Source organism: Eschrichtius robustus, chromosome 8 (genome assembly GCF_028021215.1).
Source record: "Eschrichtius robustus isolate mEscRob2 chromosome 8, mEscRob2.pri, whole genome shotgun sequence".
NCBI classification, from domain to species: domain Eukaryota; kingdom Metazoa; phylum Chordata; class Mammalia; order Artiodactyla; family Eschrichtiidae; genus Eschrichtius; species Eschrichtius robustus.
The window spans coordinates 72,718,509-73,006,866 of record NC_090831.1 but is presented as its reverse complement, the minus strand read 5'-3'; the positions used below and the strand labels follow the sequence as shown (position 1 = coordinate 73,006,866).

Sequence of the window (288,358 nt, the reverse complement as noted above, 5' to 3'; positions counted from 1 at the left end):
TTCCGGAATCATGATTTTGAATTAATGCTAAATTATTTTTAAACACTTAGCTCACTTGGAGCTTTCTCTACAGATATTTATATTTGGAAACCTCTTTGGGTAGACATTCAGAAATCAGATTGTCTTAGTTTAGTAAATGGGATCTGTTTTTATCTAGGACTTGGAACTGCTTTAATTTTGTTTTATTTGAGTTTGGTGTTTGTGATAGCCATGGGAATGCACTTTGCAGATCTCTAACCATAGGGAGCTTAACTGACCAAGAGCCTTTGCTGCTGGGCTTTGAAATCCATTCCTGCATCTGCACCAAGGCAAATTCCATGGGCTTCTTGCAGCCAATGATTTATCAAAGCAAGAATACTAAGGCAGGCTGGTTTCTGGGATATCTGAGACTCCTGATGGCTGATTTTTGGTTTAAGGACTGTGATAATCAGTTCTCCAGAGAAACAGAACTAATAGGATGTATATATAGAGAGAGATGTATACACACACACTCCACACTCACATATTTTGTGTGTGTGTGTGTGTGTGTGTGTGTGTATGTTGCAGCTGGAGTCTGAAGGCAACTTCTCTAGAATTTCTTCTTCCTTGGAAGACTTCAGTCTTTTCTCTCTTAAGACCTTCAACTGATTGGATGAGGCTCACCTACATTATGGAGGGCAAGCTGCTTTACTCGAAGTCTGCTGATTTAAATGTTAACATTATCTTTAAAAAAAATACCTTTGGGACTTCCCTGATGGCACAGTGGTTAAGAATCCACCTGCCAATGCAGGGGACACAGGTTCGATCCCTGGTCTGGGGGAGATCCCACATGCTGCAGAGCAACTAAGCCCATGTGCCACAACTACTGAGGCCCATGCGCCTAGAGCCCGTGCTCCGCAACAAGAGAAGCCACCGCAGTGAGAAGCCCACACATCGCAATGAAGAGTGGCCCCCGCCCGCCACAACTAGAGAAAGCCCACATGCAGCAACAAAGACCCAACGCAGCCAAAAATAAATAAATAAATAAATAAATAAATAAATAAATAAGTAAATAAATAAATTTATTTATTTAAAAAAATTACCTTCACAGCAACATCTAGATGGTTGTTTGATATAATATGTGGGTGACCAAATATCTGGGTACCTTGCCCTAGCCAAGTGACACACATCTTAAGTAAATCACTAAAATATGGGCTTAAACTATATTTTTGGCAACAAGGATGAGATGATGATAGCATTTCCCTAAAGGGTAAATTTCTGGATTTCAAACTGAACAATTGTCTCCTTCCACTAATGAAAGAAGATGCAATATTTTACTTGGAATGTATTCAGTGGTGACATAGGACTCTCAGGCTATAAAGCCTGCCTTGGAATTGGAAACTCGTCTACAACGTTATGATGATGGTATATATACATATTTAAGTTTTTAAAATACAGAAAAGAACAGAGAATTATAGTACACATACTTTAATTAGAGCTGGGCTTCTTGACAGTAGAGAAGGTGAAAAATCTATAAATATTTCAGTGCATATGAACTCTTTTCTAGTATGTTTTAAGTTGTGCAGCAGGAAGACCTTTGGAGGAGCAAGAAATATAAAAATAAGTGAGAAAATAAAAATTTTTAAGAGAAATAACTTAGTCTATTCAATAAGTGAACTTCCCTTTGGGATTACTTTCTGAGAGTTTTCTTTGCTAATCCACATTCCAAATAGCCAGAAGCAGAATCCCATGCAGTTTCCAAAGCTCATTTGTTCTGGTCACCATTTGTTTTGAGTGTTGATTAACATTTCCTTTTGAACACTGAGTTGGGAAACTTTTGTATTACAATGACCTAATCAATTATTCTCAAGTTAAAAAAAATATCCGATGCCTTCTCACTCTAGGTAGGCTCTAACTGAATTGGGAGACAGAACAGGCAATTTGGAAAGACCTCTCGGGGAATTCTGTTCAGCTGAGAACTGCTGGCTTATGAATAGTAAATTATTAATATTTAAATCTTACATTCCAAATTTCTATTTTTCAAGACCAAATTCCATGGACCTAAGGAAAATATAAAGCTAAATAAAGAGAATTATGATAAATCAATGTGCTTGTCAAATTTATCCAGCGTAATTCAAGCTATGTTTTATTTGCAGAAGAAAAACGGACACATTTATTACTCTGCTGTTCCTTGGTAAAGTGGGCCTGAATGATGATGATGATGATGATTATCATCATTATTATTTTGAGCAAGATAAAAAAGTGATCGTGATCTTCTTGAGTTATACAATCATCTAAATTCCAAAGCATTCACAAATAAATAAAGCCAGTATTTGCATATTAGGGAAAGGAAACATATTGCTAATGGAAGCCACAGGCCTAGTCAAAAATAAATGTTTTAAATCAAGTGGTAAAATAAAAGAGGGATTCTACCCCAAGACCACCACCTCGATAAGGACCCATGAGTTACTGCAGCTGCAAGGGAGGGTCCACCAAAGCCACCTCAGTAAACAGCAGCCTAAAAAGCAGATGTGTTGGCACATCATTACGAGCCCCCATCCCACCCCACCCCATCATAGCCATTTGCTCTCCAGAGATGGTCTAGAGTTTCTTGCAAGGGAGAGATGCACTGGCAGGGCCACCTCCCAATTCCAAAACAGGGAGAGGCAGTAGCATGGGGCTGGCCTGGGGCTCTGACTTTCTGAGGGTGGACAAGTAAGGTATACAGACAGAACCCCTGCCTGAAGAATAATCAGATTTATCTGTGAAAAACAGATTCAGTGAGACAAAATGTTGTTAAATTTTAACTTTGGCCCTAAAATGATAGAAATCAGATACCAAAGTTAGGTGATACACCAAAATGTATATTTTCAAAGTAAATGTCCAAGAAACAATTAGACAATTGACCTACAATAAAGACATAAAAGCACTGACAGCATAGAGCAGGGGTTGGCAACTTTTTTCTGTAAAGAGCCAGATGGTAAATATTTTAGGTTTGTGGGCTGTATGGTCTCTGTTGCAACTACTCAACTCTGTTGCAATGCAAAAGCAGCCAAAGCCAATACTTACACAAATGAGTGTGGCTGTGTTCCAATAAAACTTTATTTAAAAGTAAAAGACAGGCTGCATTTGGTCCACGAGCTGTAGTTTGCCCACTGCTGGCACTGAGGAAGAGACGGTTTATGAAGAGGTTCTTTTGGTGAAAGTTCTCCCAACCACCACGAGAACCTCATCCTGAGCCTAGAGAGAGGGGGGCTTCAAGAGGACCACGTGAAGTGCTTGATGCATCCTCTTGACTTTATGGGGCATGTTGTTCCCAAGATTGGATGTTAGCTGCACTCCCTACCAATGGTAGAACAAACATCCATGAGTGTTTCTCATGCACCCCAGGTAGATCACGGGGGAGAGAGCATCTGCCTAAGCTGGTTTAATTTGAGTTCTAAAGGATCACCTGGGAAGGTAAGAGGACTCCAACAGAGACCGTCCTCTTTAGAGTAGAACGAAACCTGGAGCAGAGTGGGAAGTGGCCTCAGAGAAAAAAATGCAACTGGACATTCTCCTCTCTAAATTGAGACTGTACTTGAGCAGAGGATTTTTTTATGCCAAGAGTGAATTGGTAAGTTATGAAGCTGAAATTTCATGCAGGAGCAAAGGAAAAACCTCCTCCAGTGAAAAAATTTGAATGGGATTGTAAAGACAAAACAAATAGCATTTCTTGTTTGTTTTGTTTTATAAATATTTTATAACAGAAAACTTCAAAAGCACAGTCCAAAGAAGAGAAAAGAGTCTGATGAACTCCCATGTCCTCATAATGCAGCAATTGTTAACTCCTGTCGAATCTTGTTGCAACTATACTGCCCATCTACTCTCCTTTCACCATCCCCATACCCCATACACAGAATTACTTTGAAGCATATCCAATGTCTGTATTTCCTTTAAATTGGAAGTAAGATCCAGAGTCTTGATCAGATTCAGTTTCAATTATTTGGTGAGACTGTCTCACAGGTGTTGTGTGCACTCCTACAGGACTTCCAGGCCCATGATGTCTGGTTCTCTCTCAGCAATGTTAATATTGATCAGGATTCAGGACAGTTTGATTCATCTGTTATAGTTCTTTATCAGCTTTTTATCAGTTTTAGCAACCACTGATGATTTCCCATATCCATAATTTTATTAGGAAAAATTACATTTTGATTACCTCTCACTGGTTGTGCATAGGTTATATGTATACATGCTAGAACACTGGGATCCCCTGGATTGGGGACTCATTAGTCTATTCACAAGAGTCCTTTTTATTCATTAGCTTTGGAACTTTGGTGTATTTTTGTTTGTTTGGAGGTCTATGAGCTTATCAGCTGTAGAAACGAAATTCATTTTTGCTCAACTGCCTGCTACTGCATGAAAAGGAAGCCTAATTCTCCAGCCTACTTACTTTGGTAAGATCTGCAGACCTCTATGGGTATGACCTTCAGAGAACTGGTTGGTCCTCTCCTTTGAAAGACCCTTCAGTGCCAAGTACATGGTACCTTTCTGGTCTGCCTGGTAGGAATAAATGTTGATGTTGAGAGTTTTCACCTGTTTTTGTGAAACGGTTTCCCAGATATTGTAATGTCTTGGTACCGTAACTATTGTTTTTCAATTCTGAAAAATTTTCACATTTAAGAAGAAAGTAGACAGTCTTCCTCAATCCATGCCTTGGTTGGTTAATTGAGGGAAGTGGTGGGGTTCTGTGTGGCTGAATGATTACACTCACCGCTCCTAATTCCATCCATAGCTCCTTATTTTGCCCTCGATGGTGTTGTCCAAGCCAGGGTAGATATTTGATAGTTTCCACATCTCTCATTCCTTCCTTTTCCACCACAGTCTATTTGGGACTCACAACATGCTTAAGAGGAAATATAAATATTGTATGTACAGGGCTGAAAAGTCAGAGGCTGTATCTATAAATTTGCCAATTTAAAGTATAGATCTTGGGTCTAAAAAAATTAAGTGCTTTTGTGTCCACATTCCTGAAGGGAGAAGATCAAACTCTTAAATAGCCTCAATGTCATAAGCAAGTGGGCCTCCAAAGGAAAACCCCAGGTAAAAAGATACTTTTTCTATGCTTCTACCACTTCTAAGTTGACCAAAAAAAGCAGGTGTGATGGGTATTGTGATTTTTTCATTGATTCCATATTCTATGTATACACAATTATTTTCAGCTCTTCCCTTTAACCGAAGCAAAAGTTCTCGGACTTTTTCCTCCTTCCATACATCTCCACTCTGCCACAAGGAATTAATATCAGCTGTCTTTCTAAAACATTGATCGATTTTTCCTTTGTGAACAAGTCTGTTCATATTGTTACCTTTCCCAAGAAAGAAATATGCAATTGGTTGCTTTGTACGATACATATGCTTATATTGCCCCCTGAAAGAATTTTCCAGCGACCAAGCATACTTTTCCATTTGTTTAGAATCTTGATCTAGTTGTTGGTTTCCTGGCCAGAATAACAGGGAAGCTAGGAAATAAGGTTCTGAATATCGACAAGTCGTTCCTACTTGTTGCAAGACTTCTCGAAGCTGATCTTTCAGTGTTTTAATTGGCTTCACTATTTTGGAGGTAGGTTTAATACAGTAGAGAATGATGTTGGCCAAGATGAAATTTTGCTTTTCCCTTGGCAGGATTCTGACACTGCATTGCTCAAAGAGAAAAGTATATTTGTTCATTATATCTTCCATGGTGCGTATAGCATCTTCTTGAGTTTTGATAAGATATTCCAAGAGCCCAGAAAACTTGTCTGCTTTTAGAACTTCTAGGCTTCTCCGATACAGCTCTACTTGAAGTGGCAAACTAAGCTTTGGTCCAAGATCTTTGTTCTGTAATTCCTCTGAGGGACCGAATATATCTGCATACTTCTTAAAATATCCAGCCACCTTTCTCCGAGTTTTGGCCTCTGCATTTTGCTTAATATTGTTCCTGGGTTTTAGAAGGACAAAGTAATCATCAAAAAAATCAAAGGACTTTTTCAAAGAAAATTTCAAATTGGTTAGATAAGGAATAAAGTTCTTGAGGACTACTTTAAATTCATGGCTTGGATCTCCAGGAATATCATTACTTCCTGATATAAAATTGATCATATCTCTTTTAGATAGTTCACTTTTATTGTCAAAAAAAGGAAGGAGCTGGAGAATCTGGATTGTGTAGAGCCCAACTTCTATCTCCCCTTGATACCCGGCTATATTGTAGGTATCATACCGCCTTTTCGACTTCTGGTAAAACCTTTCCTTTGCTTCATACTCTCTATCCTCACTTTGCTGTTGAGATTCTTTGAATGCATTTGAGGCATGCACTGCTGAATCCAAAAGATCAGATAGATCATCAACTGAAATGTTCCTGTTTCTTCCATTATCCTCTATCCACCATCTAATTTTACTTTTGTACACTTGACCCAGTGTATCTGAGATATAAGAATTGTCAGGTTCTATCTTTTTTGCTTTATTTGCCCAAAACAGAGCACTGTTAAAGTCCTTCTCTTTAATGTAGAAATGTCTTGTCAAGGCTTGGCAAATGAATGCATTTGGGTTGAACCGATGAATACCTTCAAGTAATACATTTTTAACTGCCACGTTCCCTTCATCTGTATGTAACGCTTCAATGAATGGGGAAAACCAAGTTCCTGTTTCACCTTCATGTTCATTGCGCTGTCTTGTGAGCAGCAGTGTTTGCATATCTTCTAAAAATTTGCTTTTTCCTATACCAGTTTCATAGAACACATTTTCTGTTAGCATATCCAGCATAATTTGACTTTTATGTAAGTCATAGCTTATCTTCAATTCTTCCAGTGAGCGAATGGCAATCAGAGGGTGAATAATGCGTACTCCACAGTAGTTCCCACATTCTACCACCTCTGTTTTTATTAGAATTGTAGAGTAGGTGCCCATCTTGTCTTCAAGCTTTTCTGTTCCCCAGAAAGCTTTCTTGTTTGTGATTCCTAAGAACTTTTCACACTGTGATAGTGAAATGGTGGTATCAGGCACATATGAATTAAGAAGAGCCAGAAAAGAAAAGAGCTTTGCTTCCTTGGTGGAAATATTTTGTCCTTTCAGAATATTCCTGACCACATTTTCTATGTACTTTTTATCAAAGTTGGTTTTCATAATCATGAAGGAATAAAAATCTTTAAAGTTTTTATGTTGCTCTTCAATTTCTTTCAGTTTAAGCTCAAAAGCTCTCTGTTCTTTGGAAGATAGTTGTTGTATTAGGGCAATACTGTCTGAGATCTTTGCACTTTTTTCAGGATGCTGTGATCTCCAGCAATTTAGGATGATCACTAGAGGCCTCTCATATCGAATATACCTATTAGCTACAGCTGTTTGAATAGAGGCCTGCAGAAGATAGACATTATCTTGTTCTTCAAAATCATCAACAAGCAGTAGTACAGGTAAGTATTCCTGATTATTTGTTGTCCCATAGGTTATTAAATTAGTCACTTGTTCTCCAATTTCAGAAAAATCCACTCTCTTGTTTTTCAGCACAGCACATCTGAATTTCTTCCTTAGTTCCCAGAGAACATGCATGGCCAAGGTAGTCCCACCACAGCCTGGATGATGAAACAGATGAATAATTTTGACACATGCTGGCTTAGAAGAATCTGCCCAGTTTTGAATCATTTCTTCAAGTCCTTCATATTTATCCCTTTTGACAAAAGGGGAAGAATAGTTTTCAGAAGAAAAGTAGAAGTTCCACCATGATACTTTGCCACCTCGATAGAAGTCTTCCTCTTTTGATGCTTTGAATTCAAGTAATTTTTTTTTGTCCTTCTCTAAGAGTGTACCTTCACATTCATTTTCACAGAGAATTTCCAGAGCAGACATGATATCTTCTTCTTTTTTCAGAAGGACAGTAGATGAACCAATAGATGGTAAAAATCTCTTTGAAGATTGAGTCACAGATTTTAGCTTAAGAATAGTTCCATTTATCTCTTCAAGACTTAAAGTAGAAACACATTGGCTTGATAATTCATCTTGCTGTTTTGTTAATCTTGCTTCAAGTAGATCTTTCCATCCCTGACATATGCGTGAATGTGTGCAAATACACAATATATTTTCCATTCCTTTGAGATCTTGGTAGAAAGCACAGAAGGTCTCAATGAGTGGGTCTCTTGGGTCATCCACAGAGGAGAGTAATAGAAATACCACCAAAAACTTCCCTCTTGGCATTATGTCTTCACGTGTAAGAAATGAAATCAGTTTCCTGACTTCAGACGCTTTTTCTCTTTGCCAGGAACTTGGATCTAAGGGTTTATATTTTTCACTGTCAAGGTCTAACCTGCCATTGCAGAAAATCCAGCTGAGTTGTTGATAAAGATTCAGACTAGTAATCTTCTCGTTAGTGGTTTTCCCTTCCACATATAAACTTGGGAAGTGAAGGTTTGCTACTCGGGTTTCTTTGTAAGCTTTGACCACACCCTTGCTCACAGATTCAGGATCAAACTCCAACACAGCAAACCACTTAATTTCCTTTAGGAAATCTAGGTGTTTTATTTGAGTCGGATGGCACTTATTTATTACAAGAATGTACCATTCATAGTAGGAATTATCTAACAAATCCTGATTTCCTGTCAACAGTTTAACAAGCTTTGGTCCCTCACTCCCTTTTTTATTTGTTTTCACTCTGCATTTTTCTTCTGCTTCTTTCCTAGATTCTGCCAGTCTTTTTAAATCTAATTTAAATGATGTGAAATATGCATTATTTTTCATGATGTCCTTAGAACTGGCCCCATCTCGCACAAAGACTGAGAATTTTGGACTTTGTGTCCATGTCTTCTTGCTGCAATTTTGCATTTTAATCTGGAAATAATCATGTTCACATTCAGAATGTTTTGGAACAACATCCACTTCAATAACAAATCTGTCAGATGGAGTACTATTTGGCATTAAAACTTCTACAAATCTTGGCTCTCGAATGCAATTCTTTGCTTTTTGGACCTGATGGTCTTCAAAATATTGGTGGATCATCAGATTGAAGTGGTCAATGAGGGCTTCCTTGGTGACAGTGGTGACTTCCACGCCAACAATTTTTCCATGGGGTTTGTCCTTGACTCCAAAATGAATGGTGCCATTGGTACGTGAATTCATACAAGCTGAAGCAAACCGGAAAACCTCATTGCTAAATTTCATCTTAACATCCTCTTCTGTGGCTGTTTCTGTATTCGTGAAGCCTTTGAATTCATGTATTGGGTCAATGAGATTGAGTGGTCCTGTTTCAGGCTGTAGATTAAAATTTAATTTGTAACGATATGGATCACTGAATTCATCAAAAGGGTATGATACACATGTCGGTTCTATGGATGGCTGCTCTTCCTTTGTGTCATCTATTTCATCTTTCATGAACTCATTTTTTAGTGACTTAGAACCTTTAGTAACTGTACTCATTGTAGAGTCATTAACCATGTCTGATTTCTCTTTCTCCTTTTGTTTTTGCTTTGAAGTTTCTCCATTTTTCTCCTGTTTTTTAGGAACATTTTTACTGCCTTTCCCCCTCTTACTTGTCTGAAAAGGATCTCCAGAGGATGTTTCCAGCAACTCTTTGAAGAGATGTTCTATTTGGATAGCTGGTCCAAATGTTATGCCCATAGCAACAAGGTGATCTTTAGTTAAGTACTTCAAGTTTGCGCCATTCACATCTTGTGCAGTCAAAATTTCCCTGTGTTTCTGGTCAATTTTATGACTTTCTAACCACCGATTTACATCCTCTTTTGTCCATTCATCTGTATTCTCTGGTAAGTTAAGTTGTGCTGCCATTCTGATACCTATGTATAGAAAAAGAAAAATTATTTAGTATTTTTATAAGTAAATTTTAAAAATAATCAGTTAATTTTTCAATAGACAATATGTACATGTCTTATAAAACTGAAAAAGCTCAAAAGGATATACATTCCACTTAATTACCCTCCTGAGAGGAAATTACCATTATCAGTTTCTTCTATATCCTTTCAGAGAAATACTACCAAATACAAATGCATAAACACTTTTTTCCCATTCAAATGGCAACATACTATACTCAATTCTCTTTGCCTTGCTTTATTCACTAACTGTATCTTGGGGATGCTTCCAGTCAATATATATATATATAGAGAGATGTTTCATTCTTCTTAATGGTTGTTTTCTATAATGTGTTTTAGCTCTATTGTTTATAAATATTCAATTCTGCTATAGAAAATAAGAAAAACAAAGGAGGCTATATGAAACTAAAGAGAGAAGGATTATGATATGAGGAGGATATATGAAACAAGGTATAGAAGCAAGTAGTTTGTGAAACATGTTATAATAGACATAGATAAAGTAAATAAAGCATATGAGCGTTAAACATAGTTAGGAAGAGAAAGAAGGGCCAAGTAGGTATTAAATATTCATGAGGCACACTTGAAGCACTTTATATTTTTGACATCTTAACTGGGCCACCTACTGTTGACACCCATTCTGATCCTTTGTATACTCTAATTAAAAGACATAAATAAAATCCAGAGTAGCTTATCAGGCTAACTGATGAGTTAGAGCTGTGGTCAGGCATATATGCCCCTCTGCATCTCTCTGATTGGAGCAAGTGTATGTCACTGACACAGAGGTGTCTTGTATCTGTTGATCCCCCCTGGAAAGACCTCAACTCTGGTTCTCAAAATCACACAATCAGTGGAGAATGCTGATACTGCAGAGAGGGAGAGGGAGGATATATGAACTTGTATAAGTCAGGTAATGAGATGCTTCCACCCCTCTTGTACCTTATCCAAAGTGTGTTACCCATCTCTTTCCCCCTGCTTTTTGTTGTGTATTTTAATTGATTTAATAAAGATGTGCCTCAAATACCTTAAATTGATCTGTGAGCCATTCTGTTCCATGACTTCTGGGATAGCTTGCTGGGTAGTGAACTAGGGGGCTACTATTATATCCATGTAAATTTTCACATAATATTTGGTAATAGCTAATTCTTGGGCAGTAACAAATGGCATTACTATTTGGTATGCAGATTGAAAGGCTACTATTTGGAAAAATCATTGGCAATCTGGGTTGCAGAAATATAGCAATGGTTAGAAAAAAACGCAATAGAATCCAGATAATAATAGTCAGCTTTAAGTACAATCCAAAAATGGCTCAAATAATGTGAGCCATTCCTATAAAATCACCATGGGAGAAATCAAATCAACAGAGAAGATAAGCCTGGAGAATAGTGGAAAATAGACTATATAGGCACACTTCCATGAAATAATACAAAGGAATATTACCTACCAGTGGTACATACAAAATCAAGGTTAGGATCTATCTTCGTGTCCAGACATAAAGCTGCCAAAGCAATGGTCCAGTGTTAAAGCTATTATTTTTTGGTTAGTAACTCCTGCATTCATATTAAGTGAATAAAAGGTATACCTTACAGCTACATTAATACAAAAATAGGCAAAGATATGCACAACTGATGGAAATTTTACTCTCTTACAATACTATGACAATCAGAAACCATGGAGATTTAATGCCTTCTAAAAAAAGTGAACGAGGTGAAATTTCTTTCAGTTATTTGGCCTGTAGAGATTAAGAAGCTCAAATTTAAAATAAGCTGGGGAGAGAGAAAAGAGTAGAGGTGGGAAATTGCTTTAAGTGCACTAATTTTTAAAGTAAGCCCCCTTTTTTTTTCTCTCTCTCTCTCTTTTTTTTTTTAATCTCCCTCCGTCCCACCCTCCAGTAAGCCCCTTTTGTGGGACTATATCAAACTTAGAAACTATGCATTGAAGGACACAATGAACAGAATGAAAAGGCAACTTATGGAATGGGAGAAAATATTTGCAATATTTTCAAATCATAGATCTGATAAGGGGTTAATATCTAAAATATATTTAAAAAAACTCCTGCAACTCAACGACAAAAAAAAAAACCTGATTAAAAGTGAGCAAAGGATTTAGACATTTCTCCAAAGATGATATACAAATGACCAACAAACATATAAATTGATGTTCAACATCACTAATCATTAGAGAAATACAAACCTAAAACATAGTGAGTGATATATCATTTCACATCTACTGTGATGACTACTATGTTAAAAAAACCCAGAAAATAACAAGTATTAGCAAGGATGATGTGGAGAAATTGGAGGAACCCTTGTGCACTACTGGTGGGAATGTAAAATGATGCAACCTACACAACCTACCTTAAGAGAATGGTTAAAGGAAGTTTTCTAAACAGAAAGAAAATAATAAGAGAAGGAACCCTGATACATTAGGAAGATAAAAGAACACAGTAAGCAAAAATATTGGTAAATATAATAGACTTCTCCTCTCTGGTTTTCAAAATTACGTTTGATTTTTGAAGCACTGACTGATGTGGTTCTAAATGTATGTAGTGAAAATATTTAAGACCATTATATGTGGATAGGGTAAAAGGATATGAAGGGAAGTAAGATTTCTATGCTTCACTCAAACTGGTAAAAAAAACACTATTGGGGGCTTCCCTCATGGCGCAGTGGTTGAAAATCTGCCTGCCAATGCAGGGGACACGGGTTCGAGCGCTGGTCTGGGAAGATCCCACATGCCGCGGAGTAACTAGGCCCATGAGCCACAATTACTGAGTCTGCGTGTCTGGAGCCTGTGCTGCGCAACAAGAGAGGCCACGATAGTGAGAGGCCCGCACACCGCGATGAAGAGTGGCCCCCACTTGCCTCAACTAGAGAAAACCCTCGCACAGAAACGAAGACCCAACACAGCCATAAATAAAAAATTCAAAAAAAAAAATTCAGAAAGAAGAAAAAACCACTATTGGACTGTCATAAGTTATGTATGTATAATGAAACATCTAGAGCAATCAATAAAACAGCCATACAAAGTGACACACTCAAAAACACTGTAGATAAAAGTGGAATTGTAAAAAAACTTTCAAGTAACCCTCAGGACATCAGGAAAATAAGATAGAAAATTGAAAAATATAAGTCCTAACATATAAATAATTACATTAAATATAAATGGCCTAAATACAGAAGTTAAAAGACAGAATTGGTAAAGTGGATTAAGAACATGACCCAACTATATCCTGTCTATAAGATGCTCACTTGAAAATATAATGATATAAATAGGTTGAAAAGAAAAGTATGGATAAATATATATAATACAAATATTAATCAATAAAGACAGGAATGGTTACGTTAGTGTCAGATAAAGTAGACTTCAGAGAAAAGAAAATTACCAGAGACAAAGGCATATTACATAATGATAAAATGTTCAATTCAATAAGATGACATAACAATCCTAAAAGTGTGTGTGCCAAACAAGAAAGTTTCAAAATGTTTGAAACAAATACTGACAGAACTTTTCAGTTTTAGACAAATCCACATTTATAGCTGGATATTTTGACACCTTTCTCTCTATAATTGAAAGAAAAATTAGACAGAATGTTAGTGAGGTTACAGAAGAACTCAACACCATCAACCAACAGGTACCAAACCACATTTATAGAACACTCTATTCAACAACAGCAGAAAATCTTTCTTTTTAAGTGCCCAAAATAGACCATAACCTAAATGATAAAACAAACTTCAACAAGTTTAAAATAATTGAAATCATACAGAATATGTTTGCCAACCACAATGGAATCTTATTAGGAACTGATAACAGAAAGATAAGAGGAAACTCACTAAACACTAAAACTACACTCCTAAATAATTCATGGGCCAAAGAAAAGTCTCAAGTGAAATAAAAAAAATACATTGCAGTGAATGAAAATGAAAATACAACATACCAAAATTTGTGGTACATGGTTAAAGCAGTATTGAAAAAACTGTTGCAATAAATGTATACATTAGAGAAGAAAAGTCTCAAATTAATAATCTAAGATCTTACTTCAAAAACTTAGAAAACCTTGAAAAAGAAAAGTAAAATAACCCAAAGTAAGCAGAAGGAAAGAAATAATAAAGATAAGAGCAGAAATCAATTAAACTGAAAACAGAAAACAATGGAGAAAATCAATGAAACAAAATCTGCTTCCTTGAAAGATCAGTAAAATCGACAAAACTCTAGCAAAACTGACAAAGAATAAAAAAGAGAAGAACAAGGAATTATACTCCAATAAAGATGTTAAAAAAAAAAAAAGGGAACAAGGGAGTAGTATGAATAACTTCACACACACAAATTTGACAACTCAAATGAAGTAGAACAATTCCTCAAAAAACAAACTTCCACAGTCCATTCAGTATGAAACAGATGATTTGAATAGTCCCATACTTTAAAGACAACTGGATTTTTAATTTTAAAGATCTCCCTACAAGGAAACTTTTCCAGGCCAAGACAGATTCACTGTCTTTGGAAGAATTCTACCAAACATTTAAAGAATTAATGCTGATTTTATATAATCTCTTCTAGAACACAGTAAAAGAGGGAATGCTTCCCAATTCATTTTACGAAGCTGGTATTACCCTACTAGCAAAGCCTCTGCAAACCCAGCCTTCAGGTGAGCTCCCATGGACCAAGGCTCCTGCCTCGCCCCAGTGCCAATCCAGTCCCTGAGGCCCCAGGCTCAAAGCAGTCTCCTGAAGATCCAGGCTCCTGCCTCACTCCAGTGCAAGGCCAGCTCCCATGGACCCAGGCTCTTTGCCTGCCCTGGTGCTGGGCTGGGTTCCATGGACACAGACTCCAGATTGATTCCTATAGACTCAGGCTCCTGGCTTGCCCCAGCCTCCAGGTTGGCTCCCGAGGACCCAGGCACATGGCCAGCCCCAGTGTCAGGCTACACCTCATGGACCCAACCTTCAGGACAGCACCTGTACCCCAAGGCTATAGGCCAACTCCTGTGGCATCAGAATCCAGGCCCACCACCAGCACTTCAGGGGCCAGGTCCACCCCATGGACCCAAATGCCAGCCTACCTCTGTAGACCCAAGCACTAGTCCAGCCCAGCCACTGACCCAGGCACCAGACCTTCCCACCTGAGGCTCAAGCCCATCCTCAGAATCTACCAGACAATTCACCCACAATCTCTGGACAAGCTGACTGGTGAAGGGCTTTTCTGGCCCAAGCCCAGTCTGTAAAGACCGAAAGAGGTGCCTACTTCTTCAAATGTACAGACAATAATGCAAGGCCAGAAGAATTATGAATAATCAATGAAACATGCAAGGCCAGAAGAATTACCAATAATCAATGAAACATGACACCATCAAAGGAAACTAATAAAGCTCCAATAAATGACCCTAAAGAAATGAAGATCTATGAACTACCTGACAAATTATTCAGAATAATCTTCATAAAGAAAGTCTGTGAACTACAAGAAAACACAGATATACAGTTAAACAAAATTAGTAAAACAATGCATGAACAAAATGAGAGGTTCAGCAAAGAAATAGAAGCCATTAAAAACATATAAATGAACAAACAGAAATCCTAGCATTGCAGAACACAGTGAATGAATTGATGAATTCAACAGAAAGCTTCGAAAGCAGACTCATCCAAGCAAAAGAATCAGTGAGCTTGATGACAGTGCATTTGAAATTCTCCATTCAGAGGAGCAAAAAAGAAAAAAGAATGAAAAAGAGTGAAGAAAGCCTATGTGAACTATGGGATACCACTGACAGTACAATCTACTATTGTTGGAGTTCAAGGAGAAGAGAGGAAGAAAAGGGCAGAAGGCTTATTTATAGATATGGCTGTGAATTTCCCAAATGTGGGGAGAGATTTGGACATCCAAGTTCCTGAAGCTCATAGGTGCCCCAAAAGTTTCAACACAAAAAGATCTTCTCTAAGACACATAATAATAAAACTACCTAAAATCAAAGACAAAGAATTTTAAATGCAGCAAGAGAAAAAAATTCCCACATACAAAGGAACCTCCATAAGACTATCAACAGATTCCTCAGCAGAAACCTTATAGGTCAATAGAGAGTGGGATGATATATTCAAAGTGCTGAAACTGTCAACCGTGAATACTTAAGAACCTTACAAGTTGTCCTTCAGAAATGAAGGAGAGATAAGGACTTTCCAAGACCAAAACAAACAAACAAACAAACAAAAAAGTTGTAGAGTTCTTCACCACTAGACCTGTCTTACAAGAAATGCTAAAGGTAGGTCTTTGAGTTGTAACAAAAGTATGCTGACAACATGAAAAGAATATGAAAGTATGAAACATAGTGAAGGTGAGAATACAGTCAAACTCAGAACACTCTAATACTGTAATGGTGGTAGATAAATCACTCTTAACTCTGGTATAAAAGTAAAAGATAGGGACTTCCCTGGCGGTCCAGTGGTTAAAGACTTCACCTTCCAATGCAGAGGGTGTGGGTTCAATCTCTGGTTGGGGAGCTAAGGTTCCACATGCCTTGTGACCAAAAAACCAAAACATAAAATGGAAGCAATATTGTAACAAATTTAATAAAGACTTTAAAAATGGTCCACATTAAAAAAAAAATCTTTAAAAAAAAAGTAAAAGACAAAAGTATTAAAAATAACTATAGGTAAAATAATGTGTTAATGGATACAACATATATAAAAGATGTAAGCTGTGACATTAATAACATAAAATGTGAAAGGAGAAGTTAAGTTAAAGTGTGGAGTTTTCGTATGTGGTTGAATTTAAGTTGTTATAAACGTAAAACAGACTGTTATATCTATAAGATGAATAATGTAAACTTCATGGTAACCACAAATAAAAAACCTGTAGTAGATATACAAACAATAAAGAGAAAGGAATCAAAGCATACCACTACAAAAGGTCATCATATCACAAAGGAAGACAGCAAGAAAGGAAGAAAGGAAAATGAAGGAATTATAAAACAACCAGAAAACAATGAACAATATGGCAATAGTAAATCCTTACCTATCAATAATTACTTTAAATGTAAAAGGATTAAATTATCCAATCAAAAGATACAATGTGGCTGAATGGATTAAAAAAATCAGATCCAACAGTAATATGCTGACTACAAGAGACTCATTTTAGATTTAAGGACACACATGCACTGAAAGTGATGGGATGGAAAAACATATTCCATGCAAATGGTAACCAAAAGACAGCAGGACTGATTATAATTAGACAAGATAGACTTTAAGTCAAAAATTGTCAAAAGTGACAAAGAAGGTTACTACATAATGATAAAGGGGTCAATTCATCAAGATGATATACAATTGTAAATATATAATGCACCCAAATTTAGGTACTTCAGTGTACCTAAAAATATAGCAGATATTAGCAGAACTAATGGGAGACATAGACATATACAATAAGAGTAGGTGACTTCAATATCCCAGTTTTAACAATGGATAGGTCATTCAGACAGAAATTCAACAAGGAAACAGCAGACCTAAACAACACCATAGATCAAATAGACCTAGCAGACACATTCAGTACAGTCCATCTAATAGCAACAGAGTACACATTCTTTCAAAGTGCACATGGAACATTTTCCAGGATAGACCATATATTAGCCCACAAAAGAAGTCTTAACAAATTTAAGAAGCTTGAAGTCATATCAAATGTCTTTTCTGACCACAATGATATAAAATGAGAAATCAATAATAGAAGGAAAATTGGAAAATTCATAAATATGTGGAAGTTAAATGACACACTTCTGACCAACCAACAGGTCAAAGAAAAAATCAAAAGGGATATCAAAAAATATCTTGAGACAGTTAAAAATGGAAACACAACATACCGTAATTTAAGAAATGCAGAACAGTTCTAAGACAGAAGTTAATAGTGATAAATGTCTACTTTAAGAAAAAAGAAAAATCTCATATAAGCAACCTAATGTTACACCTCAAGAACAAACTCAACCTAAAGTTCACAGAAGGAATGAAATAATAAAATCAGAGCAGAAGTAAATTAAATAGAAACTAGAAAAACAATAGAAAAGGTCACCTCTTCCTGGTGCCGGACCCCCCGGGCTGCGGTGCCTGACATGGGGCTCAGAACTCTCACTCCTGTGGGAGAACCTCTGTAATATAATTATTCTCCAGTTTGTGGGTCACCTACCTGGGGGGAATGGGGTTTGATTATATCACTAGTTCTCCCCTCCTACCAGTCTTCTTGTGGTTCTTTATGTCTTTAGTCGTAGAGGATCTTTGCTGGTAGTTTTCGGTCTTTTTCAATGATGGTTTTTCTGCGGATTGTTGTGATTTGGGTGTGCTCTTGAGACGAGATGAGCTTAGGGTCCTTCTACTCCACCTTCTTCAAGAGAAGACCTTCCCATTGATACCAAGTTTCTTAAAAATAGCATGAAGGAAATAATACTGCAGAGAGAAAAGGAGACCAGCCAAATTAATGACCAAGGCATCCATCTTCTCTTACCACTAAGAGCTGTTTTTTGTAAAGTAAACAAAATTAATGAACCTTTAGCTAGATTAAGAAACAAAGAGAGGAGACTCAAATAAATAAAATTATAAATGAAAGAGAGATGTTACAACTGATACCACAGAAATGCAAAGGATCATAAGATAGTGCTATGAACATTTATGTGTCCCCAAACTGGACAGTCTAGAAGAAATAAATAAATTCCTAGAAATATACAAACTACCATGACTGAATCATGAATGAAGAATCTGAACAGACCAATAACGAGTAAGGAGGCTGAATCAGTAACTGAAACCTCCCAAGATGGAAAAGCCTCGGACCTCATGACTTCACCAGTGAATTCTGCCAAATATTTAAAGAAGAATTAATGTGAGTCCTTCTCAAACTCTTCCAAAAAATAGAAGAGGAGGGAACACTTACAAGCACATTTTATGAGGCCAGCATAACCTTGATACCAAGGCCAGATAAGGACAGTACAACAAAAAGAAAGTTACAGACCAATATCACTGATGAACATAAATGCAAGAATCCTCAACAAAATACTAGCAAACCAAGTTCAACAGAACATTATAAGAATTATAAAGATCATATACCATAATTAAATGTGATTTATCTCTGGGATGCAAGGATTGTTTGACATATACAAATCAATAAATGTGATATACCACATTAAAAGAATGAAGGATAAAAATCATATGATCATCTCAATAGATCCAGAAAAAGTATTTGATGAAATTCAACACTATTACATGACAAAAACCCTGAACAAATTAGGTACAGAAGTAATGTACCTAAACAATAAAGGCCATATATGACAAGCTCACAGCTAGCATCATACTCAGTAGTGAAAAGCTGAATGCTTTGCCTCTCAGATCAAGAACAAGACAAGGATTCCCACTCCCACAACTTTTATTCTATAAAAAACTAAAAGTTCTAGCCAGATCAATTAGCAGAAAAAGAAATAAAAGCCCTCCAAAAAAGAAAAGAAGGAAGTAAAATTGTCTGTTTGTAATGATATTATACACATAAAACCTTAGACACCACCACCAAAAAAAAAAAAAAAAACCGTTAGAACTAATCAACAAATTAGGTAAAGGTACAAGATACAAAATCAATATTAAAAAGTTGCATTTCTATACACTAACAGTAAACTATCTGAAAAAAAAATTAAGAAAACGGTCTCACTTAACAATAGCGTAAAAACTGCTCAGGAATACATTTAAACAAGTAGGAGAAAGATCTGTACACTGAACACTATAAAACATTGATGAAAGAAATTGAAGAAGATACAAATAAGTGGAAAGGTATCCTGTGTTCATGCATTGGAAGAATATTATTAAAATGCCCGTACTACCCAAATCAATCTAGAGATTCAATGCAATATCTATCAAAATTCCAATGACACTTTTCACAGAAATAGAAAAAATAGGCATAAAATTCATATGGAACTACAAAAGACCATGAATAAACAAAGCAATCTTGAGTAGAAAAAACAAAGTTGGAGGCATCACACTACCTTATTTCAAAATATACTATAAAGCTATAGTTCAAACAGCATAGTACTGGCATAAAAACAGACATATAGACCAATGGAACAGAATAGAAAGTCCAGAAATAAATCCACAGGTTAATGATCAATTGATCTTCAACAAAGGTGTTAAGAAAACACAATGGGAAAAGGACAGTCTCTTCTTTAGGTAATTTGGGGAAAAATGATTTTCCATAAACAAAAGAATGAAGTTGGACCCTTATTTCACTCCATATACAAAAATCCACTCAAAATTGATTAAAGACTTAAATCTAAGACCTGAAACCAAAAAACTATAGATGAAAACATAGAGAAAAAGCTTCTTGACATTGGTCTGAGCAATGATTTTTGGATATGACCCCAAAAGCACATGCAGTAAAAGAAAACATAGATAAATGGGATTGCATCAAACTAAAAAGCTTCTGCACAGCAAAAGAAACAATCCACAAAATGAAAAGGCAACCTATGGAATGAGAGAAAATATTGGCAAACCATATCTAATAAGGAGTTAACATCTAAAATACACATGGAACTCAAACTACTCAATAGCAAGAAAACAAATAACCTTATTTGAAAAATAAGCAAAGGACCTGGATAGACATTTCTCAAAAGAAGACATACAAATGGCCAACAGATATAGGAAAAAGTGTTTAACATCACTGATCATCAGGAAAATACAAATTAAAACCAAAATGAGATTATCACCTCACACTTGTTAGAAGGTGATTATCCCAAATAAAACCGATAACAAGAGTTGGTGAGGATGTGGAGAAAAGGGAACCCTTGTAGACTGTTACTGGGGATGTAAATTGGTACAGCCATTATGGAAAACTGTATGGAGATTCCTCAAAAACTCAAAAACAGAACTACTACATGATTCAGCAATCTCACTTCTGACTATATGTCAGAAGGAAATGAAATAGGTATCTTGACGAGAGATACACTCCCATGTTTATTGTAGCATTATTTACAATAGCCAAGATAAAGAAACAACCTAAGTGTCTCTCTGTCAATGGATGAGTGGATAAGGAAGTGTGATACACACACACACACACACACACACACACACATTATTCAGCCACGAGAAAGAAGGAAATCCTTCCATTTGTGACAACATAGATGAAACTGAAGGATATTATGCTAAGTGAAATAAGCCAGAAAGAGAAAGACAAATACCGTATGATCTCATTTATATGTGGAATCTAAAAAACAACTCCCCCCTGCTGCCCCCCACCAAACCCAAAGTTGAAATCAGAGAACAGTGGTTACCAGGTGCTGGAGTGGGGAAGGGGGATGGGCAGACTGAAAGTGAGGGGGAGGAAAATGGTATTCCATGGAAATAGAAACAAAAAAAAGCTGGAGTAGCAATACTTATCTCAGACAAAATAGACATTAAAAGAAAGACTGTAAGAAAAGACAAAAAAGAACATTATATAAAGATAAAGGGATCAATCCAACAAGAAGATATAACAGTTGCAAATATATATGCACCCAACACAGGAGCACGTAAATACATACAGCAAATATTAACAAACATAAAGAAATTGATACTAACACAATAATAGTATGGGACTTTAACATCCCACTTATATCAATGGATGCATTATCCAGACAGACTATCAATAAAGAAACACTGGTCTTAAACAACACGCTAGGTGAGGTGGACTTTATATATATATATAAAACATTTCATCCTATAGCAGCAGAATACACATTCCTTTCAAGTGCACATAAAACATTATCAAGGATAGATCACATGCCATGCCACAAAACAAGTCTCCATAAATTTAAGAAGACTGAAATCATGTCAATCATCTTGTTGACTACAACATTCTGAGACTAGAAATCAACTACAAGACAAAAACTGCAGAAACACAAACAGGTGGTAGGTAAACACTATGCTCCTAAACATCCAATGGATCACTGAAGAAATCAAAGAGGAAATAAAAAATACCTGGAGACAAATTAAAATGGAAACTCAACAACCCAAAATCTATGGGATGCAGCAAATGCAGTTCTAAGAGGGAAGTTTATAGAATACAAGCCTACATCAGGAAACAAGGAAAGTCTCAAATGAACTACATGACCTTACACCTAAAGGAACTAGAAAAAGAAAAAACAAAACCCAAAGTTAATAGAAGGAAAAAATCATTAAGATCAGAGCAGAAATAAATGAAATAGAGACTAAAAAAACAATAGAAAAGATCAATAAAGCTAGGAGCTGGTTCTTTGAAAAGATAAACAAAATAGATAAACCTTTAGCCAGACTCATCAAGAATAAAAGATTGTAAAACACACCATTGTAAAACTAACACACCATTGTAAAGAATAAAAGATAACTCAAATATATAAAATCAGAATGAAAAAGGAGAAGTTACAACCAACAGCACAGAAATATAAAAGATCATAACAGATTACTACAATTATATGCCAATAAAATGAACAACCTATAAGAAATGTATAAATTCCTAGAAACATACCACATAAGAGATTACTACAATTATATGCCAATAAAATGAACAACCTAGAAGAAATGTATAAATTCCTAGAAACATACCATCTCCCAAGACTGAATCAGGAAGAAATGAAAAAATATGGACAGACTGATTACCAGTAATGAAATTGAATCAGTAATAAAAAAAACCCTTACAACAAAAGCCCAGGACCAGACGGCTTCACAGGTGACTTCTATCAAACATTTAGAGAAGAGTTAATGCCTATCTTTCTCAAACTCTTCCAAAAAATTGATGAGGAAGGAATGCTTCTGAATTATGAGGCCAGCATCACCCTGATAACAAATCAGGGAGATACCACAACAAAAGAAAAACTACAGGCCCATATTACCAAGGAACATAGATGCAAAAATCCTCAATAAAATATTAGCAAAGCAAATTCACTAATATATTGAAAGGATCATACACCATGATTAAGTGGGATTTATCCCAGTGATGAAAGAATGGTTCAATATCTGTAAATCAATCAATGTGATAGACCACATTAACAAATTTAAGAATAAAAATGATACAATCAACTCAATACATTCAGAAAAAGCTTTTGACAATTGATTTATGATAAAAACTCTCAACATAGTGGGTATAGAGGGAACATACCTCAACATAATAAAAGCCATATATGACAAACCTACAGTCAACATCATACTCAGTAGTGAAAAGCTGAAAGCATTTCCTCTAAGATCAGGAACAAGACAAAGATGCCCACTCTTGCTACTTTTATTTAACATAGTATTGGAAGTCCTAGTGACAGCAGTTAGACAAGAAAAAAAATAAAATTCATCCAAATTGGATAGGAAGAAGTAAAACTGTCCTTGTTTGCAGATAACATAATACTACATATAGAAGATCCTAAAATGCCACCAAAAAACTATTAGAACTAATAAATGAATTCAGTAAAGTTGCAGGATATAAAATTAATATACAGAAATCTGTTGTGTTTCTATACACTAACAATGAACTATCAGAAAGAGAAATTAAGAAAACAATCCCATTTACAATTGCATCAAAAATAATAAATACCTAGGAATAAATCTGAGGTAAAAGACCTGTACACTGGAAACTATATGACACTGATAAAAAAAAAAACAGATGGAAAGATATATTGTGGTCATGTATTGAAAGAATTAATATTTTTAAAATGACCATACTGCCCAAGGCAATATACAGATTCAATGCAATCCCTATCAAAATACCAATGGCATTTTTCACAAAACTAGAACACATAATTCTAAAATTTGTGTGGAACCATGAAAGACCCCGAACAGCCAAAACAATCTTGAGAAAGAAGAACAAACCTGACGGTATCATGCTCCCTGATTTCAAACTGTACTACAAAGCTACAGTAATCAAAACAGTATGGTACTGGCAAAGAAATAGACATATAGATCAGTGGAACAGAATAGAGAACCCAGAAAAGAACCCATGCTTATATGGCCAATTAATCTACAACAAAGGAAACAAGAATATACAATGGGGAAAAGATAGACTCTTCAATAAATGGTGTTGGGAAAACTGGACAGCTCCATGCAAAAGAATAAAATTGGACTACTTTCTCACACCATATATAAAAATAAATTTGAAATGTATTAAAGACTTAAATGAAAGAACTGAAACCATAAAACTCCTAGAAGAAAACATAGGCAATACTCTCTTTCACCTCAGTCTTAGTGATATTTTTTTGGATATGCCTCCTCAGGCAAGTGCAACAAAAGCAAAAATAAACAAATGAGAATCAAATTAAAACACTTTTGTACCGTGAAGGAAACCATCAATAAAACAAAAAGTCTGCCTACTAAATACGAGAAGATATATGCAAATGACATATATGATAAGGGGTTAATATCAAAAATATACAAAGAACTCATACAACTCAATATCAAAAAACAAGCAACCCAAATAAAAAATAGCAGAGGACCTTAATAGACATTTTCCCAAAGACATACAGATGGCCAACAGACATGAAAAGATGCTCAACATCACTAATCATCAGGCAAATGCAAATCAAAGCCACAATGAGATAACACCTCACACCAATTAGGGCAGCTATTATGAAAAAGAAATAACAAGTGTTGAAGAGGATGTGGAGAAAAGGGAACCCTTGTACACTACTGGTGGGAATGTAAATTGGTACACACACTGTTAAAAACAGTATGGAGGTTCCTTAAAAAATTAAAAATAGAACTACCATATTATCTAGCAATTCCACTTCTGGGTATTTTTCCAAAGAAAACAAAAACAGTAATTTGAAAAGATAATCACCCCTATGTTCATTGCAGCATTATATTCAATAGCTAAGACATGGAAGCAACCTAAGTGTCCATCAATAGATAAATGTATAAAGATGATATGGTATGTACATACATACACATACGCACAATGGACTATTACTCAGCCACAAAAATGAATGAAATCTTGCCATTTGGGACAACATGGATAGACCTAGAGGGTACTATGCTAAGTGAAATAAGTCAGAGAAGGACAAATACCATATGATTTCACTTACATGTGGAATCTATAAAACAAAACAAATGAACAGAAAAAAGAAAACAGAAGCAGAGTCATATATACAGAGAACAAATGGGTGGTTGCCATATGGGAGAGGGGTGGGAGGATGAGTGATATAGGTTAGGAAGATTAAGAGGTACAAACTTCTTCCAGTTACAAAATAAATGTGTTGGGCATGAAATGCAGAGTGTGGGGAATATAGTCAATAATAATATCAATAGTAATATCTTTGCTGACTAGATTTACAGTGGTGATCATTTTGTGATGTATAGAAATATTGAATCACTATGTTGTGTACCAGGAACTAATTATACTTCAAAAACAAACTCATAGAAAAAGAGGTAAGATTTCTGGTTACCAGAGGAGATGGGTGAAGTGGCTTGAAGGTGGTCAAAAGGTACAAACTTCCAGTTACAAGATAAATAAGTACTAGGGATGTGATGTACAACAGGATTAATATAATTAACATTGTTGTATGTTATATATGAAAGATGTTTAGAGAGTAAATCCTGAGAGTTTTCATCACAAGGAAAAAATATGGTTTTCTTTTTCTTTTATTTTGTATCTACATGAGATGATGGATGTCACTAAACTCACTGTGGTCATCATTTCATGACGCATGTAAGTCAAATCATTATGCTGCACACCTTAAACTTATATGTCATATAAGATATGTCAGTTATATCTTAATAAACTGGAAGAAAGAAATTAAAAAGTCAGAAACATAATCAGGGAGAAGGCTAAATATGGGTAGAAGAGGAAAGAAGGTGAAGCTATGGAGTAAAGTCAGTGCCTAAAATAACTTTTCAGTTTTATATACTTTACTAGAATTGGCCTGAAACTTTTGTTCTGAGCTTCTTAGCAACCCCATAAAAAATGGAAACATAATTTGTTACATGATTGATCAAACCCACATATATTTATGAACCGTAGGGTTAACTGTAGGGCTTGTTAGCTTTTCTAAAGGAAGTTGAAGGGCAGGCCTTTAATCTAAACTGTATTTCCCCCAACTCTTTGTATTACCTTGTTCCTTACTTTGGGGGAAATCAGACGTAAACCCAGGAGTTTTTAGGAAGAAATAAGAAAGCTGTCATAATTTCAGGTACTTCCTGTAGTAGTCTGTCTTCATCTCTATCACTGTCTCTGTCTCTGTCTGTCTGTCTGTCTGTCTCTTATACATATAATTTGACACTAATATCTGAGAAGTTATCAGGGAGTTTTATTTTCTGGCAACTCCTTAGAGTAGATGGTGGAAGGGATCTTTGATTAATGTAAAGTACATCTTTAAATTTTCATTATCTGTTCTTTCTGAAGATGCTCCTAACGCCTTGGGGGATTTCATCAATAAAAGTGCCTCTAGTTTTCCACTGCATCTTTTACGGAATGTTGTGACTCCTTCTTCAACTAATATAAAGCAGACTCTGTCACAGCAATGAACAGTCTAGGCTTAAAATATTTTTAGGCTTAAAATATTATTTTTGGAGTATATTTCAATTTTCTAATTGAGAAGTAGATTCCTTCCTAGTCAATAAAATGCTGCTACAGAGAGTAATAATACTATTAATAACAGATATTGTACTTACCCAGATTTTTCTTGCAAAGTTCTTCCACATAAACGAGGGAAAAACCATGTATTTCGGTGTAGGAAACATTCAAACGTCTGTGTTTTCTTCTTCCTACTGTGTTAGAGAAAAATACTTTTTTCACTCCAGTTTTTATGAAAGTTTCTCCTCTGCTTCCACTTCAATCTGAACTCTAATCGGCTCAGAAAGGGCAGTGTTTCTCAGTAATGGGTGTGCCGAAACTGGAAGGTGGGGGAGGAGGAAGCCTGCAGAATTGATTTCAGTTTCGTTTCCTTAGATCTGAATTTACTGAAGTGACTTTGCTCTCTGAAATGATTTTTTTTTTTTTTTTGGTAAGCCATTACTCTTCCACCTTCTGGTGTGTTTGGTTAGAAGCCAAAGGTTTAAAATCTGTTCTTTGCTTGAGAGTTTTGAGGGCTGCAGAGAGCCTAGAACTTGGGTAGGGAAGAACGTATGTTGGCATTTCACTGGTCTTCCTGGGTGGACTATCCATCCATCTCTGTTTTCCTAAAGATAATGTAAAGGAATGGCTTTCGGGGACTTTTTGGAGCTCCCTATAAATGCTAAATTCCTCTGGGTTAGTTCTGCAGGGCAGACCAGGGTGGGACCCCTAGTGGCCACATTGCAGGGATTTTCTTTTCTAATGTCAGCCTCAGGGACAGGCACAGAACAGCCTGAGTGAGAGTGAAGAAAATAGCTAGCATTTAAAAAATTGATAGCAAGTGTTAAAATTTATTGTGTGTGCTCAGTTAGCTTTTGGTTTCCACATTCCACTGTTGATTCACACTGGCTTCATATGTTTTTTAAACACTTACTGGGCACATACTATGTACCAGGCACTGTTCCAAGTGCTTTATATTAATTTATTTACTCTTCACAACAATCCTCTGAGGTAGATGCTATTATTATTTCCATTTTACAGCTAAAGAAACTGAGGCGCAGAGACGTTAAATAATCTCTCTCTCTCCCCCCACCTCCCTCCTTCTCTTTCTCCAATATGTACTACTGGTTCTGCTTCTCTGGAGAACCCTAATACAAATGGGTTATAAAAATTAACTTCTCTGCTGTCTCAGAGCAGTCTTATTCCCCTAGCTTATCTCATTGCTAACATTCCCTGTGAGGCCAGGTTCCAGATCTTCAGCATGAGCAACCTTTCTCTTCTATCCTGTGTCGCCCTCCTCACGCTGCCTCTCTGACCACCCAGACAGTGCTTCTCCATTTCTTTATTAGACTATTTCCCCGTTAAGGAGGGGAATTTTAACCTAGTTGTCCCCTCCCTTGAAATTGTAATACTACAGATATGCTGTATATCTGTTTATGTGTATCTGTGCTTTATACCTAAAAAAGAGCATCATATGCCATTAGGGAATTGCAGCTTAAAACAATGAGATACCAATACACACCCATCAGAATGGCCAAAATCCAGAACACTGACTCCACCAAGGGCTGGTGAGGATATGGAGCAACAGAAACTCTCATTTATTGCTGGTGGGAATGCAAAATGGTACAGCCACTTTCCAAGACAGTTTGGTGGTTTCTTACAAAACTAAACCTACTCTTACCGTATGATCTGGCAATCACACTCCTTGGTGTAAATTTTACCCAAAGGAGTTGAAAATTTATGTCCACACCAAAAACCTGCACACAGAAGCTTATAGCAGATTTATTCATAAATACCAGAGCTTGGAAGCAACTAAGATGTCCTTCAGTAGGTGAATGGATAAATAAACTGGTATATCCAGACAATGGAATTTTTATTCAGTGCCGAAAAGTATTGAGCTGTCAAGCCATAAAAAGACGTGGAGGAATATTAAATGCATATTGCTTAGTGAAAGAAGTCAATCTGAAAAGGCTATATACTATATGATTCCAACTATATGATATTCTGGAAAACGCAAAACTTTGGAGACAGCAAAAGGATCAGTGGTTGCCAGGAGTTAGGGAGGAGGTAAGGATGAATTGGTGGGGCATAGAGGATTTTTAAGACAATGAAATTATTCTATATGACACTATAATGGTGGATTTATGCCATTATATATGTATTTGCCAAAACCCATAGAAGATACAACACCAAGGGTGAACTATAATGTGAACTATGGAGTTTGGGTGATGATGTGTTAGTGTAGGTTCATCAATTGTAACAAATGTGCTACTCTGGTGAGGGATGTTGATAGTGAGGGAGATTAACTTTGGACACTCTGAAAATATATACCCTCTTCCCCAGAGGGTATATGGGAAATCTCTGTACCTTCTTCTCAATTTTGCTATGAACTTAAAACTGCTCTAAAAAAATATAGTCTATTTTAAAGAAAGGTATTTTTTTTTTTTTTTTTTTTTTTTTGCTTCCAAGAACAAATTTTTACTCCCTTGGAGGTGATAGCGTCCCAGTTGAGAATGCATGATCTAGACTTGCAAATATTGTTTGCCTGGATTCCTCATTACTTCACCCACCATGTTGATTCAGTCCTGCTATTGCATACGAACTTCTTGGGCCAACTGTTTCCTGAAACAGTCCTATAGAAAAGGGAAACCAGTTATGCCTTTCCACCTGAGGGGATGGATCCTGCTGGTGAATTCTGATGTTGCCTAGCTATCCCTCTCCTCCTGCGCTCTTGGATCTCAGTCTGGTTCTTCACCCATCAGCCCTCTCCTTCAAGTAAGCCTCTGAATAATCCTGGGATGTGGCCTGTCTCACTAGAGGACACGCTCTATATTTGAGAGGAATTCTCTGGTAAAGATCAGGGGAAGTTCCTTCTCTTTTCCAGGCCTTCTTTTAAACTCTTTTATTTAAATTATTTCAATAATCCAAAGAGTGAGGATCCCTTTCTTAAGAGTGTTCGAAGTTAAGCTCCCTGGATACTCTCTGATCAATGTTTCTCTTTTAACTCATTTCGGGTCCTTATGCTCTAATAAAATTATTATAATGTAGCAAGCACAGAAAAATGTGTCATGATCTAGAAACACTCTGTAGAATATCTCATGCTTTCATTCCATTCTCCTTTTTTATAAAATTTCTCTTAGGAACAGAACCACCAACAGTTTTACATTCGATCATGTTCCTCTTTCTCTCAGATGAAGGAAGTATTGCCATATTATAATACCAAGAAGCCTCTTAGTCCATGAGACAGGATTTTTGCAAGTGTCCGGAGCACATTTCCCTTGTTGTTATTGATTCAGAGTAATTAGGACTGAGTCTTTTTTTTTTTTTTTTTTTTTTGGTTGTTATTACTGGTCATTTTTAAGAAGGTAATATTTATAGTATATTTTTCTAGTTAAAAAGCTAATATGTGTTCAATTAAAAACATCAGAAACAACTAGAAAAAAGAAGAAAAACAAGCTCTACCTGAATCCCATCCCCCATTCATAGTTATGAACATTTTTGGTAGACAATCTCTCGGTTTTTTATAGATAATCTCTCAGATAAATAGTTGCCCAATAGTAGAAGTATATGCCTTATAATGTTTTGTTCTTCTACTTAGCAAAATAGAGCTTCTGTTTCCCCACATCATGAAATAGACTTTTATGGCATAATTTCTTTGGAGAATTTTAAATACAAGCAAAGTAAACAGGACAGCATAATGAATCCCCATGTAGTCACCACTCAGCTTCAAAGCTATTAGCTTTCTGCTATTCTCTCTTTTTTACATTCTGCTACTCTTGAGGTAAAACTGGAGTGCACATATATTAAATGTAAAATTTTGACAAACCACCCCAATCTAGATATAGGACATTTCTGTTATCCCATGTCCCTTCTCAGTTACTCCTAACCCCCTCCAGAGGAAACCACTCTGCTGATTCTTTTTTTTTTTGAAAAAGCTTTGCCTGATCCAAGTGTTGATATACTGGAATCATATAGAATATACTCTTCTGTGACTGGCTTCTTTTATTCAACATAATGTCATTGAGATTGGTCTAAGTGTTGCATGTATCCATAGTTCGTTTCTTTTTATTGCTGAATAGTATTCTGTTTTATTAACATACCACACTTATCTAATGTCCTTAAATAGACATTTGAGTTATTTCCATTTTTGGCAATCACACAGAAAGCTGCTATGACTATTTCTGTACAAGTCTTGTGCAGACATATATCTTCATTTCTCTTAGGTAAATAACCCTGGCAAGGAATTGCTGGATCAAATAGGTGCGTGTTTAACTTTATAACAAAACTGTTAAGCCTTTGTCCAAACTGGTACCAGAAGCAATACTCTTTAAGGCATGGTGAGTCTTTGTATCAGGCGACTCTATCAGTCAAAGTGAAATAAGGAACTGGTGTAATCTCACCTGGCAAATTTAGGAATAAAGAAATAATGATACTTGGCACATCCGTATCAAAATTCTGAGGCTGCCAGACATCACAATTTTACCCCACCACACCTGTGAGTAAAAGGGGTTTAGTTTAATTGGTACCCATAATATCTGGCCTGATGTTAGAACTGTCTAATATGTTCTCACCATCTTAGGAGTGGTCAGATGTGGCACTCATTAGTCAATGTTTATATTTTTACAATAGCTGTAATGAACATCATTTCAGGACTTCCAAGATGAGCCAGCGAAGCGAATCTGCTTTATACATATTGAGCAGGCAGATAGAAATTTAATACAATAGGTTGAAAGAACAAAGTAAAGTGACATTATAAGGGTCACATATGGATATTGTATCCTACTAGGCAGTTCTTGCTCCTTTGCACACAATGGATATCTTTTAAATAACCGCAGACCACATGGATATCTCCTATTAACTCTCTAACTATTACTAATTTTTTCTTTCTGGATGGAATTATATATTGTATGCCATGACTCATTTGAATGCTACTTTCCACTTTTTCTAAGAATGTAAGAACAAATTGAATCTTCCTGTGGCTATTTATACCCAATACACATCTTCAGTCTTTTGGACACATGAAGCTCCTTGAAGAGCTGACTCCATTCAGGAACTGGCTTATATCCTATGAGCAATAGCTAACGCATTGCCACCTGTCCACCTGGAAGGCCCAATTTTCCCACAGGGACTAGGCATGTTTGGACAACAGAGTCTCTAGTCCACAAAATGTTTAAAAAAAAAAAATTGGTTAAACTCAGAGCATATAGGTATGCTTTATTTACCTAAGGGTTACTCAGCTTTAAGCAGAGACCTTTGACCTTTGATGTCTCTTAAAAAAATTTCTTCCTGGGAATTCCCTGGAGGTCCAGTGGTTAGGACTTGGTGCTTTCACTGCTGGGGCCTGGGTTTGATCTCTGGTCAGGGAAATAAGATCCCGCAAACCGTGTGGTGCAGCCAAAAAAATAATTTTTTTCTTGCCTCTTGTTACATATCTCTTTGCTAAGAGTCTTTTTGGTAACTTAAAATACTATTTACATGATTTAAAATTCCACATTGGGCGTGCGTTTCTTATTATAGGTATTTCCAAACTAATATACCAGTTATCCCTTCAGAGTGATACCAAGCTTACTGTAAGTTTTTCTCTAATCCAGTCTCTTTGTTTATCTAGTCATGTGTTTTGAGGAAACATTGGAAGTATTGTTAATATTGGAAAATAGAATGATTGTTCCCTAAAGGATTTGCTGATCCGAAGGGCCTGTATTTATCCATCCCTCAGGAAGTGTTGTAACATGGCTTCTCAGTGCTCAGTAGAAGCCAACCACGTTTAAAGATATTCTGGCTCTTAGATAACTCATGCAAATTTCATATTCGGGAACGATATTTATTTTCTCAAATAAAAATGAAAAAATAAAACATTTAAATGGTTTGAAGAAACATTCTGGGGTATAATTGTTTTTTCACTTTATACTTAACTTAGGTATGAGTAATGAACTAAAAAAAACCTATGGGTTTGTTTTTTGTTTTTTCATCCAGTTGTTCATTTCCCTGTTTCCAATGTGATAATTAGTTTTCCAACTACTGGGAAAATATTGTTTTTATTTAAAATCATATAAACTGATGTACTGCAACATATCTACCTGTGAAGATGAGTATTGGAAAAGGGGTGAACAATACAGTTTGACAAAACTAAGGTTGTATGTTTAGGGGAAAGGGCTTGAAGTAGAGTGTCAGTAAATAACTTTCTTTAACCAAAGACTGAAACGGAGTGACAAAGACAGCTATTATTTAAATTCAAGAAGGCCTTGGCAAACTTGGTAAAACACACCCATCTTAGATCAATAAAGCAATATTCATTTAGTGCTTCATAAAAATAAATTGCCTTTCATGACTGAATAAACAAAATGTGGTATATCCATATAATGGAATTTGTTTGACAGTAAAAAGAAATGAAATCATGATAATGCAACATGGGTGAACCTTGAAAACATTATGCAAAGTGAAAGAAGCCATTTACAAATAAACACATATTGTGTGATTCCATTTATATGAAATGTCCAAAATAAGCAAATCCATGGAGAAAGAGAGTAGATTAGTGGTCGCCAGGGGCTGGAGGATGGGGTAATTGGTGATTGATTGTGCACGACTCTGTGGATACACCAAAAACCACTGAATTGTATAACTTTATGGTATGTGAATTATCTCAATAAATTTGCCTCCTAATAAGAACCTACCAAGTGCCAGATGTGTAACTTGTGCTATCCAATTTAATCCTCATCAGACGCTTGCAAACAAAGTTTATTATCATTTGACGAATGAGAAAACAGGGTTCTAACTTACCTGTGTACACTCACTTGATGGATGACTGGCACAGGTGGGCTTGCATTGTAAGCCTATTTTCTAAGTATAAGCTTCTTCCACTGGCTGTCTTGGTTCACCCTGTTTCCAGAGTTTTATACTCCAGGTCCTCAGTGAGCTTGACTCACAGGGTCTCTGCGTTATCCTCTGCCGTTTTAACTGCTCTGGTTGTTCTGGGCAAACGGACTTCCCTCTGGAGATGCTCTTATCATTCTACACAGACTTGCTCTGCCCAGGTCCGAGGCACTATTTTCTCTTAGCCAGAGTCTTCTCTCAGTAAGCTACCCACCCGCTCCAATGGGCGCCCCAAAGACTGTAAAGAGAAGCTCTAGGTTTTCTCTCCTGTTTGAGCCAGTGATTGCAGCAATTGCCCCTGAGCCCAGCATTCTACAATAAACAGCATATGAAGGACTTCCCGCTTACCGGCTATTATTATACTTGCCCAGAGACATTGTACGTGTGTACGCACGCGTGTCCACGGGCACGCGCATGTGCCCGTAACATGGAGATGGTGGGAGGGCTTGTCTTTGTGCCACCTCACAGGGAAACAGGTTCCTTCTTGCTTTCTCCTTTATTGTTTCAATTCTCCGAGGAATTCTATCCAGGGAGATGGAATAGGGTGACTGACGTCTGTTCTCCCCAAGCCTGTCTTTTTATCTCTACCTTATCTCAAAGGTTCCCCCACTATTCAAAGATGAAGACCCTTTATAACATTAAAAAATTTCTCAGCTGCCACTCCTATGATGGGAGCTGAGAAGATACATAATGATCTGAAGCTACTATACATTTGGTAACGCTTTCAGATGAATTTTGTACTCTGTCAATTATATAAGCAACTTACGTGGTCTCTGATCCATGTTTGGTTTGGAGCTATGTATTTAATTCAAGGTGAGAATGATTTGAGCAAAAAGGTTTTAATAATGCTTTGACATAACTCCTTGGCCCATCAGTGCCTTCAACCTTTTTTTCAGTGATGATTTGTTAATATTTATATAGAACTTTAATATAGTTCACTGTTCTGAGGCTTACAAAGTCCTTTCATGAACATTTTCTGATCAGATTTATGTTCTGGAGTGTTGGCATATTTTTTAACATGAGGGACCTTTATGTTTGGCAAGAAGCTGCATAGTGTAAGTAAAGGGGGAGGAGTTGTGATCAGGAAAACTATGCCATAATTAAATTATGTCTCCTCTTAGACAACCTGTTTTCCCATTCATTGTGCGTATAGGGGAATTGGACCAGAACCAGTGTTGTTTGTTGTTTGTTTTGCTTCTTCAAAAGAAATGCACATGAAACTTCTGTGTCTAATTGGGTAAAGGTGGAACTGCTCTGTTTGGAACTGGGGGAAGAATTACACTTTACCTTCTTTATTCTGTTCTGGGAAAACTTTGCACCCTAGAGTTCTCCTTATGAGTACTTACTTTCAGGATCCATTCCCTAAGGACTTTTATTTTCTCTCTTTGGGGGGTGAGAAGGAAGGATCAAACTAGCAGCTTTCAGGGTGAGAACAAGTGCCCACCCCCATCTCTAGGAGGCTGGGCCTTGGCAGCCTGCAGGTAGTCATGCCTCCAGGGAAGGATGCTCGAAGTCCTGGCTGGAGCTCAGCAGGCTTATGCCCTGCTCTGATGTTCTTCGGGACTGAAACTACAAAGCTAGCTACTTTCATTTTCTGGAACTATGTTTAACTACATTAACATTATGTGATTCTTCTCATAGTCTCTGTACAAGCTAATTGTGAAGGAAAGCCTTAAATAAAATGTTGATTAAACTTCGGAGGGTTTCATCTTTAACTAGATGTAAACTTTTGATATCATCTTGAGTTACACAGGACAGAATTTTGCATAGCTGCATGTGGTCACAATTTTCCACACAGTTTCGTATGCTTGAATTCCTGATCTTCTGATCTACATTTTACTTAGGTCTTCTAGCTTCATCTCCAGAGCCTTCTACCATCAGAAACATTCTGCACCTCGCTTGCTGGAAGATTTCTTTTTTTGAAGAACTCTGCAGTCAGCACAAGTGGCATCTGGCGATATGTATATGAAAGCAGTGAGATTTCTCATTCCTTTTAGAATCATTTTGCTAGAAATGGCTTATGTACACTTGGAAGTATATTCATTTCCAAAGTTCTGCTTTAGTTTTTAGAATTAGTTTTTAAAGATAGCTTTGAAAGAAAGTTGATGAAACAGGTATCTTTAAGGATTAGAAACTTACCAGAGCTTTTCTGAAAACTTCTACTTTTCGTATCAGCAACTTGAAATAGTTCTTCAAGAGGTTCTTTGACCTCCAGCAGTTAGATGAGTTGCATTTTCTTGTGAATTTGCAGGAGTCACATCCCGGAAAGCATCTATGAGGAAGTAGATATGTGAGAAGAATAGACCTGGTCATTTCCTAGTTTTACCTGAGGGTATATTTGTTGAGAATCTACTACATTAAAAAAAAAGAGATATCACAGCAAAATTAAAATGTAGTTGATTGGACTGTTGCTTAGAAATTGTTTACAGGACAGATTTTCCCCTTAACTTTCCACTATAAAAATTTTCGAACATAGAAGATTTAAAAGAACATCCTTCAGCTAGATGGCATCTCTTCCTATATTCCTGAATACTGATACTGTTAATAAAAAAAATAAACATTCAAAATATGTTGCAGGCATACTTTCTCCTTCTCTTCTCCCACATTCTACATTCAATGTGGAGAAAATCCTATAGGTTGCTTCAAAACAAGCATCTGATTACCAGCTACCACTTCCCACCAGCTGGTTCAAGTCCCCATGTCTCTCTCCGGAATTATAGGAGTGGCTGTCTCACGAGTTTCCCTCTTGCTGTTCTTGATCCCTTCGGGAGCTTCTCAAAATAGCAGCTAGAGTGATCCTTTCAAATGTAAATAACATACCAATATTCTGTTCACTCCTTCCAGTGGCTTTCCGTTTGACTTGGAGTGAAAGCTGAGCTCCTTATTATGAACTACAAGGCCTCATATGACCTGGCACCCTGTTACCCCTCTGATATAACATCTTAGTTTTATTTTTCCTCTCTCTAAATCTGGTACAGCTCCCTGGCTGCCTTGTTGCTCCTCACATGTGGCACCTGCTCCTTCTTCCAGTACTACACTTGTTTCCTCTCCCTGGAATGTCCTTAGACACCTGCAGGGCTCACTCCTTCACTTCCTTCAGGTCTTTTATCAAACGCCACCTTCTCACAGAGGCACTGCTCTGCCAGCCTACTGAAAACTATCCCATCTCCCAAGGTCTCCTATCCCTCATCCGGCTTTTAAAAAAATCTAGTTAAGACTTACCACAATCAAGTATTCCATTCCATATATTTTTATGTATTTGCCTTGTTTATTTTCTGCCCCACCCATTATTCTGTGTGATTCATGAGGACAAACATTTTTGTGTGTTTTGTTCACTTATTTTACAGTGCCTAACACATAGTAGCTTCTTAACAAAAATTTGTCGAATAAATAACATATTTTCTTAGAGTAGTAAAAAATAATGAATTTTTGAAAACCCTTGAGTTAGCAGTGTCTGTGGGTCAAGGGATTTTGCTCATTTCACTAGGTCAATTATTTTACGTGGCTTGAATCCCAGACTGAAATCTGGGGAACTTTCTTTTCTGTGCTGCCTGTTAGGCCAGAACTAACTCTAGTTTCAATCATCTAGTCACAAAAGATTGAAACAAAGCTACAGTAATCAAGACTGTATGGTACTGGCACAAAAACACAAATATAGATCAATGGAACAGGATAGAAAGCCCAGAGATAAACCCACACACATATGGTCACCTTACCTTTGACAAAGGAGGCAAGAATATACAATGGAGAAAAGACAGTTTCTTCAATAAGTGGAGCTGGGAAAACTGGACAGCTACATATAAAAGAATGAAATTAGAACACTTCCTAATACCATACACAAAAATACTCAAAATTGATTAAAGACTTAAATGTAAGTCCAGACACTATAAAACTTTTAGAGGAAAACATAGGCAGAACACTCTGTGACATAAATCACAGCAAGATCTTTCTTGACCCACCTCCTAGAGTAATGAAAATAAAAATCAAAAATAACAAATGGAACCTAATGAAACTTAAAAGCTTTTGCACAGCAAAGGAAACCATAAAAAAGACAGAAAGACAACCCTCAGAATGGGAGAAAATATTTGCAAACGAAGCAACTGACAAAGGATTAATCTCCAAAATATACAAGCAGCTCATGCAGCTCAGTATGAAAAAAACAAACAACCCAATCCAAAAATAGGTGGAAGACCTAAATAGACATTTCTCCAAAGAAGACATACAGATGGCCAACAAACACATAAAAGGATGCTGAACATCACTAATCATTAGAGAAATGCAAATCAAAACCGCAGTGAGGTATCACCTCATACTGGTCAGAATGGCCATCATCAAGAAACATACAAACAATAAATGCTGGAGAGGGTGAGGAGATAAGGGAACCCTCCTGCACTGTTGGTGGGAATGGAAATTGATACAGCCACTATGGAGAACAGTATGGAGGTTCCTTAAAAAACTAAAAATAAAACTATTGTATGACCCAGCAATCCCACTCCTGGGCATATACCCTGAGAAAACCATAATTCAAAAAGAGACATGTACCACAATGTTCATTGCAGCACTATTTACAATAGCCAGGATGTGGAAGCAACCTAGGTGTCCATCGACAGATGAATGGATAAAGAAGATGTGGCACATATATACCAAGGAATATTACTCAGCCATAAAAAGGGACGAAATTGAGTTATTTTTCATGAGGTGGTTGGACCTAGGGTCTGTCATACAGAGTGAAGTAAGTCAGAAAGAGAAAAGCAAGTACCGTATGCTAACGCACATATATGGAATCTATAAAAACGGTACGGATGAACCCAGTGGCAGGGCAGGAATAAAGACGCAGGCTTAGAGAATGGACTTGAGGACACGGGGGGAAGGGGAAGCTGGGATGAAGTGAGAGGGTGGCATGGACATATACACACTACCAAACGTAAAACAGATAGCTAGTGGGAAGCTGCTGCATAGCACAGGGAGATCAGCTTGATGCTTTGTGACGACCTACAGGGGTGGGTTAGGGAGGATGGGAGGAAGGCTCAAGAGGGAGGGGATATGGGGATATATGTACACTTATAGCTGATTCACTTTGTTGTACAACAGAAACTAACACAACATTGAAAAGCAAATATATTCCAATAAAGATATAAAAAAAAAGGAAAAGAAAAGTTTTTATCAAAAGGAAAAGAAAATGAATATATTTCCTCCCCCAGTCCTTCTAGGTACCCCAGTTCCATAATACCCCATATCAGTTTTCTGCTGTGTCATTCTCAGTCCCCAAATGAAGCCATTTCTCATACCAGGTTTTCCCCGGCATGGGTTCCTTTTTCCTCTGGGTCCTCAGCACCTCTGCTGTTTTAATCTCCTGCCTCTGCTCTGGGAAGCTGATCTCCAGGTGAGGGGCCTGCCCCTTTCCACAGACACACTCTATTTAGGTCCGATGCAATACCTTCTCTTAGCCAGAGTCTTCTTTCAGTAATTTAACCATCCCCCCTCTCTCTGCATATCCTAAAGACTGAGAGGACAGACTCCAGATTTTCTCTTTTGGTTTAACCAGTGACTACAAAATTCCAATAGGGCCCAACCTTCTGGAAATTGAAGCAGCGCATCAAGAAATTCCCTCTGCAGTAAGCCCCTTATTCTTACAGCTCTTTGGCCTCTATACCACCAGTGACTCACTGTGTGCTGTGTCTGACGTAGGGGATGCTGCAAAGGGAACTTTGTGGCATCTAAAAGGTGACAGTTTTCTGTTACTTCCTTTTGTTCTGATTCTGCCAATAGATACCAGGGAAATAGAAATATTCTTCTCAAATAAGGTCACTGACATTTATTCCTCAAGTATGGAGTCTTTTCTTCTGTTAAATGGAAACATCAGGAATACCTGGTCTCAATATTATATACTAAACTCTTCAATAATATCCTTGGACTGATTATAATGTCAAAAGTCACTCAACTCCCCTCTCCCCACATGAGAGCTGTTGTGAACGTATAATGATTTGAACCTATTCTATCAGTAATGCTTTTTACAATTTATTTATTTATTTATTTATTTTGGACTGCGTTGGGTCTTTGTTGCCGTGCGCGGGCTTCTCATTGCGGTGGCTTCTCTTGTTGTGGAGCACGGGCTCTAGGTGCACAGGCTTCAGTAGGTGTGGCACGTGGGCTCAGTAGTTGTGGCTCACGGGCTCTAGAGCACAGGCTCAGTAGTTGTGGCACATGGGCTTAGTTGCTCCGCAGCATGTGGGATCTTCCCGGACCAGGGATCGAACCCATGTCCCCTGCATTGGCAGGAGGATTCTTAATCACTGCACTGCCAGGGAAGTCCTATGAGGAATGCTTTTAAACTAGTTTATACTTTATTAGTTTTAAGAGCATATGTATATATATTGTTGGAGATACATAAAGATTAAAATGACTGGTGTGGACAAATTTTGAGAATGCCTTGATATAACTCTTGGCTTCCTAGGGGCCCTCATCTTCCTGTTTTGAAATAATCACGAACACAGATCTTCTTATTAGTAGTAACATTAATTATTGGCAAAGGAGCTATAGGATGCCATTCTCAAGTGACTCCTCCAGTTTTCTCTCTTGAGGTATTAAACAAGAAGTAACAAATCATCAGAGCTCTTAGGGACAAGTCCTCTTAGGGCTAAGTCCACCCACCGTCGTCTCAGGAGCGTCCTCAGTGGCACCCCAGATATCCATGCCCTGAAGAGTTGTTCTGCTCCACAGGACGTAGAGCTGATAGTGGGGAGAGACAATTCAGAATCCTGGCTCTTGCCCGGGACGGCTACACACACACTCCCCCGATGGTCTGATGAGCTGAAACCACACATAAGCCAAGTTAGGCTTTATTTTCCTGAGGATAAGTTTTTATTTTAATTTTTACACCAGATTGCTGTATGACATGGATGTTAAGGAAGCACTTACATTGAAAAATAGCCTCTGGAGGACGTTATCTTTGATTAAATGTAAAACTTCTAGTAACATCTCAAGTTCTGGAAGACAGAATTTTGCATAATTGCACACAACCACAGGTTCCTTTATAGTCTTTTTTTTTTTTTTTTCCTTTATAGTCTTTTATGCTTAACTTCCTGAACTTCTTTGCACTGTTTCTGTATCATTTTTCCCACTGCCTTACATGACCAGAAACACTCTTGCCACCTTAACGTATACTTGATGATCCATTTCTTTGCAGAAGAGCATTTACAAAGTTAGCTTCAGTTAGATATACTGATAGGTATTTAACCCATTGAAATTTCTAATTACTTTCATTAGTTTTACAAGTAATTGGCTTATGCACAAACACATGTTTTATTATAAAAGAAGTACAGCTGGAGTTTATGAAAATAGCTGTCTCCTCATAAGCATAAAAAATAAAAGTGTAATGATTCAGAAACTTACCAGGATTTTTCTGAAAACTTCCTCTTCTTATGTCAGAAACTTGAAACAGTTGGTTTTTAATCTTTGCTTTCTTATTCCTCTTCTAATGGGTAGGAGATGTATGATTGTAAGGATCCTTTTTAAAAAATAAGCCTTTAAGTTGTGAAGTTTACTGGTCTCCTGATGCCCTGCCCCTGTGCTGATGCAGAATGAGGAAGTAGAAATGCAAACAGTTTCAGTTTTGCTTCAGAATGTATTTATTTAGGTTTATAAAATATTAAATATATTTATAATATATGTAAATATATTTTAATGGTTATAAAATATTAAAAGATTAACATCACAAAAAATTACCAATAAAGTTGAACCATTGCTGAGAAACTATTCACCAGAGTTTCAAGTTATAAGAGTTAAGAAATCAAGGTGAAAAAACACCTATAGAAAAAAACACTGGGAAAATATTAAAAACTCAGTGTGATCCAAGTGCCTGTTATGGACTGAATTGCGCCCCGCCCCCAAATTCACATGTTGAAGCCCTAACCCTCGGTATCTCAGAATGTGGCTGTATTTGGAGATAATGTCTTTAAAGAGTTAATTAAGTTAAAATGAGGTCACTAGGGTGGACCCTAATCCAGATATGACTGGTTTCCTTGTAAGAAGAGATTGGCACTTGCATGCTCTCTCTCTCTCTCTCTCACACACACACACACACACACACACACACACACACACACACAAGACTGGGTGAAGACACAGGGAGAAGACAGTCATCTATAAATCAAGGAGAAGGCCTCAAAAGAAACCAACTCTGCCAAAACCTTGATCTTGGACTTCTAGCCTCTGTGAGCAAATAAATTTCTGATTTTTCAGCCACCTAGTCTGTGGTACTTTATTATGGCAGCTCCAGCAAACTAATACTTCTGTGTGCTGGGTCGTCATTAATTTCATTATTTTTTGAAAATTAAAACATTAGTCTTTTCAGTATGAATATGACTAAAATTCATTTTCAAACTTAAGACATACAGAATATGGAAAGAAGCAGGGAGAACATATTATCCAAATGCAATCTCTATTTTCCATTGTATTTTTCTCTATTCATACATTAAAAAAATATAAATTTAATATTTGGGAAATTTTACCAAACCTTGAAACATATAACTTCAAATAGGTAGTGAACAGTACCTGGTAAAAGCTGAATTTTATTTACATTTATTTACATTTTATTTCTTGAATTAATATGATATGAACATCAAAATTCAGGACCACTGGAATATGCCAACTTTTGTTTTGGGGTTGTGTGTACAGTTTTTGTTAATTTTTTTTAAAGAAACAAACTGCTACATCTGCTAGTGGAAGAAAATGCTTTGTTCTGCTTTGAAGTTCTGAAATTGTTCAGGTGTATTGTGGTTCATAGATTACAAAGAATAATGTTAGTTAAATGCCAAAGAATTATTTTTACTCCTTTATATGAAATGCACAAATTTTGGGAGGGTGATAGTGGCAGTGGTGCCTCCTACTACCTTATGTAAAGTACTTGGACATTCTCATCAATATTGCCATCAGCTGTTTAATGCTCCCAGTATATTTTCTCAGTCTGTTTACTTAAAATTGTATGGAATGATATAATTAATAAGCAATAAAATCTGAATCACACACACACACACACACACACACACATATACAATCTTGGTTAGCTTGTTAAGAAACAAAATTCTCTAAGAATGTTTTGAACATTTTTTCATTATTAAATGAAGATAATTTTTATAGCTGTTTGAGGTGCTGTAATATCTACTGATACTCCCAGTTGTTTTACCAAACTGGTTGGCTGTTCTAAAAGCCAAGTGAGGCGTGGGTTTTCAGAATGTGCATGCTCCTGTGTACTACAACATTCTAAAGATGAACAATTCACCCCAGTAAGACTCTTGCTACAGTTTTTGTCAAATTCATTATTTTCAGAGTCTTTTGTTCTTATTTCAGTTTGTCTCCCTCTCTCAATTAGCATAGTTTCCTAGATTCTCCACTTCCACCCCCCGACAATTTTGACCTCCATCACTCTCACCTGATGACATCTCTTCCTACCTAATGGACAAAATTGAAGGTATCAGGTGGGCTTTCTCACATGCTCCATTCTCCAGATCCCTAAACCCACCTGCACCCCTACATTCCTCTCCTCTCTGTACCTAATAGAGCAGTTCTCAACTCAGACTCCACAATAACATCTTTCAAAAAAAGCAGATGATGGGACTTCCCTGGTGGCACAGTGGTTAAGCCTCTGCGCTCCCAATGCAGGGGGCCTGGGTTCCATCCCTGGTCAGGGAACTAGATCCCACATGCATGCTGCAACTAAGAGTTCGCATGCCATAACTAAGGAGCCTGCCTGCTGCAACTAAGGAGCCCATGTGCCGCAACTAAGGAAACCGCCAGCTGCAACTAAGACCTGGTGCAACCAAAAAAAAAAAAAAGAAACACTTAAAAAAAAGGCAGATGATGCCCAGGACTGCTATTGGGCAATCATATATCTCTAGGCATAGGGCCAAATATCAATAAGTTTTAAAAAGCTTCCTAAGCAGTTCTAATATGTAGACAGGGCAAGAATGTCTAGAATAAAATGAACTCTTCCTCTTTCCTTTTCTTTCCCTTACCTTTTTATTTCTCTTCCATTTTCAAACAATTATGTCCTACAATCATTACATATGCAGAGAAAGGTAGGTGTCTGTGGTGGGAGAGTGGGGAAGTCAGGGCCCAGGAAGGTGGCCCTTCAGAGAGGTGACCTGGGGTGAGGAGTCAGAACCTGGACAGTGTGAAGGGAGTATCCACCTGCAAGAGTGAGCCAGCACTGGGAATAAGAGCCTGAAGGAGGCGTGGAGGGTGTACAGGGGCAGCCTGGTTCGGGTGTCAGAGCCCAAGCACAGTGAGCAAAGTGTCTAAATGGAGAGTTGGCCTGGTGTGGGATATCAGAGCTCAAGCAGAAAAGACAATGTTCTTCTGGGAGAAGATCCTAAAATGAAGAATGTCAAAAATTGCACTGAGCAAAGTTAAACAGGCAAGGAAAACTTTATTCAAGACTATGGTAATAGAGGGGAGATAGACTGAACTCAACTCAGCTGAAGTAAAACATGGGAAGGTTTTTAAGCCCTGGAATGAACTAGTGGAAAAGAACTGGAGTACTATCAGGTAGGTTGGTCAGTGGCGTGTGTCAAGCGCATGGATTGCTCCTCAGTCTGCAAACGTTTTTCTCTGTGATTAGGCTACCTGGGTTTGCTAGTTGACGTGCATCCAAGTCAGGTTTCCACCCTCCTACTGATACTGGGAGACAGGGTTGCTATCTTCTTTGATGTTTACATTTCAAATACCTGGTTCCCTGGTGCTTGAGAAAGACAATCCTGGGTTATAAAACTGGCAACAGGGTGGGAGAAGATTTACATACATTTTAATATTTAAAAATTTTTAATATTTATTTATTTATTTAGCTGCACCGGGTCTTAGTTGTGGCACACGGGATCTTTTTTAGTTGCAGCATGTGGGATCTTTAGTTGCGGCATGTGGGATCTAGTTCCCTGACCAAGGATCGAATTAGGCCCTCTGCATTGGGAGTGTGGAATCTTAGCCACTGGACCACAAGGGAAATCCCAAGATTTACATACATTTTAAAGGGGCAGAGAAAAGATTTGCCATTACAAATTTTCTAAAGTAAATGCTCTAAGGAAAGGGAGGCCTTTAGTCAGGGACCTATAGTCTAGAAGATGACTGTCCAAAGTTTAGTAAAGCTTAGGGGATCGTTAAAGGCCACTTTGGTCAAGAGTCAGATCTGAGTTGAGAGAGGAATGCACCTGTGCTGGGCAGGGGATTGCTGGGCATTAAGATAGAAGATTGATTACACAGAGGGATTGCTCAAATAAGGAAATATATAAGGAAATGAAAGCCATATTTCTCACTGTTGGAGAAGTGGTTTACAAACATGAGAAGAGAGTAACTTGCAGTATGGAACTACAATTGGAGATATCTGTGTGAACTCATGGTTTTTAAATATATTTAGGTACAGAAATAAATATAGCTGTGAATATATTGTCTAGGCTTGCTGATTGAGAGGGAATAGAGACATCACAATAGCAATGAACACAACTAGCATTCAGATGGTGTCTTCTAAATGCCATTTTTCTCTATGAAGAACCAGGGCCCCTTGGAAAGACAGCTGATTCCAGAGATGGGACAGGGAAAGTATTAGATAAGCTTGGAACATCTTTTGTTCAGAAAGCAAGGAAGAAATCAAAGAAAGATAAGGACAACATGAAAAGGTCTAGTCAACTTGTATAAGCTCCTACTAGTCAAATCTAGGACAATTGGAGCATCAAAATAAATAGTGTAGTAACAGATTATCCACTGAATAATCAGATAATTCACTGAATGAAATGGAAAACCATGAGTCCATACAGATAAGTAAATGAATAGATGGAAAATTTGGTGAGAAATAGTGTATTTACAAAGTTTCAAATTACCTCTCCACCAAATACTAATGACAAATGGGGAAAGACTTAACTTTACAGTGGAGAAGTCTGGCCTGTATGCCCTTTTTTCAGTGGTATTTTCAAGTCACTGAGGTGAACAACATCAATATGGGACAAATGAGCATCATGCACCACCTAATGGGATGCAGTGAGTACACAGCATCACTCCTGTGATATTCCTGCCAAGATGCATAGCTTAAATCTAATGAAACATCATACAAACCTAAATTGAGGGATGTTCTGCAAAATAACTGGCCTGTCATCTTAAAAAGTGTCAAGGTCATAAATATCATGGAAAGGTTAAGGAAATGTTCCAGACTGGAGGAGATTAAGTGCAACATGTGCTTCCAAACTGGGTCTTTTTGTTATAAAAGACATTATTGAGACAATTGGTGAAAACTGAATGAAGTGTGAGGATTAGATGAACACAATCAACATTAATATCTAAGTTAATATACAATGGAATATTACTCAGCCATTAAAAAAGAACAAAATTGGGTCATTTGTAGAGTCGTGGATCGCTCTAGAGACTGTCATACAGAGTGAAGTAAGTCAGAAAGAGAAAAACAAATATCGTGTATTAACGCATATATGTGGAATCTAGAAAAATGGTACAGATGAACCAGTTTGCAAGGCAGAAATAGAGACACAGATGTAGAGAACAAACGTATGGACACCAAGGGGGGAAAGTGGGGAGGGGGTTGGTGGTGGTGGTGGTGGGATGAATTGGGAGATTGGGATTGACATGTATACACTGATGTGTATAAAATGGATGACTAATAAGAACCTGCTGTATAAAAAATAAATAAATAAAATAAAATTCAAAAAGAAGCAAAAAAATAAAAGGAATGCATTCAAAGAAAAAAAATGTGTCAAGTATTCAGAAATTATATAACCAACAGCGAATACAATCCAGCTTTGTTAAATCTGCACATTTTGCATTATTTGCTTCAGATTTTTCTTTTAAGAAATAAAATATAACAAAACCAAAAAAAAAAAAAAAGTGTCCATCCTAAGTTAACCATCTTGATTTGGATGGTTGTGTTGTGATTAGCTTTCCTTATACTGTGGCTAGAATTTACTTGTTTGTTGAAACACACACTGAAGTACTGGAGGGTGATTCAGTATCTTACTCAAACTGTTCATTAAAAAGTTTTGTCCTTGCATTTCCTATCAATCTGTAAGTTTTTGATTGGTGGGTTGCAAGTTGGTGATTATTAAAAATAAAAAAGGAATCATACAATTATCACCTGTATAATAACACTCATAATCCCCAATAAAAGAAAGAAGTAAACTGAAGTTCATTCTCTCCTTCAGTCTCAGGGACTTAACTCCAAATTAAAATTTCTCATTTTAAATGGCATCTTTCCCATCAGTATGCAAATAGGTTGAGGTTTAGAATTCCTGGATTTTCTTTGGAGATTTTACCACCCATAAAAATATCCACATACAATATACTGCTTAGTTTTGTCTACTGGAACTGGATTGTATGTATTCATACACTCAGCATTTCTTCTGAGATTCATCCACATTGATGTAACTGTAGTTAATTTTTTTCATTGCTATTTAATATTCTATTGTTTGACTTTGTCATATCTGACTTATCCATGCTTCTGTTGATGAATTTTAAGGTGGAATAATGTAGTTTTGAACATTCTTGCGCATGTCTTCTGATGCACATGAACAAGAGCTATTCTAGAAAATATTGCCTGGAGGGGAATCCTCGTTGATGCACGCGATCAACATTCCTAAATAATACTCAAGTGTTTCTCAAAGTTGTACCAGTTTACATTCCTATTAGTAGTGAATTAAGAGTTCTCCTTACTCTACCTCCTTGATAATTCTTGGTATTATGAGACTTTCTAACTTTTGTCATTCAAGTGGGTGTGAAACTGCATCTTGCTGTGATTTTAATTTCCATTTCCCTCATTACTAATAGGCTGAAAATCTTTTCATATGTTTAGGGCTATTTATGCTTCCTCTTAATTCCTGTTCTTTGCACATTTTTTAATCAGTTTGGTCATTTTTTTTTGTTTTGTTTTGTTCTCAGATGTTTTAAATCCTAATCCTCTATTCACTGTATGTGTTGCAATTTTAATTCTAGCTTTTAGTTTCTCTTTTCACTTATTTTGTGGTGATAAACAGAGTTCTTAATTGCAATGTGGTTAAATGTATGAGTCTTTTCCTGTGGCTTATGCTTTTTGTGTCTTATTTAGAACATCTTTCCTACTTTGAGGTCATAAGATATTTTCCCATGTTATTTTGTAAATGCTTTCTAGTTTTGCCTTCTACTGGGCATGAAGTAAGGGGTTCACTTCCACGTGGTTAACAAAATTTCCCAGCACCATATCTTTAAAAATCCATCCCTTTCCTACTGACCTGCAAAATCATACCATATTTCAAGTATCAAAATATTTGTGGGCCTATCTCCGGGCTTCATACTTTGTTCAGTTGTGTATTGACTATCCCTGTATGAAAATCATACTGACTTTATTATGATAACTTTATGTATTGATGGCAGGTAAGGAAAGTCCTGTTAGCTTGCGTGTGTTTTTTTAATTGTCTTGGCTATTTTGGACTTTTAAAATTTTGTGTATAGAAGTTTTAAACCAAATTAAAGAATTTTCCTTCTTCAAAGCTTAATAAAATGAATAAGAGAAAATAAAAATCAGAGGAAAAATCTCTAACCACATACAGACAAAGGAAATGGTACAAGCTTATTCTATAAACTGAAAGTGTTAATCATGAAGAGAATTTACATGTGGCACCTACTTTTAAAATTCAAAATGAGGGAAGAATGAGTAAAATAAATCTGGAAAATTTCATTAGCCTATGGAGAACCAAATAGGTCAGCAGGCAACCAAGAGGAATGATGCAAAAAAAGCCCTTTCCTATCATCTCAATGTCTTCATCCTTACCCTAACCAGCGAGTAAAGAGATGGCAGAAAAACCAGATTTTTCCTTCAGTGAAATATCTCTAGCAATGAAAGCCGAAAAAGGAAAGTAATAGGTAAGATCCATGGAGGGCGTTACACACTGGAAAGTATGGTACATGGAGAGCTTCTGTTAAGTCTATCTTTTCACACACAGTTCAGATCAGTAATTATAATCTATAGGTTTCACCTCTTTTTCTCTCTTTGTCTATGAAGAGAATGAGAACAGTTGATGAAGAGGCAAGTGAAAAAAAGGCACTTTAAAGGTGACCTAATCCTCTGAAAAAAAAAAGTATATATACTTGAAATACAATAACTATGGGATCTATCTCAGGGTAGATGGGGATGGTCTCTCTTGGAATCAATGTTTCTGGGCTTAACCTGATTAGGAGAATGATGCTAATAGTACCCCTTCCACATGGTGTCTATTACATAGCATGCTTCCTGATACGGGACCAAATAAAATTAGATCACTTAAATATCCTTACATTAAATTAAATGGCAGATGACCCAATGATTTAAATGTAATAAATAAATTCATTAATACCCTCTCAGAAAACATGAGAGTTTTAAACATGGCATGTATTAAACTTTTCATGTGAGCTTCTGTGCACGTTTTATTTAAATGGCAAGCTAAGCTATGTAGAAACAAATAACTGGAAAAATAAAATGATCTACTGCAATTTTCTTCCTTGCCAAGGATGTTTCCCAGCCAAATCATGATTTGTGGAGGAAAGGGGATCCATTATCACCATTTTCCCTGGAGCATATGTTGAGTGTGGTGGCTATTAGAACCCAGCAACCAAAAGGTACAACTCATTTTAGCTTCAGTGTTCAAAAAATTTCAATTTTCCTGTGTCAGACGTCAAAGTACAGTGCAGACTATTGAGATTTTAAAATTAGATGGCATCAGGTCAAATCATTTTAAAAAAATTACCCTGCTCTGGAATCAAGGATATCTAGGAGTTGGATGGGAGAAGGTAGAGAAGGGTTTGGAGGAAAGTATCTCCTGAGATAATCTCAGGAGAGAGAGTGAAGGGCAGGGAGAAGCTCCCTCCTACTCCCTGGGACAGTAGGAGTAGAGCCCAGGGCATGAGGGCTGATAGTCAGGAAGGAATAGGCTCTGGCCCCCAAAGGATTGTAATTTCAAGCATTGTGAAGTGAGCCGGCAAAGGGTTCCACTGTGCCAACACCAAGAGGTGACTTGATAAATAAGAGGTGATGTTGGGGGATCAGTTTATATTGCCCACCCTTCAAGATCACTCCCACCAGGGAGCTATGAGGAAATCCCATGGGCCACTCTCTAGCTAACACTGAGAATCACCCACACAGAAAAAAAAGGCCACAAGGTAATTGCACAGCCACAGCACATAAGGCAGGGATGGGATCAGACTCTCTGTGAAGCTGAGCCTACTCAGGGAATTGGGAGAACACAGACATCATCTCATAACCAGAAATCAACCAGGAACTGAACCAACACAACTGGCCCAGGACTCCATCAGTGACAACTTCATCACCACAGTGCGATTCTGGATGCCAGGTGGAAGCAACTGCAAGTCTGCCAAAGTGGTAATGATAAGCTGGTGAAGAAAGAGATAGAGGGAGACAGAGAGAGAGAGAGGGAACGAGTTCACTTAAAATGAATTCACAAACCAAGATTCCAAAACACAGAAAGCAGCTAATGTCAGAGATGGACAACAAAATTAACTATACATACATTCCAAACAAAAATAATTAGAATTTTGATAAGCATGTTTAGGATTATCAAAGAGAAATGAAGAGATAATATCCACAAATACAACAAGAAATTATGAAAAATGTAGAAGTTAAATAAGAAAAGATAGGGAGATTGGTTCAAGATGGCAGAGTAGAAGGACGTGTGCTCACTTCCTCTTGCGAGAGCACTGGCATCACAACTAACTGTTGAACAATCATCGACAGGAAGACACTGGAACTCACCAAAAAAGATACCCCACATCCAAAGACAAAGGAGAAGCCATAATGAGATGGTAAGAGGGGTGCAATCACAATAAAATCAAATCCCATAACCACTGGGTGGATGACTCACAAACTGGAGAACAATTATACCAGAGAAGTCCACCCACTGGAGTGAAGGTTCTGAGCCCCATGTCAGGCTTCCCAACCTGGGGGTCCGGCAACAGGAGGAGGAATTCCCAGAGAATCAGACTTTGAAGGCTAGTGGGATTTGATTGCAGGACTTTGACAGAGCTGGGGGAAACAGACTCCACTCTTGGAGGGCACACACAAAGTAGTGTGCTCATCAGGACCCAGGGGAAGGAGCAGTGACCCCATAGGTGACTGAACTAGACCTACTTGCTAGTGTTGGAGGGTCTCCTGCAGAGGTGGGGTGTGGCTGTGGCTCACCGTGAGGACAAGGACACTGGCAGCAGAAGTTCTAGGAAGTACTCCTTGGCATGAGCCCTCCTGGAGTCCACCATTAGCTCCCCCAAAGAGCCTGTAGCCTCCAGTGCTGGGTCACCTCAGGCCAAACAACCAACAGAGGGAACCCAGCCCCACCCATCAGCAGACAAGCAGATTAAAGTTTTACTGAGCTCTGCCCACCAGAGTAACACCCAGCTCTACTCACCACCAGTCCCTCCCATCAGGAAGCTTGCACAAGCCTCTTAGATAGCGTCATCCACCAGAGGGCAGACAGCAGAAGCAATAAAAACGACAATCCTGCAGCCTGTGGAATGAAAACCACAATCACAGAAAGATAGACAAAATGAAAAGCAGAGGACTATGTACTAGAAGAAGGAACAAGATAAAACACCAGAAAAACAATTAAATGAAGTGGCGATAGGCAACCTTCCAGAAAAAGAATTCAGAATAATGATAGTGAAGCTGATCCAGGACCTTGGAAAAAGAATGGAGGCAAAGATCGAGAAGATGCAAGAAATGTTTAGCAAACACCTAGAAGAATTAAAGAACAAACACCTAGAAGAATTAAAGAACAAATACCTAGAAGAATTAAAGAACAAATAAACAGAGATGAACAATACAATAACTGAAATGAAAAATGAACTAGAGGGAATCAATAGCAGAATAACTGAGGCAGAAGAACAGATAAGCGACCTGGAAGATAGAATGGTGGAATTCACTGCCATGGAACAGAATAAAGAAAAAAGAATGAAAAGAAATGAAGACAGCCTAAGAGACCTCTGGGACAATATTAAATGAACCAACATTCGCATTACAGGGGTCCCAGAAGGAGGAGAGAGAGAGAAAGGACCCGAGAAAACATTTGAAGAGATTATAGTCAAAAACTTCCCTAACATGGGAAAGGAAATAGCAACCCAAGTCCAGGAAGTGCAGAGAGTCCCAGGCAGGATAAACCCAAGGAGAAACATGCCAAGACACATAGTAATCAAATTGACAAAAATTAAAGACAAAGAAAAATCATTAAACGCAACAAGGGAGGCACACGCAAGATGGCGGTATGGGAAGATGTGGAGTTAGCGTCTCCCCACAATTGGGGCACCTGCCAGCTGCTGGTGGGGGACTCTGACACCAAAGGAGATGGGAGGAACCCCATAGTGAACCGGTAGGACATAGGGGGACTGAGGGGGGATGAGAAGTGGAAGCCAGACAGGATCGGTGCCCCTGAGGCCAGGGAGATCAGGAGAGGCAGGCAGGAGGGACTCTCTGGGAAGAGTGGGAGAGGAGAGGAGGGCGATCACCTGGCCCACTCGGGCCAGGGAGTCTGATGAGCTCCCAAGTCAGTACCCCCACTCCAAAGCCCCATCCAGGCTGCATGGGACCTGGGGGCATATGAGGGAGGCCAGGGAGATCAGGAGAGGCAGGTGGGAAGGGTCCTCCCAGACCGGAGGAGCAAGAGAGGAGAGGAAGGCATTTGCCTCACCCACTGTAGCCCAGGGAGCCTGCTGGGCTCCCAGGTGAGGTCACCTGCACTCTGAGACCAGGGGTGGGGGCACACATGGGCCCCTTCTGTTCCTTGAGCCTAAGCCCCAGCTCCCACATCCCCCAGGGCCTTTTCCAGCCCTGTGGGTCCTAAGCATTGGACACCCACACACTGTCCAAACCTCGCCCTGGCTTAGGCCCTGCCCTCCACAGCCAAGGCCTTTCCCTCCCCACCCCCCTTTTTTTCTTTTCCCTCCTCCTCTTTTTTACTATTGTGGTACTGATGTACTTTCTGGTTGTTGATTCATCTCTATTTTTATTTTTATATTCTTTCTAACATATCTGTTAGTTTGCTAGTCTAATTTTATTTTTTACTTTGTTACTGTTCTTTTTTTTTTTTTTTTGCCACCCCACTCGGCCTGCAGGTTCTTGATTTGAGAGCCTTGGGTCGGGTGGAAACTCCTGTGGTGGGAGCCCCAAGTCTGAACCTCTGGACAATTGGAGAACCTCAGACCCCAGAGAATATTCATCGGAGTGAGGTCTCACGGAGGTCCTCATCTCAGCACCAAGACCCAGCTCTACCCAATAGCCTACAAACTCCAATGTTGGAAGCCTCAGGCCAAACAACCAGTAAGACAGGAACACAATCCCATTCATAAAAAAAAAAAAAAAATGAGATGGCAAAAAAATATGTCATAGATGAAGGGGCAAGGCAAAAACCAAGACCAAATAAATGAAGAGGCAATAGGCAATCTACCTGAAAAAGAATTCAGAGTAATGATAGTAAAGATGATCTAGAATCTCGGAAACAGAATGGAAGCACGGATTGAGAAAATACAAGAAATGTTTAACAAAAATCTGGAAGAACTAAAGAACAAACAAACAGAGATGAACAACACAATAACTGAAATGAAAAATACACTAGAAGGAATAAGTAACAGAATAACGGAGGAAGAAGAACGAATAAGTGAACTGGAAGACAGAATGGTGGAAATAACTGCCGAGGAGCAGAATAAAGAAAAAAGAATGAAAAGAATTGAAGACAATCTCAGAGACCTCTGGGACAACACTAAATGCACCAACATTCGAATTATAGGGGTCCTAGAAGAAGAAGAGAAAAAGAAAGGGTCTGAGAAAATATTTGAAGAGATTATAGTGGAAAACTTCCCTAACATGGGGAAGGAAATAGTCACCCAAGTCCAGGAAGCAAAGAGAGTCCCATACAGGATAAACCCTAGGAAAAACACACCAAGACACATATTAATCAAACTAACAAGAACTAAATTCAAAGAAAACATATTAAAAGCAGCAAGGGAAAAGCAAAAAATAACATACAAAGGAATCCCCATAAGGTTATCAGCTGATTTTTCAGTGGAAACTCGGCAGGCCAGAAGGGAGTGGCAGGATATAATTAAAGTGATGAAAGAGAAAAACCTACAAGGATTACTCTTCCCAGCAAGGATCTCATTCAGATTCCTTGGAGAAGTCAAAAGCTTTTCAGACAAGCAAAAGCTAAGAGAATTCAGCACCACCAAACCAGCTTTACAACAAATGCTAAAGAAACTTCTCTGGGCGGGAAACACAAGAGAAGAAAAAGGCCCACAAAAACAAACCCAAAACAATTAAGAAAATGGTAATAGGAACATACATATCGATAATAACTTTGAATGTAAATGGATTAAATGCCCCAACCAAAAGACACAGGCTGGCTGAATGGATACAAAAACAAGACCCATATATATGCTGTCTAAAAGAGACCCAGCTCAGACCTAGGGACACATACAGACTGAAAGTGAAGAGATGGAAAAAGATTTTCCATGCAAATGGAAATCAACAGAGAGCTGGAGTAGCAATACTCATATCAGATAAAATAGACTTTATTTTATTTTATTTTACGTTTTTATTGGGGTATAATTGCTTTACAATGGTGTGTTAGTTTCTGCTTTATAACAAAGTGAATCAGTTATACATATACATATATCCCCATATCTCTGCCCTCTTGCATCGCCCTCCCTCACACCCTCCCTATCCCACCCTTCTAGCTGGTCACAAAGCACTGAGCTGATCAACCTGTGCCATGTGACTGCTTCCCACTAGCTATCTATTTTACATTTGGTTGTGTATATATGTCCATATATACACTACCACTCTCTCACTTTGTCCCAGCTTACCCTTCCCCCTCCCCATGTTCTCAAGTCCATTCTCTAGTAGGTCTGCATTTTTATTCCCATCTTGCCCCTAGGTTCTTCATGACCATATATATATATATATTTTTAGATTCGTGTTAGCATACGGTATTGGTTTCTCTCTTTCTGACTTACTTCACTCTGTATGACAGACTCTAGGCCCATCCACCACATTACAAATAACTCAGTTTCATTTCTTTTTATGGCTGAGTAATATTCCATTGTATATATGTGCCACATCTACTTTATCCACTCATCTGTCGATGGACACTTAGGTTGCTTCCATGTCCTGGCTATTGTAAATAGTGCCACAATGAACATTGTGGTACATGTCTCTTTTTGAATTATGGTTTTCTCAGGGTATATGCCCAGGAGTGGGATTGCTGGGTCGTATGGTAGTTCTATTTTTAATTTTTAAAGGAGCCTCCATACTGTTCTCCATAATGGCTATATCAATTTACATTCCCACCAACAGTGCAAGAGGGTTCCCTTTTCTCCACACCCTCTCCAGCATTTGTTGTTTGTAGATTTTCTGATGATGCCCATTCTAACTGGTGTGAGGTGATACCTCATTGTAGTTTTGATTTGCATTTCTCTAATGATTAGTGACGTTGAGCATCTTTTCATGTGTTTGTTGGCAATCTGTATATCTTCTTTGGAGAAGGTCTATTTAGGTCTTCTGCCCATTTTTGGATTGGGTTGTTTGTTTTTTTGATATTGAGCTGCATGAGCTGCTTGTACATTTTGGAGATTAATCCTTTGTCAGTTGCTTCGTTTGCAAATGTTTTCTCCCATTCTGAGGGTTGTCTTTTGTCTTGTTTATGGTTTCCTCTGCTGTGCAGAAGCTTTTAAGTTTTATTAGGTCCCATTTGTTTATTTTTGTTTTTATTTCCATTTCTTTAGGGGGAGGGTCAAAAAGGAGCTTGCTGTGATTTATGTCATAGAGTGTTCTGCCTATGTTTTCCTCTAAGGGTTTGATAGTGTCTGGCCTTACATTTGGTCTTTAATCCATTTTGAGTTTATTTTTGTGTATGGTGTTAGGAAGTTTTCTAATTTCATGATTTAAATGGTCATTTTGATGAATTGCTGGAAGCTGAGCATGAACCAGCATGAGAATGAGAAACTTTCAGTCTTAGAAGGGCCCCCACGCTTTGATGGGTTTTATCTCCAGGAAATTCATGGTGAAGAACTAAGAAAATTCTGCCTTATAGCTCTGGCAAGGGGAGGAGAGAAGTAACCATTCTGAAATAAACCTACAGCACTCTTCACAACAGAGGCCTACTTTCCAGGGGAAAAGACTACCAGAGTCTTACCCCACCTACTGGGAATGGCATTTATCCAGCTATCCTTCCTGTCTTACCTAATGGGGGAGAAACTAAGAAACAGCTGTGAAAGTCACAGCTCAGGGACAAGGTTCCACTAAATAACTGATATTTAATCATAGGATTATAGAATGCTTTCCCTCTCCCCCACCTTAGCACCACATCAACAGGGCTCCAGGATAGTCACAGTGGATTATAGTTAAAAGAACTTAAAAATATAGATTCTATTTAAGGAGGATGCAAAACCAAGAACATTAGAGGAATTTAAAGCCTCTGAAACCTACAGTTCATGCATTCCCAGAGCTCAGTATATTAATTTTCTAAGGCTACTGAAATTACCACAGACTGGGTGGCTTAAACAAAAGAAATTTATTGTCTCACAGTTCTGCAGGCAGAAGTCAAAAACCAAGGTGTTGAGACAGTTGGTTTCTTTTGAGGGCTGTGAAGGAAAGTCTGTTTCATGCCTCTCTTCTAGCTTCTGGTGGCCTAAGTCACTCTTTGCCTTGCACATAGTGTTCCCTTGTGTCTTCACATAGCCTTCCCTGTATGTGTCTCTGTATCTTCACATGGTGTTCTTTTTACAAGGACACCGGTCATTGGATTAGAGGCCCACCCATCTCTGGTATTACCCAATCATAACTAATTACATCTGCAATGACTCTATTTCCCAAAGAGGTCACATTCCTAGGTATTAGGAATTACTAGGAGTTAGGACTTCAACATATGAATTTTGGGAGGGGGCACAATTCAACCCATAATACAGACTAATAAAGGGAAAAAACATAAATGGATAATATCAGAAATGAAAGAGAGGGCATTACTACTTACCCCACTGACATTAAAAAAGATAAAAGAGAAATACCACAAACAACCCTATGATCACAAATTTGGTATCTTTGATGAAATAGACCAATTCCTTGCAATATACAAATTATTAAAATTCACACAAGGAGAAATAGATAATATGAATAGGCCTATATTTTTAAGATATCAAATCAATAATTAACAACCTTCCAAAAAAGAAAGGACATGCCTAGATGGTTTCACAGGTGATTTCTACCAGACATTTAAAAAGTAAACAATACCAGTTGTGTATAATCTTTTCCAGAAAACAGAAGCTGAGGGAACACATCCTGACTCACTCTGTGAGGTTAGCAATTCCCTAATACCAAAACTAGACTAAGACAAAAGAAAGGAAAATTACAAACTAATATCTTTCATGAACACAGACGCAAAAAATCCTCAAAAAGGTATTAGCAAATAAAATCCAACAATCTTTAAAAAGAATTATACATCACAACCAAGTAAGATATATTTCAGTTATGGAAGGTTGTTTCAACATTTGAAGATTAATGCAATCCACCACATCAGTGGGCTAGAGAAAAAATAATAATACGATCCTGTCAATTGAGTAAAGGTAATTGGCAAAATCCAACACCTATTCATAATAAAAACTCTCAGCAAACTAGGAGTAGTGGAGAAATTTCTCTGCATGATAAAGAACATCTACAAAAAACCTAGAGCTAATACCCCACTTAATGGTAAGAAACCGGATGCTTTTCCTCTAAGATCAAGAACAAGGCAAAGATGTCCTTACCACTCCTATCTCAAACTGCATGGAAGTACTAGCTAGTGAATTTAGACAAAAAATTAAATCAATGGTATACAGATTGGGTAAAAAGAAATAAAACTGTTGAGACTATTAAAACTAATAAGACGTTATTGCAGTAATGCAGACAAGAGATAATGGTGACCCGGATTAACATGGTGGTGGAGATGGAGAGAAGATGGATTTAAGAGGTAGGAAGTAGAAGTGACAGAGCTTGGAGATGGATTAAATGTTCATGATGAAGGAGAGGGAAACATCAAGGATGACTTCTAGCATTTGCTGTGTATAACAAGGTTGGTGGTGGGCCATTTATAGAGCTGAAAGAGGACACTGAAAGAGTAAGTTCGGAAGGAAAAATCATGAGTTAGGTTTTGGTTAAATAGAGATTGAGATACCTTAGAGATCTTTAAGAAGTGAAGAAATATATATTTTTTACATGTGTTCCTGGAGCTCAGAAGAAAGTACTGGGCCAGAAATTAGGGTTTGTGAATCATCTGGATATAGGTGGTAATTTAAGTCACAGCTATAAAGAATTTCCTAGGAAGAGATTAAAGAGTGAGAAGAGGGTCAAAGACTGAGCTATGATATTCAATGGCCAAGAAGAGGAGGATGAGCACTGAAAGAAACAGAGGAGTGTCTAGAGAAGTGGGGGGGAGGAGCCAAGAGTAGTGAGTGTTTCAGGAAGGAGGTGTTGGTCAAGGGTGTTGACTACTGTTGAGACACTACAAAGAATACTGAAAAAAGTCCATGTTTAGTAATCTGGAGGTCATTAGTGATTTTACAGAGAGCTGTTTTAATGGAGTGATGGGGGCACATACCAGACTGGAGTGAGTTTAAGCCTGAGCAGGAGGTATGAAAATTGTAATAACAAATATAGAAATTAAGAAGCTTGACTGTGAAGTGAGAGATAGAGATAGGAGTATATGTTGTCAGAAGTGAGGATGTAGAGGATGTGGGTTTGAGCGAAGAATTCTTATTGTTAGTTTGGATATCAGACACGAGTATATTTTAAAGCTGGTGGAACACATTCCACTGATAGGAAAGACTGAATATACAGAAGAGAAGAAAAGGATAATGGATGGTGTAAAGTTCTTGAGTAGGTAACAGGGGGTAGATGCCAAAGCAGAGGTAAAGAGGTTAGTTCCCTCTATGATAATTAGAGAAATGCAGACCAGGATGGAAGCACAAGGGAGGTGTGTTATTTTTTATTTTAGAAAAATGAAGGAGTTTCTATCTGGTGACTTCTGTTTTCTCTGCAAAGTAGGGACTTTGTCTCATTTATCTTGACTGGTGTGTACGCAAAAGACAACAAGCAGCACACTTATAAATTCTGTTTTCTAGGCACACAGCTGTTTAGTTTTGTGGGTTATGGATTTTATTTTTGGTGTGCTATTGCATACTGTAGTTATATTATCTCTTTAGGGTCTTGACAGTTTCTAAAAGACCTGAAATCTTTCTATAAGGATAAAAATTATAGAAATTACAACTAAAGGTGATTTTCTCTTTTTGACTTTTTTTAAATGGTTGCATCATATTCCAACTCATACATGTATTATAATCATTTGAACATTAAATTATTTTAAATACTACTGTAGTAAATATTCTTATACATGTGTCTTTGTCCCTCATCATTTCTTAAACATGGATTACTGGGTTAAAGAGTCTAAACATTTTTAAATCTCCTAGTGCATATTAGGAGATTTGCCCTCCAGAAAGATATTCTGTTCATTTAGTCAAACCCAAACGGCAAAACATAATAGAATGATAAGTACGGTAATTTAAAAACAGATTACTGTTCAAAATACACAGATTTTATACTTTAATCTAACACTTTCTACTTTGGAACCATAGGTGGCACTAAAAGATCAGGCAATGGAACCGCTTCCAGAATCCCAGGTTGGAAGGGATTTTGAATGGACATCTCAGCCATAGACAAGCTATAAACAATTCTAGAAAAATAATCCTTCCTGTTATTAACTTATCTATAAATCAACTTGGCTGAACATTCTAATCTTATACTTTTAGTATTAACTGTCATATTTGAGACTGTGTAACAGTGCAAGACCTATTTGCATTTATCTTCTCTTCTAGACTGTGGAGTATACTTCACCATGCCATTTGCTAACTATTTGTAAAAATACCAATTGTTTTATGCAGAAGCTTTCATTCTTCTGCTTCTATAACTTTTGTTTTTTCCAATAAGAAAACATATAGTCATGAGTCAGAAAAGCAAAGAGTTCTCGCATGATCTGATCATAAAGATAAACATTGTAACAATCTGGATGTGAGTTTATGTGACATACTTAATTTGCTAAGCTGTATGGTGCCTTTCTAAGTTTGCAGTGTGAAAATTGTATTTAAACAAATTATATACGAATGGCAAACTGATGCGTCCTACTAGAGATGGTTTTGCACGCCCCCACTGTCCACTGTTTACACTGTTAGTGGGAGTTGTTCATGTGACTTCTTACCTAGCACTTCTACATTTCAACAGGCCAGTGACTGAGAAGCAAACAGGCTTGCAGACGGCCTGATTTTCTTAGAAGACCAAATGGTCCCTGCTGATCCAGATGAAACGTATATACATTAAATACTGCTTGCCTTGACTTAGCTTGAAATGAAAATCTGGGAGTTGGCTTTCCCTCTGTAACCCCCTTCAGCAATGACAGTAGAAAATGTTTTCATCACCCCCAATTTATGGTTGGGAGATAGGAAGGGGAGAGAAGCGATGGGAAACATATATCTTAGTGCCTTTACAAAGATATGCCACAAAACGCTAACCTTACTATTCGTCGCTCACAATAAAAATGCATCAGATGCAGAGGACATGAGAATTGAGTCTACTCATTAAAACTAGTTTACACTAGTTTAAACAAGTACCCACTACTTCAGAGAACTTTCAGAGCCACTTTAAACACAGACACACAGACACACAGACACAGACACAGACACACACACACACACACACCGTGCCTTCTTGTTTTTATATAAATAAAAGTTCCACTAACAACACTCTGGGAGCAGCTTGGTATCAGAGATATGAGTTGAAATTCTGGGTACCCAATTCTAGAAATGTCAGGACCATTACCTTATCTTTATCTCTCTGTCAGATAAAGAAGTTTGGAAATGGAAACATTGCCTGAATATATATAAAAATGTATATAGATGTTTCTAGATATAAATAAATATATTTATATGTACATATGTGTATATATTATATACACACATATTGAGGGATACATACTCCTTTTGATTATAGGTTGTTGATTCTGCTTTTAAAAAAATTCTCCAGTTTTTTCTACTTTTTATCTGTAAAGGAGAAGCCACCTGAACACTGAACAAATTAAATAGTCTATGTTCTACTGCTATTTAACTCCAGTTAAATTGTCTTAGCGCTTAGAGGCATTAGCTGGGGACATTGTAAGTAAACAAATGGCCTCATGAAGCCTTCCGTATAATTTCACAAAGCAGTCTTTGCTGGACTGGGCCAGGAGGTAGCTAGAGGTGACACAGACATTTGCTCATTAGTTGATGACACTGGAGAGATGACCCAACTTCTCTGAACCTCATTTTCTTCATCTATAAAGTAGGGATAGTGCTTTATATAATTATTCTGAGAGACAGGGAGAATATATTTTAAATGCCCGGCAGAGGTTGGTATATATTGCACAATACATTGAACAATAAATTAAGGGAATCCATGAAAGGCCTCTGCCTCAGGTTAGTCTTTTGTGTTCCAAAGCAACGTGTTTCAGTTCAATTTCAATTCAGTTCAATTCAATTCAATGACATAGACTCTTAGCCATAAGAAGCAAGACGCCAAATATGTAATATCTTTCACTCACCGTTCTGACTAACCTGGAAGTTGCCATGGTAACAGACAGCTCTGTCTGTTTTTGGTGATGAGGCTCTTTCACTCCAGGTTTCACCCTTCTTCTTTCTTTTACAACCCAGCTGGAGAAGCAGGCAGGCCATTACAGTCAAATCTACATATTTTGATAAAGAAAGTTCTAGGTTTCATCAATAGAATTTTGTTTTAAATATCTTGTTTCCAGGCTATGAATCTTGATGTCCTTCCATCTTGGCCACAGTTCTTCTCAAGTGGCCAGAATCACACAGTTAGTCCAAAATCCTCTATTTGGGGATCCCTGGGTCATGCTCAGAGCCACTCCCCATTACAAATGTCACCTGTCCACACTCTCTGATTTTTACCTTTCAGGGATCCAGCTTGGGGGAAGGGAGAAAGGAAATTAAAGGCAGAAGGACATGAAATGCAACAAGGAGAAATGAAAGCAGAAAAAAAGAAGCAACATCAGGAGGAAAGGGACAAGGAAAATGAAAAGAAAGAAGAAAGAGTGTAAATGAAGAGGACAGAACACTGTCGAACAAATGGAATTTCAGGCAGATGTGTGATTAAAATGTTAGGTTCTCCTTATTAAATGTTTTTGCCTTTTTAAAATTGTAAACATATATCAAGCAGTACACATTTTCGTAAAGTGAAAAAGAAAAAATGCAAGCCTTTCTACCCACTACTCTTTTCTTCTTTCCAGGGGTTGCTACCATTGACACTTCAGTATATTTCTTACTGAATATTTTCTTTTTTAAAAAAATTAATTAACTAATTTGTTTGTTTTTATTTTTGGCTGTTTTGGACCTTCGTTGCTGTGTGTGGGCTCTCTCCAGTTGCGGTGAGTAGGGGCTGCTCTTCGTTGCAGTGCGTGGGCTTCGCATTGTCGTGGCTTCTCTTGTTGTGGAGCATGGGCTCTAGGCGCACGGGTTTCAGTAGTTGTGGTAGGTGGGCTCAGTAGTTGTGGCTCGCAGGCTCTAGAGCACAGGCTCAGTAGTTGTGCCTCACGGGCTTAGTTGCTCCGTGGCATGTGGGGTCCTCCCAGACCAGGGATCGAACCCATGTACCCTGCATTGGCAGGTGGATTCTTAACCACAGCGCCACCAGGGAAGCCCTGAATATTTTCTTTATATAAAATTTTTTATCTACATAAGGAATCATACCATAAAACTGACCTGTGACATATTGTTTTGCAGCTAATAATATGTGCAGAATTTTCCCTCATGTTATTATCGCTTACTTTTTAATAGTTACATAGTGCCCTAACTCAATGTAACTAGTATTTAACTGATACTCTGTGGATTGGTGTTTAGGCTGGTTTCTTCTTCCCTTCCTTTAAACATATAACTTGAAAAAGAAAAAAATTCAAAAATAATGACTGGAAAAATTGTGGACAGTTCACTGACATCACAGTACACTGTGTGTAATTACTTATTGGTGCTTACACTAAGTAGTACTGCATAAAAATCATAAGAGTAGGGCTTCCCTGGTGGCGCAGTGGTTGAGGATCTGCCTGCCAATGCAGGGGACACGGGTTCGAGCCCTGGTCTGGGAAGATCCCACATGCCGCGGAGCAACTACGCCCGTGAGCCACAATTACTGAGCCTGCGCGTCTGGAGCCTGTGCTCCGCAACAAGAGAGGCCGCGATATTGAGAGGCCCGCGCACCGTGATGAAGAGTGGCCCCCACTTGCCGTAACTAGAGAAAGCCCTCGCACAGAAACGAAGACCCAACACAGCCATAAATGAATGAATAAATAAATAAATGAATAAATAAAAATTTAAAAAAAAAAAAATCATAAGAGTACAAGTGAGGTGCCATGCTGAGTTCTTAGATGAGAAAACAAACCCTTTATGACTAGCTCCTCTTTCAGTTATTTTAGCAAAGGCAGCAGCTTGGTTAAAAAAATCTCTTGCATTCCTATACACTAATGATGAAAAATCTGAAAGAGAAATTATGGAAACACTCCCATTTACCATTGCAACAAAAAGAATAAAATACCTAGGAATAAACCTACCTAGGGAGACAAAAGACCTGTATGCAGAAAACTATAAGACACTGATGAAAGAAATTAAAGATGATACCAACAGATGGAGAGATATACCATGTTCTTGGATTGGAAGAATCAACATTGTGAAAATGACTTTACTACCCAAAGCAATCTACAGATTCAATGCAATCCCTATCAAACTACCAATGGCATTTTTTACGGAGCTAGAACAAATCATCTTAAAATTTGTATGGAGACACAAAAGACCCCGAATAGCCAAAGCAGTCTTGAGGGAAAAAAACGGAGCTGGAGGAATCAGACTCCCTGACTTCAGACTATACTACAAAGCTACAGTAATCAAGACAATATGGTACTGGCACAAAAACAGAAATATAGACCAATGGAACAGGATAGAAAGCCCAGAGATAAACCCACGCACATATGGTCACCTTATCTTTGATAAAGGAGGCAAGCATATACAGTGGAGAAAAGACAGCCTCTTCAATAAGTGGTGCTGGGAAAACTGGACAGCTACATGTAAAAGAATGGAATTAGAACACTCCCTAACACCATACACAAAAATAAACTCAAAATGGATTAGAGACCTAAATATAAGACCAGACACTATTAAACTCTTAGAGGAAAACATAGGAAGAACACTCTTTGACATAAATCACAGCAAGATGTTTTTTGATCCACCTCCTAGAGTAATGGAAATAAAAACAAAAATAAACAAATGGGACCTAATGAAACTTCAAAGCTTTTGCACAGCAAAGGAAACCATAAACAAGACAAAAAGACAACCTTCAGAATGGGAGAAAATATTTGCAAATGAATCAACGGACAAAGGATTAATCTCCACAATATATAAACAGCTCATTCAGCTCAATATTAAAGAAACAAACACCCCAATCCAAAAATGGGCAGAAGACCTAGACATTTCTCCAAAGAAGACATACAGACGGCCACGAAGCACATGAAAAGATGCTCAACATCACTAATTATTAGAGAATTGCAAATCAAAACTACAATGAGGTATCACCTCACACCAGTTAGAATGGGCATCATCAGAAAATCTACAAACAACAAATGCTGGAGAGGGTGTGGAGAAAAGGGAACCCTCTTGCACTGTTGGTGGGAATGTAAATTGATACAGCCACTATGGAGAACAATATGGAGGTTCCTTAAAAAACTAAAAATAGAATTACCATATGACCCAGCAATCCCACTACTGGGCATATACCCAGAGAAAACCGTAATTCAAAAAGACACATGCACCCAAATGTTCATTGCAGCACTATTTACAATAGCCAGGTCATGGAAGCAACCTAAATGCCCATCAACAGACGAATGGATAAAGAAGTTGTGGTACATATATACAATGGAATATTACTCAGCCATAAAAAGGAACGAAATTGAGTCATTTTTTGAGACGTGGATGGATATAGAGACTGTCATACAGAGTGAAGTAAGTCAGAAAGAGAAAAACAAATATCGTATATTAACGCATGTATGTGGAACCTAGAAAAATGGTACAGATGAGCTGGTTTGCAGGGCAGAAGTTGAGACACAGATGTAGAGAACGGACATATGGACACCAAGGGGGGAAAACTGCGGTGGGGTGGGGATGGTGGTGTGCTGAATTGGGCGATTGGGATTGACATGTATACACTGATGTGTGTAAAATTGATGCCTAATAAGAAACTGCAGTATAAAAAAACAAACAAACAAAACAACTAATACTAAACTTTCATTGGGTTATTTGTATGGAAATATGTTAATATAAATGTTTTAGACATTACATGAAATTTCTAAAAATCTTATATGTTCTGGTATAATGTTATAAGTCATAATCCTAGTTATTACTTTAAAATGTATATCTCAGAAATAACTAATTTTCTTGTCAACTGCATTATTATGAACTTTCATCAAATCTTTAACCGTGGTCGTTTTTAAGTCTTTTGTCATTTACAGACAGTTCTGGGTGTACTCTGATGCTTTTGCAAATATGTTCCTATAAAAGGGTTTCATCTTCAAGAAATTCATGGAAAAGACTCTGACAAGTACAGGTTTCTGGTAACTGACTGTACTGCTGAACTGAATGAATAAGCATTTTCAGAACTCTAATGAAAAACTGATGAACTCATAAAAATGCTAACAAAAGATCAAGATGAAAAAAAAATTAATTACATGGGACTGAGTGAACTGATGAGGATGAGTATAATTTTTGTGACTTTCTGTCTGAATTAAAAAAAAAAAATCCCACAAGGACTCAGAGGCAAAGAATATACAAATCAATTTTCACTGCAAAGTAAAGGAGCTGTTACAGTGGAGGATTACTGGACTGAATGTCAATATTATGACATAGTATGAGTGTGTTCCATGTTTGGTAATTGCAATCATTGTTGCTTTTGTTGTGGTCATCCATGTACAATGCTTGGTGTCAGTCTATTGATCTCTTGTAAAAATAAAATACAGTGTGTGTGTGAAAAAAAAAACCCCACACTTTGACTAAGCAAAACAAAAACATAAGTAAATAATACACAGAAAGAATCAGGACAATGTTACAGCAGAGAGTACAAACAGAGAATATATGAAATGCCAGTAAATTTGAACATTTATGTAAAGTGGACAATTTCCTAGCTCCTAAAGTTTACCAAAACTGACACAAGAGGAAGTATATAGCTGGCGTTCTTTCACAAGTAAAGGAATTAAGTCAATAGTTTACAATCTTTCACCACGAAAATACCAGACCCACCCAGAACGTTTGGGTGGGGAATTCTATCAAACTTCTATTAAACAGATAACATCAGTATTAATAAAGAAAAACTTCTAGAGAGTAGCAAAGGAAGAATGCTCCTTTATTCATCTTAGGAAGTCTATACAATCCTAATACTGAAAATAGATTAGGACTGTAAGGAAAAAGAAATTTACAGGTCAAATTTACTTGTAAATATAAAAGCAAACATTTTAAGCTATGATATTAGCTACCCAGGTTCACTAGAGGAAGAAAAAGCATGAGCAAGTTAGGCCATCCAATGAATCAAAAGGTAGTTTAATGTCAAGGATATATATCAATAGATTGAAATCACCACATTTTATTTCTTTCATCTGTCTCTTTAAAAAATTGATAAGTACTTCTATTGATCTCTCTTGTACTAGGCACTGTCCTAAGTCATTTACATATTTACTCCTTTAAACCTTCTATTATCCCTGGGGGAAGGTTCTATTTTGCTTCCATTTCTTAGCTAAGACTCTAACCCCCAGGAAAGTAAAGCAACATTTGCAAGTTTTTGTGGACCGTCAGTGATGGGACCAGTCCAGGAACATCCAAAGTCTGTGCTTGGAAACAGTGCCCCATGTTGACACTCACATTACAGATGAAAGGAAAGGAACCATGCACTTACCATACAGATGAAATCTCACATTACAGGTTAAAGGAAAGGAACCATGCACTTACATTATAGGTTAATACCCACATAACAGGTTAAAGGAAAAAGAAACATGTGCTTCTCTCAAAAGTTGTAAAGAGAGCATATCTATTTCTAAATATATTTCCCAATTTCTTTTGCTTGTTTTCTGACCTTTGTAGTGCATTTTGCCATGAGGAAAATTTTAATTCTTACATAATTAAATGTAAAAAAAAAAAAAAATTTGACCTTTCAATATGTCTGCTAAGCAGATATAGATTTTGTAGTAATTAATAAAATGATAAGTCATGGAATTTAAGGAAATTAAAGAGCTTTTTTGGTCATCCCTCTCACATTACAGATTAGACAACCAGGACTGGGCAAAAAAAGTGTTTGGTTTTGTATGGATATACACACTAGTATTTTTTAATAACATTTAACATTTCTACATTTATAACCTAATAACTAAAAAAGTTATTTTATTTATTTAAAATTATTTCAAGAGCTTCCCCAAGATGGCAGAATAGGAAGACCCTAAATTACCTCCTCTCACAGGTACACCAAAATTACAACTACTTACAGAGCAACTATCTATGAGAACAACATGAATACTGGCAGAAACTATTTTCCACAACTAAACAACTAAAGATATAAAGAAGGAGTCACAACAAGAGGAGTAGGAGGGGCAGAGATGGGATATAGTCAGGACTCACATCCTCAGGTAAGTGACCCACAACAGGAGGAATATCACAATCACAAAGGTCCTCCCCAAGGAGTGGGGGTCCCAGCCTTACATTGGGTTCCCCATCCCAGGGGTCCTGAACTGGGAAGACGAGCTCCCAGAATGTCTGGTTTTGAAAAACAGTGGGACTTATGTTCGGGAGAGCTGAGGGCTGTAGGAAACAAAGACTCCATTCTTAAAGGGCACGCACAAAATCTCACAGGCTCTGAGTCCTAGCACAGCAGCAGTAGTTTGAAAGTAGCCTGGGTCAGATCCACATGTTGATCCTGGAGAAACTTCCAGAGAGGCAGGAAGTTAGTAGGACTCCTGTGGGGGACAGAATCACCAGTAGCAGCCATTTTTGAGAGCTCGTTCTACTGTGATGACACCTGCAATGGCAAGCACCATTTTGGAATCCTCCCTCTATCTTATAGGCGCTGGGGACTTGCCCCACTCACCAGCTGCCCGAAGTAGCTGCATGCTATCCGGCTGCACAGCAAAATGCACCGAAAGCCTACCCTGTCCTCCAGTGGGCCCACAGCCACGGCACAAGGCAGGACCTCACAGACCACCGGGCCAGGGACCAGCCCTGCCCCCAGCGTGCCCACAGTAGTTGTCTCTGTCACACTGAGGAGCCCATGCAGCCCACATAGGGGGCACGGCACTCCTAGAGCATATAGCTCTGGTGACCAGAGGGGAGTGTGCTGCTGGGCCCCATAGGATGTCTCTTACAAAAGACCACTTCTCCAAGATCAGGAAATGTAACTGAACTACCTAATACATATAAATGAACACAGAGAATTAGGCAAAATGAGAAGACAAATGAGTATGTTCCAAATGAAGAAGCAAAATAAAACCCCAGAAGAATAACTGAGAGAAGTGGAGATAAGCAAACTATCCGACAAAGAGTTCAAGGTAATGATCATAAAGATGCTCAATGAACTTGGGAGGAGACTGGATGAACACACTGAGAATTTTAACAAGAAAAAAATAAAAAACAAACAAAACCTAAAAGCAATCAACTGTAGATTAGGTGATACAGAGAAGTGGATCAGTCTACTGGAAGACTTATAGATAGTGGAAATCACCCAAGTTGAACAAAAAAAAAAAAAAAAGAAAAAAGAATTTTAAAAAATGAGGACAGTTTAAGAGACCTCTAGAATAACATCAAGCATTATAGGAGTTTCAGAAGGAGAAGAGAGAGAAAAGGGGGCAGAGAACTTATTTGAAGTGATAGTAGCTGAAAACTTCCCTAACCTGGGAAAAGAAACAGGCATCCAAGTCCAGGAAGCAAGGAAAAATGGCTCCCAAAGTTATCAAGTGCCCTGAGGGTCAATCTCAAAGGACTGGAAGACTACTGGAAACAGTAATTTATTTGCCTCCTATCCCTGGTGTCTTCATTAAATATACAAAGCATAGGTAATGCAATTCATTACAATTCAAAAACCATTTATTGTCTGTGTTCTAAAGTGCATATAATGGGATGGATGCCATATGGGACACTCCGAAGAGCTGGCTGTCATGAGGGCATGGTCTCTGAAGTCCCCACCTCTTCAGACAACTGGTTTTTGTAGAACTTAAGCAACTGACTGCTCTGAAGCTTCAGAAAGCCTCTGCCAACAACCTAAAGTGGAATTCTGCTGCAGGAACCATCTGCCAGTTTATGCCCCATTGTGTGGTGAGCAATAGAGCTCTCATCTTCCCTAGGAGCATATTCAAACGAGAAAGTTCTCAGACACAAACAAAAACCAAATAAATATAGTCAGCCCTCCATATCTGTGGGTTCTGCATCCATGGATTCAACAGCCATAGATTGAAAACACCCGAAAAAAAATTCTAGAAAGTTCCCCAAAGCAAAACTTGAATTTGCCGTGTAGGCAACTATTTACATAGCACTAACATTGTGTTTACAACTATTTACATAGCATTTACATTGTGTTAGGTATTATGAGTAATCTAAAGATGATTTAAAGTATAGGGGACAATTGTGTAGGTTATGTACAAGTACATTTTATATAAGGGACTTGAGCAATCTTTTAATATCCTGAGTATTTGTTCCTTAATCTGTAAAGCAGGCATGCTTGTTCTAGCCCACAAGGTTCTTGTGAAGATCAGTGGGGGTAGTGGATGTAAAAGTATTTGTAAACTTCAAGGTTAACACAGTAATTCCAGTAAAAAGTGTACCTGGTAGATGAGAAGGAAGGAGAGTACCAGTGTTAAATCTAAGTGCTGTGTCTGATCTCTGTCTACTCATGAGAAAGGAATCTCTGCTTTCTTACTGCCTTATGAAACTAAAACATACACATTCATATGTATATGAACATGAACTTTAGAGGAATATGTAAGAATGACAGAGAAGTTCACAGGGGTGCATAGAAGCAGAAGCATACAGAAGCAGAAAATTAAAACTTTCTAAAAATAAGTTAAATCTTTAATAACATAGTAAAATAGCTACCTATATGCCATGTACTATGCTATCATTCAATTTTATTAAACAGAACCTTATAAGGTGCATGATCTTATAAAACTGAGGGATCACATAAATCGTCTTAGAGTGTATTTTGCAGTTTATTTTAACTGAAATTGTCTTATTAATATGGAAGCTCACAAATGTCAAAAAAACAAGGAAAACTTTTATTCATAAGTATTTTAATTTTTGCTTAAAAGTGTATCAGTAGGATATACTCTTGCAAAATAATAAGCAGGAGGAATATGAATCTATTCCAAGTTAGAAGCAGTAATATGAAGTTAAAAATTTTAACAACAGCAAAGATTATGTTTAGTAATAAGGAAAGAACTTTAGGCTGGTTTTTAAAGATTAATTTGTTAATTAGGTGAACATCTGGGTTGGTTCATCACTTCCCTTGGAAATCTTGATTAATTTATGAGATTTTCATCCCCATTTACTAAAAAAGCAGTGAGTCATCCAGTGTTGTTACACACCAGTGACAGCAAAAGTTAATTGGATTCTAGACCCTGTCACACTTCTCCCTTCCGCAATTCCTTGCTGCTTTGAGTGGAACCATGCACTGAGTCTGTGTGTTTTTGTGTGTGTGAGAGAGACACAGAAGTGAGAGAAATAGCAAGTGATTGAAAGGTGAGTTTGAAAAAAATAAGTATTTGTATTTCCCTTGGTTGTGGTAAGAAAGTCTGGAGGGATACACAGAAATAGCCTAACCCAAAACCAAAACCAAAAACTAATAAAAACCAGTTATTTTAGTGCATACTTTTTATAGGATTTTGATTTGTGAATCATGTGAATGTATTATTACCTATTCATGAAAAGGCTGTTTAAGATTGTCTATATTATAAAGTGTCCCAGAGTTGGGTCTAGAAAAGAGAACACAGAGATGCAGCAGTAGCTCATTGTAGTTAGGGTCTGCTCTCCAAGTAAGAAGACACGTGATCTCCAGGAGGGGATTCAAATTTGAGAAAGGAGGGAGAGACAGATGTACCTGGGGTGACTGGGTGACTGGGAAAGCTGACCTGCTCTCTCCTAGCCCTGCAATAAGATTTCACCCTTTCTTTGGCTCTGACAACTAACAAATCGCATTCAGTTCAGAGGCCCCTCCTTAGACATCCTCCTGTATATGCCGCATGATCTCAGTGGTATAAAACAATACTCTCAGATGAAGGGAAATTCATCATACTAGTTATTAATCTCATTTCTTCTTTCACCTTGCCTTTGTAAACTCTCATTTTTCCTTCATCCTGTTTTCTTTATCACCTTTATTTTTGGGGGTGTATTTTATCTTGTTATATTATGCGTTTATATGAGCTACCATAAATCCTTTCTGGAACTGGAAGGAGTAGGAATAAACGTATGCATAACTAACCTGGGAAAATGCTAACAGGTTATTTCTGGGAGGTGAGATTACAAGTGATTTAAAATTTTTATCCAGACTTATTGAGATATAATTGACATATAACATTGTATAACTTTAAGGTGTGGTGATTTGGTACACGTATATATTGTGAAATAATTACCACAATAAGGTTAGTTAACACATCCATCACCTCCTATAATTAATTTGTTTTTTTTGGTCATGAGAATATATCAGATCTACTCTCTACAGGTGATTTTAATTGTCTTATGGTTAGCCTTCTGCATTTCCAAGTATGTATGTGTGTGTGTGTGTGTGTGTGTGTATATATATATATATATATATATATATATATATATATTTATTTATTTATTTATTTATTTAACAATGGGCAGGGATTCCTTTTCTAATTAGATAATTTTTTTTTTTTTTTTTTTTACCAAATGTAGAAGAAAATATTTGTGGTGGAACTGATGGACTTTTCCAGCAGAAAAATATATAATGTTGGTAGAGAAAGAAAACTGGGAAAGAAGATAGGGTAGGTTGTAAGACTTAGTCTTAATTTTCCTTTCACCACGCTCTTCTATGAAAATATGCGAGGTATAGTATAAATATAGCGGTTCAATTGAAATACATTTTAAAAAAATGCTATTCTTTCTTATTATTTTTAAAAATTTTATTTCTTCAATTTAAGTATAGTTGATTTACAATATTGTGTTAGTTTCAGGTGTACAGCAAAGTGATTCAGTTATACAAATATATACTTTTCCAGATTCTTTTCCCTTATAGGTTATTACAAAATACTGAGTAGAGTTCCCTGTGCTATACAGTAGGTCCTTGTTGGTTATCTCTTTTATATATAGCACTGTGTATATGTTAATCCCAAACTCCTAATTTAGCCCTCCCCTCCCTTTCTCCTTTGGTAACCATAAGTTTCTTTTCTATGCCTGTGGGTCTGTTTCTGTTTTGTAAATAAGTTTACTTGTATCATTTTTTTTAGATTCCACATATAAGCAATATCATATGATATTTGTCTTTCTCTGTCTGGCTTACTTCACTTCATATGATAATCTCTAGGTCCATCCATGTTGCTGCAAATGGCGTTATTTCATTCTTTTTTATTGCTGAGTAATATTCCATTGTATATATATATATATATATATACACACCACATCTTCATTATCCATTCATCTGTTGATGGACATTTAGGTTGCTTCCTTGTCATGGCTATTGTAGACAGAGCTGCAATGAACACTGGGGTGCATGTATCTCTTAGAATTAGAGTTTCCTCCAGATATAGGACCAAGGGTGGGATTGCTGGATCATATGGTAACTATTTTTAGTTTTTTAAGGAACCGCCATACTTCTTCATAGTGGCTGCACCAATTTACATTCCCACCAATAGTGTAGGAGGGTTTCCTTTTCGCCACACCCTCTCCAGCATTTATTTTTTGTAGACTTTTTGATGATGGCCATTCTGACCACTGTGAGGTAATACTTCACTGTAGTTTTGATTTGCAAGAAATGCTATTCTTTTGAGTTCTTTCTCCTGTATAAAATAATAGGCCATGAGACGCAGCTTAAAGTCAGAAAATATAGTCATATTTCTTCTTTTTTAATAGTTGCAAGGTGAATCATTGTATGGACCTAATGTCACTAACGTCATTTTTAAATCCCCCATTGTTGCATATTTAGGTTGTTTCTACTTTATTTAGCCAGAATAAAATTCTAAAGAGTGGCCTTGGCAGGTCAGAGTGTCTGTAGCCAATGTCAGTAAACATAAATTGACATAATTTCACCTTCAAGATCTACAAGACTCAGATGACTGCTCCACTCCCACTCCCTGGGCCTCACTGTACCCTGAAGAGTTACCCGTGCCACTCTGTAAAGCTGCTTCTCTCTAGGTCTCAGATCACCTTTCCCTCACAGAGTTTCTGCAACCTAACCCTTGGTAGTTTTATCTGGTACCTTTTGCCTAGCAGTCTTGACTAATGATCATTGTTATCTGAATCAGTTATTTAACTTGGGGGTTATAAGATGGTGTTTCTTAATTCTACTGTTTGGTTTCTAACTGATTTTTTAAACTACAGCAATATACAAGTAGAATCCACAACTCAATAAAGTAAAAAATTCAAGCCTGAAAGTAAATAGTCATGTGAGTGCAAGAGTCTTATTTTAGTAGCTCTCTATGATGCACATTGGGAAATAAGGATAAAAAATCTAATTCTATAATGTTATTTTATGTAAAATTTTTACTCTAAAAGACAAAGAATCAAGGCCATATAAAAGCAAAAGCAGAATAATTTATTTGAATCCATCTTTCTTTGAACAAAAATAAAAATAAGACTCTAAGTCATTTCCTTCAGCATTTTACAAGTCTTTTCAAAAACACCGTTCGTGATTGACAACCTAGAAGGCACAGTCTTGCTTTTGTGACAATCATCTTTATTATTCTGTGGTACAAATAGCAAGAAGGAAGTTTGGGAATGGCATAAAAAAATATAGCAATCTTAACAGTAATGAGAATTTAATAAAACAAAGCCTGCTGAAATTTTTACAAATGTAAGGTTTCCACATTTGTAGGTTAGATAGGATAGTGTCAATGCTGATGAAATGGAACATATAGATTAGAACTAATTGAGCTTTGTAGGAAACTTGATACAAAAAAAGTAATTGGAAAGTCCCGTCCTTTTCTTCCTTCCATCAGGGCAATAAAGACTGTCCACTGAGAACTCTTTCCCCACCATGCTCCTCTGTAGCACAATGCATTGTGTGTATGCTGGAAAAACTGCAGTCTGATTTTTATAAATGACTCTATTCTGCATTAAAAGGAGTGATGAGTAAGAGGTATCGGGTTTGATTCCTTCACTGATTCCGGATGAATATACATTTTCACTGTTTTTCCTCAAAATGTGCTTTCATTATTTCGCTTCAATGCATTGCTTTGCCCATGAATGCTCGCTCACCTGGCGAAGAGACGTGTAAAATGTTCTATAGATTTCCAGGTCTACAGGTCGAAGAACCTTAAATTCTTTTATTCTTTTCCACAGCTGCAAATAATATTAGTGTTTTGAACTAGTTTAAGAAAATTACATTTATAAACCAATAAGTATAAAGAGTAAGCAATCACTAAATTCTGTAGATAATTTCCTTTTGAAACTAAAAGGTTTACTTACTTGGATGTCCTGTGAGCAAGTCGAGTTCAAAACAAACTGTGCCAAGAGCATTTAATGAGGTCAACAGACAGTATTTAAATAAATGTAGCCATAAGTTCAATAAACAAATAACTGGGCTGAGTAGCAGAATATGAACACAGGCCAACTTACCAATTTGTTAAACACCAGTTCAGTTAGGTAATAGACGCATGTAGTAATGAAAACAACACTGCTAGAATAGTCTAAGAGCCAAAGGAAAAAAATTTTGGCTGTGTTTCTATCTCAGAACCAACTGTCAAATAGAGGTAAAAGAAAACAGGAAATTACAGTTCTTCACCCAGACCTGGCACATTTACTTTGGGAATGGGGGAGATTCACTAACCACCTATAATACTGCATTACTCATGAAATTGATCTTTGAATTTAATTGGACCTAGAGAATAAAACCATAGGAAAGAAAAAGGGTCTCTGAATGTTTAGGGAATGTTTATTCTATTGAGGAATATTTATTCTACTGAGGATCACTGATCTTTAGTTAAAATAAGCAAAAAGGAGCCCACTAAGCTATGAAATCTTTAAAAGACTGAATCTTATTTAATCTCTGTCCCTAGGACATAGTTAATGACCTGGAGATGTTTGTGGATTGATTGTAAATAAAACAAGTGCAAAACAGTTTCTAATGAAATAAAGAGAAAATATTCTACTTGTTTGTTTTTAAAATTTAGAATAGGTAACACACATCTGTATTCAAGGAAAACAACACTTGTAAAAATGTTGGCTCCTCTTTAGGATGAGCTGGAAGAGAGAAAGAGGAGGAAAAATTTTAAAGAGATATTAGAGAGAAGGGAGACAGTCTTACAGAGAAAGAGAAGAAAAGAGAAGGCAGATTCAGAGAGGGAAGACATCTCAGGATGGAGGTAAAGTCCAGACAAAGACACACAAAGGGCAACTTCCTCAGAAGATGGGGCAGAAGGAGGTGAGAAGAGAGAGGCTATGGAGATGGGGAGGGGAAGGCACTGGGGCTGGGAGTATCAGGGGGTTCTTGCATGCACTGCCCCTGGAAGGAGCATGTCCTCAGTAGCAGTTAAATAGTCCTTTATGTGCTGGAAAAAGAGCTTTTCTGCTTTATTTTCAACCTTCAAAGTTTATTTCTGAAATCAAATTTTATACTCCCAAGAAATTCTAAATACATTGCTCATGTCTGAAAGCAGTCTAATTTCAGAGGATGATTTTTTTTAAATTTAAGGAATCATTTTTTTCACATGCAAAACCCACCGAATCACTTTATTTGGTGTTCTGAAATTACAGCTGCCATATTCCACAGTTTAAAATCATCATTTATTTCATTGTTAGGAGTCTTAAAAGATAAACCTCAAGTTTTCATTTGGTTTGTTTGCAGGCTAACTGGAAAAATAGATACATAGAATAAAGGACATATAGAAAAACAAATGAATTTAAATAGGGTAACATTTTTGATTGGATACAATCTTAAAATTAGGAAGCAGACATACTCTCAAAATTCTTTATATTCCTTATTTTTAACAAAGAAAAATATCCCTTCATTTTCTATTCTCCAAAGTAAAGAGGGTTAGATATCATTTTAGAGGTTTTTCTTTTAATTGTCATGGAATAACATTCCACTATTGTGTTCTATTAGATTAATAACATAATGCTATAAAGCAATTTTCTTTTCTTGTCAAACCAGAGGCTCCCAGTTCCATCAGAGTCTGCTCCTAATTTACCTGACTCCCTTTTCTCCAGGCTCCCTGAGACAAGAAGGAATGCACTGATGGGGTCCTCTGAGGTGCTCTCGCCACTTATTTAGCCTTTAAATGACTGCATAGTACCCCCAGGACTGGGTCTCCTCCCCGGAAGACCGTTTCCCATGCATTCATCCACAGCTAGCTGTTCTTTTTGGTATTTACCCAGAGGTGTGCATGAATTACTTCACTAGAACTGAACTGTTTCTTTTGCCAAAGGGGAAGTTCCTGTGTGTGGTTATTGATGTTCTTTTCAAAGTCAATAAATGACAACTAAAGAAATGATGGAAGATGATTTGTGGCAGTTACGCCTGCAGGCAGCTACAGCCCACACAAAAGGGAAGTTCATTTCATTATTTCAAAAGGCTGTAGGCTTAGTTTTCCACAAATGGGAAGGGAAGGCGACTGCTTGGTGTCAGCCCCGGGGTTAACTGGATAAGCAGTTTCCTGGCTTTGGCCTCAGCTTAAGTTTTACTTCTCTGGGCGTGAGGCCAATCCTCGCGTGGTTTTATTCACTTGGGAGTAGACTGCTTTGAATCTGTGAGAGGTGGGCATTTGATGGTGACACTGTTGGGCACATTTTGCAGGTTCATTTTTTTCCTGGTCCTATTTGTAGTGATAGATCACTGGCTTTAAAACCACCACAGTCACTGGAAAATCATCAAGATTACCAAGATGGCTTGAGAACTGGTCTAAAGACCCCTTTCTTACCAAGATGTGGATTCCCTGGGGGAAATGCTGGATTCTAGTGCTCTGCATCTGGTCCTCTGGCCCAAGTACATGGCCCCAGAAGATACTTGCGTGTTAGCCTGTTTTATTTATTAAAACTATTTTCAGGTGGGAAAGTGTGTTCAAATGTACAGGAACTATAATTTCCTGTTTTCATATTTTTTTCTTCTGAGCCTTTCAATAAACTCTGGGGACAGCTGGGGATGAATGCTGACTCCTTTCAACGTAGAATCATCAAAATGCAAGTTCATACTTACTCTGGATGGTCTTGCTGTTGGGCAGGGATGTGCTGAATAACTTCGTAAATTGTACTGTGCAAATCTTGCCCTGGTACACCATCAGAGGCTGGAACAGATCTCGTTGGCATCTAGAAAATGTGGCACGTTAAAAAAAATTGGCAGACTAGTAAATAGTATTCCCACTACGTTGCATAGTTGAAAACAACTGGAAGAGGTGAAGATTAGAAAATCAGAACTATTTAACTTCCCTTTAATATCCATTTCCTCCTTGCTACAGTTCCCTGCACTTACCCTATGGTAGTTTGTGCAGTGGCATAGCTATGAGGTCAGAAGAGGAATAGCTGGACAAACTATCACTTTTTTTCTCCATTTAAGAAAAAAGCTGGCAGTACTGTAAAGGAAATACAGTAGAAAAAAATAGCTAAAGAGAAGATATCAGGATAGCTTAGAATCAAAGAGCATATATTACTATCCTTTATATTACATCTCAGTCTTACCTTTTTGACACTAATCACCAATCATGTGTGCAAGGGTGGTTTAGAAAAAAAGAATAACTTACAGCCAGAAGCCTTCATCACATTGCAAGTTAGTAAAGACAGTACCAAGAAATACAGAACACACAAAAGAAGATGTTTTGGTTTGAATGCAGTAATGGGCTCTAAAAAGTAAGGCTTGGATGAATGTGGAAAGTATAGCAGTGTATGTCTGTCTGGTTAAAATCAACATGTATTTTATTGAAACTGTTATTCATGTTTCATTAACTCCTATTCCTTATATTTGATACTGTTATTCTTGTAAACACTGTTTTCCAATTACTTAGCTAAAGTCTGGTTCCCCTCCTCATCCCAAACTTGTTCTATTTTCATCGTACTTCTGGCCACTTTCAGTCCTTTATATTTATACAGATCCACCTAGAGGACTCTGCCCTTGATGAATCATCTGAAGAGTTCTTTATCTCATTTGACCTGCTAGGTTACTTTGGAATATCTTAGCTTTAGATTTTTCTGGAAACTGCCTGTTTCTATTCTACTTGTTAAAGCTCTCATGGCAGTCCTAGGCTATTTATCCTAGGACTGAATAGGTGATTCATCCTATCATTTTTGTGTCAAGGGGATTTTGGTTTAGAGTTTTTACTTAAGATCAACTCTTGATTTTCTTTGGTATAGAGGTGTTCAGGGGCTATGATAAAAGCAATCTATAGATAATGACTAACTTACTCAACTAACCTGATATTAGACCTGTTAGCAAGTAATAAATTTGTTCATTTCATGCCATTGCTTTCTGTCCAATTCCCCAAAAGAAGTGCTAAATGGGCAATGAAATGTACAGTAAGTAGAGAGAGGAGGAGTACTCATCTGTACATGTATCAAGACAAGCTAAAAGATGATTCTGATTTTTAAAAACTCAAAAAGTTAGTAATCAATTTATTTCCCTTCTTAACTTCAATCTTGAGATCTTGGTAATGTTATTATTATTCCTTTTCTTCTCAAAACTGTTGCATTTAGCTGTTAATCTTCACACATAACTGCCTTTCTGGCTGCTTCTCACACAGATCCTCCTACTCATGTCCGGGTCCTTCTGCTCCTTGGGTTGTTGGTGTTGGTTTCTCACTTCTTCCCAAAGCACCTGGAACCGCCAGTGAAGGACCTCAGCTGATTCCTCAGGAGTTTTCAGCATTGAAGATGGGCATAGTTCCAAGTCGAGTTATTTTACTTACGACAGATATAAGCGGGGCTTCTGATACGTCATCAAACACTCATTTCTCTGCCTCAGGTTTTTTGGAACTGTAGCATTTTGAGCAAATAGGGGTCCTCTCAATAAAATCTTGAAACTGAGTACTGATTAATTGCAAGGCTAAATTGAAAGTTTCCTACATAGATCTCACTCCTTTCCAATGCATTCCTAGGAATAAAAACTGACTTCAAAATTCACTTTTAAGTCTTATTAGCTCTTCAGTTTCCTGCTTTCCCATTTAAAAGCCACACCTGAGAGGGGTGCTTTCTGCCATGGTGAGGAGTTGTCCGAAATAACTGATCCACCAAATATTTATTTTTGTCTTTTTGGTTGTAGAAGTGAAGGGTGAGCCAATCCTGCCTGAGACTGAATAGGACATTGCAAAGCTTTTGCAATGCAGTTTTTCTCTTCATCTGTGATGATGTGGGCACTGGTGCTGCGACTCACCCATAGGAGGATGAAATCCAATCAATCCCCCTCCATTACTCACGTGGCATTTGAGAACTAAACCCTGTGGCCAGGTAACTTACTGCGTGAACCTTGGAATCTTATATAGAATTCTCTGAACAAGTGAGGTAACCAATCCCTAACAACAAATATTGATAGTTTTCTTTTAAAAAGGAAATGAAAATGCCCAGAGGCAAGTAGTCCGTTTCTGGCCCCTTCCTTAAGTGAACTATCATAGGGGAATAAGGAAACAGAGGAAAGATCGGTTGTACATAAATCTGTAAAAATGTTAATGAGCTGATTAGCTCAGAGAAACATTCTGCTTGCCTGTTAAACAAAACTGATTGCTTAAAAAACCTTGTCTCTGTGGACTGAAAAAAATGGCTTCAACTGTATAAAAGTTCCCGCTCTCACATCTCATGCACCTTTAGGAAAAAATAAAGATATGTACCTGCATACTTTGGGTTTATATGGTACCTTTCTTCTGAAGAGCATAAGGTACCTTCAAGGGTATAATCAATTGTCTTTGCAATGTCCTCATGAGATATGAGGAGGAAATAAAGGGGAAACTGAGCAACAGAGAGAGTCAGTGAAGTGACAGGCTGCAGTCATCAAAATGACGCAGAATTATTTAAACCAGGGTCTCTTGGTCCCCTATTTATTCACTTCTCTTGACCTTCAACCTAGTTAATTCTCTCTTCACTGAGCCTACCAGGTAAAGAATGTTTATGAATTCGTGTAACTTCCTTATTTGTGTTAGCTTTATTGATAGAGGCTGAGAAAGATGCTTTAGCTCCCCAGATCCGGCAAGGTCATTCATTACAGAGTGAGTAAACACTGCTGAGGGTAATGCAGCCATTTGACCACACTGCCCACATGCTTAAATGAATGCTGCTTACACCTCTGGTGAAGCAGAATGCTACTTCTGGGCTAATCAGCCACTAGGAAAACCAACCCTGGGAACACCAGAAGCATCTGGAAAAGCAACAAATTCATATATTCCAAAGTCATCCAGAGCATCTTCGTGGCCTGAAATGGAAAACAAACACTACTTACAAACCAAATGCCTCAAATTGCTATTGCTATTTCTTAAAAAACATTTATAAAACTTATCTTCATGGTTTGCTTCAAGTGGTATGTGTATAAAACCAATTTAACATTTCTTAATCCCCTATAGTCATGCTGCCACTAAATAGTACTGGAAATCACTCCTGTTGAAGCTCAGAATTGAACCTGAATTGGGACAATTATTCTTAAAGTCTGATGTGGAAACAGTGTATTATATATTAATACACTGTTAATATATATTATATATAACATATATATATACATTATATAAACACATGTGGGCAGCCTTGTCCTTTGTAACTCTCAGTTACCAGAGACTTATAAACACCAAGGCTTCAATCTGTCAATCACAGCAGCTCTTAATCCACCCATAATATCTACTGTACTCTGCTAGATCTAACAGAGTCCACCAGGACTAATAAGAATAAATAAGCAACTACTGCTGCCCATACATACAAAACAGAAAACAAGTGCAATGTCACCTAAACTATCATCAGTAAAATGACAGGAATGGGGTGGTTGGGAGGAACCAGATGGTCTCTGGGGCCTTTCTGAACTCCGACAGTTTATCATTTGTGAGAAAGAACTAGACAAGAGGAAGAAGACCCATGTTTACTGAGCATCCAGGCATTGTATTAGGCACTCCACCTACATTACTGGATTTAATTCTCAGAGCAACCCTGAGGGGAAGTTATGATCTGTACTGTATAGATGAGTTGAGGTCAGGAAAAATAATTAATTTTCCCAAAGTGACATTGGGGGAAAGTGGCACAGATGGGATAGAAATCCAGCTCCTCTGACTCCAAGGCCTGAGCAAAAGCCCCACTGTTAACTTATAACAACTCAGTAGGGAGTCAGAAGTGAGGGGCACCGCTGGGGACAGAGAAGCAGCAAACCTGTGGGACCTCCCTTTCCTCTTCTCCCTGGGAAGGAGCTGCCAGCACTGTATCTGCTTTAGGAACTGACACAGTGAGAGAACCCTTGGGCATTTTCAAAATAATAAAGAGGATCAATGGAACAGGATTCAGCAGAACTCAGTGATGGCGGGCAAGTGACAGTCTCTCTGAGCCTTAGTTCTCTTGCCTGTGAAATGGAGTTGAAAGTGCCTTTCAGGCTTATCTTACAGACCTGTGTGACTTACATAAAACTAATACAAGGGATAGAACTTTGTGAAGTGAGGGCAGTCATCCTGGGAAGGGAGTGTTAGTATTTTCTCATGTGAATTCTGTTATGTCAATAGCACATTTTATATATATAACTAATATCAACAATATATATTAATATACATTAATATTGATAACAGCCCCTCTCAGCCCAGCCATTACCTGAAAACATTTGAGCTTTCCTGTATTCGGTTTCTGGCCTGAAAAGACAAATTGGTGTTTCTGTCAGTCTTAATCATTGAGGAAAAAGCATTCAAGAGAAAAATTATTTTCATAGAAACATATGCATTACCTGCCTTCTAGCTTTTGCTTTATAACTAAAACCAAAAAAGAAAAAACACAGTAAGATACACTTTAGTACACATATAAAACCATTCCAAAAATTTTTTTTCTAATTTTAACCTACCTTTGTAGGGTTGATATTTTTTCCATAGGAGGAGAAGACACATGGATATAATCAAAAAGAGTGATATTCCAGTTATACTTGCTAAAGGGGACAATGATTTCCCTTTTTGTGCAAGTTTCTCTATTCCTAAATAAAAAGACAAATATATTTTTATTAAAGATCAATAATAAATTGATCCTAAATAAATAAATCCTAAACGGTACAGTACTGCAAATGTGTATATATATATATATAGAGAGAGAGAGAGAGAGAGAGAGAGAGAGAGATAGAGAAGTCTGAGTAAGACTGAACAGAAGGCAGGCACTTATTTTAGAATACATACTAAACTCTCTAAGGATATTTGTGATTGGAAATGTGGTGAGCTGCCCAGGATAATACCAATATGTTGTACTAGATGTAGCAAATAGCTCATGTCATACTTTTCAGTAGTGTTCACCAGCATTTAGCTTGGATCTGTTGGATCTCATTGTATAAAACATCCCCAGATGCTAGGTTGTTCTCTCTCTCTCTTTCCATCTCACTCTTTTAACATTGTTCAGGTATGTGGATTTTCTAGGGCAGTGGTATGTGGTTAAAGGTGCGAGAGAGGAGGTGTTCATTTCAAAAATTACTAATTTTTGACCAATAAATTTTAATCCCTAAAATAGAAGGCGTGTGTGATTCTCAATAAGACATTTAAAGTCCCACCTTTGACTACAATTCACTGTGTTTTGCAAGTCATTCCTTTTGTTAATATTCCTATATAAAATATAGCACTAAAAGCTAACACTTGCTGAGTGCTTATAATACATCAGACTCTGTTCTAAGAGCACATGATACGTATTAACCCATGGAATGTTCACAACAATGTTATTAGGGAGGTAATGTTATTATTATTATCCCCACTTAGAGATGGGAATGTGGGGCTTGCCTGAGGTCACTCAGGTAGTAAGTGGCAGCGTCCAGATGTGCCCCCAGACTCTTGACACTTTGTGCTGCCTCACTTTGATGCTGTTTTGACAAAACTTACTAAGTATGGCAATGTTAACACCAGTTCCAGACTATAACATGCTTAGTCAGAGAGTTAGTCTATAAAGTGGAAAGTTGTGTGGCCTCCAACAAAAGCAAGTAACAGATGTCTTCCATGTTATCATGTGAATCAGACACTGATGTGGAAATGAATGGTGGCAGTTGCCTGTCTGTCCAGTTTAATGTGGGAGTGAAAGTTATGGGATGTCACTTCCCTTCTGCCATGGTGGAGAACAGCTTGGAGCATCTGGGTGTGGTGAAGAACATGGTGCGGACTCAACTCTGCAATAAATATCCAGCTGGCACCCTGTTGTCTTCCACCACAAAGCCTCTACTGAGGTCTCCAGCAGCCAAGATAAGGATGAAACCTTAATCTTTCCCTTCTTTCATTGTGGACCTATATGTATTCTCTCAGCTTTTCTACCTACAACGTTTTCACTTTTTAATCTTCCCAGAATCTTTTCATAATGTAGTGTAGATCATATATGTTACACTCCAGTTAAAAAGTCATGGAAATCATGATATCTCCTCTAATTTTCCCACGTAATGCTGTTCTTGTATTCCCTTTAAGTCCTTAAGAGTTTAAGCAGGTTGCTTTTCATCACCAAAAATCTTTACCATCTCAGATGGTATATTTATAAATTTCTGATATGCGTTCAGAGAATTGTGTTCTTAAAATGTTCTTTTTATGGGATTACAATAGCTGTGTAATATTTATTGCTTTTAAACAGATTTTAAGTTAAACTCCTTTTAGCTTTGGGTGGAAGAAATAAATGCAAGGTAGTATAAAATGGACTAGAATGGCAATTTATTGGTTCTGATCTAGACCAGAACATCACAAAACTTATTTAGAAATATTATTTTTCCTCCTTTTCTCTTGGTTAATAATTTGTAGGAAAAGTTATATTCTCCCACCGTTAGAATGCTGAGCTTTTAGTTTGTAGCTACTTTAGCATTTGGGTGATCTCTGTGTGAGGTCTTAGCCTTTCTTCAGATACTGTGCTCCTACTTCACAGGTTTGTTCTCTCTAAAGAGCTGGGCAGCTTTGAATGAGCCACTTGACTCTAAGGGTCTGGATTTTCCCAGTAGTAAAATGAGGAGGCTAGAATGATTGGTTTTTAAGTTCTTTTGTTGCTCAGATATTATATGATTTGAGGCAGCCGAAGAGTTTTACATGAAGTTTATGTAAATAGGACACTATACCCAATGGTATGCTAGTAACTGAGTATCAAAAAGAATTATATGCACATATATACATACAAAAGTTATAAATTTTACTGATATGAAGGATGTGTAGCCTAATTTAGAATTAATAATAAAATATGCAGTACTCTTTATTGTTAATTCCATATATCTAATTGCTTCTCATGGAATGCTTTTGTTGATTTTTGCTGAACTCTTGTATTTTCAACCTGTGGGTGAGATTCAATCATGCTTTGAAACAATTAGACTTCAAATAAATGCTTGGTTACTATCCAATTCAGCAAAGAGATAGCTTACATCATAGATGAACAAGTGTAGCTTCAACATGAATGTTGGCTGATATTTACTAAGATGAAAGTGAAACAACAATGACATTCGTTGGAATTTCATTTAACAGTGATGTGAATGACTTCTTTGCTAAATTGGAAAATAGATTTTGAATACTGGGAGAACTCAATTTTTTTTCACCATATGTAATGTAATGGCTACAGAAACAATGCACTTTTAAATTTAATCTGTATTATCATCTCCATCACTCTCTTAAGTGTAACAATCAACAATTTATCCATCACTTTCATATGTGTGGACAATCTTATTAACTGAACAACATCCCCTGAGTTTTGAAAAGTATTTTCATTATTATTAAGTTCAAAATATTTTATAATATTCATTGCGATTTCTTATTTATCCTAGAGATTATTTAGAAGCATATTGTTTAATTTCCTTATGCCTGGGAGTTTTCTTTCTTGATTTTTTTAGTTGAATTCCACTCTATTTAGAATGCATACTCTGCTTGATATAAATCTTTTGAAATTTGTTGAGATTTTTAAAAAAATGACCATATATATAGGCGCATGCTTCTAAAGTATAAATTCAGAAGGACCCATACTCTGTTGTGGTTGTCAATAAGATAAAGGCAAACAGAATGGTCTCTTGAGACATCAGCAGTGATACAAAAGCAAAGTAATAAAGAAGAAAAAATTGTTAAGAAATGCTAAATAATAAAATGGCATGATTTAAGACACAGCCTATGATTTGGGCACCACTTTTATCAAGAGAATTCTCTTATTTCTTTATTTTAGATCCAATACTAAAATCAAAACTACACAATTTTCAGATATGCACAATTAAATGTATGTGCATTATATGTATATAAAACCAAATGTACATTTGTTTCCCATTTATTTGGTACAGATACGTCATATCAGTAATAATGAAAATAATAAAGAAATTTAAAGTGCCATTTATAGGTACAGATAAAGAAATAGTTTCAGAGAAATGAAAATATTGGCCACAGTCAGTAAGTCCTAGAACTGGGACTGGAACATAGTTTTTTCCCTGACTGCAAATTTAATTGTTTGCTGTTGATTCATGGTCAAAGAATGGTTTTTCCACAGGCTTTTTTTTCTTTTTTTAAATAAATTTATTTATTTTTATTTATTTTTGGCTGCTTTGGGTCTTCGTTGCTGTGCGCAGGCTTTCTCTAGTTGCGGCGAGCGGGGGCTACTCTTCACTGCGGTGCACGGGCTTCTCATTGCGGTGGCTTCTCTTGTTGTGGAGCACGGGCTCCAGGTGCGAGGGCTTCAGTAGCTGTAGCATGTGGGCTCAGTAGTTGTGGCTCGTGGGATCTAGAGCGCAGGCTCAGTAGTTGTAGTTCACGGGCTCTAGAGTGCAGGCTCAGTAGTTGTGGTGCATGGGCTTGGTTGCTCTGCAGCACGTGGGATCTTCCCGGACCAGGGATAGAACCTGTGTCCCCTGCATTGGCAGGCGGATTCCTAACCACTGTGTCACCAGGGAAGCCCAAGAATGGTTTTCATAATTGGCAGGTAGCCCCCAATATATTCAGTTTTTCCTCCAACCTTTTCTAACACCAGATTTGATGTGCTCTGACTCTCATTTCTTGATAGCCAGACTGCCTTCACTAAAATTCAATATCCCTTAGTCTCTAAAAAATTCAATGCTAATTATTCTAGTCCAGTTTCAACAATGAACTTTACAGTGAAAAATATTTTAGTGTAGTGTCAGCTGTTTTTTTCCCCCTTAAACTTGAAAATATGCTAATAAGTATTATTTCAGAGTATTTCTCATTCTAATGCTGAAGTTACACTATGGCATACATCAGCTCTTTGCCAGGCACTTCCATGATTCTGATGCCTTGTAATAGGTTTAACATACAATGACTGGATGTCTCACACTATATAAGATACATCTCCTCCCCTCTCCATTTTTACCTTTTTGTCCCTTTTATTTTGTTTCCTAAAATGACTGAATTTGTACATTCTGTCCTACAGAGGATCCAACTCATTCCCTTTACCATTATTTCCTTATTTCTTCAGACGCCTTCCTTATTGCCCTCTTTCCTCTCTCTCCCTTGGCCTCTGTTAGCCCTCCATCAGAGAACCACCCTGAGGTGACCAGCACCTGTCAGCTTAAAACCTTGGCTATGGCAAAGGCCAAGTGTCCTTTCCCTGGAGAATGAAGAATAGAGATAGTCCTTTTCTCAGAACAAATGATCTTCCCTGTTGGGCCCCCTTCTCTTCTAGAGCATCCTGGCTCTCTATGCTCAACACTGCTTCTCTCTACCAGAACACACAAGATTTACCAGGTCCAGCATTTGAAATTCACAAAATAAAAATGCCAGATATCTCCGGGATCAAATCAAGGGGCACAGCTGCCGTGGTCTCAGTTCTAGGCAAGTGTGTTTTAGAGAGATGGATTTCCAGAACCCAACTTGAAAATAAGTCAACAGGGAAATTCTAACCCTATTGCCACAAAGAATGTATAGGGATCCCAAGTGCAGTTCTGGATACTTGCAGGAGCCCCATTCTTCCTCCTTTCAGAGAGTTTTGTACTCTTTAGCACATAGCATGCCACTCTCCCCATTATTTAAACATGACTGACTCATTTACCAAAGCCCTAGTGCAAATGCTATTTGCCCCCTCCTTTGACAAACAAATAAAATGAAATAACATATTAAGTGCAAATATAGGCAAGAGGTGTGGTATCCATTGCAACCCTGCTGCTTGAGAGACTGCACCTAAAACAGGATAGCCGTATGCTAGAGTCAGCGTGTCTATTTCAGGATCAGAATGGAGTCCTGAGATCTCTCCCATCCAATCTGTTAGCTGATTACAGCCGCTGATTCATGTCCCTATGGAAATGAAGGTGCCCTACTGGGGGGCCATGCTATTTCCACACTCTACTACGGCCCCACCTGACAGACACCGTGGTTCTATGCTAGATGCTCATGGGATGTCACCTAACGTTTCAGGGTCTGGATGTCAGGGCTGTAGCTAATCTCAGTTGTTATATCCCATGGTCCAAAGTGAAATACACCTCCTGGAGATCTTAACCAGAGAAATTTCTAGGTAGTTAGAAGAAATCAGTAAATTTATCTTTCTGCCTAGGAGTAGTGTCATTTTCCCATTCTCTTCTTTATGAAAAGATGTGCAATAGAAATAGATATGAAAAAATTGTAGATTTTGCAGAATCATGTACAAAAATATTTCTACTATAGCTAAATCTCAAACTATGGCCATGTGGCTCTTGAGAACTCTAATAATGTATACAGTGGAATGTTTTCATTAAATGTGAACATTTGCATTCTGATCATAAACATTTTCATTTTATACATATTGCAGGTCACAATAGTGATTTAGGCTCAGTTAAATTTTAAAGTAGGGACACTTGCATTCAAGGAAGTCTTTAATTAAAGTAATAAAATCATTCTTTTTCCAAAATATGAATGCTAATTTATTACTTTAATTGCTATTCTTTCCTTGAAACTTATATGCTAGCTGTTACTTTTAGTTACAGATATTTCATAATTTCTCACTAGTATGAAAGTATACACATGTCTGGACAAACCAGAGTATCTTTGTATATAGCATGAAGTTAGTTAAGATGATAAGAAAATACACACTATCTTGTACATATATGTGACATATCTTGTATATATGTGACATATCTTTTAGATATTGATATTCTCAGTCAAGAACATCCAGGGAGACAGTTTATACAGTGGTTAAAAAAAGGGTTTTGAATTTAGATACTATTTTATTACCAAGTAGCTGTGTGAATTTGCCTATTTCCCCTGTTTTCTTTAGGATATCTCTACTAAGATACAGAAAGGTCAACTGATATCTCAAATTAGATGTGAATCATAGCCCACAGAGGTGGAAGGCACCATCTGGTCTAGTCTTACACAGGCAGGGAAACAGAGAGCTAATTGTCACATTCTCCAGTCTTCCTCTCCCCAGCTGAAAGTCCCTAATAAAACTTTTGATTATTTCCAGACTTTGTTATTTTCTTTCCATATTTGTGACCCTGGAGTCATCTTTGACTCCTTTTTCCTTTGCCTCCCACTTCTTATTGCTGAGACTTTTTGATTGGCCACATTCTTTGCCTCATTAAAAACAAATGTTCATCTATTTCTTATAACTGGACTCTGGTTATGCCAAACACAACTTGGTTTTGAAAATATCTCAGAGGCAGGTATCTTATCCCTCTGAATTATTTCAAATTTTCCACAGATATTAATATAGGTAGCTCATCAAAGTGGATGGTCAGTAAGTGCTCAATTGATAGTTACAAGAGATGTCCATTTTTTTCACTGTAGCTTGGTGTACCCTTAATCTGCATTGCAGAGATTAATTCATTTGGAAAGCTTTAAAAAAAAATCAAATACTTAAAACACATCAATACTACTCATTTTCTTTGCCATTTGCTGCTGTTTAAGATCTGTGGACATTTGGGGATTGGAAAACAGCTTTAAAAGCCACAAAGAGGTTATGAATGTTGACAACATTGAATCCTTCTGAAAAATAAGCACCTGCTCTTCTTATTTACAATAATAACAAATGTCTGGCCTTTGTACCGGTCAAACAGGTTTTTTAGATTTTACAAAAGGTAACTATTTGATATTAAGATTGTAGCTGTCTTTGGACCTTGGTAATAAGATCTTAATCAAATATTGGGGGCTTCTGATACTATGACAATATCTTGGCTAAATATTAATGGAGAAAGTTTAGGTAGTAAGAAAGGCTTCACCGCAGTATGCACCTACATATTATAGCCATGTTTTCACTTGCAGTGAGCATGAGGAACAAGTCTATGATAACATCCAGATTGCCACAAAATTATTTTATATATTTAATTATGGTGTGTTTCAAAATTATGTTTCAGTTAACCACTGAGGTAAAAAGCTCATTAAATCATATTAAAAATTTAGTAAAATAGAAAGCAAAGAATGCTAGCTGTTTACATACATGCCTGCCATCCATATTAAGTTGTGAGCATCTTGTTAGCAGGAATTACTTTTTAAAATGGCACTTTCAATGCTTACCCTAGTATTTGGCCCATAATAGGTGTTAAATAATGAATGAATGAGTGCCTGATTTATATAACCCTGAACACATACATGCTTTTGGGACCTATAAGGGAAATATGTTATTAACTACTGCCCAAGTGAAGCATAGTTCAGGTAAAAATTCTAGAGCTGCATCATCCAGTATGGTAGCCACTAGACATATGTGGCTATTTACATTTAAATTAAAGTTAATAGAGATAAAATGAAATAAATGCTTCAGTTCCTCAGTGGCATAACCATATTTTAAGTGCTCAAAAGTCAAATGAGGCTAGGGACTACCATACTAGATAGAGCAGACATCAAACATTTCCTTCATTGCAGAAAGTTCCACTGGATACCACTCTTCTAGAGAGTGTGGTATTTTCTTCATATGATAAAAAACAAAATCTCACCATGCCAGTATGTAAATTCTAATGTACTCAAATGATTTTGCAAATATGAATACCCTCAACTTCAAGGAGTCTTGGGAAGGCCCCACCTACCATATATTTATCAATCTGTAGATTTTTAATAGTCTTATCATTCTCAACGGCTCGTTAAGAGTTTTAAATTAAATTCAAAAGGCTATGGAGAAAAAAAAAAACCACCTCAAACAAGTGGGTGTCACACTTGTGCTTGCTAAATAATCAGATCCAAGATCCTAGCTGCCAGGTCCTGATCTGATAGGTCTGAGGTATCTTAATGAAAATACATTATTAGACCTCCCCAGGTGATTTTGATGCACATGGTCCAAAGGCCAAGTACTGCAAAATTTGGCCTAAGAATTCCAAGGATTATATTCTTGCTTTATATATTAAAAAAACACGTACTGACTCTCTCTATGTAACGGGCCCTATTCTAGGCAGCAGGGCTGTAAAGACAGAGAAAGAGAAGACACCAATGCAGAAGGTATTAATGAGTGGTGCCTTTTGCAAACTTGTTCCTCTACCAATCATAGGAACCCTGACCACCACTTCCTGTCCAAGCCTGTCCCCAGGTTGTCCCCAGGTGGAATCTGGCTTGTCTTCATCTGTATGCAAAGAAGAGTCTAAGAAGGACTTGACAGTAGCAGTAGAAGTAGTAGCAGTAGAGGACAGAGCAAAAGAAGAAGAAGGTGGAAGCAGAGGAGAAAGCAGAAGGGGAGGAGGAAGAGGAGGAGGAGGGGAGAAAAAGGGAGAAGAAGGAAGAAGGAGAGAAGAGAATGGGCTTGAGAGATAGAAAGAAAGGAAACTTCATGACTGGATGTTAGGCAGGGCAATAAGCAAGAGAAAAGAGTCTGGGATGGCGTTTAGTTTTCTGGCTAAGGTTGGTAGACACTAGGACCATTCATTTAAACAGGGAATACAGAAAGAATGGCAATTTGGGGGAAAAGAAGATGTTTCATTTTTGATATATTGAACCAGTATGCTGCCTCTGGCACTTGAAAGTAGAGACATTTAGAAGGTAACTGGGAATACAGTTTTAGATCTTTAAAGATAAAGATTTGGGATGTACCAGTGTCACATGAAACCACGGGAGTGAATGAAATCATACAGGAGAATGAAATCATACTGTAGAGAGAAAAGAGAAGGCTCAGAAAGTTGGGACTTGGGTGGACATAAATATTTTAGGCAGTGATTCTTAACTATTTGGATTGATGACCTTTCTGAAAATCAGATGACTTCTAGAAAATGCCAGATTTCACAGACTTACAAAATTTTGTAGTTTCCAAGGTGTTGAGACCCCTATTGTGAACGCCCACAGATTTCAGATTTCAGGTTTTAAATGGTGAAAGAAAAAGGGAAGCCTGTGAAGGACAGTGAGAAGGGAGCCAGATAGGAAAACCAGATTTCATGGAGATGTATTCATCTGACCTAATGCAACAGTAGATATAAACCTTTTAAATGAATAACCTCTTCTCTTATATTCCTGTTTGTAAAATCAGGAAAGCAAGAATATACATTTAGAAGTAATTTATTGAATTCCCTTTTTCTTTATAGCCCCTCAGAGCTAGCAATTGAATTCTCTCTCCATTATTCTTTGGGTTTTCTTTCTTTGACTCTTAGAAACCATGGCTTAGTTAACTCAGGAAAGAGTTTCTCAGAGTATATGAACAATCCCACAATGATATTCTCTTCCACACAGGTATAAAATAGGAGTAGAGGAAGGCTATCGTGCATTTGTGTTTCATTGGGATCCCTACCTTTTACATCACACTCACCTACAGAAGTGATGATTATGGTGAAATGAGTTTCATCTCGCCTTCCAGTTACATTGTTGTAAGCACAGCACACATAGTCAGTTGTCTTCTGGGCTATTTTCTCGGATGCAACTTCCAAGCGAGGCCCGTGCTTAATGACATATGTGACATTGTCTGTCCTCCGAATCCAGGAGTAGGTGTTGGGAGGGTAAGAATCAGCAGAGCAATCAAACAAGATGGCTTCTCCAATATCCACAGTGAACACTTCTCCTACTTTTAGCCCTTTATCAGAATTAACTTGAAGTCCATAAGGTCCATCTACATTAATTGAAAAAAGAAATAAAGGGGTGACATAAATAATCACAACATAGCTTTTGAGTTCGGGAGAGCTTAGCAGCATTTTATTTTCCATGAAAGTCCTCATGTTAAACATGGGCAAATAGGTATTCATTTAGACTCCCAGTAAATGATAAGGACCTAAAAGTGTTTTATTCTAGTATCCATGGAAATGGAAATAATTTGAGATGTGATTGAACTTATCTGAAATAGTGTAAGCCCTAAAACTTAGGATATAATTTTATAGACACTGTTATCATGATTGTGGTGCTAAGCTTTTGAGTCATGTATAGATAAATCTGCAATCTTGTTAGACAAATTCCATCTTTCTGAAACTGCAGTTGTACTTAAAAGCATTTTAAAAATAGATTATGGCCACTATTTTCTCTTTGACAACCTTTCTTTGAGTATTATCTACTTTTCTTCTAAGTGCTGGGACAGTTCATGCAAATATTTATGTTACACAGTTTCACATGGAACACAAATTTGTGCAAAAAGATATAGGCGTATTCTATATTTTCATGACATTTTAAGAGTTTAAAGAATTAAAAAAATTCCTCCCACAAGCTAAGCATAGATTCCATTTGGAAAAAATACATCTTCATTATCATCAACAAATATTCATTGATCATCAATAAACTACTTAATCATGGATATCCCCTGGTATTTTTCCTTACACTGCAATATTCCTGTAGCAGCTTGCTATTTCTATGGCACCAGATTGCCTGCAGATAAAGACACATTTCCCACTGATTTCTTCAGAGAACATATAAAAAGAGAGATTTAAAAAATATTCCCCAGCTAGATAGGTTTTTCTCATTCAGTATATATCCTGACTTATATTCTAAAAACTTTAAGGTTTAGGCATTATTGTGCTCATTTTTCAGCTGACCATAACCGATATTTGTTGGATATTCACCATCTGAAGACACTTTAAGTACTTATGCAGACAACCACATTTAATCTTTAAAGCAACCGCATAAGGTAAATGTTACTATTCCCATTATAACGTGAAGGAAGAGATATTTAAAAAATTAATTTTCCCATGGTCACATAGCTGTTAAATAGCAGCTCTGGGACTATAAAATATATGTATTTAATTATTCATATTACCTCTCCAAAAAAACTGTTGAGTGGTATAACTTTTTATATCAAAATAGTTTCTGGTTTTCTAACTGTATTATTTGTTCTACAATAAATTACTGTCTAATTATATATTAATTCTGTACTCAGTTATCAAGTAATCAATCAAAAAATACTTGTTTGAGAGATACTAAGTGTTACATAATATATTTAATATGTGAGAGATAAAAAATGTGTAAGACACAGTTCCTACTCTCAAGGAATTTATAAACTGGATAAGGCTATGGATGGATTGCTCAGATATAACCTAATCTCAAAGGTGCTGATTTAAAAAAAAGTAACGACTGTTCATCTCTCATTGTGTGGAATAATATAATGTAGTGATTAGACAGTAGGATAACGAGGTTAAATCCCGATTTTCTCAATGATTAGTAAAGTGTTCTTCAAAAGTCATTTAGACTTCGGGGGGGGGTCTCACTTTCCTCACCTTTACTATAAAAAGATTGATTAGATGACTGGTTGCCAATCGTGCTACATTTGAAACACCATGATTCATGCCATGCTAAAGTTATTTTGGATACTGGCAAGCCAACCCCAAATTTGCAGATTCCCAGAATGATTCTCCATTATGTCAGCATATTCTGACCAATCTACCACTGGGGAGACAAATTTCCCAAGATACAACAGAAACTGAAGGTGCAAAACAATAAATTATATTTAGCTAGAGGACGTACACTTTACACATATTTACTTCCTAAAGACACAGAGGCAACTGAAGGAAACCTGTAGATTTATACTAATACGTATACATGAGATGATCCTGCTTTCAGAAAGCAAACATAGAAGTACCTTCAAATTCGAAGTAATCAGGAACTGGAGATGGAGCATTAAAGTGAAGAGAAATGAATGCCCCTTTCCTGTGACTGAACTAGAACCCTGTCGTACTGTTTTCTCATTTCAGGCTGTGATACGGTCTCAGGGGAAAACCTCTGTTTTAGAACTGTGTGTTGTAAAATAAAACACTCTTATTCTGAATTCCATTGAATAATATTGTGTAATGGGAATGAAAAGTTGTTTTCACTCACTCAACCAAAATCAATATTGAGATGCTACTGTGCGCATGATACTGTTCTAGGCATTGTGAGGAGACCTGAGTTATCTTATACATGGTGGTTCCTGTTGCTATTATCTCAGACCCAGTGCAGCAGCAGAGTTCCCTCAAGTTGTCAGCATTGATAGAACATTAGGGAAGCAAAGGCCACCGACTGGTGGGCACTGGCTATGGTTCCCATAGTAGGAAACCAATGGGAGGAATCAACAGAGGTTTGGAGCAGCAAAAGCCCCTAGTCTGTCACAAAGGTTAAAGTCTGAGAGCAGAGAGGCAGGCTTGAAAAGGAAGAGAAGTGTGGTCATTCAGTATATTCTGTCTTCCCACTTGTTTTCAGGGTTTATAGAATGTGAGTATAAAAACAAATTGTTTGACAATTTAACACACATAAAAATGAGAAATACTGCTTTCAAAGTGTGCTGACATTACTCAAAACTTTTTGGGGAACTTCCCATTTGGAATTGCTTTAGGACCTTGCAACATAATGGAATATTCTCAAAAGTAGTAATTCTTCCATTTTGGAGAGTGGATTCCATTTGCAGAGAAAGCCCACAGTAATTTAGAGCCAAGGTTGGTGAATAAGGTTGAATATCTAATTTAATGATCACTCTAGTTTAAAACAAAACATGTCTTTAAAGAAACGAATCTGATTGTCTTAGTTCCTCTTTCCTATACTCATGTTTATTTTGATTTTGCTACTTCCTCATTTATTGAGTTTCATGATTGGCATAATATTTTCTCTTCTGTCTGCTTAATTATATGCTGTATGTGGCTCTTCGGAGTCAGCATCAAATACCTCAAACTCCCCCAACCACCACACAAGCACCTCTTCCAGTTCCTGGAAGCTAACACCTTGAAGAATTTAAGTTCTGTACTTCTGATATGATTTCTTAAAATGTAGCATATTTTATCTGATTTTATAAGAAATACATGTTCACTGCAGAAAATCCTAAAATTCCAGAGAAGAATGAAGATGAAAACTCACTTGTTTTCATCTCAGAGAACGAATATCCATATTTCAGTGTATGATCTTTAAGTCTTTTTTCTCTACCTCTCTCTCTCTCACACACACACACACACACACTCACACACACACACACGGATTGATCTATCATCTATTTATCATCTATCTATCTATCATCTATCTATCTATCTATCTATCACACTCTACCTACAGCTTACAATCTATTTTCTTCTTCCTATACTATGATGTTATTTCCTTCTCATTAGCACGTCAGGCTGACCATCCCTTACTTTGAAGGGCAGCCTAGTATATTATTCATGGGAATGAGCAATCCAATTGAAGACGTTTGGAGTGATTCAACCAGTGTGGCCTCTGACATTGAAGATGAAAGCAGAAGGATAATTCTATTTTGACTGTGGTTCAGTTTCTTGCCCTTGGCAGAGAACTCCCAATAGAAGTGAACCCTTTGCCTCAGGAATGGCTGTTTACTGAGTGACTTGTAAAATACATATCATCTGTTCTCTTTAACAATTTATGGCTGGGCAGGAACAGTACCTAAATTTCCATCATGATGCTGCTTGCCACCCTGCTTGGGAGCAGATGGTAAGTATTTACTGTGAATGACCTTTTTTCTTTAATTTTGATCACTTAGAGCACTTCCCTGCAGCAGTGCCATATGTTGCACACAAAATGCATCAGTTACTGGGTTATTATTTACAACAGAGCTGGAAGGCATACACATTTCATGAACTGCAAGTAGCTACTAGCCTGAATTACTGGCTTGACATTGTATTCCACCAAGGCCAATACCAGGTTATGACATAATAACCTCATAAATATATGGTCACTCTTGATTTTGTTATATATTTTCTGCCAAAATAAAAAAGAATTCCTGCTTTCATGAAGGAAATTGTCATAGAAACAGCGCCTTAAGAAAATAGAAGAGGTGATTCATGCTGAAATTCTAAATTATCATGTGGTCCTCTATGGGGGAATATTGGAATATAACATTTACATTACTGAGGAATTTTGCTAAAGGTCAGAAAAAACAAAAACAAAGCAAAACATAACAATGAAGGGCCAGAGCACTATAACTAAGAAGCTGTTATAATGGGAATTTAGCCTTCCTACAGCTTCTTCAAGTAACACTGAAATCTGAATGGGATATGAAGAAAGATAATCTGGTCCATTTTAGCCAAATTCAAGAAACCATTATTGAATTCTTAATCTGTGTCAAGTATTGCCTTAGGGATACAAAGATGAATAACACGGAGCTCCTATTTTGGCCTGAGGTGCTTATGAGTGTAAGAGACTCAAGGAAACATAATGCAGTGAGTTCCAGGGGAGAGATGTGCATGGGGTGCTGCAGGAGCACAGCAAACCTCTTAGTGACACTGAAGACGTGAGACCAGGTCGGGGGCAGGTCAGCCTTTCTGGAGAAGATGATATTGTGAAGGAAGAGGAGGGTATAACCAGGTGAAGAAAGAGAAGTGGGAACAACATCAACTAAGGCACATATTCTCAGTTTGCATGGAATAATAAAGATTGAAAGCATGTTGATGCCGTATCAACAGGGTAAATGACAGTTCTTCAGATTACGTATTTTATTTAATTCCTGTAACCCCAAACCAAAACCAAAACCAAACAAAACAAAAACAAACAACAAAATGGCTAAAACTGTGACAGTAAAAAAAAATAATGAATCTGAGTTGTGTTTCTGTATGTTACATGATAGGTAAAAACTGCTTAGCACAAACAAGACCATGATGTTTGATTTCTGAATCAAATCAAACCATAAGTGAATGAGTGAATAAATGAATGAATTAGTGAATAAGATCAATAAGATGAGATGTTGACCAAGTGAAGGTTCTTGCATTTGAATGCAAAAATAATCATGAAAATAAATTATTAACACTCTACTCACAATTACCACATAGTAAGAGTAAAAAATCTTAAATCATCTAGCTAATTCATCTTTACAATGTGGAAATGGAACCCACACTGTAAAATTTTCTAAGTGTTCTTCTTTCTACTACCTGTCATTAGTCTTTACGCATGACAGGTGTTTCTCTGTGAGATTTCCATAGACTATGTCTAAAAGAGTACAAAGAAGAAAGTTCAGTCTATAAATAGAAGATATGTCCTGTAAAATCTGAACTGATTCAGATGGGGATATTCTAATTCTTTCAAATAACACAGGAGAGGAAAGAGGATTTAGGAGTTTAAAGCATAATATTTAACATTTACAGGTGTGATTATGGTTTTCCCCCCATTATAATACTTTACACACTGTGTATCACCATATTCTGTGATAATTATAAGATTAGGGCATGAACTTGCACATGTTGAAAGAAAGATCTTATTTTCACTTTGCCAGATAAAACTAAACTATATAGCAAAGCAAAAGTGTATTTCAAGATGCAAATGATACTTTCATGTACCTGTAATTGCTTATGCAATTTCCCCCAGGAATTTTTCATTTAAATCTATGGCTAAAGTTTAAAGATAGGTAAATAGATGGTGACATAAATAGATATAAGAAGAATTCATGTAACGAAAATATTTTCATGTAGAAAAATAAAATGTGTTAAATAACGGTAACGTCTGGGGAAGAAAGTTCTTTTCAAAGTATTCTTTCAGTTTTCTCTTTGCAGGTATCTTCTAAATTACCCAGGCTTTCCACAACTTCTTGCTGTCATGTTGCCAATTATGTCAGCATAGTTTGGGCTCGAAGGGAAAAAAAAAATAAGACAAAAAAAGAGGAAAAGCAAAAGAGCGAACATTATTGAGTTTTTCCTATGTGCCACTCGCTGCCTTCTTTACACATAAAATCTCACTTAATCCTCCCCATCCCTCTAGAGATAGGTATTAGCCTTACACTGAGACAGTGTAGATAAGGAGATGAGGAAACTGACGCACAGGTTGACAGTGGCAGTCTGAATGGACAGCTTAGGCTCATAACACCGTGCTATCCACTACACTCTCCAAAGGACATGGTATTTACTAGAGTCCATGGTTGGTACAAAATAAAATCAGGTTTTCTTCAGTGGACAAAGAATGCTCCAACACGATCTTACTTCTGCTCTTACCACATTGAATGATGGTTCCTCCAAATTAATATTCAGTAGATGATATCTGGCTGGGTTTAATATCTTGTTTTGCATTTTGTACGTTTTCTATGTGAATGTAAACCATTTAGACCAAATAATAAAGAACAATGTAAGGATGTGTCTATATAGCCCTAGATTTGATTCCATTTGTCTGCTCACATTTTCTTTCACTGTGTTCAAGTACCTTGAATGCTTAGGTCTGTGCTACCTGGAGTTGAATGGAAGTTTTAATTCATGTCAGAATAACCTTATTCAGTCAAGAATATGACTACATGTATAATGGATGGTGCCAAATCTAAATTTTTCACTACAATTCAATGCTAGTCGTGCAGAGAGTCACAGTTTATACTTTGTAAATCTATTTCTCTGCCTTGTGCTTTAAGGCAGACGGAATATTTTCACAATATAACTAATGATTGTAATAAATCTTATATAATTTGCTTCTAGTGAGTGGTGTTTTGGTATTTTTTGGTGAAAAACTGTAATTTCCTTCTTCTTTGGCAATCTTTAATAGAATTTCCTCTGTTTCTGTTTCTCTGTTCATCTTTGACACACTGAACTCTGAACCAGGTTGGACTAGCAGTTAGTCCTGAGTCCCCTATACCAGAGGTGAATTACACAGTCAATGTAGGAAGTTTTTTCTATTTCTGTGTGAACAATATTTTTCAGAAAAAAATGCTTTCAAATTGCTCTTAGACATGTTTAACCACTGTACGTAGTTCAAAATTGGTGACTTTTTTTCTCTGTATTATAGGTTAATAAAATATATCCTACCTCCCTTTTTCCCTTTCCTATAAACACTCTTTCTATAATTGCATGACATTTGTGATCTATTTTGAAAAATGTGCTCTCTTGACAAACATTTCTTGATTTAGTCTAGAATATGTGTGTATTTATTTATAAAACATTCTGTAGTCTTTTTAAAAATTTGAACCTTTGCTTTAAAAATAATTTTCCTCATTGTTTACCAAGTAATGCCTGGCATTCAAAGCTCCCCCTAATCTGACTCAAATATACAGGTATCCTCTGCTTTCCAAAACTTTGCTTTACGCCACTTGGCTTTTATGAAAGACCTACATTAGTACCTGTTTTAGCTGACTGAAAGAAATCTGAAGAGGATTTTTGCTTTCACAAAAAAGATGAAAAGCAAAAAGTAGCGTTCAGTGTTTGCTTTGCAGGAGCCGTTTTAGAGGCAGTGGGCACCCCAGCAGCGAAAGTGGAGCCACCAAGCCCCTTCCTAGGGAACTACACTCAGCATCTCCGCATGAAGGCTCCATAGCTTTGAACTGCGTCTGTGAGCACCTGTGCTTTATTTTGTGCATCCGTTAGCAAGACATGTCGTAAGGCAATTGCTTATTCACTTTATACCATTTCGGTTTACACAAGGTTTCATAGGAACGCTCTACTTTCTGATGGAAGGGAGTGGGGAACCTCTATCTATTTCTCATTGTATCCTACACTCTAGCCAAACTGGACCATTTGCCAAATACTTTGACCTCTGCTTAGTGTCTGTGTCTGCTGTCCCTATTGCCTGAAATGTTTTTTACAGACATTTCCCCTTGCCCCACTCATACCCATTGTTCAAGGTCCATCTCAAATGTTACTTTCTATAATAAGCCTTCTCTCCAGCTAGAAGTAATGTTTTCGTCTCTGAATTCCCATAGACTCATAATATTATAGTAATAATAATGGCCAACAGTTATATAGTATTTACTATGGGCCAATCACTGTTCTAAGCAATTTACATATAGTAACAGATTTAATCCAAACAATAACTCTGTGAAGTAGGTACTGTCATTATCACCATTATATGGTTGAAGAAACTGAGGCACAAGAGAGGTAAGGCAGTAGAAGCAGGATTTCTGGCTCCAGAGTGCTGTGCCTAGCCACTGTACTCCTTTGTATACATTCCTATAGTATCTAAGACATTCTCATACATTTCATTGTCACATTTTCTCACTTCTGCTAAAATATAGGATAGCTTCCAGTTTTAAGATTCAATGGTTCCATTTTTATCTTAATTTTGCTTAATTAAACAATTATTGTATAACTGTATCACACCACTGTACTCCACTTCCCAGAAGTTGCTTTTCTTGCCACATTTCTGCGGCTCGGTTTTATTGTTAAGCTTCATCTAGTTGAAAAAACCTACATATGCTGGTGCTATTTTCCAAAGAGTTAATAACACACTTCCTCAAGAAGACTATCAATTTTCTATTGAAGAAAGTAGAATACAGATGTATCAATAATACAAACAGTTTCCATTTGCTGAATGCTTGGTGTCATCTACTGGCTATTCTTCAGAGAGGATTGATTTCATTTAATGTGGTGAGGTAGTTTTAACCATCTCCATTTTACAGATGAGGCTCAGAAAGGTCAAGGGATTTCTTAAAGTCACATAGGTAGTGATAGAACCCATTTCCCACTTAGGTCTGTCTACCTCCTAAGCACCTAAACACTAGGCTTTAGGGCCTTTCTGAGCATTATGCAGATATATTTGATGAGTGAGTAGATACATTTACAAGGCTTAATTTTACCCTTGTGATTCAACCAGCTGAAACCTCCACCCTCATGCCACCGAGTGAGAAGTTTTCCTTTGCCATGCCTTATTTATTTTGTTATACTGCTGTTGTGGCCATGCACTAAGCTATAATGGTAACTGATCAGATGAATTCCCAATGTGATAAGCCATTGGTTCAACTAGGGGAGATTTTGCACACACCAGTCCCTCTCCCCCACACTCAGGGGACATATGGCAATGTCCAGAGACATTTTTTGTTGTCACAACTTGAGGGGAGGGTGCTACTGGTATGTAGTGGGCAGGGGCCATGGATGCTATTAAACATCCTATAATGCATAGGACAACTCCCCACAACAAAGAGTTGTCCAGCCAAAATGTCATTAGTGTGGAGGTTGAGAAACCTTGTGAGAAGCTGAAATTAGAATGCAATGTTAAAACATATTGGAGGCGGTGCTATGGAGCAGAGGGGATGGGGAAAAATAATACAATCAAGAGAGAGAAATCTTGCTTGGGTTGGTGATGATAATATGACATGAACTGAGAAGTTTGGTGAACTTAACTTGTACATGAGATTAAACAAAAATAACGATAGCAACTACATCAACAGAAAAGAGAACCAGAGAGAATTGAAATCCAAAATAATTATGGATTCCCTGGGAAGCTGAATAGCTTACTGCAGAATAATTATGTTTTCTCTGTGATCCTCTCTGCACCCTGCCTGTAAAAGTGGAGCTGAGAAAACGGGCAGAGAGAAGAGCCACGCCTTGGGCTGCATTCCCCATGCATAACCCGGGAGCACTCTTTCTCCCTGCAGTCAGCTCCAGAGCACATCCCTCTCCCATTGTATGATGAACAGCTCTTCCTCCACGGGGGTGAATAAATCAGTGCCTTCTGCACGGTTCTGGGTTTGAAACTGAGGTTCCTACTTTCCACTAGAATTAAGGTCACACATGCACTGAGTCAGAGAATGTATCCTAAAAGGCCCCTGGCCAGTATCTCAACTTGATCTTCAAGAAACAGGGTTGTGCAAGTAACTATATTTCATGACAAGACAGTGCCTAGGAAGTATAATTGCACCTAGTACTACATTACAATCATGGTGAAAACCGAATGACATCTGGTGTCAACATCTGGTGATGTTCCCTGTGACTCCTCTCGTGAAAACCTCCCAGAAGAAAACTCATGTGTATGTATATATTTTTAAAAACTTACAATATATGGTAGGCATAATGATGTCACTTTCCATCTCACTGATAGGGTTCTTCACCAGGCAACTGTAATTCCCAATGTCTTCTTTGGTCACTGGAACAATATGAAGGCTGTTGTTTTGGAGAGAAAAGGAGTTGGTGGAGCTGGTGTGGACAGGCCTCCCATTTTTTAGCCACTGGTAGACCAGCCGGGTGCCCCCTTCCACGAGGCATGTCAGGGTCATGTTTCCCACATACTCCACAGCCCCAGAGGAAGGCTGAGTCTGCACCACTGGTTTCGTGACAGGATCTGCAACATCAGAACAGACAAATGATTTTTGCCACCACAGAATTATAATAAAAGTCTATGAGGTCTTTCAAATATTAAATCCTATGAAAATGATTCCAACGTTTTGCACTTTATAAATGTAGACAGTTCAGGAAGTAATTAAAGAAGAAAATAAAAAAGTCATGGCAAACACAAAATGATAAAATATAAAAATATCATTTATAGCAGAAATAACTGAGTCTAGAAGTTACTCTTCAAGGATTTTTTAATGGAAACCTTTACTTTATAGATAATGCAGTTAGTGGTAGAGAATGTCGGCTTCCTTATTTCCTGTTCATTGTGCTTTCCCCCGACACCATAAGGCTGTACTCTCACAAGCAAAGTTTACGTAGTTATTCCCTTCTCTTGATTTGTCCTAATATCCCAAGAGCAGCTGGTTGGGATACATGTGGTGAGCCCAAATTCCTATCCACCATCTGCAAAATACAAAGCTCAGATACATTACACTTTGGGGGGATTGAGAGAAAGTTTTAAAGAATCACATTTGCATCATTTACTTTTCCTTCTATGTAAGTGAACTAATTATATGTTTTAATTATTGTGCATTTATATTGCAGCGTTATGTTAGTCACTGTACCATGTTAGTCACTTTAACAAACCAAAGCCTATAATAATCTCCTTCTATGCATGATTACAGGACACACAGAGAAGGAGATGATATATAAGTAACAGACAATTGGTCCCAATGTTTAGCTTTCAATTTCCTATCAAACTTTTAATTGGGGTTGAGATAAACCCATGCACATATGGTCACCTTATCTTTGATAAAGGAGGTAAGAATATACAATGGAGAAAAGACAGCCTCTTCAGTAATTGGTGCTGGGAAAACTGGACAGCTACATGTAAAAGAATGAAATTAGAACACTCCCTAACACCATACACAAAAGTAAACTCAAAATGGATTAAAGACCTAAATGTAAGGCCAGACACTATAAAACTCTCAGAGGAAAACATAGGCAGAACACTCCATGACATAAATCACAGCAAGATCCTTTTTGACCCACTTCCTAGAGAAAGGGAAATAAAAACAAAAATAAACAAATGGGACCTAATGAAACTTAAAAGCTTTTGCACAGCAAAAGAAACCATAAACAAGACAAAAAGACAACCCTCCGAATGGGAGTAAATATTTGCAAATGAAGCAACTGACAAAGGATTAATCTCCAAAATATACAAGCAGGTCATGCAGCTCAATATCAAAAAAACAAACAACCCAATCCAAAAAAGGGCAGAACACCTAAATAGACATTTCTCCAAAGAAGATATACAGATTGCCAACAAACACGTGAAAGGATGCTCAACATCACTAATCATTAGAGAAATGCAAATCAAAACTACAATGAGGTATCACCTCACACGGGTCAGAATGGCCATCATCAAAAAATCTAGAAACAATAAATGCTGGAGAGGGTGTGGAGAAAAGGGAACCCTCTTGCACTGTTGGTGGGAATGTAAATTGATACAGCCACTGTGGAGAATAGTACGGAGGTTCCTCAAAAAACTAAAAATAGAACTACCATATGACCCAGCAATCCCACTACTGGGCATATACCCTGAGAAAACCATAATTCAAAAAGAGACATGGACCACAATGTTCATTGCAGCACTATTTACAATAGCCAGGACATGGAAGCAACCCAAATGTCCATTGACAGATGAATGGATAAAGAAGGTGTGGCACATATATACAATGGAATATTACTTAGCCATAAAAAGAAATGAAACTGAGTTATTTGTAGCTAGGTGGATGGACCTAGAGACTGTCATACAGAGTGAAGTAAGTCAGAAAGAGAAAAACAAATACCGTATGCTAACACATATATATGGAATCTTAAAAAAAAAAAAAAAGGTTCTGAAGAACCTAGGGGCAGGACAGGAATAAAGACGTAGACATAGAGAATGGACTTGAGGACATGGGGGGGGGGAAGGGTAAGCTGGGACGAAGTGAGAGAGTGGCATGGACATATATACACTACCAAATGTAAAGTAGATAGCTAGTGGAAGCAGCTGCATAGCACAGGGAGATCAGCTTGGTGCTTTTTGTCCACCTAGAGGGGTGGGATAGGGAGGGTGGGAGGGAGACGCAAGAGGGAGGAGATATGGGGATGTATGTATATGTATAGCTGATTCACTTTGTTATAAAGCAGAAACTAACACACCATTGTAAAGCAATTATACTCCAATAAAGATGTTAAAAAAAAAAACAACTTTTAATTGGGGTTGATGCATCTTCTCAGGTAAATTTGTCTTGACTCATGTTCACATGTTTTTTACACCAGAAAATGTGCATTAGAGCACAAACAGATCCAATCCGTCCGCCCAGAGAAGACAGGAAAAAATGAAAGATAAGGAGAAAAGAGGTTGAAAGGCAACTTGCAGGGGTGCTGAGGAGTTCTGAAGGCTCCAGCCTTTCTCAAGATGGGTGCAGTCAAGTGGTCCGCTCAATTTAACCCTTTATATTCCCTGGCAAGAACAAAGGGTTTGGAATAGCTTTTGTTTACATTACTATGATTTAAAAAGAAAAATGAATTGGTACATTCATTATGTAGAAAAAGCTTATGTTTCAAGTGTGCCCATGCATGGAAATACATGTGGTATGGAATAAGTCAAATAGGTGATGTCGAAGGTCTCAAATGGGAGAGCCAATCATTAGAATAGACGTTGGTACTGTGATCATACACTTGCATTTAACAGTGTAATTCAGATATGGAAGCTTCCTAAGAAGATTTTTTACACAGGCCCTAAACCCCTATCAAGACCTTTTCGTTGCAGGGGGAAGGCACAATATAGGAGTAGGTTAATAAGAAGTACAAACTACTATGTATAAAATAAATTAGCTACAAGGATATATTGTACAGCACAGGGAACAGATCCAATATTTTATAATAACTGTAAATGGAGTATAATCTATAAAATTTTTGAATCACTGTATTGTATACCTGTAACTAATATAATATTGTAAATCAACTATACCTCAATAAAAAATTTTTTAGAAAGAACTTTTGGCTGCATGTCCATAAACAGATCCAATTGTACTACATATTAACAAGTAATGGATGTTCTACTAAAAGTTTGGAGGGAGAGACGAGATACTACCCAGGAGAATTTCATGAAAATATGAAAATGTCCTCCTTTTCTCTCCCCATAGTTGTTCTCTAGGCATCTGCCCCCACATCCTGTGTCTTTGCTCCCCTGCAAGCTCTCCAGTTTCCACTCATTTACTGTGCACATATTTACTGAGTGCCTACAAATGGCCTGCATCGGGGTTTAGGCAGTGAGGACAAAGCAGCAAACAATGCAAAGCTTGCTCCCATGGCCCTTGTATTCTAGGCAAGGAAGAGAAACAATAAAAAAAATAAAAATATACAATACGTCCAGTGTTATGAAAAGAATAAAGCAGAACTCAAGATAAAGAGTTAACTCTCTCTCTCTCTCTGTATACTTTACATACGGTGGTCAGGAAAGCCTTTACAGATAAAGTGACACTCTGGCTGAGACCGAAAGGAAACAGGGGATAGTGCCATTACCTAGGAGAAGAGTAATCTAGGTAGAGTGAACAGTCAAGTACAAAGGCCCTGAGGTGTGAGTGTGTTTGGCCTGTTCTAGGAAGAGCGAGGAGGCCAGTGTGGTCAGAACAGAGTGAGTGAGGGGAAGAGAGGTGGGAAGGGGTCAGAGAGGTACTGGGTACCTCTCTGTTGGGGGGTTCACAATGGGCCTTGTGGGACATCGCTAGCACTTTGGCTTTGATTGTGAGTGAGACAGGAAGCTATGGGAGGATTTTGAGCTGCAGGAGGCAGGGGCAGAAGCGGGGAGAGTGGACAGCAGGCTGTTAGGACAGTTCAGGCCAGAGCTGATGGTGGGGTTGAGCGGGGCGGTAGTGGGCGTGGTGAGAAGTGACTCACTTCTGTCCATATCTTGAAGGTAAAGATGACAGGGTTAACTTGTGGACTGGATGTAGGGTGTGACAGAAAGAGGGAGTCAAGGGTGATGGCAAGGTTTTGTCCTAAGCAACTGATGGAATGAAGTTGCTATTTGCTAATTTTGCTAATATTGTTAAATAGACAGGTTTAGGGGGGAAAAATCAGAAGTTGGGCTTTGGGTGTAGTATATTTAAGGTATGCTGCTTACATACCTCAGTATGGAAAATAAATGTCTGAAAGTTAGTTGAACCCCACTCTCCCTCAGAGGACATACCCAGCAAATTCTATTGTTCCTTAAGTATGGCCACTGAGCAAGTTTCATCCTTCCCAGTGTACCAAAATAAGAAAAAAATTCTTTATGTGACAAAAATGGGGCACTTCCCAGGGTACACTGTTAATGAGAAATAAAATTTTCTCTGCCTCATTATATCAGCAACTTTATACTTGATAGTTTCCAGGCAAACAAATACTACGTTCTACTTACTGCTTGATTACCTTTAGCTGGGCACTGCGCATATACTTTATATGCATGTCTTATTTAATCCTCAGAAAGCCTCATGAGGTGGATAATGTCATTTGTGCCATGAGACACTGAGGCTTTGAGGGTTAATTTGCTCAAAGTTGCAGAGCCAGGACCTAAAGCCCAGGTAGTCTAATCTCCTGAGCCATTGCTAACTGCTGTGCTACTCAGCTGCCCACGTCACTTATAGCGGACTTACCATCAACGGTAACTTGAATCTTCTGACTAGCTGACACAGTTCCATTTCCCTGAATGTTGACCTTCACGATGTAATTGCCTTCATCAGTGAACTGCAATGGGTTGATGAGCAGGGAGGCATTGGGTGGCATCATGGTGAATTTGTGTTGGTATTCCAAGTCAGGAACCACAGACTTGTTCACAGAGCCCAGTAAGTATTTGGGCATCGTGTGGGGTCTCTCAAACAGCCATATGATCTGGATGTCTGATGCCGGAGTGTGGAATCCATAGTGTACGGGGAGGTAGAGAGCCTGACCCCTGATGCCACGGACTGTGTGTGATGGCACCGCCACCTTCAGCCCGGAACAAGCACCTGCTATGAAGGAAAGGAAAGTTGTAAAGACCCTGAACCACATTTCACAATCTAAAGGGGAAATACAGAGAGAACCTGATCGGGTAATAATCCTTTTCAAAGAAGAGAGGCTTCTAGGTACTGACTCTTCTAGTACCGGTTACCTGTAGAGGTAAGTATGTCTCTGAAACCTGCATTTTAAAAACTCCCCACAAAGACTGTTGACTGCGTGACCTCTTTAAAGGCAAGATGAAAAGGAAAAGCAGAAGTTATTATCTCTAACTGTTAAAGAATAATGGGAAAAGGAGAACTGGGAAAGATTATTAGTTCTAAAGTCCAATGAAACCTTTAAAAACATTTGAAATTGTGACTGATTAATGTCTGAGTCATATCATATCCTAATCAATCTATGTGGTTGAGGGGCTACTTCCTCTTGAGAATCTTCCTCCACAGTCTTCTGAAATGGCTTAACAGTCCATAATTGGAAGTTTTTCCTTTTAGCCAAAGCCTTGCCAAATGCAAACATCCTAAGGAGAATGGCATTAAACTATTACCGGTTGTGATTGGTTACTCCTGCTCAGAAGCAGGGATCTGGCTGGTGTGTTTGAGCATCAGCAAGAGGCGGGAGCAGGTGAAGCAGAGCAGAGCAGGAGTGTGGTGAGACAGGAGGCCAGCGAGGGGCTGGGCTGGATCAGGAAGTGCCTTAGGGTCATGGCAAACACTCTGGCAATTTTACTTTGAGTGAGATGGGAACACAGCTGGATTTTTGTGAGCAAGAGGGATAGAGGTCTTTCTTCTTATTTTTTTAGGTGTACTCTAGCTGCCGTGAGAACTGACTGAAATAGGGGAAAGATCAGGAGCAGGGAGACCACTTAGGAGATGACTGCAATAAAGTAGGCAAGAGATGACTGTGCTGTAGATAAGGGTGGTAGTAAAAGATATTGTGAGAAAAGCCCGGTGGTGCTAACAGGATTTGATGACACATTGCGGGTGGGATACAAGAAACAAAGATGAGTCAAGAATGATTCTAAGGTTGTTGACCTGATCAACTGGAAGAACGGAGTCGTCATTTATTAATGGGCAACTAATCAATTAATCATGGGGAATACTGTGGGAGACATTTTTGTGGAAAGATTGGGCGTCAGCTTTGGACATGTTCATTTTAGATGCCCATTAGAAATCCTCTTCTTCGTAGTTTCTGGCACCTGGAGACTTCCCCTTCTTTACCTTGAGCTATGTATTGTTTTATATTATCTAGCATATATATATATATATATATATATTTTTACAATTGAGAAGACAGTCCTCCTTAGCTCAGGTTACCATGTAGCTACCATTTTCTACCATTTTGATTAGAATACTAATCAAAAGTTCTTTGCTTCAAAATCCTCATTTTAAAGGGGGAGCAATATGGTACCTACATTGTATGAACAGTGGAGGAGAAAATGAGAGGAATTTAAATGTGAAGTCTTTTGAACAGTGATGGAAAAAAGAAAGAACGGAAAGGAAATTGGAGACAGTTGGCATAGACAACACTTCTGGGGAGTTTTGCTGAGAAAAGGAGCAGAAAAAGAATTTTTTTTTAATTTCTTTTTTTTTCTTTGGATAGATGCTGAACAGCATGTTTGGAGCTATTGGAATGATCCCTAGAAAGAGAAGTCTTGATGAAGCAGAAAACAGATGGGTGAGGGTGGAAAAGAATCCTAGGTGAGGAGGGATGAAAATTTGGGCACAAATAGAGATAACTTACAATTTCAATTTTGTCATATACAAAATGTTTATCTTCTTTGATTGCTTCTCCCTTTTCATCTCTACTAGGAAGGGAATCTTTAAGATTTATCTGAATCCTGTTGTGAAAGGTCATCAATATTAGGAAGGGAATGGTAGAAAGGTCTGTTTGTACAACGATTTATTTGGAGAAACTGAAATATGTAGGTCTGCTCCTATGAGGAATCAAATTCCACCAACAGTAAATTCCTCTCTTTCTTTCCCAGGGTGGAGGTTAGAGCAAAGATTTCCATGGTTTTTGTTTTTGGGTAGCTGTTGGTAAACAGTGAGACCCCAGGGCCAGCAGGGAAGTCAGAGCAAAGAACTGAAGAGGAGGAAGGACAAAGAGGAAGATCAGAGGAGGTTAAGGGGAGAAGGGGTGCCTAGATGCTCAACTGAAACTGACCATAAGGACTAAAAAGTAGGTGATTCTATGGGAAAAATAAATATGTGTCTTACAGTCTCCTTGGGCTCTGTGTGTATTTGTGATTGACTTGTAATTTTTTTTTCTGATAATGGGCTGTACCTGTACATTCATTGTAGTGATTTGGTCCATAACAAAGGAGTTACAAAGGTATGAGGATTTGCTTCTGTTTTCTTTTCTGGCAAGTGGAAGAATGTTAAATTTGTAGTTCTTCTTAATTTGAATCAGTAGAAAAAGAAGGAGCTTCTTGCTGGGAATTATAAAGAGGAGATAAAGTGTATTGCAGAAAAGGAAAGGAAATCATAAGAGAGCTAAAGGGAGATGAGAGAGTAAATCTAGGACTTAAAACTAGTAATGTCTGAGATATGTGAAGCAGAGACTGAGAGAAGGGAGTGAAGCTCTTGAAGTCATAGATATAGAAAGACATTGGGCATTGGATGGCAGACCTGTACAGGAGAAGATTCCTCTTAGTACATGTGTTATCTGCATGAAACAACATGCATTTTCATGCCTTTCATTGTAATTGGTGATAGGAAGTGCCTAACAAGTTCCTGGTAAGCAGAACTAGTTTTTTTAGCACCCATTATTACTAACTTAAGATATGTAAAATGCACTTTTCACTGTATTTATTGTGCTGCTGTTTCCTTTTTTACTTCAGTGAATACAAAAATATTCCTGAGAGTTTCAAGGTTCATTCTTGATCTTGGACTCCCTTGTCCACACAGTCTAAATTAATCACTTGCAAATTGCCTGGAAATAGGGATTTCAGGAACCTATTTTCTAAACTTGCAGAGAGATTTCTGAATTTCCTACTTTGATAAAGTTAAAAGCACACTGAAATACGAGGTCTTAGTAAAGAACACATACTTGGGATAAAATGGTGATTAGTTAACTGACCTTAGATAAGTCATTTTAATTCTCTGGATGGCAGTTTTCTTATGTGTGAAAAAAGGGTAATATTAGATGAGGTCCAAGGCCTCTCTCTACTCTTTATGTTTATGTTCTTGACATCCTAAGGTGCTTTTCTCAGGGTAGCAGCTACCCTATAGTTTAAAGGGGAAGGACTCATATTTTAGTGAGAGAGGGCCCAAAGAATTTTGAAGTATTGAATCTCAGATTTAAGTCCACTTATTAAGTTGGATATCTTTTAATAAAGTGGCAGTTCTGTGTTTTTTGCCAAGGTATCAAGGGGGATGGTGGGAAACTACATCATTGCCTTGAGAATGCACTGGAAAAAACGGCATGGCTCCTGATATAAAACTCGGTAGTTGCCTCTGACAGTAAGCAATTTGGTCATTGACTTATTGGTTCACTTAATACATTTCACAGCTCAACCTAGGAACCACTGCTAGACTGAGCTGTAGATAGAGATGGCCTGAGTGCAATTCTGGCCAATCTGTTCTCGGAGTTTGGGGAAATCATTGCAGAAGTCCTTGTTTACTTTTTACTTTTTTTTTTTCTGAAAAGGGGAAGAACGCTTTTTCTCTACTTTTTGTGTGGTTGAGCTGAAAAAGATTAACTGAGATTGTAATATTCTGAAAATGATTGGGAGGCACTTTCTTACCATGGAGTGCAAGCATGACTAGAATAGAAATGTAGGTGACTTTTGGATCTTGACTCAGAAAGCTGAATCTTAAGTAAGAAAGCTTGATTGGAGAGTCTATGACTGAAGTTATGGGAATAAATTCTATCTAATAAAATATTAAATACGATACAAATATTGCAGCCCAGGGAAAAATGAAACTACTTTAGCAGAAAATAACATTTTATATGGCACTTACAATAATCATTAAGGGGAGTGAACTAGTTCTTTAGTCTATTTTAGAAACTGCATCATGTATTAATACCTTAAATAATATATTACCATCAATAGTATCTCTGAATATATTCAATGCTTATCATACCAAATGATATGAAATCATGTTATTTAATTTTTTTTCAAATATGTGTGCTTTTTCAAATATACGTATGACAGTGGGAAGACAGCACAGCTGTTACAATAGCTGTTTGCTTAGATTGCCTACACCATTTTTATCAGATAAATTATAGGTAGCAAGTTATAAGAGTATCAGTGAGGAATGAAATTTTCTTTATACAGTTTCTAATCTCAGCCACTAAAATCTTTTTACTTTGCAGGAAAGACATGACTCTATTGATATGATGCAATCCTTACTTGTAGTCAACTTTGCAGAATAAACAGATAATAGGATGCTTCTGCTACATTTTAGGATCACATACTCCTTTGCCATTGCTGTATTTCCACTGACAGGTGTGAAATCCATGCTGGCAAAACAGTAGTTTTCGGACTTAAAAAAATTAGCTTCATTTTGAGAAATTTTCAAGTGCTCTTTCCTTGTACGAGAAAACGTAAATGACTAAACTATTGATTTTAGGAAGTCAACCTCTGTAAGAACAAATAAACTTTATGAAAATAAATGATATAAAAATGGATGAAATTTTAATTTCCCCTTAATATTCCAAATATTTGTACTTAAATGAAAATTCAATTTTATTATTAGATTCACTATTACGTACTTTTTGAGTACAAAAAAGGAAACTCTTGACTTTTTGCATATAAGGCACTATACTAATTTGGAGAACATTGATAACACCATTGAAAATCTGACATACAAAGTTATAGCAATACTCTCCCCTTCAGAGACTCCCTTAAACTATAAAACTAAGACATTATAAAGGACTGTCCAGCGATAAAGAACATTTTTGACGTCATATTGCAAAATTTATCTATATTCCAGCAACAAAAGACTCCCTAGACCAGTTTCACTGTATTTAATATAAACATCAGACTTCACAAAGTGACCTCTACCGTGGCTCAAAATAGTTGGCATTTACTTCCCCATTGCCATGTATGATATTAGCAAGCACAACACAACTATTATTGACTGAAAATAAACTCTTGTATCTTTAGAGAAAATAGAAATTATGATGTACTTTGAACAGACTTTACGAACTACATTTGGGGCTTCAAATTTCTAAGATTTTTTAAAAGAAAAAACAAACTGATACTCAATATTCCAAAATACAAAAAAACTTCCGAATTACCCATGGTCTTTACAACATACTACCAATGGAGAAAAGTGAATTTGTGAAAGAAAGAAAGTCTTAACGGATAATAACTGCTTTAGCTACTTATGAACATTCTATTTCTCTAAAGTATGTTTAATTTTATTTTAGTAGAATTCTTCAAATGAATTGTCTCTAAGTTCTTCTTAAAGCCAATTACAAAAAATTACTTAGGAAATGACAGCAGTCCCATTGTTATAAAATTAAGTGCGGCACTGACACAAAGGATACTTTCAAAGCCCAGAAAAATGCACGAAGATAAAAAAGCCAGTTACGGTCATTACTGAATTTTCCTAAAAATTTCAAAACCTAAACAGCTATATAGGCTTGAATTTGACAACATAAACACTGGAACAACAATCACAACTATGGGAAACTCAAACATTTAAAAAATTTACAAACTGTATATTTCAAATATGCGGAATATGAACAATATTAGGGATAAATGTAAATAACAATCACATTTACTATGAAAACTATACCATAAGACACCAGTAAGTGCAAAGCTCTAAACTACTGAAGAAGGCTAAAACTTAAGTTGTTTATTTAGCTAATTTGTTCTTAAAATTTAAGGAATAAAGTTCTTTTTAAAAAATTCCTGTCTCTTGGATATAAATAAAACAAAAGACTTTTAAAACTCATAAATAGGAAGAATGGAAAGAGAACACCTGGTGAAAATAATGATGACATAAAAACAGTGGGAATGTTGGAGAAAGACTTTAAACTCTAAGGTTAAAGAGAAGAATGAGGGAGAAATATTAAAATAGAGAAAAAAATTTTTAATTGAACTAGCCATTGGGCAAAGAGAAAGGCTAAAGGCATTTTGGAGAAATAATACTTTTAAACACATTTCTCCCGATTGTGTACAAAATATTTTTTGTCAGCTTGGAATCTCACCTTTTTCCATATTTCATAAGACAGGTAAAAAATAGGTAGAGCTAACAGTTTGCCACAATATCTTTAATTAAAACAGCCCAAAACTATGTTCAAAAATTGTTTTAAGTTTCACTGTAAGCGGTCACAAATTCATGACCTACAAGAATATTTGCCAAAGTAGAATGCATTAAAGAGTGTTGAACCTATATATAAATTCTGTAAAAAGAAGAGATTCATTAAGCTTTTAGAATGTCTTAACTTTCTTAATGAGTGCTACTCACAATAATTTTTGTCCTAAGAAAACAAAAACCATCTATTTATTGAACCTCACTTCTCCTAATTGATCCTGTTTCTTTGCTGGAACAAAGTGTGTTATTGTTTAAAATTCTGAGCTGTTCTTCAATTATCTGAGTGAATCTACAGCCTAAAGCAAATATTTACTTTATGCCTACAATTTAATAAAAAGGTAGCTAGAACAAACTTCATGCAGTGCCTTACCTAAGAGAAGGAGGTATAATTTGCACTGAAAGACCCCAACCGTGCTGCTGAAGGGCTCCATGAAAGCATCCTGTCCCATGCATACAGTGCCCTGTTCCTGGTGGCAACTTGGTTCATGGACCAGCAGCTGCTGGTTTATTTGCCAGGGAAATCAGCAGTGAGGTAACATACCCTAGCCTGCCTCTTGCTTCTGTGATTTGAATACAGAATGAATGTGTATACAAAGGACACAGGGAGTGGGAACACCTGTTATATGCTCTGCAAAAAAACAGGCTTGTGACTTTCAGAACAGCTTCTTAGCGATTATCAGTAATTGTCAGCATATTTCATGAATTATTCTTAGTTATTAATAATCACATGAAGGAAAACATCCTTTTGGGTGACTCTAATGAAACCCAGTATGCTTTCATAATGAGAGCATATTGTGAAATTTCCTGAAAAACAAAAGCGGGTTTCCTATCATGTAAAACGATGCCATTATTTTGAAATTAAAATTTTTTTCTATGAAAATCGCAGTATTTCATATATCTGCTAAACAGTTATAAATCACCATGAAGTCACTAAGTCTCATGTAAAAGTTATACCAAAGAAAACAGAGCACCTTAATGTCTTTAAATGTGTATTTTTCTATGTAGTATTTCCTGTTACAAATGTCTGCCATGGTTTTATTGAATCTATGGATTCATGTAATTTTTAAAAGCAAACCACAGGTGTGTTTCCAAGTGACACTGAATCATGGACCATGTGTAATTATAAATAAAAGCTTAAACCAAAAGATAATATCTGAGGTCACATTTTCACAGCTGAAGCACAGAGTAAGTGAACCAACGGCTCAGAGACAATCTTGCCTCTTACGGTGGTATCTGGGCTACAGATTTTCTGCCTGGCCTTTTCACTGCCATGGCAGCAGGCAGTCTGTGCACTTCCGCTTAATTTACTAAGTTATAAGTTAACCCCTATTTCATTTCATCTACTGCAAGAAGGTTCTAGTCCAAGCCTTTGTTATATAAAATAAAAATCTGCATCTAATCAAGCAAAATTCCTTGCATAAATCATTTTTTTAAAGTAAAGGCTCACTGAAGAAGTTCAGTGATAATAGGGGAAGGAAGAATATTCCTCAAGTGTAATTAAAGGTAAAAAAAAGGAATGATAGTTATTTTGGAGTTCAAGTTTGGAAACACTTTTAGCATTAAAGCTTCCAGAACTGTTTCTACAGGCAAAGAAAATAAATGACTATTGGAAAACCTGAGGCCTCTTCAGAGGTCACTTTATGACCTCTCCAAGCTTCAGAAAAATGGTAAGAGCTTCCCCCTGGTAATTATTATACCACAACTTTCTCTGTGCTATCTCTAAATCTTGCATGTGTGATTTAGAGATAGCAGCACTATTTCAGCACTTATCTCATTAAACTCAATTGATTTTATTGCATGTTTATTTTCCCTCTGGGCTCATCTTATACAAAGACTGGTCTTATTCATCTATGGATCTAGCATAGTGGTTAACTAGTATTTTTGTTAAGTTGTTCCCCCAGAAATAAACCCAAATATTCCTTGGCCCATGTCTTCTGATTCTCAGTTGATGCTTAAGACATGCATATAAATTTTAATATTGGATTGCACAAAATACAATTTGGAAAGTAATACTGAAGTTCTATATATAGCACATAGACTCCCCCTCACATCTTTTAAATCAATATTAATCTCTAATTGCTTTTATTAAATAAGCTCTTTCTAGTGCTTTTCAGACACAGTGCTGGCTCATGATAACGTGTTTTGGGTCCTAGTCAAAGTGAGAGAAATAAAGATGATGGAGTAAGTTTTTCCTAATGTTAAATTTACTCAATTTAAAGGACTGATATTTATTCTGAGATTTTTTTGTGTTATATTAAAAATATCCTTTACTTTATGACATAGCGATAACAGATGTTACATAAAAAAATTAAATTCCAAAACGAATTAGGTCATCTTTTCATGTCATGGCACACAGTAAAAAACGACAACGCCTGTCTGGCACATCCTGAGAAAGTGCTGTGACAGAAGCATGATAATGTGCCCTCTAGTGGCAGGTAGTAGGAATAAAATCTTAGCTGCTGGAGTTATTTCTGAATTCAGGATGGTTACACAGGAAGCCACACAAAATAATGTTAAAATATACCTTCATTTGATAAAGGAGGCAAGAATATACAATGGAGAAAAGACAGCCTCTTCAATAAGTGGTGCTGGGAAAACTGGACAGGTACATGTAAAAGAATGAAATTAGAACACTCCTTAACACCATACACAAAAATAAACTCAAAATGGATTCAAGACCTAAATGTAAGGCCAGACACTATAAAACTCTTAGAGGAAAACATAAGCAGAACACTCCATGACATAAATCACAGCAAGATCCTTTTTGACCCACCCCCTAGAGAAATGGAAATAAAAACAAAAATAAACAAATGGGAATTAATGAAATTTAAAAGCTTTTGCACAGCAAAGGAAACCATAAACAAGACAAAAAGACAACCCTCAGAATGGTAGAAAATATTTGCAAATGAAGCAACTGACAAAGGATTAGTCTCCAAAATTTACAAGCAGCTCATGCAGCTCAATATCAAAAAAAAACAAACAACCCAATCCAAATATGGGCAGAGACCTAAATAGACGTTTCTCCAAAGAAGACATACAGATGGCCAACGAACACATGAAAGAATATGCAACATCATTAATCATCAGAGAAATGCAAATCAAAACTACAATGCGTGTGCCTCTGAGGTGGGAGAGCCAACTTCAGGACACTGGTCCACAAGAGACCTCCCAGCTCCATGTAATACCAAATGGCAAAAATCTCCCAGAGATCTCCACGTCAACACCAAGACCCAGTTTCACTCAATGACCAGCAAGCTACAGTGCTGGACACCCTATGCCAAACAACTAGCAAGACAGGAACACAGCCCCATCCATTAGCAGAGAGGCTGCCTAAAATCATAATAAGGCCACAGACACCCCAAAACACACCACCAGACGTGGACGTGCCCACCAGAAAGACAAGATCCAGCCTCATCCACCAGAACACAGGCACTAGTCCCCTCCACCAGGAAGCCTACACAACCCACTGAACCAACCTTAGCCACTGGGGACAGACACCAATAACAACAGGAACTACGAACCTGCAGCCTGTGAAAAGGAGACCCCAAACACAGTAAGATAAGCAAAATGAGAAGACAGAAAAACACACAGCAGATGAAGGAGCAAGGCAAAAACACACCAGACCTAACAAATGAAGAGGAAATAGGCAGTCTACCTGAAAAAGAATTCAGAATAATGATAGTAAAGATGATCCAAAATCTTGGAAATAGAATAGACAAAATGCAAGAAACATTTAACAAGGACGTAGAAGAACTAAAGAGGAACCAAGCAATGATGAAAAACACAATAAATGAAATTAAAAATACTCTAGAAGGGATCAATAGCAGAATAACTGAGGCAGAAGAACAGGTAAGTGACCTGGAAAATAAAATAGTGGAAATAACTACTGCAGAGCAGAATACAGGAAAAAGAATGAAAAGAACTGAGGACAGTCTCAGAGACCTCTGGGACAACATTAAATGCACAAACATTCGAATTATAGGGGTCCCAGAAGAAGAAGAGAAAAAGAAAGGGACTGAGAAAATATTTGAAGAGATTATAGTTGAAAACTTCCCTAATATGGGAAAGGAAATAGTTAATCAAGTCCTGGAAGCACAGAGAGTCCCATACAGGATAAATCCAAGGAGAAACACGCCAAGACACATATTAATCAAACTATCAAAAATTAGATGTAAAGAAAACATATTAAAAGCAGCAAGGGAAAAACAACAAATAACACACAAGGGAATCCCTATAAGGTTAACAGCTGATCTTTCAGCAGAAACTCTGCAAGCCAGAAGGGAGTGGCAGGATATTCTTAAAGTGATGAAGGAGAAAAACCTACAACCAAGATTACTCTACCCAGCAAGGATCTCATTCAGATTTGATGGAGAAATTAAAACCTTTACAGACAAGCAAAAGCTGAGAGAGTTCAGCACCACCAAACCAGCTTTACAACAAATGCTAAAGGAACTTCTCTAGGCAAGAAACACAAGAGAAGGAAAACACCTACAATAACAAACCCAAAACATTTAAGAAAATGGGAATAGGAACATACATATCGATAATTACCTTAAATGTAAATGGATTAAATGCTCCCACCAAAAGACACAGACTGGCTGAATGGATACAAAAACAAGACCCATATATATGCTGTCTACAAGAGACCCACTTCAGACCTAGGGACACATACAGAATGAAAGGGAGGGGATGGAAAAAGACATTCCAAGCAAATGCAAATCAAAAGAAAGCTGGAGTAGCAATTCTCATATCAGACAAAATAGACTTTAAAATAAAGACTATTACAATAGACAAAGAAGGACACTATATAATGATCAAGGGATCGATTCAAGAGGAAGATATAACAATTGTAAATATTTATGCACCCAACATAGGAGCACCTCAATACATAAGGCAAATACTAACAGCCATAAAAGGGGAAATCGACAGCAACACAATCATAGTAGGGGACTTTAACACCCCACTTTCACCAATGGACAGATCATCCAAAATGAAAATAAATAAGGAAACACAAGCTTTAAATGATACATTAAACAAGATGGACTTAATTGATATTTATAGGACATTCCACCCAAAAACAACAGAATACACATTTTTCTCAAGTGCTCATGGAACATTCTCCAGGATAGATCATATCTTGGGTCACAAATCAAGCCTTGGTAAATTTAAGAAAATTGAAATCGTATCAAGTATCTTTTCCGACCACAATGCTAGGAGACTAGATATCAATTACAGGAAAAGATCTGTAAAAAATACAAACACATGGAGGCTACACAATACACTACTTAATAACGAAGTGATCACTGAAGAAATCAAAGGGGAAATCAAAAAATACCTAGAAACAAATGACAATGGAGACATGATGACCCAAAACCTATGGGATGCAGCAAAAGCAGTGCTAAGAGGGAAGTTTATAGCAATACAAGCCTACATCAAGAAACAGGAAACATCTCGAATAAACAACCTAACCTTGCACCTAAAGCAATTAGAGAAAGAAGAGCAAAAAAACCCCAAAGCTAGCAGAAGGAAAGAAATCATAAAGATCAGATCAGAAATAAATGAAAAAGAAATGAAGGAAACAATAGCAAAAATCAATGAAACTAAAAGCTGGTTCTTCGAGAAGATAAACAAAATTGATAAACCATTAGCCAGACTCATCAAGAGAAAAAGGGAGAAGACTCAAATCAATAGAATTAGAAATGAAAAAGGAGAAGTAACCACTGACACTGCAGAAATACAAACAATCATGAGAGATTACTACAAGCAACTCTATGCCAATAAAATGGACAACCTGGAAGAAATGGACAGATTCTTAGAAATGCACAACCTACCGAGACTGAACCAGGAAGAAATAGAAAATATGAACAGACCAATCACAAGCACTGAAATTGAAACTGTGATTAAAAACCTTCCAACAAACAAAAGCCCAGGACCAGATGGCTTCACAGGCGAATTCTATCAAACATTTAGAGAAGAGCTAACACCTATCCTTCTCAAACTCTTCCAAAATATTGCAGAGGGAGGAACACTCCCAAACTCATTCTACGAGGCCACCATCACCCTGATACCAAAACCAGACAAAGATGTCACAAAGAAAGAAAACTACAGACCAATATCACTGATGAACATAGATGCAAAAATCCTCAACAAAATACTAGCAAACAGAATCCAACAGCACATTAAAAGGATCATACACCATGATCAAGTGGGGTTTATCCCAGGAATGCAAGGATTCTTCAATATACGCAAATCAATCAACGTGATACATCATATTAACAAATTGAAGGAGAAAAACCATATGATCATCTCAATAGATGCAGAGAAAGCTTTTGACAAAATTCAACACGCATTTATGATAAAAGCTCTGCAGAAAGTAGGCATAGAGGGAACTTTCCTCAACATAATAAAGGCCATATATGACAAACCCACAGCCAACATTGTCCTCAATGGTGAAAAACTGAAACCATTTCCACTAAGATCAGGAACAAGACAAGGTTGCCCACTCTCACCACTATTATTCAACATAGTTTTGGAAGTGTTAGCCACAGCAATCAGAGAAGAAAAAGAAATAAAAGGAATCCAAATCGGAAAAGAAGAAGTAAAGCTGTCACTATTTGCAGATGACATGATACTATACATAGAGAATCCTAAAACTGCTACCAGAAAACTACTAGAGCTAATCAATGAACTTGGTAAAGTAGCAGGATACAAAATTAATGCACAGAAATCTCTTGCATTCCTATACACTAATGATGAAAAATCTGAAAGTGAAATTAAGAAAACACTCCCATTTACCACTGCAACAAAAAGAATAAAATACCTAGGAATAAACCTACCTAAGGAGACAAAAGACCTGTATGCAGAAAATTATAGGACACTGATGAAAGAAATTAAAGATGATACAAATAAATGGAGAGATATACCATGTTCTTGGATTGGAAGAATCAACATTGTGAAAATGACTCTACTACCCAAAGCAATCTACAGATTCAATGCAATCCCTATCAAACTACCAATGGCATTTTTCACAGAACTAGAACAAAAAATTTCACAATTTGTATGGAGACACAAAAGACCCCGAATAGCCAAAGCAATCTTGAGAACGAAAAATGGAGCTGGAGGAATCAGGCTCCCTGACTTCAGACTATATTACAAAGCTACAGTAATCAAGACAGTTTGGTACTGGCACAAAAACAGAAATATAGATCAACGGAACAGGATAGAAAGCCCAGAGATAAACCCACGCACATATGGTCACCTTATCTTTGATAAAGGAGGCAAGCATATACAGTGGAGAAAAGACAGCCTCTTCAATAAGTGGTGCTGGGAAAACTGGACAGGTACATGTAAAAGTATGAAATTAGAACACTCCCTGACACCATACACAAAAATAAACTCAAAATGGATTAAAGACCTAAGTGTAAAGCCAGACACTATCAAACTCTTAGAGGAAAACACAGGCAGAACACTCTATGACATAAATCACAGCAAGATCCTTTTTGACCCAGCCCCTAGAGAAATGGAAATAAAAATAAAAATAAACAAATGGGACCTAATGAAACTTAAAAGCTTTTACACAGCAAAGGAAACCATAAACAAGACAAAAAGACAACCCTCAGAATGGGAGAAAATATTTGCAAATGAGCAACTGACAAAGGATTAATCTCCAAGATTTAGAAGCAGCTCATGCAGCTCAATAACAAAAAACAAACAACCCAATCCAAAAATGGGCAGAAGACCTAAACAGACATTTCTCCAAAGAAGATATACAGATTGCCAACAAACACATGAAAGAATGCTCAACATCATTAATCATTAGAGAAATGCAAATCAAAACTACAATGAGATATCATCTCACACCGGTCAAAATGGCCATCATCAAAAAATCTAGAAACAATAAATGCTGGAGAGGGTGTGGAGAAAAGGGAACACTCTTGCACTGTTGGTGGGAATGTAAATTGATACAGCCACTATGGACAACAGTATGGAGGTTCTTTAAAAAACTAAAAATAGAACTACCATATGACCCAGCAATCCCACTACAGGGCATATACCCTGAGAAAACCATAATTCAAAAAGAGTCATGTACCAAAATGTTCATTGCAGCTCTATTTACAATAGCCAGGACATGGAAGCAACCTAAGTGTCCATCATCGGATGAATGGATAAAGAAGATGTCGCACATATATACAATGGAATATTACTCAGCCATAAAAAGAAACGAAATGTTGTTATTTGTAGTGAGGTGGATGGAGTTAGAGTCTGTCATACAGAGTGAAGTAAGTCAGAAAGAGAAAAACAAATACCGTATGCTAACACATATATATGGAATCTAAGGTAAAAAAAAAAAAGGTCATGAAGAACCTAGTGGCAAGACGGGAATAAAGACACAGACCTACTGGAGAATGGACTTGAGGATATGGGGAGGGGGAAGGGTAAGCTGGGACAAAGTGAGAGAGTGGCATGGACATATATACACTACCACACATAAAATAGATAGCTAGTGGGAAGCAACCGCATAGCACAGGGAGATCAGCTCTGTGCTTTGTGACCACCTAGAGCGGTGGGATAGGGAGGGTGGGAGGGAGGGAGATGCAAGAGGGAAGAGATATGGGAACATATGTATATGTATAGCTGATTCACTTTGTTATAAAGCAGAAACTAACACACCATTGTAAAGCAATTATACTCCAATAAAGATGTTAAAAAACAAAAACAAAAAAACCCAAAAAAAAACCTACAATGCGATATCATCTCACACCAGTCAGAATGGCCATCATCAAAAAATCTACAAACAATAAATGCTGGAGAGGGTGTGGAGAAAAGGGAACCCTCTTGCACTGTTGGTAGGAATGTAAATTGATACAGCCAATATGGAGAACAGTATGGAGGTTCCTTAAAAAACTAAAAATAGAACTACCATATGACCCAGCAATCCCACTACTGGGCATATAGCCTGAGAAAACCATAATTCAAAAAGAGTCAGGTACCACAATGTTCATTGCAGCTCTATTTACAATAGCCAGGACATGGAAGCAACCTAAGTGTCCATCGACAGATGAATGGATAAAGAAGATGTGGCACATATATACAATGGAATATTACTCAGCCATAAAAAGAAACAAAATTGAGTTATTTGTAGTGAGATGGATGGACATAGACTCTGTCATACAGAGTGAAGTAAGTCAGAAAGAGAAAAACAAATACCGTATGCTAACACATATATATGGAATCTAAAAAAACAAAAATGTCAGGAAGAACCTAGGGGCAGGACGGGAATAAAGACGCAGAGCTACTAGAGAATGGACTTGAGGACATGGGGAGGGGGAAGGGTAAGCTGGGACAAAGTGAGAGAGTGGCATGGACATATATACACTACCAAATGTAAAATAGAGAGCTAGTGGGAAGCAGCCGCATAGCACAGGGAGATCAGCTCAGTGCTCTGTGCCCACCTAGAGGGGTGGGATAGGGAGGGTGGGAGGGAGACGCAAGAGGGAGGGGATATGGGGATTTAGGTATATGTATAGCTGATTCACTTTGTTATAAAGCAGAAACTAACACACCATTGTAAGCAATTATACTCCAATAAAGATGTTAAAATATATATAACTTCAATTGCTTTCCATTTTTACATGATTATTAAAGATGGTTTAAATTATTTTATCATTATAAGAAATTTCCCACCATCAACATCTCACATCTCACCTGTAACCTACAGAGGGGCTCTGCTTTACCATACTGTTCAGGAGCTTGTTTATTGATCTTAGTTATATTTGCATTTAAAGTGGAAAAACTGATTACATTAAGCAATCTATATCCATGGTGACTAAACTGCAAACAATGCAAGAAGCTACTGGGGGTAGTGTGTGTGTGTTTGTGTTTGTGTGTGTGTGTGTGTGGGTTTGGGTGGGGGTGAGTGCAAGGCTTTTTTGTCACTTCTCAACTCACACTGTAGTTTACTGTCAAGTTCGTTTAAATTTTAAGTAAGGCTGGTCTTGCTTTATAAAGCAAAGAGTCTGCCATATGCATTTCAAACATCCACATTCATTATTTACTAGTAGCATATGAGTGCTTTGGAATGGTAGGAAGAATTGGGAATGACAGGTGGTGACATGCCAATGCCAAGGTCAACATAGGACAGTGGGGAGTGAGAAGAACTGGGGAAAGAAAGCCCTGTCTTATGTTCTAATTCGATAGGTCTTCGGAAAGATTAGAGTTTACAAGGAAGAGCTGGCTGCTAGAGAAGGCCATCATAATCGCCTATGCCTGTGCTAGTGTTCACTCCTACTACAGTGCTGCCTCCCAGAAGCCCTAATCTACTGATACGGCTGCTAAATGACTCTACAGCAATCTTTTCCTTCCTGGGCCCTTCTCCAGGTCACTGCTTTACCTTTGGCAAGCGTCCTGTTTTCTACTACTGCTTGCTCAGGAAGTATAGTTACATCATCCTGGGGAGGCCACATCTTTCTGCTGCTTTGATATTTATAGGATGACTAGAAATGTATCTTCCTAATCAAACCAGGATCTCAGCTCTTATTTAAGCTTCCAGGGGCTCCTCCTATTTGGGCCGTCAGAAATATGTCCTTATCTTACTTTACTGCTAACGCTACTGCTCCGAATCAGATCAACTTACTTAATTCTTAGCCCGGATGTTCCAATCTACAAAAATGGGGCTGGCACCCCTTTACCAAGGGACGGCTGTCCAACAGGTTCTTCTCAAGACTTACTGGCAGGCCATCCACACCCTCCACTAGTTTGCTCTGGCCTACCACTAATGACTCTCAGGCAACTGTGAAAGTTCTAAGTCTCATATATGTATTTTTGAAAAATGGAAATGAAATGACATGCTTCACCTTTTAAAAAGTGCTCTTTAGGGCTCTAGGTTTTTGTTTTTTAGTTTAGGGAGTTAAAAAGGTAGCATGGGTGGCTCAGTTATTTTCTATAGTGTTAGGGTATGCTGAATTAGAAAATATATTTTATTTAGGCAACAGCACTGATTCACTTTACATGCTTCCAATATTATAGTTACAGCCTTTGAAGTTTTAGAGGCCTGGTTGTCTACTTCGTTTTAGTTAATAAGAAGTAAACTAAAATGTAGAGTATTAGATTTAAGCAAAGTTGTAATGCCTTCTTGCCTCTTCAGGGTCAAGTAGATACAGAAAACACTCGTTTCCCCAGTTTGGCGGATAGGAAAAAAACAAATACACAAAATGAAAAAAACTTTTTTTTTTTTTGGTCACCTGCAACTATGTGTACTGAGGGGAAAAATTCTGGGTTTGGGTCTGGGTTCTAGTCCTGTGACCTCAGAACCTTAGATGGATTCATTTTCTCATTCTATAGATTTTAAATGCTAGAGCTGGTTGCCTATAAGAATCTCTTGACCTTAAACAAAGAACTCCTGCAAAGATGATAACAATAACAACGGCATCCTCTTCAGGTGAATCTGAACAGTCAAGTTTGAGAACTACTGGACTTGGATCACCCCTAATATATGCTTTTCAACTAAATTGTAAACTCCTTAAAGGTCAAAACTGTATTTTATTAATCTGAAGTGCTTAGGATAGTGTTGACTAGTGCCCAACAACCAACAAATGTTTACTGAATTGGGTTTCATTTTATACGCTAATATGGTCAGCAGTTTCTGTCTCTTTGATACTTTCAGGGACTTCTAAATACGGAAGACTTTCACACAGTAAGAACTGTCTGGCAATTAAGATTAGAGCAGGTAAAGAATGAACTAAACTAAGGTTGCCCAAAAGGTACTGAAATTTCTTCTTGGGGTTAGAAGTAACAGAGTCAGAAAACCATATAGGTAAGCACATCATTTTAAAAGGAATTGTCAAGCACAATGACAGAACTATGAATAGGGTGGTTCTGTTGGAGCAGAAAACTGGGCAGAATTATGACTATAATACTTTATAATCGTAAGGTGCTTTACAATTTATAAATTGCATTCACTTACATGCTCTCACTTATCCTTACAAAACCCTAAGTCAAATATTACAACCTCATTTGTAAAAAATTCATAAGACAAGATGCTGAGAGGTCAAAAACTAGAATTTCAGAGTTGCGAATAACCTCTATATTAGTGTCCCCCATTTACACACCACTTTTATTATTTTTGCCATATCTGACTACCACCCACAACTGTTATCTAATATTTTTCATTAGTTTGCAAACTTTGACATTTCTTTAGTTGTCCTAAGAAATATCTTTGAAATCACGGGTCTGTGTTTCATTATTTTCTAATAAACATTAATTAAAATAAATGCGAAAAGAAAATCCTTGGTAGCCTTACTTAAAACATCTGGATAAACAGCCCTTCAGTTTCTGCTTGCATATCTGCAGTAACCTTAGGCAAGTTACTTAATTTCTCCGTACCTCAGATTCCTCATCTTTAAAATGGGGATAATAGTAGCAACTCCATATGACGCATTCATACCATTAAATTAAAAAAAAAAAAGACTGTCATTCATACCATTAAATTAAAAAAAAAGACTCATTCATACCATTAAATTAAAAAAAAAAAAGCTTGTGTGGATAAATGAGATACCAAACGTAAAGCTATTAGGAGAGTTTTTGACAGGTAGTAAGCTCTCAGTAAATGTTAGCTATTGTTAATTGTTAGCTCTGGGTCACTTTTTTTTTTTTTCTGGTATTCTCATAACTGGAAAGTTCTTTCTTAAATTGAGCCCCAAACCACTCCCCTATTGCTTTCCCCAGTTTAGCTAAACTGCTAAAAGTTGAAAAGAGGACGTTAAAGTGACATGTGTACTTATTGTTATATTTTCCATCTTGACTTGCCTTAGATTACACAGGTGGTAAAATGATAGGTGGGGATTAAATCCTTTGGTTTTGGTTTCTGCTCTGGATGCCAGTACTGAGGAAGAACAGCCCTAACCTGGACAGCCGCCATTGGACAACTTGGACCATTCTTTTCCTCAGGCCAAGCCCTGTGCCACCTGGGGAGTGCCAAGTTCTCAGGTCACCTCTTTGGAGCCGTCCCGTCCTTGGCGTTGCAGTCCCTTCGCGTGAGTCTGTCGTCCTCTCACTCCGCCCCTCAAGACCAGGTGGGGTTTCCTCCACCACACTCCTCGGGGGGTGGGGGTCATGTCAGCCTGGTTTATATACTGTCTTCTCAGCGTTTGTTCCTGTTGCTCAATGTCTCGTCGCCTATGAGTTAGGTTTTCGCCTCGCCGGAGCAGCTACCGAGAGCAAGTAAGCTACCGAGAGCAAGTACCCCTTTAAAGACCGGCGACCGCCGTGCTCTCTCAGAGCGAGATTTGTGGGCTTAAACGACGCGTCAGCTGCTTTCCTTGCCGGGAAATGTAGTACCTGGGCCGTCCTCTCGCCTCCATTGCAGGTGCCGACGGCAGCCAGGGGACTACAATTCCCAGCATGCTCGGGGAAAGGAAGGGAAACCCTGCTCGGCAGCTTCACGTGACCACTCACTATGGCTTCCCTGTGTCGGGACCGGCTGTTTGGTAGTTCTGTGTGATTTGTTAGTTGTCTGCAGCAAGGTGCCCCCTCACGAATTCGACATGCAAAGAATCAAATCTCTTATGACCCGGCAGGTAAGTCGCAGAGGCTGAAGCAAAGGTCTCCTTCATTTCTCCTGGGATAGGAGCCGAGATGTTCTGTCCCTGGGCCGCAGGCAGGCAGATAACCAAATTATAGGTTGTGGCAGGTGTCAGGGGCACCATAAAGCTCGAGCGCACCCTGGAAAACTCATCTAAGCCGCCAGGTTCGGAGCCCTGCTCAGGTGGATCCCGGTGACCCAGAAACATTCCTTTAGATGAGGTCAATGAGGAAGTCGGAGGCTCCATTTGTTCGTCCTTTTCTCGCTTTTGCCAGCTTTCCAGTGATAGCCCTAACTACCCTGCAGGGTTCCCTTTATCGAAGCTGCCCATCGTCTGTGACGGTGGCCTGGGTAGGGAAGTGAGGTCTGTGCAATAGAGATGACTAGAAAGAGTGAAAAAAGCAGATAATTTGAAGACAGAATTGATAGCTTTATGACTTTGGGCAAGTCCCTAAATCTAGTAGCTTTAAGTTTCCGGATGTGAAAATGAGAATAATAATTATTTTTGTTCATCGTGTCTCACAGTTCTGTTATCGGAGTCATCAGTAAGTTAGTGTATGTGAAATGATACTTTAAAAAAATCATTGTCATGGCAAAATAATGGTCTTTTATTTTTTGCCAGAATGCTAATTCATGAATAAAAACTTTGGCTGTTTTCTGTCTCATCTCATAAATATTAGGGACTTCCTAATAATGTGTCAGCTTCCTTCAAATCAGAAGTGGCAGAAACTTACTTTTATGTACTTATGATGATTATGGTTTGGTTTTAGATACCTTTATTTATTTCAACTAATATTTTACTAGAATTGGCCATTCTTTATTGTTTTTATATGAGAGAAGGGTAATTTAGATTAAAGTTTTAAATCAGTGTGGTTTTGAGAACTTTGGAGAATGTGGAGGATGATCATTTAGTGAAAGGTTCATTTGTGAATTTTTTTGTTGTTGATTAAAAAAAGACTACAAATGCCAAATTAAATTCTTATTTGATAGTTTAGAATTTGAGAGATAGCTGAATAGATTACAAATTGTAGATCTCTGGTGAAGAATACATGAATCCTATGTGTTTATTTTACTTCTGTCAAATTATATTGTTAATGTCATGAAAATAAAATTTAGAAGTTCTGTGAATAATAAAAGATTTAATTAAGTGTGTAATAACAGTTGGCAGTCCCTCACATTTGTTGAGTCCTGGTCTTATGCTTCATAACACTTCTTTTTTGAGGATGGGTTTGAGTCCTGCTCCATCTTGTAGTAGCTGTGTGACCTTGAGCAACTTACCTAACTTTTTTGAGCATCTGTTTTCACATCTTTAAAATAGGAATGATAACATGTATCACATGGGGCTTTCCTAGTGGTGATGTGTATATGATATGATCAAGGTAAAGAGATAAAGGAGTTACCACAGTTCCTGGGCCTTATCAAAGAAGTGCATGATCATAGAGATCATCTCAGTGATCGAATTGATGGTTGGAAAGCGGGAATACTGGAAGCCGGCAGTAATTCAAACAATAGTTGATTTCAGGCTGACTTTGGTATCCGTTTGATTTTTTAAAAAAAAATAAATTTAGTTATTTATTTATTTTTGGCTGCGTTGGGTCTTCGTTGCTGCACACGGGCTTTCTCTAGTTGCGGTGAGTGGGGGCTACTCTTCGTTGCGGTGCGCAGGCTTCTCATTGTGATGGCTTCTCTTGTTTCACAGCACGGGCTCTAGGTGCGCAGGCTTCAGTAGTTGTGGCACGTGGGCTCAGTACTTGTGGCTTGCGGGCTCTAGAACGCAGGCTCAGTAGTTGTGGCGCACGGGCTTAGTTGCTCTGCAGCATGTGGGATCTTCCCAGACCAGGGTTTGAACCCTTGTCCCCTGCATTGGCAGGCGGATTCTTAACCACTGCACCATCAGGGAAGTCCCCCATTTGATTTTTAAAACAATATACAGTTTTGTACATTATACCACTAATACCCCTAAACTGCCTCTGGGATGCTGAATTTGGACTTTTGTGCCTCAGCTAGGTTTGGTGCTCTCTCTTGTTGCTTGCTGGCAGTTCAGCACAGTTGATATTGTCATCATTGTATAGCAACTTTGATTGGTTTGTTTTCTTTTTTTTCAAATAAATTTATTTATTTTATTTTTGGCTGCATTGGGTCTTCATTGCTGTGCACGGGCTTTCTCTAGTTGCGGTGAGCGGGGGCTACTCTTCGTTGTGGTGTGCGGGCTTCTCATTGCGGTGGCTTCTCTTGTTGTGGAGCACGGGCTCTAGGCACGCGGGCTTCAGTAGTTGCAGCACGTGGGCTCAGTAGTTGTGAGTCGCGGGCTGTAGAGTGCAGGCTCAGTAGTTGTGGGACACGGACTTAGTTGCTCCATGGCATGTGGGATCTTCCCAGACCAGGGCTCGAACCTGTGTCCCCTGCATTGGCAGGCGGATTCTCGTCCACTGTGCCACCAGGGAAGTCCCGGCTGGTTTGTTTTCTAACCCTATTTTGTAATAGTGAGTGGGAGAGAAAAATACAGAAGTCCAGATACCAGTGATAGTAAGTTTATGTCTCTTAAATGTAGTGAAATTGTTCTGAAAATGAACTCTTCAGCCTCAGTCAGTTGTTTATTGGATTGAGCAGGTAAAATCTGTGCTTAGTTGGGATGGAAAAAAAAAAAAACAAAACTAAAGAGCACATACAAAAAGCTGGAACTACACTGTAAAAGGTGAGGTAAAATTCAGAGTTTCACACATATTTTAAAAGTCATCCTAATTAAGTTTGTTTATGGCTTGACTTCCACATGTTTAATCATTATTAATACACATTTCATGAATCTACGAGGTAGGAAAGTAGGGTGCTGCCTAGAGTTACACTGGGGATTTTATTTGTACTGTTTGTTGTTAGGTTAAAGGTAGTAGTATTACAAATAAATATACATAAAGATGTTTCTTTTTTGTGAGGCTAAAGAATATGCTGATAATATATTGTTGTTGATGTGGAGAGATGTGAAATTAAGGTCTATGAAACTTAGAGTTTTTGGCATTTCAGCTCTCCAAGGATCTTGGTTTGGAGGAGAGTGTAGAGCAGGATTTGTTAGCGCTCTTTATTTAGATGAGCTCTTTCATTCTGCTTTCTCCATTATGCAGGGCTCTGTTCTTTCAGTTCATTCAACAAATGATTACTTAACACTATGTGCCAGGCACCATTCTAAGTTTGGGGGATGCAGCAGTTAACAAAACAAAGTGCTAAGGCAGATGTGGTGATACATGCTTTGGAGGAATAGAGGATAGGGAATCCTGGGAGTTATTGGCAATTTGGGGTAATTTATAATTTTAGATAGGGTGGCCATGGAAGGCCTCACTGAGAAGGTGACATTTGAGTAAAAACCTGAAGGAGGTGAGGGAGTAAGCTCTGAGGATGTCTGGGAAGGAGCATTCTGGGTGGAAGGAAAAGCAGATGCAGAAGCCTTGAGGCAGAAGCCTTGAGGCAGGAGCATGTTTGAGGAGCAGCAAAGGGCGTTGTGGGTGGAGTGAAGTGAGTGAGGAGAGAAGTAGTAGGAGGTGAGGTCAGAGAGCTGAGGGCAGGAAGCCTGATCACATAGACCCTCATCCTCACCTCATCTCCTCTACTTTTCTCCTCACTTATAGCAAGGCCAGGGAGACCAATAAGGATGCTAATGCAATAATCCACGTGAGATACGGTATGGGCCTCACCCAGGGTGCTAAGTGGTGGACGTGTTGAGAAGAGGTCAGATCGTGGATGTATTGTAAATGTGGAGTTGACAGGATTTCTTAATAGATTGGATTTGGGCTGTGAGGGAAAGAGAAGCTTCAAGGTTGACTCCAAATGGTTTGGCCCCAGCAATTAGAAGAATGGAATTGCCATTTAATGAGGTGGGCAAGACTGAGAGAGGAACAGATTGAAGGAAGGGAGAAAGTTTTAAGACTTGTTCATTTCAAAGCCTCTTGGATATTTGAGAAAGAAAATAAGCAGTTGGCTAGAAGAGCCTGAATTTCTGAGGAGAAATTCAGGGTATAGATAAAAATTTAGGAGTTATGAGAATAAAGAGGGTATACAAATTGGCTAAGATCACCAATGGAGTGATTGTAGAAATAAAACGAGTCCACAGTTGGAACATTTGAGGATTCATTGTTTCAAGGTCGGGAGAAGAGGTGGATCTGGGAAGGCGGATTGAGAAGGAGCAGCCAGGGAGGTGAGCAGTCTGCTGCAACCTGAAGAGCACCTGTCCTGTAGCAGATGCTCAATAAATATTTGTTGGATAGAGAACATCCAAATCGAGTGGGTCCTGGAAGCCACGTAAAGAATTTAAAAGAAGAGGGAGTGATCAGCTGTCTTAAATGCTACAAATGGGCCGTGGAAGGTGAGAATAAGAATGAGCCTTTGGACTGAGCAGCAATAAGGTCATCGGTGACCTGACAACAGCGCTTCTGTGAAGTGGTGAGGAGGAAAGCCTGATTAGGGTGGGTTTGAGAGAAACTGAGGGCTGCGTATAAACACTCTGTTGAGTTTTGCTGAAACTTTTTCTGAAAAGAAAAGGAATCACAAATCATCTCACAGGCTCCTTTTGATCATTGGGATGTAAGTTGCTGGTCTCATAAATGGAAATTGAGTATTCATGTAGACAAAACAGAAGTAGTCTGAAGTGTAATCTGATTTGGACAAAGAAATAAAATTGCAGAGACAGGTATTATTTATGATGGATTTTATATAAATTTAAACTGGGGAAATTATGAAAACAAAAATCAAATACAAAAGAAAATCAAATAATGGTTAATGATTATAGTGAAAGTTTTAATTTAATAAAGGCAGAGTACTGTACTTATAACCATGACTTCCTGCTTTAAAGAGGCAAAGATAAAATAAAAATGCTGACTTCATATTTGTTAGTAGAAATTTATAAAATTGCTAATCAAAGGGTTGAAGATCTATAATCCTAAAATACAGGTGAGTCATATTGTGCTTTGAGACGTTTACGTAATTCTTTATTTCTGTTTTGATAAGGTAAAAAGAAAGCATTTCTCTGTGATATTCAGAATAATGGTCAACACTTAAAGAGTGCTTACCATGTATAAGACACCATTTTTGGCCTCTCATATATGTTATCTCCTTTATCCCTTATAACAGCCCGTGAGTTACTGTCACCATCGTTAGAGAATGATGACAGGCAGGTTGTCTGCAGAAGCCATTCTGTGAATCCCCTGCTTCCTAACATGTACATAGGGTTTCCAATTTTTTTTTTTTTTTAATTAGGGTTATCATACTAAGTAAACGGTTTTTGGGGTCTTAAGGTTTACTCCTTTATTTACTTATTTATTTATTTATTTTTTGGGCTGTGTTGGGTCTTCGTTTCTGTGCGAGGGCTTTCTCCAGTTGCGGCAAGTGGGGGCCACTCTTCATCGTGGTGCGCGGGCCTCTCACCGTCGCGGCCTCTCTTGTTGCGGAGCACAGGCTCCAGACGCGCAGGCTCAGCAATTGTGGCCCACGGGCCTAGTCGCTCCGCGGCATGTGGGACCCTCCCAGACCAGGGCTCGAACCCGCGTCCCCTGCAACGGCAGGCAGACTCCCAACCACTGCGCCACCAGGGAAGCCCGGGTTTCCAATTTTTATTACTTTTATTTTGTACATTTGGTGGGAAGTTGTCATGTATTAGTAGCAAATTATCATGTGTGGTAACTAATTGGGAGGCAAGGCCTTTTTCTAGATATTGGTATATACCACTTGTTTACTTGTTTTAGGCATTGGTTTCTTTACTGAGTAACTCTGGGGAAAGAGAAAATTACACCTGATATATTCCTTCAATAATTTATTAGAGTGGTTAAACAAATCTATACTTTTTAAAATGTTTGTTTAAAAGTCATGACAATTATTTTTTTAAAAGGTATTTTAGGGGTGGTCGTGATTTTGAATCAAATTATGAAGTTTTACTCTCATGTATGTGTATACGTTTGAATGTATATAAGCGTGTGTATATAATGTATAGAGAAGTTTAATTCCATAACCCAACCTTGCCTTCTTTACCACTTTTGGTGCTATGCCCTTGTGATGACTCTTGGTGAGAAATTGGGACAAGGAAGAACAAACACACAAGAGTAGTTTCGTACTTTTATTTTCTCACTCATTGTAAGACTTTTAGCCTCAGTATGCTTTTTTTATTCCTGCAGACTTCCCTAGAAACTTCATTTTAAAGTCAGTTGCATATTCCCATGGGAACGATGGTCTAATTAGTTAGAGATTGGAGCCTAAGACTCCAAATAATTTACTAATTTCTTTGGTGCTTACTCTGTTCCTGGAACTGTGCTAGCCCCCAGGCTATAAAGGCAGATAGAGGACTTGGTCTTTCCCTTCTCTTGGGTCTGAGAGAGATATATATTTAATATTTAAAACTTCACTACTTTGGCAGAGGTGTTGGGAAATGTCTAGTGGGGTTTCTAAAACATTAGAGATTATAGTAGTCATCCAGGTTGCTTGTTAAAATGCAACTCCTGGTTCTAATCTAGAAATACCTGTTTATTAGCTCTGTGGTGGGACCTAGAAGTTTTATGTGGAAGTTTTATGTTTAAAAACTTCCCTGGGTAATGTTGGTGGAGATGATCCATGAGCGTTACTGAGAAATAGTGTTTCTTTGAAACATAAGATTTAGGAAAACTTCATAGAGGAGTTCTGAAAGTGGAGTATTGGTTTGGTTTCTTTAGAGGGTGGGGTGTGTGTGTGTGTGTGTGTGTGTGTGTATGTGTGACTGTGTGTGTGTGTGTGAGAGAGAGAGTATGAGAGAGGGAGAGAGAGACAAAGAAAGCTGCGGGGGTGGTATTCTGGGGATAATGGAAGATTGGGGATGAGGTAGAGCACCTTGTCATAAAAAATTGTAGCTGTGACTGGTGGTATTTTATAATAGGGAAGAGAAAATACACACCTCTGTAATTTAAAAATGAGCAGGTTCTACTCTAAGACTCAAATGATCAACCTAAACATAACATATATTTTGGTTACCAAGGACACCAAAGAGCCAATATAGAGTATCTAAAGGACAGAAACTTGGCATTAGCGTAAATCTCTCCTCAAGTTCATGTACCAGCTAATTTTGCTTATAGACTAATATTACAGGGAATTTAGGTGTCTGCTTTGAATAGACTATGTTAAAAAGAGGCTTTTAAAGAAAATTTAAATGGCTGACTTCTTTCTGTCTTGATAACTTTCCCTGGTACAAATGAGACTTTCACAATCCCTCATTTGATGTGAATATAGAAAGTACCAGGTACTTTGTATAAAGAGCTAAAGCAGTGAGATGTGAGATTTAAGTCTCAATTATGTAGTATAAATTGGGTGCATTGGTGAGAAATGATAAAATCTAGGGATTACTTATGTATTAACTAAGCAATTATCATTATTTAAAAATCTTTGGTTAGCTCAGTCAGTTGGTATATTATATCTGTGGGTCATAAATGCTTGGACCTTTTTAACATGTGTATTTGGTCATGATTAATAGATAAGTGCTTTTATAGAATGCTTTTTGTCACCCAAGTTTCTTTTTGTTGTTTTTGAATCATGGTTAAGTTAGACTTCAACCGTTAGGTATAAAGGTGCCATATAGTAATTTTATTTTAAATTTCCAAAAGTACATCTTTACTTAATTTAATAATAGTATAGTACTATATGTGTTGTGACAATTGTTTTTAGAAACGTATGTTCTATTTTAACGCAGGAAAATTTCTGTTTTTAAAATGGTGATTTCTATTTCAATAAGTATATTCTATCATGTTACAGTTCTGCAGCACAATTAAAATTCCTTTTATGTTATTTTTTTTTTAAGGGTCTGAAAAGTCCCCCAGAGAGCCTCAGTGATGTGGGTGCCATTGAGAGTCTCCGGGTCCCTGGAAAGGTATTGATCTACATGAATGAGCGCGACTTTTCACTTCCTTAAGAAAATATTGTTGCCTTTGGATAACTGATTCACAGAAGCTTTTCCTTCCCACAGGCAGATGGTTGTTATGATGAGCTAGGTAAAGTTTTATAATGCAGTAGGCTTGGGGCTTGTTTTTGCTTTCATTACTCATTGGGATGCAGTATGATTCATTATAGTGAAGCAGAAAATGGGAAATTGATAAATTTAGAGCTTATTATTGTATCAAATTCTTTGCCTGAAAGCAGTTATATATCTGTAAATGAAACTTATTGATTCATCTGCTGTAATTTGGATAAATAAAATGAAATGGCTTACTTTTTGTGCTGTAACACTGAGCCAAAAATCATAGTAAATTATGTTTTTGTTATGGAGCAGAGATTTTTTTTTTTATTTTATAAATTTATTTATTTTTGGCTGCATTGGATCTTTGTTGCTGTGTGTGGGCTTTCTCTAGTTGCAGCAAGCGGGGGCTACTCTTTGTTGCGGTGCACGGGCTTCTCATTAAGGTGGCTTCTCTTGTTGCAGAGCACGGGCTCTAGGTGCGTGGGTTTCAGTAGTTGTGGCACGGGCTCAGTAGTTGTGGCTCGCGGGCTCTAGAGCGCAGGCTCAGTAGTTGTGGCTCACGGGCTTAGTTGCTCCGTGGTGTGTGGGATCTTCCTGGACCAGGGCTCAAACCCTTGTCCCCTGCACTGGCAGGTGGCTTCTTAACCACTGCGCCACCAGGGAAGTCCCTGGAGCAGAGATTTTTGAGTAAGTAGCTAAAGCACAGCTTATGCTAAATTGTAGATATCTTGGATTTTAATCCCCTGATATTCATGTGAACTTCGCAGTCTACAAATAGGTGTCACTTGAAAGCTAGCTGGCTTCCCCTCAGGAGAAATATTAGCCATTGTTAAACAAATAAATCCCTGCTGTCTCACTCTCCGGGGCCTCGCCACTCACAGCTGCCTCTATGTATAGCAGCTCTATCGCGGATCAAAGCCTGTTTTGAATGTCTGCTCTTGTGATTTTCAATTTGAGGATCATATTTGAAACTACTGTTTGTTTCCTGTGTCTGGCAACTTAATACACAGGGCTTGTTTCTCTTGATCAGCAATCATACGGCCTCTTACCACACCTCAGTGTCAGCTGCTTAGGAGGATGATTTCCCACCTCTTTGAGGTGCCTTATCCCCTAAAGTGAATTTTGTATTTACTGCTTAGCTTTTATATTAGGTCAGATACAAATATGATAAAATTCTAACCAAAGCTTTTGCATGAAATGGCTCAGAAGCTATAAAGAGGCATTTTGAATAGTTTTATATAATTTTAGAAAAGACTATTGAATGTGATAAAATTGGGAACTAAGAGATAACCATAAATCCTAATTGACAGATAATTCTCTGTATTTCTTTGACTTAAAAAAAAGATTATCAGACATTATGAACATGCCTTGAAGTAGATTGCATTAGATGTTTCAGAACCAGAGTAAAATTGATAAGTGAGCCTCTTTAAAAAATACATGAATGTATTGCATAGGAACTTTCTGTTGTCTTTAAACCATGAGTCCGTGATGTTTTTCCACTAGTGGTAGGTAGAGAATTTATAATGATCTCATTACATAGTCTTCTTACTGACTCTGCACCCTCTCCCCATCAGTGATCAGCGGTGTATACTCTTTATTCTTAAAAAAAAGATTTTTTTAATTTTTAGTTTTTAATTTTTAAAAAAACTTTATTTTATATTGGAGTATAGTTGATTAATGCACAGGGAATTCTACTCAATCTTCTGTAATAACGTAAATGGGAAGAGAATTTGAAAAAGAATAGATACGTGTATATGAATAGCAGTGTATACTTTTAAGATGATGGGCTCTGGCTAGAGAGGCCAGTCTGGAATCACGAGGTCAGCAAGTGTAAATGGTTCAGGTGATGATTAAGCCTAGGGCAGTGGGCTGATTGAAACACACTAAGAAGCTAATTTAGTTAAACTGTAAAACAGCTAATGGTAAAATTAGCATCAATGCCTTCAGCTTAAATTTAGCCTTATGCTAAGAAAGCCTTATGAGTTTTTTATGTCTATTCTCTCTGTGCTCTCTCTGGAAACATCTCAAGTACTGCAGGGTGAGCTACTCTGGGTGGTTTTGAGAAATTGAATTGCTGGGTCAGGAGAGTGGCAAAGCTCCAGTCAGCAGATTAAGTTTGATGTGGTTGAAGTTCACAGTCAGTATTGAGACTAAGAATTAAGAAGGCTCACATTCAGAAATTCCTTACACAGCATAGCTTGGTATAACTTAAATGCTGAAACATAATGCTGGGTTTCACAACTTAGATGTTACTTTATAGTTAGGTCATACATATAAATTTAATTTTCTCTAAAAATTCTGTAACTGTTTATGGTGACAAATGTTAACTAGACTTATTGTGGTGATCATTTTGCAATATATGCAAATATCAAATGATTATTTTGTACACCTGAAACTAATATATTGTATCTCAATTATACCTCAATTTAAAAAAAGGATTATTTTAGCTTGGATTCCCCTGATATTCCAGTGGGAGAAGTAAAAAACAAAAAATCAATTTACACTGTTTAAGTGTTCAATGTAAATACTTGTATAGAGAAGCTTTTAAACGTTAATTCATTTAATAGCTCTATCTCTCAAGTATAGGTAGAACATTTTAAAAAAGGCATCTTTCATCTTCAGGAATGGACCCATTTCTTTTTCCTGTTCTTGTCATCATATTTTTCTAAGTTGTAACAAGGAATTGAGATTTCATTGGGGTTTTCAAGAAAGAAAGTTTAGCTTGGGTGTTACATTAAAAGGTTCTTGTATAAAGGATAAGTAGGAGGGAAATATTAAGATGGAGCATATGAAACGGCTGTTTTAGATTAGAAATGGTCTAATATTGGCAAATTTCATATGGTTTGACTCATTAGGAAAAGGAGGATAGTTAAGGAGAACTGAAGAAGGGAATCAGGTGAGCTTGATAATCCAGAAAGTACTATTGATTTTTTTTTTTCTTGAGAACTATATAAATTCTGAGTGGGAAGAAACCTTAGAAATCATCTGGTACAATTTCTGCATTTTAGAGATAAGATGACACTATATCCCATTTTAAGAGGAGATGTGAGTCAAATAATAATCCATATACTGGAAAATTGGAATTTTGGTGGAGAAAATAGTACAGAAAGTAAAAAAAAAAAAAAAAAGAAAGGATTCTTTTCAGAATTTGCTATAGGAAAGGAAACTTTGAGCAGATTAAAAAAATCTTAGCTTAAATAGTTCAGAGCCAAGGTCAATGGTGCCCAAACTTTGCTGCACATTAGAATTACCGGTACCCAGGCCGTACCCCAGTCCAATTAAATCACCGCCTGGGGGGTGGAGCCAGGCGTCGGTAGCGTTTAAATATCCCCAGCTGATTCCAGTGTGGAGCCATGTTTGGGAACCATCGGCCAAGCTGAGGACGCGATGAGGAGAAAGAACGGGAATACAGGAACCGTTCTAGATAAAATTTTGGAAGTTTTATGGGCAATTTTTGTGGGAAAAAGTAGAATGAAGAGTTAGTGATGACCTAAAATTTCATTCCTGGGAAATGGATTCTGTTGTTTTCAAATTTATGGGATTTTCATGCAGAGGTAAGGATATAAGAAATCTATATTGTATTTACTGACTAAACTTGTTATCCATTTAAGGAAATGTATATTGTTTGAATTATGTGAAAGATTTTTAGATAATTTAATTGGTTACAGAATTATGAAGAATTAAGACCAGCATTTGTTATATAATAATTGTAATAGCCACATGGTTAGTAGTTATAGAACTTATTGGGACTGTGTTTGAGAGGATTTGTTAAATCCCGATTAAAAAATAAAAATATCAGAACCTTATAAATCTATATCTTAAGTAAACTTAAGTAAACATCTTAAGTAAACTTCCCACAGTGCTTCTATAATGTTTACATATCATAAACCTGAAAAAGAGTACTAATATGAATATTGTTTATGAATTTTTACTGAAATACTGCCTTCTGATATTATTCTTTAAAGATAAGGGTTTTTTTTGGTTGTTTTTTAAGGCCTTGACTTTACTGACTTGTAAATACAAATAGGATTCAGCTACATTTACTCTTGCATGATTGGCTTAACTATGCCTTTGATTTTCTTCATCAAAGAAAAATATAGGGTGAGGAGACAAAAGAAATAGCTGTTGCAGTCAAAACCTGAAAATATATTTGTCTAAATATAAGAAGTATTTTTGTTTGTATACTTAATTTATTCCATCGATATTTATTGAGTACCTACCTACTGTGTAGCATTTCTATTATATAACATTCTGGGAGTTTGGGCAGAGTGTTTTCTAGCTTTTAGAATACTTCTGTGAAGTAAGATAAATGGATTTGACTGACTTCTTAGAATCCGTGAAAAGAATCCTAAAACCACACTAATTACAGAGCTTTATTTTCAGAACTTTACCAAAACATGAGGAAAGTGCTGGAATAAGAGCCAAGAGAGCTAGGTTCAAGTATGGACTTAAACTTTCAGCTTATTAAAGGGAAGTCATTTTAATAGCTTTGTGCCCCAGCGTGCTCATCTGTGAAAACATGTGATTAAACTAGATGATATTTAAGAGCCCTTTTAGCTCTGATATTTTATACTATCTTTATTGTAATATTTGTAGGAGAGAGATGACAAAAATACAGTCAAAAGAATAAACTGATGAGTCTATTGCTGTCTGATTTAGACAGGATTAGTATTGAAAATTATGACTAGGAGACTTTCTTAGCTTTAGTGATTGGGATAATCACTAAATTTCAATTTAGGATTATGTTTCATTTAAGACAGGTGTCTTCTGCAGGTGGTACCAAGAGGGACTCTTACCATGGATCTGCAGAATCATTTAGACTTTTTCTTAGGCATTCATGGCTAAAAATATTTAACTGTGTTCTTTTTAACCATTAATGAAATTATGCTTCTCTTGGCTTCAGATGCTTTGATATTCTTAACCCTTCTTTCATAGCAAATCATAAAATATCATTTACACAGTGCATTTGGCAATCATTTATTGAGTGAGGCTGTTACTAAGTTTTGAAGATGCAAAGAGGTACAAGACTCTATTCCTACCTGAACCTGAGTAGGAGAGACAAGCAAAAATAGATAATTGCAGAGGAGTATAGTAGAGGTCTATACTAAGGTATGCACAGTGGTAGCACAGCTAGGAGAGGATTAGGGGTAGGTAGATGTGAGTGCAGGGTCTTCTAGAATTGGTGATTAATTTGTTTTAGAAAGATAATTAGGGTACAGATAGATATGTGAGTGGCAATCCTAGACCAGGATACTGATTAAGAAGATAAGAGTATGAGGTTTAGGAAATGGAAAAGGGTTAAATTTGAGAGACATTTTAAAAGTAGGATTTAGGACTGAGAATTTTATTGGATGTAGAAGGTGTAGGAATTGGAAAGACTGGCGTCATTAGACACTGGGATTGAAGGTGCTGTGATGTCTTTTCTCAGAATAGATAGTATTTCTTCTTTTAAGGAGAGGGTCTGATGAGGTGTTTGAAAACTAAAAAACAAACCAGAAAACCGTAAATTAAGACTTATACACTGGACTTTTCTGTCTGTGCTTCAGCTTATGTGTCTTTTCTTCAGCTTTAGCTAGACAGGCATGTGGCAAACAGCTTGATATTTTTCACTGAAGTTGAGAAATTTTTAAAGATAGCTTTTAAAAAATTTTGTATATCTGATGTCTCCAAAGCTATTATCTTTAATGTTTTCTTTTTCATAGAAATAGATTTAGGAAAATACTTGTTAAAATAGCATAACTATTGAATAAGAGAATTAAATAAAAATATTTGGCAGGGTATCAAATATGAAAGTTTTGCTTTCCAGTTTTGTGATTTTTAGTATGTGTTAGTAATTCAGTACATTTCCATGAATAAAATCAGTTTTCCTTCAAGATCTGTTTCTTTAAAAACAAATATGTGTATATTTGGAATGTTGTTATTTTGAAGAAAGGATTAAAATACATTATTTTTATCACTTAAGCATAAAGCTGGATTAAAATAATGCCACTTTAATAAACTTTTATAAAAATCTTCTGGAAATCATTTTGCCGAAACCTCCTTTCAAATTGTAACCCTAGTAATATTCCACTAGATGGCACTGAGAGCCTGAAGAAAAACAGGGTTGGCTTGAAAAGTTCTGTTTTATTTAAAACACACACACAAACGGATGAAACGGCTGCTTTGATGAATTATTATTGTTCTAGTGGGATTTTAAGAAAATGTGCCATTTCCCCACATAATCAGACATCTGCCAATTCATTATAAACGTACATGGTATATGTATAGTTTTAGGGTGTTTGTGATCTTGAATCTTATTTCATTTGGAAACAGAAAACCTGTTTTTGTTCAGTGATTTATGATTTTTATAATACTGATTGCATATTGAAAACTTCATGTCTTTGTTCTTCCTTTAAGCTCTGTGTAGTTTTTGATAGATAAACATTTTTTTGCTCTCAATTAGAGCTCTAATGTAATGTTAACTTTGGTAAGACTATGGTTTCTGTTTTTAGAATAGCTATTTTTGTTGGCTGATGAAAAATGCAAACAGAAAAATAAAGCTTTTGTCTTGGCAAACCCAAATTCATGCTTTATAAGAGCAAACTTTCTTCCTTTACTCCCTTCCTTTCTCCCTCCCAACACAATGCATTCTGCATTTATTCCGGAATATAATGTGAACTATGGTCTAATAAGCTAAGTACAGAGATGGAAGTTGGTTTGCATTTCTTTTTTTTATTCTACTGTGCATTTTCTTCGGGGTTTTGAAACCTGACCTGTGAAATGAAGATTTTTGCATTCATCTTTTTGTTCGAATAAAAACCTACTACTGCAGATGATAAGTTTCCAGGCTGTTCTTGTGGGTTTAAAAATGAAATTCCTTTTCAAAGAGAATATTGAATTGAATAATGTTAAGGAGAACTGTTAAGCCGTCACAACTAACTTTTTACATTTATAAAATTGAATAGGATTGAAAGTCTGAGCTTCGGTTGATGTTTTAATTAGTGTGGTATTTTGGGTAATTTGAAAGTAGTCATTAAATATAAAATTTGCAGTCTTTCTTTTCCCTCCTAAACTTGAATGCATTCCCTTAAGAGGTGAACTCTTAAGTGGGAAATAGCTTTGTAAAATTATAGCCTGGTTTCTTTAGAAACCATAAATATATTGGAAATGTTTTATAACACCTTACACTTGAGGGCTCTAATTGTTTTATAGACTTGAATCCTCAGTTCTTTTTTTTTTTTTTTTTTTTTTAAATTTACTTATTTATTTATTTTTGGCTGTGTTGGGTCTTCGTTTCTGCGCGAGGGCTTTCTCTAGTTGTGGTGAGCGGGGGCCACTCTTCATCGCGGTGCGCGGGCCTCTCACTATCGTGGCCTCTCTTGTTGGGAGCACAGGCTCCAGACGCGCAGGCTCAGCAGTTGTGGCTCACGGGCCCAGTTGCTCCACGGCATGTGGGATCTTCCCAGACCAGGGCTCGAACCCGTGTCCGCTGCATTGGCAGGCAGACTCTCAACCACTGCGCCACCAGGGAAGCCCCCTCAGTTCTCATATAACCTTTTGTTGTTACGTTCAGAGGAAAAATGGCTCGGCTAAAATCAAAGATGTTGACTTAAATGTTTATTATGATTGTTTTACTTTATTTTTCATAAAGTTACATTTACGATATGCATTTTTAATATGTATGTTCACGTAGCTTTATCTTGGAGATGATCAAAATAGAAGAGTAGGCTAGGTAGTATGTGTTATATGCAACCTTATAGTGTATTGTGACTGCTGGAAAAGACAGCCTCTAAAGTATTGAATGACTTCTTCGTTATCTACCAGTTTCCTAAAATATTCCTGCTTGGTTTATTATGTTAAGAAAATATTGAATGTTTATGCTTACTTTTTGGTTACAGTGTCTGGCACAGTGATATGTGTTAAGATATTTTTAGTAAAGGAAAAATATGGTTCTAGTATATATAAAAGTGTGTTGAATTTTAAAAACATCTCTCCCCCATTGACATTTTTCTGCCCTGCGGGAAGCCATCCTCTATTCCTTAATCTGTTGTATGCTTTCCCACTCCACTGTTTTTGCTTTTGCTTTGCTTTATATTTGTAACCTTATTCCCCCAATTTCTAATATTTAAAATTTTACCTTTTCTCATATTCTCTAAATGCCACCTCTTCCATCAGATGTGAACTCACTATCCTTTGATGCCCTTCATTTTGTTTGTATTTCCTTTATGTTCTGTCCTGCATCGTCATTGTTTATTCATCTAACCCCCTCCTATTACTTCAGCAACTATTTGTGGGAAGATTTGTATTTTACTCATCTTTGTTTCTGTATGACCTAGTACAGAGAATTTTTACATAGTGGGAATTTTAAAAGAAATTGTTAAATTGAAATATATGACTTGACCGGGAAAGATAAGTTAATACTAGAGCTTTGCCAATAGGCAGGTTATTTCCTAACGATAGTATGGGAGAGAGGTTTGATTTGTACTTTTTCGACATTTGTACTTTTGTTTTTATCTCCTTTACAATTAAACTCATTACTTTAATTGTAGTTTTTCTCCAGCTTTAATTCTGGGGTGGTGTTCATGTACTTTTTAGGTGTAGTTGATTACCTACCATCAGCAGGCAAGTTGTGGCACATTTGATGGTCTGTAGTTGTTGACATATTATTTTTGGATTTTCAAAGTTTGCAGAGCATTTATACCACTATTATTAATGATAATATGTATTTATTAGTTACTATGTGTCATAAACTTTACTATAACAATTCTTTAAAACATTTTATTAATATAATATCAGTCTGTAAGGCTGAAATATTTTATTACCAAACATCGTTAAAGCATCTAATCTTGGTAACTTGGCAAAATTATGGAGTAATTGTTTTAAGAATATGCCATCTAGCTGTTTCTGTTTGTTTTTCTAATTTACATGCATAAAATATCCCTAAAATCATTTTACATTTATTATTTCTAGTTAGAAGAAAGAAGCCTTTCCTTAAGAGTTTGCGGAAAATTTTGACTATCAAAACAAGAACATGTTGTCTCTTCCTTTCCTTTTGTTCATATATTCCTTTTTTTATACAGTTCACTGTGTAAATTAATTTTAGTTTGATTCATGATTTTTATCTACAGTGTGCCTTGGCACTTCGGAACATAATGATGGAGAATAAGGAGAAACCTCAGTTCTCGAGAAATGTGTAATCTGATCGAGCTGTCAGCACTAACAGTGATGAAACGTTTAGAGAATGATTGGGTAGCAGCAGAGTCTTACAGACAACCAGTGCAGTGGGATTAACGGGAACAAACACGGTGATTGGGATTCTAGGCAGAATGGAGTTTGTCTGATTGAGTTCAGATGTATGTTTTCACACAGGAGCCACGAAGTTGTCTGAAAGGAGAGGGTATTTTATAGGGATATGGTGTTGGGCATTTGTTTTTGTTTTTGAATTCTGGTTTGTGTGCTGTTTCTTTTTCTGCCTTTCTTGGTTTTCTCTCTCTCCTTAGTCCAGGTTACGTAGAGTGTCAAGTGTTACATGTCACTTCTTTGAAATTGTATGAGTTTGTCTGCTCTCTGTGATATAATTGCTTAGTTCTCTAGGAAGGAATGGCGTTTGACCTTTTTATATGCATATACAGATGGTACTCTTTTTTACAGATTCATCACACTTGTGAAACGTGCACTTGTGAAATATTTATAAATGAAATCATGCTTTCCCTTTGGCATTTTTAATAACTTTGGATATTTGTTTCACTGTCGTTTTGAGTGTGTGTGTGTGTGTGTATATGTATGTATGTCCTTTACAAGTGAAAAAAAACTAGGCATGAAGAGACTAAGTAAGTTGTCCAAGGTTAATAACAGAGTTGCAGCTAAAACCCAAGTGTCTTTACCTTTAGAACAATCAATTAGGTAGTATAGGGAGAACAGCGTGTAGTTACATGCCATTGGCATTTACACATTTGAGATGAAAGTGCTCATTCATTGCAGTCTATTTGAATTCCTGGCTTGTTTCATATCTGATGGTTTTCATTCTTAGCAATTTTTGTAATCTTCAATTTTTCTGTGAATAGAACCAAGTACATTTATTTGCTAGTGGTGCTATGGAATTACTAGGGAGGCAGCATTGCTATATCCTCACTTGGGCTTTATTCCTTCCCTCAGCTTGCAGCATCTGAAGCTGCTATTTCAAATGCCTATGACCCTTTAGGGAGGGAGATTGCCAGGAATTTCTCATCTCTTTTTCTATTTCATGTCTCACTGTCGATTCAGATTTCCACTGGATGCAGGGAGGTTGCCTGTGGATAGGCGAACTAGTTGGGAACCCTTCCACAAATGGTGTGGGTTTAACCCATGTCTGTTAAACCTCTTCAGTGCCATTGTCCAAGGTGCTACACAGATTAGTGGGTTGTAGATAAATCCCCACCGAAATACAGCTCCACTGTTAGGATGCTGGATTTCTTACTACACTCATAGTATCTAATTGCATGCTAAATCAGTGATGGCTGTGTCTTTAACCTTTTTTTTTTTTTTTTTTTTGGTTAGTGTATTTTTATAAGTTGAGTTTTGGTACCGAAGAGGCATTTTCTTTTTCATGCACTCTTAATTCTGCAGGTTTAGTTTTTATATGACTTTGCCTTCTCTTTTCAATTTATTGGAATTTTAAATGTAAACAGTTAATATTCTCTTAAGTTTCAGATTTATTGCTCTAATATTTTCTTTTAGCTTGAATATACTAAGAGGAAATTTATAGTAATAATTTTATCAATTTAAAATATAAATTAAAATCTAAAAGATATATAAGCTAGCCTCTTTTTTATAAGTGAAAACTAGCCCTGCAATAAAATAATCTAGAGTATCTCTGTTTGGAATATATTGTCCTCAAATTAACCATATAATTTTTGTGTATTTAATTAGTGATGATTCATTAAGAATTTTTGTTAAGTATTATTTTGACTGTAAAGTGATTTTAAATACTAGTTTCTTTTTTAAAAATTTTATTTATTTATTTTGGCTGTGTTGGGTCTTCATTGCTGCGCACAGGCTTTCTCTAGTTGCGACGAGTGGGGGCTACTCTTCATTGAGGTGTGCGGGCTTCTCATTGCGGTGGCTTCTCTTATTGGAGCACGGGCTCTAGGGCACGTGGGCTTCAGTAGTTGTGGCTCGTGGGCTCTAGAGCGCAGGCTCAGTAGTTGTGGCACACTGACTTAGTTGCTCCACGGCATGTGGGATCTTCCCGGACCAGGGCTCGAACCCGTGTCCCCTGCATTAGCAGGCGGATTCTTAACCACTGCACCACCAGGGAAGTCCCAATACTAGTTTCTTTTTGTGTACTTAAATGTATTTGAGATTAATTTTAATAAAAAACTGAATGACAATTATATGTCTATAATAATGTCTTGATTAATGAGTGTGGCAGGGAGTGGGTATCTGAGTTATTGAAATTTCCCAGTTAACTGAAGGTTTATCCAATTATGCAGTGAACTTGCATGGGATAAGGATGCTGACATTAGGGGTAGGGATTTGTCTGTTAAGCTCCTTTTTTGTTGTATAAATCCATAGAAGCCCCATACTCTATCATTAGAAAGCAAGCATTTTATCAAACTCAGAGCTTTAGGTTCATAATCAGTTCATTAATTGTAGTATCAGTACACCTTGAAGGAAGCCTCATGGAATTACAGAGCTAAACTTGTGAACCTTTTCTAGACATAAAATTACAGAACTAATCTTGTGGACCGTTTCTGGAACCAGTATTTCTTAGCCAAGCAGTGAGATTTTCAGCAGAAGGAAGGATTTCTGCTGTTCAGGCTTCCAATACTAATTGTGACCTGAAAGTCATTGAGATGTACGCTGGTTATCTGTGGTGAGAGAGATTTAGAACATTGTTAGATGATGAAAACGTATATATATGTGATATGTATATATGATCGATATTCGGTAGTCTGTTTTTTCCTTTTGTTAAACATCAATTCTCTCAGCTACTAGTTGGCATGCAAGGAATTGAAAATAAAATCTAGATCTTCAAACTGGCTCGTTTTCCCCTCCAATAGATGGGTAGTTTTTAGTGTTTGGCTGTTTACTAATTTTCCATGAACTTTCCTGTTTTCTATTAGTTGTCTCCTTGGTCAGAATGTTTCCTGGGAGAATTGTCAGTGTTAAGACAGCTGATTATTTATTTCCATGCAGATAGAATTATAACAGTTACAAGTAATGTAATTGTGGTTTCCTTTCCCTTAAAGGAGGAATTCCGAGAACTTCGAGAACAATCTAGTGATCCTCAAGCTGAACAAGAACTAATTAATAGTATCGAACAAGTGTATTTTTCTACGGACTCATTTGATATTGTTAAATATGAGCTGGAGGTAAAAAAAAAAAAATTCATTAACCTATCTAAAGCCTATTTTGTTCAGTGATTGAATTTGTGAGTGAGATATGAATGCTTTTTAGGGGCATTGTAGTTTTTTCATGCCAGGACTGGTCTATGATGACCATATTGTGACTAAATGAACTATCAGCATTGTTTAAAGATGAGAGTATTTTTAAAAATGTAAAATTAAGTGCAGCTATAGAATATTGGTCCAGGAAACACTTTTGTATTTTTGGTTTTTAACTGTTATCACACAATATGTTAGTATGCTGTCTCTATCTTATTTTATGTGGGCTAAATATGTTTGGGAAAGCTCTGAAACTTTTAATCGTGAAAGTATATTTACATAATTGTTTAGTCATGATAAATACCCCATGCCTTAATTTTTTTTTTAATTTTTTTTTAACATCTTTTTTGGAGTATAATTGCTTTACAATGTTGTGTTAGTTTCTGCCGTATAACAAAGTGAATGATCTATACATATACATATATCCCCATATCCCCTCCCTCTTGCATCTCCCTCCCACCCTCCCTATCCCACCCCTCTAGGTGGCCACAAAGCACTGAGCTGATCTCCCTGTGCTATGCGGCTGCTTCCCACTAGCTATCTATTTTACATGTAGTAGTGTATATATGTCAGTGCCACTCTCTCACTACGTCCCAGCTTACACTTGCCCCTCCCTGTGTCCTCAAGTCTATTCTCTACATCTGTGTCTTTATTCCTGTCTTGCCCTTAGGTTCTTCAGAACCTTTTTTTTTTTTTTTTCAGATTCCATATATATGTGTTAGTATACAGTATTTGTTTTTCTCTTTCTGACTTCACTCTGTATGACAGACTCTAGGTCCATCCACCTCACTATAAATAACTCAATTTCATTTCTTTTTATGGCTGAGTAATATTCCATTATATATATGTGCCACATCTTCTTTATCCATTCATCTGTTGGTGGACACTTAGGTTGCTTCCATGTCCTGCCTATTGTAAATAGTGCTGCAATGAACATTGTGGTACATGTCACTTTTTGAATTATGGTTTTCTCAGGGTATATGCCCCGTAGTGGGATTGCTGGGTCGTATGACTTCAGGCTATACTACAAAGGTACAATAATCAAGACAGTATGGTACTGGCACAAAAACAGAAATACAGATCAATGGAACAGGATAGAAAGCCCAGAGATAAACCCATGCACATATGGTCACCTTCTCTTTGATAAAGGAGGCAAGAATATACAATGGAGAAAAGACAGTCTCTTCAATAAATGTTGCTGGGAAAACTGGACAGCTACACGTAAAAGAGTGAAATTAGAACACTCCCTAACACCATACACAAAAATAAACTCAAAATGGATTAAAGACCTAAATGTAAGACCGGACACTATAAAATTCTTAGAGGGAAACATAGGAAGAACACTCTTTGACATAAATCACATCAAGATCTTTTTTGACCCAACTCCTAGAGTAATGGAAATAAAAACAAAAATAAACAAATGGGACCTAATGAAACTTAAAAGCTTTTGCACAACAAAGGAAACCATAAACAAGACGAAAAGACAATCCTCAGAATTGGGAAAATATTTGCAAACGAAGCAACTGACAAAGGATTAATCTCCAAAATTACCAAGCAGCTGATGCAGCTCAATATCATAATTGTTTATAACATTGGCATTTTACAATTATAAGAACTTCAAAAAAAGTCAGAATAGTAAAATTCGGGTTTTAGATGAAACCAATTGCAGTATGCATATGTACTTCATATGCAGTACATACAGAATTAGTACCCAGCGTATTCTGAAATTTCATCATCAGTTGACTGAGACTTGAAGTCTAACTTGGGAGTTTCCCATCTACACAATGGTGTGCATTTTTGTTAGTTCCCATACTATCCTCCAGAGTATGTATAATCTAGAATGTACTCTAACAGCTGTCACTGTCACACTGTAGTACTTAGTTACCATTCATAGTATTTCAGAGGGGAAATATGTTTTGAGTTCTGTCCTGGACGAGTAGGGATATATGGTGGCTGGTAGAGTGGGGGATTAGGGTTAGGACTTTCTCACATTCTCCTGTTGCAGGTTGTGGAAGCAGTGTTTCCCAGCTCAGGGGCCGGAGTCCCGGTGGTAGTGGGGATTCCAGGAGGTTGGAGGTGGCAGCAGTGGAGATAGCAGGGCTGGGTGGGGATGGAACTTGAGTACCAGGGGGTTGGGTAACAGAGATATAGGCTTTTGTGTCTGGAGTCTAGTGGGGAGGTGGGGACGATGGGAGGAGTGGGATGTGACACCGTTTTGTATGTGCAGGTTGTAGTTCCTAAGTCAGGTGGGCAGTTAAGTGAAACCAAATTAAACAATTGATTTTTTACTCTTTATTTATGGATTTTTTTTTTAGAAACTCCCTCCTGTTCTCAATTTGCAAGAATTAGAGGAGTACAGAGACAAATTAAAACAACAGCAAGCTGCAGTAAGTAAAAAACACATTTCTGACAAAACTGTAAATGAAACACAACAGAGAGGTGTAACGTTTGCAGGTTTTATTGTTTAACTAATATACTAACATTTTAAACAAATCTTATTATTATTATTATTTTTTTAAATTATTTATTTATTTATTTTTGGCTGTGTTGGGTCTTCGTTTCTGTGCGAGGGCTTTCCCCAGCTGCGGCAAGCGGGAGCCACTCTTCATCGCGGTGCGCGGGCCTCTCACTATCGCGGCCTCTCTTGTTGCGGAGCACAGGCTCCAGACACGCAGGCTCAGTAGTTGTGGCTCACAGGCCTAGTTGCTCTGCGGCATGTGGGATCCTCCCAGACCAGGGCCCGAACCCGCGTCCCCTGCATTGGCAGGCAGACTCCCAACCACTGCGCCACCAGGGAAGCCCACAAATCTTATTATTTAACATGACTTTGACTCAAATTATATATTTATACATATTCAAATTTATTGTCTCTTCAGTTTCCCTCACATTACCTTGATAGATGTGCTTCTAGAACTTGGAGTTCTTTCTCTGGAATCCTAAACGTGATCAAAGAATTTTGAACTGTTTTTCAGATTACTAAAGTACCTTTTTAGATTACTCCTTGTCATGCATGCATGACTTTCCTACCCATAGTTTTATGATGGAGCTTTCTTATCTCAGAATAAAGGCTCCCACTTCTAGTTGAAATAGGTCCAAAGAGATTACAGGGTTAAGATTCAGAAAGTCTGAATTGCTGTCACTATTAATTGTGTGATGTTGGGCAAGTCACTTAACCTTGCTAAATCTCTTGTTTCATCTGTGAAGTAATGGGTTAGGTTGGGCAATGCATTTTCTCTAATGCTGTAAAATTCTGTGATTTTGTATTTTCCTTGTGTTAGGCTGAATTCCTTTTATAAAACTCAGACTGTACTGTAAAAGATTAAATAATGGTACTAAGTGGTCTTGTTAATTTTTTAATACTGAAAGAGCAATAGTAATAAATTTAGCCATTTTAATTTAAGGTATGGTCTTTAATAATACATCTGACAAATAAAGGAGGATATACTTCTCTTTCTTTAGTGTTACACCCAGAGGTCTCAGTGGGTGCTTGGATCTCCCTGGGGGTAGCAGCATTGGTGTGGGGAAGGGCCTTGAGCACTAGAGGGTTGTGTGGTAAAAATATGTTGTTGTTTTTGGAGAATTAGAGTTCAGTGGATGGTGGCACCTTTTGCCTTCTGGTTTCAGCATATTTAAATATGTACTCCTCCATCTCTGTACTTTATGTGATAGTATTCTTTTGGGGATGAACCCCACCACAAGGGCCGTGTAGCACAGTAGCCTTTGGAATTTAATCAACCTGGCCTTGAATCCTGACCTTGCAACTTACTGTGGGTGAATTACTGCTATGTTTAAGATTACTCATCTGGAAAATGAAGCATGTAACCCATTTCAGTAGATTGTCATAAATACTAATTGAGATAATGTAGGAAAAGCAGTCAGTAAACTGCCTGGCACAGTGTAGACTAACAATAACTACATGGTCTATTTAAAACAGAAAAATGAAAAACCCATAACTCAAAAAAAAAAAAAAAGGCAGTGACCCAAATAAATAAATAAATAAAGTGATAAAAAACCCCAATTTGGTAAAATTAGGTGGGTTTCTGTCTGTGTACATCTATACACATTCATATCTATACAAATCTATACAAATTCAGAGCAGATTAAGAAAACGTGAAAGAATTAGCACAATCTTTGAATGTATGTGTAGTGTTTTGTTCTCAGTTGGCTTGGGGAAGGGGATACAGTTGTGTTGCTTGAGCAGATATTCACTGACTACCATTGGTGTGCCATGCTTCATGCTGGACGTGGTACCTCTGTAGTGTAGTCCTACAGGGGCCCCTGAAATTGTGAAATAAGAGCCTCATGTTCAAAATCATTATAATTCTAACTCGCATACATTACTGTTTTTCATGGAACTGACCAAGAAACCTTAGGTATCTTCATAGCGCTCCAGAAAACACGTTTCCAGTTTTTCAGAGTAGTAGACCAAACTGCTGTTTGTCTTCTTACGCGGGACAAAGGATTTAAAGGGTGTTCTGTTTCCCAGATAGTATTTCCATAAATTCAGTAGATTAAACATTTATTTATCTTAACAAGTCTATCTTTTTTAAAGCAAATCCTGTACCCTTAAAGATGGTTATACTTTTGTGCATGTTAGTTAAAGCAGATACTCATGTTATTAACAGTAATAATGACCACTTATTGAGTTTCTATTAAGGACCAAGTACTGTGCTACATGCTATACCTCTTGTACTAATTTCATAGCCAAAGAAATGTACGTGGCCATAGCATGCCAATATTTGCTGTAGAAGTTATTAGGAAGACCTATGGAATATTCTTGCTAAAATTTTAAATGTAAAATGTAATAGGAAGCATGAGGCTTTTTCTTTTATTTCCTTTGTTTGATTGCATGTTCTTATAGGTCTCTAAAAAAGTAGCAGATTTAATCCTTGAAAAACAGCCTGCATATGTAAAGGTAGGATAACATTTGTTATTTTTAATAGTAAAATATTAAAAATGTTTGAGTGACTTATACTTGGAACTTGAAATATTTTAATTTATTCTTTTGTCTGTAGTTTATAGCAGCATATTAACTCTATTTGGGTTGTGTATATGTATGTTTTTTTCTCTCATTTGGGGAATTTACCAACCTGCAAGAAGTGGAAGTGCTTTTATATTTGATTCTAAAGTAATCTATTTGGTTTTCCTAACTTGAAGAGCCAATGAAAATTGCTTCAGTGCACTTTGTAACTCATAGATCATCAATAATGACTGCTCAGTCTACCTTTAAAATATGATAAAATTGGAACTGTCTAGCTGAATCTGCCCTTTCATCAGAAAATAAGAGACTTCAAAATCCATTGAAATATCTAACAGTGTTCAAATGAAGACATTCATTGTCAAAGCATCTTAGCAAACAAATCATATTTGTCATATCCTTGATTACCTCGTGAAGTTCTGTTGGATAGAAGCATTTAAACGGATATATTATTAGTATTTATTTACACCCGTCTAAAGAGGTTGGGTCTAGATTTCCTTACAAGCAATACTGCCTAAATATTTTGTCACATGACATTGTGAAAATCAATTGAAAGTGGTTATTTAAAATAATTTTGTGGAAAAATATACCAACAATGTTCAAGTTCAGGTATTTTTGTTGCTACTTTGTTTTCCAAGCAGGCTTTTCTCTGAAGCCCACTAAAGTTTTTGTTAGAGTACCATACCAATAAGAAAGAAAAATAAAATGCCTCAAACAGTAACCTACACCTAATCTTTCCACAGGAACTTGAAAGAGTTACCTCATTACAGACAGGTCTTCAGTTAGCTGCTGTTATCTGCACAAATGGGAGGAGGTATTGCATTTGATGATACTTTGTTCAAGCTGAGTAACATTTAAGAGAAACTGTGAAACTGTCATGGAAAATTGATTTTTTTTATGATGATTGCGGTTTATAGAATGCCATTCATTAACTGAACATATATAATGGTCTAAAAACTGCACTAAGAAGGTCTGTGAGAAATGTCTTTAAATCTAGTTATGGATTAAAAATATTACTGTTTTTGTGTTGCTTAAATCAGTGCTTCTCAAACTGTCTTTGGTGAAGGACCAGTCTTTTTTTTTTGTTCTTTTTTAATTTCCAACTTGTTACAGACTACTGTTTTTGTAAAATGCAATAAAAACAAATTACTAGGAAAATGAATTTAAAAAAACCCAACCAAACACATACAAGATAGTCTCATTTTTTCTATTATCAGATTCATCAAGCATAAAATTATTGTCAACTTTTGCTCTGTGTGTTTAAAAAAATTTTTTTATTATTAGATTCATCAAGCATAAAATTGTTTTGTCAACTTTTGTTCTACATGTTTTTAAATGCTTTTTCTCAATTTCTGTACTTTTCTTGTGGTAGACCAGTAACAGTTTGAAGATTGGTATCAGACTACCACCATGCTTCAAGTAATGCTGGTTTAGTTTGAGCCGTTGAATAAATTTGTCAAATAGTGCTCACAATCCCCAAATTTAAGAGCAATTCAGGATACTATCTCATTAATTGACTAATTGTTCTGTGTGGATAGTGTTCTTATTATACTAGAAAAACTTAACTATTTATTTTTCACTTTTACAGACACTTGAATATTGCAAAGGAAGGTTTTACTCAAGCTAGTTTAGGCCTTCTTGCAAATCAAAGGAAACGTCAGTTGCTGATTGGACTTCTGAAATCTCTGAGAACTATAAAAACATTGGTATATACAGGTCACTTTTTAAAAATTAAGCTTAATTTTATGGTTGAAACAGATTTTACCTTTTGATTTATGTTTTTTTCAGCAAAGAACAGATGTCCGCTTAAGTGAAATGCTGGAGGTAAGTTTACAAGGCTTGGAAATTTGGTGATCCTAATAATATTAAATAGAGAATTATTGTGAAAAAAATTCAGATGTGCATTTTTCTCAAGTTGGTATATGGTATGAAGAGCATTTTTAGACATGTAAAGGAACTTGCTCCTAGCGCATCTTTTTCTATTGACATGATATACTTCATTTAGAAAAAATTATTGGGGGAAATGTTCAGTTTGTAGCAATGTGGGAGTGTTAACTTCAGTATCTTTTGATTATACCTGTGCCCAAATAGCAATGAAATTATCTTTTGTGTCTAACATAAAGTAGTGATTTGAGGAGTATGTCATAGATTAGTTATGTTTGGTGTTTCATATATTAATTGATTTTTCTGAGTGAGCCATCTGTTTTCTCTTTGATGCTTTCTTAGCATTGTCTGTATACTTCCGTTATAAGATTCACCAAAGCCTAATGTATTATGTGTTTCCCCATAATACTCGAGCACCTTTGGGTAGGTACTTTGTCATCATCTCAGCATCCCATGTGGTTTGAATTGCCTTTGTTGATATGAACTTAAGGATCTTTTAAAAATGATTTTCGGTATAATCACTGTATTACTTCTAAACTATTACCACTAAAACTAGGGTTTGAGAAATCCATATGAAAAATTCATTTGGCATTAAATTACTGTTTAGGAATATTTGGGGCCATTAATGAATATTTCACTTTTTTCCAAATTTATTTGTTTAAGAATATTTATGGATTTATGATAGTAGAACTGTTGAATGTTGATTATAAGTAGAATGCATACTGTTTTGGAACATTTTATATAAACATTACTGAAAGAAGAATGTTAACAGTTAAAGAACTCCTTCCCTCTGAAGCAGCTTGTACTTCTGTATAGGCTTTATCTACATGTCATGGTCTCAAAGGGCTATTACTGTGTTTTTAAGGGAACAGCATATTTTTTTCATGGATACATTTTAGGCCTGGAGGTAGTTGCTTTGTTATATTTTACTATTTATCTGTTGTTGGTATTATGATCCTTATTTGAGAGGAATTAAAATTTTCTGGGGCTGTAACTTTGGATAGAGTATGAACAGAGATTTGTCTTTTTCAGAAGCTTTAAGAAAAATGTTTCCAGCCTAATGCCTTCTGTTGTTGATTCAGGAGGAAGACTATCCAGGAGCTATTCAGCTGTGCCTGGAATGTCAGAAAGCTGCCAGCACTTTTAAACATTATAGTTGCATAAGGTAAGGTAATGTAAAATTTTTAAAGCTGACTTTATTGTCAGTTTTTATATAGGAGTTGTGTAACATTGTATGTTAATAAACACTGAATATTAATATTAAGTGCTATGTTCTAGTTTAGCCTTCTTATTTGTAAATGAGCAGCACAGTAAAATTATAAATAACAATTCTTAAGGTTTGAAAGATCAGATACTTTCTAATCCTGTTTCTTGTCACCTCATTGAAACTTTTTTTCATGTTTTTTCCAATCTTATTGATTTCATTTTTATGGAGTAGTAGGGAATAAATTCATCTGTTCATGTCTCCATTGCAACTCTTGGGAATTCTTCCTCCTTAACTCTGCCCAGCTTATAAATATTGAGAGTTCTGTTGCAGTTTGCTTTTCAGATCCAGATGGTTCAACTGTTGGCTCACCATGATAAGAATTCTCTTGGAAAATTTAAAGTGATTTCACTTTATGTAGGAGTCATCTTTGTAATATTTAAGTGATTATGTATTTAATGTATTATATCTTCTGTTTATTTATAAAATGTACAATGAAAAAAACAGCTGCTGCATCCTCTGCTCTTAGTTCTAACTTTATTAATGGATTTTGGTCTGCTTAACATGGAGGTTTTGCATTAGTTGTGACAGTACCTTGAGGAATCTCTAATCCTCAAGTGTAATTTCTGCCATTCCTCTAAAAGCATCAAAAATAAATATAAAATCTAGGGAAAATAGTGAGCTTGCCAAGGAAACCCAGTTTCAAATTAAATTCATACTTACCCTAGAATGTAGTCCCTTAGTCCCCCCTGTATGGAGAATCTGGCACTCAGTGAGCAGGATGCACTGATATTGTAGATGTTGATTGCTAGTATCTGAAAAAATAAAAGGATTATGATAGAACAAAGCATTAATACAGCTTTGGATTAAATTTTTTCTTTTAATATACTCTCACATCATAGGTCTGTGCTGGGTATCGAATAACTAGGTATTTTCCCCCTAGAGATGATATTTTTTTTTCTTTAGGATTATGCATATTGAAGCGACCACTTTTTATTTGATTAGGAAGTGCATAGTTGGGTAGTACCAGTAATATTTTGATTTTATCCATTTTGACAGTGATTAACTGTCACTATTAAAAACTTGATTATGTCATTTATACTTATTAAGTTGGGTGAATAGTGAATTAGCTCTAATATGTTGAATATATTTGAAAATTTCTAGCAAGGTCTTCTGGCTCCTGAAGAAGCATAGCGCTCATTTAGTTCATTTCGTGGTGATAAATCTGTTAGAATGAGAAAAGCTATGACTCGGCTGCTATCATTTCTTTGTAATATTCCTTTTTTGTGTATTTCTTTGTCTTGTGTTGTTATAGTTACCTCTCTGAAAATTATTTTTTTTGATACGGGATACATGGGGTGTAAATGTTCAGATTTTGAAATGACCTTAATTTAGTCCATACACAATTGAAAGAAAAATTATTTTTTTCCTTAGAAAATGGAAGGCATTGCTCAGCTGTCTATTCTAGCCTTCTGTTTTGTAGGACAAAGTCAGATGCTACTTTCATTCCCATTCCACCATAAATAGTGTCTTTCCTTTAGAATTTTTAGGATTTTTTTTTTCTACTTGAAGTTATAAAATTTCACCTGTCTAGAAAAGTCCTGTGTCACTCTTTACTCCTAGATGATGAGACAAGAATGAAGTATTATTTAATGCTTAACTGCTTGAGATGCTATGTTCCTTGTTATACCAAGAGCTCTTGAAATTTATTTCTCTAGGAGTTTGTAATAACAGGCAGTTAACAGGCAGGACTGTGGGATAATATGCCGGTTAAGAGCACAGAGTGCATAAACGAAAGCCATCAGAGATGTTCAAGCTGTGAATGGCTCACTTCCCATACCCCAGTAGGAATGGGAAATACTGACATTTATAGGAGTGGGAGTAGAAGCTAGGCACCATTAGCTAAGGCAGCACTGACTACACAGTAATTCTAAATTATATTTTAATAAGGTTTTCTCACTAAAGCTTTACTTTTCAGCTTTTAAATATTGAATCATGATGATGGTGATAGTGATGACGGTATAATAATACTTAAAAAATTTTGGCCTTTACTATGTGTCAAGCGCTGTACTTGTCACTTTCCTTACTTTTTCTTATTTAGCATCAACAAAATATTCCTCGGAGGTGTTGTTATTGTCTCTCTTTTATAGATGAGGATGTCGATGCTCTATAAAACAAGTGGCAAAGCCAGGATTTAAACTTAGATCTGTTGGGATGCAGAGCTTGTTTTTCTTAAACCACAACTATGCTAGACTGTCTACCAATGTGATAGCTATTATGTGTAGTGGAAGCTCATGGCTAGTAGGCCAATTTACATTGTTCTGCTCCAGTATCTGAGTTATATTCTTACTAGAGTTAATTGTATTTTTTCCTAAAACCTATTTCTGCCAGTTGTGTTTGTTACTGTATTTATGTTGTTTAAGTAAATAAACTAATGAGATGAAATAGTTTTTGAAAGTAAGTTGAATGCATTGGAAAAACAACATATTGTTAAAAATAAATTTCCTTTTGAATTTTTTGTAGATGAGACAACTCATAAAAAATAGGGGCATATAAGGTAGCGTGTGATCTGACATTTGGATTGTTTTGCATTTGTTTTTAAGCTCCTGCTTTACTTTTGAGAAACTGAAACTTGAAATTACAGACAATTTACTAGTCATTTGGCTCATATGAGACTAAGAAGTTAAAGCTCCAGTCAAATGAAAAGACAAGACCTTGGCTTGAAATCAGAAATGGGTGAATGAAGTACATTTATGCAATTTTAGTTAAAATATTCAGTACACGTAAATATTCTTGTTTTAACTTTGATCAGTTGACCAACTAAAAGGTCTTCTGCTGAACTCTAGCACAGGGTTGGCAGAGGGCCTTTGTCTTTAAAGGGCCAGATAATAAATATTTTAAGCTTTGCAGGCCATAAGGTCTCGGTTGCAACTATTCAGCTCTGCCCTTGAAGACCAAGAGCTGCCTTAGATGATATGTAAACAAATGCATATGCCTGTGTTTCAATAAAACTTTATTTAGAAACATAGCCGGTTGGCTAGATTTGGTTCTTGAGCCTGACATCTGTTCTGGAATTACAATTCGTAAAGTTTGGAGATGTTGTGAACATTTTTAGTGTCCTTAGTAATTGACTCTAGGCTTTTTCTGTGGTGAATGATTGTGTTCTGGGTTAGGTCAGGGATTTCTGAACAGTGTGTGGGCAGAGATCTGGGTAGATCCAAAGTGATCTTCAGAGTTCTTTTACAGTTTGTTCATGGTTTGAAGGATCATGTGGACACTTCATGGTACCTCAGAGTTGTTTGTTTAGCTTCAAAGTGTTTGAAAATCACGTTTTCTGTGAGGTCTGTTGATAAACTCAGCAGCAGTGAGTAGACTGAAATCATTGGAATAGACCTTTGATCTAAACAGACTGGAGTTTCCAGGGGCCATGGACATACAGTATAAACTTGGAAGAATAAATTTTACTTACATGTATTTCAGAAGTTTTAGCACTCTACTGAACCATATATAAAGATGTGGTAATTGGGTAACTGGTGTTCAGCATATAATGGAATCTTGAAACTTTAGAGCTAGAAGCAACCTTTTAGATCCAGCCCACTTTTGCATAGGAAGCTGATGCCCAGAGTTATTAAGAGACTTGTCTTAGATCACATGGCTTAATAACAGAACAGGGAAGGATCATTAAGAGGCTAATTACTTTCACACTATCTTGTCTTTCAGCAAGTCAAATTTGTACAAAATTTTGATTTATATGCAACTTTCTAAGATGCATTTTGCAAGTGTGTGTCCAGATCAGTTATTTAAAAGAAAACTTATAATTATTTATGGATGTGTTACTTTAATATTTTCTATAGTGATTATAAAAATGCCCCCCCAAATTGTTTGATTCATTCCATTCACTTGCAGATAGCCTTTAATAGCTTTTAGCCTTTTATCTTACAACTGGTAACTTTTTTGACTGTAATGTAGCTTTTATTTATCCAAATGTTTATGAATAGGTCCTTTTTACATACTTTGATTAATTGACTGAAATAACTGGAATTCAGGTTTCTAAAAGATGGCTAAGGGTTTCTTTAAAGGCTGTACATTTAATATGTCCACTCGTTAATCACATTTTTACATATGTATCTTTAATTAGTAGCAAACTGTTATCAAACTACAGTTGTAGATTTTGAAAACTTTTTTTTTTTTTTTTAATATTTATTTATGGCTGTGTTGCGTTTTCGTTTCTGTGGGAGGGCTTTCTCTAGTTGCGGCAAGCAGGGGCCACTCTTCATCGCGGTGCGCGGGCCTCTCACTGTCGCGGCCTCTCTTGTTGCGGAGCACAAGCTCCAGACGCACAGGCTCGGTAGTTGTGGCTCACGGGTCTAGTTGCTCCGCGGCATGTGGGATCCTCCCAGACCAGGGCTCGAACCCGTGTCCCCTGCATTGGCAGGCAGATTCTCAACCGCTGCGCCACCAAGGAAGCCCAGAAAACATTTTTAATAAGACCAAAATGTTTGATTTATAAATTTTATATTTAAAATTTTCTGCATACTATTTACATTGCCATGTTTGCATTAACTCTTAATATATAGGCTATATATATATAATCATTTTAACCGTAAATAATAGAAGAAATAAAAACGTCTAGATTTATTTATAAAGTTTATAGAGTTTATAGGGCTATAAACTCTAAAGCCCATTTTTTTCAATTGAGAAGCTGAAAAAATCATTACTCTCACCTATGAATTAGTTTAGATATATCCCTTTTTTCTCCAAACTCACAATATTCCCTGAAAGAATATGTTTACCAGTTCTGATGTTTATTATTCTGGGTGTTCTTGCCTCTCCATATCTGTGTCTCTAGCTTCAGTCTTAGGTGAACTTCTGAGCCCTTGTGTGATAGAGGAGTGGAACCAGCTTCCACTCTGCTTATCTCTTTTTCTTTCACTAAGGCACCTGTAGACCCAGAGTCTAGTCTGACTCTTTTTCTTCTAAAACATTCTCCTTTTTTTTTCTCTCTGTAGTTTTTTGTTTTTTTTTTTTAATTGAAGTAGAAAATGGGGGCTGAAAGAATGATGGTAAAATTTTGTCATTTTATGTTTAAATTGCAAATTTGACTTTGCAGATATTTATTACCTGCTCTGAGTCAGGCAGTGAGTTTAGTTAGTCCTGGGGCATCACTGGGGAATAAGCCACAGTCTGCTCTGACAGATAGTCACAGATATTTCTTTACTATAATTCGGGGTGCTGTAAACAGAGCATTGTGAAACTTAAGGGAACAGTCAGCAGAGGAAGACTTCTGAGAAAAGATGACATTTGGAAGATAGATGGACATTTGGGCCCAAGTGAGAAAAGAAGAATGTACTTTATAGTTATTGTGAACATTATATGCAAGAACAGAGGGTGTGAAAGTCTGGGGTTTGTTTGGGGAGTTGCACATAGTCCATATGACTAAAATACAGTTGACCCTTGAACAATGTAGGGGTGAAGGGCGCTAACCCTCAGCTCAGTCGAAAATCCATGTATAACTTATATAGTTATAAATTATACTCTGAATCTGTGATTCTGCTTCCGAGGATTCAACCAACTGAGGATTATGTAGTGCTGTAGTATTTACTATTGAAAAATGTCCGCTTATAAGTCGACCAGCGCAGTTCCAATCCTTGTTGTTCAAGGGTCAACTGTATAGGCACTGAAAAGTGAATGGGAAGTTAATTTTTCATGTCAATTGTTAAGTCTTATGTGCCATGCTAATTTGGGGCTTTATCCTTGGTTTAATGGGGAGCCATCAAACATTTTAAAGCAGTGGATTAATGTGATTTTTATTTCTGCTTTACTTAGGAACTGCAAACTCAGATGTCTTTAGGGACCAGGCAGGTAACATATATGTGAAGCTGCCAGATGGCAGCAGGAAATGCTCAGGTCCACAGGACTGTCAGGCCTTGCCTAAAGCCTTTCACATACAAGCTATTTGAAAATGATGCATCTGCTAAATCAAACAGAATGTTGACCAAATCCAGTCTGGAGTTAGACCCCTGCTCAGAGCTATCCCTGAAAGGTTTTTGGAGTTTGTTGTACAATGTTTGGTATGCAGGTTGATGGTGTTTGTCAAATAAATGGATGTATGAGTTGAAGGGTGGGATGTGTGTGTTGTCTGCAGAGATTCATTAGGAGGTTATTAAGTGATAATACTTGATTTAGAACACAAACTTGATAAAGGAAAAGCATAGGTGGATATGAGAAATACTGAAATGGTAGAATCATCAGGGTCTGATCACCAGTTATATATGAAGAGAGAGAAGAATTAAAGATGACTTTGGAATTTCCAGCTTGGATTGAATGGGTGGTAGTCATATGAATCAAAAGAGAGAGAACATGGGAGAAGGAACAACTCTGGGAGTTGATACTGATTTTTTTTTTTTTTAAATTGGGTGGAATGAGAAATTATTTAATTCTAAGTGCTAAGGTGCTATCATGGCTATCCTTTTAGAGGTATTATTTTGGAGCCTTTAGCTCTCATTCCTTTTTTTTTTTAATTCATTCATTTATTCTTTTTCGGACAGAAATTCTTAGAATCATTTTTTTAAGGAAAATCTCACTCCCGCCTACAAGTATTTCCTTAACGTATATTTATGTCTGTGGCTATTTTTCAGGCATAAATCCTGGTTAGAGACCCTAATTTTTAAAATAAGGTATTAATCCTACACTGTTGATTGTCAAATCCTGAAGATTTGTTCATTCTCAGTGTTTACTAGAGAATATAATCTTCAATTCTCAACCTTAATCAAAAGCATGCTTATGATAAATGATATTTGTAGAAAATGGTCTAATTCCTTTACGTGTTTGGATGTTTATCTTTGAGACCATCAGAAACTGGGTACTTGTATTATTATTGGTTTTACTTTTCAGACAAATTGCTTTGCATTTGCATCTCTCTCTCTCTCTTTCTCTGTCAAACCACTTTGGTGTTATATCCTCAGTTTGCATTAAAAAGCTCTATAAGAAGCAAAGACAAGGAGTCCATGAATCCATATTGTATATTCTGTAAGGCTGTTACCAAGGGTGTTGTTCCTTAGGAGATAAAATATTGCTATCCTCTTTATCAAGACTGGCAAAATTTTCTCTCTCACTTAATGCCAACAAAAGTGATTTGTTTTCTCTTTGTTTTGTTTTTTCTCTTGAGTTACTGGTGTATTTTGATATTCTGGACACTGAATTGTGTACTCTGGGCTTCCCTATTTGTTTTGGCTGCTAGGACTTTGAGAGTCACGTATATAATCAGATGACAGTTGTAAAAAACCTTGTATAATTTTGGTGTATTAAACTACATCTTCCACTTGTTCTTACTGTTTTATTTTAGTTTGGCCTTAACCTCTTTTGTTAAAAATGTTTTCTCTAAAATTGTATTTATTTTGTTAGATACCACAGATCTTTTTTAATATTGGGATATTATAATTCAAATAATATTAGTTTTTTAAAAAAACTGACCTAGGGAGAATTAAAGGGGAAAAAAATCAGATAAAATCACATATCCTAAGTGTATAACTCAATATATTTTTACAAAGTGAACATAATTGTGTAATTACCTCCCAGAAACAGAAACAGAACTAGAACATTTCTAGTACCCCAGAAACTTCCTTCATGCCCCATTCCAGTCCTTATTTTCCCAAGGTAACCAGTGTTCTGGCTTCTGTCACTAACGTTAGTTTTGCCTGTTTTGAACTTTAAAAAGTGCATACTGTATGATTCCATTTATACAAACTGACTTCTTTTTGTCCAATATTATGTTTTTGATAATCAGGTAGTATATTTTCATTGCTATAGTATTTCATCATAAATATATCTCACTTTACCCATTTAATTGTTCACAGACAATTGAGTTGCTTCATTTTGCCTATTACAAATAATGCTGCAAGGATTGTATATGCACTTATGAAAGATACATATCTAGGACTTCTGGGACATAGAGTATTTGTGTGTTGAGTTTTAGGAGCTGTTAACAGTTTCTAAGAGGTGCTATCAGTTTTCCCTTCCTCCAGGATTGAATTGCGTGTTCCTTTTGTTCTACATCCTTGCCAACGTTTGTTGATGTCATTTTTAATTTTTAAAAAATAGTTTTAGCCATTCTGGTCTTTTGTTATAGTGTCTTATTGCAGTTTTAATTTGCATTTCCTGAATGCCTGATGGAGTGCATATTTATGTTTTATTGGCCAATTGGATATCTCCTTTGTCAAGTATCTGTTTAAGGCTTTTACCCTTTGTTTTTTTTCTGTTCTGTTGATCTGTTTATGTATCCTTATAATAAGTACCACACTATCTTATTGCTGTAACTTTATAATAAGCCTTAACCTATTTTAGTATATGTCTTACAGCATTGTTCTTCACAGTATTCTTGACTGGTCTTAGCCCTTTGAGTTTCCACATAAATTTTAGAAGCAGCTTGTCAGTTTCTACATTAAAAAGCCTTCTGGGATTTTGATTAGAATTTCAGTTATTCTAGGAGATCATTTTGGTGAGAACTGATATCAACAATATTGAAGGTTTTAGTCTGTTTACATGGTATATACCTCTATGTAGTTGTCTTCTTTATTTTAGCTGTATTTTGTATTGTATATTTTTTATTTGACTTATTCCCAGGTATTTGGTTTTTTGAAATTATATATTTTTTTAAAGTATTTGTTTATTTATTTATTTATGTCTGTGTTGGGTCTTCGTTTCTGCGCGAGGGCTTTCTCTAGTTGTGGCAAGCGGGGGCCACTCTTCATCGCGGTGCGCGGGCCTCTCACCGTCGCGGCCTCTCTTGTTGCGGAGCACAGGCTCCAGGTGCGCAGGCTCAGCAGTTGTAGCACACGGGCTTAGTTGCTCCGCGGCACGTGGGATCTTCCCGGACCAGGGCTCGAACCCGTGTCCCCTGCATTGGCAAGCAGACTCTCAACCACTGTGCCACCAGGGAAGCCCCTGAAATTGTATTTTTAAAAATTTCATTGTCTAATTCTTTGTTTCTAATATATAGAGATTAATTTTATTTTTGACATTTTACTTTTCATCTATATTATACTTATTATCTTTAAAACTTGCTATCAGTATTTAATTCTTAAATTCTTAGTTTTATCTATAGATTCTTGAGGATTTTCTGCCCACACAGTCCTGTTGCTGCTAGTGATGACTCTTCTATTTCTTCCTTTCTAATTCTTTTCCTTTTATTTATTTTTCTTGCCTTTTAGTACTGTCTGTAGGATCAGCAGCACAACTTACTGCTCATACTATTGATCTGTGCATTTAATTATTCAGTTTGTCTCTTTTAAAGATTGACACACCTAATTCTGTTTTATTTAATAGTGAACTGAATTCAAAGCTGCAAGATACTTTAGAGCAAATTGAGGTAAGAAGAATTATATATTAAGTTAAATGACTTTTTCTTTTCAGAGGTTTCTGAATAGCGTAGATGCATCTTATGTTTTGACTTTCATGTTAGTATCAGTGTTTCTACATCACTATACTTTGTGTTTTTCATTTGGAATATCTGTGCATGGTCAAGTTAATATTAATTTACTTGTATTCTCAATAATACTTTAGGAATTGTGGGATCTGAAAAGAGTATTTGAAAATATTACCATATCCAGCAGGATCCCTAAACTGTTAGTCAAAGGTGTGTTCTCATGTAAATTATAGGCAAAATACTTACCATGTATTAATTATTTTTTGAGTATCAACTGCTACTCCTTTTTAGTTTAGTGAGTTTATTTATTTAAGAATGATTATTGGCTGATGATAACCCTCCTAAATTCCTAAACCTCATACTAATATCTCATACAATTCATCAAATATGTAGAAACTGGAAAGGAAAAGCTATGTTATTGTGAGCATAAAGCCTTTTCCTCCTACATTTATTCAGAGTTCATCTCTTTCCTCAGAATCTTTGCAAAGCAGAGTGCTCATTTAAATAAACTTAATACGAATTATTTGGTTTCTTCTGGTACTTTATTTTATTGTTTTCCTGATGAGAGTACTTAGAAAAGTTGAGGCTAGACTTTCAAATGACTTTTGTGAAAGTAGTTTTTGATCATAAATGCAATTATTTCCTAATTGTAAGAATGACAGTTTATTTGATAAACATAAATAGAACTGCTTTGAAAATCCCTTAAGTAAATAATCACGTGAATGTTTTAATGAGGACTTTCTTTCAAAGCTCAGTTTTCTTCATTCTTATAATTTTCTATATAAGTACAGAATAATATTTATCTTAAAATGAAATCATTGAGATAGAAACCCATAAACAGAGTTGGTACATTTAGATATAAAAGGGGCAGTACCTTGAGGTATGTGCTTTTAAGGTCAATGTAGTTTTCTTGAAAATTATCAATGCTTTTCAGTGATTTACAGAAGGATTATTTTATTTTTCAGTAGTCCTACAAACTCAGTTCATATAATTGTAAGATTTTAGCAGATGCTTGAGGAAACATAGTTAAGTAAAATTAAAAACTAAAATTCCTTTAGAGACTGTGATAATTATTTTGTGTCCCTTGAAACACTAGGCATGGTTTTTTAAAAAACTCACATATTAATAACATCTCAATAAACTTGAGTATAGCTGGTAATAAGAATTATAATTTATTTATATTTTTATTTAAATTTGTTTTTGACTATTAAATCCAGTGTAATAGTAAATGTGTTTAGATATTAGTTAAAAGTGAGAAATTAGTCTTAATATTTTCTTCTTACTGCCTTGAAAATATAATTCCTTAACCACCTCTTGCCTCCTCTTTTAATTATACAGGAACAGTTGGATGTTGCTCTGTCCAAAATCTGCAAGAATTTTGACATTAACCATTATACCAAGGTTCAACAAGCTTATCGACTTCTTGGAAAAACACAGGTTAGTTCTGAAAGGATGTTTTCTTTTTTCTTAATCAGGAATCTGTTGATCTTTATGATTGCTTAAGTTTGAATATTATTATTAATATAGTGTGCTTAAAAAGTTTCATTTAACAAAGTAAATTTTTATGTTGTATTAACAATAGTAACATGATCTCATAGGCTCAGAGTGTGTGTAGTGTGATTAAAACATTACAGAAGTCTGTTTTTTTAATAAAGTTTTTTTTTTTAATTAATTAATTAATTCATTTATTTTTGGCTGTGTTGGATCTTCGTTTCTGTGCGAGGGTGTTCTCTAGTTGCAGTGAGCGGGGGCCACTCTTCATCGCGGTGCGCGGGCCTCTCACTGTCGCGGCCTCTCTTGTTGCGGAGCACAGGCTCCAGACGCGCAGGCTCAGTAGTTGTGGCTCACGGGCCCAGTTGCTCTGCGGCATGTGGGATCTTCCCAGACCAGGGCTCGAACCCGTGTCCCCTGCACTGGCAGGCGGATTCTCAACCACTGCGCCACCAGGGAAGCCCAGAAGTCTGTTTTTTAAACTATGAAGTGTTTCTCAGGTTTAATAGTTTCACCATTCTATGTAGGTTTTTTTAAAAAGTATATTATGAGATAATTCAGTGGGAGAGGATTGTAGTCTTTTTTACCTCAACTCTTGGTCCCGAATAAGAACTTCTAAATCTGGAGCCTCATGGTTCCTAGATGGGCCATCATGACTCCCTCAAAGTGGTATGTGAACTTTTGTGCGTTGTGTACATTTGTTGTAAGACAGGTCCGTTGCATGTATCAGATTTTTCAAAGGGTTCTATTATCCTCAGAATGTCCTCACTGCTCCCATGATGCATGGCTTTACATACTCTTACTGCTCAAGGGCTTCCTTGAAAAATTTGAAGTAGAGGCCACAGTTTGAAAATTAATTTTATCTTCTGCAAATATAGGATTATACATTTTTCTAGAGAACATCCAAACATGATAGGTGTAAATGTTTTCTTCCCTTAAATGGTCTCTTGTCTTAGAAGGAAATTGAAGACTTTACCAAACTATTTAAACTCTATTTACATTTTATAATAAGAATAAAAAAGTTTGGTTATTGATTGTACTTTATTAGTTTTTGTATCTGAAGCTATACCTAGGGAAAAATACTAGAAGGAAGACATTTGGTAATTTCGAGGGACATGTTTAAAGACCTTTGAAAATACAACTATAACTTCTGATTTCCCCTGTTAGATGAATTCTTTCACTCATTAAATATTTATTGGTACCTACTATGTGCATTGCTCCAGGCACCTGGATATAGGCCCTCATGTATCTTACCTTCTAGTGAGGGAGACAAACATTAAAGAAATAAATCAGTGTAAGTGGATAGAGTGATGCAAAGTACTGATTTATATAGGATAGTCAGGAAAGGCTTCTCTGAGAAGATGACCATTGAGTATCCTGAACAATGTAAAGGAATGATGGCAGAAGGCATCCAAAGGTGTGATTATGCATTGACATGTTTGGGAAAAGGCAGGATGGGTACCAGTGATAAATACAGAACAACAGAGCAGTGTTCACAATTCAGATTTATCTTTAGTGGAATGATGTTCTGGTTATTTGCAGTGTTATTTGCAAATAATCAACACTTATAATTCTGTGTATAATAGTTATTCGTGCTGTAGCTAAAATTGGTAAAGATTTTTTCCCGTGTTTTTAAAATCTGTTGAAATTTATTTATTTTAATAATATGAGATTATGTTGTATGTTTTTTCTTTCCATAGACAGCAATGGATCAACTTCATATGCACTTCACCCAAGCCATTCATAATACCGTGTTTCAAGTTGTTCTTGGTTATGTGGAACTATGTGCAGGAAACACAGATACAAAATTCCAAAAGCTGCAATATAAGGATCTCTGTACGGTATGTCATAACTTAAGTATTGTTCATATGAATCTATTTTAGTTTTTAAGTTTATATTTCATTTCTTTTAGAGCCTACTATTTGAAGATATGTTTGCAAACAGTTTTTCTCCCATATTATTCTTTTCCTCATAGAGAAACTGGAAGATTCAGTCACATAAATAGTAAAGGTTGATGAGATGGTACAGATTTGTGGAGTGTGGTTGCTTCTAAATGGACTCTCTACCCTCTTACAGCTTCTTTTACCCCTCTGTCTCAGGGTCTTAACTCTCTTCTGTGATAGCATCTAGGGTGCTTTTAAGCAATCATCTTTGCTGATTTTCCTTACATACTTTCAGTCTTTTCATGTGTATAAATGTTGCTTCTGTCAGCATCTGTAACCAATTTTTCTTTTTCATTCTTAAAGAAACATAGGTCTGTAGGTAATATAATCCACAGGTGGGAAGTGAACTGAGTTGGGTTGGCTTCTCCTTTTGAATTGTTCCTGCTGATGGATTGATGTAGTATGAGGAAAAGAGAATGATGAACCTCTAGGAGAATGGGGGTGCTATTTGCTTTTAAAGGAAGCCTTGTAAAGCATGAATTCTGTTTGATACTTATTAACAGAATTAGGTATGATAGGTTCTTTAATGTTGAAAGAACAGACTTAGAGGAGCTGAATAATGAGATGAAGAATATGATGCATTTTAGGGTGGCCCACTTTCTTTGGCACTATTCTTGATAAAAAATTAAGGAAGTTTAGAAATTACCTCAGGCCTCTTGGAAGTATTTAAGTCAGTGCTGTTACTGGCAGACAGGGATGTGAATATCTCTTATAAGCCTAAGTAAGTTTTAATTTGTTTTATAATATTGAGTTATATTTGACCTGTTTAAACCAGGTAAGATTAGGAAGAGATTATCTCATATCAGATTTATTTATTTAGTTTGATGAAAAGATGTGGACTTTTAGTAACTGAGTTCTATAAATGAAAGTGGTTAGCTCAGTAGAGGAAAAATGGAAGGAAGCCTTAGAAGTTCAATCAATAAGCTGATGAAAGGAAACTTAGATATGTTTTCCTGGTGAGAACACATATCAAGGATCTGGAATGGCATAACTCAGGCAAGTGAGGTGATTTGTGAAGGAGCCTTGTATTAGAATGTACAATTCTTAATTTTTCAATATATGGCAATTGGGAATCATTTTTGCCCTAATTAAAATTAACTGATAATAATTATTGACGAAATACTGGTGTAGGAACATATGTGGCACCCGAGTGTCAGGTAAGAAAGAAGCAACAGAGCCCTCAGGATATATGTGCAGGGTGTTGACTGGTAGATTTTGGAAGTGAGAAGGAAGAGCCCAGGCATTTGGGCAGTTGGTTTTCTCTGTATAGTAGCAATATTTTGAAGGAAGTCCTTAATCATAGATAAAAGTTTAAATATAACATTAAAAATTGAAATAAGTGATTTAAAATATTGTGTTGAAGTATAGTTGATTTAAAATTTCTGCTGTACAGAGAAGTGATTCAGTTATACGTATATATGTTCTTTTTCGTATTCTTTCCCATTGTGGTTTATCACAGGCTATTGAATATAGTTCCCTGTGCTGTACAGTAGAACCTTGTTGTTTATCTATTTTATATATAGTAGTTTGTATCAGTTTAGCTCTTTTATTTTTTATTCTTTTTTAACATCTTTATTGGAGTATAATTGCTTTACAATGGTGTGTTAGTTTCTGCTGTATAATAAAGTGAGTCAGCTATACATAAACAGAAATTCCCATATCTCCTCCCTCTTGTGTCTCCCTCCCACCCTCCCTATCCCACCTCTCTAGGTGGACACAAAGCACTGAGCTGATCTCCCTGTGCTATGCGGCTGCTTCCCACTAGCTATCTATTTTACATTTGGTGTGTATATATGTCCATGTCTTTTATTTTAGACAATCACTTCCCCTTCTTATATTTTTCATGGCATCCCATTTTTGAAAAGACCAGGCCTTCTGCCTTATGGAATGTGGCAACGGATCTTACTGTTGACCCCCTCTGCTCAGCACAGGGTCTGGTTATAGTAGCCTTTCTGTCCGTTTGCTGAGCACTTGAAAACAGTGATAATGGTTATGAGTAATAATCACAGAAGCTAAAAAAAAAAAAAAAAGATTGAAATAAATGAAATAGTACACTGACCAGAGTTGATAGAGGGATAGTGTTTCTGTAAACAGGGGAACATTTTGTTTTCTTTAAATGGAAAGAGATTGGAAATGAAAAGAGATAATCATCTGCTTGTTCATATTCACAGTATTATTTTATAAATTTTTTTTAATATAAATTTATTTTTGGCTGTGTTGGGTCTTCGTTGCTGCGCGCGGGCTTACTCTAGTTGCAGTGAGCGGGGGCTACTCTTTGTTGTGGTGTGAGGGCTTCGCATTGCGGTGGCTTCTCTTGTTGCGGAGCACGGGCTCTAGGCACGCGGGCTTCAATAGTTGTGGCACACAGGCTCAGTAGTTGTGGCTCGCGGGCTCTAGAGCGTAGGCTCAGTAGTTGTGGCACATGGGCTTAGTTGCTCCGTGGCATGTGGGATCTTCCCGGACCAGGGCTAGAACCCGTGTCCCCTGCACTGGCAGGCGGATTCTTAACCACTGTGCCACCAGGGAAGCCCCACAGTATTGTTTTAAACCACTCACAGACGTCAGTCTATTACTAAATGGGCTAGAATGAAATTGAACTCTTTTGTTTTTTCTTCTTTTTGGACATTCCTTTACAAAGAAACCTGGGGCAAAATTAGTGTTCTGTTTTTTATTTTCTCTGGTAAACAGAGAACTTCAGTGTTCTTAAGGCCAGCAGCATACTGTCCCATTATGAAGTGTCTGCCATTTGTATTCTGTCACCATTGCTCTAAGTTTAAAAGTTTAGTTGACTATGAACTTTTTGAAGTCATTTTGTAATTGAGTGTACTTTCTTTAGTAAACTGTAATTTCTAAGTGACTTAATTAAAGGCACAATTTTTCTTTTTATAGTTTATCTTTCTCTAGTTTCCTGTTTTTTCTTGAATGTATCGACTTACAGTTTTTAGATCAGTAATTTAGGCTCTTTTAAAAAATATGTACATTATATTGAAGCACAAATAAAGGACTACTCCTTAGAAGCAAAAGTTTCAAATGAGAAATCTCATTTCTGGCAAGGGCCAATGTAAAGGGGCATAGTGGTTATTTTATCTGATTAAAAAGCCTTTTTGTGATTGCATTTATCAATACATTGATGTACCCTACATGTTCACACCAGTTTGTGGAGAGATTTAAAGACATCAAGTGGAAGCTCTTTATTTAGTGACCTTGTAGAGAAACCTTTTGTAGGTTTTTTGAAAGTTTATGAAGTATGCATCAGTTTTCTTAAAAAAAATGTTGTTGTTTTTTTAACATTTTTTTTTGGCAGGCTGATGGGTTTCCCTTGGGAGCTTATTTCAAGATGTTAATTAGGATACTGTTGATTAACTTTATGATAATAGAGCTGACTAAGCTGGCTGCAGTGTTCTCAACCATTTTTCAACTGTTCATTTCGAAATGCTTTTAATGAGTTTTGAGTTCTGTTTTTGAAATGAACTTGATAATGTAATACTTTGGGGGAAAATGTAATGCTTCTTTTAGAAAAAGCTTTCTGAAATAATTTCAATATGTGTTTTCTCCTTTTGGCACATTGGAGGTGTTTAGTAAATGTTTCTTTAGTATATTGGATTGACCTCTTTGTCTCTAACTTGTGTGGTGTTGACATAATCAATTTTCAGATTTGATTAAGTGAGAGGGAAAGAAAACCAACATTGAGCGCTTTCTCCATGCCATGTTCTTTTACAGGTTTTTTACATGCATACATCATAGAAAGGCCAACTAAAGGTTCATCAAATGTTCCATTCTTCTAGTTTTTAAATTTTTGATTCTTATAAATAATACCTCTTGATATTGAATTGTAATTCAGTGGCAGTTTGAGGGTCAATAAATATTTTTAGTAAGATCTCTGTTGATGGTATAGTTTATTTTGATGTTCATATAAGAGCCTAGAGAAATTTCCTCTTTTGAGACAAAAAGCTATTTCTGTTCTTAAATTCTCAGGGCACTTTCTGTTGTGAAGAATTAATATATTTTCTCTTATCAAATAGTATGAGAGTATACAGACTCTCTATGATGATAAGCTGCCAGGAATTTCAGTGCTAAATTTAATGTTCATTTGTAGTAACCATCTTGTTTTGGGTTTTCTGTAGAATTAACTGCCTCCTTAATCCTTTTTCTGTTTTCTGGCTTCTTAAACTAGTCTCTTTATATGTTTTTATATCACTCACAGTCTTTATGGAGTTAGAATACTGATTGTATAAGTAGTCGCTCAAATTCAGCAATCATTAATTAATATGTTTACTCTTAAAATACATGTATTTTAAATTATACACCTAAAACATTGATTGTAGGAAAATACAGATAAGTAAAAGAAGAAAATAAAAAATAATATTTCTGTATGCAGAGCTGGTTCTTTTAATATGTATATAAGCAAATATCTTTTTAAAGTAGGATTATGCTGTACACACAGATTTAGAACGTTTTTTTCCACTTGCTACATTATAAACAATTTTTCATTTCAGTAAATATGCTATGCACATACCTTTTAGTGGCTTGACAGTACTTCATTGTAAGAGATCCTGTGGATTAATTAACCAGTTTCTTATTCTTTGATGTTCATAATAACAAAAGTTGGAAATAGCATAAATAACACTGTAGTAAATATTTTTAAAGCTAAATCTTTGCACACATCATTAATTATTTCTTTAGGATAAATGATGAAAAATAAAATTGCATTGCCAAAGGCTTTGGTTTATATTTCCAGAATTGCCCTCTAGAAAGTGTGTTTCAACTTATGCTCCTCATCAGTAGTGTCTGCTTTTATCCTTTTCCCTGTGCACATGAATGCTGATTATTTTATATTTAGTAGCTTAATTGTCAGATACCAGAAGGTAGCATATCAATACTAATTTATGTAATTTGTCGCTCAGGCATATTTAGGATGTGAAGGAAATTAAACGGACATTTCATTGATTGTTGAGGTTAATTTGGTTGATTTGGTTGGATAGGTGAGTGGACCTTTCCTTTCTTACTAGAGAAACCTTTTCAGTTGGAGGAATAATGCTATTTACTTGATTGCTTTATCAGATCAGTTTTAAAATACTCTAAGAATTCAGATGTCACATTTATTCTTATCACTTACATAGTAGCACCCAGCTAATTTTTTTATATGAGTTATATATTGTTTTTTTTTAATATAAGAGTTATATATTGGTTTCTAAATATTTCAGGTAAAATAAAAAATAAGTTTTGGTAATTTTAAATATTCAAAACTTAATGATCAAAAGATAAGGAAAGTTTATCCGTCTCTTCCTTTTTCCCTGCCATTTACTCTTTGGATTGTCAAGAACTGTGAAGGGTCTGAAATTTTATCCTACTTGCAGATTAACAAGCTAGCCTGTTACTGTTTCATGGATGCTGGTAGAAGATGCAAGATTCCACTTTCTTAGCGCTCTGACTTAGTATAAACCAGTTTCCCTTGTCATTACCCAGCTTTTGTTAATCAATCAAGTAATGGGTTCAGCTCAGCAAGGGTAAATAAGGTTATAAAGAGTTTGTAACCTAGTAAGGTCACATTAATTATGATCAGAGGTAGAATAAGAAAAGTTCAAACAACATATACAGTAGTGTCAATGGGATCAACACAGTTCTTTAAGGGTTTAAGGAGGCAAAAGAGGAGCCTGCAAGTTTTGAGTTGGTTTTGGATTTCAAGAAGCACGATGTATGTGGCTGAGTACAGGGATACAGAGGAAATATCCTGAGCAATGGCATGAAAGAAGAGCATAGGGCAAGTGAAAGGAACAGTAGGTTGTCTGGCTTGATTTAACTGGATTAAACCAAGTATGATGATTTGGTGGTTTCTACCATACCCTGGAACTAATGAGTGCCTATGGAGAACATGCTTTGGGCTGATGTTATCTGAGTAACCAGCTTTCCCTCTCTTGGCTGGAAGTGAAGGGGTTTTCTAGTCACTTGAAACTGGCTCAGGTGTGATGCCCAAGTCTATGAACCCTTAAAACTATCAATGTAATTTAGACTGCTGGGTGATTTTGTGTGTGTGTGTGTGTGTGTGTGTGTGTGTGTGTGTGTGTGGAGGATGGGGGTGAATGTTAAAGAGCCAACCTATTTTTAAGATGTGGTACACAGCTGCCAGCAGAAACAAAGTAATTTACTGGTAAAAGCCATTCTCAAAACCCGCCAAGAAACCGTACTCTTAATTTGTCTTTTTACATTTAAATACTGCCCATTTTTGGTGATAATCTTAGCATAGGGTTTCACAGCATTTTATTACTTGAAACTTTGAAAGATATATATTCTGATAACACAAGCTTTGCTTGTTTTATAGTATTAAGCTTTCCATTTGATTAAGGCCATTTAGCAGCAATTAGACAAAACTGAGGATGGTAGTAAAGGAGACCCCTTCTGTGTATTTCACAATTTAGAGGGTGCTAGTTACTTAGTTCCAAGTTGGCATTATTCATACCATACATATTACATATGTCTTCATGTGTAAATACATATTTAGTATTAATGATAAAATGCCTGGTAGATGAGAATGACTTTTTTCACCAAGATGTTTGTGTTGTTGTGTTTTTTGTTTTGTTTTGTTTTTTACAATGTTGTGTTAGTTTCTGCTGTACAGCGAAGTGAATCAGCTATATGTATACATATATCCCCTCTTTTTTGGATTTCCTTCCCATTAAGGTCACCACAGAGCACTGAGTAGAGTTCCCTGTGCTATACAGTCTGTTGTCATTAGTTATCTATTTTATACATAGTAGTGTATATATGTCAGTCCCAATCTCGCAGTTCATCCCACTCCCCACATCCCCCCTTGGTGTCCATATATTTGTTCTCTACGTCTGTGTCTCCATTTCTGCTTTGCAGATAGGTTCATCTGTACCATTTTTCTAGATCCCACATATATGCGTTAATATACAATATTTGTTTTTCTCTTTCTGACTGACTTCACTCTGTATGACAGACTCTAGGTCTATCCATGTCTCTGCAAATGGCACAATTTTGTTTTTATGGCTGAGTAATACTCCAATGTATATACGTACCACATCTTCTTTATCCATTCCTCTATTGTTGGACATTTAGGTTGCTTCCATGTCCTGGCTATTGTAAATTGTGCTGCAATGAACATGGGGTGCATGTGTCTTTTGGAATTACAGTTTTCTCTGGGTATATGCCCAGGAGTGGGATTGCTGTGCTGTATGGTAGTTCTATTTTTAGTTTTTTAAGGAACCTCCATACTGTTCTCCATAGTGGCTGTATCAATTTACATTCCCACCAACAGTGCAAGAGGGTTCCCTTTTCTCCACACCCTCTCCAGCATTTATTGTTTGTAGATTTTTTGATGATGGCCATTCTGACTGGTGTGAGGTGATACCTCATTGTAGTTTTGATTTGCATTTCTCTAAAAATTAGTGATGTTGAGCAGCTTTTCATGTGCTTCTTGGCCATCTGTTGGTCTTCTTTGGAGAAATGTCTATTTAGGTCTTCTGCCCATTTTTGGATTGGGTTGTTTGTTTTTTTAATATTGAGCTGCATGAGCTGTTTATATATTTTGGAGATTAATCTTTTGTCCGTGGATTCGTTTGCAAATATTTTCTCCCATTTTGAGGGTTGTCTTTTCGTCTTGTTTATGGTTTCCTTTGCGGTGCAAAAGCTTTGAAGTTTCATTAGGTCCCATTTGTTTAGTTTTGTTTTTAATTCCATTTCTCTAGGAGGTGGGTCAAAAAGGATCTTGCTGTGATTTATGTCATGGAGTGTTCTGCCTATGTTTTCCTCTAAGAGTTTTATAGTGTCTGGCCTTACATTTAGGTCTCGAATCCATTTTGAGATTATTTTTGTGTATGGTTTAGGAAGTGTTCTAATTTCATTCTTTTACATGTAGCTGTCCAGTTTTCCCAGCAACACTTATTGAAGAGACTGTCTTTTCTCCATTGTATATCCTTGCCTCCTTTGTCATAGGTTCGTTGACCATAGGTGCGTGGGTTTATCTCTGAACTTTCTATCCTGTTCCGTTGATCTATATTTCTGTTTTTGTGCCAGTACCATACATACTGTCTTGATTACTATAGCTTTTTAGTTTAGTCTGGAGTCAGGGAGCCTGATTCCTCCAGTTCTGTTTTTCTTTCTCAAGATTGCTTTGGCTATTCAGGGTCTTTTGTGTTTCCATAAAAATTAAAAAATTTTTTGTTCTAATTCTGTGAAAAGTGCCATTGATAATTTGGTAGGGATTGCATTGAATCTGTAGATTGCTTTGGGTATTTTAGTCATTTTCACAATATTGATTCTTCCAGTCCAAGAACATGGTTTATTTCCCTATCTTTGTGTCATCTTTGATTTCTTTCATCATTATCTTACAGTTTTCTACATACAAGTCTTTTGCTTCCTTAGGTAGGTTTATTCCTAAGTATTTTATTCTTTTTGTTGCACTGATAAATGGAATTGTTTCCTTAATTTCTCTTTCTGATCTTTCGTTGTTAGTGTGTAAGAATGCAAGAGATTTCATGCATTAATTTTGTATCCTGCAGCTTTACCAAATTCATTGATCAGCACCAGTAGTTTTCTGGTGGCATCTTTAGGATTTTTTTATGTATAGTATCATGTCATCTGCAAACAGTGACAGTTTTACTTCTTGTTTTCCGATTTGGATTCCTTTTATTTCTTTTTCTTCTCTGATTGATATGGCTCGGACTTCATGTTTTTAAATCATGAATGAATCTAGTTTAGTATAAGGAAAGTTTTGCTACAACATATGCATATTTTACCTATGGAGAGTCATAGTTTTTAAAGCTTCAGAGAGACTCTAGGTTATTTGCTTTATCCCTTGGCGTTAGATATATGAAGTGAAATGCTGGAGTCATGAGCAAGTAAGTCACAAAGTTGGGACCCAAGCCCAAATATTTGCCATCCAGTCCACTATACTGAGCACCACTCTGATTTCCAGTGATTAGAAAGTACCTAAGCTATTCATATTTTGTACAGCTTGGTCCTTACAGAAGTAATTAGAGGTTGGAGAGATCTTGTAATTGCTTGGCCCAGCCACTTATTTAGGTCCAGAGTTCAGCCTTCCCAGAGGTATTTTTAGCTCCCTGGGCCTAGTGCTGTTTTGACCTGCAACATATTTCCAGAAACCTCCCAGCTAAACAGTAGTCCTTTCCAGCAGCTTCTGGTGATGTGAGCTCACTGTGCTAATAGCATTCATCTAAAGATGCTGATAAGCCTTTGTTGTTTTTTTTGAAATCCATCTATGAGTGAGTGAGTGTGTGTGTGTGTGTGTGTGTGTGTTTGGATGGGGGTGGGGATGGCAGCACTAGGAGTTTTAAATCTCTGTGAGGATGCCAAAACATCTGCTCCCTTTATGTTTGTCAGGATATGATTAGAGTGATAAATCAAAGTGAAACAAGAACATAATAATACTTTAAGGATACTCCTAAGAATTTTTATTTTGATGTTTTAATATAAAAAAATCATCTTCCTGAAATTTTTGTAGGTAATTGGTAATAGAGATTTCTTTTTTTTTTTTTCCAAACTTTGGGTTTATTTATTTATTTATTTATGGCTGTGTTGGGTCTTTGTTTCTGTGCGAGGGCTTTCTCTAGTTGTGGCAAGTGGGGGCCACTCTTCATCGTGGTGTGCGGGCCTCTCATCATCGCGGCCTCTCTTGTTGCGGAACACAGGCTCCAGACGCGCAGGCTCAGTAATTGTGGCTCACGGGCCTAGTTGCTCCGCGGCATGTAGGATCCTCCCAGACCAGGGCTCGAACCCATGTCCCCTGCATTGGCAGGCAGATTCTCAACCACTGCGCCACCAGGGAAGCCCCCGGTAATAGAGATTTCTGATGGGTATAAAAGTAAATTAATATGAACTAAAAGGCTAAATTTAGCGGCCTCTTTTTTCCATATTTAACACTTTACACCGAAGCAACTTTCAAAAGGTGACATTTTTTTCATTGTGTGCTTCAGATTTGGAAAGGCTGCATATATTCATTTCTGAATTTATACTGTTCTGTGAAAATGGCCTCTAGATTCTTATTAAATTTATTATTTATAATTAAGGCTGAGATGTGGCTGGTTTTAACAAGCTAATTTCATCATTTTAATTTTGACCAGGTAGGTTGGTTGTGATGGTTAATAGTAGAGATGGGAGGTACAAAGTTTTACTCTTAACTGATAGTGATGAGATTGGAAATCAGATCTGTGGATTCTGTGAAAGTGTTAATCAAGATTTGATTAAGGAGTGAATTTTGATGTTTGAATAGTGAAGCTTAGTTGTAATGCTGTGTTGAGCTTTCTGCATTGTAACATCTGGATTTGTGAATTTTCTCTAAATCCTGCCCCCCAGGATATTTGTTACCTGTGATCACTGATTACCAGACATGTATGCTATCTGTAACGAGGTTGTGAGTTACAAAAAAAAAAACCTAGGTTACTTAAAATATTCCTCCTTTTCTGCATGATTTTTGAGATAGTTCTGAAATACTACACCTTTTTCCTCTTTTCTTCTCACCTCTCAACGTTTCCTGAATAAATTGGTACTACTAGCTTTAGAATGGAAGTGGAAAATAGCTCTGGAACACAGAGAAATGTTTGATAAGTAAATTTCTATTTCCCATATTTTCTTAAAAAAATTTTAAGACATGCTATTTAGTTCTTTGGGGTGTCTCACTGTGTGAATATTTTCTAAATTGCTTAATTCAAGGCTTTCGTTGCTATCATTGATACGTGATAAGAACATTGAACTGGAATTGCAATATGGCACTCCTCTGCCTTGGTATTCCTGGTTTTATACTAAATGAATCACCCATTAATTGGGACTCGAACTGAGTTGCAGTGTTAGGTATCTAGTAATAAGTGAATGGATTAAACCAATGAAGAGGTAGCAGATCCAGGAATCTCTAACACTGTTTCATGAAAGGTGAACCTAAGATATCCAGAGTGGTTTACTATCTAAGGGCATGTGACTGGTAAGTTGTGGAATTGGTGCTGACTGGGATGCAGGGCTTCCAATTTCTTGTCTAGTTCTCTTTCTGTTATGCTCTGCTGGTGTGAAGAAGAATTGATGTCCGAGTGGAAGTTGTAATTCAGAAACTCAGATTCTCTTCTTGGGCTGCCTTTTATTTTTTGATTACTTATACAATTATTTGCTTATTTGTTGGTTTCTTTGAATCTGTCTTGTTATAGTTATGGTTCATACGTGTCTGTGTAATAAGATTCTCTATTTGAAATTTGGAGGTGATTTTTATAAATTAACGAGAGAGCGCTAGTTATGAATGATTTTAGTGATAAGGTGTTAAAAGCATCAGAAGCATTTGTTGCTTTGAGAATTGACACTAGTTGATTGCACAGTATAGGGGAAAGTGGTTTCTGGAGTCCAACTTTAAAATGAAATGACTCTTATTGTCAGCATAGTCTTCAAGTACAGAGATGAACACATTTTGGCTTAAATCTATTAAAAACAATATTTATATATCTATCCCACCTTGCCTTTTTTCTTAAACTATTTACTTTCTGTGTATTTAGTATAATGAATCTATACATTTGTTTCTATTTTAGAATATAAATTTAGGTAAGAATCATCTTGCTCAGTACATCATAGTCTTATGTTTGTACATATGAACATTTTTGAAGGTAAGTTTAGGAGACTTTTAGACATGGGCATTGGCCTAGCTAGGTTTGTGAATTATTTACACTTGAGTAAGTTTGGTGAGAAAAAGCTTGGTATAATTTCACTAAATAATTTCAACGTTTTCTGAAAAAAATGTCATACAAACATTTCTGTGTGTATAATCTCATCCAAACCCATTAAAGTTTAGCAAATAGTCAAGACGTAACACAGTAAAGAACCTCCTTTTCCTTGAATAAATAGGCAAATAATATAGCTAGACAGTGGTTGGGTGGAGAATAGAAGGTAGTAGTTCCAAGTTTCAATTTTCTGGTTTGTTAAACTGTGGCAAGTATAATAAAAGTTAATTGGTGGGCTATAGCACAATTATTTGTATAGTTATAATTTTTCTTTGGGAAAAATAAGACTAACACTGCCTTCCTTTTATCTGTCAGAAAGATATGTTGGGATATAATTAGATTAAATTTATTTGCATAATATAAACACAAATTTATGCAAAGTTGAGTTTATGAAAGTTTGTAGAAGAGTACCTTTATTCCGGTGAATGATTTTTGAGTTGCAGCCCAGAATGTTTTTGTGATTTTTGCTTTTCTTTGTCCTCTGCTTTTAGCTTTTTCCTGACCTTGTGCATCATCGGTTTTCATTACATGTGTGTGGTATGAGAGCTATGTCAGTTGTAATGATGTGGTAAAAATAAACCAAGGAAAAAAGCAAGACTGGTTCATTGTAAAGGTAGTAATTATAATAGTAAACAGGGAAAGTCAACATAAAAGGTTACCCCAAATTATGGCATAAGTATGCAGAAATACTTGTGTTGATCTCTGCAAGCCATGTGTAAATCTGGATAGCCATTCTAATTTTTCTGTAAATAGGTACCCATAGCCAATTCGGTATACTCAGAAGTTTCACTCCCTCCTGTGTTCCTTCCATTTTTATTCCCCACGCCACCTCTTACAGGTAACTGACTTCAGTGTTTTCTTCTTTATATTCACTGTGTTTATTTTTTTGATGATAGGCAGATATATCATTAAATTTTTTTCTATTTCTTATGACATATATATATATATATATATATATAAATTTTCCCTTTCTCACATGTATATGTATCATATGAAAGGGAAAATTTTTTATTTAAAAATTTTTTTATGTATATGTCTGCTTATCATTATTTTTCACAGTTGCAAAGTGCTCTTTTTTGTGTGTGAAGATAGTTTATCCAGCTGATCTCCTGTGTTTGGACATTTAGATAGATTCCAATATTTTGCAGTTACAGATAATCCTTCAATGAATAACCTTGTGCGTATGTATTTTCACATTGTTTGAAGTACACCTTCAGGATAAATTCCTAGAAGTGAGATTGCTGGGTCAAAGGGAAAATACACATGTAGTTTTGTTAGACAGTGTGGTTTTGTTAGACAATGTCAAAGTCATTTCCAGAGAATTGTATCATTTTGCATTCCCACCAGCAGTGGATGAGAGTTCCTGTTTTTTTGTTCACAGCCTTGCCAACAGAGTATATATGGTATCAAAGATAAACAAAACTGGACACTAATTAAAGTGGTATGGACAGATTTCAATCAGTAATATACTGTTGTAATGGGGAAAAGAATCCATTGTGAACTGAACTCAGCTTCCATTTGTACAGGGGTCACTGGGCATTGTAAAGGGAGAAAGAGGGACTAGGAAGGGGGATGAGCAGGGGCTCAGAAGAAGCAAGGAAGTGAAAAATTACAAAAAACAAGGGGGCTTGGTCCATGTGAAACCCATCTGGGTTAGGCTCCCACCTTCTCCCTCAGAGACTGGGAGACAGGGGCCCTATCTTCAGGTTTTAGCTGGAACAAACAATATATTCTTTTGGCAGCCTTGACTTTTCTCAGGCAAGCACTTTAAGGGGTGCTAGGGTCATCCTAGGGTTGTGGCCGTGAGCTGCTAGAAACTACATTAGTGTCTTGTTCAACTCTTTGTAGGTCAAGATTGAGGCCTAATGAAGGAGAGGGCTCAGGGAGCTGGCTAGAGTTTGGTCAAGGGGAGAATCTTTGTTAACGGGCAGCTTTAAAATTTTCACTGATCTGATGCCTGAGAATTTGTTTCTTACTGTAGTTTTAATTTACATTTGCCCTATTATGAGTGAAGTTGGATATGTTTTCAAATATTTAAGGGCCATCTTTATATCTCTGTTAAGTGTGTTTATATCTTCTTCCCATTTTTCTATAGGATTTTTGGTCCTTTCCCCCCAAATTTTTAAGAGTTCATTATAAATGTGAGATTTTTTTTATTGTGACATGTATTGTGAATACTTTTTTCAAGTTTATCATTTGATTTGTTTACTGTTGTTTTGTTGTTGTTGTTATAGAAAATTTATAAAAATTTTTATGTAGTAAAATTTATCAAATTTTACTTTCATTACCACTGAATTTTGAGTCATAATTAGAAAGCCTTTACCTATATCAAGGTGAGAGAAGAATTAACTCATGTTTTCTTTTGGTGCTAGTATAGTTTTATTTTTTAGGTTCAGCTGTCTTATCCATTTGGAGTTTGTTCTTGTGGATGGTGTGAGGAGTAGATCTAATTTAGTCTTTTTCCAACTGACTATCAGGTTGTCCCAACACTAGTAATGAAAAAGACTGTCTTCACTTAAGTGATATGAGATGCCATCTTTATCATATACCATATTTTTATATGAGGCCGGATCTATTTCTTGTTTTTATTGGTATCTCAGTAAATTCATAAATTAACTTAGGGAGAACTGACATCTCGATGATGTTGAGACATTCTAACCAAGAGTGAGGGATGTCTTTCTATTTGTTCAAGTCTACCTTTATGTCTTTCAGTTTTCTTCATAGAATTTTGGATCATTTTTTGTTAAGTTTATTCCTAAAATTTTTATCTTTTTTGTTGTTATTATAAGTGGAGATTTCTCATTGTATCTTATAAATAGTTATTATTTGTGTATATGAATTCTGTTATCTTTATATGTTAATTTTATAACCTGCTACCTTGCTGAATTCTTTTACTGTTTGAGTTTTATCATTCAGTCTCTAGGAATTATATTCTAGGTATATTATGTCATTTGCAGATAGAAGTAGTTTTATTTCTTCTCTTCCTATTCTTTTGCTTCTTATCATTTTCTCTAGTCTAATTGCATTGGCTAGTACCTCAAGAACATAGTTAAAAAGTAGTGGAGATAGTGGACATCCTTGTGTTCTTCCTGACCACAGTGGGTATGCACTAAAGTTTCCTCATCTTAGGGAAATGTTTATCCGTTTTTATTTTCTCATGAGTTATTATTAGGAACGGCTGTTGAATTTTGTCAAAGGGTTTTCAGCATCTTTGGGGACAATCATTTTGTTTTTCTTCTTAGACCTATTAATGTGACAGATTATGTTAATAGATCCTATAAGATTGAACCATTGTACTGTTCTTGGCATAAGCCCCACTTGGGCAGTCTGACTCCAGTGGTTAACAACTTAATTTTACTACTTCTTAGTTGAGTTTCAGAGATTTGACGTGCCTACACAAAAGTGTACTTGCTGAGTCATACAAATTAGTGTTCTTATTAATTGCTTGATGAATGAATGTTTTAGTAAATGGGGAATTTAGAGGAGGGGGAAATCATTATGGAGAGAGAAAATACTTTTTGAAAGAGAGAGGACGACTACCAACTGGGATTTCCTGAGCCTCGATAACACCATAGCTATACTTTCTATATAGCTTATTTCTACTAGCTATTTATTTTGGGGGCTTACATCATAGTCTTATTAGCCTTTCAGTGTTTTATCAGCATGATCAGTTGTGGTGGATTGATTACAAATTGAAGAAATGCTACGAAATCTCAAATGATGGAGCAGATGCTCCACTGTGACAGACAGAAAGCCTGCAAAATAGAATCGAGGCATTACTCTACCTGCAGAAAAAAAGGGCAGAATGACAAACTGATAGTTTTTACAAAGGATAGAGGGAGAAAAATCCATGCATTTCCTTTAGGGAGAAAATTTGGGACCACATATTGTTTCATAGCCATGTTATATAAAACATTTTAAAATGCTGTTGTCAAATATGAAATATCTATATCCATGTGATTTACAGAATTTGCAGATTGTCAAAGGTACTTACTTAATTTACATAAATAAAATGATTGACTTGTAAAATATGACCACCTTTTTGCAAGTTGTAACTTGGGTCCAAGGGTGAGTGTGAAGCTGCATTTCATGCTAAGAACATGGCTTTGAGAAAATATATTTGGGGAAGTTTGCACTCCTGGTTATGAGAGCACTTGCCATTCAGTAGTATGTGGATTCATAGTATATGGACTGATACTCCTAATGAATACTAAAAAGCCATGTTGAAATAGGAATTACTTGAACAAAATTTTCTTGCCATTGAACTTTCTTTTTAGATATATCAGTGGAAGAAATTTTCTTATCTAATTCTTCAATGGATTTGATTGACACCATAACATTTTATTTTGATTAACTTTGTGTTAAAGTAAACATGATAATTTGAAAGTTGGCTCTTGTCATTTTCTTCAGCATGTTACACCAGACAGCTATATTCCATGCCTTGCTGACCTGTGCAAAGCACTGTGGGAGGTTATGCTCAGCTATTACAGAACTATGGAATGGCATGAAAAGCATGACAGTGAGGATACTACTTCTGCTTCTGGTAGGAAATTATTTTGATATGATTTTAAAAACTGAACTATAAATACGCCGTATTTCTGGAGTAAGGAGAAAGAAAAGGGACAGCTATACTTTTAGAATTTCAGGGACCATGATGACCATAGGTTAAATGTTTACCAGAGAAAGTGATTCAGCTACTATAAAAACTCTATTACCTTTGGGGATTAACTGGGCCGAAGGACTTCTTATGTGATAGGTATTACCAGTTTCCAGGAATATGTGGTGATGACCTTAGGACTAAGTTATTAAGAAAGAGCTTTAAAAAAAAAATGAGTTGCAAACTAGGTAGGACATTGGTCTGTCCAAATTTACTATAAAATTAATGCTAATGTTCAATATTAAGTCTTTTTTGCTAATATTCAAGTTGTACTAATAAAACTAGATTCTAAGAATTAATAATTATACTGATACTTTTCTTCCTGAAAATAGATAGCAGGACATAAAAATTTCATAAAAGATGATGTTTTTAAATATCATCTTTGAAAGCAAAATACAACTTTAAATGTCTATGGTATAGTCATAAAGAGCAAATCTTTGAAAATTATATTAACTAGGCATGTTTAAATTACTTCATTCATGTAATTATATATCTTAAGTGATTATCCTTGAACAATAGCTAAGATTAAGTATTCAAAATACTTTTAAAAGTAATAAATGAGTCTACCAGTATTAAGTATGGGCAAAATAAATTATACTGTACCTGTTTTTTTGTATTACATACAGTTTAATATAGCTAGTCAATCAAGTTATTTTAGTAACTTCTAATTTCTGAAGTGTTTGGTTTCTGTGATTGGGTGGGTAGAGGAATGCTCAAATCTTAGTTTGATTAAACATAGGATTTTGGTAATATAGAAGAAATACGTTTAATATTTATCTTGACTCATAAGAAGCTCATAAATGTAGATAGCAAAAAATAAGAAAGGTAAATTCTGTGGAAGGATTTTCATTCTTTTAGAAATATTGTTGGGGGAGGAAGAGGTTTAAAGGAAGAGAGAAAGGAGAAAGCAGAAAACAGGGGTGGGCGTTGAGCCAGGATTCTAGGCCAGACTATTTTTACCCAACTCCTCTACTACCTCTGGGAGTGTGGGCTTTGCAGTCAGAGATACCTCGCTTCAAAGTTTGACTGCCATTTACCAAAGGCGAGAATGTGAAGAAGTCACTTTATCATCTCCAGGCCTCAGTTTGCTCCTTAAAATGATAGCTTAAGAAAACAAAACAAACAAAAAGCTTCAGAGTGTAGTAACACATCTACCTGTAGGATTGCTATAAAGTTTAGAGAAAATGTAAAAAGTGCTTACACTGGTTGTTGTTAATATCATCAAAGGAAATGGATCAAGAGAGATGATTATAATAATAATGAAATGTCTATAGGCCTTTTTTTTTTTTAATTTCATTTTTCTTAGGGAATTCCTGGGCTTAAGGGATTTTTTCCCCACAAAGTTTATCTTGTTTTGGCAACCTTTATTTTTTCTAGATATGGTACCTGTTTAGATATCTCAGCACCTCTTTTCCTTTTTCTAGTACATTATTTAAGGAGAAACCAAAGGAAAAGTTTGGAACAAAATTAATACATACTTTAGATATGAGTATAGAAGACAATATATACTCATCATGGTGAAGCTCGCTTTTTGCTTCAGGCTAATAGTTTACAGGTATTATGTATTGTATGCATTTTCACTGGGGTATAGATTCAAACATAAAACTCCATTTGAACCTTCTATACTTAGTCCTCTTTGCTAAAATTCCTTCACCCTAATCTGTATAATTTAAGAATGTTGAGGACTCTGGTCAGTCTAATAGTCAGCTGACAATATCTAGGGCTGTAAAAAGTTATTTGTTCACCAGAAATTCTTCCTCTCGTATTCACATTAAGGACTAAAATTGTAGGAATCAGTAATTTAAAAGTTAGTCTTCACAGAACTTCATACAGCTGAAAGGGCCTCTAGAGTTCATCCGTCGTAGTTCTCTAGTGATACTACTGGTATCCGAACACTTCACCATTCTAAATAAACTAAAGCTGTAGCTCAGGTGCACTGCTCTGAGCTGCTGGGTTCCTAATAGCCAGACCATACAGATGATATGGCTTAAGCTGTAGGAGTAGTCACAGGTACATTAGGCATGTATCTGGGGCCTGGCCTATGAAAGGGCCTTCTGCTGCTTACCAGTGGGTACCCTGCTAGCCTCAGATGAGATCATATCCTCAGTTGTTCTGCAGTTTACTTGCACAAAGGCATAATTTTTAAAATATAATGTGTATGTGTATTTTCAGTTGCTTTTAGGGGGAGAATTATTTTGAGGCAGGTCATTGATCTTACCTGTTGAACTGGACATTGTTAGATTATTTACCTGGAATGCATAAAAGTATTTTGGATCATGAAAAATATAAAATGTATGCATCATTGCCTCACTGCATGAGCATTTTTGCACTCTGTACTCTTGTTAACATGCATATTAATTGAAAATTGGGTTAATTGGTCCTGTAATGCCCTGGCAGTAGGCAGTATATGGGTCATTAAGAATCTGGTTTTTGGGATCACACTACCCAAGTTGGAATCCCAGCTATGATCACATATAAGCTGAGTGGTCTTAGGTGTAAAGTACTTAACATTTCAGAGTCTGAATTTGTCTATCTTATCAAATGAGTTTAATCCTAATTCCTATTTTTTGACATTGTTTTGGTTGTATAAATATTGAGAATATTTTCTATATTTTACATATGCTTATAATATATGAGAATCCAATTTTTTTTTTTTGAAAACAAAAATGTGAAGCAAATTTTAAAACGTATACCATCTTTTATTTTCAGAAGGGAGTAATATGATGGGTACTGAAGAAACAAATTTTGATCGTGGCTACATAAAAAAGAAATTAGAACATGGACTTACACGAATATGGCAGGTTTGGTTTTTTTAAACTATTTTTTTACCAAAGCAATAGAAACCTTCATGTCAAAGTTGTTTTAGAAATTCAGTATTTAAGTTTTCTGTATTTGTTTGTTTTCCCTGCAGATCTAATCATATGTTAGTTTTTCTTTGGAATAAGTCTACCATTTGAGTTCTGTAATTTAGTTGTCAATTATATTTGACTACAAGTGGCAGTAGAAAAAGTTTTAATTTGAAAATATCCATTGGAAATATTCCTTGATTACGTTTTGCTTTTAGTGTCCTAACAGATTTGTGCTTTCCTAAAGAAGTTGTTTTCTTATTGAGATACTGTTTATTTTGTGTGTGTGGTTTTCTTCCTTTTCTATTAATTTTAGGAAAAGGATAACTATATAATAGGTGACATAGTTGGGTTGGAGTGTAGAACAGAATGAAGAATTCTAAGTCAGTGATTTTTGTGCCTTGAGTGAATCTTATGTATTTATTGACTGAATGTGTATTCCTTGGCTTTTCTTTTGCAGTTTAGTAGCTCAGTTGTTATCAGATAACTAAATTTGTTAATTTGTTAAAAATTTTCACTTCCTAGATAAGTGTAATTTCTTTGATGATAACTTTGTTCTTTTTGGACTGCTTCAAAATTTAGCAGACTATAGACACTTTGACCATATTATGGTCTTTTAAAATGTATTTTTGATTTTTCTAATGAAGCTGATGTTTAGTTTGAAAATCTTTTATAGGATTTCTTTTGAAAAAATTGTTTAGGAAAATATATACTGAAAACATGAATTTCCTCAAGAATCACTTAGCAGTTATAATTTAGTGCTCTTCTAACTTTTGATAACTTTCTATTGGATATGCTATTTGAATTTATACTTTAATATTTAAATATGTGATAGTGGTAAGAGCTTCGCCTTTTGTATTTTCTGATATGACCATATGAAACTAATTTTTAGTTTTCCATTAATTATGGGTTGGGGCTGACTTTTTTCTGAATGTTATGTATAACAGAAAGGAAAATTTCATTCTCTAGGGTCAGATATGAGTTGTTTCTGATTTAGTCTTCTAACAGGCTCTAATTATACTTTGTTGAAATTGTAGAATCTATGATAGAATTTCTGGTAATTCAAAGTACTTTGGATTATTGGCCTGGTATTTTATATAGCTAGTTTCTATTCAGTCTGGCAACCTGATGTCGTTCTTGATATAGGAATAGCTTTTAAATGTAAGATTTAGTAAAGCTATTATCATTTAAGTGTTTGGCCAGTTTAATGAAAGTCATCATGCTATTGAATATAGATAATTGTGTTGTAGGTTTCAAGTTTTAGAATATCTTCATCTCCACCCACTTCAAGTCCCTTTTGCACCTCCAACCCCAATTCTCATCCAGTTCTACACAGGACTTTGTGTATGTTAGGAACTCATTAGTGTTTGTTAAATTGAAATTACAAAGCTCAATGCAATTGAAAAAGGCAAAAGCTCTGAAAAATAAATGTTTTTTGAGAACACATCTGGCAGACAAAACCTGGCAGGAATTGAATTCATTTGATAGCACAATCTGACCAGTATTGTCATTTGGCTTTTTGTAGTATTTATTTATCCCATTAAGGTGAACATTCATATGTTGAAGGGATATAAATGTGTTTTATTTTGGGATACTGCCCTAGACCCCACTGGGGATGTTATATAATATATGCTATACCTACCATAATTCTAATATCTGAAATGCTAAATTCTAAAGCACAAGTGAGCATGTGACAGTTTATTGACATCATAAATTTATTATAGAGATGATAAATGATGATTGAGAAGCATAATAAGATAGTTAACATTTCTGACATAAAACTAAACTCAGAATCATAATCACCTTGATTATTATTATAAAAACTTTTCAGTTTTTAGAATATTGTCGCAAATTTTCCATGCATTTTGACTCAGTCAGAACCTTTAAGGGAAAAATGTTGTATCAGTCATAATATGTGTATCACACTGTTTGTGGGTTTAAGACGACGGTGGTGAAAGCATGGTCCTTGACCTCATGGAGCTTACATATCCAACCATATGAAAGTCTTGGTCTTCCAAGATTTTCTTTTTAGTCTTTACATATTTGATACGTGAGAAGTGACAGTTTTAAAATGCTTATTCTTTCTTTCTTTTTACTATAGGAAATTAGGGTTGGAATATTTCTACTTTTTGTGAATTTGAGATTTTCTTTACAGCCTAATAAACCACCCACTTTTAAAGTTCTTCCTGGGGCATTTGAAAAATAACCATGTATTTCTTCTTTGTATTGGGAATTAGGTTCCCTATGTAAATTAAAGCAGTTTATTATTTATATGTATTATTCTCATCTATATTCTTATTTGGTTGTGGTTTTCTTGGTCTGTGCTGTTCTGAGGGAGGAGTTTTAATCTTCCAGAATGATTGTAGTTTTGTCAGGTTTTTCTTTTATTTCTAACAGCTTTTGTTTTTATACCGGATGCCATGTTGATTGATGATGCAACACTAATAACCACTTTACTTACCCTCATTGTACATAATTCTCTTTATTAATTTAAAAAAATAGCTCTTTTCTCCATAGGCATTTTGCAGTGAATTCTAGTTTGCTTTATTATTACCATTGCTGTATTTATTTTGTTCATATTTTCCTGATAAATCCTTGACTATTCCTTTATTTTAAATGTTTTTATATCATGTTTTAGTTTTAAAAATAAAGATAATATGTAAAGTTCTTAGTATAATGCTTGACAAAAGTAAATAATCAGAAAGCAGTAGTTTTTACTGCTGTTTGTTAAGCTCTTATGTGTATATTAGAACTGTTTCTGATTTTCCTATTCCATTGACTTTTCTCTATATTGCTAGCATTTTTTGGATAGTTTTTAATATATTTAATATAGGTGGTACAAGTCCTCCATCATCACTGATATCTTCATCCTTTCAAAGTGCTATTTTTAAAAAAGAGGTTATTGTCTATTTATTATTTCTAGTGAATTTTAGAATAATTGTTCAGAAGAAAAGTTTTTGTGTGTGTGTGATTTTGGTTAGAATTTCACTGTATCTCTACATTAACTTGGAGAAATTGACATTTACAGTATTTAGTTATGTATTCAGTCCCTTAACTCCCAATTTATGGAAATTTCTTTTGTATCCCATTAAAATCGTTAGTTTTTTGTTATAGGTCTGATAGCTCTTATTAAAGTTATTCCTAAGTATATTGTATTTTCAATATTTGTTTTAAATGAAATCTCTCCATTTTTAGGTGCTTCAGCCAGGTATACGTGAAAACTATTAATTTTTATATACTGTACTTAAACACTTCACACAATCATCTTATTAATTTTAATTATTTTTGAATTGATAATTTTGGGGTTTCTAGCTTACTGAACCATGCCCAAATAATGGTGATTTTTATCAGTATATCTAGTATGAGGATATAATTCTTATCTTGCATGTGTGTGTGTATTAGTAGTGATGATGTGTTCTGTACTATTTTTTTTTAAATTAATTTATTTATTTTTGGTTGCATTGGGTCTTTGTTGCTGCGTGGGCTTTCTCTAGTTGTGGTGAGCGGGGGCTACTCTTCGTTGCTGTGCATGGGCTTCTCATTGCGGTGGCTTGTCTTGTTGCAGAGCACGGGCTCTAGGCACGCGGGCTTCGGTAGTTGTGGCACGCGGGCTCAGTAGTTGTGGCTTGCGGGCTCTAGAGTGCAGGCTCAGTAGTTGTGGTGCACGGGCTTAGTTGCTCCGTGGCATGTGGGATCTTCCTGGACCAGGGCTCGAACCTGCGTCCCCTGCATTGGCAGGCGGATTCTTAACCACTGCGCCACCAGGGAAGCCCCAAGTCTGTACTATTTTTATATCTGATGTTCATGGAATTGTCTCTGTGATATCACCCTAAATATGCTGACTATTAGCCTAACTAGATATTTTTTTTATCAAGTTAAGAATCTATTCCTGTCTCATTTTAATGTGTAACTGTACAAAAAATGGTTCTGAGAACTTATTTTCTATATTTTGGATTTACTTGAAATATTTATTTATTTATTTATTTTTTATAGGATGTTCAGCTGAAAGTAAAAACCTACTTGCTTGGAACTGATTTGTCCATATTCAAATATGATGACTTCATCTTTGTTTTGGATATAATCAGCAGGTAGTGTTTGAGATCTTGTCTTATTCTTTAGTTTGATTTATTGAACCATGATAATCAATGAAATCGTGAATCACTGAGTTGTAATGTATAACTTAATAGAAGTAAAGATAATTGAACATTCATAGTCTAATTTCTGCTAGGGTTATGTGTGAGTGTGTTTAAATATTTCTGCCCTTTGGATGTTTGTAAACTGTAATGAATGTGATCTTTAGAATTTCTTCAAACATCCAAATTTTTATGATTTGTTATCTTTGAATAAAGATGACCTGTACTTCTCTTTTTTCCCTATAATAAACATGTTGCTGAAATTTATGTAAATCTTTCTGTCCAACTAGGTTGATGCAAGTTGGAGAAGAATTCTGTGGTAGCAAGTCTGAAGTTTTGCAAGAGTCTATTAGAAAACAAAGTGTCAATTATTTTAAGAACTACCATAGGTAAGAACTCTAATAAAATATGAATAGACTTATTTAGGTAGTGAGAATACCTTTGTCTAATGCTTAACCTTATAGTGTTAATTGGTTTAAAATAATTACTTTGAATTTGAACGACTATCTTCTTTGTAGCTTTTTTTTAGGATGGTTAAGGATTTTTTTACCAAAAATATCATAAAGTATTCTCATTACTTATTTTTTGTAAATTTCAATATGTGTTTTGTCTTGAGGAGCTTAAAATATTGAACTGACTTCTGTTTGGGTGAAAGATGATTACATTAGGGATCCCCAGAAGAATTTGGCCACTATTCTCTACCTGCATATATGGTGTGAGCTAGTAAGGAAGTTAAATCAGTAGCGGCAGCACTCAGTGAACAGGGGATGCTTGAAACTGTGTGCCTTTTAGGAGTAAAAAGGCTTTCAGAGAACAGGACATGATATTCAGAATGTAGCTACAAAGCCAAGATTTTGTACTACATTGCTTTGCAAAACAATCACTACTAACTTTAAAAAGGTTGCCTAGGAATGGTTTTGGGAGTGGAAGAAGGTGGGAAAGAATGTTTATATAGCAATGTGTTTGAATGCTTAAAGTAGCATTGAATTGAGACAGAGAATATTTATTAGACCTTTCTTCATGTAAGCTGGCCCCTATGCTGTACACCTTATATACATTTTATCATTTGAATTGAGTTACAGCTCACTTTTTATAATGCATTTTTACTTTTTAAAATTAAGTTTTGATTTTGTTGTTATTTGGTGCTGGGGAGAGTTGGGATTTGAAATTCTCCTTTCTCTCCTTGTTCGGAGTCAACCCCTGGTCACAGGGATATGTGCTATGTCAGAAGAGAGATTACTGGACATGAAACCATTGACTAATTTATTATTAAATATATTTAAGTACACATTTTCTGTCTTAATTGTAAACTATTAAATATTTATTTTGAAAGTTTATTTAAGTTGATCCTGTACCAAAGCAGAGCCTTTGAGTTTCGCAATTGAATGAAGAGAATGTTTAAAAAATTAAAAAAAAATTTTTAATTGATTAAACCTCAGGAAAACAGTGGTAAGGGAACAACATGAAACCCTAACACTACCTTAATTTATAACTTCCTTTTCTGTTAAAACTTAAGCCCTGTTAAAACAGAAGGCTTGGCCTGTACACATTGCTGTCCAAAATGAGAGGGGCCTTATACTCACAGATGGGAAAGGATAAAGAACTGTGAAGGAGCCAGAAGCTTCACTTACCCCATCAGAATGCAGGCATGCTGGATGTCCATTTCTCAAAGATTGCTTTATATCCAACAAGACAACTGGGGGGTCTTTTGATGTTCATTGTGACTGCAAGATGTGTGTAATGCAAAAAACATGGATTTATTTAATGGTTTGCATTCTGCATTCCATTTTACTTACTGTCAAAAGGTGTCTGTCATCTGTGGCCACCAGGCAACGGCATTTCTAGACTCTGACTATGATGGATATTCCTCACAAAAGTTCACCTTGATGAAATTAGAAAATATCAAAATGAATTATTGTTTCCAAAACACTCAATATTTTAATGGGCTTTTCTTGTTAGAAACATTTGTGAAACTTGTTTCCCATTGAGGAGGCTGTATTGTATTGTTAGAAGGAGAGCAGGACTGGGAAATGGTAAACTCGGGCTCTTACCACATTTTTGCCACATGCCGTCTCTCTGTCATTGGACAAATCATTTAACCCCTCTGAGATATGGTTCTATCTATCAATCGTAAAATGAGGTGGCTGGACTAAAAGGTGTCCCGAAGTATTACCTGCAGATCTTTCCCTTTTTTCTTGCTGCATTGTGTATTATAAAAATTGGAATAGGTTAAAAAAGAGTAAAGATGTAATCTTTCTTTGTAGTATTCTTCTCTTTTCCCAATGTTTAAACCAGTCTTACTCATATACTGCCTGTAGTCATTATCTCTCCAACAGCTGCCATTTGGGAAATTATAATGAAATCACTTGGTAAAGTTGGTGCCAACCATCAGTGTGTTCTGAAGTACATCTGTTTCTTTATAAAGCAAGATAAACTTGACAGGCAGTTTAGAAATGATGCCAATGTATATATATTGAGTTGACGAAAGTCATTACATTAGCCAGTGATGAATCTAAATCTACTAAATTCCGATTTAATATCTCCTTCACCAAATCATATTACATAAATACCGAAAAATACCATGAAACATGGTGAAATATAGATGATCTGTTTCAATTTTGTTGAAGTGTTTAAATATGCTTACAATTTGTTTCATGGTCCTCTACTGCCAAGTAGAGCTCTTGAGAATAAAGAAATTCTTGAACCGAATTACTCTTATTTTACAGTCCATTTAGGTTGTTGGTTTGAAGATGTAAGCATAATAAAAAGGTGAAAATAGAAGCATTTTACTCTTTGGCAGAACATCTGTTTATAAAATGTACCCACGTTGCTTGTGGAAGTTGTATTAAAGCTTGCGTGCCATTATCTTTTTCTAGGGCAAAGCTGGATGAGCGTGTGAGGGAGCACAGTCTCTGTCATCTGTCAGTGTAAATTCTCATCTTTCAAAGATATATTTTATTCTCCCAGGTTTCTTTATGTTCAGGTTCTAAGTTTGTATACACCCAATGCTGTCATTTTTCTGCCAGATGTTGCAGAGTTCCCCAAAGCACAAATAATCTAATTTGAGCAGTAGTGACATAGAAATTATGTAGCAGTGTGCTATTGCCAAAACATTCTATTTAACAAGTACCTTTTATTTTTAATTACTTTAGTATTCAGAGCTTATAAATGTTTTCAGTGATCCTAAAGGTGCACTGACTGATGTCAGAAGAGGGGAAAGGTCACCTATCCTTTTAGGGAGAAAAGTCTCTCCTTGCCTTTTAAGGTTTAAGTTTATTAAGGTTTGGTTTATTCCTTAAGTGTCTTTAAAATGTGTGTTGCTAGGGTCAGTTTTATTATCCATATACTTATCTTTGTTTTCTGTCTGGATCAAATGATTTAATCATCTCTTCTGTTTTTGAATACCGGGCCTGACATCTTCTAGAACTGACCTGCCGGCCTGTGTTGCACCCCTAGCCCCAATCCCCCGCCCATATATATTCTGCCAAATAAGTTGTTTTGGTTAAGGCTTCAGGGAGAGTAGTAAATAAGTTACCAATAATTTTACTTGTTTTATAGGAGATCTCATAAAGAGGTTTTTTTTTTTTTTCTTTAAAGAAAAACCTAACCTATAATAGCTTTAATTTACAAGTGTCCACGGATATATTTTCCTAGTATTGCTTTGTAACAAACTATCCTGAAACTTACAGGCTTAAAACAACCATCATCTTATCATTATTACATGTATTCTGTGAGTCAGGAATAATTCAGGCAGGGATCAACTGATTCTTCTACTCCTCATAGCACTGACTGAGGTGACTAAGCAGTACTCAGCTGGTGGAAAGCTTGTGTAGCAGGTTCAAGACGGCTTCACTTGCACCTTGGTGGAGATGGCTGGAAGGGTGTACAGCTGTGTTGGTTAGTCAACATGCCTTCATGTGGCCGCTCCGGTATGGTGATCTCAGGGTGGTTGGACTTCTTTTTTTTTTTTTTCTTTTTTAATAGCTACTTTTTAATTAATTAATTAATCTATTTATTTATTTTTGGCTGTGTTGGGTCTTTTAGTTTTCGTGTGAGGGCTTTCTCTAGTTGCGGCAAGTGGGGGCCACTCTTCATCGCGGTGCGGGAGCCGCTCTTCATCGCGGTGCGCGGGCCCTTCACTATCGCGGCCCCTCCCGTTGCGGGGCACAGGCTCCAGACGCGCAGGCTCAGTAGCTGTGGCCCACGGGCCCAGTTGCTCCGTGGCATGTGGGATCTTCCCAGACCAGGGCTCGAACCCGTGTCCCCTGCGTTGGCAGGCAGACTCTCAACCACTGCGCCACCAGGGAAACCCCTGGTTGGACTTCTTACGTGGCAGCTGGCTTCCCATAGAACTAGAGTTCCAAGAGAACCACATAGAGGCTGCATGACCTTTTCTGATATAGGCTCAGGAGTCATGCAGTCCTTCTACCACATTCCTTTGAATACAGGCTTGTCGTAAGGCTGGTCCAGACTAAAGAGGAGGGAAATTAGACTTTTTCTTTTGATTGGCGAGTGGTAAGGTTGTGTCATAGAAGAGCATGTGTGTGGGATAGGAGGTATTGTTGCAGCTCTCTTTGATATATTCCTTGGGAAAAAAAGGAGAAATGTTTTCAGAAAATAATTTTTTTTTGGACTTGGTGATAATGGTGCCAATAAGTTAAATTTATTTTTAATATGTGAAGTGTTTTACTGAAAGTTTATGTAAAAGTACAACTATTTTCCATCTCTAAACCATACAAGAGGGCTTAAATTTTGGACTTAAAATGAGAACAAAAGGAACAATGTCTTCATAATATATATCTCTTACGTTACACTACTCCCTCTTCTCTATATATGTACATACACATAATACACAATAACAATGGGTAGGCAACTATTAAACTCCTCTTAGTAAATACAGTTGTTACTGATTTCCAATTTTCTTCCTGGTGGTAAAGAGTCTGGGGCAGTGTGGTGTTATCAGTGGCCTTGGGTTCCTACCTCTAATGTGTTACTCACTAGCTTCATGGCCTGTGTGATTTTAACCAAATTTTTTACTTCTCTGAGCATCAAATTCCTTCTCTTTAAAATGTATAAAGGCTTATATTAGATACTCTACCTCTTTAAACCTTGTGCTTTTATCATTCGTTTTTGGAACCTACATTTTATTGCTTCAAGTCTTTTATTAGGTTAAGTAAGAGATCTGTGTTTCACACAGTTCTAGTTCACTGACATTTTTCCTTTAACTTGTAGGTCAATATATTTGAGAAACGTTGTAGATCGGTTATTATCTCCTTCACTATATTTGCACTTTAAAATCTCTTTAATTTTATTTTGATTGTACGTATTTTTTTGTATACCAGAGAAGGTTTTTTGTGTCCTGCTTGTGTGTTGTTTCTAAAGATGCAGGTGGCACCCAGAGTGCTTAAAGTAATAATCGGGACTGCTTTTCACTGTAACTATGATTATAGTCAGTTCTGTTATTCAACATCTGATTACAGTTTGTACTTTACATACTCATTGCTTTTTCATCATAACTGCCATCTTTTTTGTGTATTAGAGTAAAATAGAAGAAAGGAAATAAAATGCAAATCTTTCAATTTGTGTAAAATGTTCTTGGGGAAAGAGATGCAAAGGAAGTTTTCTTTGGCTCTATTGAATCAATTTGGATAATATTAACCAACTTATCATTTACAGTAAAAAAAAAAAAAAAAAAAAAAAAGTAAATTTTTGCCTTTGACTATTGTTTCCAACCATGTTGCAGTGAAAAGAACAAGATTTGGAAATCAGGGCCCCTGTCTCTGCTGTCTACTACTTGTGACCTTGTGACCCTTCACAAGGGGATTAATGTTTCCTTGGGCCATTTGTGGCCTTATCTTTAAAATGGGCCTGCCCTTTATTGCAGACAATTTGGGAGGGTAGTGAGTAGATTATTACAGTTTTTTCTTTTGAAAAACTTTATTAAATCATAATTCACATAAATGTATGCATATCTTATTGTACAACTCTATGAATTTTTTTCATATATATACACCACATAAACTGCCCGGATTAAGATATGGAACTTTTCCAATATCCTAGAACAAGGCACAAGGTATCCCTTGTACCTTTTCTCGGTCAGTAGCCTCCTCAGAGGTAACTGCCATTCTTCTGTCACCATTGACTAGTCATGCCCGTTTTGAACATTATGTAAATATTGTGGTTTTATAAACGTTGTTCTGAATTGTATTGCTTTTTATTTTAAATTTCCTGTTGTTTCTTACACATACACACACACACACACACACACACACACACACACACACACACAAGTTGATTTAGTTAGTATATTGACCTTGGATTCCTATGATCTGGTGGTTAAATTAGCATTTTATTAAATCTAGTAGTTTGGAAATTCTTTTGAATTGTTTATACAATATGTCATTTGTGAATAATGATGGTTTTATATATTTCTTTCTAACCTTTGTATTGGTTAGGACTTCTGGTACAATGTTGAATAGAAGTGCCAACAAGGGACATCCTTTCAGTACTTTATGATATTTGTATGATATTTGTGGTAGGTTTTTGTAGATACTCTATATCAGATTAAAGAAATTCCTAAGAGACAGTCAACTTTAAGGTAAGAAATATTGGTAAAAGTAAAGGGGATACTTCATAATGATGATAGATTGTTAGGAAGATATAATAATCCTAAATTTGTATATTCCTACTAAAATAAATTTAAAATATATAAAGCAAAAATATTCAGACTAAAAGGAGAAATAGACAAATTGATAATCATAGTTGGGAAATTTTATGTGCCACTTTCAGTAATTGGTAATATAAGCAGACAAAAAAATCAGTAAGGATATATGTTTGACCAACATATTAGTAAAATTTGCCTAATTGATATAGATATATTGGTATATGTATGTTTATACATGTGTATATATATTACAACACTTGACAGCTGAAGAATTCATATTTTTTTTAAGAGCAGAAGGAAAGTTTATCAAAATCGATCAACTGCTGGGCCCTAAAGCAAGTCCTTAAAAAAAAAAAAAAGTCAAAAGATTGAAATCATAGAGAGCATATTCTCCGACCACAGTGGAATTAAACTACAAATAAATAACAGAGAGATAACGAGAAAACCTGCCAGGTTTTTGAAATTAAACAACCTATTTTCAGTGTTAAAGAAGAAATCATATTGGGAATTAGAAATTATTTAAAAATGAATGATAATAAAAGTATGACATAAAAATTGTGGGATATAGCTAAAGCAGAAGGGGGAATTTTTAGCTTTAAATGCATTTTTTGGTAAAGAAGAATGTTTGAAAATCAGTGCACTAAACTTCCATTTCAAGAAGTTAAAAAAAATGACAGCAAATTAAACCTAAAGAAATAGAGGGAAGATAATTACAAGAACAGAAGTCAATGAAAGAGAAAGTAAATGTATAATAGAAACCTACAATGCTACTTAGTAAGACTGAGCAAGAAAAAGAAACAAATTATATCAGCAGTTAAAAAGAAGGTATCTATAGATCTTAAGACATTAAAAATAAAATAAAATGATATAAACTTTATGCTGATAAAGTTGACAATTTAGATTGAAAAGAACGAATTCCTTGTACATACTTAATAAGCTGATAAAATAAAATATAGAAAATCTGAATAATCCTGTATCTTTAAAGAAATTGAATCTTTGCTTCAAAGCATTTCCATAAAGAAATCTCCAGGCCTGCTGCTGTCACTGGTCAATTCAGCTGAACATTTAAGGCAGAAGTAATATCAAGACAAACTCTTTCAGAGAACAAAAAAGGACGGAATGCTTTATAACTTATTTTATGAGGCCATCGTAGCACTAATACCAAAACATAACAAGTTTGTTACAAAAAAAAAAATTACAGGCTAGTACCTCATAAGAACATAAATGTAAAAATCCTGAACAAAAGATTGGCAGATTACATCCAATGATATCTAAAAACAATACATCATGAATAGGCAGGGTTTATTGCAGGAAAACAAGGTTGGCTAAACATTTTAAAAATTAATAAATTTAATTTACTAATTAACAGCTACAGGAAAAATACCACATTGATCATTTTAATAGATGAAGAAAAAAATTTTGATGAAAATTCCACCCTAGTTCCTGATTTTAAGAAATCATGTCTGTAATTTTTACTTTCAATCTAGTTTTGCTTCCGACCTAATTTTAATTTCAATCTTATACGTAAAGTATGCCTCTTATAAACAGCATGTAGTCTTTTTTTGTTTTCTTGTTTTAAAATCTAATCTGACGATTTTTGTGTTTTGATTGAACTGTTTTTTTCATTTTCATTTAATGTATTTATTGGCATAGTTGGGTCCATTAAACCCATCATATTGCTGTTTGGTTTCTGAAAGTGTAGATAACTTTTTTCATTTATTTTTTTCTCTTTCTGCCTTCTTTTTGGTTGATCATCTATGTTTTCAATTTTCATATTTTTTTCCTCAGCTTTAAAATGTATATTCTTATAGTGGTTATCATCAACATTCCAATATGCATTCCTGTTCTGTTCCAGTTGACCTTAAGTTAATATACTTCCAGAATAATGGGAGAACCAACTTTGTAACTCATTTACCTTCTCTTACCTTTTAATGTTTTGTCATATACTTTTACTTTCTGTATTATTTTCTGTACTTTTTATGGGTAGGAATAACTAAGCTTCAGTCTGTGAGTTGGTATCTTTTATCACCATAATAGTTATATATTATTGTGTAATAGATTACCATGAGTTTAGCAGCTTAAAACAACACCTATTTATTATCTCACAGTTCTGTGGAAGTCTGGATCAGCTTGTCTAGGTTCTCAGCTTAGGTTTCCAGAGGGCCAAAATCAAGGTGTTGGTTGGGCTTTTATCTGAAGACTTTGAGGAAGAATCTGCATCTAAGCACATTCAGGACATTGGCAGAATTCAGTTCCTTGTGGTTTTAGGACTGAGGTTTCTGTTTTCTTGCTACCTGTCAGCTATGAAGTGTTCTCAGCTTCTAGAAGCTGCTCTCCGGTCCTTGTACCTGACCCCTTCCATTTTCAAAGCCAACAATTCTCTCTGACTTCCCCTTCTGCTATCAGGAGGAGAAAAAACTCTGCTTTAAAAGGGCTTATTCAGTTAGATTTGTTCCACCTGGATAATTTCTGATTTGATTAACTCAAGGCAGCTAATTGTAATCTTAATTATATCTGCAAAATCTCTTTTTTCCATATTTGGTAATGTAATCATGGGGGTGTTCTTCAACACATTTAGTCCTGGGAATTAGGGCAGACAATCTTGAGGGATTTTAGAGTGCATTTTAGAGTCATGCCTACCTCAATAATTGTTGCAATAATAGCTTTATTGAGATGTAAGTCACATACCAAAAATGCCAAAAATTCACTCCTTTGAAGTATATAATTCAGCAACAACTGTCACCACTATCTAATTTCAGAATATTTTTAGCACACCAAAAAGAAACCCTGTACCAGTTAATTGTCACTCTTCTCCTGCAGCACCTGACAATCACTTATTTAGTTTTTGTCTCTATGTATTTGCCTATGATATTTGCCTGTATATGAACATTTCATGTAAATGGAATCATACATTATGGCCTTTAGTGTTTGGCTTTCACTTAGCATAATATTTTTAAGGTTCATCCATTTTGGAGCATGTAACAGAACTTCTTTCTTTTTTATTGGTGAATAATATTCCATTGTATAGCTATACCATATTTTGTTTATACATTCCGCAGTTAATGGACATTTGGGTTGTTTTCGCTTTTTAGCTATGATGAATGATGCTGCTGTGAACGTTTGTGTATAAGTTTTTTTTTTTGTTTTAGTTTAAGCTATAAGGATTTATGGTACAACATGAGGAATATAGCCAATATTTTGTAGTAACTGTAAATGGAAACTAACCTTTAAAAATTATAAAAAATTTTTTTAATTAAAAAAAAAAACTTATTAAAAAAAATCACTCTCTTGTCTTCAACCAAAAAATTCTCTTCCCTCAACCAGTCAAAGGAACCACAATCCCACTGAAACTTCAAACAACAACAAATGCAAAAATAATCAGAATAAAAGTACACCTTTTCACCAGATGAGAAATCCAACAGTTTTCTTTTTTTTTTTTTTTTAACATCTTTATTGGAGTATAATTGCTTTACTATGGTGTGTTAGTTTCTGCTGTATAAGAAAGTGAATCAGCTAAATGCATACATATATCCCCATATCCCCTCCCTCTTGCATCTCCCTCCCACCCTCCCTATCCCACCTCTCTTGGTGGTCACAAAGCACGGAGTTGATCTCCCTGTGGTATGCAGCTGCTTCCCACTAGCTATCCATTTTACATTTGGTAGTGTGTTATGTCAATGCTACTCTCTCACTTCATCCCAGCTTACCCTTCCCCTTCCCCGTGTCATCAAGTCCATTCTCTATGTCTGCATCTTTATTCCTGTCCTGCCCCTAGGTTCATCAGAACCGTTGTTTTTTTTAGATTCCATATATATGTGTTAGCATACGGTATTTGTTTTTCTCTTTCTGACTTTCTTCACTCTGTATGACAGACTCTAGGTCCATCCACCTCACTACAAATAACTCAGTTTCGTTTCTTTTTATGGCTGAGTAATATTCCATTGTACATATGTGCCACATCTTCTTTATCCATTCATCTGTTGATGGACACTTAGGTTGCTTCCATGTCCTGGCTATTGTAAATAGTGCTGCAGTGAACATTGTGGTACCTGACTTTTTTTGAATTATGGTTTTCTCAGGGTGTATGCCCAGTAGTGGGATTGCTGGGTCGTATGGTAGTTCTATTTTTAGTTTTTTAAGGAACCTCCATACTGTTCTCCATAGTGGCTGTGTCAATTTACATTCTCACCAACAGTGCAAGAGGGTTCCCTTTTCTCCATACCCTCTCCAGCATTTACTGTTTGTAGATTTTCTGATGATGGCCATTCTGACTCGTGAGAGGTGATAACCTCACTGTGGTTTTAATTTGCATTTCTCTAATGATTAGTGATGTTGAGCATCTTTTCATGTGTTTCTTGGCCATCTGTATGTCTTCTTTGGAGAAATGTCTATTTAGGTCTTCTGCCCATTTTTGGATTGGGTTGTTTGTTGTTTTGATATTCAGCTGCATGAGCTGCTTGTATATTTTGGAGATTAATCCTTTGTCAGTTGCTTCGTTTGCAAATGTTTTCTCCCACTCTGAGGGTTGTCTTTTTGTCTTGTTTATGGTTTCCTTTGCTGTGCAAAAGCTTTGAAGTTTCATTAGGTCCCATTTGTTTATTTTTGTTTTTATTTCCATTACTCTAGGAGGTGGATCAAAAAAGATCTTGCTGTGATTTATGTCAAAGAGTGTTCTTCCTATGTTTTCCTCTAAGAGTTTTATAGTGTCTGGTCTTACATTTAGGTCTCGGATCCATTTTGAGTTTATTTTTGTGTATGGTGTTAGGGAGTGTTCTAATTTCATTCTTTTACATGTAGCTGTCCAGTTTTCCCAGCACCACTTATTGAAGAGACTGTCTTTTCTCCGTTGTATATCCTTGCCTCCTTTGTCATAGATTAGTTGACCATAGGTGCGTTGGTTTATCTCTGGGCTTTCTATCTTGTTCCATTGATCTGTGTTTCTGTTTTTGTTCCAGTACCATATTGTCTTGATTACTGTTGCTTTGTAGTGTATTCTGAAGTCAGGGAGTCTGATTCCTCCAGCTCCATTTTTTCCCTCAAGACTGCTTTGGCTCTTCGGGGTCTTTTGTGTCTCCATACAAATTTTAAGATTATTTGTTCTAGTTCCGTAAAAAATGCCATTGGTAATTTGATAGGGATTGCATTGAATCTGTAGATGGCTTTGGGTAGTATAGTCATTTTCACAGTATTGATTCTTCCAATCCAAGAACATGGTATATCTTCCAATCCAAGAACATGGTATATCTCTCCATCTGTTAGTATCATCTTTAATTTCTTTCATCAGTGTCTAATAGTTTTCTGCATACAGGTCTTTTGTCTCCCTAGGTAGGTTTATTCCTAGATATTTTATTCTTTTTGTTGCAATGGTAAATGGGAGTGTTTCCTTAATTTCTCTTTCAGATTTTTCATCATTAGTATATAGGAATGCAAGAGATTTCTGTGCATTAATTTTGTATCCTGCTACTTTACCAGATTCATTGATTAGCTCTAGTAGTTTTCTGGTAGCATCTTTAGGATTCTCTTTGTATAGTATGTCATCTGCAAACAGTGACAGCTTTACTTCTTCTTTTCCGATTTGGCTTCCTTTTATTTCTTTTCTGTCTCTGATTGCTGTGGCTAAAACTTCCAAAACTATGTTGAGTAATAGTGGTGAGAGTGGGCAACCTTGTCTTGTTCCTGATCTTAGAGAAAATGGTTTCAGTTTTCCACCATTGAGAACTATGTTGGCTGTGAGTTTGTCATATATGGCCTTTATTATGTTGATGTAGGTTCCCTCTATTCCTACGTTCTGGAGAGTTTTTATCATAAATGGGTGTTGAATTTTGTAGAAAGCTTTTTATCCATCTATTTAGATTATCATATGGTTTTTACCCTTCAGTTTGTTAATATGGTGTATCACATTGATTTGCATATATTGAAGAATCCTTGCATTCCTGGGATAAACCCCACTTGATCATGGTGTATGATCCTTTTCATGTGCTGTTGGATTCTGTTTGCTAGTATTTTGTTGAGGATTTTTGCATCTATGTTCATCAGTGATATTGGCCTGTAGTCTTCTTTTTTTGTGACATCTTTGTCTGGTTTTCGTATCAAGGTGATGGTGGCCTCATAGAATGAGTTTGTAGTGTTCCTTCCTCTGCTATATTTTGGAAGAGTTTGAGAAGGTTAGGTGTTAGCTCTTCTCTAAATGCTTGATAGAATTTGCCTGTGAAGCCATCTGGTCCTGGGCTTTTGTTTGTTGGAAGATTTTTAATCACAGTTTCAATTTCAGTGCTTGTGATTGGTCTGTTTATATTTTCTATTTCTTCCTGGTTCAGTCTCAGAAGGTTGTGCTTTTCTACGAATTTGTCCATTTCTTCCAGGTTGTCCATTTTATCGGCATATAGATGCTTGTAGTAATCTCTCATGATTCTTTTTATTTCTGCAGTGTCAGGTGTTACTTCTCCTGTTTGATTTATAATTCTGTTGATTTGAGTCTTCTCCCTTTTTTTCTTGGTGAGTCTGGCTAATGGTTTTTCAGTTTTGTTTACCTTCTCAAAGAACCAGCTTTTAGTTTTATTGATCTTTGCTATTGTTTCCTTCATTTCTTTTTCATTTATTTCTGATCTGATCTTTATGATTTCTTTCCTTCTGCTAACTTTGGGGTTTTTTTGTTCTTGTTTCTCTAATCGCTTTAGGTGTAAGGTTAGGTTGTTTATTTGAGATTTTTCTTGTTTCTTGAGGTAGGATTGTATTGCTATAAACTTCCCTCTTAGAACTGCTTTTGCTGCATCCCATAGGTTTTGGGTCATCATGCTTTCATTGTCATTTGTCTCTAGGTATTTTTTGATTTCCTCTTTGATTTCTTCAGTGATCTCTTGGTTATTTAGTAGCATGTTGTTTAGCCTCCATGTGTTTGTATTTTTTACAGTTTTTTTCCTGTAATTGATATCTAGTGTCATAGTGTGGTGGTCAGAAAAGATACTTGATATTATTTCAATTTTCTTAAATTTACCAAGGCTTGATTTGTGACCCACGATATGGTCTATACTGAAGAATGTTCCGTGACCACTTGAGGAGAAAGTGTATTCTGTTGTTTTTGGATGGAATATCCTATAAATATCAATTAAGTCCATCTTGTTTAATGCGTCATTTAAAGCTTGTGTTTCCTTATTTTTATTTTGGATGATCTGTGCATTGGTGAAAGTGGAGTGTTAAAGTAGCCTACTATGATTATGTTACTGTCGATTTCCCCTTTTATGGCTGTTAGCATTTGCCTTATGTACTGAGGTGCTCCTATGTTGGGTGCATAAATATTTACTGTTGTTATATCTTCTTCTTGGATTGATCCCTTAATCATTATGTAGTGTCCTTCTTTGTCTCTTGTAATAGTCTTTGTTTTAAAGTCTATTTTGTCTGATATGAGAATTGCTACTCCAGCTTTCTTTTGATTTCCATTTGCATGGAATATCTTTTTCCATCCCCTCACTTTCAGTCAATATGTCTCCCTAAGTCTGAAGTGGGTTTCTTGTAGACAGCATATATATGGGTCTTGTTTTTGTATCCATTAGGCAGTCTGTATCTTTTGGTTGGAGGATTTTATTTATTTATTTATTTATTTTCATAAATTTAGTTATTTTATTTATTTATTTTTGGCTGCGTTGGGTCTTCGTTGCGGTGCATGGGCTTCTCATTGTGGTGGCTTCTCTTGTTGTGGAGCATGGGCTCTAGGCACGCGGGCTTCAGTTGTTGTGACACGCGGACTCAGTAGTTGTGGCTCACGAGCTCTAGAGCGCAGGCTCAGTAGTTGTGGCACACGGGCTTGTTTGCTTCGCAGCATGTGGGATCTTTCCGGACCAGTGCTTGAACCTGTGTCCCCTGCATTGGCAGGCAGATTCCTAACCACTGCGCCACCAGGGAAGCCCTGTTTGGAGTATGTAATGCATTTACATTTAAGGTAATTATCGATATGTATGTTCCTATTACCATTTTCTTAACTGTTTTGGGTTTGTTTTTGTAGGTCTTTTCCTTCTCTTGTGTTTCCTACCTAGAGAAGTTCCTTTAGCATTTGTTGTGCAGCTGGTTTAGTGGTGCTGAATTCTCTTAACTTTTGCTTGTCTGTAAAGGTTTTAATTTCTCCATCAAATCTGAATGAGATCCTTGCTGGGTAGAATAATCTTGGTTGTAGCTTTTTCCCTTTCATCACTTTAAATGTGTCCTGCCACTCCCTTCTGGCTTGCAGAGTTTCTGCTGAAAGATCAGCTGTTAACCTTCTGGGGATCCCGTTGTATGTTATTTGTTGCTTTTTGCTTGCTGCTTTTAATGTTTTTTCTTTGTTTAATTTTTGATAGTTTGATTTATATGTGTCTTGGTGTGTTTCTCTTTGGGTGTATCCTGTATGGGACTCTGTGCTTCCTGGACTTGATTGACTATTTCCTTTCCCATGATATGGAAGTTTTCAACTATAACCTCTTCAAATATTTTCTCAGACCCTTTCTTTTTCTCTTCTTCTTCTGGGACCCCTATAATTCGAATATTGGTGTGTTTAACGTTGTCCCAGAGGTCTCTGAGACTGTCCTCAATTCTTTTCATTCTTTTTTTCTTTATTCTGTTCCCTTGTTATTTCCACCATTTTATCTTCCAGCTCACTTATCTGTTCTTCTGCCTCAGTTATTCTGCTATTGATTCCTTCTAGAGTATTTTTAAGTTAAGTTATTGTGTTGTTCATCACTGTTTGTTTGCTTAGTTCTTCTAGATCCTTGTTAAATGTTTCTTGTATTTTCTCAATTCTATTTTCGAGACTTTGGATCATCTTTATCATTACTCTGAATTCTTTTTCAGCTAGGTTGCCTATTTCATTTTCATTTATTTGGTCTTGTAGGTTTTTACCTTGCTCCTTTGTCTGTAATGTATTTTTTTGTCATTTCATTTTGTTTGTTTTTTTTTTATGGGTGGGGCTGTATTCCTGTCTTACTGATTGTTTGGCCTGAGGCGTCCAGCACTGGAGTTTGCAGGCAGTTGGATAGAGCTGGGTCTTTGTGCTGAGATTAGGACCTCCAGGAGGCCTCACTCTGATTAATGTTCCCTGGGGTCTGAGGTTCTCTTAGTCCAGTGGTTTGGACTCAGAGCTCCCACCACAGGAGCTCGGGCCCGACCTCTGGCCTGGGAGCCAAGATCCTGCAAGCCGCATGGCGCGGCAAAAAAAAAAAAGAAAAAAAGAAAAAAAGGAGCAGTACAATATCAAAGAATATAAAAGAAAATAAAGTTAGAAAGATAAAAAATATATTATGAAAAATAAAAATATAATGGAAACAACTGCAGTAAGGTAAAATAAAACCACAACAGAAAAAAGAAAAAAAAGGGGTGGGCGGTGCAGGGGGAACAAGCCAAAAGGAGAGAACAATAACAAAGTATAAAGAATAAAATAAAATTAGAAAAATAAAAGATTTATTAGGAATAATAAAAATATAAATGAATCAAGAACAATGAATCAACTAGGTAAAACAGAACCCCAATCTAAAAGAGGAAAAAAGAAAAAAAAATTAAAAAAGCCTTGGCTATGGAAGTGGAACTCAGGCAGGGGTGGGGTTTACAGTGGGGTGGGACCTAGGCAGGTGGGGGGTTGACATTTGAGTGTAGGGCGGGGCCTCTGCTTAGGACCTGCGGGGAAGGGGAGAGGCAGCACATGGAAAGGAGGGCCTCTGCAGTGTGGAGTTCTGGAGTTTGGAGGTAAGGCCCTGGGTGAGGGTGTGTGGGTGGGGTTTAGGCTCAGCGCATTGGAGGGGGTCTCAGAGGGGGTCTCTGAGTGTAGAGGTAGGGCCCTGGGTGTGGGTGTAGGGGTGGGGCTTGGGCTCTGCATGGCAGGAGGGAGGCTCGAAGGGCACAGGATTAGGCCCGGGATCCCAACAGGCTTCCCAGTGCCTAAGTGGACAGGGAAAGCTCTGGCCCCGTTCCCTTCCGTTCCTCCATGCTCCCCTCCCCAACACCCATCTCCCCTAGGGTCTCCCCCATTGCTGCTGGACCCCTAACCCCTAACCGTGGGTGGGTCCTGCTTGGTGTAGGAACTCCTCCCCTCCCCCAGCCACCCCTCAGGGGTGCCGGTCCTAGAGGTCTGGCCTTTACTTTTGCTCCCCCTTCCCTCCCTCCCACTCCCTTAGGACCTGCACGGCTGGAGGGGGCCTCGGTGGGCAGAGGATCAGGCCCAGGATCTCAGCAGGCTCCCGGGGGCCCAAGTGGGCAGGGGAAACCTGGCCATGCTCCCTTTTGCTCCTTTGTCCTCCTGGTGGTCCCCCAATTTCCCCCTTCGGGTGTGAGATCCCTTCCTCTCCCCCAGCTGCCCTTCAGGGGTGCCAGTCCCATCCCACCTCCGCTTCCCCTCCCCTTCACCCCCCCATGCCCCACGTCCTACCCGGTCGCTGGGGGTTCCTCCCATCCCCTTAGGTGTCCATGGTCCCCCACCAGTGCCTGGTAGGTGCCCTAGTTGTGTGGACACATGTATCCATGTCCCCCTAGTCTGCCATCTTGACTCCGCCCCCTTGTGTATAAGTTTTTGCATAGACATATATTATCATTTCTTTGGGTATGTACCTGGGAGTGTTTGGTAGTCTGACAAGTAATTTCCCCGTTCCCCTCCTCCCCACTCCCCACCCCCGCAAAAAAATCAGGTCCTAATACCTGGAAACTGTAAATGTTACTTTATTTGGAAAAAGTGTTTTGTAGATGTGACTAAATTAATGGTTTTGTGATGAGGAGATTATCTTGGATTATCTGGATGGGCCCTAAATGCCATCACAGTTAAAGGGAGACAGAAGGGGACTTGATATAGACACAGAGGAAAAGACATACACACATGCAGGAGAAAGTTATGTGAAGACAGGCAGAGATTGGAGTGCTGTGGCCACTAACCAAGGAATGGCAGCAACCACCGTAAATTGGAAAAGGCAAGGAACAGATTCTCCTCTAGAGTTTTTGGAGAGAGTGTATCCCTGCTGACAGCTTGATTTCAACCTTATGATTTCAGACTTCTGGGCTCCAGAATTGTGAGAGTATAAATTTCTGTTGTTATAAGTCACCCAGTTTTTGTTAATTTGTTATAGCAGCCACAGGAAACCAATACAGAGTGAAAATGGTGGGTAATATGATAACTCTATGTTTAATATTTTGAGGAACTACCAAAGTTTCCCAAAGTGGCTGCACCATTTTATGTTTCCACCAGCACTATATAAGGGTTCTAATTTCTCCAAATCCTTGCTAGTACCTGTTACTGTCTCTTTGATTATAGCTATCCTGGTGGTTGTGAAGTGGTACCTCATTATGGTTTGGATTTATATTTCCCTGATGAGTGACGATGTTCAGCATCTTTTTATGCGCTTACTGGTCATTTATAGATCTTCTTTGCAAAAATGTCTGTTCAAAGCCTTTGCCCATTTAAAAATTGGGTTATTTATCTTTTTATTGTAGAATTCTAAGAGTTGTAAACTTTATAGTTTTAGTTCTTACATTAGATCTGTGATTCATTTTAGTTAATTTTTGTATATGGTGATAGGTATGGGGACAATCACTTTTGCCAAATTCTCAGTCATTACCTACCTCTTCAAATATTGCTTTTGCTCTCTCTCTCTCATCTCCATACAGTTGCATGCATACTACATGTTTTGACTGTGTCTCACATATCTCTTACGATCTTTCCTCTTTCTTCCATTTTTCTTTTTCCATTTGTCCTTCAGTTTGGATATTTTCTGTTGCACTGTCTTCGAGTTCATTAATCCTGTCTTCTGCTATTTGACTTACCCTATCAGTTTTTAATTTGAGGTATTGTATTTTTTTGGTTATAGAATATTTGTTTGATTCTTTTTTGTTTTTATTATTATAATGCTTTTAAATTTTCATTTCTGTCCATTTTGTGCATCTTTTTCTCTATTTAACTTATTTATAGTAGTTATCTTAAAGTCCTTGTCTGTTAACTCTAATATTTGGAGCAATTTCTGCTTTTCACAGATTTTACCATTTAGTCCCTCTTTACTTTAGAACCTGTGGATTTAAAAAAAATCTAGATTTTGTTTTTAGCCTGATTTTAGTAACAACAATGAGGCTTGTTGCAGGAAGAAGGAAGAATAGGGCAGACCCTGGCCCTTTGTTTCCTGGGTTAACAGGAAGGAAGTATTTGTTTTTCTGGAATTGTTCATATTGTACTGATTACTCAGGAGAGACAGTAAGAGCAATAGCATTAAAGAAAGAAGAAATCAGTATGGCATGTGACTACTTGCTAATTTAAGTGCCATACTTGCTAATTTAATTGGTAAATGCTGTGTGGAGATAGATAAGCCCTGAGCTAAAATATATTTAGATAGTGATAATCAACTTGATCTTTTGGCTTAGTAAGAATGATTAAGATCTATGCTTTTTAGCATAAAACATTTATTAACGTTTGTGGTTTTATAAACCCTATAAATTATTTCTTGTTTTTTTTTGGCACTAATATGTGATTAGCTAAGGATGTCTTAAGTACATGAGTTGGTGAGTAGCTTTTAGTTTAGTCCCTTAATAAAAATATCATTTCCTATGCATTCATTATTTTTGCAATATAGTAAAAATATTCTGAGTTTAGTAAATATTTGCGGTTTTTCTCTTACGGATGATAAGATATTAACAAGTATGTAAAAGTAAATGTGTTTACTGCGTTGGTCTGAATGGGTTTTCAAAGTTGATTATGATCATGATGATAGCTCTATAATAGTTTTTGTTATATTAATTCTTGTGTGCAGTGTACTTTTCTTATTTTTTGGAGTATTCATTTTCTTTTTTTAAGAACACGGCTTGATGAACTGAGAATGTTTCTAGAAAATGAGACCTGGGAACTTTGTCCTGTTAAGTCAAATTTCAGCATCTTGCAACTTCATGTAAGTTTAAGAGCAAATAAATCAGTCTTTTATGTAGTCATCTTTAAAAGCAAACCATATATATGGAAACATTTATAAAATAATTAAATTAAGAAATAGTGCCTTTCCTTTTTTCCTTAAAAGTGATTAATAATAAGCCTCTTTTACAAGGTGATACTTTAATGGATGTCATAATCTGTCTCTTTTTACAAATTCATTTTATACACTTGAGGAAAACTCCTTTGCCTGAAAAGAGTCACAATTAAAATAATTTGTTTTCTTTAGATTTCAGAAGAGGGTCTACTGCTTCATTTAAATTTTGCAGAAAAATCAGTTATATTTTGATGGTCTTTAATGAAAATGCTTATATTTGCAGAATATTTGTCATTTCTTAAAGGGTCTAATAGGTTCTGAATTTATGCTGCAACTCATAAATTTGTCTGTAATGAGAAAATGCCTCAGAGATAAAAGAGGCACTTATAAAAAAAAAACACAACTAATTTTTATTAGTTAATTGATTCCTTGAATCCTATAATGTAATATGTGGAAATATCTTTATTTATTTTTTCTCTTGGTTGAAACATATTATAGATAAATATTTCTTGTGTGGTAGACCATGTCCTATCTGACAAATATCAAATATCAGAATACAGTATATAAATTTAGATCCCTGTTTAGAAGGTCGAGTGTGTAGTTTTTGCCTTTAGAAGAAATGGCTTTCTAGAAAGAATTTTCTTATTCCTGGATAAATGTAAAGAATACATGATTAAAAGGTTTTTTAAAGGGACAGTGTTTATGCTCATATCGTATAATAGCTTACTTCTCATCCAGGTTTATCATATTGCTTTCCTAATGTGGAAATATTAAATACACTGAAACATGTTGATTAATAAATGCTTTAAAGACAATGAAATTAACATTAATTTTAACATTATTTTAGAGTTATTAAATTAAGATGATTCCTTAACATTATTTAGAATTCCAGCATTGATTTTAGAATCTCTATAATCTCTATTTAAATACTTTCATTTGAATTTGTATTTAACTGTCAATTTGTGTGTGTGTGTGTGGTGCATGCGTATATAAACTTGCTGTAATTAGAAAACAACTTTTTTACAAGGTACGTTGAAACATTTCCATCCAAGTGAGCATTATATCCTTTAAAGTGGTTACCTTGAAGCTTCAGTTATGTAAGATGAGTAAGTTCTAGAGATCTATGGTACAACATTTTGCCTGTAGTTAACAATACAGTACTGTGCACTTAAAATTTTTTTAATGGTAGATCTCATGTTGTAACCACAGTGGGGGAAAAAAGTAATTACATTGAAAACTATTTACAGCTGAGATAGTGTTCATTTGACACATGTATTTCTGTAGATTTTGTTTTAAAAAATTTTTGTCTTATTAATTTATAGTCACCCCGTGTTTAGAATTTTAAAAATAATGGCCTGATTTTTAAGCATTATTGTGGATCTGATTTAATGTATAGCTGCAATTTAAAAAGAAAATAAACACATCATTTGAAACTTAGTAAACCAATGTAATTTTAAAGAAGATTATCTCTGAATATGAAACATTTTAAATTGGGGAATAATATTAAAATGATTAAAAGGTATAAGAAAAATGTGTACTAAATTTTTGTTAAAAATCATTAAATCAAGAGTTTTGTAATTCGAAAGAAGTTTAGCCATTATTCCATCTCTTCCTCTAATTAGCTGTGTAATCTTGAACTTGGACCTGAATCCCTCTGGACTGCCTCAGTTTCCTCATCTGAGAAGTGTGTGATTTGGACTGGGTGCTACAACTCTGTAGCTTTAGTGTTTGTGATTCTTTCATCTAGATCGACCCTTTCATTTTACAGATGAGGAAATGGAGGCATAGGGAATCAGGGGACATTCCCAATGTTACATAGGAAGTTAATGGAATATAATGGATTAAAGTCAAGCTAGGACTAGAAGATGTATCATCTGACCTCAGCATGTATTTGTGTTGTCTGCTTCTTGGTATATGAAGAAAAATAAATGAAAGTGTATAGACATCAATATAACAAAGAAAGGTATATCTTTTATGCTTGGATTTCAGTGTATTCACGTAGAGTATCTCAAATGGTGCAAGCTATTTGACTTAACAACAATTAGTTTTTATGAATGACCTTATTAAAACTGTACTCTACTAGGACTTTTGCTGTTACGTAAAAATTTTTAGAATTATCATTCAAATTGAAGTTATTTAAAAAAATTTTCTGTGCAGTTCCATAAAGTAAGCCAAAAGCAGCTTGATGCAGATAACACTGTTTTAAGTGACATCGGCGACTGAGTTGTCTTTAGGAAAACCTTTGAACATGTATGTCCAAGTTTGTGCTTTCAGATAACTTGCAAGATTTAAAAATGAATAACCTAAAAAAAAAAAAAAAAAAAAAGAATAACCTAAAGAATCAGGATTGTTTTCTTTACTAACTACATCTGCATTGATGGAATATGTTTATGTACTTTAATTTTATTGTTGTTGCTAAAAGGGATCTGGCTCCTTTTTGTTTTTTTTTTTTAAACGTCAAGGAATTTAAATTCATGGAACAGTCACGTTCCCCATCAGTTTCACCCAGTAAGCAGCCATCCTCAACTTCCTCAAAAATGGTAACCTTGTTTGAGCAGTACTGTAGTGGTGGGAATCCATTTGAAATTCAGGCTGACCACAAAGATGAAGAAACAGAAGACGTCCTGGCTTCTAATGGGGTATGTGGTGTTTTTTAAAACATACTGTGGAACATTAGTGGGATTTTCCTATTGAGCATGTTGTACCCAATGAGCAAGGTAATTGACTAGATTTATTCATACATTTACCACCCACCTTCCTACCTATATACTTAGACACCTGTAATACTACTTGTACAGGTAATGAATGGCTTTCCAGTATGCTTTGTTGACATTGTCCTTTTGAATGATAAGTTTTGCCTTTACGTTTATTTTATGTTGTTGTTAGATTACTTTATGTTCTTACCAGATTACTAATTGAGTAGGAGCATAGTTTATTCACTGCATAGTTATATGATTTATTGGATAGACAGATGTATGAAGGAATAGATCATCTGCACTTTTTTCTCAACGCCACTTGTTGGGTAACCAAGGAAGTCATTTTGTTCCATGTCCCCTTAACTGAAACAGGGTAATGTCTTGTTTAATTACCTAGCAGGGATATTTTGAGGATTTAGGAATACAGTGTTTTAACAGCACTCTGAGCAGCTCAGAAAACAATATAAACTAGAAGTAGTGTGAGTTAATGGAAAGGTTTGCAGGCAGATGAATGAATATGACCTTTATTATTGATTAGCTGTGTGGATCTTGGCAAGTTATTGTGATTTTGTGACCCTCAGTTTCCCCATATTTACAATGAGGAAATACTTCACAGTTACCTATAGGGCGTTTTTACAGTATTTAATTTCCAGAGGGACTAGGTATAATTTTTATTTTAGATTTGATGAAGTTGAAGTGAAAACTGTTTGGGTTGACAAAAATCTGTTGAATTTGCCTCCATATTTTTGGTTTGTTTTTGTTATTAAGTGAAGATATAATTTAAAAAATATTGTCATGAAAATATACCACTATCATGTTTTATCATGAAGTAGAAGTTATTCCATAGAGAACCATATTTAAAATTATAATTTAGTGATTCTTTGTGACATTTTGCCTCTATAAAGTAGACTAAACTGAAAGGAATTAAGTCATTCCAATATTTTTGAAATAATATATCCCTCTGCACTGGTGATTTGTTAATTTAAATCTCGCATAGCATTTGATTCTCATTATTTCTGGCAGTTGTGTTCAATAAAGTAAGCATGAACTCTGAATTAACAAATACAGAACCATTGTTCTTAAGCAAAATATGGGATTAAGTATCTGCAAGCCTCTGGTCACAACATTTTCACCAACTGGTCAATACGCAACCTTGTTTTACGTGTGTTTTTCCTTAAAGACACCTAATTTAATATAGTGTTGATTCATTAACATTGAACACATGACCAACAGCACTGTAACTCATGCCTGAGTGAAGCTTATCTAACATACATATTTTTACCTTAAGGCACATTACAGTCTTCTCGCACTTGGGAACACTAGACGGCACTTTAGTACTATGATTGGGGGGCATTCTGAACAGTGAAATCACCAGCAAAAAGTACAAAAATTTTAAGAATGTGACACTAAATAGACTTTGAAAAGGGCACTTATTTACAGCAGGAGGGCTGAAATAAGAAGGTAGAGTGTCGCCTTGCTTGCTCTTAGCTGGGAACATGTATGTAGGGTAACTCAAAAGTGTTTGCCACTCCACATGGCACACATCCGTGAATGACCAAGGAGTGTCATGAAGTATTGATGTTGGGGTTACAAATTTTATCGAGTAGGGAAATCTGCAAATAAAGAATCCTTGAAAATGAGGATCTGTTATACTGTGGAACTGACCCTAGTTTGTGTAGAACACCTTTCTGAATGTCACCAGGATCACATTGTGTACAGGTGGGGGAGAATGTCTCTAATGTTTGTTTGTAGTTATTAATGTGTGATCTAATCTTCCCAGGTACAGCATAGGTCCTGAGGGTCAGGGTCCACCTCTTAAAACAGCCTGTCGTAATGCTTTAGACTCTTAAAAAATAGTTGTTGAATTAGGGGACTGACTTCTTCCCTTATTGTCATTATACTGGTCTCCTCAACTGGCATATGGGGGCAAAACTTCCTCATAGAATTGTTTTGAAGATTCAGTGAGACACTTTATGGAAGCACTTAGCCCAGTACTTGGTTGAAACTCAATAAATGTTAGCCATTATTTAATCATATTAGTCTATAATACTAATCAGCAATGATGACGGTGATACTGCCACTGCTTCCTTTGTTGTGCATGGTCTCCACTGTCTTCTCCCATGCCGGCACTGGGCCATGGTGCCAAAAAGATGATGAAAAGGCACTCTTCCTCTCAAGAGCAAATCCACCATTTTTGTCCTTGTTCTCAGTAGTCCATAGGTGCTAAGCCTAATTTTCTAAGTTGCCCTTGGAATTAAATCTCATCATAATGAATTAGATAGAATATTAGCATGTGTGTTGTGTTTATTAAGCTGACTTAATACTTCCAGAGTACCAGAATTGTATTCTCAAGCTTTTTATAATGAACTAGCAAAATGGAAATAAATAGGATGAAACCACTTGAAGGAAGAGTTTTTTTAATCAGATAAACACTCTTTTCCTCTTCTAAGGTCTAGCAGGGTATGTGTTTGTTTTCATTTGTTTATATGGAGATTCTTTGGGGCATTTATAAGCTTTTGAAATATAATGTTTGTATTTTCTTTTGAACTGGTTAAGGTAGGATGATGAAGAAGAAAATGGAAAGTTAATATGATTCTTGATGGCAAAATTAAAGCTCAGTTATTAAGAACTTTCATCTGTAATGTACTTCTTATAAAATTGGATACTTTTTTACTGTGTTGAAAGACTCCAAGAAAGGTTGGTTCTTCGTACCCATTGTTGAATAATATACTGTGTTCTTTTCAGTATGAATCTGATGAACAAGAAAAAGGTGCCTATCAGGAGTATGACAGTGACAGTGATGTTCCTGAGGAACTAAAACAAGATTATGTTGATGAGCAGACAGGCGATGCTCCTGTGAAAAGGTACTTATTCTTGGAATTTATGGTATTTCTCATTTTATGTTGCACGTTTAACATAGAGGATTTACTTGAAAGGTTAAGAAAAAAAACTCAAAAATTAAACTTTTCTTTTGGTTATAGTGTCATGTGACAGAAGTTAATTTTTTTTTTAAACATCTTTATTGGAGTATAATTGCTTTACAATGGTGTGTTAGATTCTGCCTTATAACAAAGTGAATCAGCTATACATGTATATATATCCCCATATCTCCTCCCTCTCGTGTCTCCCTCCCACCCTCTCTATCCCACACCTCTAGGTGGTCACAAAGCACCAAGCTGATCTCCCTGTGCTATGCAGCTGCTTCCCACTAGCTATCTATTTTACATTTGGTAGTGTATATATGTCCATGCCACTCTCTCACTTCATCCCAGCTTACCCTTCCCCCTCCCCGTGTCCTCAAGTCTATTCTCTACGTCTGCATCTTTATTCCTGTCCTGCCCCTAGGTAGGTTCTTCAGAACCTGTTTTGTTTTTTTTTTTTTTGGTTCCATATATATGTGTTAGCATACGGTATTTATTTTTCTCTTTCTGACTTCACTCTGTATGACAGTCTCTAGGTCCATCCACCTCACTACAAATAACTCAGTTTCGTTTCTTTTTATGGCTAAGTAATATTCCATTGTATATATGTGCCACATCTTCCTTATCCATTCATCTGTCGATGGACACTTTAGGTTGCTTCCATGTCCTGGCTATTGTAAATAGAGCTGCAGTGAACATTGTGGTCCATGACTCTCAGCAATCCCACCACTGGGCACATACCCTGAGAAGTTAATGTATTTTAAAAATGATTCCTGAAAGGCTAAAAATGTAGTTTTTTTGATAATGGGCCTAGCCCAAGAGCTCTTAATCTAGAGATCAGTGGTTTTTGTAGAAAAACAAACTTTTGATTTATAGACTCAGTGCCGCCTTTGGAGGCGGTTTATGCTTCACATAGATCAGTTTATGTTTCACACTGATTTCCTTTTTTCTCAAGGAGGAAAATAGTCATTTGTTTTGTATGTGGATTTGCTGCCTCAATCTAGTAAATACAGAAAAATCTTCCCAATGTCATTGATATTTGCTATTTGAGCCTTCTATTAAGGTTCCTTTTTTTGTACTTGAGTTTTGTTTTATGATAAACTGTCTTCTTCAAAAACTATGATAACTGTATAAGAATTTTTGTCACCTTCTTTAAATTGGGCCTGATTCTGATTTGTGAGTGAGGTAGTTTCATGACTGAGTATCAGATATTGAGTGACCACAAATATACTTTTTTTTTTTTTTTTTTTTTTTTTAAATTTTATTTATTTATGTATGGCTGTGTTGGGTCTTCGTTTCTGTGCGAGGGCTTTCTCTAGTTGTGGCAAGTGGGGGCCACTCTTCATCGCGGTGCGCGGGCCTCTCACTATCGCGGCCTCTCTTGTTGCGGAGCACAGGCTCCAGACGCGCAGGCTCAGTAGTTGTGGCTCACGGGCCCAGTTGCTCCGCGGCATGTGGGATCTTCCCAGACCAGGGCTCGAACCCGTGTCCCCTGCATTGGCAGGCAGATTCTCAACCACTGCGCCACCAGGGAAGCCCTATACTTTATTTTTAATGATAGATTTAAGTATACTCTTCCCTACCCTTCACCCCCAAAGTACCTAATGAATACTTGATTGATTTGACACCCTGATTGATATAATCTCTCACCTCAAAAGTGAACAAGTCATATAATTGGGGATGTTTTAATTGGGGAAATTTGTTTCCATTGGTTTACACAAATATATGGTATTTAATTATCTACATCTATGATCCATTATGAACTGAAAAGAACTATTTTGTTGGACTTTTTCATTAGATGTTTTGAGTATGTTTTTGCTAAAAGAAAAGGTCTAAGTTGAAATGAACAAACGTCTGCCACTATATGTGTATGTCCTCACATTTTTTGTAGGGTTATGCAGCCTCTTAAACTGTCTTAACCTACCTCTAAGAAATATACACAATGTAAACTACTGATTGCAGTTAACCAGTTGACTGTTATATCAATTCCAACGTCTAAGTGTCTCTTGAATTTATCAAAATTTCTTGTATTTCACTGCTACCATCCTAGTTCATGCAGAAATCTCTCGGCCCCATTATTGAATCAGCCTCCTTACCGTGGCTTCCCATTTCCAGTCTTAACCCTTTCTAATCTGTTCTTGGATACAAATTAAGATTTTTCTTTTATATACAAATTTGATCATGTCATTTTCCTGGTTAAAATGTTTAATGGCTCACCACTGCATTTAAGATACGGTTCATACTCGTTATAGTCATGAGGTTCAGTTCCTTTCAGTGATCTGGCCTTTACTTACCTCCTTTCTTATCACATTTCCCTCTGCCCACTCATTCTCCAGGCTACCACTGTGAACTCCTTGTGCTTCTCTAGGCATACTCTGTTCTCTTACTTCTGGTCTTATTACATGTTGTCCCCTTTTTTTCTGTACTTACCATATAACTTCTACTTTTTCTTTGAATCTAGAGCTGCCCCCCAACCCCAGACTTTACCATTATACTTGATGCCCAATTCAGATTCTAAGGAAGGTATTTTTCATATTTGTAGGTCTGAAATCAGGATGCTTGGTACAATTGATGTATAATTTTCCTAGAACATTTTTTTTAAGTGACATAGCTTCTTTTTTTGTTTATTATTTTATTTATTTGTTTTTTATTGAAGTATAGTTGATTTACAATATTGTGTTAGTTTTCAGTGTACAGCAAAGTGATTTGCTTATACATATATGTGTATATATATTCTTTTTTAAAATTCTTTTCCATTATAGTTTATTATAAGATATTGAATATAGTTCCCCATGCTATACAGTAAATGCTTGTTATCTATTTTATATCTATTTTTATGCATCTGTTAATCCCACACTCCCAGCTTATCCCCGGCTACTTCTCCTTTGGTAACCATAAGTTTGTTTTCTGTGTCTGTGAGTCTGTTTCTGTTTTGTAAATAAGTTCATTTGTACTATTTTTTAGATCCCACATATAAGTGATATCATATATTTGTCTTTGTGTGACTTACTTCACTTAGTGTGATAATCTCTAGGCCCATCCATGTTGCTGCAAATGGCATTATTTCATTCTTTTCTATGGCTGAGTAATATTCCATTGTATATATACACCACATCTTCTTTATCTACTCATCTGTTGATGGACACTTAAGTTGCTTCGATGTCTTGGCTGTTGTAAATAATGCCACTGTGAACATTTGGGGTGCATGTATCTTTTTGAATTAGGGCTTTTGGCTTTTCTGGATATATGCCCAGTAGTGGGATTGCTGGATCATGTGGTGACTCTAGTTTTAGTTTTTTAAGGACCCTCCATACTGCTCTCCATAGTGGCTGTATCAATTTACATTCCCACCAACAGTGCAAGAGGCTTCCCTTTTCTCCACACCCTCTCCAGCATTTATTATTTATAGACTTTTGATGATGGCCATTCTGACTGGTGTGAGCTGATACCTCATTATAGTTTTGATTTGCATTTCTCTAATAATTAGCGATGCTGAACATCTTTTCATGTGCCTGTTGGCCATCTGTATGTCTTCTTTGGAGAAGTATCTATTTAGGTCTTCTGCTCATTTTTTGATTGGGTTGTTGTCTTTTTGTTATTGAGTTGTATGAGCTGTTTGTATATTTTGGAAATTAAGCCCTTGTCAGTTGCATCATTTGCAAATATTTTCTCCCATTCTATAGGTTGTCTTTTCATTCTGTTTATGGTTTCCTTTACTGTGCAAAAGCTTATAAGTTTGATTAGGTACCATCTGTTTATTTTCGCTTTTATTTCTATTGCCTTGGGAGACTGACCTAAGAAAACATTGCTACAATTTAGTGACATAGCGTCTTTCAATGGTTGTTAATTAATGTCTGAGAACCAAAGAAATACATTATAGTACTTTATTTCTCTGTTTACTGATTTCTCTTCCCCTCTGGACTGTAAGCTCTATAAGGACAGGAGGATAATCTCTATATCCCCAGCTGATACGTGGTAAGACTTTCAGTAACTAATTGGTGATTTTCAGTAACTAATTAGCAAATTAGATCCTAAGCTGAATTACTTATTGATTTACTACTTGACAACCCTAATTGCAAATCTGTTTTGTTTTCTCATATTAAGCGTTTCTCGAGAGACTCTAAAAAGCAGGAAGAAATCAGATTACAGTCTAAATAAAGTGAATGCACCCATCTTAACAAATACAACACTGAATGTAATAAGACTTGTTGGTAAGTAGCTACACCTTTAAAAAAAAAAAATTATTATAGCAGTTAAATTAGTCTACATTTGTTACCAAATGGGTTTTCATTGTGTACTCCAGTGCCCACCACAGTGAATGATTTAAGATGGTCATATGTCAGTGCCTTCTCATCTTAATTGCTCCAAATAGTATAATACTAATATTAATGTCAGTTTTTCTTTTTTAGTTAACTACTTAGAATTTGTGTCTTCCACTTTTTCTAAAATATTCCAATTAATAGAAATGTAGTGGAAAAATTCTCTGTGAGTTAGAGGTACATGTAGGATGATGATAATACCAGTTTTATATTTGCACAATATTTTGTACTTAATTGTTTCATTGATCTTTGCAATCTTCTTGTCAGATAGGCAGAGTGGATAGTGATTTTCTGGCATTTTCAGACACAAGAGTTCTATAAGCTAAATGTTCAAACCATAGGAAATGTTGTTCTTATTATAGATAAGACCTTTATTGATGATTTTGTAGAAGGCAAATAGCATGAAGAAATGCCGTATGAAATATTTAGGTTTGAAAATGTTATGGATTTTTTAATATCAGTATTTCAAAATTTTATATGCTATCTCAACCTTTGTATTTCACAAATAGGTCTGTACATTTGACAAATAAGTTATAGAGATGTCTTCTCATGTTAATTAAGTCATCTATACCAGTCAAGAACCTTAGTGATTTTCTATAAAGATCTCTGTCTTCTGTTTATGGAGGTGATAATTTCCTGTTGCCTGGTTTAATTACTCTTAGCTCTGATAAAATAGTCTGTGTTCCTGAAGATAATTTCTAAATTTCATTAATGAATAGGATAAAGAAGACTTTTTAAAGAAGTCCCACTTTCTTTTAGGGAAAATAGTGTGGAAAAGTAATAATGAACTGAGCAGAAAAGAAAAATTATGTATTTTTATGACACAGAAAAATGACAGATCTAAAAAGCTATTGTATGGCTGATTATTGCTGGGGAATTAGCTTTTCTTCTTTATCCAAGAGAGCTAACTGAACCTAGCATCATGAGTTAGTCTCTAGAATTTACAGAATCAGAATTAGAAGAATTCTGAAGAGGTCATCTGGTATAATTTACCATAGAATGAGGATTTCTTTCTTTACTGCATCTGATATGTGGTGGCCATCTAGCCTCTGTTTTATGTGTTACAATTGCTGGAAGCATATTACTTTGCAAGACTACTCATTCTGCTGTTAGACTGATTTAATTGGTAGAAATCTCGTCCTCATGCTAAACCAAAATCTCTATCTCTGTCTCTGTCTCTAATTCTACCCTCTGGTCTTAGTTATGCCCTTAAAAGCAAAAAGAGTAAGTCTATACTTTTTTCTCCTACTTTTCCATGTGGTCACTTTTCAGATATGTGGTGGTAGTTATACTGTCCTTCCTTTCCTTGTACTTCCCCTTCCCCAATCCATTCTTCAGGGTCAGTGTACTCAATTGCCTTACAAGGTCCTCACTGATGGATATTCCAAAGTCCTTGTCATGCTCCTCAGTCTTAGGTACTCACTGTAGTTTTCGGTGTCTGGATACACGCTTGAGATGTAGTTGAATGAAGTCAGCTTTTGCTCGGTTATGTTGAAGTAACAAAACACCCTAACATATCAGTGGCTTTCAACCCAGAGGTTTATCGTGATGCATATTGACTCCTGATCATCTTAGTTCTGCCCCATGTATGTCTTCATTCTGAGATGCAGGCTGAAAAAGTAGCAGCAATCTGGGATTTGGGGAGAAGAGTAGAGCTGAACCATGTTATGACTCTTAAAGCTGCCACTCTGATGTGCCACCCTGACATGTCACTGGTCATAGCAAGTCAGGCTTGACTGGAAGAGAGAAGTGTACTTCTGTCACAGGAAGGCACAACCAGTCCAGGGCAGTGGACAAGGATGCATAATCCTCTTACAAGGAGTGGAGGTGGGGAAGAGCAGATAATTGGGGAAAATAATACAATCAACCACATTTAAGTGGTTATATATATTTTTTTCCTTTGCTAGTTCAAAAAGGACTAGAGGTCATCATATTGCTTTTTACTCTAAAAGACATACATTCACTCAAATCAAATCAGATATAAAGCCACAACAAAATTGAGGAGGGGGAAGTCATGTTTTATTCAGTTCAGTGCAGACAAATCCAAATCTTCACTTCTTGATAGGCATAAGGAAATGAAGAAACAATGCATTGTGCTATTCTCATTATCTAAGAAGGGATATTATAATGATAGAAGTGTGCTGCTGGTGCTAAGTTCAGAAGACAGTAACAACGAATTCTTATATAAGGATTACTGACCAACACAGTGGACACTGTTTTCTAACAGTGGACTTACAGAAACAGAAAAGCTGCATGCTTATGGGCCTTTGGTAATCAGCCATATAAAGCCAGAGCAGTCCTGAATAAAACCTTACTCAGGGAAGAGAATCTGACCTTTGTCATTTCAGTCTTCTTCCCACTAGATCTTTTACTAGAGTTGCAATTAGGAAACAAGGCCTAGTATGAAAATTTAACTTTCATGTCTTTCCATTTAGGGCTGGGATTAGGTGCTGCCATTATTCCCCAGTAGACTTTCATGCCTACCACTTCCTCTCTCCCTGGGATGTCTTTATCTTCATATTGTACATATTCATAAAATAGAACTTTAAGGGAACCACTCACTAAGGGGTCTCCAACTAGTAAATGCACTATTCCAACCACGGTTGTTATTGCATAGAGGTGCTTGAAGACTATAAACTGGCAAAGGTAATGTCTCTTCTTACAAAGCCAGAAGTACAGTTGTGTAAATAAGATAGATTAATTTTTGGTGCCTGGGAAGATGAAGGAACTAATTACTCAGTGGTTGGGAGACACATTTTAGAACATTAAAGGCATATTCAAAATGTCATTTTTAAGTGGTATTTATTTGGCATAATTAGGAGAGATTAAACAGAAGAGTGTTAATGGGGCTTCCCAGCGCCAGGTGGTACCTAAATCTGTTAGAAAGCCTTGGCGTTTTTTCACAAGCGCAGAGGACCAATCAGAACGCTTACTTGTGAAAAAAGAAAATCCTGTTAGCCTGACGATTTCTTGCAGACAGAGGCAGAGAAATGTTAGGGAATGTGTCTCATCACTGAAGTAGCCTTCGTATCCAAGGAGGCAGCTCTCACTTGAGCGGGTGTGATAGGTCTGAGGGGCAGAAGATAGGTTGCCAAAACCCATGTTTGTAAAACCTACAGATCTTACAACAAAATTATTACTTTAGCAGCTGGAAAAAATACACACCAGCACATGCACAGGACTTAACATTAAACCAGAATATGTACATAAGGGATATTTAGTCATACTGTGGCTGAGTTGCAGTGTATATGATGGAGAACACAGAAATAGGAGGGAAGAAATCTCCTTCATTGGTACATTCTTTTAGGTGGGGCACTGATATTTTTATTTTATTATGGAGTGTTTTAAATTGAAAAAGTAATGCATGAAAATGGTTAAAAATTAAAATACCCTGAGGTATAAACAAAACTGACCTCCAAGTCTCCTTCCTCATTTATAGCATTTCCAGTTTGCCTTTATGTGCTCTTTATATCCATTGATGATCTCTCGACTTAGTGCACTGTAATAAGGGTAACGAACATCCTTCCAGCTCAGGTTCTGTTCTTGCTTTTGCCCCATCAGATTGTCAGCTCCTACATGAGGAGAGAGTTTGTCATCTTTGCAGCATATAGAGCACCCAGCCAAGTGCTTTTCGCTTTTGTAGGTGCTCAATATACATTGGACTGACAAAACTTAATTTGTAAAATCTGAGTATTAGAGAAACACTTTTTGCTCCTCTCGTAATAATCCACAGCGGAAGGAGCCCCCTCACCCCCACCCCCGACCCATGCACATGTGCATACACACACACGCTTCCAGCACTTCTTTTTACCCTGTGTTCCCTCCTCTGCATAGGGGCTGTGGCACACTGACTGAATTCCCCTGGGCCACCTTTCCTGTGGTAATCACACTCCTCTCTCTGCATTTCCTACGATGAGCTAGTAAGGCAGGCCCCGTCCTGTTCCTCTTGGTTGTCGTCCTTGTCCGTCCGTGCTGCTACTTGGCTGGTTTCTTTGCCAGTCCCTCTGTGTGTCTCTTTCCCTTGAGTATAAGGACTCATGGTCTAGATTTAGGGTGAGAGAGGGGTTTTTTAAAATTGAAGTACAGTTGATGTACAATGTTTCAGGTGTACACCAAAGTGATTCAGTTATATATAGATATATACACACACACACACATATACATACATATATATGTATATATTTCTTTTTCAAAGTCTTTTGCATTATAGGTTATTACAAGATATTGAATATAGTTCCCTGTGCTATACAGTAGGTCCTTGTTATTTATTTTATATATAGTAGTTTGTAACCCCAAATTCCTAATTATCCCTCCCCTGCTTTTGGTAACCATAGGTTTGTTTTCTATGTCTGTCAGTCTATTTCTGTTTTGTAAATAAGTTCGTTTGTATCATTTTTTGGATTCCATATATAAGTGATATCGTGTGATATTTGTCTTTCTCTGACTTTGCTTAGTATGATAATCTCTAGGTCCGTCCACGTTGCTGCAAGGGATGAGAGTTTAAACAGTGCTTCCCCTGTGAAGCTTTTCCTCATCTCTAGATTAGGTTAGATTCCCTTCACGTAACATCCTATATATACGTCTCCCTTTTTGCATTCATCATAAGTATATTTATTTTAAAATAATAGCAGAGGTAGCTAAGACTTCTTGCTCTTTTATTATATGCTATGTAAACACTTCACATGAATTTTCTCATGAATTCTTCATAGTACCCTTTTTACAAACTAAATTGAAGCCCAGAGATAAATAACTTGCCTTATGTCTGTCACATAACTGGTTAAGTGGTAGAACCAGGTTGTCTGATCTTAGAGCCAGTAAGTTCTTAACTTTCATGCTTCACAGCCAGTGGAGGACATCTGGAGCATTAATTCCTGGACGGAGTTCAGCAAGGTTATAATATAGGTTGGAGGCAGGAGTAGGAACTTCTCACAGTTTGTAATTTGGGAAGAGACATCTTTTCTGATTATCTGGGCTATGTATTAGGTAACCTTCCTCCGTGTTTCCAAAGCATGCTGTGTCCACTGCTCTCTCTGTGCCCTCTGTCGGGAACTCTGGAGAGGAAGAGAGAGGGTGGTATGCATCTGAAACATATCTTGAACCACTGACCACATTTTTCCAACTAGGCTGGCTAACTTTAGAACCATGCTTCTATTTTTTATCAAGGTAGCACCTCTCACAGCAACACATTAAATAGTAAAGAAGAGCTTGCGGGGAAAAGCAGGTGTCTCCCACCCACCCACTGCTTCCTGCCAGGAGTGTGAAGGCAATCTCTTGGTTTGTTTCTGTTTGTCTGTCTTCTAGTTGTAATTGCCCAGAAAAGGGTGATAAGAAGTAAATGTTTTGAATCCTTGTCAGTCTAAATATGTCTTTATTCTGCTCTTTCATGGAGTGACAATTTAGTTGGGTATAGAATTGTCATTAAAAATTACTTTTCCTCAGAAAGTTAAAACCTCTAATGTTCTATTCATTTTATTGTAGGTGAATTTCTTCTCTCTCTCTTTCTCTCTCTCTCTGAAACCTTTTAGTGTTTTTTCCCTTGATGTTTCAAAATTCTCTATTGACGTATCTATGTGTGAGTTCTTTTTCATTAAGTGTGTTGGGTAGTTCGTGACCCTTTCAATCTGAAGGTTCATGTGTTCCTCAGCTGTGACTGATACTACTGTTTCTTTGAGGATTTCCACCTCCCCATTTTATTTAATCTCTTTCTTTGATTTCCCCTTACTCAAGTGTTTAGTCTCTTAGGTTGGCCCTTTATGTCTGTCATATTTTTCTAATATTTTTCTATATTCTTTTTGCTGTACCTTCTGGGAGACTTCCTTTTTCCCATTTCTTTAATTTTTTATTTAAAAAATCACATTTTTAATGACTTTAAATCTTTAAGAACCCTTCTATAATCTGTGTTTTTTCCTGCCATATTCACCTTTTATAGGGTTTTATATAATTACTGTATTTCTCTTCTGTAGCTTCAATTATTTTATTTTCTCTGGGACCAGCTTTTCTTTTTACTTTCAGTCTCTGAATTTTCCTCATGGGCCTGGTGATGTTTGATTATTCTTCCCTAAAATAGAAGGCCTGTATAGCCATTGTGGGTGTCCTCTGCTGAGTAACTAGAACTGTGTTGGAGCTGGCTCCTTCTCCTTAGAATGAATCCTGACTAGGAACTTTATGTATAGAGTAGGGCAGGTCTGGGTGGATTTACTGGTAGCCTTTACATTATGGGGACAGATCCCCAAATTCCCAGAATGAGATAGATTTTAATCTGTGGTGCCAATATCCACACTAGAAACCTTAGCTTTTCTTATTTATTTTCTTAAGTTTGCTCAATTTGGGGGGTGGGGGGGCTTGTTTACTTCTTTTGAAGAGGAATCCTAGGGGGTTTTATTGTTTTTGTCTGTGGGAAAATTCTGGCAGCCTCTACAGTAGTCCCCCCTTATTTGTGGGGGATATGTTCCAAGATATCCCCTGTGGATGCCTGAAACCACAGATAGTAGCAAACCCTATATATACTATGTCTTTTCTTATACATACATACCTATAATAAAGTCTAATTTATAAATTAGGCACAGGAAGAAATTAACAACAAAAACTAATAATAAAAATAGAAAAATTATAACAATATACTATAATAAAAGTTATGTAAATATAGTCTCTCTCTCTCTCACAATATCTTATTGTACAGATTTAATGCCTTTGCCATTTTAGCTAAGCACTTATCACTGTGGCTGTATCTTTTGCAGTCTGAGGTGTGACAACAGAACTAGCATGAATTTCTTTTTCCTTCTTCCAAGTTTCACAGGTAGAAGATTCATTCTTACCACAGATCTTAGCAACCTCACCATATGACTTTTTTTCTTTCCTTATTAAGTCATGAACTTTCACCTTTTCACTTGAAAGAAGCACTTTACAACTTCTCTTTGGCATACCCGAATTGCCAGCATCACTACTCTTGCGTTTTGGGGCCATCATTAAATAAAATAAGAATTACCTGAACACAAGCACTGAGATACCACAACAGTTGATCTGATAACTGAGATGGCTACTAAGTGACTAATGGGCAGAATGTGCTGGACAAAGGGATGGTGCCAGATGGCACGAGATTTCATCATGCTACTCAGAACAACACTTGATTTAAAACTTATGAATTGTTTATTTCTGGAATTTTCTATTTAATATTCTTGGACTGAGGTTGACCGTGGGTAACTGAAACTGCTGATAAGGGGTGGGGGAGGGCTACAGTAATAACTGCTGGGGAGGAACAATAACTGGGGGCATGTGGACAGGTAGTTTGTCCCATATGTAGACCTTCAATTAATTCGTCCTTTCTCAGCCCTATTTCTTGCTCCTGTTCTCTTGCTGTACCTGCTGCTTCTAAGCAGTCACATCCTATCGGACAGCTTCCACCTTCTTTGTGGTTCTCTTTGCATTTTTCCATCAACCTGTTTCCATTTGCTGTCTGTCATCTAGTACAGGGGTTGGGAAACTATAGCCTGCAGGCCAAATCAATCTGACTGCCTGTTTTTGTAAATAACGTTTTATTGGAATACTGCCATGCTCGTTTGTTCACATATTGTCTATGGCTGCTTTTGTGCTATGACAGCAGAGTTGAGTAGTTGAAACAGAGACCAGCAGAGCTGAGTATCTGCCACAGAGACTGAATGACATACAAAGCCTAAACTATCTAGTCTTTGGTCCTTTACAGGAAAGGTTTGCCAACCCCTGGTCTAGAAATGTTTTGAGATTTCTCATTTTCTGGTGATCATACCTACCTGCTGTTACCTTCTCACCCACTTCTCTTCATAGATGTTTTAATTCGTTGTAAAATTCTCTTTTAGTTCAGTAAGTCTGAGGGGGTGCATAAGTTCCCTCAGGCCTCCAAAGGCCTACTCTGCCCTCTCGAACTGGAAAGACAGAGTTCTCGCTCTTCTACATTTGAATATACTGGCAGCCTGCTTATCGATGGCTGCCTTCCATGTATGACCATTTAAGGTCATGGAAGGAGCTCTGTGAGAGAGCAGAGACTCTGTGTAGTTCCTTGTGTCTTAACACAAGGCCAAGAACATAGTAAGCTTTCAAAAAGTGTTTGTTGAATGTATTGAATGAGTGAATGAATGTGTTTTTTTTTTTTTTTCAGAGCATTTGGGACCATCTAGTTTTTTTTTCCTTCTGAATGCACATTTAAAATAGCTTTTACCTATTAAGAATTCATTTTTATATCCTTTCTTAAGATGAATTATATGAACAATGGTTAATCTTATTAGGAATGGAGAGGAGCTTTGTATTCTGGATATGTATCAACCCAGATGTTTGCATCCTTCCTCATTCTACTATTCACCTGTTTAAAATTTTCTTTTATGGATTAAAGTAATATAACATTTTTTCATTTTTTTCATTTACAGTATCACATTATTTAATGTGTAAATAGTTACAGTTTAAATAGCTATATGTTTGCAGTCAATGAAATATCTGCACAGTGATCCAGAATGTTCTAGGAGCATATTTTCAAATATTTTTCAATTGAGATTTTTTTAAAAAATGTCTGATTATGTGAAATAATTACAAAGAATGATTCTGAAACAAAAGACTTGTAAATAGGAATAAGAACAGAATCTAAATTGAATAGTTTTTACTTTACGGTGTGTATGTCTTCCTGACCATCTATTATTTAGAATCATTTCTCATGTAAATTAAGACAGATGGACTGAGTTCTTAGATAATAAAGAAATGGTTTTGATAGTAGACATTTCCATTAGAGTAAATTTGTCATTTTTTTCTACTGCAGTTAATGTGTTTTCTCTTGAATCCTGGTGTCCTCAATAGTACCAATTTAAAATTTATAGCAGTTACATAAAGTAGAGCCAGCACCTGAATTATTTGCTCATTTGGAAATAAAGCAAATGGCCTGTTTTAACATCTTCTGCAGAAGAGCATTTTTTTTCTATAGATATGCTTCTTTCCCTATTATTTCCTATAAAAAATAAACACAATTAGGGACTCATTATTGTTTGTTATTTGATTCAGCCCATCTCCCATGCACCCTTCAAACACATTAACAAGTTTATGAATGCAGACATTTTGGTTTTTAAATTTTTTTCTGTAACTGTGTCATATGTTTAGAGGAAAAAGAGTGGAATATTGGCATCTTCCAAAGGAAGGAATGAGGAGGGATATGTTCTTGGCACTTTGCGAGTATTGAGCTCTTGAGTGATGTAGTGATAAAGAAATGTTCTTAGCCTCTGACACTAGATTTCACAGGGCTAGGATTCAGGGGAATGGGAAGTGTCTTCCATGTGTCCTTTTTCTTCTTGTTTTTTTACTTTTGCTATGTGTGTATAAGCTTATGAAAAGAACCCCACTCTTCCTCAAGTACACTGTCTTTTGTTTTATTACACCCAAACAATTTTGAAGGCATTGTTTGAAATGGAATCTCCAAGAAATGAGGAACTGTGTTGTTTGTACAGTGTCATTGTAGAAGAGTTAGTTTAAGAGTTCCATAAATATAAGGCAAACAGTAAAATATAGTGATATGAAAAATCTTTGTAGGTATTTTTTTATATCAGTGCCATCCAGTAGTCCTTTCAAAGATGGTATAACTGTTCTGTATCAGTGCTGTCCAGTACAGTAGTCACTAGCTACAAGTGACTGTTGAGTACTTGAGGCATGGCTGGTGTGACTGAGGAATGTAATATTTCATTAAAAAAATATTTTGGTAAAGTAATTTTATGGTTTCTTAATAATTATAAACTAACAGATTTTAATTTTGTTCTATTTAATTTTTTTTTCTTTTCAGGTAAATATATGCAGATGATGAACATTCTTAAACCAATTGCTTTTGATGTTATCCATTTCATGTCTCAGCTATTTGATTATTACTTGTATGCAATATATACCTTTTTTGGTCGGAATGATTCAGTAAGTTAACCTTTTGGGGGAGGAGTCTGTTTCTTTTAAAATTTATTTGTTTTTGTAAAAAGTTCATTCTCTCTGTATAAAATACATAAATAACATTAAATTGAAAATTATCCATCAAAAATCCAACATATTATTGATATTAGCTTTTTGTGTGCCCCATCACCTTATTTAAAATACATTAATTTTAAGCTTTGATATGATAAGCATATTGTATGTTATTCAAATTTTTGGCAGAAAAAGTGCAGCATCAATTTCTAACCTTGACATATTTTGGTGATGAAAAATGTGCAGGTTGCCTTGTTTAAATCTGGCCCAGTGTGTAATTATTACACAGTAAATGAGACATTTTAAATATTGGCTAACAACCTTAGCAGGCACTACTACATTCAGAAGATAATGGCAAATATTTATTTAAAATAATTGAATATCTTTGAACTGAACCTGCCACAGAGTTAATTTTCCTGCACCTCCTTTTTGTGTTTCCAAAGCTCTTGTTGAGTTTATCTTTTTCTACTCCTAAGGAGAACAGCACAGTATTAAGCAGGTAACTGATCTGATACTTGGGAATTATTATGTAGTTCACCTACATGTTTGACAGTTTTTCGTATAAAAGCATACTCATAATACTAACTTTTCACATGCTATATTTTGTACCTTTTCAAAAACTTGTGAATTTTAATGGATAACTATATTCATCATATAAATGTTCATAGTCTTGCTGTGATTACAAGTATATCAAAGACATGATCTTTTAATATGGGATCTGAATTCCCTATGTTCTTAACTCTGCAAAATTAAAAAGAATACTAATATAATCAGAAACTAAGTTGCTGCAGAATTTATGTTACTATAAAATATGTAGTAATCCATCACTCAATAAATAAATATTAAAGAAGAAAGACAGGGCTTCCCTGGTGGCGCAGTGGTTGAGAGTCTGCCTGCCAATGCAGGGGACACGGGTTCAAGTCCTGGTCTGGGAAGATCCCACATGCCGCAGAGCAACTAGGCCCGTGAGCCACAATTACTGAGCCTGCGCGTCTGGAGCCTGTGCTCCGCCACAAGAGAGGCCGCGATAGTGAGAGGCCCGCGCACCGCGATGAAGAGTGGTTCCCACTTGCCGCAACTAGAGAAAGCCCTCGCACAGAAACGAAGACCCAGCACAGCCATAAATAAATAAATAAAAACAAATAATTTAAAAAAAAAAAAAGAAGAAAGACATTCTGGAGTTTTAGCCAATTGTCAGAATCGTTCAGTCTTCTACATGAGCTTTACTCTGTCTTCTTGGACTGTGCCTCTAGACCCGTGCGGTCTAAGAGAAGTTTTGCAATAATGGAAATGTTCTATATTTGTACTGTCCAATATGGTAGCCATAAACCATAAGTGGCTTTTGAGCACTTGAAACGTGACTGGTATGATTGGGGACTGAATTTTTAATTGTACTTGATTTTAGTTAGTTTATCTTGAAATATAAATAGCCACACATGACTTGTGACTATCATATTAGTTAAAACAGTTCTGGGCCACAGTTTTGATAAGATGTGTTCAAGTAGAGTCCTTCAGAAACTTCGGGAACTGAGTGCTTTTGGATGTGCCTTTCTAGCTGATTAGATACTGGCACAGATTTGTTTACAGTGGGGTTCACTAGAACCTGATGAAAGTTAGCAAAGTGCAGGTAGGTGCTCACTGTAAAATATGCTGCATATTTTATTTAAAATCTGTTATGTTTTAAAGAAAACATTAGTCTGATATTTTATATTAAAAGCATTTTAATCCTGTAAGACTCAGTAAAAGCCATTTCACTGTATTCAAACAATATTGTTAATTATAAGGGTTTCTTTCTATCTGGATGTTCACCCATATGCTGTATTAGAAACAGTTTGTATTCTATGAACCAGAACAAGATGTGCATATGAGCGAGTTTGTATGAGTGAATACTGCCTTTACTCTACCTCTTACTTGCACTTTTTAACATGGCTACTGCTGCTTCCTTCCCAGAAGAGAGAGAATTGTATGAGTGAATTTAAATGGTTGCTGCTTATGGAAGAATAAGCATCTCATTGTGTCCTGGGGGTTCTAGAAAGTCATTGTCTGGGAGGGGGACACAGTGTATGCATTAGGTTAAGGGCTTTTTTTCTGTTCATACTAATTACTCCTGAAGCTCCTACTCTTCACTGAACTGGTTATAGCCTACTACATCATGTTGTAGTATATATCTAATCCATTTGATTCTATTATAATAATGGTACTCATAGTATTGCTTTGTCTTGCCTTGCCTCAAGCCTTCTGTTGTTCAACTCTTGAGTTATGTTTTCCTTGGTCCTTCCTGTTCACATTCTTTTGTGAAGACCATTCTGTAGCTTACTTTAATGCAGTAGTAAGCACATAGTAGATTCTTAGGAGACATGGATTGATATCCTAATTATTTCTTTTTTAATAATTTATTTATTTGGCTGTGCTGGGTCTTTGTTGCTGCACGTGGGCTTTCTCTAGTTGTGGCAAGCAGGGGCTAGTCTTCATTGCGGTGCGCGGGTGTCTCATTGTGGTGGCTTCTCTTGTTGCGGAGCATGGGCTCTAGGCGCACGGGCTTCCGTAGTTGCAGCATGTGGGCTCAGTAGTTTTGGCGCTCGGGCCCTAGAGCTCATGGTCTTCCGTAGTTGCGGCGCATGGGCTCAGTAGTTGCAGCACGTGGGCTTCCATTGCAGTGGCTTCTCTTGTTGTGGAGTACGGGCTCTAGGTGTGCAGGCTTCAGTAGTTGTGGCACGCTGGCTCGGTAGTTGTGGCTCACGGGCTCTAGAGCGCAGGCTCAGTAGTTGTGGCGCACGGGCTTAGTTGCTCTGTGGCATGCGGGATCTTTCTGGACCAGGGCTTGAACCCATGTCCCCTGCATTGGCAGGTGGATTCTTAACCACTGCATGACCAGGGAAGTCCGAACTCCTAATTATTTCTTATCCAAGTAAATCTTATGAGGGTTATTACTTGACAACAGTTTGTGAGCCTCATTTAAAGTTAACTTTCATTAATGGAACTGTTTTTTTGTAGAGAGTCAGATTCAAAATCTAAACTTTTAAGAATGAATTAACTTCCATTTCTGGGTATGAGGGACTGAGACCTTATTAGATGATATTTCCTGCAGAAAACAATTATAAAACCTGGTTGTTTTATAAAACAAAAGGCAACTTCTTGAAGATGCTGGAGAGTGAACAGAAGCATATAGACTCTGGTGGGAGTTCACTCTAGCGGTTGGGGAAAGGGAAGCTATAAAAAGAAATTCCGGGCTTCCCTGGTGGCGCAGTGGTTGAGAGTCCGCCTGCCAATGCAGGGGCCACGGGTTCGAGCCCTGGTCCGGGAAGATCCCACATGCCACGGAGAAACTAAGCCCATGCACCACAACTACTGAGCCCTCGTGCCACAGCTACTGAAGCCCATGCTCCGAGAGCCTGTGCTCCGCAACAAGGGAAGCCACCACAGTGAGAAGCCCACGCACCGCAACGAAGAATAGCCCCCTCTCGCCTCAACTAGGGAAAGCCCGGGCAGAGCAACGAAGACCCAGTGCAGACAAAAATAAATAAATAAATAAATAAATAAATAAATTAAAAAAAAATTCCATCTCCGTGGCCTTTAGCCCAGGACTAAGTGCAGTCCCTGAGGCACATAACTGGAGACACGCATAAGAAAACCTATAGTCTTTATGGATTGGGGAACCAGAAAAGTGAAGCCAGGAAACTGGGAACACTGAAAAGAGTTAGGGAGAAGTTCAGATGGGGAAGAGTCAGAGGAGGGATCCCCAGTTTCTGTCTACCCACATCTCTGACTAACCCATGAACCATGTTAGTGTGGAACAGACTGACTGCAGCCAGTCAAAGAAAAAAGATCTGAATAGAGACTGAAGGTGCTACACAAGAGACAGTTTATAGTTCAAGCCTGGCCAAGAAAATTGCATACTGAAAACAAAGGAAACAGTACTTACTGGAGAAAAATAACAGAATCCAAAATCTCCAGAATTGAATGGATGATGCAATCCAATGTTACCTAAATACATAGAGCCAAAAAAGAGGAATACATCCTTCAGTAAAAAGAAAATCAATATAGTCTGAACTCAAGATGTTGGAACTAAGGGATAAAGATTTTAAATGGACCATTTTAACTATCTTCAATAAAGTAAAACAAAACATGTTTTAAATGCATGAACATCTCAGTAGAGAAATAAGAAGTTCTAGTAGAAACAGTAGGAAGAAAACCAAAGAGAAATCCTAGAACTGAAAATTCAGTTACAGCAATTAAAAAAAATTACTGAATGTACTTAGCCAAATGGACATGACAGAGGAAAGAATTTGTGAACTTGAAAATAGATCAATAGAAATTATTCAAAATGCAGAACATAGAGAAAAAAAGATTGAAAAACAAAGACGATCAAAACCTTAGGGACATGCTAAGTTATATCAAATGGTCAAACATACATTTAATTGGAATACCAGGTGGAGTTGAGAGAGACAGAATGAGGTAGAAAAAATATTTGAAGAAACACTGTCCAAAAATTTGCAGATACAAGATGCTAAATGAACAGCAAACAGAATAAACACAAAGAAAAGTCTAGTGGGGTACCTCATGAGGAAATTGTCTCTTGAAAACTTTAATAGACTTATGACATAAAAGGAACCAATGATCTGATTGACAGCTGACTTCTCACGAGAAACTGGAGACTAGAAGAGAGTTAAACAACACCTTTCAGACACCGAAAGAAAAGAAAAAAATGTCTATCTAGAATTTTATAGCCACCAAAAATACTATTCAAGCATGAATATGAAATTAAAACATTTTCAGATAAAAAGAAAAAAAAGCACTAAGAGAAGTTGTCACCAACAGACATGTAATACAAGAAGTGTTGAAGGAAGTTTTCCAGAGTGAAGGAAAATGATACCAGATGAAAACATCAATCCTCAGAAAGTATGAAAGCATTGGTAATGGAAACTACTTGGGGAAATGCAAAAGATTGTTGTTGTTGTTTTTTTCTTTTTCCACTTAATTTCTTTTCAAACCATATAGCTGTTTAAACCTGAAATTATAACATTCTTTTCTGGAGTTTGTAATATATGTAAATGTATTACATATAACAACTATAGCATGGTATGTGGAGGGATGTGGACCTATAAGATGGCAAGATTTCTATATATTATGTAAAACAGTACATTGTTAACAGTAAATGGACTGTGAAATATCGAGAATGTATATTATAATCCATAGAAGAATAATGAAAAATAATACAAAGAACTTTAACTTTTGCCTACAGGAAAATTAAAGTAGGATTCTAAAAAAAGAAAAAAATCATATAATTAGAAAAAGCAGGAAAGGAGGAACCAAGGAAAAAAAAAGAAAACATGTAATGGTAGATGTAAACCCAGCCACAGTAAATGTTCCTGGACTAAATACTTACATTAAAAGGTAGAAATTGTCAGAATGGATTAAAAACAAAGCCCATACTTAATAACAAAACACACAGATTGAAAGCAAACGGATTGAAAAGATACGCCATGCAACAGTAAGCATAAGGAGGCTGCAGTGGCTATAATACGAGATAAAATAAGTTTGAAAACAGAATGTATTACCAGAGATAGAGGGATTTCTAATGATGTAAGGATCAATTCAATTGGAAGACATAATGATTATAGATGTATATGTGCCTAGTAACAGAGCTTCAAACTAGATGAAGCAATAATTGACAGAATTCAAGAGGAAATGAAAAACTTCAATGACAGCTGGAGATTTTAACACCAGAGTAACTAATAGAACAAGTCAGATAGAAAATCAGCAAGTACACAGAAGATTGGAACAACTCTTTCAACCATTTTGACTTAATTGATATTTGTAGGACAACATACCTAACAATGGCAGGATATATATTCAAGTGCAGATGGTACATTTATCAGGAGAGACCATATGTTCTGGGCCATTAAACATGTCGTAATGAGTTTAAAACATTGAAATCATACAGAATATATTTTCTGATGTCAATGTAATTAAATTGGAAACCAATATCAATAAAATAGGAAAACCTAAGTGTTTGGAGATTAAATAACACACATCTAAATAAAGATTGGGTTAATGAAGAAACCACAAAAGAAATTAGAAAATATTTTGAAGTGAATGATAATGAAAACACAACGTATCAAAATTTGTGGGATGCAGCTAAATCAGTGCTTAGAGGGAAGTATCTAGTATTTAGCTTTACCTCTTCTTTTCCAGTCTCTATGCCTTATATTTTCCAATCCGTATGCCTCATACAGCATATATATCTGTATGATGGAGATCAATTACAAAAAATTGACCTCCAGCACAATGTAAAATAAAAGTGGCGAGAGTTGCCAACAAACACATGAAAGAATGCTCAACATCACTAATCATTTAGTGATTGCACTGTTGGTGGGAGTGTAAATAGATACAGCCACTATGGAGAACAGTATGGAGGTTCCTTAAAAAACTAAAACTAGAACTACCATACGACCCAGCAATCCCACTACTGGGCATATACCCTGAGAAAACCATAATTCAAAAAGAGTCATGTACCACAATGTTCATTGCAGCTCTATTTACAATAGCCAGGACATGGAAGCAACCTAAGTGTCCATCGACAGATGAATGGATAAAGAAGATGTGGCACATATATACAATGGAATATTACTCAGCCATAAAAAGAAACAAAATTGAGTTATTTGTAGTGAGGTGGATGGACCTAGAGTCTGTCATACAGAGTGAAGTAAGTCAGAAAGCGAAAAACAAATACCGTATGCTAACATGTATATATGGAATCTAAGAAAAAAAAAGGTTCCGAAGAACCTAGGGACAGATTAGGAATAAAGACGCAGACATAGAGAATGGACTTGAGGACATGGGGAGGGGGAAGGGTAAGCTGGGACAAAGTGAGAGAGTGGCATGGACTTATATGTACTACCAAATGTAAGATAGATGGCTAGTGGGAAGCAGCTGCATAGCACAGGGAGATCAGCTCAGTGCTTTGTGACCACCTAGAGGGGTGGGATAGGGAGGGTGGGAGGGAGACGCAAGAGGGAGGAGATGTGGAGATATATGTGTATGTATAGCTGATTCACTTTGTTATGCAGCAGAAACTAACACACCATTGTAAAGCAATTATACTCCAATAGAGATGTTATAAAAAAAAAAATGATTTGAAATCAAAGGTTTTACCTCTCAAGAAAAAAAGGTGGTGAGAGTTGACATCCTCATCTTGTTCCCTCCACCTTCATCTGTCCTGGATAGAAAGCATTTAGCCTTTCACCGTTGAGTATGATGCTAGCTATTTTATAGATGCCTGTAGTCATGTTGAAGAAACTGTCCTCTGTTACTGAATTTTTCTGAATTTTTATCATGAAAGCATAAATTTAGTCACATGACTTTTTCTGAATCTATTTAAACAATCATAACTTTCTTTCCTAAAGAAATATATTAATATGGTGAAATACATTGGTTAACTTCAAAGTAGGATTTTAGGCTGTTAAACCAGTCTTGCATTCCCAAGACAAATACCACTTGGTCATGAATCAGTTTGCTAATATTTTAAGGATTTTTAAAAATTGTGTCCATAAAGTTTAGGAGTCTGTAGTTACGTTTTCTGTGGTATCTTTGTTTGGTTTAGGAATCAGAGTAATATTAGTCTCATAAAGCAATTGGCAAACATTCCCTTTTCTTCTACTTTCTGAGAGTCTATGTAGGACTAGTACTTTTTGAAGGTTTTTATTAAATGAAATTTAATTAATAAAGAGCTGCTAAAGTTTTCTATTTCTTCTTAGGTCAATTTTTGTAATATGAGCTTGTCAAGGAATTTGTCTGTTTCATCTGGTTTGGTAAATTTATTGGCATAAGATTATTCATAATATTCCCTTATTATCCTTCTGGTGTTTCAACATTAGATCCGTAGTGTTATCCATGCTCTCATTCTTGATATTGAAAGTATGTATCATCTAGGGGTAAGACGGGAATAAAGACACAGACCTACTAGAGAATGGACTTGAGGATATGGGGAGGGGGAAGGATAAGCTGGGACGAAGTGAGAGAGTGGCATGGACATATATACACTACCAAACGTCAAATAGATAGCTAGTGGGAAGCAGCCGCATAGCACAGGGAGATCAGCTCGGTGCTTTGTGACCACCTAGAGGGGTGGGATAGGGAGGGTGGGAGGGAGACGCAAGAGGGAGGGGATATGGGGATATAGGTATAAGTATAGCTGATTCACTTTGTTATAAAGCAGAAACTAACACACCATTGTAAAGCAATTATACTCCAATAAAGATGTTAAAAAAAAAATATGTATCACCTCTGTTTTGTTTTTTCTGTATCAGTGTGGCCCTTCCTATCCTTGTATTCTTTAAGTATCTAAAAATCTTAAGTTTTGCAATTAAAAATAATAACTTGTGGGAAAGAAATTCCGGTGAACTCTCTCCTGATAAATCCATTAGATTGATAGATGTTAGTGTGACCTGTAAATGCACATGTGTAAATAGCTCTCTTGTTCCTTTGAGGGTTAAGATTTGATTTCTGTCTTTGATGTTTTGGTATTTTTAAATGCAATTTGGAAACCCTCTGAATGCTAAGTATCTGAGTGAAAACTCACCACATACTTACTCTTCACTAATTTGAAGTTACAACATTTGCAGGGTTATCTCCACAGCAATTTAACATGCCTCTCGTTTTCTTTTTCAGTTGGAATCCACGGGACTAGGTCTTAGCAGTAGTAGACTAAGAACAACTCTAAACAGAATACAAGAAAGCCTCATTGATCTGGTAAGTAATCAATTCTTTTAGGTTATTTAAAATAGAAACTGGCGATCTAATCAGCTACATGTAAGTGTATTTTTATGTGTACATCGAGTTCCTGTGTCCCTAGAACATTAATGGCATGCAGGAAGTAAAATGGAGGTTTCTTATAGTCTGATGGAGAGAGAAAGCTGGTATACACGAAAGAATATGATATTGGCTCTACATGCAGTACAAGTTCAAAGAGAAGAAAGGTTTATGTTCAAAATTACTGTCAGAGAATGACTGAAGGAGGAAGTGAGACTTACGCTAGACTTTGAAGAGTAGGCATGGGATCAGTGGGGAAGAGGAGAAAGAATGGCATTCAAGTTAAGGTTCAGAGGCTGAGCAAGGGCCTTGAGGTGGGAGCAAGCCTGGCCCAAATTTTGGCCGATTTTTGTGATGGGGCACCAGTTTATGCCAAAGAGTTGTGTTGCAAAGAGTGTTTAGGACGACTTTATAAATGGCTTTAACATTTGAGAAGTTTAGGTTTAGTTGGCTATGCAGCAGGGGGTCTGGATTCTTAACTGTGTCATGTGATGAAATGCATGTTTTAAAAAGCTGGGTTAGGTAGCAAAACAGGGCTGATCATCTATAGTGTTTAAGCCAACATAAGCAGTTAAAATAAGAAAAAAAGTTTTTCTTATGCTTGGTCACTGTAGCCAGAGACTTTTGTTATTCAGTGCATTTCTCTGCATCCATGAATTTTCCTTTATTCTCGTCACTTACCCAAATAAGCAATCACTTTCCTCTTTTCTCATAAGCTCTATAGTATGAGCATACTTCTGTTATTGAAGTTTTTATAAAGCAATGGAATCATTCATTCTTTTAAGAAATACTTGTTTGGAATAATTATTATATGCCAGGCATTGTAGGCCTGGAAAGTCATCAGTGAACAAAAGAGGTAATTCCCGTCTTCTTGGAACTTGAATCTTATTGGGGCGGAGAGACAGATAAATGTATAAGAGTGTCAGATACTGATCAGTGCCAAGAAGAAGATGAAGCAGAGTGATGGGGCAGTGATCTTTAAGCAGAGATATGAATAAAGTGAGAGAGGCATATGCAGATATTTCAGGTGAGCACTGTCTACACAGAGGAAATAACCTGTATCCGTCTCATCCATCCCCCTTAAAATTTGGAGATCTTTTTTGCCCAGCACATATTTTTTTAATATATGTTCATAGTCCTAGCACTTACCTTGGCACATAGCATCTCTTCAATAAATGTTTATAGAGTAAATGAATAAACTCGAATCCTTGAGTTTGGTGTCTCCTGGATTAACCTGGCTTGTTTTCTTGTCCACTTAATCCTGATCTTTGTTTTCAGAGTCAAGGCTCCTTGTCTGACACAGCCATCTATTTCTTCTTTTTTCTTTCTTTTTTTTTTTTGGTCTTTGTTGTGTAAAATCCATCATTGGCTTTCAGTCCCATTGGCAGTTATCTGTTTTGATTTTGCTTCTCCTTGTTTGATACTTAGTATAACCTTGACCTGAAGATCTTGTTTTCCAGATCTTAGTCCACAGCTGAAGTTTTTCTTGTTTCTGGCTGAATGCCTCAAGATAAGTGGGCTGAAATATACCACTAGAATCATTCACTCTAACATTTCTCTGCCATCTCTGCTAGTTACTAGCTTATGATTGTCAAACCACAGTTCCAGATCTGACCCTTAAGCTGTGGATTTAATGCTGCCATACAGTGTGTAATGAAATAGCATGACCCAGTAAACAATGGGACCAAACTAGCTGTTACTTAAGACAAGCTGTCACCCATCTAACGATAACAATGTATCTGTAGCATCTGTCAGACCAGTTCTTTGTTCATTGGATAAGTTTTTTCCTGAATTGGTGTAATAGTCAATTTTAGAAATGCGTTTTTTTAAAACCAGCTACACACCCCTCCCCAGTAAATTGATAGATGTGCCTGTTTTTTTCTTTGCCACCTTGTCTTTTAAAAATATCTTTTTTTAAAGACCTTATTCTTAGCATCTCTTAAATCAAAGACTGCACCTTGGATCAGAAGACTGTGTGAGCTGTTGTTCCTCTGTCAGTTTGTAAGGAGCACTGACCTTTGACAGAGCCTCTCCACAGTCCCCACTCCTCTGATGGATAAGACTCTACAACAATACAGTAGAAGCTTTTCTGAAAATTTCCAATGTTTTACATGTTAAGTTATTACGCATACTGATAAGCATCGTTTTATTATTTTAAAAAATATATTTGTCATTTACTAGACCTTGATCTCAGGTTTTCATAAGCTGGTATATAAATTTTCTTCACTTCATTAATTTGCATCTACACTGGCAGAGAACATTAATTGGTTTCTTGCTATTCAATACATTCTTTGGCTATTAAAATAATTTATAGCCTAATCTGGAACCACTGGTTGGAGGTAGTATTTTTCCTTATATTTCTCCCATGTGTTAGTTAAAACTTTAATAAGCACTTTTTTGGTAATTTTACTTTCTCCATATATATCTTCTAAGTTTTGCTTCTCTTTAAGCTGTAAAAGGCAAAATGGAATCATTATGTTCTTTAAAATGCCACCTGAAATTGTTTATCATATAAATTCACTGTAAACTAAGAAAATTTGTTTGACACATCAAATAAAAGTCTAAGAAAAATTGTCTAATAGTGGACAAGCAGGAAAGGAAGCTGGTGTAGGTGGTAATGGTACCAGAAATGTGAATTTTTAGTTATCTACCTGGTGATGCTAAACTGTTTAAGACCTGTGGCCAACTTTGAATCTTTGATAATAAAAATGTATTTTAAATTGATCCAGAAAAGTCCATAAATATTAATTTTCTTTGTGTTAGTACATTACTGGCAGGAAAGGCTAAAAATATAACTTTCACTGTGAGAGTAAAGATTGATTAAGGTTTCATTTTTTTAAAGTCTTCAAAGAGTTGTACATCCTTTCCTTACTATACTGGTATAAGCTGAAACATGGATCCTGTTTAGGAGCTTTTCCATTTAAGTGTGCAATAAGCACATGCCATTTATTTATGTCAGCTTGACATTTTGGGACTTTCTTGCTCTCTTCAAGTGTATTTCCCTAAATGGATCTGTTTTGAAGGTAGACACATTACGATTTGTTGATGGATTATAAGAGGAGTGTGACACTGAGAAGAGTCAAGGATGGCACCTAACTTCTGGAGAATGGAGGTGCCATTAACGGGGATGGATAAGACTTTTAGGAGGACACATTTGAAGAGGACATCAAGAGTTCAGTTTCAGATATGTTAAATGTGCTAGAGGTGAGAGAGGGGTCAGGGCAAGTATATAAATTTTGAGCTGTTGGCATGTGGATGGCATTTAAAACTGTGAGAGCGGATGAAATCATGTAGGGAGTAGAATGTAAGTCAGAGAAGTCTCAGGACTGAACCCTGGGGCACTCCAGTGTTTAAAGGTCAGGGGGAATATTCAGAGATGGATATTCAGAGTTGGCTATTGGATTTGGCCATAAGGAGGCCAGTGGGGACCTTGCTTACTCTTTCTTTGGAGTGAAGCAGGCAAAAACCTGGTTGGAATGGGCTTGAAAGAGGATAATAGGAGAGAAAGAGAAGATTCTTATCATCGTCTCCATCAATGAAATTAACAGAGGGCCTGCTAATGTCATCAGGCATGCGAAGGACTTAAGGTACAAAGAGGGTGAAATTGGTCCCTACCCGCCAATAACTCACAATGAGGTAGGAGAGTTAGAAAACAACAACTGATAAAGTATGCTGTATGCCACATACAGGTATATGTATATGTATAGGCAATATTAACACAAGATGGTTATTTTTCTTGGGAGACTGAGAAAGTTATAGAAAGGAGGTGAATATGAGTTCATACTTAAAAAATGAGGTAAGAGCCAGGCAGGCAAGGAGAAGAGAGCTGGTAAGACAGGAGTGTCAGTAGGACGGGTGTAGTAAGCAGTCCAGTGTGACTAGACCTTAGGGGTGTAGAGATTATCTTGAAATGAGACTGGAAAGGTAGCTGTTTGTAAAGGAGTAATATCGTGGCAACAAGTTTAGGCTCTTTTTCTGTAAGGAAGGGATCGTCAGTTGAGACTTTTAAATTACGGAGTGGTGTGATCACATCTCCATTTTAGAAAGATCACCTAGGTATTACTGAAGTAATGACATGAGGAAGAAACAAACAAGAGAGGTGCCTGTTTAGGCATGATGGAGGTGCAAAGGAAGAGGGGGTGGTCAAGAATGATTCTAAGGTTCTTCACTTGGACAATCTGGTAGATGGTGATTAAATAGCCCCCCAGAGACTTCCTTGGTGGTCCAGTGGTTAAGATTCCACACTCCCAATGCAGGGGGCCTGGGTTCGATCCCTGGTCAGGGAACTAGATCCCACATGCCACAACAAAGATCCCGTGTGCTGCAACTAAGACCTGGCACAGCCAAATAAATAAATAAACCTTAAAAATAATAATAATAAAAAAAGTATTAAATAAATAGCCACCAGAATTAAATTAAATAGCACAGGCACCCAGTTGGTACCAAACCGTATGTAATTTTGTGATTTGTGTGTTGTTTTGTGGTTTTTTTTTGGCAGTAGTGGGGTGATTATTTTCCTTTTTAGTAGAAGGAAATAAATAGTGGAGCTGTGATATTGATTAACTTGCATAGTTCCCTTATCCTGATTCTCCTTAGAGAAAGGACAGTTGTTCCCAAAATAACTTTTAAATGCTAATTGAGTAGAGATTGAAGAGAGGCAATACCTTTAGTAGAGTATAGGATATAAAAAAGAACTAAACAAGAATAAAACCATTTTCTAACTTGAAAGGTTTTATAATGTATTATTTCCATTCTGCAAAATTTATAAACCTGTTATACTCCCAGAGTCCTATGCATTTGATGTCTCTTTTATTCGTAAGGCAAATGTTCGAGATTGGTGATTATGTAATTGATTTAAAAAGTAATCTAGATTTACATTTTGTACACTTTTAGATTTGTTTGTATTCAATTTTTGCGCTGTAATTTTCTTTGAGGATCTTTTAAGGCTCAGCCCACTCTGCTCTTTGGACATCCCTTTTATTTCCATTTACCATCTTCCTTCAGGTCAGTAATCTATCCCTAGAGATATACAATACAGTTGCTTCTGTTTCAGTTTAGAACTACATTTTAGTCCTGCCTTCTTGGGATTATACCAAAGTTACCTTGATTAAGGTTTAGGTGTGAAATGGTTAATCACACCATAATTTTGGATTTTACCAGCCTGGTCCTGGAGAGGCAGTCTGTTCTTCCTCGTTTACAAGTTCTTGAAGGGCATCTCACTATTGTCTCTGTGAAATATTTGTCGATTCATAAAGATTCCTTGTGTTGGCCAATTTTAGGTCATGCACAGCTAATAGCATAGGGAGTTGGATCATTTTCACTTAGTATAAAAAGGAAAGTTCTAGTAGTTAGAAAATATAAACGGAGGAAAAAAAGAACTGAAACTAAGTGTAATTAATGTATGCCTGAGAGCATTTTAATTATAGCTCCAGTTTTGTAAAATCACATGGGTTATTGCTATTAGATTTGCTATTTCAGGCTGTGTGTGTATATGTATGTTATATTTTCAGGAAGTTTCAGCTGATCCTACTGCCACGCTCACAGCAGCAGAAGAGAGAAAGGAGAAGGTACCGAGCCCTCACCTCAGTCACCTAGTGGTTTTGACATTTGGGGATACATTGTATGGGTTGGCGGAAAGAGTGGTAGCCACAGAATCCTTGTAAGTTGTTAAAATCAGTTGCTTTGCCATTAAATATTTAAGAAAGATTATAAAAGTAAGCACTGTATTCTAGCTGTATGTATTTCCCACTTCTAAATATTCCTTAAATTACTCAATATTTCTGAGAAGTGTATCCTAAAATAGATTACCAATCAGTTTTTTAAATTGCATGGTTGATTTTCAGGTGTATAAATGGAAGGAGGGTAATCTTTTAAGTTTCATTCTTTAGCAGCATGATCCTTGCTTTAAGTAAGACTTTAGAAAAGCATATTATAGTATAGTACTTTATAGTTGCCCATTGAATTACGATTCTAGAGAAACTGTAGTTGCATTGTCAGTTCAGTGTTAAATGTAGTCGACCCTTGACATCAGCAGGAGTGCATCCTGACCTTTATAAATCTCCAAGTTCTTTAATAAAATGAGAGCGTATAACTTCTTCCATAAAATATGGTCCAGTATAATTTAAGAGTTTTTGTATATAACAAAAAGTAGTGAAAAACAGTATGACTACCAGCAGTCTTCAGCTGATTGATTCCGATTCATGCACGTGTATGTCTCGCGTATGCATGTGAAGTTCACGTCTGTGTCTCAGCCAAGTTCCACTTTATTTCCTGTTATGAATGTTTGGGTTATTTCTGAAAAGTGTCAGGTGTTAAATCTGTGAATTCATGGGTCTGTTGTGTGTAATTACATGGGAAATGCTTCTAAAAATACTGTTGTATTCTTTCTTCAATCTTTTGTGCTATCTGTGCTCATATCTTACATGCAAAGCATCCTAACTGTACACCTTGTGGTAACCAGATTAGCTCCTTTGAAGTCATCCTTCTTTCACATCAGCTCACGTTCATTGATAACTCAGCATTAATTTTTGTGTGAATTGTAAATGAGTGTGTCAAGTGGCAATGCAAGGTAGTTCTTTAAAATGGAAAATAATTTTAATTGTTAAACTTTTGCTCAGAGATCTTAAAGATCAGTTACACAAAAAATATTGACAGGCTCTAAATACTGTATTTTGTTTACATGGTGGGTTATTTATTCCCTTTAGGGTATTCTTGGCTGAACAGTTTGAGTTCCTTCAGCCACATCTGGATGCTGTGATGCCTGCAGTCAAAAAACCCTTTCTTCAGCAGTTTTATTCTCAGGTCAGACATGTCTTATATATCATTTCAACTGTGAGCAAGATAGGACTGTCACATGTTATTTAGGTTTTTTTTTTTTTTTTTAACTAATGGTCAGTCTCTCAACCTCAGGAGAGGTGGATTTGAATATTTGTTTATTCATTCATGAATTCCTGTATTAAATAAATACTTATTGAGCACCTCATATAACTTTTAGTCTAGTAAGAGAAAGAGCCAATTAAAACTATATTACAATAAAGTATAGTTAAGGGAAAGAAACAGTGGCAGGGTATTTAACCTTGACTGGAGGCAGAGAGGGGGTATGGTTGGGGGGAGGTTATCTAGAACGGCTGTCTTGAGGAAGTGATGTTTAAACTGGACCAGAGTGCTTCCCTGGTGGCACAGTGGTTGGGAGTCTGCCTGCCAATGCAGGGGACACGGGTTCGAGCCCTGGTCTGGGAAGATCCCACATGCCGCGGAGCAACTAGGCCCGTGAGCCACAACTACTGAGCCTGCGCGTCTGGAGCCTGTGCTCCGCAACGGGAGAGGCCGCGACAGTGAAAGGCCCGCGCACCGCGATGAAGGGTGGCCCCCGCTCGCCGCAACTGTAGAAAGCCCTCGCACAGAAACGAAGACCCAACACAGCCAAAAATAAATAAATAAATAAATAATTTATAAAAAAAAAATCTTAAAAAAGAAAAAACCGGACCAGAGAGAAAGAGGGTGAGAGGAGTATATTTCGACTAAGGTAGTGGCTTATATGAAGACCTACAGATGAGAGAGCATGGTGCCTGTGAGCAGCTAAGGAAAATTCAAATTCTCAGAGCGGGGAAGAGGGCCAGTGATGAGAAAGATGGCTGGAGTGATTAAGCAGAAGTCACATGACATACAGTGCTCCCAGCCAGGAGCTGGACTTTGTTCCAAGGGTACTGGGAAGCTACTGGAGGATTTGAAAGAGGTGGTGAGTAGCATGGTGAGGTGTGTGTTTTAGAAAGCACTTTGGGGGAAGTGTGAAGAATGGACCTCAGATGGCAAACCTAGAAGCAGGAGACTGGTTTGAAGACTTTTAGGCTAATGTGGGTGAGAGATGACGGGATCTTGAGGTGCAGTGTGGAAGTGGAAATGGAAATGGAGAGAAGTGAAAAAATCTGTAGTTTTTTAGTTGAATTGTCAGTGGCCTCAAGTTTGTTGAATATCTCAAAATTATGTTTTGAGTAAGACCCTTGCCCACGAGTTAAGTATTTTCATAATTTAAACCTCCAGGTGTTTAGTGTTTTATTTTCAGATATGATGTGTACTAGAAACAGGAACAAAATATATTTTAGAAATTTGATACTTTTCGAAAATATTTGGTTTCATTTCTGTGAAATTTATTTCAGACCGTCTCAACAGCCAGTGAACTACGCAAACCAATTTACTGGATTGTAGCTGGTAAAGCCATTGATTATGAACAGATGCTGCTCCTAATGGCTAATGTGAAATGGGATGTAAAGGAAATTATGTCACAGCACAACATATATGTAGATGCACTGTTAAAGGCAAGTATTCTGGGAAACATCTCTGTTGAAGATAATTCTACTAAGGGAGTTATTCCTGTAATTGCAATAGCTCCAAAATTGTGAGATCATAGTTTGTACCACATTCTAGCATTCCTGTGCTATTAAAGTCCCTGAGTTGGACTAGGATTTCTTTCCAAATTCTGTGTTCTTTTAGACCCAAGAATACTTTGTAGGTTTTTTGTTTTTGCTCAGTAATATCCCATTTTGAGTTAGAGTCTGATTAGTGTGCCTTAGCTGGCTTCATATTATGTAATCTCAGTGGCCATGACTGTAGTGACAAGAGGATATTTCTGTTTAATTAGAAGATATTTCTATAGTTGTGTATATTCATTAGCAAGAGACTACACCCCTGATTATTCTAGGCTTTTTTTCCAGAAATCACAATACTTTTGCAGTGTGTCATGCAAACACCTTTGTGTTTAATGACTTAACATTTGTAAGTTTTCTGGAAAGAATTGTGGTAATTTTTTTTCATTTATGCATCAAGAGATACTTATAAATCACCTGACATAGGCCATGTACTGATCTAGGTGCTGGCAATATAGTTGTGAGTTAAGGAACTTATGTGCCATCAAGGAATTTATATGCCAGCGCAGGGACAGCAATAAAGAGATACATTAATATATAATATGTCAGGTGATGAATAGTCTGGTGAAAAATTAACCAGCAGAAGAGGGATAGAGAGTGGCAGGGTGTGGATTGGAGAGGAATACCATTTATTTACTTATGGTCAGAGAAGGACTCTGATAAAGTGAGAATTGAGGAGAGGCCTGAGGGAAGTGAGGAAATGAACTGTGTGCACGTCTGAGGTGAGGGAAGAGCATCTGAGAAAATGAAAACAGCTTTCAGAAAAATTTTGCTTTTCATGTTTGTCAGCGAAAAGAAATTGGCCCTTCTTAGCTCTTGACTTATCTCATTTACACCAACATTCTTACCTGCTTAGTCCAAGGCAGTAAATAATAGTCTGGGACACTTGAGAACCAGTAAACAAAGCCAGAGATCAAAATAGAGATAGCAGCTGAATTCAGCTGGTGTGCCAGCTCCCAGTGACATATGGCACCTTTCTGGAGGCCTGGATTGAGGACTCTCGGGCTGTCCCCAGACTCAAGGAACTAAGGGTGCCAGATCAGTTAACAGTGTCTAGGTATTAGCATGAGATCTAAGCATGCTCTGTAATTGCCACCCTGGAAGAACTTTGATTTCTAGATCACCTAGGAGACTTCAGCTGGAAATTTTAATTTGGACTGCAAAAGATACATGTAATTTATAAATCACACCCCTTCTTTTTTGAACAGTTCTGTTTTTGAAAAGTTGATTGTTTTTTATCACATGCTAATTATGGTACTTATGGGGATGCAAGAAAAAAGAGACTTCTGCCTTCAGTGAATATACATACTAGAAGAGGCTACTTGCTTCAGTTATTCTTAATTCCAAGAAACATTAATATTATAAGAAAGAACCAGTGTTATTTAGATTATTAACCTGAACCCAAGTTTCAGCAGTTTAAGACTTTCTCTCATAAAGAAACTTTTATGGGACTTCCCTGGTGGCGCAGTGGTTAAGAATCCGCCTGCCAATGCAGGGGACACAGGTTCGAGCCCTGGTCCGGGAAGATCCCACATGCCGCGGAGCAGCTAAGCCCATGCACCACAACTACTGAGCCTGCGCTCTAGAGCCCATGTGCCACAACTACTGAAGCCCGTGCGCCTAGAGCCTGTGCTCTGCAACAAGAGAAGCCGCTGCGATGAGAAGCCCGTGCACTGCAACAAAGAGTAGCCCCCGCTCGCCACAACTAGAGAAAGCCTGCGTGCAGCAAAGAAGACCCAACGCAGCCAAAAATAAATAAATAAATTTATTAAAAAAAAGAAAAGAAACTTTTATGATAACTTTTGTTCTGTTAACTTTTCCAAGTCCAAATCTTTAGGTAAAAGCAGTCTGTAAAAGAATCTGTCCCAAAAGAATCATAAGTAAAATGAAATAGTTTTATTATTCATTTAACAATAAGCATTCTTGAACATTGGATTTAGCAATGAGTAGAATGGCATTTCATATAGTAAGCATATAAATTTATCTTTAAAATATTAATGAAAAGTATTGAATTATGACTCTTGAAATCTAAAGCAGAGTTTACTGTAGTGAAGCATAAATACAGTAGCAAATACTGTTTTGCTAGATTCTTGAAATGAAAAAGAGGAAGAGCAATTACTTATTTACTTTGATTTTCAAAAGTAAGCTTAGTGGACTGAAGACCTACTTCTTTCTCATAAATGATTAAAAGCAGTTAACTGTCAAAAATCATTAAAAAATTGTGATTTAGGAAGCAGCCAGGGATAACACAACGATCGTGTGGTAGCTTGATTGGTGATGATCAGATTTTTTTCCACCTGTGTGTTATTTGAACACATGTCAGTCTTGACTTGGTACACATTGTGTAGTTTCTCTATTGAGGAACTAAAGAAAAATATATCATTTTAAGGCTTGTTAAATTTATTTGAACTGTATTGTTGAGAACAATAAACAGCATTTACTTTTGTAAATGAACATATTTAGATGATAATAGTCGAAAGAAATCAGAAATAAATTTACTGAAAGGTGAACCATCTGCTGCTTTCATGTAGCTGTTGGAATTGTCGAAATTAGTTACATATATTTTATTTTTAGTGGAGTGGTATCACAAAATGTACTAATAAGTAATAAAAATGTTCAGTTTTTCTATAGGTAATGAGATAACGTATACTATGGAGTTTTTTTGGTGCTAAAAATTTACAACTATTACATGACTTTTGAATCATTCAGTTGTAATAATTTATCTACTTTAAAAGAATGTTTAGGAAAGAGAATAATTTATCAGATTGCTCTGTAAGGTACTCAACTACAAATTACAAATAGTTCACTCTGAGGTGAAAGCTCATTAAAACGCTTTTTTAAAATCTGGGTTTCTTAAAGATATTTTTAAAGACATATTAGTTATTACGCCTTTTTAATCCATACTGACAGTCATAGAAAAATTTGAGATGTAGAAACACTTGAACATTGTTTAATCAGTTAATGACACTTATTTCCTTTGAGATGAAATGTAGTGTACTCTGTATTACAACATGATTTATTCAATTTGATATACTTAAAAAAACACTTCACACTAAGTCCAAATTATCTTTGGCATTATCTCTTTTTGTTTTACTTGATTTCATTCTGAGCGTTCTAAAATCTTTTTTGCCTCTAAGATGGGAAAGCAATGTAACATTATAATTATATTCACATATGGCCACGATTTTTGTCTTCTTAGGAATTTGAGCAGTTTAACACGAGGTTAAATGAAGTTTCTAAGAGAGTTCGGATACCCTTGGCCGTGTCTAATATACTTTGGGAACATTGTATACGTCTGGCTAATAGAACAATTGTGGAAGGGTAAGTTTTTCATGAAAGCATTATCTGATTCTTCAGTGATAAATCATAATATATGAATAACATTATATGTTATCACTAATGGATGCAGAGAATAGGTAGAGATAGTGATAAATAGTGATAAATAGCAGACAGTCTCATAGTAATTCAGGTTTGACTTTGGAATGCAATTAGAAAGGAGACCTTAAACGCCACTGTGTCACTTTGTTTTCTTGCTGGTGACTTAGAATCAGCTAGTAGAGGAGTGAGGAAAGCAGCATCTAATGGTTATCTGAAAATTAAACTAGTAATAATTATTATTACCTAATACAATTATTACAATGTTGATTATACACAGCATTCATTGAGTGCTATTTGTCATTTATTGAACCAAGCCCTTCACAGGGTTCTATCACCAAATCCCAACATAAACTCTCTTTGGTAGTATTATTCTCTCTGTTTTGTCAACAGAGAGATAGCCTAGCCTCAGAAACTCAAGGCTAAAGAGGTTAAGTAACTTGTCCAAGTTCACACAGTTTTTAAATGCAGAGAAGGCTTATGAACTCCTCATTTTCTAATGGCAAAATCAGTCCTCATAACCACTATATCACTGTTAATATTATTATATCATTGTAAACCATGTTAATCTTTCATATGTTGAGTTTACAGATCAAAAGTAATTTTCCCACTTACTCAGAGACCATGCTTACTCTGCCTGTAACATCTAGAATACAAATAAGAATCAGTAATACATTTAAAATATCCCTGGGAAGCAAACTGCTATTTCAAAGACCATTCACAGTGATCTAGAATTGCACATCAGTTGAATTTTCACACTATCATTTATCTGATTTCTCGTCGGTTCTTATTTCTTATAAAAAAGAATGTGTTTGAAAGTGGAAGTGACGGTGACGAGCTGACAACAGCCTTGGCATTTTGTATAATACATCATCCAATCTGTTAGGGTTAGGGGTTAGGGTTAGGGTTAGGGTTGAAACCAGCAGTGCTGTAAATCCCAAAATGGCTCTCCATCAACAATCATGACTGGATTGACTGTTAACAAATTTATTTAATAGTAGAAAAGTGAATCACAAATGTTATATTTGTGTATAAAACACTTCTTATTTAAAAAAAAAAAAAAAAAAAAAGCTTGGTCACTTTAAATAATATAAATGAGTTTTCTTGCAGATTTCCTTAGGGGAAGTACCTCATTTCCTAGTGTTGAATTCTCCACATTTTGTATGATTGAAGGAATGAGACACTGACTTATGAATAATAAAATGTACTGTTAAGGTTAACATATTTATTCTTATTACTAGTCCACCTTGGAACACAGTTTTTTAGTAGTGTGGGGTCTCAGGATAAGTCTATAAAGTGTTTTTTTAATGAAAAATATGTATGTACTTTCTATGCTTATATGTTTACATGTTTCTTAGGTTTGCTGAGTGTTTACGGGAGAGTTATTTCACTTGTTTTCTTTGCATTGAGTAGTTAAAATATTGAACAGTTTTATGAAGCTAAGATTACTTGGGAATATTCATAGCTTAGTTTTATAAATCTTGGAAGATTTATAAAACTAAGATTAACTGGAATACCAGTTAAATACCAGTTTAACATTCTTACAGATGATTATGTTAATTGAGTAGGCAGAACTATGGTCTGTAGAGCAGGAAGAAACCTTAGAAGTTATTTGATCTTTTTGCTTTGCAAATGAGGAAACTGAGGCCCAGATAGGTAAAATGACTGCTTAGTGACAGGGCTGGAACACAACCCAGTCCTTCTGACTCAAGGCTCACGTGCTCTTTTTTCTCATAGAATCTCACCAAATGTGGATTAGAGAAAAGTTTAAGTACCTAAAGGTTTCTTTTCCTAACCATCCCATCATTTATGGTTTTTTATTCTTGTGTGTCTTAGATATGCCAACGTCAAGAAGTGTAGTAATGAGGGTCGTGCCTTGATGCAATTGGATTTTCAACAGTTTTTAATGAAACTTGAAAAACTAACAGATATTAGACCGATTCCAGATAAAGAATTTGTGGAAACCTATATTAAAGCCTACTATCTAACTGAGAATGACATGGAACGCTGGATCAAAGAGCATAGGGTGAGAGCTGGGAAACAGTTAATTAAGTTTTTATTCCTTATCCATTGTGCTGTTCTCGTCTAGTATATTATATAATTCAAAATCATATGGGTGAAATAGAAACATTTGCTTTTTTAGCATGAACTAATTATGCCAATTCTTTACCATACTCGCACTGTTTATGCAATGCCCTCTGCCTAATCAAATCCTTTTGAGACTTTGTGAACTGTAGCAGTAATTATCTGGAAAAGCAGCCAGAGTCTGAACTTTAGCTGTGTTTATCCTGCAGCTGTGTTGTAGGAGAAGGCTGAAGTTGGTTAACATCAGGACAAATTGAATATAGCAACATTGAAATGATTCACAAGCTAAAGTCTGTTATATAACTTAAACCTTCTTGTAGCCCTGAACAATGAATGGGTGATGGCCTGAACACACTGACATGTAGTAGTGGTGATTGGTATATTAATATTTAAATAGCTAAATTTAACCACATCCTACATTAGATTTTACCTTAAGTATAGATGAGGTTAGTTTTCTTTTGTGTGAATATATAGGTAAGTAGAGAAAAATACTACTTATAGCAAGTGTTATTTTGGATGCTGAATTTTTTTGACACAGTTCAACTCAACATGTATCACCGGAGAATGCTCAATACAGGGAGCTTTTCGGTATGATTGTTATTATATATCATTTGTCTAGATAGGCAGTATGTGAAGACAGATTTAATGAAAATATGAGAAGTGTTAAAATTATCACCAAATCTTATTCCATCAGTAACTCTAGTGTTCACATTTATTAATGCTGTAAACATCGTGGGAAAAGCTAAGTAAATTTTTATTTCATTTGACTGGGTAAGGAAGTAAGGAGTTATTTATATTTACCTTATCAGGCTCATCCTTTCTAGTTTCAACACTCTAGAAAAATGAAATGAGTTTTAGTCTGGACCATTAGCCTGAACTTTGTGTAAATGTGCCCACTGTAGGGCAGTTTCAGATCTTTGAGAGCAAAGTAGAAATGTACATGTTATTTTCAGTGATTTAATCAATACACCAGAATTGAGAAAAATGTCACCACTTTTTGTCCCATTGACCTCCGTCATTTGAGAACCAAAATGCTAAACCAGATGCAGACGAACTGCTGATGTTGCTAGAATCCATTTAATAAAGTAAGCTGTAAACACTTTGGGGTTGGTACTGAGGAAGGGGTTTGGGGTAAAAGGACAAGTAGCTGAAGAGAAAAAGCACAGCTCTTAGAGGTCCATTACGTGATGTAAATACGATGCCCATTTTAGGGTTTCTTCTTTTAATATAGTGGACTAAAATTTTTAGTAATTGTATTTTGGAAAAGCTTTAACTAACCGATATTTGTAACACAGTGAAATTTTCCCAGCAGCCCGGATTGTCCTGTTTTTCCGAGAACTTTCCACAACGTCTAGTGCAGTGCTTGGGTGGTACTTTCTAAATGTTGAGTGATTACTTGAGAGAATTTATGAGGTGTTTACAGGTGCTCTCAGAGATCAGATACACAAACTGAGCAGTTTGCTGAATTTTTAAGATGAACTCTTTCTCATGTTTTGAAATTGCACTGTCTTTATTGGTTACCTCCAGTGAAGGCATGTTCTTTTCTTATTAGATGATAGTACACAACTCTTTCCCGAGCTGAACTCTTACTGTTCATCCTCCAGAACCAAATGAAGGTGTAAAACTTTCTGACGAGCTCCTATTCATGCTCATCCTAACAACTTATCTGAAATTCAGGAACTAAATTGATTTGTACAGCAAAAAAATACTTATATAGTTGACCCTTGAACAACATGGATTTGAACTGTACAGGTTCACTTCTATGCAAATCTTTTCAATAGTAAATACTATAGTACTACATGATCCTCAGTTGGTTGAATCCTCGAATATAGAGGAACCTTGGATGAGGAGGGCTAACTACAATTATGTGCAGGTTTTCCACTGCATGGAGGGTCAGCACCCCTAATCCCTGCATTGTTCAGGGGTCAACTGTAGTCTTAATTTTACTCTCTAGCTACCAATTATAATACAAGGGTTTAAACACCAGTAACTTTTTGTCCTTTGGTACCTGATTCATCTGTTATATCTCAGAAGAGTTGTTCTGTGGTTGGAGATTTTTTTTCTTTTACCTAAAACGTTTGCAAAAGGTACAGTGCTAGACACTGCTTACTTCGTGGCATTTTAAAATTTTGAAATGTCAGTGTATTTTGATAACCTAATAACAAAGACTGTCATAGAAAGAAGCATAGCGTGTGATCTTAATTGGTATGTTATGTGCCATGTTAAAAAGATTCTTGTGCTTCCTGTTTCAAGTGTGTACTATAGATATCCTTATTCCCCACTATTACAGCTCTGTAAACAGTGTGTCTTCCATGTCTTGACTACAGTTTCCGCTGCTTTACACTGATTTCTAGTGCTCAGTAACTAGCCACTGAGACCTGAATATCTGTCTGCCTGTTTTGTGCATTGATCACATACATGTGTTTTAGTGTACTAAATTTGAATCTTCTTTTTTCGAGCAGGAGTATTCATCGAAGCAGCTGACCAATCTGGTAAATGTTTGCCTGGGATCCCATATCAATAAGAAAGCAAGACAAAAACTTCTCTCAGCTATAGATGATATAGACAGACCCAAAAGATAATGAACACAGTCCTTTGTCCTCAATGGCATTGATCTTCTCTCAACATACATGACATGAAAGCCAATTTTTCATGCACTCCTGACAACTGTCTTAAGAAAACTTTGTGCATGTTCTTTCCAACTGGAAAGTGGAAAGCATTGGAGTTTGTGTGGTGTTCTCAAATGATTTTTATATGCCCCGATTGCATCTCTTCAATTTTTAGTTTCATTTGTTGTATTTCTTTCTTGAAATGATATTGCCTCATCATAACTATTGTTATGTGACTACAGTTATACCTTTTACTGAAGAATGTACTATAAATATATGATTAGAAAGAACAGTGGCAATACATTCGTGGGCAGTTTTGGAGAATGAATTTATGTTGGCATTTTTCTACCCTCTGAATTTGGTTCTTAATAAGCATAATATGAGAGGGTTAATGTATAGTATCTCCTAATTATGAGCACTGCATGACAGTTGAAAAGTACATGTAAGGAAAATAGTTGAAAAATCAGTTTGCTGTCTGTGTTTCTAAATGTGAAAGTTTGTGTTAGGGTTAATTTGGTTGTGAGAGTGATCATAAATGATGAAATTTAATAAATATTATACTCTAACATGATCAGCCTATGTGAGACTGCATTTTGATATTTTTCCACAGCAGGCAGATTTCATGAAACTATAATGGGAGTTTTTTAGTGTGTTCTAATTTTAATGGTCTTGTATCCTGAAACCAATGGTGAAAAGTAATTTCATTGGGTAAACCTCTTCAGTGCCTGAGTAGCATGCAGAATGGTGATGGTAGGATTTCCTTCCTTCCGCCCTTCCTTCCCTCCTTCCTTCCGCCCTTCCTTCCCTCCTTCCTTCCCTCCTTCCCTCCTTCCTTCCCTCCTTCCTTCCTTCCTTCCTTCCTTCCTCCCTCCCTCCCTCCCTCCCTCCCTTCCTTTTTAAATAATGGGATATTTTTCCCTGTAAGCTTTACTCTCTTTGAATTTAACTTTTTCTCTTAGAACAGCAAAACCAGGCTTAGCTGACTCAGGGAAAGAATTGCCAGTTAGTCAGTCAAGCATAAGTACAGGGTCATATGTTCACCATTCTTAAATATCTGCTTTGTGTCACAGATACAATGTGAGTTTAGCCAGTGATAAACTTCGGAACTCAATTAGTCTTTAGTAACTGTGTACTGTTACTCTAAACTTTGCTTTGAAGCCAGGGATATTCTACCAACAAATATGACATAAAAATCAATTTCCCTTGCGCTCCTGCCAACTGTTTGATAAGTAATTTTTTGCACATTCTTTCTGACTGGAGAGAAGCTTGTGTGTTGGTCCAGGATTACTGGCATGACCTGTAACATCAATAGCTCACAATCCTGAAACATCTCATGAGAAACTGGCCTTGTGTACTGTGAGTCTTCGAGAGCTGAGGTGCTGAAGTGAAGGGCAAAGTGTGACATGTGATCAAGAACAGAGGTGACAAGGAGATGATTGCCACTCAGTGTCCATCGGTCTCTGCAGGTACCCATAACCGGCACAAGATAACTTGAAACACTTTTTGAGAATATGTCTGTGTGAGGGGTGTTAGTTTGCATCTGTGTGATGAGTTTTTTGTTTTCAGTCTCTCACTTCCCTGTTCATTTGCTGCCAATTTAATATTGACAGTAAATCTTCCTTCTTGTGAAAAGGTATGAATTTGGTGCCATTGTGATCTACTTGTGGAACTAGACTGTGTACTTGTAAGGTAGATCCTGCTGGTAGCCATTATCTGTTTGCAGCCACTTGAAGAAAACAAACATGAGATAAGCTTGGTCGTTGCGTTTCAATGCCATATTCAGCTGGGCACATAAAGAGCTAATCAATCTCATTTCTCAATTGATTAGGAGCTTCTTATTTCTTATTTTTCACGTAGATTTCATAGTTGGCTTTCTTTAATTTCTACTTTAGTTCACTCTGGATAGTATGAACAGCAGTTGTCTGCCTGGTAAGGTATTTTCCTGGGCGATAACAATTGATACAGAGAATTACTTATCTTGTTAGAGACTCAGCCGTGCAGTTGGAGAGACCTTTTAGCTTAACCATACTTTGCTTTCCCCATCTTCAAAATAAAAATCTTTCTGATACTTTTTGGAAAAGGTGTTTTGTTTGTGTTTTCATTAAAAGGTAACTTAATAAGTGCAAATAACATCAAAATAATAACAGGATATTTGAATCATTAAATTACCTAATAACAAGAGAGTTACCAGACATTTCTCAAATATATTATGTAATGATGTTGAATTATAATCATAACAGTTTATGAAACTAATTTTATTATAATCATAACAGTTTATGAAACTAATTTTAAGATAAATAGAATTGAAAAGCTTGAGAATATAAATGGAATTATACATGTTCTAAAAACTTTACTATTATAAAATATTTCTTTTAGTGTCTAAAGTGTTCCTGAACTTTGACATTTTGTATGAATGTGTCCTGTAGAATTCAAGATTTTAAGTTGATATGAGAGCCTGGTAAATTATCCCCTGAGAAAGAATGATGATTTCTACAAATACATTGTTTCGCATTAATACTAGGGAGATGCATAGCAATTCAAGTGAACTAGTTTGCTTCAGTTTATGAAACCTATAGAGATCTTATAAGTTCACTTTGACTAATAAGCTCATTTGCTCAACTTACAAAATGAAATCGAATTTCTCTTGAAGCCAGGATCGTATGGTATTTTATCATATCTTTAAGCAGAATTTCCTTTGAAATCTTCTATTTAGCTGAGTGCTAAAGTGAAACTTTAAGTTAGATTAAATAGCTTTTTCTTTACCCGTTCACTGAAATGTAGTCATAAAAAAAGGCTTGTAATTCAATTCACTTTGAAAGCATAGTTATCTTTTCAAATGAAAAATTGTGCCTGAAAGTGAAATAAAAGTTGTGCTTAGAGCAAAAAGAAGTGGTCCAGGGGAGAAATATTTCTATTTTATATTTACTCTTTGGAGTAATACAGACTTAGTGGTTAACAAAATGATATTTAACTCTGGACAATGATTAATGACAAGAGAATTATTAATACTCTGGTGTATTCTTTGTAAATGTTAAAACCAGTGCAGCTTTTTACAGATTTTTTTTATTGTTATGAAAAATATTTGCACAATTCTTATCGTCTGCAGATTTTTAAAGGCCATCAAAAAGTTTAAGCTGCATAACTCTCCCAAGGACAAAGCTGTGTCAGGCTTTATACATGAGAATTCTTAACTCGTCCAAAATGATGGAGGAAAGAGTAGTTCGTTAGTTCTGATGATACTTTTTTTGATCGGCATATCCTTTGGTGAATGTTGCTAAGTATACCTGCATCATTTTTTTCCAGAGTTGCCATCTGCCTTGCAGCTGGGCTCAGGACAGTTTTTACATCACACATGATGGGTTAAGGAATAGGCTTTCTTGGGGAAACTTACAAGCTTTGGACAGAAAAAAAAAGAGAAGCTTTTGTCCCTTACCCACTTGCCATTGTCCTTATGAGAGGTGAGACAGGGCTAGGAGAGTACAGAGACTGTACTGGGGGAGGATTTTTTATAGCAAATACAGCAACTCGCCACCTAGTGACCCGGGGCCTGCGGGTGTTGTTCCTTTGTCTGGGAGGAGAGAGCCATTTTCTTTGGAAAGATGAGTTCCAGTGCCACCCCTTCCCTAGCCAGCACATCCCCCAAGCAGCTGAGTGAGCTCCAGGGTCATACCAGTGTCTGTCTGGTGTCAGGTACTGGCAGGGCTCTAGTGGATTGGACAGATAACACCTGCTCTCAGGGAGCTTAAGTCTAGCAGGATAAATAGATGTAAGCCAAAAGAAAATTCTGGAGTAGGCATCAGGAAAGACTCCACTGAGGAAGAGACGTTCACATGGGGACTGAGGATGAGTAGGAGTTAGGTGAGGAGACTAAGGGAAGAGTGTGCCTGAGGATCAGAAAAGCCAGTGTGGTTGGTGCACAGAAGGGAGGGGGAAAGCGGGGGACACAGAGAAAACTAAGGAGATGCGACAAACTTAGATGTCTTAAGCATCCAAGCAGGAGACACAAATGAATAAAGCAGCAGATGTTATTCAATAACAAGTGACAGGCATTTTGAGACGTGGACAGTTCAGGTCAGGCCGTACCTGCAGGCACTCGAATTATACTTTTAATCTCTGCATTCAAATGAATGAATCACCTCCTTGGCCCATCAGCCAAAGGGAGGAGGGAGTCTGTATACAGGAGGGAAAACCCAGAACATCCATCTGTGTGTTTCCTTGTGCACCTTGACAGCACTTAGCACAGGATCTTACTTTGCTCAAAACTACACGATGGATGGAGTGGTCAAATGGATGAGATGCAAGGGCTTGGGCCCGTCAAACTAGAATTCCCTCCTAAACTGTCCTGAACAGCTGGGCAGTTTCTTTGGGGCAGGACTGTCACGAGTTAACTTCTTTACACTCCAGAGGTCCTTGTCCTGGATCAGACACATAATTGATGTTTGTTTATTGACTTCTCAGTACTGAGGAAAGGATTAATTACTCACTGATTGTTGAAGAGAGGTGCCCACTGGCATTGGAAGCTGAAACAATAGCAGTTTAAAAAGAAGCAAATACTTCTATTCCTTAATGTTCTTTGCACACCTGCAGGCAGCCTGAGATGAAGATTGACTTGTTTTAATAGACTGCGCCCTGGACCAGTGGTTCTCAGAGTCTGGTTCCCAGACCAGCAGCCTCAGCATCACCTGAGAACCTACTAGACAAGCAAATTCTCAGGCTCCACCAGAGACCTTCGGAATCAGAATCTCTGGGGGTGGGACCCTGCAGCTGGTAGTTTGACAAACTCTGATGCATGCTAAAGTTTGAGAGCCACTGCCTTCAAACACACACACACACAGGGATGAAGTGATCCGGAGCAGTTGTTCACTTGGAACTTTCTCCTCACAGAAAGGACTGTAGTATAGCTATTACAGACAGACTGCTGAGAGGGCCTTTTTTTTTTTTCTTTTTTCTTTTTTCCCCACTTTAGGATAAGAATCGATACTTTTCTACGGAATAAATCTTAGAGCATTGCCTTCCCCATATGAGCCTTTATGAGTGACTAGTGTTTGAACAGGCCACCAAGCGTGTGTGTGTCCTTCACTCTGACTTGAGTAGAATCAGAAAGATTCTCCCAGGAGAGTTTTAATTGGTGCATAAGTCACAAGCAGTGAGACAAGTGGAACTGCAGGAATAACTAATATAATGTATCGTATTTTACAGAGATTTTGTCTTTGATTCTCTCAGCAATTCATTGAATCAGACGGAGAGAGGCCAGTTGATGATTTGATAAGGGAAGCTTGGCATGAGCTGGATGTGTGTTGGTGACTGTGCTTCTGTTGAGTTCATATTCTTTCATTCCTGCCTAGTCTCTAGGTACTCTTCTGTGTCAATAATTTTAAATTTCTGTTTATCTAAGATGGGATAATAATAGTACCTACTTCATAGAACTATTGTAAGGATAAAAGAAAATGTGAAATTAAGTTCTTAGAACAGTGCCTAGCATTTAGTTAAGGGTTCAATAAATGGTGGTTATTATATTAACTTTGTTTTGTGGAGATGGTGATCGGGGCCCAGGAGGCTGAAGCTGTCTTCCCAAAGTCACGTTGCAAGGCAGGGAAGCAGCACTTGAACCCAGTGCTTTTCCCATCACAGCTTCTAGTAGCGGTCTGATCTATGTATTGGCCACTGATGGACCTCATCACGTTTCTTCAGAAGCCTGGTCCGCCTGAATTGCCTCCCTTGGTCAGTTCCTTGGCTGTACTTTTGCCTCCTTCCTGAAGCGTTGGCTGGCGCACTGCAGAATGCATGCTGGTCCTCACTGGGGCTCCTTCCGTTTTTAGTGCTTCCAGATTTAATAGCAGAGCCTGCTGCAGGTGAGTGATGTGTCTTGACTTGGGGAGGTGAGAATCAGTGTTTATGCCATTATGACAGGCAAATGCTCAAGAGTCTTTTCCTTCATGCATTCTGTTGGTAAACCACCCAAGGGACCCTCTTCTGACTCGTAAATCAAGAAAGGCAGGTATGATACATCTGGCAGCGCTAGTGTTTCTGCTGCCATATCAGCTTCTAAGGAAATCCTAAATGTTATGCTCAGTTCCACCTCAGGTGTGCGGAAGGTTTTCTTTTTTGCCTCCTGTTCATAACAAGATACCCAGTCTTCCCAGTCTCTATTCAGGGGCTTAAGTCTGGGGCTGTGGAGTGGCAGGTGGCCCACAGGTAATAGGAATGTTCACACTCAGGGCAGCTCAGCACTGTGTCCCTTCTCTGGTCTCCTGTCCATTTGGCAGAATTGCCTTCCTTTTTCTCCGCTTTGCTCTTCTCCATACCTTCCTTTTTCATCAGTCACCCCACTGAGAAAGTCAGCCTCTTTCTCTAGCCTCAGTCTTACCACGTTTTGGGGAACGAGTGGTTCTGCAAGTGGACATGTTTTTGTTTGCACTGTGTCAACTAGGTTTTAGTAATTCAGCTTCTTTGAGGGTTGAAGGAGGAAAAATGGCACTTGCATGCTAGTGAGAGGCAAAGAAAAGGGAAATACCCAGAAAACCAACAGAGGCATTAATGGAGATACAACCCTGCCATTTATTAATATCTTAAGAGTGTCAGAAGAGTGCTCTCAATTCTTTTAATAGGTTTCTTTATAATTTGTAAATTTATAAATACGAGGACCTGATATTTTCCTCTCCAGGCTTGTATGTTCACATACCTCTCCTGGAGCTCTCAACTTCATTGACTAAACAAATGTACCGCCTGGTGTCTTCTGCTTCAGATAATGGAATAGTTATTTTAAAATTTATTTCAGCTGAGGCCCATCAGTTACCTCTTCTGAGTCATTAATCTTTGAGACAAGGCTTGTTGCAAGCAAACTAACTGCAGTTTTGTCCCTGAGATTTAAGCGTGTATCGATAATAAAATTCTAGATGAGATTGTAATTAGCGCGCGCTGAGGGGCTGAGATTTGGCAGTACCTGATATTCTTTTCTCAGTAAGTACTTTGTCTTCATCTTTAAAAAGCTCACTTGTTGGAAGGGGGTTTAAATGCTTTCCTAAGCGTCTTATAGAGAAAAGCCAAGATGATTTTCATAAGTGAAATTCGATTGACCACTTTGAACGTATCAGAGGAGTTTTCAACATACTGGCAACTTGCAGTGTTGTTTGGCTGGTATTTAACCATGGTAAAAGGTACTGGGCTCTTACGGTTTAAGGCATCTTGATAGTTTTTTTTTTTTAAATTTTAGGCCAAAACAGCTTTTGGGTTTATTTGTTTGTTTGTTTGTGGGGTTTTTTGGGGGGTGTTGTTTTGTTTTTGTTACAAATCAAACTTCTCTTTTTCCTTTGACCCTTGTTTTGCTCTTTCATCTTCAGGAGAACATGAAGAGGAACTTTGGGAAGCGATCACAGTTTAATAAAAATGATGGTGGCATAGAAGACTTTGTGCAGGGGTTGGGATGAGCAGGTATTGACCAGTTGATGCTATGAGCTGCTGTTCCCTGAGCTTCAGGACAATGTATAAAAGACATAATTGTAGCATTTGAAATAGGAAGATTTAGCAATGACAGCATCACACTAAAATTGTCCATCTGGCAAGGTAGAGTTGGGGGGTAAAAAATATTTTAGTGAAAACAAATAACAATTGAGCATGAAAAATAAAAGACAAACAATTATCTCTTCACCATAATTTGGGGAGTCCACCATAGATCTACATGGAGGTAGGGGAGTGACAAGTAGTCAGGGAACGTCAGGAATCTTATGTGAACCCAAAGTCCAGGAGCAGCCTGTTTTCCCAGGATCCAGTGGGTCTGTATGGAAGGCAGCATATGGGCCTGGCAACAGGGATACATAATATTATACATAGCCCCAGGGGATGACAAGATGAGGTGCTGAGAAGCTTCCAGAGTAACATCTAACAGTTTTGAAGCTAGTAGGAAGCTTCAAGGTTACCCAGTGCAACCTTCCACTAGGAAAGTTATGGATATCCATAACCTCTGAGTATTCACAAGGCAGGATATCCTCTACAGCATACTTACCAGATCAGTCCTAGCTACTTTCTGAGAATTTCCAGCATCAGGAAACTTGCTTCCTCACAACCTCTCATCAGAGATGTCCCTGGATCTGAAACTGTACTCCATGGGGCCTACATTCATTGTCCTGTGTTCTGCTTTCTGATCAGAGAGAATATAGGGAAGTTTCTATCTCCCTTCTATTAATGCTACCTGCAGCAGCATTAATGATGATAATCAGATCGTATGCAGGATGCTAACTCATTTTGAGCTTGTAGTCACCTAAAGCTCTTACATTGATTCAGTGCTGTTAAGAGCTATCCTCTCCAGCATTTGTGCAGTGGATTATTTTAAATGTCGATTCAAGATCTTACGCAATTTTTGTATATATGTTATTTTATTACTTTTGGCCTTATTGTAGCCTGTCTAGGATTTTTTGGTTCTAGATTCTGCCATTCAGAATATGAAGTATGCCCCACTTTGCTGCCCAGGCAATAAGGTGGTATTTCTTGTAGGTCCTCGGTCAAGTGGATAAATATGTAAGTGGGACAGAACCAAGGACAGAGCTTTCAGGCCCAGCACAAGGTAACTCCGGTAATCAGAACTCTTTGAACAGGTATATTCGAACTATGAGTGTACTACCTTTTATCATTTTCCCCAGGTTTTTCTAGTTTGACCACAGAGGTAATATGAAATTTTGTGAAATTCTTTGCTGGGAATAAAATAGTAACAACACTGTCAAAACGATAAGTGGAAATATTTTAGTATTCTTGTCCTCGCTTGATTCTATGCTGGCTTTTGATGATGACCTTTTATAAGTGCTCACAAACTAATTTTTAATATTTTATTCTTGAAATCTGCCAGTATTCCATGGTAAGCTCACCAGCTGGTTGTGTGGGAAGCTTAATCCCTCTCAATATTAGAATGTTATTCACCTAATTCCAGACTTCAGACACTTTGTGTCCATTTATAGAATTGTGCAGAAATTTCTGCTAGATCTCACTTCTTGTTCCTTTGTAACCACAGGAGGAAGACTTGAACTAACGTGAAGTTTCTAGGTATTTGTTTACTTATTGGAGTATTATGTATCTCTGACTTCCATTTATCTTAATAGTATTTGTTCTTCCTTTTCTAATTACAATGAACATTCCTCTTTTTAATTTAAACCTAATTAATATTACTTCGTATACCTCAAGCAGCGATGTGTTTTCCTCCTCCTTCGGGCCTGGAACACATATGTAAACACACTGGGAGTCGTCCTGAGGCTCCTGATATCTCAGGTCACACTGTGCTCTAACCTCCTGAAAGGTCACTTGTCACTCTTTTGCATTTGGCTCTGGTTATGCACCTACCTCTCTCTTCATCTTTTGTACTTTTTACAGTGAGATGAGTAGAATATTCCTTGGGCAGGTACACTATCATCTTCAGAGGACTCTTTCTCCTCCTCAGAATGATTGCTTTGAACTCCCTAGTCAGAATTTCTTTTCTCCCTCTCTCTTTTTTTTAATGTTCTTCTAGAGCTAAATTCCCTCTTAGTCTGGACACAGAATTGTGATATCTTTTCCTGACCGTTTTTTGAATTTTGCTTTCTGTTGGGGGAGATGGTATAATAGTTAATCCACTCAACTCCAGGGTCTAACATGCTAGGTGAACTTGGGCAAGTTACTTAACCTCCTTTTGCCTCAGTTTCCTCATCTGTAAAATTGGAATAATAGAATAATATGTCATAGTGGAAGATTAAAGATAAAAATGTGTAAAATTCTTAGTAAAGTGCCCAATGAAATACAATATGTATTAATTATTTGTATGGTATAAGGATCATTTTTGACCAAGCTACTATGAATCCTAGGAATGTAGTTCCATTCATCCAGCACTCTCATCATCTTCCCTTTGTTAATCAGTTCTCCCTTACTTGAAAACTGAAGTTTAAAAAGCTGCCTTCAGGGCTGTGTGTTGTGTACTACACAACTGCAGGGGGCAACGTCGCATGGACTGCAGCGGGAATAGTGCCTCCTACAGTTGTGCAGTGCACACACACTGGCCCTGTGCCTCCCCCTGCTTCCTGAATGATGAAACCATCAGCGACGCAAAGCCAGAATTCCGCAGATGACCCTGCCTTGAGCAGAATAAGCCTTATAGAAGATGTCTTCAGGTTTGAGGTCCACTTCTATAGCATAGTTTCATTGGAGGAAGGGGAATCCATATTGGAAAGAATCCCTGAGGGAGGGAGGGAGGGAAGGAAGGAGTTGATGATGCACGAACTGGGTTGTGGTGAATGATATATGTATAAATAGCACCTAGAGTTGGATTTAGATACTTCACCTTCCTTGGGCAAGTTGCCTACTCCCCAAGTGTGCTTCGTTACCACTTGGTCACCCCAACCTCTCACCCTCGGGCTATGTAACTGAAGACTAATGAGATGCTGTGTGTTCCGCAGTCCTGCAGGCAGATAACAGTGAGTTTAGCTGCCTTTGTTTGAGTTTCTTAGACTCCTCTAAAAATAATGTATTTTTATAGGAAGTCAGTAAACCACTATGATGTCTCTGAGATGTGTTATATTTTTCTGAGTCACATAATAAAAACACTTCTAACATTAAGCCTGTGTAGGCTTTCTGTTTGTTTTTGGCAGTCTCCGTATTTTCCATTGGCACGGGAGTGTGGAAGGTCCCACCTCGGGCAAGCAGTTCTTGATACTCTGCAGTGCACCAGTTCAAAGAGATGACAGAAGGCCTCACCATATTTACTCTACAACTGTCAATGGGCAATTTGATTAAAATGGTGCTTTAGGATTCGTTTTGAAAGCAAGTCTTATCAGCTAATGAGATAGTAGTATTTTTATTAACTCTTAACTGAGTGTTGGTTTTTCTGTTTTCCATTTGCCCTGGTTCTATGTCTGTAAATTGGAAAATAGACTTAGTCATTGTATGAGTTGGTAATTTTAACCTAGAATAGAGTAAATAGATAGCACATGCCTCAGTAACTTGACCACTTACGATGTCTTAGGAGTTCAACAAATTAGGCACCCTGTTTTACAAAGGCACCCAGCCCTAAAGCACCTTTGTGTTGAAGTGTTCTGAGAGCCTGTCTGGGTTTGTAATGTAGTTGTACCTCTGGCCAGTGAGGGAAATATAATCCACATATAATTTCTTCTTCAGCCTGTTGATGTGTGGATTACATCGATTGCTTTTTGAAATATCAAACCCATCTTGCATCCCTGGCATAAATCCTGCTTGGTCATGGTGTATAATTCTTTTTATATATCATTGAATTCTATTTGTTAATATATTTTAAGGATATTTATGTCTATATTCATGAGGAATATTCGTCTGTAGTTTTCTTTTTTGAACTATCTTTGTGAAGTTTTGATATCGGGGTGATAATAACTTTATAGAATGAATTGGGAAGTGTTTCCTCCTCTTCTGTTTTCTGGAGAAGATTGTTTTGAATTGGTGTTAATTCTTCAGTGAAACAATCTGGGCCTGGGGATTTCTTTTTTGGTGGGAGGTTTTAAATTATGAGTACAATTTTCTTAATAGATAAAGGGCTATTCAGATGATCTGTTTCATAGAGTGAATTGTAGTAGTTTGTGTTTTTTGAGCATTTGCTTCATTTCATGTAAGCTGTCAAATTCATTTGTATAGAATTCTTTGTAGTATTTTCTTATTATCCCTTTGGTGCCTGTGGGGTCTGTGATGATACCTACTATTTCATTCCTGATATTGATAATTTGTATCTTTTATCTTTTTTCACTTTTAAGTCTTGCTAGAGTTTGTCCATTTTATTGATCTTTGCAAAGAACCAGCTCTTTATTTTATTGACTTCCTCAATTTTTCTATCTTCAATTTCAGCAATTTCTGCTCTTATTTTTTCTTTCTGTTTGCTTTCAGTTCCTTTGATCTTCTTTTTTGGTGTGCATTTAGTTTATTTCTTTGAGACTTTTCCTCTTTTCTAATGTAAGTGTTTAGTATTACAGATTTTACTCAGCACTGATTTAGCTCTTTTCCACAAGTTTTGCTATAATGTATTTTCATTTGGTTCACCTTATCTTTTGATTTTCCTTGAGGCTTCCTCTTTGACCTTTAGAATACTTAGAAGTGTGTTGCTTAGTTTCCAAGTGTTTAGAGATTTTGAAGTTTTGATATCAGGGTAATAATAACTTCCGTATACTTATAAGTTTTTTTATATCAGTGAATTCTAACATCTGAAAAAATATCCTTTGCAGACCATTGCCTTGATACTGTTTTCAGAAAGCATGGTCTAACTTGGTTCTCTAATGCCGTTTATTGAGCACACGCTGTGCACTTCTCTGGCCTCAGCTGATGCTCTGCCTTTGCTCAGCCTGGTTCAGCCACACTGTTCTTTCTGTTACCACCCGAACACATCAGCCTCTCACCCCTTCAGGGCCTCTGCACATGCTGTTCTCCTAAATCTTCCATAGCTGGCTCTTTTGCATCACTCACGGCTCAGTGCAAATGTCACTTCCTCAGTGGTGCCTTCCCTGGCAACCCCATCTAAAGTATCATCCCCCCTGAAACCACCTACTTCCCTATTAAATCACCTTGTTATGTGTTCTTCTTCATAGCATGTATCACTATTGAAAACATTTTACTTATTGCTAGTCTTGTCTATTGTTTGTTTTACTCCACTTGAATACAAGGTTCTTGAGAGCACGGGCTCTGTGCTTATTCATTGCTGAACCCCTAGCACTTAGTATTCAATAAATACATTGTGAATGAATTAGAGTGGACATTCAAAAATAAATATTGGATACATTAATGAATTCCAGACCCTGTGGTAGGCAATTAGAATACACAAATATGAGTAAGGAGTAATTCTGGCCCTTGATGAGCATACACACATGCACACACAATGAATTTTCTAATTAAAATAAGTCTCGTAATGCTTCTTAGCCAGGAGCCACAGGATATGCTCTAACAGTTTTTATTTTTCCCCCAGCAGTGAAGAGGGCTTAACACTCACTAAGCATAAGTTCTTACCCACTTCACTCTGGGGACTACCCCACCACATTGCTAAGTGAGTCAGTGGGGAGAAGCACAGGCACTGGTAAGACAGCATCATGAAAGAGTTTTGCTGCAACCTTAACCTTATTGTCATCACTGAGCAATTAGCTGAGCACAGCAGCCATGGAAATCCTCATTAACAGCTAGGAAGTGGGACCGTATCGCTGGCATATGGAGATGTCTGATCAACGTTTCCCATGGTGTGCTTCTCAGAACACTTGAGTCTCAGGATGTTAATAGATGTTAAGTAAATAAAATGATGTGTGGGTACTTTGGAAATGCTGAGTTAGAAGAAGCATAAACAGATTCCTTTACTTCAAAATTCTTAATATGCTAATACAGATTTACAAAGAAGGTAACATAGTATGGACTAATTCTCAACATTATTTGACCAGTGTTATGAGTTGAATTGTGTCCCCTCAAAAATATATGTTGATGTCCTTGGAACCAACCTAAATGTCCATCGACAGATGAATGGATAAAGAAGATGTGACACATATATACAATGGAATATTACTCAGCCATAAAAAGAAATGAAATTGAGTTATTTGTAGTGAGGTGGTTGGATCTAGGGTCTGTCATACAGAGTGAAGTATGTCAGAAAGAGAAAAACAAATACCATATGCTAACGCATATATATGGAATCTAAAAGAAAAAAAAATTGGTACTGATGAACCTAGTTGCAGGGCAGGAATAAAGAGGTAGACATAGAGAATGGACTTGAGGACATGGGGTGGGAGGGTGAAGCTGGGGTGAAGTGAGAGTAGCATCGACGTATACGCACTACCAAATGTAAAATAGTTGGCTGGTGGGAAGCAGCAGCATAGCACAGGGAGATCAGCTCAGGGCTTTGCGATGACCTAGAGGGGTGGGATAGGGAGGATGGGAGGGGGAGGCTCAAGAGGGAGGGGATATGAGACCATGTGTATGCATATGGCTGATACGCTTTGTTGTGCTGCAACAGAAACTAGCACAGTATTGTGAAGTAATTATACTCCAGTAAAGATCTATTTAAAAGAAAAAAAAAATACAATTCCTCCTATTAATAAAGATAATGATAATAAATATGCTTTATTATGTAAAATATATATATATATATTTATGTTGATGTCCTAACCACCAGCACCTCAGAATGTAAACTTATTTGGAAATGTGGTCACTGTAATTAGCTAAGAAGAAGTCACACTGGTATAGGGTGGGCCTTTAATCCAGTATAACTGGTGTCCTTATAAGAAGAACAGAGAGACACATACAGAGAGAGGAAGGCCATGTGAAGAAGAGGGCAGAGATTGGAGTGATACATCTACAAGTCAAGGGATGCCAAGGATTGCTGGTTGTCACCAGAAGCCAGGGGAGAAGAATGGGACAGATTCCTGCTCAGAGGCCTCAGAAGGAACCAATCTTGCCAGCACCTTGATTTCAGACTTCTGGCCTCCAGAACCCTGAGAGAATACATTTCTATTGTGTCAAGTCACTGTTTTAGTCCATTTGGTTTGCTAGAACAAAATATCACAGGATAGCTTGTAAACAACAAAAATTTATTTCTTACAGTTTTGGAAACTGGAAGTCAGAGACCAGGGTGCCAGCATGGTTGGTTAAGTGCCCTCTTCTGGGTTTCAGACTTCTCACTGTGTCCTTATGTGGCAGAAGGGGGACAAGGGAGCTCTGTGGGGTCTTTTTTATAAGTGCACTAATCCCGTTCATGAGGACTCTACCTTCATGACCTAAGCACCTCCCAAAGACCCTACCTCCTAGTACTGGCAGATTGGGCATTAGGATTCCACATGTGAATTTTGGGGGAACACAAATATTCAGACCATAGCAGTCACCCAGTTTGTGGTAATTTGTTATGGCAACCCTAGGAAACTAATATCAGGAAGCTCTTGTTCAAGGAGCATCTTAAGAGAAGAGTCTTTCAAAAACACTTTTCTAGGAGACTTTACATGTTGAAATGTGATTCTCCAGCTGCTTGTTTATCTTCTGTATTTAAATGAATAGTAAAGAGAGCTTAGTTGAAAGATCCCTATTTCGTGGTCTTAGAGCCAACATTTTGAAGATTTTACTGTTGCAGCAAGCACTGTTGTTTACTTGGCAGAGGATATTTAGCCTTGAGAAGTCATGATTTACCAGAATCTCTTCATGAAGGTGCTGATAAATCTGAGACAAAGATTATAGTCTTCCCAGAGAGCTGCAGTAGCCCTGGAAGCCTGTTAGAGGAAACCTGAATGTTGTAATAGAAGGAGCTCTGGGGCTGGACAGCCCCATGGGTTCAAAATCAAGGTTTGAGACCTGGGATGAATCACTGGACCGCTCTACACTTGGTTTTTGCATGTGAAAACCAGAGATACTAATGATAATAGCTCTGACACTGGCCACCTCGCCAGGTAACTTTGCAAATTGTGAAGAGCATTATAAATTTAAGGTTCTTATTAGGTAAAAAATGGCTGTTTTGTTTAGCAGAGTCTGGTCATAGAGTGTTTTCTATCAAAATTTGACGTACATATTCTAGCGGTAAAATAGCTTTTACTGAACCATGGACTTATTTCTAATTTTCCTTGATATAGACCAACTCCTGAAAGGTCTTCTAACTTGTGCTGTAATGGGGATGACTATGAGGAATCAGATGTAGGGTACAGAGAAAGATTTTCTGGATTGACACTTATAAATATCTTATTTCCTTTTTTCTAAAATATGCCCCATTGTACTTCCAAAAGTAATTTGAATAAGTCTATACATATAAAACATACATACATATAAAAAAATCAGATGTCATGTGTGGAGGGAAAAGAGCTGTACAGTTTCACTTACCAAAGAATTACTGAAATAATACAGAATTTATTTCACCTTTCTGGCAGTCAAAGAAAAAAGGAAAATAGGATGTTCCATAGATACCAAGTCTACTTTCAGGCTATTACAGGTGCATTTATAGGTACTAGAATCGAACTGATGCTTGTACCTTCTAATGAAACTTTTTTTTTACGAGACAGGTTTGTATTGGAAGATAACCCTACTTGCAGGTAGTGCACAGAAGACAGGACCTGGAGAACCCGTAAGAGTTCCCTCATTAGAATATAGTTATCAGAGTGATGTTTACTTATCTATTTATTTATTTTCTATATCTGCTTTCAGAGATATGGAAGGTATATTTATAGGGGCCATAATAGAAATAGGACCTTATACAGGCAAACCTCGTTTTATTGTACTTCACTTTATTGTGCTTCACAGATGACATATTTTTTACAAATTGAAGATTTGTGACAAGGCTGAGTTGTCAGATGATAGCACTTTTTAGCAATAAAGTATTTTTTTAAAATTAAGGTATGTAGGTTGGGTTTTTTTAGACATAATGCTATTGCACACTTAATAGACTATAGTATAGTGTAAGCATAGCTTTTAAAAAATTTATTTTATTGAAGTATAGTTGATTTACAATGTTGTGTTAATTTCTGCTGTACAGCAAAGTGATTCAGTTTATTTATATACATTGTTTTTCATATTCTTTTCCACTATGGTTTATCACTGGATATTGAGTATAGTCCCGTGTGCTATACACTCCATTTATCCATTTAAATGTAACTTTTATATGTAGTGGGAAACCAAAATTTCGTGTGACTCACTTTATTGTGATGTTTGCTTTATTGTGGTGGTCTGGAACCAAAACTGCAATATTTCTAAGGTATGCCTGTAGTGTGCCATGTTGCAAATCTGGACATCTACTGTTCCGTTTGCCCTGCCTTCTTTCTCTCTTCTTTTGGGAATTGAATCTCTCATCTTCACTGTATAAGTTAGTTTGGGGTTGCTACATGTAGCCAGTGGGTCCTGACTACTTTTGATAGCACCTTTTAGGTTTCACTTGCCCAGCATCTTTCTCCCCTTTTTCCTAACAGCACTTTGATTTTCCTTTTGGGAACCACCTTTCTCATTCTTGGTCCTTGTAGATGGGTCACATCGACTCTTACACCCCCTTGCGACTGCAAGCATGGAAATGTGACTCAGGCATACCCAATGAGACTTCTTTTCTGGGGTTTAATTGGAATCAGGGGGGAAAGAGAAGCTGGAAATGCCAGGGATTATTAAATGGAGAGGGCCTGCCAATGAACAAAGCTAACACAGAGGAAAGTAGAACTCAGGAGAAAGAGAGACTGAGTCCACTTGATACCTTGAACTTCTGGATCTTAGTATGCCTAAACCCAGTTCAACCTCGGCTTTTTCAGCTACATGAGCCATTGCATTCCTTTTTTCCTTGTTATATGGGTTTGAGTTGGCTTTCTGTCACTTGCAGCTAAGATCCTTGTTTGATAACAATGTCTGAAGTTGGTCTTACATTGGGTATTGAGAATTGGGAGGGAAGCCCCAGAGCATCTTTCCTCCCTACACAAATTTAGGAATTTTCTTATGCTGATTAGGTCTCCAGTCAAGACAAGTCACCAAAAGGTGGAAAACCAGATGTAAATAGATTGTAGTCTATCAACATTGGAGTATTATTGATTGGTGGTTTCCATCAATCAATATTTTATCGGATCAGTACTTATTCAGAAATACTTTCAAACTTCCTTAGAAAGAGTGTCAACAATAAGCCACTTAAAATCAGATAGCAGTATTTACATTATCCATGGGAAGAATAAACTAATTGCCGTGTATGTTTTTTGTGTCAAAGGCATAAGAGTTATGTTATTTTCTACTCAAGTCTTTCCTAGGAGGATGGTTGGTATTAATCCACCTTTATTATACTCGATCTACCACTTGTAATGAACATAGAATATTCTGAAATCTTTTAGGTAAAAAGTAAGTCAGTGCTTCAGTTAAGTGAATCTATGCTGCTCTTTGGCAGGGACTGACTTGTGCTTTATTTGTTTAAAAAAAAAAGAGGAAAAACATTTCCTGCCTGGTATATTTAGACAAAACATTTGTCTTATACAATCTTTCCTTTATGGATAATTTCTTTGTCCTCATTCACTGTTGATAAATATCATGTTCAGTATCCAAAAGGCACAATTTACAAATGTTTTAAGGCCCAGCAGTTACAGTTTTTCCTTGTCGCATCACTGTTTCTTGTTTTTGATAGTTCTTTTTGTGGTTATAAGACCTTTCTCAATGACTACATGTTTTCTTACTTTTGGTAAAACATTTGATCTTGGGTGGACTGACTTTACCCTGCCTCCTCTGCTGCCTGGATGGATAAGAAGGTGTTTCTTTATTTGGGGTTTTGTTTTTTTGGTAGAACCAGTGGGGTTTTTTTCATGTTTACTACTACATATAGAGGGCTTTCTTATTCTTAAAGAATCACTAAGAACATACCCCTTTTGAACTAATAATATTCTTTGAAAATTATTTTATTGGTTACTTCACATTGTCTAAAGATTCTAAAGTTATATGAACTTTCATAATTCAAATTGTTGGGAATAGAATAATCGCTCTTAGATCTGATACACTGGAGAACATCTTTCCACTCACAAAGAAATTGAAGACTATGTAAACTGCAAAGCATTTTGTTAATTTTGATGCTGTGTCAAGGCCAAAGGTTAATTATAATGCCTTTTAATCCTATTTCTAAAAAAACAATCTGTAGGAATTTGTTGTGTAAATAGATTTAGTTTGGCACTCTCTAAACAAGATGATTTCGAATAGGGTATTCCTAAAAGATGTTACGTTTTTTGTTATTTTTTTAAATTTTTATTTATTTATTTATGGCTGTGTTGGGTCTTCGTTTCTGTGTGAGGGCTTTCTCTAGTTGTGGCAAGCGGGGGCCACTCTTCATCGCGGTGCGCGGGCCTCTCACTGTTGCGGCCTCTCTTGTTGCGGAGCACAGGCTCCAAACGCGCAGGCTCAGTAATTGTGACTCACGGGCCCAGTTGCTCCGCGGCATGTGGGATCTTCCCAGACCAGGGCTCGAACCCGTGTCCCCTGCATTGGCAGGCAGATTCTCAACCACTGCGCCACCAGGGAAGCCCAGATGTTACGTTTTTAAAAGTACTTTTTAATTTCCCCTTATGCAAAACTTTGGTTATATTCAGATTGAAAAACACTTTTTTTAAATTGAAAATTGGAAAATTAAGAATATCGAAATGTTCCAATTAATATGATACTCTCTAAAAACTGAAGCTAATCCATCCAGAGAAATATTTTCACAAGTAACTTTTGAACTAGAAGGATAAACCCAAGGAATAGAAATGTAACCGAAGTTATCAGTAGACAGAAAATTATATTCAAATCTTAAATGGGAGATGGATTTTTTAAAAAAATTATTAAAAAACATAGCTCAAGGAATTTCATCATAATTTTGGGAGGCAGAATGTTCCTTCTGTCCTACTTTGGTGAGTAATGTATTCAAAGTCCTGACCATCTCATTACCTAAGAAATGTAGGCAAAGTGGAAGGAGTTCCAGAGATAAGTAGCAGACATGACAAAAGACCTTGAAAATCTAATCCACGGGGGAAGGTTCAGTGAAACACAGCCTGCTTGGAAAGAGTAGACAAGCTGAGCCAACACTGGGGGAATAATCAGGGTCATGGGAGGAAGCAGCACAGTGGAGGAAACAGAGTGTAGTACATACAGCCGGCTTCATTAACAGTCTCCGATGGGGGACTCACTGGGATTGTCGAAAGGACAAGACAGCAATTAAAACTAGGTAAATAAACTCACAAGCACATGTTAAGGATTTTCAAAAATAAACTGAGGCATGTTAAAAACTTTAAGAGTTGACTTGAGCAAAAATCAATTCTAACTGGGCAGCAGCCCAAACCAGAAGTGGTTAGGAAAGGAGCCAAGGGGAAGACTTAAATAGAAAAAGTGGGGACCAAAGGAAAAAATTACTTGATTGGCTATAGCTTGATTATAGTTGGCTGTTTGTGATTGGTTGTCCTTAGTGTTTTAATTTTGTAACTTTGAGGCATTTGCAGGCTCAGGTTTTGGTTTGCTTACCATGGCATTAGAGCCACCGTGAGAAATTCACATGTATTCCATTTTCCTGGAAGTGGAAGCTCATAGCATGCTTTTAAAACAAACAAAACAAAACAAACATACAAACAAAAAAACTCCCAGATTCTCCACAGTGTCTTTGTTATAGGCAAGACAACCTGCTGCTTGATTTCCGACATATGTGGGCTAAGTAAGTGTCAGTGTCCTGTCTTCTCAGCCAGTTTGGAGACAACTTAGTACATTTGATTTGTGTGTGTTAACATGATTAAACATTCTAACTTCAAAATTCTTCTTGACAGTTCAGTGGCTTTTTGAGCACCTTCTCATTTGGAAACAAAAATTGAAGCCCACACTTATCTCTTGGCTCTTCTCCATGGGTTGGTTTCTTTCCAGTTTGGGGAGATCTAAATATCAACAGGGTTTTCCTCTACCTCCCTGGGAAGTGGAAGACGAGTTAACATAAGCTTAAATTATGAGTTAGGCCTCTTTTCCTTTTCTCTTGAGGGCTACTCTCTTCTTCTACATGCAGCCACAAACTTGCCAAGAAACTAGTGTCTGGTGACCCCCTGTGGTGGTACTCCATTGGGCCCAGCCCTTTATAGAGTTTTTACAGGACCTTGGGTCTTCTTTCCTGCCAAATTCCTCTGTTTAGAATCCCATTCCTTATTCTTTTTTTTTTTTAAATTGAACTGTAATTGATTTACAATGTTGTGTTAGTTTCTGGTGTACAACAAAGTGATTCAGATATATATATATACACACACACACACACACACATATATATAATTTCATATTATTTTCCATTATGGTTTATTACAGGATATTGAATATAGTTCCCTGTTCTATACAGTAGGACCTTGTTGTTTATTTTATTTTATGTTATTTATTTATTTATTTATTTTTAATCAGTCATCAATTTTATACACATCATTGTATACATGTCATTCCCAATCTCCCAATTCAGCACACCACCATCCCCACCCCACCGTGGTTTTCCCCCCTTGGTGTCCATACGTTTGTCCTCTACATCTGTGTCTCAACTTCTGCCCTGCAGACCGGTTCATCTGTACCATTTTTCTAGGTTCCACATACATGTGTTAATATACGATATTTGTTTTTCTCTTTCTGACTTACCTCACTCTGTATGACAGTCTCTAGATCCATCCACGTCTCAACAAATGACCCAATTTCGTTCCTTTTTATGGCTGAATAATATTCCATTGTATATATTTACCACATCTTCTTTATCCATGTGTCTGTCGATGGGCATTTAGGTTGCTTCCATGACCTGGCTATTGTAAATAGTGCTGCAATGAACATTGGGGTGCATGTGTCTTTTTGAATTATGGTTTTCTCTGGGTATATGCCCAGTAGTGGGATTGCTGGATCATATGGTAATTCTATTTTTAGTTTTTTAAGGAACCTCCATATTGTTCTCCATAGTGGCTGTATCAATTTACATTCCCACCAACAGTGCAAGAGGGTTCCCTTTTCTCCACACCCTCTCCAGCATTTGTTGTTTGTAGATTTTCTGATGATGCGCATTCTAACTGGTGTGAGGTGATACCTCATTGTAGTTTTGATTTGCATTTCTCTAATAATTAGTGATGTTGAGCAGCTTTTCATGTGCTTCTTGGCCATCTGTATGTCTTCTTTGGAGAAATGTCTATTTAAGTCTTCTGCCCATTTTTGGATTGGGTTGTTTGCTTCTTTAATATTGAGCTGCATGAGCTGTTTATATATTTTGGAGACTAATCCTTTGTCCATTGATTCGTTTGCAAATATTCTCTCCCATTCTGAGGGTTGTCTTTTCGTCTTGTTTATGGTTTCCTTTGCTGTGCAAAAGCTTTGAAGTTTCATTAGGTCCCATTTGTTTATTTTTGTTTTTATTTCCATAACTCTAGGAGGCGGGTCAAAAAAGATCTTGCTGTGATTTATGTCAAAGAGTGTTCTTCCTATGTTTTCCTCTAAGAGTTTTATAGTGTCCGGTCTTACATTTAGGTCTCGGATCCATTTTGAGTTTATTTTTGTGTATGGTGTTAGGGAGTGTTCTAATTTCATTCTTTTACATGTAGCTGTCCAGTTTTCCCAGCACCACTTATTGAAGAGACTGTCTTTTCTCCATTGTATATCCTTGCCTCCTTTGTCATAGATTAGTTGACGATAGGTGCGTGGATTTATTGGGCTTTCTATCTTGTTCCACTGATCTATGTTTCTGTTTTTGTGCCAGTACCATATTGTCTTGATTACTGTAGCTTTGTAGTATAGTCTGAAGTCAGGGAGTCTGATTCCTCCAGCTCCGTTTTTTTCCCTCAAGACTGATTTGGCTATTTGGGGTCTTTTGTGTCTCCATACAAATTTTAAGGTGATTTGTTCTAGTTCTGTAAAAAAATGCCATTGGTAATTTGATAGGGATTGCACTGAATCTGTAGATTGCTTTGGGTAGTATAGTCATTTTCACAATATTGATTCTTCCAATCCAAGAACATGGTATATCTCTCCATCTGTTGGTATCATCTTTAATTTCTTTCATCAGCGTCTTATAGTTTTCTGCATACAGGTCTTTTGTCTCCCTAGGTAGGTTTATTCCTAGGTATTTTATTCTTTTTCTTGCAATGGTAAATGGGAGTGTTTCCATAATTTCTCTTTCAGATTTTTCATCATTAGTGTATAGGAATGCAAGAGATTTCCGTGCATTAATTTTGTATCCTGCAACTTTACCAAATTCTTTGATCAGCTCTAGTAGTTTTCTGGTGGCATTTTTAGGATTCTCTATGTATAGTATCATGTCATCTGCAAACAGTGACAGTTTTACTTCTTCTTTTCCAATTTGTATTCCTTTTATTTCTTTTTCTTCTCTGATTGCCGTGGCTAGGACTTCCAGAACTATGTTGAATAATAGTGGTGAGAGTGGACATCCTTGTCTCGTTCCTGATCTTAGAGGAAATGCTTTCAGTTTTTCACCGTTGACAATGATGTTTGCTGTGGGTTTGTCGTATATGGCCTTTATTATGTTGAGGTAGGTTCCCTCTATGCCCACTTTCTGGAGAGTTTTTATCATAAATGGGTGTTGAATTTTGTCAAAAGCTTTTTCTGCATCTATTGAGATGATCATATGGTTTTTATTCTTCAATTTGTTAATATGGTGTATCACATTGATTGATTTGCGTATATTGAAGAATCCTTGTATCCCTGGGATAAATCCCACTTGATCGTGGTGTATGATCCTTTTAATGTGTTGTTGGATTCTGTTTGCTAGTATTTTGTTGAGGATTTTTGCATCTATATTCATCAGTGATATTGGTCTGTAATTTTCTTTTTTTGTAGTATCTTTGGCTGGTTTTGGTATCAGGGTGATGGTGGCCTCATAGAATGAGTTTGGGAGTGTTCCTTCCTCTGCAATTTTTTGGAAGAGTTTGGGAAGGATGGGTGTTAGCTCTTCTCTAAATGTTTGATAGAATTCACCTGTGAAGCCATCTGGTCCTGGACTTTTGTTTGTTGGAAGATTTTTAATCACAGTTTCAATTTCATTACTTGTGATTGGTCTGTTCATATTTTCTGTTTCTTCCTGGTTCAGTCTTGGAAGGTTATACCTTTCTAAGAATTTGTCCATTTCTTCCAGGTTGTCCATTTTATTGGCATAGAGTTGCTTGTAGTAGTCTCTTAGGATGCTTTGTATTTCTGTGGTGTCTGTTGTAACTTCTCCTTTTTCATTTCTAATTTTATTGATTTGAGTCCTCTCCCTCTTTTTCTTGATGAGTCTGGCTAATGGCTTATCAATTTTGTTTATCTTCTCAAAGAACCAGCTTTTAGTTTTATTGATCTTTGCTATTGTTTTCTTTGTTTCTGTTTCATTTATTTCTGCTCTGATCTTTATGATTTCCTTCCTTCTGCTAACTTTGGGTTTTGTTTGTTCTTCTTTCTCTAGTTCCTTTAGGTGTAAGGTTAGATTGTTTACTAGAGATTTTTCTTGTTTCTTGAGGTAGGCTTGTATAGCTATAAACTTCCCTCTTAGAACTGCTTTTGCTGCATCCCATAGGTTTTGGATCGTCGTGTTTTCATTGTCATTTGTCTCTAGGTATTTTTTGATTTCCTCTTTGATTTCTTCAGTGATCTCTTGGCTATTTAGTAACGTATTGTTTAGCCTCCATGTGTTTGTGCTTTTCACAGTTTTTTCCCTGTAATTCATTTCTAATCTCATAGCGTTGTGGTCAGAAAAGATGCTTGATATGATTTCAATTTTCTTAAATTTACTGAGGCTTGATTTGTGACCCAAGATGTGATCTATCCTGGAGAATGTTCCGTGCGCACTTGAGAAGAAAGTGTAATCTGCTGTTTTTGGATGGAATGTCCTATAAATATCAATCAAATCTGTCTGGTCTATTGTGTCATTTAAAGCTTCTGTTATCTTATTTATTTTCATTTTGGATGATCTGTCCATTGGTGTAAGTGAGGTGTTACAGTCCCCCACTATTATTGTGTTACTGTCGATTTCCTCTTTTATAGCTGTTAGCAGTTGCCTTATGTATTGAGGTGCTCCTATGTTGGGTGCATATATATTTATAATTGTTATATCTTCTTCTTGGATTGATCCCTTGATCATTATGTAGTGTCCTTCCTTGTGTCTTGTAACATTCTTTATTTTAAAGTCTATTTTATCTGATATGAGTATAGCTACTCCAGCTTTCTTTTGATTTCCATTTGCATGGAATATCTTTTTCCATCCCCTCACTTTCAGTCTGCATGTGTCCCTAGGTCTGAAGTGGGTCTCTTGTAGACAGCATATATATGGGTCTTGTTTTTTTATCCATTCAACAAGCCTGTGTCTTTTGGTTGGAGCATTTAATCCATTCACGTTTAAGGTAATTATCGATACGTATGTTCCTATGACCATTTTCTTAATTGTTTTGGGTTTGTTTTCGTAGGTCCTTTTCTTCTCTTGTGTTTCCCACTTAGAGAAGTTCCTTTAGCATTTGTTGTAGAGCTGGTTTGGTGTTGCTGAATTCTCTTAGCTTTTGCTTGTCTGTAAAGCTTTTGATTTCTCCATCGAATCTGAATGAGATCCTTGCAGGGTAGAGTAATCTTGGTTGTAGATTCTTCCCTTTCATCACTTTAAGTATATCATGCCACTCCCTTCTGGCTTGTAGAGTTCCTGCTGAGAAATCAGGTGTTAACCTTATGGGAGTTCCCTTGTATGTTATTTGTCGTTTTTCCCTTGCTGCTTTCAGTAACTTTTCTTAGTCATTAGTTTTTGCCAATTTGATTACTCTGTGTCTCGGCGTGTTTCTCCTTGGGTTTATCCTGTATGGGGCTCTCTGCAGTTCCTGGACTTGGGTGGCTATTTCCTTTCCCATGTTAGGGCAGTTTTCGACTATAATCTCTTCAAATATTTTCTCTGGTCCTTTCTCTCTCTCTTCTCCTTCTGGGACCCCTATAATGCGAATGTTGTTCGTTTAATGTTGTCCCAGAGGTCTCTTAGGCTGTCTTCATTTCTTTTCATTCTTTTTTCTTTAGTCTGTTCCGCAGCTGTGAATTCCACCATTCTGTCTTCCAGGTCACTTATCCGTTCTTCTGCCTCAGTTATTCTGCTATTTTTTCCTTCTAGTGTAGTTTTCATTTCAGTTATTGTATTGTTCATCTCTGTTTGTTTGTTCTTCAATTCTTCTAGGTCTTTGTTAAACATTTCTTGCATCTTCTCCATCTTTGCCTCCATTCTTATTCCGAGGTCCTGGATCATCTTCACTCTCATTATTCTGAATTCTTTTTCTGGAAGGTTGCCTATCTCCACTTCATTTAGTTGTTTTTCTGGGGTTTTATCTTGTTCCTTCATCTGGTATATAGCCCTCTGCCTTTTCATCTTGCCTATGTTTCTGTGAATGTGGTTTTTGTTCCACAGGCTGCAGGATTGTAGTTTTTCTTGCTTCTGCTGGCTGCCCTCTGGTGTTTGAGGCTATCTAAGAGACTTGATGGGAGGCTCTGGTGGTGGGTAGAGCTGACTGTTGCTGTGGTGGTCAGAGCTCAGTAAAACTGTAATCCACTTGACTGTTGATGTGTGGGGCTGGGTTCCCTCCCTGTTGGTTGTTTTGCCTGAGGCAACCCAACACTGGAGCCTACCTGGGCTCTTTGGTGGGGCTAATGACAGACTCTGGGAGGGCTCACACCAAGGAGTACTTCCCAGAACTTCTGCTGCCAGTGTCCTTGTCCCCACAGTGAAACAGAGCCACCCCCCGCCTCTGCAGGAGACCTTCGAACACTAGCAGGTAGGTCTGGTTCAGTCTCCCCCGGGGCCACTGTTCCTTCCCCTGGGTCCCAATGCGCACACTATTTTGTGTGCACCCTCCAAGAGTGGGGTCTCTGTTTCCCCCAGTCCTGTCGGAGTCCTGCAATCAATTCCCACTAGGCTTCAAAGTCTGATTCTCTATGAATTCCTCTTCCCGTTGCCGGACCCCCAGGTTGGGAAGCCTGACGTGGGCCTCAGAACCTTCACTCCAGTGGGTAGACTTCTGTGGTATAAGTGTTCGCCAGTCTGTGAATCACCCACCCAGCAGTTATGGGATTTGATTTTACTCTGATTGCACCCCTCCTACCGTCTCATTGTGGCTTCTCCTTTGTCTTTGGATGTGGGGTATCTTTTGTGGTGAGTTCCAGTGTCTTCCTGTCGATGATTGTCTAGCAGCTAGTTGTGATTCTGGTGTTCTCACAAGAGGGAGTGAGAGCATGTCCTTCTACTCCGCCATCTTGGTTAATCTCCTTGTTGTTTATTTTATATATAGTAGTTTGTATCTGCTAATCCCAAACTTGTAATTTATCCTTCCCCCACCCCCTTTCCCCTTTGGTTAACCATAAATTTGTTTTCTATGTCTCTGAATCTGTTTCTGCTTTGTAATAATTTCATTTGTATCATATTTTAGATTCCACATATAAGTGATATAATATGGTAAGTTTGTAAAGGAATTCTAAACAGGAACATAATGTAAATAATATTCCTCCTTCCCCAACTGTGTCTACGCTAGTCTTCAGAAAAAAAAAAGGTGAAATTGTTTTGGTTGTTGTGAAAATGGTGACCATGTATGCTTATTCTAATGGTTTATCATATGAGTTCACTTAATAACATAGGAAATTTCATATGCTCACTTATTTACTTATAATTAGAGGCTATCAGAGAAGTGTGAATATATAGTCTGCCTTGATTCTAGACATCTTGATTCATAGTCGTAATTGGTTGGTTGTTATCTCCTTCAGGGGGGAACAGAGTCTTGGGGAGAGCAGGTTTAATATATCTTTAGTCAGCAACCTCCCAATAAGAACTGAATTTTGGTAAGACTATATAAATTACAGCAAGAAAAAGATTAAAATGTCAGTCTTTACAATTCTCGACCAACGTGGATCATGTTATTCATGCTGTCATTTATGTTTGAAACGCATTATGAACACAACCCAAGATTTTCTTCACCTGCATCCTTTCTCCAAACCGCTTCCTTTCCCAGAATCCTCTCTTAGTTAATGCCATAAACATCCTTCTAGTCACTGGCTGGAAATCTTGAGACCATTTCAGCTCCTCATTTTCCTTCATCTTCTACATTCTGTGAAATAACAGTTCTAGTTGGTTCTGTCTACAGAGTTCCTTTCATACTTGCCTTTTTGTTGTTGTTTAACACAAGCATTGGCTGATTCCAGGTTCTTGGTATTTCTTGCTTGAATAAGTACTATACTCAATTTAACTTGAGTATAGGTTTCTAATATTTGTCACCTCTCATCCAGTATGCCACTGCCCCTCTTAAGTGCTATGAAAGTCTTTGCATTGCATTTGAGTCTCCTGTATTGACCACAGGAGTTCAACCACAGTGGCCCACTACTTCCCCAAGAAAGTCATTTTCAGATTCTGCTTAGTTTATGCTAGAAATGGCAAAATAGGTCTCAACCCTTAGGTCCAAATCAGAAGCAACCTTTGATGCTTTCCGTGTAATATGTATCCTTCTGAGCTAGGAGACAGGGAAGGTTCATGTGATAGAGAGAGAAGGAAGACTGTGATAGGGCAAGAAGCATACTCTTCCTTTTCGCTTCTTCAGCCTCTCCGTGCATCCGGTGCCTTCCTTCTTTCCCTTCAGTATGCTCTGAATGCTGCTGCATGCTCTGCTTCCTGACCAGGAGCATGGCTTATTGGGAGGGTCTAGCTGAGAGCTGAAGAAAAGGAGAAAAGCTAAACTTCAAAAAGCATGCAGTTCGCATGGACACAGGGTCTGAGACATTTCTTGGGGAACAGAGAGAACCAAGGACTTGGTGTTAACTCAGCCCAATTATTTATTTACTTAATCCGACTTTGTTGATGACCACTTTTCCAAACTTAGGGACAGTTCCATTTGCACCTCAGTCCTCTCCTGTATAAAAACGTGATGGTGAATTTAAAAAAAACCAAAAAACCAAACAGCCATGTTTCTGCTTGATGGTACATTTCTTATCACAGCAAAAGTGTCTGATTGAAATGGTTATAATAGAGCAGAAGAAGCACAGAAGTTAAGGGAAGCAGACCTGTTTGAGTGTGATGTGGACACGCTTTTGAAGTACACTCCTGGTGCTCTCTTCTGCCCACACCTTCTCTCCGGCTGTGTGTAGTAGGAATGAGGGGAGAAAGGGAGAGCGTGTCACAGATTCTCCCCCACTGCCTATGATGCAGCCGCTTCTCCCATGCAGAGAGGAGACAGACAGCCCTCAACTGGCTCACAGGCTGCTGTTTGATGTATTCTAGCCCTGCTAGCTGAGAGCAGACAGACAGTCCTTGTTGAGAGGAAGTTGTGGCCTGAACTCTAGGCTGAAATGGAGACAATTGGATCACTGAACTAGAGGATTGAATAAGGTCAGTTATTAGGAATTAGCACCAGAGTCCTACATTGGGAAACACATTCAGGCCACAGGTAAAAAGCAAACTGGTCATGATAAAGCTTGTGGATCATGGAGAGGCCCCACTCTACTCACGCCTGTACATTTGCTAGAGGGGATAAGTTTTTCCAAAATGAGAAGTCATAGCCTGTAAATATTAAGTGGCCAGCTGTGAACCACTTGCAAAGCCAATCTGGACACATTTTAATTGGAATAAGAACCAGAGAAGTAGCCAAATGGACATCTGCCAAAGGAATGGAAGTAGATCTTGGTAGTACTTGATTGCCCGCTAGGGATAAAGGGCAGCAAATCAAGTGGCGGAAGTTAGAACCTTGTGAGAACAGAAATGGGGCTAGAAAGTATGGCAATGTAAGTTTTCTTTCCATAGATTAGCAATAACTAAAGGCAGATAAATCATTCCTCCTTTAAATCTTAACATTTTCTTTGGAATGATAGTGTAGTTTACCTAAACTTTTTCCCTTAGTTCTGGGTAACTAAACTCGAAGTTTAATTTCTTTGTGTATTTCTTCAGTTCCTGCATTGGCAGACCTTCAAAATAATAACCCCCCTTAGATTTAATACAAAGTTGGTTTAAACTATGATAAAATTATTTAGATATTGCTCTAGGTTCTTGTTGGAGTGTAAATGTGTGCATCTTAATAGAATGTTGGATGGAAGTAGTCTCGAGCTATCATCCACATCCGTGGCATCAATGAGTAGGGATTTAACAACGCATTGTGAACTGAGTTCTCTTCTTTGTCTTCAGTTATTTTGAACTTTTTCATCTTCTCAGAGAGCAGGAAGGTGGGATTTAAGGAAAGGATATTTGAGTGCTGGGACAGGCACACGTTCAGAGAAGACCATTTTGAAAATTCTGAAATAAAGAACAAGTAGAGCATAGAGCCTGTCATTCCCTTCTTGACATGTTAAAGCGAGGCTAGTCCAGAAGAGATTTTTTGGTGACTGCATCAAGGCACACAACCAGTTTGGGGTGAAAATTTGTTAACACCGAATCTTGAAAAATGAAGACAGATGAACTAATTTGTAATCCTCATCATTATTTTCTCCCTCTGGCTACAGGTAATGGAATGTGACTGTTAACTTTGCTGAGTGTGCGGAAATATTGTGTGTGGAAATGGTGCTGTGGAAATATATCTTAAAAAATATAGCATCTCCAACTGATCTCTCTAACATGAGTGTATAATTACAAAAAGAAGATACAATTCCAATGGCAATTGGTAATAGAATCTTACAGTTGAGGTAGTAGTTCCATGAAAAAATTGAAAGTTATAAGCAGTCTCTGTCATTTTATGAAAATGTGTTTTATTCTCTAATTTTTGAGAAAGAAAAAGAAGTGTAGCCCATTACCAGTCCAAACAAAGGGAAGCAGCTGATAGATTTTTGGAAAGTGCTGATTGTACATGTGAGCAGCCCATGGTCTGCTTGCTCCTGGAGAGGAGCATTCTCTAACTTGAAATTTTCCACTGTTTGCCAGGCCCGGGAAGTGTCAACAATGGTTAAGTGAGTGTGAGACTTGGTGACCTTAAGAGTGGTTTGGCTAGAAAACCTGAGGAAATACTCAGGGGTACCATCCCAGCTGACAGGGAGTAGTGTGTTTCCTGGGTACTGGAATGGCAGGGGGTGGGGTTGGTCCTTGGGATGGATGTGCACCTGCTTTCTGATGGCCTTCTAATGAGGGATTTGGTTTTTCTCTGACAGGGGCGACTTAGATGTCATCCCCTCTGGGACAGAGATGTCCTTATGTCTCTGAGGTTTGACGAATTTTCTAGGAGTCCACAGGGACACGTTCTTTGACCTGGACTAGTTTTGATATGGGATGGCACTTAAATTACCTGTTCTCAGGCTTGAGATTCTTGCTTTATCTCTGCATTGCCCTCACATTCTCCCAGAGCCACGTTCCCCCTGCTCTGACACCTGCTTCTCTGAACTCTGGGGGAAGTTCTGCGCACCCGACAGGGTGAGTGAGGTCAGTGGAACACTGAGCCCAGCAAGGCAGAAATAAAGAAAATGCAGCAGTCATTCTGGACGGTGGTAGGGTTATGTCCCAAGAAGAAGGAAACACGAGCACTTCAAGGACACAGGAATTTGTCAGAATGCTTTCTTTGCCAAATCCTAGCAGAGGTCTGCCCTCAGTCCATTGTCAAGAACAATTTCCTGTTCTCTTTTTCCAGCCTGTATGTCAGTTCTATCGAGAAAGACTTGGCTTCCACTGATGGACTGTCAAATTTAGCTGAGTTTAGAACCTTTGCCAAAACGTTTAACCATTTCCTCTGGACAGCTGAAATCCAAATAGAACCTACCCAGTAACCTTATTTGCTTTCATGAATTATTAAAACTGCTAAAATTTTACCTGTCAGTCTCTCCTTTGAAAGCAGTGGGAAATCTGAGGATAATTTTTTGCTGAGAAATAAGTAAGACATGATCTTAAAGGTAAATTTTTAAAGGTGATCATGTCCCACAAGCCCAAAGAGTTTCCATTGTAATAGTCCATCTGCTGGTCGCATGCCACATTCATGCAACAGTGATTCGTTTTTAGATCTTGCCATCAAAATGCATACAGCTCAACCCATTAGAGCAGCTAGCACCAATGGGAGCAAGTGGGCAATTCATCTAAACACAAAGTGCTGCAGGAGACCTGAAATGTTTCTTCAGAGATCTTTCTTCCTACATTTGCTGATTTCTTTTAATGAGTATAGAAATAGAGACTATTTGCGCTTAACTTTATGTAAGTTTCTATTCAGATGTGGTTTCTTGTAATGTAGGAAACATTTTTATTTTTAATTTCAGAAGCATCCAGTCCTGAAATGTGACAGTAAAGAAGTCAGGGTAAGAGTTTGCACAGAAAATCTTAAGATGTTTGGTTTCAGTCGTTGCAAAGGAGAATGGTTTCCACCTAGAGACTTAGTTTGGTGACATTAGAAAATCACTAAGATAAGAAGACTGAATTAGAGACATTTTAACTAGACACCTCAAGAACAGTGGTCTCACATTGAAAAATGTTTTGCAAATCAAACGTTTGGTAACTTCAATTCAGATGCATTTAATGTGAACTCAAATATGTGGTAAGTATGTGTAATCAGAAAGCGTCCACTTTCTATCAGTTTGTGGTTATATGAAGACAATTGACATTAATTTCCCAGACTCACTATTTGGTAACCTTCTAGCGTGTAACCATAAAGCACCAGCGCCCGGCACAGTTGTCCCCAAGGAGTGACCCACACCCTCTGCCGGGTGCTCTCTCATCACTGAGCCAGGCGCTTTGTCTTCTGGCCATCAGCCTGGCCTTAGGGACAGCCCCTGAGTTGTGTCGTGTCCTCATGGGGGATCCCCCTGGCAGTTGTCTTCTGAAACAGCCCAACTATCACCACCTTCAATTGCTAAAATGACAAAACCCTAAGGTACAAAACAATCCTGTGTCCCCTTCAGTCCTCACTG

The 288,358-nt window shown here is 36.9% G+C and overlaps 3 protein-coding genes across 16 annotated transcripts; 1 reads left to right on the top strand and 2 right to left on the bottom strand.

Annotated features, from left to right (window-relative positions):
- Positions 1 to 1,067: 1,067 nt before the first annotated feature.
- On the bottom strand, positions 1,068 to 26,555 carry LOC137768911 (sterile alpha motif domain-containing protein 9-like). Of its 4 annotated transcripts, none has more exons than XR_011074846.1 (4): positions 26,381 to 26,555; positions 17,934 to 18,190; positions 3,028 to 9,749; positions 1,068 to 1,553 (listed from the first exon to the last, which is right to left on the bottom strand). XR_011074846.1 is itself a non-coding variant. In XM_068550660.1 (4 exons), the coding sequence occupies exon 4, from the start codon at positions 9,739 to 9,741 to the stop codon at positions 4,990 to 4,992; it is 4,752 nt and encodes a 1,583-aa protein (XP_068406761.1). In that variant the 5' UTR covers positions 9,742 to 9,749; positions 11,224 to 11,277; positions 17,934 to 18,190; positions 26,381 to 26,555; the 3' UTR covers positions 2,543 to 4,989. The 4 variants fall into 4 exon arrangements, 3 of the variants coding, with proteins under 3 accessions (XP_068406761.1, XP_068406760.1, XP_068406762.1); XM_068550660.1 differs by lacking the exon at positions 1,068 to 1,553 and adding an exon at positions 11,224 to 11,277 and having other exon boundaries at positions 2,543 to 9,749; XM_068550659.1 differs by lacking the exon at positions 1,068 to 1,553 and having other exon boundaries at positions 2,543 to 9,749.
- Positions 26,556 to 73,047: 46,492 nt separating this feature from the next.
- Positions 73,048 to 126,312, bottom strand: HEPACAM2 (HEPACAM family member 2). Of its 11 annotated transcripts, none has more exons than XM_068550654.1 (10): positions 125,977 to 126,312; positions 106,467 to 106,820; positions 101,504 to 101,788; positions 91,191 to 91,487; positions 81,433 to 81,558; positions 81,319 to 81,343; positions 81,189 to 81,226; positions 79,751 to 79,824; positions 76,633 to 76,742; positions 73,048 to 73,781 (listed from the first exon to the last, which is right to left on the bottom strand). In XM_068550654.1, the coding sequence occupies exons 2-10, from the start codon at positions 106,669 to 106,671 to the stop codon at positions 73,766 to 73,768; spliced, it is 1,176 nt and encodes a 391-aa protein (XP_068406755.1). In that variant the 5' UTR covers positions 106,672 to 106,820; positions 125,977 to 126,312; the 3' UTR covers positions 73,048 to 73,765. The 11 variants fall into 11 exon arrangements, with proteins under 11 accessions (XP_068406755.1, XP_068406757.1, XP_068406756.1 ...); XM_068550656.1 differs by having other exon boundaries at positions 106,467 to 106,817; XM_068550655.1 differs by having other exon boundaries at positions 126,065 to 126,312.
- A 222-nt stretch (positions 126,313 to 126,534) lies between these two features.
- VPS50 (VPS50 subunit of EARP/GARPII complex) lies at positions 126,535 to 256,645 on the top strand. Its single transcript, XM_068549991.1, has 28 exons — positions 126,535 to 126,649; positions 134,453 to 134,521; positions 146,818 to 146,940; positions 149,328 to 149,399; positions 151,874 to 151,927; positions 152,734 to 152,804; positions 153,579 to 153,696; positions 153,779 to 153,814; positions 154,957 to 155,039; positions 164,403 to 164,445; positions 165,841 to 165,939; positions 167,694 to 167,834; positions 184,079 to 184,211; positions 187,035 to 187,126; positions 191,165 to 191,259; positions 191,595 to 191,693; positions 210,756 to 210,846; positions 213,381 to 213,557; positions 216,360 to 216,478; positions 220,640 to 220,746; positions 230,642 to 230,763; positions 239,479 to 239,559; positions 245,130 to 245,278; positions 246,324 to 246,420; positions 247,776 to 247,934; positions 251,242 to 251,363; positions 253,254 to 253,443; positions 255,965 to 256,645. The coding sequence occupies exons 1-28, from the start codon at positions 126,617 to 126,619 to the stop codon at positions 256,082 to 256,084; spliced, it is 2,895 nt and encodes a 964-aa protein (XP_068406092.1). The 5' UTR covers positions 126,535 to 126,616; the 3' UTR covers positions 256,085 to 256,645.
- Positions 256,646 to 288,358: the final 31,713 nt, after the last annotated feature.

Excerpts from the sequence above, each read along its gene's own strand:
- HEPACAM2 (XM_068550646.1), bottom strand. The coding sequence starts at position 113,524 with ATGGGACAGGATGCTTTCATGGAGCCCTTCAGCAGCACGGTTGGGGTC. Across the intron at positions 79,825-81,188 it reads GAAAGCTCAAATGTTTTCAG|GCCACGAAGATGCTCTGGAT; the intron begins GTAATGGCTGGG and ends TTTCCATTTCAG. Across the intron at positions 76,743-79,750 it reads ATGCTTCTGGTGTTCCCAGG|ATGCCAACGAGATCTGTTCC; the intron begins GTTGGTTTTCCT and ends CACATTTTCTAG.
- VPS50 (XM_068549991.1), top strand. The coding sequence starts at position 126,617 with ATGCAAAGAATCAAATCTCTTATGACCCGGCAG. Across the intron at positions 247,935-251,241 it reads ATGTAGATGCACTGTTAAAG|GAATTTGAGCAGTTTAACAC; the intron begins GCAAGTATTCTG and ends TTGTCTTCTTAG. Across the intron at positions 251,364-253,253 it reads AATAGAACAATTGTGGAAGG|ATATGCCAACGTCAAGAAGT; the intron begins GTAAGTTTTTCA and ends TGTGTGTCTTAG.
- LOC137768911 (XM_068550660.1), bottom strand. The coding sequence starts at position 9,741 with ATGGCAGCACAACTTAACTTACCAGAGAATACAGATGAATGGACAAAA.